The sequence below is a fragment of the Apodemus sylvaticus genome, chromosome 2, assembly GCF_947179515.1.
Source record: "Apodemus sylvaticus chromosome 2, mApoSyl1.1, whole genome shotgun sequence".
In the NCBI taxonomy this organism is placed as follows: Eukaryota; Metazoa; Chordata; class Mammalia; order Rodentia; family Muridae; genus Apodemus; species Apodemus sylvaticus.
Genome location: NC_067473.1, coordinates 72,246,378 through 72,534,735, shown reverse-complemented (window position 1 = coordinate 72,534,735; position 288,358 = coordinate 72,246,378). Strand labels below are relative to the sequence as shown.

Genomic DNA, 288,358 nt, shown 5'->3' with positions numbered 1-288,358 from the left:
AAAGCATTCTCTCTCTCTCTCTCTCTCTCTCTCTCTCTCTCTCTCTCTCTCTCTCTCTCTCTCTCTTTCTCCGTCTCTGTACACATTTGGTGGGTGGAGCAAAATCTCAGGAGCTGGCTCCAAGAAGATTATTTTGTCTCTCAGCCTTTTTATACCACCTGAGACAGCAGCACGCTCTCCGTGTATGAAAAAGTTGACCTCCTCGCCACAAGTCATCACGTAGTCTCTAAAATCTATCACCACAGAAACATACTCTTTGAACACCTGAAGAAAATCACTACACAGAAGGAAATTCCACCGGGATTATTGATTGCATAGTTTTGACACTCAAACACAACCAAACATTTCCCATCCGTCATTCTCTCCACAAGTCGGAATTAACTCCAAAGCCATAATTCTCTTATAACGGATGAATAAAGTTTAAGCCAGCGGCTCCTATTTTAAGAAGTTTTGTTTTGTTTTGTTTTGTTTGTTTTGTTTTTCTGGTCTTAGCTGCTGACAATTTGTAGTCAGCAGGAGACAGATGATCGTCTGTCCTGCGGTCTTTTCTTTTGTGGAAGTCTTGTTGTTCAGGTCCTCTGGCTAATCACCCATCCTCTATCCCGACACTGGACACTCGAGTGGTAGAAGGATTTACTCTTTCTTCCTAGGCGCGTCTCTTCGCGCTGCACGCCGACTCCTACGGGCCACAGGCTTTAGATCATAAGATTCAGGAAGTCAGGCACAACCTTGAACCTATGGATGTTCTCTTTGAGCACGAACTTGTTGTCCCAGGCCTAATTTTCTTGCTGCTCCGGTTATGTGCTCATGAGGCCTGAAAGCTCACTGTATTCCTTCTCTCGAGGATGCAGCTCGTGCTGTTCTGTGAGGAAGGGGCACCTTCTAGTCTTGATCGCGACTTTAGGCTTTCTGTCAACTACCCTAACTTCTCCCAAATTATTTAGGTCCAACTAACTTCCTAAGCGACTTAGACCAAATCGGGCATTGCATCAGATCACGAATTCATCTTGTAAAGTACATCAGTATCTCAAAAGACGATCGGATCATCGTCCGTGCTGATCCGCAGGACTGTGGCCCAACAGAGCCGGCCATCCATCACCCGGGAAAGAAAGCAACCACACCAGGCTGTAGGCAGTTGAGTGTCTTGCCTTGTCCGCTGATCAGAGCACGGGCGGACTGGGGGTAGGGGGAGGTTCTAGCGATGAGAGAGGCATGAGCAGGCACACAGGAGCAGTAAGAAGGCGTCCTGGGCCAAAGGTCCCGGGGCCCTGCTTCTCCAGGATACACCCACCACGGCGGAGAGCAAGGGTGGGCCGGTGGGCCTTTGGGCCGGTGGGCCGGGGTGCAGGTGGGCGGGTTCCAGGAGGCTCCATTGCCCACCACTTGCAGGTCTTCCTGCAAGGCTAGCACGGGCAGCCCCAGCCCGCACGGGGCGTGGGATCCCTAGTGTGGGGGACTCTGCGTGGGTCAAAGGGTAGGGGCCGGCTCCTGGCCCTGGAGACCGGCTGTGGTCAGGGCGGTGTTGGGGCCCGAGGCCCAGGCCTTCCCGAAAGGGGAGAGAGGAAAAGCAGAGCTGTGGGTGTTGGAGGAGCACTGGGTTGGAGGACTGGGTGCTCCCGCTGAGCCTCCCCTCCGGGCTCGCTGGAGGAGGAGTGGAGAACTGTGAGCGAGGGCTTGAGCTCCGGGAAGGCGGTAACGGGGTGCGGGGGGCTGGGGGGCCGGTGGAGACGAAGGGCAGCTAGCGTTCAGAGTTGGCGGGTTTGGCCTCGCTGTCGTGGGTCACTCGCCAGCGAGGACGGGCCAAGCTCGCCGAGCAGCCGGCAGCAGTCTTGCAGCTTTTTCTGAGCGCTCCCCGAGAGGGTTGTGTGCGTGCCAAGTGGGGTCCGGACGGCGACAGGGCAGGAGCAAGAGGAGCATCTCGGAGCAGAGAGAGGCGCTCGCGGCTCGCGGCTCGAGGCTCGAGGCTCGAGGCCGGCTGCTGAGCGAGCGAGCAGGCGGCGGGCGTCCGGGGCGCTGCGGTGGCAGCAAGTGTCCGCCGCCGGTGGGTGGTCCGGGTCGCGGGGTGTCAGTTCCCATCGGGACCGCTAGGGGTCGGGCGCGCGTCGGCGCGTCGGGCGAGGTAGGCGGTGAGTGAGCGAGTGAGTGAGTGAGTGAGTGAGTGAGTGAGCGAGCGAGCGAGCTAGCGAGCTATGTAGCGAGGCAGCGCTGGAGCGCTGAATAGAGAGAGATTGGTTGAAGTGTTGTGGGCGTCGGTAGGGAGTGTTGTTGTTTGTGTTGGTGAGGAGGAAGCGTTTGAGGAGTGTGGGCGTATGTGTGTCGGCGTGTGTTGTGAGTGTGGGCGCTGTGAGCACGTGGTAGGCTCTGCGCGCTGGGCATGGATCGGGTGTGAAGGGTGGAGCTTGTGGGCTGGTGTGTCGTCATGGTTGGTGAGGTTGGAATATGTGCTTTTCGCCAGGCGCTCTCGCCGGTTGTGGTGGCGCACGCCGGTAGGATTTGCTGAAGGAGGCAGAGGCAGGAGGATCACGAGTTCGAGGCCAGCCTGGGCTACACATTTTTTCTTCTCCCTTATTTTCCTCTCCCTTATTCTCTTCCCACTGCACACACACGCACACGCACAAACACATTAACACTTTTCATCTCCACGCTCAATAGCACAACACACAGCTACCTTCAACCCTCACTTCTCACCCTTACCTTACACCCTTCACACACTAACTACACCAACTTCATACAATGCCAGGGACATCCTCTTGACAAAACAACACAAACAACAACAAAACTCACACACACTACACACAAACGCGCACCGATTCACCTACTTTGCACAAACAACACCTTTGCACAAGCGCTCCATGCTCCCATCAACTCGGGGCCTTTTATGATTGCTTACCTCATGATGCATGCAGCAAAACATCTTCACCTGACTTCTCTGCTTCTTTTTGCCCTTCAGACTTTCAACAAGAGACATTCATTGACAGTGCTGACATGCTCTGATCAGGAGGAAGAAGCCAGTTGTGTGTCTGAGCTTCTGCACTAGCCTTGCCCAGCACTGCTTCCCTTGCTGGGTGTTCCTGCACTGCATGGCCTGGAGGATTCTGGGCAGTTGTCAGCTTGGGCTGGGGTCTGTGGGGTGTGGCCATTACCCAGCCCAAGCTGCTACTGCTGCTGCTGCTGCTGCTGCTGCTGCTGCTGCTGCTGCTGCTGCTACTTCTACTTCTGTTGCCGCTGGTGATGGTGCTGGATGCGGGTGTGGTGTGGGCGGGTGGGTAGATGAGTGGGTGGATGAATGATGAGTAGATGGAAGGCCCAAAGGAGGAGACCTGGGCAGAAGGGAGGCCAGAGTCCTAAGGCCGGTCTGGGTCTGTAGAGGGCCTGAGGCCTGAGGTCTTTGGGCCTCCAGGTAAGCACTTGGAAGTCCTGGAACCTTGGAACCTTAAACACCACCCCCGCACCCCCCTGCACAGGGTCGTCTCTTCCTGGGAAGGGATGTCGGCCTGTTCTCTGCCCAGGAGGCTCGGGACGGATGTAGTTCCTAGCCCGGTGAGTGGCCGGTGAGTGCGATCTGAAGGGCCTGACCACACTTGGATCCTCCCTAGGCACCCCCTCACCCCAGCCACAACCTCACTATGGAGCTGGTCTCAGGCTCTCCCTCCCAAGGCCTTCTTTCCCTTGAACACTGTTTCTCAGTCAGTAGAATGAATCCCTCCTCCTACATGGAGATGTCACACGTTGTACTGGCTGGTTTTGTGTGTCAACTTGACACAGGCTGGGGTCATCACAGAGAAAGGAGCTTCAGTTGGGGTAGCGCCACAACTGGGAAGACCCAGCTGTGGGGCATTTTCTCAATTAGTGCTCAAGGGGGGGAGGGCCCCTTGTGGGTGGTCCCATCTCTGGGCTGGTATCCTTGGGTTCGACAAGAGAGCAGGCTGAGCAAGCCAGGGGAAGCAAGCCAGTAAGAAACATGCCCTCCACGGCCTTCACATCAGCTCCTGCATCCTGACCTGCTTGAGGTCCAGTCCTGACTTCCTTTGGTGATGAACAGCTGTGTGGAAGTGTAAGCAGAATAAACCCTTTCCTCCCCAACGTGCTTCTTGGCCATGATGTTTGTGCAGGAATAGAAACCCTGACTAACACACACACACACACACACACACACACACACACTCTTACTGGCCACATGGCGCAGAACCCAGGTGGCTTCTGTGCCAACTTATGTACAGGGCCCAGCCATACCTGACTCCCCGGGGCCCGTTTGTCCATCTCAAACCTTCTCCCTAGCCCGGTGGCTCTCAGGGACCTTCCAAATGCTGTGACCTCGTGTTGTGGTAACGACGACTGACCTGAAGCCAATTTACTCCCTCTTTCCTAAGTGTTGTAACTTTGCCACTGCTCCGATCGGTCACGCACATATCCCTCTTTTCCGTTGGCCGTTGGTGGCCCCGGTGAAAGGATCCTTCCACCCACACGAGGGGTCTGGAACCACGGGTGGAGGACTGCTGCCCTAGGCCCTTGAGCATTGCCTCTCGGCTAAAGGGACCCATCTTTATCAACGAGGTCATATATGGCACTTTGCAAAGAGCTTCGATGCAAACACGTCTTAAGCATCGGGATACACACGGGACTGGGTGACTGACCATCAGGAGGCACTTCCTCATACTTTTGCTGTGCACCATTATGCCTGAAAGAGATGGCCCGGCAGTCAGGACCAAGAAGCTTGGAACCAACCCCGGCTCCTGAATCCCATGGAAGCTGGAAGCGCATTTCCTCTATTGCCTTTCTCGGCTCCTTACTCTGCGCCCCCTGGAGCTTGCAGAGATCGCCCCCAACCCGCCATGCCCCACCCATGCACCCCCCCCCAACCCCAATCTCAACCCTTCAACCACTCCACCAGCCACCCGGAACTCTCACCTCTCTGGACCCAGTCAACTCTGCCTTTACCGGCTGTCGGAGGCCAGCTTGGACCCCACAGGGTTAACTGAGGAAGGCTGAGTGTGGAATTGCCTGGAGTCTGGAGGGGGGGTGGGGCTGGCAACTGCTCTACACTTTTCTCTGACAAAATAAAGTTTCATTTATTAAAGGGGAGCACTCTCTGTGCCCGGGGGAGCGTACATGAGCCCCCCAAAAGGGAAGGAGTAAAAGGAGGAGGGAGCAGTCACACACACTCGAGTGAAAGCATTCTCTCTCTCTCTCTCTCTCTCTCTCTCTCTCTCTCTCTCTCTCTCTCTCTCTCTCTCTCTCTTCTCCGTCTCTGTACACATTTGGTGGGTGGAGCAAAATCTCAGGAGCTGGCTCCAAGAAGATTATTTTGTCTCTCAGCCTTTTTATACCACCTGAGACAGCAGCACGCTCTCCGTGTATGAAAAAGTTGACCTCCTCGCCACAAGTCATCACGTAGTCTCTAAAATCTATCACCACAGAAACATACTCTTTGAACACCTGAAGAAAATCACTACACAGAAGGAAATTCCACCGGGATTATTGATTGCATAGTTTTGACACTCAAACACAACCAAACATTTCCCATCCGTCATTCTCTCCACAAGTCGGAATTAACTCCAAAGCCATAATTCTCTTATAACGGATGAATAAAGTTTAAGCCAGCGGCTCCTATTTTAAGAAGTTTTGTTTTGTTTTGTTTTGTTTGTTTTGTTTTTCTGGTCTTAGCTGCTGACAATTTGTAGTCAGCAGGAGACAGATGATCGTCTGTCCTGCGGTCTTTTCTTTTGTGGAAGTCTTGTTGTTCAGGTCCTCTGGCTAATCACCCATCCTCTATCCCGACACTGGACACTCGAGTGGTAGAAGGATTTACTCTTTCTTCCTAGGCGCGTCTCTTCGCGCTGCACGCCGACTCCTACGGGCCACAGGCTTTAGATCATAAGATTCAGGAAGTCAGGCACAACCTTGAACCTATGGATGTTCTCTTTGAGCACGAACTTGTTGTCCCAGGCCTAATTTTCTTGCTGCTCCGGTTATGTGCTCATGAGGCCTGAAAGCTCACTGTATTCCTTCTCTCGAGGATGCAGCTCGTGCTGTTCTGTGAGGAAGGGGCACCTTCTAGTCTTGATCGCGACTTTAGGCTTTCTGTCAACTACCCTAACTTCTCCCAAATTATTTAGGTCCAACTAACTTCCTAAGCGACTTAGACCAAATCGGGCATTGCATCAGATCACGAATTCATCTTGTAAAGTACATCAGTATCTCAAAAGACGATCGGATCATCGTCCGTGCTGATCCGCAGGACTGTGGCCCAACAGAGCCGGCCATCCATCACCCGGGAAAGAAAGCAACCACACCAGGCTGTAGGCAGTTGAGTGTCTTGCCTTGTCCGCTGATCAGAGCACGGGCGGACTGGGGGTAGGGGGAGGTTCTAGCGATGAGAGAGGCATGAGCAGGCACACAGGAGCAGTAAGAAGGCGTCCTGGGCCAAAGGTCCCGGGGCCCTGCTTCTCCAGGATACACCCACCACGGCGGAGAGCAAGGGTGGGCCGGTGGGCCTTTGGGCCGGTGGGCCGGGGTGCAGGTGGGCGGGTTCCAGGAGGCTCCATTGCCCACCACTTGCAGGTCTTCCTGCAAGGCTAGCACGGGCAGCCCCAGCCCGCACGGGGCGTGGGATCCCTAGTGTGGGGGACTCTGCGTGGGTCAAAGGGTAGGGGCCGGCTCCTGGCCCTGGAGACCGGCTGTGGTCAGGGCGGTGTTGGGGCCCGAGGCCCAGGCCTTCCCGAAAGGGGAGAGAGGAAAAGCAGAGCTGTGGGTGTTGGAGGAGCACTGGGTTGGAGGACTGGGTGCTCCCGCTGAGCCTCCCCTCCGGGCTCGCTGGAGGAGGAGTGGAGAACTGTGAGCGAGGGCTTGAGCTCCGGGAAGGCGGTAACGGGGTGCGGGGGGCTGGGGGGCCGGTGGAGACGAAGGGCAGCTAGCGTTCAGAGTTGGCGGGTTTGGCCTCGCTGTCGTGGGTCACTCGCCAGCGAGGACGGGCCAAGCTCGCCGAGCAGCCGGCAGCAGTCTTGCAGCTTTTTCTGAGCGCTCCCCGAGAGGGTTGTGTGCGTGCCAAGTGGGGTCCGGACGGCGACAGGGCAGGAGCAAGAGGAGCATCTCGGAGCAGAGAGAGGCGCTCGCGGCTCGCGGCTCGAGGCTCGAGGCTCGAGGCCGGCTGCTGAGCGAGCGAGCAGGCGGCGGGCGTCCGGGGCGCTGCGGTGGCAGCAAGTGTCCGCCGCCGGTGGGTGGTCCGGGTCGCGGGGTGTCAGTTCCCATCGGGACCGCTAGGGGTCGGGCGCGCGTCGGCGCGTCGGGCGAGGTAGGCGGTGAGTGAGCGAGTGAGTGAGTGAGTGAGTGAGTGAGTGAGTGAGTGAGTGAGCGAGCGAGCGAGCTAGCGAGCTATGTAGCGAGGCAGCGCTGGAGCGCTGAATAGAGAGAGATTGGTTGAAGTGTTGTGGGCGTCGGTAGGGAGTGTTGTTGTTTGTGTTGGTGAGGAGGAAGCGTTTGAGGAGTGTGGGCGTATGTGTGTCGGCGTGTGTTGTGAGTGTGGGCGCTGTGAGCACGTGGTAGGCTCTGCGCGCTGGGCATGGATCGGGTGTGAAGGGTGGAGCTTGTGGGCTGGTGTGTCGTCATGGTTGGTGAGGTTGGAATATGTGCTTTTCGCCAGGCGCTCTCGCCGGTTGTGGTGGCGCACGCCGGTAGGATTTGCTGAAGGAGGCAGAGGCAGGAGGATCACGAGTTCGAGGCCAGCCTGGGCTACACATTTTTTCTTCTCCCTTATTTTCCTCTCCCTTATTCTCTTCCCACTGCACACACACGCACACGCACAAACACATTAACACTTTTCATCTCCACGCTCAATAGCACAACACACAGCTACCTTCAACCCTCACTTCTCACCCTTACCTTACACCCTTCACACACTAACTACACCAACTTCATACAATGCCAGGGACATCCTCTTGACAAAACAACACAAACAACAACAAAACTCACACACACTACACACAAACGCGCACCGATTCACCTACTTTGCACAAACAACACCTTTGCACAAGCGCTCCATGCTCCCATCAACTCGGGGCCTTTTATGATTGCTTACCTCATGATGCATGCAGCAAAACATCTTCACCTGACTTCTCTGCTTCTTTTTGCCCTTCAGACTTTCAACAAGAGACATTCATTGACAGTGCTGACATGCTCTGATCAGGAGGAAGAAGCCAGCTGTGTGTCTGAGCTTCTGCACTAGCCTTGCCCAGCACTGCTTCCCTTGCTGGGTGTTCCTGCACTGCATGGCCTGGAGGATTCTGGGCAGTTGTCAGCTTGGGCTGGGGTCTGTGGGGTGTGGCCATTACCCAGCCCAAGCTGCTACTGCTGCTGCTGCTGCTGCTGCTGCTGCTGCTGCTGCTGCTGCTGCTACTTCTACTTCTGTTGCCGCTGGTGATGGTGCTGGATGCGGGTGTGGTGTGGGCGGGTGGGTAGATGAGTGGGTGGATGAATGATGAGTAGATGGAAGGCCCAAAGGAGGAGACCTGGGCAGAAGGGAGGCCAGAGTCCTAAGGCCGGTCTGGGTCTGTAGAGGGCCTGAGGCCTGAGGTCTTTGGGCCTCCAGGTAAGCACTTGGAAGTCCTGGAACCTTAAACACCACCCCCGCACCCCCCTGCACAGGGTCGTCTCTTCCTGGGAAGGGATGTCGGCCTGTTCTCTGCCCAGGAGGCTCGGGACGGATGTAGTTCCTAGCCCGGTGAGTGGCCGGTGAGTGCGATCTGAAGGGCCTGACCACACTTGGATCCTCCCTAGGCACCCCCTCACCCCAGCCACAACCTCACTATGGAGCTGGTCTCAGGCTCTCCCTCCCAAGGCCTTCTTTCCCTTGAACACTGTTTCTCAGTCAGTAGAATGAATCCCTCCTCCTACATGGAGATGTCACACGTTGTACTGGCTGGTTTTGTGTGTCAACTTGACACAGGCTGGGGTCATCACAGAGAAAGGAGCTTCAGTTGGGGTAGCGCCACAACTGGGAAGACCCAGCTGTGGGGCATTTTCTCAATTAGTGCTCAAGGGGGGGAGGGCCCCTTGTGGGTGGTCCCATCTCTGGGCTGGTATCCTTGGGTTCGACAAGAGAGCAGGCTGAGCAAGCCAGGGGAAGCAAGCCAGTAAGAAACATGCCCTCCACGGCCTTCACATCAGCTCCTGCATCCTGACCTGCTTGAGGTCCAGTCCTGACTTCCTTTGGTGATGAACAGCTGTGTGGAAGTGTAAGCAGAATAAACCCTTTCCTCCCCAACGTGCTTCTTGGCCATGATGTTTGTGCAGGAATAGAAACCCTGACTAACACACACACACACACACACACACACACACACACTCTTACTGGCCACATGGCGCAGAACCCAGGTGGCTTCTGTGCCAACTTATGTACAGGGCCCAGCCATACCTGACTCCCCGGGGCCCGTTTGTCCATCTCAAACCTTCTCCCTAGCCCGGTGGCTCTCAGGGACCTTCCAAATGCTGTGACCTCGTGTTGTGGTAACGACGACTGACCTGAAGCCAATTTACTCCCTCTTTCCTAAGTGTTGTAACTTTGCCACTGCTCCGATCGGTCACGCACATATCCCTCTTTTCCGTTGGCCGTTGGTGGCCCCGGTGAAAGGATCCTTCCACCCACACGAGGGGTCTGGAACCACGGGTGGAGGACTGCTGCCCTAGGCCCTTGAGCATTGCCTCTCGGCTAAAGGGACCCATCTTTATCAACGAGGTCATATATGGCACTTTGCAAAGAGCTTCGATGCAAACACGTCTTAAGCATCGGGATACACACGGGACTGGGTGACTGACCATCAGGAGGCACTTCCTCATACTTTTGCTGTGCACCATTATGCCTGAAAGAGATGGCCCGGCAGTCAGGACCAAGAAGCTTGGAACCAACCCCGGCTCCTGAATCCCATGGAAGCTGGAAGCGCATTTCCTCTATTGCCTTTCTCGGCTCCTTACTCTGCGCCCCCTGGAGCTTGCAGAGATCGCCCCCAACCCGCCATGCCCCACCCATGCACCCCCCCCCAACCCCAATCTCAACCCTTCAACCACTCCACCAGCCACCCGGAACTCTCACCTCTCTGGACCCAGTCAACTCTGCCTTTACCGGCTGTCGGAGGCCAGCTTGGACCCCACAGGGTTAACTGAGGAAGGCTGAGTGTGGAATTGCCTGGAGTCTGGAGGGGGGGTGGGGCTGGCAACTGCTCTACACTTTTCTCTGACAAAATAAAGTTTCATTTATTAAAGGGGAGCACTCTCTGTGCCCGGGGGAGCGTACATGAGCCCCCCAAAAGGGAAGGAGTAAAAGGAGGAGGGAGCAGTCACACACACTCGAGTGAAAGCATTCTCTCTCTCTCTCTCTCTCTCTCTCTCTCTCTCTCTCTCTCTCTCTCTCTCTCTCTCTTCTCCGTCTCTGTACACATTTGGTGGGTGGAGCAAAATCTCAGGAGCTGGCTCCAAGAAGATTATTTTGTCTCTCAGCCTTTTTATACCACCTGAGACAGCAGCACGCTCTCCGTGTATGAAAAAGTTGACCTCCTCGCCACAAGTCATCACGTAGTCTCTAAAATCTATCACCACAGAAACATACTCTTTGAACACCTGAAGAAAATCACTACACAGAAGGAAATTCCACCGGGATTATTGATTGCATAGTTTTGACACTCAAACACAACCAAACATTTCCCATCCGTCATTCTCTCCACAAGTCGGAATTAACTCCAAAGCCATAATTCTCTTATAACGGATGAATAAAGTTTAAGCCAGCGGCTCCTATTTTAAGAAGTTTTGTTTTGTTTTGTTTTGTTTGTTTTGTTTTTCTGGTCTTAGCTGCTGACAATTTGTAGTCAGCAGGAGACAGATGATCGTCTGTCCTGCGGTCTTTTCTTTTGTGGAAGTCTTGTTGTTCAGGTCCTCTGGCTAATCACCCATCCTCTATCCCGACACTGGACACTCGAGTGGTAGAAGGATTTACTCTTTCTTCCTAGGCGCGTCTCTTCGCGCTGCACGCCGACTCCTACGGGCCACAGGCTTTAGATCATAAGATTCAGGAAGTCAGGCACAACCTTGAACCTATGGATGTTCTCTTTGAGCACGAACTTGTTGTCCCAGGCCTAATTTTCTTGCTGCTCCGGTTATGTGCTCATGAGGCCTGAAAGCTCACTGTATTCCTTCTCTCGAGGATGCAGCTCGTGCTGTTCTGTGAGGAAGGGGCACCTTCTAGTCTTGATCGCGACTTTAGGCTTTCTGTCAACTACCCTAACTTCTCCCAAATTATTTAGGTCCAACTAACTTCCTAAGCGACTTAGACCAAATCGGGCATTGCATCAGATCACGAATTCATCTTGTAAAGTACATCAGTATCTCAAAAGACGATCGGATCATCGTCCGTGCTGATCCGCAGGACTGTGGCCCAACAGAGCCGGCCATCCATCACCCGGGAAAGAAAGCAACCACACCAGGCTGTAGGCAGTTGAGTGTCTTGCCTTGTCCGCTGATCAGAGCACGGGCGGACTGGGGGGAGGGGGAGGTTCTAGCGATGAGAGAGGCATGAGCAGGCACACAGGAGCAGTAAGAAGGCGTCCTGGGCCAAAGGTCCCGGGGCCCTGCTTCTCCAGGATACACCCACCACGGCGGAGAGCAAGGGTGGGCCGGTGGGCCTTTGGGCCGGTGGGCCGGGGTGCAGGTGGGCGGGTTCCAGGAGGCTCCATTGCCCACCACTTGCAGGTCTTCCTGCAAGGCTAGCACGGGCAGCCCCAGCCCGCACGGGGCGTGGGATCCCTAGTGTGGGGGACTCTGCGTGGGTCAAAGGGTAGGGGCCGGCTCCTGGCCCTGGAGACCGGCTGTGGTCAGGGCGGTGTTGGGGCCCGAGGCCCAGGCCTTCCCGAAAGGGGAGAGAGGAAAAGCAGAGCTGTGGGTGTTGGAGGAGCACTGGGTTGGAGGACTGGGTGCTCCCGCTGAGCCTCCCCTCCGGGCTCGCTGGAGGAGGAGTGGAGAACTGTGAGCGAGGGCTTGAGCTCCGGGAAGGCGGTAACGGGGTGCGGGGGGCTGGGGGGCCGGTGGAGACGAAGGGCAGCTAGCGTTCAGAGTTGGCGGGTTTGGCCTCGCTGTCGTGGGTCACTCGCCAGCGAGGACGGGCCAAGCTCGCCGAGCAGCCGGCAGCAGTCTTGCAGCTTTTTCTGAGCGCTCCCCGAGAGGGTTGTGTGCGTGCCAAGTGGGGTCCGGACGGCGACAGGGCAGGAGCAAGAGGAGCATCTCGGAGCAGAGAGAGGCGCTCGCGGCTCGCGGCTCGAGGCTCGAGGCTCGAGGCTCGAGGCCGGCTGCTGAGCGAGCGAGCAGGCGGCGGGCGTCCGGGGCGCTGCGGTGGCAGCAAGTGTCCGCCGCCGGTGGGTGGTCCGGGTCGCGGGGTGTCAGTTCCTATCGGGACCGCTAGGGGTCGGGCGCGCGTCGGCGCGTCGGGCGAGGTAGGCGGTGAGTGAGCGAGTGAGTGAGTGAGTGAGTGAGTGAGCGAGCGAGCGAGCTAGCGAGCTATGTAGCGAGGCAGCGCTGGAGCGCTGAATAGAGAGAGATTGGTTGAAGTGTTGTGGGCGTCGGTAGGGAGTGTTGTTGTTTGTGTTGGTGAGGAGGAAGCGTTTGAGGAGTGTGGGCGTATGTGTGTCGGCGTGTGTTGTGAGTGTGGGCGCTGTGAGCACGTGGTAGGCTCTGCGCGCTGGGCATGGATCGGGTGTGAAGGGTGGAGCTTGTGGGCTGGTGTGTCGTCATGGTTGGTGAGGTTGGAATATGTGCTTTTCGCCAGGCGCTCTCGCCGGTTGTGGTGGCGCACGCCGGTAGGATTTGCTGAAGGAGGCAGAGGCAGGAGGATCACGAGTTCGAGGCCAGCCTGGGCTACACATTTTTTCTTCTCCCTTATTTTCCTCTCCCTTATTCTCTTCCCACTGCACACACACGCACACGCACAAACACATTAACACTTTTCATCTCCACGCTCAATAGCACAACACACAGCTACCTTCAACCCTCACTTCTCACCCTTACCTTACACCCTTCACACACTAACTACACCAACTTCATACAATGCCAGGGACATCCTCTTGACAAAACAACACAAACAACAACAAAACTCACACACACTACACACAAACGCGCACCGATTCACCTACTTTGCACAAACAACACCTTTGCACAAGCGCTCCATGCTCCCATCAACTCGGGGCCTTTTATGATTGCTTACCTCATGATGCATGCAGCAAAACATCTTCACCTGACTTCTCTGCTTCTTTTTGCCCTTCAGACTTTCAACAAGAGACATTCATTGACAGTGCTGACATGCTCTGATCAGGAGGAAGAAGCCAGCTGTGTGTCTGAGCTTCTGCACTAGCCTTGCCCAGCACTGCTTCCCTTGCTGGGTGTTCCTGCACTGCATGGCCTGGAGGATTCTGGGCAGTTGTCAGCTTGGGCTGGGGTCTGTGGGGTGTGGCCATTACCCAGCCCAAGCTGCTACTGCTGCTGCTGCTGCTGCTGCTGCTGCTGCTGCTGCTGCTGCTGCTACTTCTACTTCTGTTGCCGCTGGTGATGGTGCTGGATGCGGGTGTGGTGTGGGCGGGTGGGTAGATGAGTGGGTGGATGAATGATGAGTAGATGGAAGGCCCAAAGGAGGAGACCTGGGCAGAAGGGAGGCCAGAGTCCTAAGGCCGGTCTGGGTCTGTAGAGGGCCTGAGGCCTGAGGTCTTTGGGCCTCCAGGTAAGCACTTGGAAGTCCTGGAACCTTAAACACCACCCCCGCACCCCCCTGCACAGGGTCGTCTCTTCCTGGGAAGGGATGTCGGCCTGTTCTCTGCCCAGGAGGCTCGGGACGGATGTAGTTCCTAGCCCGGTGAGTGGCCGGTGAGTGCGATCTGAAGGGCCTGACCACACTTGGATCCTCCCTAGGCACCCCCTCACCCCAGCCACAACCTCACTATGGAGCTGGTCTCAGGCTCTCCCTCCCAAGGCCTTCTTTCCCTTGAACACTGTTTCTCAGTCAGTAGAATGAATCCCTCCTCCTACATGGAGATGTCACACGTTGTACTGGCTGGTTTTGTGTGTCAACTTGACACAGGCTGGGGTCATCACAGAGAAAGGAGCTTCAGTTGGGGTAGCGCCACAACTGGGAAGACCCAGCTGTGGGGCATTTTCTCAATTAGTGCTCAAGGGGGGGAGGGCCCCTTGTGGGTGGTCCCATCTCTGGGCTGGTATCCTTGGGTTCGACAAGAGAGCAGGCTGAGCAAGCCAGGGGAAGCAAGCCAGTAAGAAACATGCCCTCCACGGCCTTCACATCAGCTCCTGCATCCTGACCTGCTTGAGGTCCAGTCCTGACTTCCTTTGGTGATGAACAGCTGTGTGGAAGTGTAAGCAGAATAAACCCTTTCCTCCCCAACGTGCTTCTTGGCCATGATGTTTGTGCAGGAATAGAAACCCTGACTAACACACACACACACACACACACACACACACACACTCTTACTGGCCACATGGCGCAGAACCCAGGTGGCTTCTGTGCCAACTTATGTACAGGGCCCAGCCATACCTGACTCCCCGGGGCCCGTTTGTCCATCTCAAACCTTCTCCCTAGCCCGGTGGCTCTCAGGGACCTTCCAAATGCTGTGACCTCGTGTTGTGGTAACGACGACTGACCTGAAGCCAATTTACTCCCTCTTTCCTAAGTGTTGTAACTTTGCCACTGCTCCGATCGGTCACGCACATATCCCTCTTTTCCGTTGGCCGTTGGTGGCCCCGGTGAAAGGATCCTTCCACCCACACGAGGGGTCTGGAACCACGGGTGGAGGACTGCTGCCCTAGGCCCTTGAGCATTGCCTCTCGGCTAAAGGGACCCATCTTTATCAACGAGGTCATATATGGCACTTTGCAAAGAGCTTCGATGCAAACACGTCTTAAGCATCGGGATACACACGGGACTGGGTGACTGACCATCAGGAGGCACTTCCTCATACTTTTGCTGTGCACCATTATGCCTGAAAGAGATGGCCCGGCAGTCAGGACCAAGAAGCTTGGAACCAACCCCGGCTCCTGAATCCCATGGAAGCTGGAAGCGCATTTCCTCTATTGCCTTTCTCGGCTCCTTACTCTGCGCCCCCTGGAGCTTGCAGAGATCGCCCCCAACCCGCCATGCCCCACCCATGCACCCCCCCCCAACCCCAATCTCAACCCTTCAACCACTCCACCAGCCACCCGGAACTCTCACCTCTCTGGACCCAGTCAACTCTGCCTTTACCGGCTGTCGGAGGCCAGCTTGGACCCCACAGGGTTAACTGAGGAAGGCTGAGTGTGGAATTGCCTGGAGTCTGGAGGGGGGGTGGGGCTGGCAACTGCTCTACACTTTTCTCTGACAAAATAAAGTTTCATTTATTAAAGGGGAGCACTCTCTGTGCCCGGGGGAGCGTACATGAGCCCCCCAAAAGGGAAGGAGTAAAAGGAGGAGGGAGCAGTCACACACACTCGAGTGAAAGCATTCTCTCTCTCTCTCTCTCTCTCTCTCTCTCTCTCTCTCTCTCTCTCTCTCTCTCTTTCTCCGTCTCTGTACACATTTGGTGGGTGGAGCAAAATCTCAGGAGCTGGCTCCAAGAAGATTATTTTGTCTCTCAGCCTTTTTATACCACCTGAGACAGCAGCACGCTCTCCGTGTATGAAAAAGTTGACCTCCTCGCCACAAGTCATCACGTAGTCTCTAAAATCTATCACCACAGAAACATACTCTTTGAACACCTGAAGAAAATCACTACACAGAAGGAAATTCCACCGGGATTATTGATTGCATAGTTTTGACACTCAAACACAACCAAACATTTCCCATCCGTCATTCTCTCCACAAGTCGGAATTAACTCCAAAGCCATAATTCTCTTATAACGGATGAATAAAGTTTAAGCCAGCGGCTCCTATTTTAAGAAGTTTTGTTTTGTTTTGTTTTGTTTGTTTTGTTTTTCTGGTCTTAGCTGCTGACAATTTGTAGTCAGCAGGAGACAGATGATCGTCTGTCCTGCGGTCTTTTCTTTTGTGGAAGTCTTGTTGTTCAGGTCCTCTGGCTAATCACCCATCCTCTATCCCGACACTGGACACTCGAGTGGTAGAAGGATTTACTCTTTCTTCCTAGGCGCGTCTCTTCGCGCTGCACGCCGACTCCTACGGGCCACAGGCTTTAGATCATAAGATTCAGGAAGTCAGGCACAACCTTGAACCTATGGATGTTCTCTTTGAGCACGAACTTGTTGTCCCAGGCCTAATTTTCTTGCTGCTCCGGTTATGTGCTCATGAGGCCTGAAAGCTCACTGTATTCCTTCTCTCGAGGATGCAGCTCGTGCTGTTCTGTGAGGAAGGGGCACCTTCTAGTCTTGATCGCGACTTTAGGCTTTCTGTCAACTACCCTAACTTCTCCCAAATTATTTAGGTCCAACTAACTTCCTAAGCGACTTAGACCAAATCGGGCATTGCATCAGATCACGAATTCATCTTGTAAAGTACATCAGTATCTCAAAAGACGATCGGATCATCGTCCGTGCTGATCCGCAGGACTGTGGCCCAACAGAGCCGGCCATCCATCACCCGGGAAAGAAAGCAACCACACCAGGCTGTAGGCAGTTGAGTGTCTTGCCTTGTCCGCTGATCAGAGCACGGGCGGACTGGGGGGAGGGGGAGGTTCTAGCGATGAGAGAGGCATGAGCAGGCACACAGGAGCAGTAAGAAGGCGTCCTGGGCCAAAGGTCCCGGGGCCCTGCTTCTCCAGGATACACCCACCACGGCGGAGAGCAAGGGTGGGCCGGTGGGCCTTTGGGCCGGTGGGCCGGGGTGCAGGTGGGCGGGTTCCAGGAGGCTCCATTGCCCACCACTTGCAGGTCTTCCTGCAAGGCTAGCACGGGCAGCCCCAGCCCGCACGGGGCGTGGGATCCCTAGTGTGGGGGACTCTGCGTGGGTCAAAGGGTAGGGGCCGGCTCCTGGCCCTGGAGACCGGCTGTGGTCAGGGCGGTGTTGGGGCCCGAGGCCCAGGCCTTCCCGAAAGGGGAGAGAGGAAAAGCAGAGCTGTGGGTGTTGGAGGAGCACTGGGTTGGAGGACTGGGTGCTCCCGCTGAGCCTCCCCTCCGGGCTCGCTGGAGGAGGAGTGGAGAACTGTGAGCGAGGGCTTGAGCTCCGGGAAGGCGGTAACGGGGTGCGGGGGGCTGGGGGGCCGGTGGAGACGAAGGGCAGCTAGCGTTCAGAGTTGGCGGGTTTGGCCTCGCTGTCGTGGGTCACTCGCCAGCGAGGACGGGCCAAGCTCGCCGAGCAGCCGGCAGCAGTCTTGCAGCTTTTTCTGAGCGCTCCCCGAGAGGGTTGTGTGCGTGCCAAGTGGGGTCCGGACGGCGACAGGGCAGGAGCAAGAGGAGCATCTCGGAGCAGAGAGAGGCGCTCGCGGCTCGCGGCTCGAGGCTCGAGGCTCGAGGCTCGAGGCCGGCTGCTGAGCGAGCGAGCAGGCGGCGGGCGTCCGGGGCGCTGCGGTGGCAGCAAGTGTCCGCCGCCGGTGGGTGGTCCGGGTCGCGGGGTGTCAGTTCCTATCGGGACCGCTAGGGGTCGGGCGCGCGTCGGCGCGTCGGGCGAGGTAGGCGGTGAGTGAGCGAGTGAGTGAGTGAGTGAGTGAGTGAGCGAGCGAGCGAGCTAGCGAGCTATGTAGCGAGGCAGCGCTGGAGCGCTGAATAGAGAGAGATTGGTTGAAGTGTTGTGGGCGTCGGTAGGGAGTGTTGTTGTTTGTGTTGGTGAGGAGGAAGCGTTTGAGGAGTGTGGGCGTATGTGTGTCGGCGTGTGTTGTGAGTGTGGGCGCTGTGAGCACGTGGTAGGCTCTGCGCGCTGGGCATGGATCGGGTGTGAAGGGTGGAGCTTGTGGGCTGGTGTGTCGTCATGGTTGGTGAGGTTGGAATATGTGCTTTTCGCCAGGCGCTCTCGCCGGTTGTGGTGGCGCACGCCGGTAGGATTTGCTGAAGGAGGCAGAGGCAGGAGGATCACGAGTTCGAGGCCAGCCTGGGCTACACATTTTTTCTTCTCCCTTATTTTCCTCTCCCTTATTCTCTTCCCACTGCACACACACGCACACGCACAAACACATTAACACTTTTCATCTCCACGCTCAATAGCACAACACACAGCTACCTTCAACCCTCACTTCTCACCCTTACCTTACACCCTTCACACACTAACTACACCAACTTCATACAATGCCAGGGACATCCTCTTGACAAAACAACACAAACAACAACAAAACTCACACACACTACACACAAACGCGCACCGATTCACCTACTTTGCAAAAACAACACCTTTGCACAAGCGCTCCATGCTCCCATCAACTCGGGGCCTTTTATGATTGCTTACCTCATGATGCATGCATGCATGCATGCAGGAGTTTGCATGCAGCAAAACATCTTCACCTGACTTCTCTGCTTCTTTTTGCCCTTCAGACTTTCAACAAGAGACATTCATTGACAGTGCTGACATGCTCTGATCAGGAGGAAGAAGCCAGTTGTGTGTCTGAGCTTCTGCACTAGCCTTGCCCAGCACTGCTTCCTTAGCTGGGTGTTCCTGCACTGCATGGCCTGGAGGATTCTGGGCAGTTGTCAGCCTGGGCTGGGGTCTGTGGAGTGTGGCCATTACCCAGCCCAAGCTGCTGCTGCTCCTGCTGCTGCTGCTGCTGCTGCTGCTGCTGCTGCTACTGCTACTGCTACTGCTATTGCTACTGCTATTGCTACTGCTACTGCTACTGCTCTACTTCTGTTGCTGCTGGTGATGGTGCTGGATGCGGGTGTGGTGTGGACGGGTGGGTAGATGAGTGGGTGGATGAATGATGAGTAGATGGAAGGCCCAAAGGAGGAGGCCTGGGCAGAAGGGAGGCCGGAGTCCTAGGGCCGGTCTGGGTCTGTAGAGGGCCTGAGGCCTAAGGTCTTTGGGCCTCCAGGTAAGCACTTGGAAGTCCTGGAACCTTAAACACCACCCCCGCACCCCCCTGCACAGGGTCGTCTCTTCCTGGGAAGGGATGCCGGCCTGTTCTCTGCCCAGGAGGCTCCGGACAGATGTCGTTCCTAGCCCGGTGAGTGGCCGGTGAGTGCGATCTGAAGGGCCTGACCACACTTGGATCCTCCCTAGGCACCCCCTCACCCCAGCCACACCCCTACTATGAAGCCGGTCTCAGGCTCTCCCTCCCAAGGCCTTCTTTCCCTTGAACACTGTTTCTCAGTCAGTAGAATCCCTCCTCCTATATATGGAGATGTCACACGTTGTACTGGCTGGTTTTGTGTGTCAACTTGACACAGGCTGGAGTCATCACAGAGAAAGAAAGGAGCTTCAGTTGGGGAAGTGCCACAACTGGGGAGACCCAGCTGTGGGGCATTTTCTCAATCAGTGCTCAAGGGGATGGGGGGGAGGGCCCCTTGTGGGTGGTCCCATCTCTGGGCTGGTATCCTTGGGTTGGACAAGAGAGCAGGCTGAGCAAGACAGGGGAAGCAAGCCAGTAAGAAACATGCCCTCCACGGCCTTCACATCAGCTCCTGCATCCTGACCTGCTTGAGTTCCAGTCCTGACTTCCTTTGGTGATGAACAGCTGTGTGGAAGTGTAAGCAGAATAAACCCTTTCCTCCCCAACTTGCTTCTTGGCCATGATGTTTTTGTGGGAATAGAAACCCTGACTAACACACACACACACACACACACACTTACTGGCCACATGGCGCAGAACCCAGGTGGCTTCTGTGCCACCTTATGTACAGGGCCCAGCCATACCTGACTCCCCGGGGCCCGTTTGTCCATCTCAATCCTTCTCCCTAGCCCGGTGGCTCTCAGGGACCTTCCAAATGCTGTGACCTCGTGTTGTGGTGACGACGACTGATCTGAAGCCAATTTACTCCCTCTTTCCTAAGTGTTGTAACTTTGCCACTGCTCTGATCAGTCACGCACATATCCCTCTTTTCCGTTGGCCGTTGGTCGTCCCGGTAAAAAGGTCCTTCCACCCACACGAGGGGTCTGGAGCCACGGGTGGAGGACTGCTGCCCTAGGCCCTTGAGCATTGCCTCTCGGCTAAAGGAATCCATCTTTATCAACGAGGTCATATATGGCACTTTGTAAAGAGCTTCGATGCAAACACGTCTTATTATTTTCTCTGTACTCTAGCATTTCTGTTTAATCTTGTGTTGTTTTGCATCGAGTCTCCTACCCTATCCATCCATTCCCTTGTTCTGCCCTCAAGTCTTTGGATGGATTTAGTTTCTAGTCTGGTGTGTGTCCTGTGCAATATGCAGTGCCTGGTCACACTGTTATTTCTCAGATTATTTTTTTTCCCAGGCTGTGCCTTCCCAAAACTTTCCCTTGAGCACTCTTTCGCACTCAGTAGAGTCCCTTTTTCTACATGGAGGTGTCACATGTATTGGCCAAATGGAGCAGAACCTTGGTGGCCTCTGTGCTTTGTTATGTATAGGACCAGGCCATACCTGACTTCCTCAGGGTTTTATTTCCATCCCAATCGTTCTCCCTAGTCTAGTTGTTCTCAACCACCTTCCTAATGCTCTGGCCTTTCCATAGAGTTCCTCATTTTGTGAACTGTGACCATAACATTACACTTGTTGCTATCTCATGAATGTGATTTTGCTATTCTTCCAATCCCTCATACACATATCCTGTATTCCCTTGGTCTTTGCATGCACCAGTGAGGGTTCTGTTCCTACAGGACCTTCTGCTGCTGGAGGCTCTTGAGCATTGTTTCTAGAATGAGAAAAAAACATATGCGCTTATTATTTTAATTAAAGTTATCCCACCTGTTCCTATATATTCAGGCATTGGCTTTGGAGGTTTGGTTATTAGGTGCTGGGATACAGAATCTCTTTTCTTTCTTTTTCTATCTTCTGTTTCCAAATTTCAGCTGCTCTTGATAAATAAAGCCTTTAAAAATTTCCTTCCCTTTTCTACCAGGCATTAATGTGTGTTGTCCACCAGATTACACATTCTACAAGAGGAAACACATACGGAGAATTTTAATATTGATATTTGAGAAGTGATGATCATGCAGATTTAAAATTGAAGTAGGATTTATGTGTGGTGGCACACATGTTTAATTCCAGCACTCCAAAGGCACAGGCAGGTGGATCTTTGTGAGTTCAAAGCCTGCTGTACAAGGGTTTTCTAGGCCTTCCAGCATTACATAGAGGGATCCTGTCTCAAAAATGAAAGAAAGAGACAAACAAACAAGTGAACAAGTAAATCATAAAATTGGACAGGGCATAAAGATTCACATCTTTAATTCCACAACTGGGAGGCCAAGACAGGCAAATTCTTTGATTTACCAGCCTGCCAGTTTTAGCAAGTGAGGAGAGAGAGAGAGAGAGAGAGAGAGAGAGAGAGAGAGATTATGAGAAAACAGCAGGAAGAAAAATTTTTACACATAAACTTTAAAGTAGACAAAATAAAATCATATTAGGTTCACAAGTGTGGGAGAATTATACAAAATGAAATACAGCAAACTTAACATTGAAAGTGTGGAGTGGTATGCCAGCCAAGCCTGAGGACCTTGGTTTGATCCCTAGGACCCACATGATAAAAGGAGAAGACTGACTCCTTCGCGTTGTCCCTGACCTCCACACGCACTCCATGGCGTATGTGTATGTACACACACAAACCAACAAAGTAAGGAGAAAAGAATGAGGTAATTCTTACCAGAAACTGGGAAAGGAGATAAGGCTAATAAACATTCAATAAGAGGCATACATATGGAGTCTGTAGTGTGACCCTAGTTAACAGTCTATTAGTGTAACTAGAGGGAAAAAGAAAACATGTTTAAAAGTGATGACTGTCTGCTTTTCTCTGATGTAATGCCTACATGGTGTTCTCATGGGTTGAAATTCCAAGTTGTATCCTATCCTCTAATTTGCCTTGTTTTGCAGAAAATAATTTTTATCAACACAACTTTATATTGTCTCTTGGGGCTCTCGGTACCTTTAGCTAGTTTATTTGAGGATGAAGGGTATGCTGATCTCATGTTGTGTAGACTGGTGTGCAACTCCTAGACTCAAGACATCCTCTCTCTTTGGCCTCCCAGGACTTAAGACCCTGCACTGATGTGCCTGGCTACAAATGTAGATCATGTGTACAGTTCATAGCATGGGTATTTAGGAGAGAAATCATTACCTTTTTTTAAAAAGCACTTCACCAATTAGTAAGATGGATCACCAGGTAAAGGCAGCATTTGTTCTGCAAGCGTTGCAAGCTGAGTTTAATCCCTAGAGCTCCCAGAAATGTTGAAGACAACTCCTCACAGTTGTCCATATGTATGCTGTGGCATGGCCCTCCTCCATAACAGTAAGTTTAAAAATAAATAAATATAAGCAACCTGTGGTCTCGTGGGTAAAATGTTAGCTCTGCAAGCCTGAAAACTTGGATTTGATCTCAGAAAGAAGAGAACTAACTCCTGAAAGTTGTCCTCTGATTTCTCCATGTGTGCCCTGAAAACACACACACACACACACCACACTTTAAAAGTAGCTCCTGTAAGGCTAATGAAATTAATACAATTGTGTATCCATCACTGAAAATGTTATATTCTGCCTGGGTACATATACAAATTAGAAAACAATGTGTGACATGTTAACTCTACCAAAGAAAGGGAAGACCAGTCCCTTTTTAGTTTCCAGGACAGAGACACCAACTTAAGAGACTCTAGCCCCACCAAAGTCTAATTAAACTAGAACTTCTCTTTTTGTCAGAGCCAGGGGGGCACTCAGCAAGAACCCATCATAGACAAAGGAAGAGAATTAAAAAGGGAGATCACCAGAAGACGTGCTTTCTGGTGTGACCAGTACTTCTTTTGATGTCTCTAATAGCACCAAAACCAATACCTGGCATAAAGATCTCTTCCCAGAAACCAAACTTCAAATCTGGCAGAAGCTTTGATGATATTGCTGTTGGGCACACAGTCGTCAAACTGCTATGTGTTGCTAGGGTTTTCTTTTTTCTTTCTTTTCTTTTCTTTCTTTCTTTTTCTTTTTTTTCTTTTTTTTTTTTTCACATCAGGCATAAAGACCAAACTGTTCATTTGTTTCTTTAAACTTGCCCTTATTTAGATTTGGCCAAACTCAATTGCTGTGATCATTTTCCAGACTTTACGAAAATTGCATGAACACTGCAAGAGCTTCATGTTTTGTATGTTTTCGAAATTTGTCAATTTGAAATATTATTTGAATAAGGGCAAAATTGTATAGCAATGGATAGTAAGGAAGTTTTGCTGTTGTCTTGAACTTATCGTATGAGATACTAGATGTACAGAATAAACAGACACAGAAGCAAGACAGCTGTGTTGGAAAGGGAAGTCCCTAAAACTCTACTGCCTTCTTGAGACCCTGTCACCATATATGTGCCTTGGTCAAGTCTTTACCTCAGTTTTCTCATCTATAAAGTAGAGTTGGGGGCTATAGAGATGGCTTAGTCAATAATGTGCTTGCTGCATAAGCATCAGGCCCTGAGTTGGATTTCCAGAACAGTCCTGTCTATATAAACACACACAGGTAGGCAAGCTGGCCACAGTGGTGTGTGCCTTATACCAGCACTTGGGAGGCAGAAGCAAGAGAGCTCTGAGTTTGAGGCCATCCTGGGCTACACAGTGGGACTCTGTCTCAAAAAGGGAACGGGAGTGGTAAGATTTGAAGGCTGAAGAGATATTTCAGCAATTAAGCACCCATATCATAGCTCACAACCATCTGTAACTCCAATTTCAGGGAATCGGGTCTCCTCAGACTCTAGACACAAATATGGTACATGTATGCAGGCAAAATATTCGTACACAGTATAAATATCTTCAAAATAAAAACCTCCAAGAGTGGTGGGGAGGAATGCACAGGTGTGAACTTGCATAAACACAGGTAGCTGACGAGTGGCCTTGGGTTAGAGAGCGAATCCACCAGGATTTGCCACTGGAAGATTTGTATTTAATATGACGTACAAGATTAGGATGCTAGTAGTTGTGCCCAGCGATTGAGTTACCTGTTGATTCTGAACTAAGTTTTTGTGGTGTTTTCCTTCATGTGATGGCTCAACTGGGTTCCAGAGAGAAAGGTAGGGTGGGTTTGCAAGAAGTGCACCTCAAAAGGCCGTGAGAATTTGGAAGCGTGAGGCTGGTGTGGCAGCAATCCGCCATGGGAACTTAGCAAGTCGGGTAGAAAGATTTCGGAGCTCTGGGTCAGAGAGTCTCTACAAGCTGAGGACAGGCTGGTGCCATGAAGGCCGTAGCGTGGACTGCTTTTCTACATTTTCCACTACAGTACACAAAGACACAAAACCAGAGAAAACAAGAGGTAATAGCAATGATATAAATATCAGCAGTAGGAAATGACAGATGCTTGTTAAATGTTAAATAAACAGCACAATCTATTGATTAATACACGTATTGAATAGCCAACATGTTATACCTATCAAAATATTTACCTTGGATAAATTATTTTTATGACCTAGCCAGTGGTCATGTATATTCACAATCAAGTGAAATGTTCACAAAATACTCTTTTTGGTCTTCTGGTTTTTGTTGTTGTTGTTGGTTGGTTGATTTGGTGTTTTGTTTCGCTAGTGAATCTTGCCCTGTTTGGAGATAGTCTTACTTCTCAGACTCTGCAGTCCACTGGGGCACAGACCCTCAAGGCTGATGTGGAAAGGTTGGCAAGGACATTCTTGTCAAAAGCAAAGTGATTAAGGGCCATTAAAGTGTGTGTGTGTGTGTGTGTGTGTGTGTGTGTGCGTGTGTGTGTGTGTGTGATTTTTATGCTGAAGACACTTTTCAGAATGGAAGTGTTCCAGGTATGCTTAAGCAAGGGCTTCATTTCTTGGTAAAACTTTGGGTTGAATTCAACACTTGAAACTGCTCCCAATATCTGGAGATAAGGAATCTGGACGGGGTTAGCTGGATTTATGATGAAGGAAGGGGGACAAGGTTTTCCCCAAGGCTACACTGAATCTGTCATCTTGAAGCTCAAGTGGGAAAAGCTCTGCTGCCCAGTTCACTCAAATGGCTTTTGGCAGACTCCGGGTCTGGCTGGACATGTAGTTCCTGGTTTCTCTGTAGTACTGCTTATGATATGTGGCTTTCTCCAGAGCAAGGGAGTAGAAGAAGAAAACAGAGGGGGAGGGAGGAAAGGAGGAAGAAAGAGAGGAAGAGGAGGAGGAGAGAGCAAGAGAGACCACATTTTCCTTTTCTTTTGTTTTATTCTATTCCTTAGCGATGAGTCAATATGAGTTCAAGCCACACTCAGGAAGAAGAGATTGCACAGGGGCATGAATAATGAATACCAAGAGGCAGAATTGTGACATAATTCTTTAAAATGACAAGTGTGATGGCATTTGTTTTAGCAAGATCTCTCTTGGTGTCTCTTGTGTATACATACATACGTATGTATGTATGTATGTATGGTGGTTTTTAAACCTCTAGTCATTTTTAAAGAACACTACATCTTTTTCTATGATACGGATTTTTGTCTGGAGAGTTTTTAACATTGAAATGTGATCTTAATCATTGTCACTCTTTGGCTTGAGTTATGGGTTGAAGTCACTTATGCAAACCCTAGTTCTAATCCATTTCCTTCACAATTGAGTGATAGGCATTTTGGCATCTGTATCAGATACTGAAGTGCCTGCAATTTTATACAGTAAGCAAGGTTCTGTCATTTGAACCTTAGGATGTCAAATATTGTCAATGTTTTAAGTTCAGTGTCTAACTTAAGGATTAATAGTTCTGCAAGGTTGAATGACCAAGTTCTGTTTTTAGTTAGGTCTCTGCAGCTCCAAATGCTCCTCAGTATTAAGAAACATCCTTATCAAAATCTGTACACAACTTTGATCCCAGATCTTGGGAGACAGGGGCAGATATTATCACTGAGTTAAGAGGCTAACCCTGTCTACAAAGAGAATTCAGGACACCATGGGTTACGCAGAGAAGCCGTCTTGAAAATCCCCCCATCCCAATCTTCACTAAATGTTGCAGATATTGAGGGGAGGGGTTAAGGAGTTTCCTTCCACAGTTGCAAAAGCAAATTGATAATAAAGGATACATATCTTTCAACCGTGGTGTCAAGTGCATTTGTTAATGAAGAAAGCAAAGTCAGTTAATTGAGCCTGAGTGGAACTGAATAGACGCAGGTGTTGACAACACCCAGCTGCAGACTAGATGAAAAGCCAGCAAACACTGCTGGAAAACGTAACGAGACAGCAAACTCCTTTCCTATCTGGTTGCAAAAACAACACTGATTGATTGTCAATTATAGACCTGTATGATTTACCTGTGAAACAAACAAACAAATAAAATGCACATGTCTAAACCTGGCCTGGTTTGGAAAGCCTATGTGTCCAAAACTCAGGGAGGGAGATCAGAAGTTCAAGTCCATACATGGGCTATGTAGTACGTTTGAAGCCAGTTTGGACTATTGGAGGCTCTAGCCTCAAACACAAAAAGCAAAAACATTATCTTCCCATTCATAAGCACCCACACAAATACTGAAATTTAACAACATACTTTTAAAGACTTATTTTAGGTGTGTTAGTGTCTTTCTTACATGAATATGTTATCACTTGCATGCCTGGTGTCCATGGAGGCCAGGGGTGGGTGTCCCAAGATCTCCTGGGACTGTGAGCCATGACATTGGTGCTGGAAACGGAACCCAACAGAATCCTCGACAAGAGTAACCAGTACTCTTAACCTCTGAGCTATCACTAAGTCCCATAACTCATTAACTTTTTTTTTAAAGATTTATTTATTTATTATATGTAAATACACTGTAGCTGTCTTCAGACACACCAGAAGAGGGCGTCAGATCTCATTATGGATGGTTGTAAGCCACCATGTGGTTGCTGGGACTTGAACTCAGGACCTCTGGAAGAGCAGACAGTGCTCTTAATCGCTGAGCCATCTCTCCAGCCCCAACTCATTAACTTTTAAAATGTTGTATTTAGTGCCTATTTAAGTGTGAAAGTAGACTGCTAAAGACACCTGCCAATAAGACCAATGACCTGAGCTCTAGCCACATGTGGAAACAAGAGAACCAACCCTTGCAAGTATCCTCTGTCTATACTCCAGCAATGGCGCGTGTACACTCACACAGATATATACAAGCACACTAAATAAATAACTGTAACTTTTAAACTTGGAGGCTGTGGCGGCGGCTCGGTGTCGCAGCTGGGTGTGTGGGAGGCAAAGGCAGGAGGACCTCTTGGAGTTGGAAGCCTAGCTTGGTCTATGCAATGAGTGCCAGGATAGCCAGAGCTACACTGTGAGACTTTGTCTCAACAACAGAATAATTGCAGGGCATGGTGGCACACACCTACAATCCCAGCACTTGGGAGGCAGAGGCAGGAGGAGCTCTAGGAGTTCAGCCTGGTCTATGGATTGAGTTTTAGGACAGTCAGGACTACATTTAAAAAAGCCCTGGCCGGGCGGTGGTGGCGCACTCCTTTAATCCCAGCACTTGGGATGCAGAGGCAGGCAGGTTTCTGAGTTTGAAGCCAGCCTGGTCTATAGCCTGAGTTCCAGGACAGCAAGCCCTGTCTCAAAAACAAAACAAAATAAACCACCATCACCAAACAAACAAGCAACAAGAATACATGTTGCTTTTGCAAAAAACTAGAGTTCAGTTCCACTTTAGACAGTGCACAGCTGCCTCTAAGTCCAGCTGTGAAGGGTCAGATGCCCTCTCCTGGACTCCATAAACACCCCCTTCCATCTCACCCCCAGCTCCACCAGCTCATACTGAGAAAAACATAGTTCATTCTTAAGTGGTTACTGGAGTTGAACTCAGAGATAAGAGTTATGTAAACACTGTCAATAATTTGATGTATTATCTTCGAGATTTTTCCCCATCCACACACAATTATACAAGGAGAAATATTTTAACAAAGGGGACAAGTGATAAACACTTTCTTGGGGAGTTTAAGATCAGCCTAGGCTGTGGAAGTTGAGTCTGTCTCAAAAATCCAAACTAGATTAAATCATATCAGGACAGTGCATCAGGCATATAACCTCATGCTATCAATATCTGGGAAAGATGGTTTCTTCTGTAAGGGCTTCCCCTCCCTCCATAATTGCTTACAATGGAAACTTACTGCTGTTTAACAGAAAGCAATACACTCTTTAGTAAGCTAATTAAACACTTCTTAGGGTTTTAAAGTAATGACTCTTTTTTGCATATTTTTTCTTTCCAGACATTTTGAAGGTTAATACGTATGTGTAACTAGAAAGTTAATCTTACCAAAATACTTATAAACAAGTGATCTCTTTTTTTGAAGAGTTTTCTCCTGATAGCATGGACTAAATATAATCTTAATTTTCCCCAATTGCTAATCACAATAGCTCAAGTTAGTCAAGTATGGGTGTGTGTGGGAAGGGGGGAGAAACAGAAACAATTTAACAATAACCTACAACCCCAGACCAACTAAACAGTAATGCCAGTCTCTGGCTATTTATAATTCCTATCTAGGATCTTTTCTAATTAAGGAGTTGTTTTTTTGTTTTGTTTTGTTTTTAGGGTCTATGCCATAACCATTAAAAATAAAACATAAAATCAGCATGCCAAATGTGATGAAAATGAAACAAAGTTGCACTCTTATAAGTAGTGACTTGGAGAACTTGGTTAACCACCAAGCTTTTTGCATTTCAGTGTTTTACACATGCATTGTGGGTAAAGCCTAACTAAATATGAAAGTAAACTGGGAGAGCTGGGGCAGCCACGAGGGCTGCAAGTGATCTTCTGGGAACTCTCTCCCTGCCCCGAAACGTAAGGCAAAATAAAGAAACTGAGTCAAGAACCTGCTCTGACAGAAACGTGGGGCCGGAGGCAGAACCTCTGAGAATTGGAAGTGTACTGGGGCCCAGAGGCTTGTGGGTTAGGGAGCCTGGCCTTTTGGGGCTGGGCGGGTAGAGATAAAGAGTCACATCAGCAGGTGTCACCAGCAAGGATCTGAGCCTTCCAAGAGGAAGGCCCAATGTTGTCAAATGTTATGTGCAAGTAAAGTCCCCTTTATGCGTGATTTTTCCTTTTAAATCCCTCCCCACATTACTCACAACTTCTCACCCACTGTGGAACTGAGACAAAAAAATTAAATATGTATTCTAAGAACAAGAACAAAGAGGGAGATTACCTATACTTCGGTGTTATGCACATAAAAACTGCCAGAATCACACGAAGTTATATTCCATAAGAAAGGGTATTTCTCCTGAAGTTGTGGGTGGACCTGGGTGTTTTTGTCAGGTTTGAATTAAGCCCGAAACTAAAATATGAAACAGAGCTCACACATAAACCTTTCTCAAGATGTTTTTTTGTCTTTGTTGTTGTTTATTTATTTATTAGAATTTTTATTTATTTATTTAGAATTTTTGGGAAAGTGGCTCTGAGATGGGACATTTGAAGACATATACAAGTTCCTAGTCCAACACACACACACACACACACACACACACACACATACACACAGAATCTTATTGGGAAATTTTGGTAGAATGTTTCCACTGAGTCAAAATAAAGCAGTTCACCGAAAATATTTCTTAGGTTTTTCCTAGTAGGTTAATGTTCTTCCTGTGAAGTCAAAGCCAGAGAATTATTAGAAAAAAAAGGTCCAGGTGGCTTACTAAACCTCTACTGCAGTGAATGGGGAGAGGAGAAATGGGTCATTAGGGTTGCATTGGGAATTTCAGAAACGTGAACGAAACCCTAAATTTAAGCTAACATTTAAAAGTTGCCCTAGATAAAATGCTAGTGCCAGGGCCACAGAGACGGCTCAGCACTGTGTTTGCTGCTCTTTCAGAGGGCCAGAGTTCAGTTCACATCACATAATTGCAAATAGGAAAAATAAAACTACTGGCTTTGCAGAGGACCCAGATTCTATTTCAAGCACCCATGTGGCAGCTCCCAATTTTCTATAACTCTAGTTCTAGGAGATCCAACGCCTTCTTCTGGTCACCTCAGGCATTGCATACTTGTAGAACCCAGTCATTCATACCCGCATCCATACGCATAAAATAATACAACTTTTAAAAATTAAACCATGGTACCAAAAACTTAGAGGTTTCTGAAGACTAAGTTAGCTGACTCAATGATTTTCAATGATTTTTAAAAGCATTTAACTTAGCAAAAAATATTAGGAACGCTGTCAAATGTTATGTCTTCTTTTTTTTTAAGATTTTGTTTGTTTGTTTATTTATTTATTTATTTATTTAAAGTACACTGTTGCTGACTTTAGAGATATCAGAAGATGGCATCAGATCTCATTATAGATGGTTGTGAGCCACCATGTAGTTGCTGGGATTTGAACTCAGGACCTCTGCAAGAGCAGTCAGTGGTACTCTTAATCGCTGAGCCATTTCTCTAGCATCTCTCCCGTCTTATTTTCTTTTTAAAAAGATTTATTAGTTTATGTGTGTATGTGTGGGTGGGCATGGTTTTAGGAGTAGAGACCATAAGAGGATATCAGATCCCTCAGAACTGGAGTTAAAGGCATTTTGTGGGACATCTGGCTTATTGTGTGACTGAGATCCAAACTCTGGTCCTCATGACTGTAACCACTGAGTCATCTCACCAGCTCACAGATGCTATATGCTAATTAGAACCAATAAAAACATTATAACTGTAGAGATTTTGTCATATAACTAAAACGAGAACTGTGAGGGGCCGCCCGCTGCTCCTGCAAACTCCATTACAAGATGGCGTTCGCATCTAGCTAAAATGTATCATTAACCGGCGAACAAATCAGTGCGCATGCCTGAAGTGATTTAACGTCCTTCGGTCTCTGCCTACCTCGTGGCATAATATGGGCTGATGAGCTGCAACCAATTAGGAAGTGCCACGTCCTAGGCGGGCTTACCAGCCTATATAAGGGACGGTTTTTCAGACCGTTGGAGTCTCCGTGGTTGTAAGCTTATGCTCTCCCTCTCAAGAGCCATTAAAGCATTCTACAGAAGGATCCTGAGTGTGCCGCGTCGTTTTGCTGGCGAGACTGTAGCGCGGGACAGAGAACGTAATACTAATCATAATAGTTTGTCTAATAACTTACATGTTTCTTCATATTATATGTATGAATTCCAGGCCAGCCAAGTATTTTTAGTGAAACTGTCTCTTTAAAAACCCAATGACAACAACAGCCACACCACACCACACCACAGATTCAATATTATATGGCCTTGAAATCTCTATCATAGAAAATTTATTTTTAAAAAAAATTATTTTTCTTAATGTGTATAGGTGTTTTAGCTACATATATTTACATGTGCCACACAAGTCTGGTGACCACAGAAGCCAAAAGGTAGCTTTCAGCTCATGAAACTGAAGTCACAGATGGGTGTGAGTTGCCATGTGGGTGATGGGAATTGAATCTGGGTCCTCTGAAGGAACAGTCAGTGCCCTTAACCACTGAGCCCTCTCTCTGATCACACCTACATCACTTTTTAATCTAGTCTCAGAGAAGTTCTTAGGAAAGCAGCAGAAGGCATCACAATATTATAGGAATGACCTCTAACCCAGTTCTAATGACGGCTCCCTTCTAAAGTCTCTTGAACGGGAACCTCCATAGTCTGTGTTGCTCTCAGCGCTACTGTCTTTTAAGTTCCTACTAGGATGGTCCTTTAAGGTCAGCTTAATCATCTGTAAAACTGCCTTTTCTAGTCCAAAGTTCCAAAGTCTTCTACCACATCCCTTAAAAAAAATGGTCAAGTTCTTCACAATAAGAGCCCACACCTGGTACCAACTTCTGTATTAGTTACCACTGTTGCCGTGATAAAACACTTTATTAATGCACCGCATAGACTCGTTTAGGTTTGTATGTCCATAGTGATAGTTCATCACAGTGGGAAAGCGTGGCAGCAAGCAGCAGACGTGGCTGCTGGAGCAGGAGGCCAAGAACTTCTAAACAAACCACCACCACCAATAATAATAATGATGATGATGATGAGATGCAAAACAACAACAAACATAAAAACAATACATAAGGTAAACCTGAATTTTTAAGAAATAGTTTTTATTTTATGTATATACCATTGGCCTATATGTATGTCTGGGTACCACATGTGTGCCTGTTGCCTTTGGAAGTCAGAAGAGGGTGCTGATTCCCTGGAACTGAAGTCGCAGATGACTGTGAGCTGCCATGTGGATACTGGGAGCTGAACCCCAGTCCTCTGCATGAATAGCCAGTGCCCTTAACTGCAAGACCATCTCTTCAGTTTCTAACTTCTGCCATTTTTTGTAATAAAGGATACAATCATGGATTATGAGACTAAAAGGTTTTACAACTTCCTCTTCAAAGGCAACTTTCTGGTTTTCTTCCCATCCTGTATGAATGCATAACAAGAAGTGGTAGGAGGCTGGGATGGGGACCCGGCGTAGCTGGTGAAGAATTAATTCTGAAGACTGGAAGAAGGGGTTGGGACCTTCGGTTCTTTGTGTCACTTACAACCCCGGGGCTTAGTGACCTAACAGAGTTTATCACATTACATATTCTAGCAGTGGCTTGCCGAGACACTCTAAAGTGATTACAGATGACTCTGTAAGTATATACTTTTAGAAGAACACGACACAATCTGCTTTTTAGCCCAAAGCCCTGAAAATAATTAGGCTGGAGTTCAGACAAATGCCTTAAAAGACAATTGTGTCTGGTAAATCCAAACTACTTCTTCTTCTTCTTCTTCTTCTTCTTCTTCTTCTTCTTCTTCTTCTTCTTCTTCTTCTTCTTCTTCTCCTTCTCCTCCTCCTCCTCCTCCTCCTCCTCCTCCTCCTCCTCCTCCTCCTCCTCCTCCTCCTTCTCCTCCTCCTCTCTCTCTTTTTCTCTCTCTCTCTTTTTTTTTTTGGTTTTTTGGATTTGTTTTATTCAAGACAGGGTTTCTCTGTGTAGCCCTGGCTGTCCTGGAACTCACTCTGTAGACCAGGCTGGCCTCAAATTTAGAAATCCACCTGCCTCTGCCTCCCAGAGTGCTGGAATTACAGGCGTGCGCCACCATCGCCCGGCAAATCCAAACTTCTTGAAAAAAAATTTTGTTCTCATCCAAAGAGGTCTTGACTTTTAGATTCCTCCTGGTTTATTAAACAGTAAAGTAAATGACCTTGAAGTGTAAACTCAAGGGTTCTTTGGAAAGTTGGTTGGATGGTGTTTTGCTGGGGCAAACACATGAAGGAACATTTAGCTGAAGCGGACACAGGTGAGAGGATGTTCTGCTAAAGCAAGCATGTGAAAGGACACGTGATGAAGGATTCTTTGCCAACAACACACATGTATTGGTCTGCCTTACATTGTGTAATTGAGCTGCATTTGTCAGGACTCCATAGGAAGAAATGCAACAAAAAAAACCTTCTGGTGATGTGCTGCAGTTTCTTGCTGCTTCCATGGACTTGGACTTACTTGGACCGATTGGGAGCACGTGTTGAGGCCAGGCACGTGGACACGTGGTGTGTGGAGGGTATAAATAGGAATTGGTGGAGTGACGGAGACTGAGAGGCACAGCTGAGAATGGCTCCTCCTCGCGTCCCTCCTGGTCCCTCCTGCTAACTCGAGCTGAGGCTAGGGCCTGGCTGCCCCTGCTGCGTGGCGCCTCTGCTGCAGATTCCTGCTTGTCATCCTGACTCTGCCTATCTGGACTGCTGGTGCATCCATGAAAAATTTTCGGGTGGACTGAGCTACCGCTGCTGACTTGTGAACTGATTTCCAGACAACAACAGACAGGAGTTGCTCCAAAAAACCTTTCCAAACAGCTCCACTCCCCCCCCCCCCCCATATCCTTTCTTTCCCACTATCTCTGGTGGGTGGTGGGCTACAAGGGAAGTTAAAATGTTTAAGAAACATCCTTAAAAATAAGACTTGAAAAAAAAAGTTACATGGCCTTATCAGCTTTAAAAGTAAACAAGGCAAAAATTCAGTGCATCCTTCCAGAGTCAAGCCACGTACAGCAAAATTAGGAGAATATATTTTGCAATGCTGGAGTGAGCAATGTGGTCCTGTTTTTTGGAATCCTACTTTGGTCTGATTTGCCCCTTTAACATATGTCAGGCTGTCTGGCTTGTCTGGGGCCTTTTCTGCTTTGGTGTCTTTTGTCCCTACCCAGCTGGCTGGCCACCTTTCCTAGGATCTGAGAAGAGCTTTCTCAAGTGTGTGTCAGGGTCCAGTTCTGCCCACCCAGAGAAGGCAGAGCTTATTCAAAGAAGAGGAGAGGGGAAGGGAAGCCAAAGCTGGCGTGGGGCACACGGCCTGGAATTCCAGCAGCCAGGGCAGAGGCGGTGGATCTCTGTGAGTTAAAAGCAACCTAGCCTATTCCAGGCCATTTAGGACAGAGAGAGAGAGAGAGAGAGAGAGAGAGAGAGAGAGAGAGAGAGAGAGAGAGAGAGAGACAGAGACAGAGACAGAGAGAGACAGAGAGAGACAGAGAGACAGACTGGCAAACACAGACACACAGACACAGAGAGAGAGAGACAGAGAAGCAGAGAGACAGAGACAGAGACAGAGTGGTAGAGAGACAGAGCGACAGAGCGACAGAGACAGAGAGGCAGAGAGGCAGAGAGGCAGAGTGAAGTAGACATAGCCACACAAGTCTCACTTGGAGTCTGAGACAGGAAAGCTGTGATCCACAATCTAGCTTGGGCTAACGGAGAAACCTGTCTCCAAAAAAAGAAAAAAAAAAAGGAAAAAAAAGGACAGAGAGGAAGGTAGAAGGTGGATACCATCCATAATCTCATTTCTCAGAGCCATGGTGTGTGTGTATGTTGTGTGTGTGTGTGTGTGTGTTTCTTTGTTGCTATGGAATGTGAACAACCCAGAGATCGGAGGAGATTGACCCAAATCATCATGGCTGAATTAATTAAAGCAAGATTTTTTTTTGTTTTTTGTTTTTTGGATTTGTTTTTTCCAGACAGGGTTTCTCTGTATAGCCCTGGCTGTCCTGGAGCTCACTCTGTAGACCAGGCTGGCCTTGAACTCAGAAATCCGCCTGCCTCTGCCTCCCAGAGTGCTGGGATTACAGGCGTGCGCCACCTCCGCCCAGCAAAGCAAGATTTTTTTATTCATGTTCACAGGTTGCCTCGCCCTAAGATGGGGCTTGAGAAGGCAGCATTGGGTGTGAAGAAGACACGGTTTTTATACTGAACGACAGGAGGATATTCATTATTCATTTCACCACAATTTACTCTCCTCCTCTCCTCGTGGGGCTTAGGATTAGTGAGGGGACATAAACTAAAAAGTCAAATAACGACCGGTCACTGACTGTTAGGTGGCTAAGTATTGTAAGGAAAACTCAAGTGTGTATGTGTGTGTGTGTGTGTGAGTGTGTGTGCGTTGTGCTATGGGTTGAACCCCAGACTTTGTGCCCTCTAGTCTAGAGATCTCCCACAGAATTGCAGCCTTAAAAGGAAGTCTTTTATATTTAATTTAATTTTTTTTCTGGGTAATCACACACATGGATTTAGAGGAAAGTTTAAATAAGAAAATGGCTAGTTATAATTGCACATGCCTTAGGCAGATGGATCTCAATGTAGGTATAATTGAGGTGCAGCTTGTAATAAATCTTGGTTTCTCTGTGAATTTATTAGGGAATTGGCTCATTAAGGAATAACTGCTGATATATTAATTTTCATATTTACTTAATATATACCAAATATTAATTTTAATTATTTTTACATCTCTGTCAACTCAAAGTCAGCCTGGTCTACATAAAAAGTTCCAGGCCAGCCAAGACTACATAGAGAGATACTTCTAAAAAACCAGAGCAACAGCAATAAAAGTAATAGTAAATAGGTAAATAAACAGGTGGTGGTAGTGCAAATCTTTAATCCCAGCACTCCACTCGGGAAGTAGAGACAGGCAGATGTCTGAGTTTGAGGTCAGCCTAGTCTACAAAATGAATTCCAGGATAGCCAGGGCGACACAGAGAAATCCCGTCTTGAACAACAACAAAAGTCTCATAAACAAACACATAAGAAAATGAAGAGGGCACAGGAATGAGCTGCCTGGTCATTTTGTTGGTGGGATCGGATGGTGCCCACGTGTCCCAGGAGGAAGCCAGCAGGCACCGCAACCTGCATACCAAGGTGCTGCTGCTGCTCTGGCTTTGCAGAGACTGAGGAGGATCAAAGGGGGAAGTGGAAAACAACGGGTAGAATGTGGGTAGAAAATAGTGTTAGCTTCCTGGCTGCTGTAGCAAATTAGCACTAAGCGGGTGGGTTATGAGAGCACAAGTTTCTCCTTTCACAGTTCTGAGGCTGCCAGTCTGAAATCAAGGCATGGACAAGGTTGTCTCTTCCTGAACACAAATTGACCCTAGGCCTCTCTCCTGGCATCTGGCAGCAACCGACACATTTTTGTGGCCTTTGTCTTGCAGGTTAATCACCCAGGCTCTGCCTTTCTTCTCAGCTGCTTTTCTTTTAAGAATGCTTAAAAGACTGAAAGATTATTCCGGTGCAAGTGACTTCATCTCAGGAGCCTTCCTTAAGTCTGAAAAGAGCCTTTTCCCAAACAAGGTCTTCCTCTTGGGATCAACACTCATCCCACCTGAGCTCAGAATGAGGCTCTGATGTGTGGAGAAGGGTAGATGCAGCCAACTGTCTGAAACTCAGAATTCTCCACGGTTTCATAGGTAGGCGCCATCACCACCTCATTCTCTACAAACTTATTCATAAGATGGGTTCTGAACAAAACTTACTAAAAACCCGGCATCATAACCTTGCACCAACATCGGAGGCGTTTCCTCAGAAGAGAGAGCTACAGGGAATGATGTACCCTGATAAATAATCTACCAGTGCTATTGCTGTTTTCTCTAAAATGGGCTTTATTTGTGGGAATGAATGGCTAAATGGATGGTGATTAATTTAAATCTAACCGGTGCTCAGTGCTGAAATTAAGAAGAGCTCTCACAATTGACTTCTGGAGCGGGGATATGGTGCCACTTGCCTGTGATCAGCTCTTGCCTGTAGGTCTCCCTGACTGGCCTAGAACTCATATGTAGACTATCTGGACTTCAAGCCCCATTTTCTTTTCTTTTTAAATTTGTTTTTGTGTTTTCATTCTTGTTCAGATGTGTACCACATGAGTGCCAGTGCCCATTGAAGCCAGAAGGAGGAGATAAATCTGGAGTTACAAGCAGGAGAGAGTTGCCTGATATAGGTACTGGGAATCAAACCCTGGTCCTCTGCAAAAGCAGTTACGTGTTCCCAATCACTGAGTCATCTTTCCAGGTCCACAAGAGTACATGCTTTGTTTGTTTTAAGGTTCCCTCAGCATGTATGAACATGGATGTGGTTGTATTAGAACAAATGATGGGCAGGTTAAGAGGATTTCCTTGGAGCATGAGAGGCACTAGCAACAGGGTAAAGTGGAGAGGACTTCCATCTTTTCTGATGCATATTTTGCTATTGCTTGAATCTTTTAAATGAAAATACATTTACAATTTTACAAAAGCCAAAGAAAGAAAGACTTATACAGGTGCTATTGGCACCATCAGATCAATTTAAAGATACCTGGACTATCTAGAAAACTATCAGTTTTGTTAATCTTTTAAAGAACATAGTATATTTGGGGAGAAATTATTCACATGTCCACACACATCAGCACAACTTTTTATAGATGAGGTAGCTGAGCCCTGCATGGTTAAGGGACCTGCCCTGCCATACCAGTCTCATCACGTTTGTCTAGAAGATGATGCAATGCATTTAGAATACTTTTTTCCTAAGGGTTCTTTCAGAGAATTAAACTGACTCTGATTCAAATGGCGTAATTTATACTTTTTCCACTCTGAATTAAAGACATGGTACATTTGATTAAACTTAATACATTTCTGAGACCCAGAAATGTTGGCTGCAAAACTGTGTCACCAACATTTCCTTCCCTTTGATGCTCTGGATTATGAAGCCAGTGAACAGGAAGTTCCGTCCAGCATCAAAGCTCAGTTACGTCTTTAGTACTTTCAGTTATATGACTTTAAAGATTCTGTTTTGACTAATCTTGATTAATGTCTATATTTTTCAAGTCCCCAAAATATCTAGTCGGGCAAGTCTGAGTCACAAAGATCATTTGCAAAGAATCCAATGAGAGAGAGAGAGAGAGAGAGAGAGAGAGAGAGAGAAAGAGAGAGAGAGAGTTTTTTCCCCAGAAGTAGATCTTGAACCCAAGGCCTTAAACATAGCAGACAAATAAACTGAAACGTCCCTGGAGCAGCATCCACTACCACCATCCTTTCTATTCTTTTATTTTGAAGTAAGATGTCGCTTTAGACAGCCAGGCTGGTCTTGAATTTGTCCTTCTCCTGCTTTAGTCTTCCCAGGTAGCTGGGATCACAGGCATGTGCTCCCAACTTGTAGAGGAGTTTAACAAGGGAAGGAAGGAAGACTACTATGGCGGTGGGAGGGTGCCTGGGAGGCAGTGTTGATCATACATAATTTTCCTTGAAAACTGGAAGAAATTTCAAAGTTGTTATGGGTAAGTGTTAGGGTTGTTTGTTTGAAACTGGATCTGTATGCTGGAATCTTCCTCTAAATATGTCTAGTTTGAAGCTTTAATGATGGTAGGGACATTTATGTGAGCGAATTACTTCTAGAAATGACAATACAAACTAGGTAGGGGCACAAGGCACTCAGTGGGCAAAGGGTATTTTATAGTGTATTGTGAGGAAACTTAACGTCATGGTTAAAACCAGACAGTCTGACCCAGTAGTGACCAGATAATATGGATGAAGGGGAAGAAGACAAAGCCAGGATGGTGTGTGCTACCTGCTCAGGGCCTAATGGTAACACTGTGGCTCTGGATACTGAGTACCCAGAGTGGAGTGTCTGGTTTTGGAGCCCACAGGAAACTGAAGACCACATCTTTGTTACCAAGCAGAAGTAGCAACTTCATTCTCTATTCTCACATCCTCAGCAAAAGCTCCCCCCCCCCCCGTCCCATCTGTGGGAATTTTTTGCTTATAGTTTATCTGGCTGTGAGTCTGTAGGGGAGAAGTTTTTGTTCTCTTCAGTAACCTGGGATCTGCCCATGCCTCAGGTGCAGGAGGTGACAAGTGGACGATAGCCAGTCTCTTTCCTGTCCTTCAGCTGGCAGCTGTAAAGATACTGCAGTGACAGCACACAAGAAGGGGAGGAGGAATCATGCTGATTTAGAATAGAGTTCTCCCCTCAGACAGCTCCCAGCAGCCAAGCTATGTATCGTTTATACATCCCGGTCCCCATCCAGACTTCCCTTGGGCACAGGAACTTTCCAGCCTCTGTATTGCCTGGTGATGCTCTTCGGTCCTCAGCCCCTGGGCAGCTGGCTTCCTGGCACCTGCCTCTTACTCAGAGTGCAAGTACAAAAAGCCTCTCATGGTTTGCCTCAGAATTTCAGAATCACTCAGGATCTCCTTAGGGAGATTAAGATCATGACTCATACATACTAGTGATGAAAGAAAGGGAAGTGATCTCAAGAAAGTTTTGTGAAGTGATGGAGCACCTCTTCAGCATGTGTACACATGCGGTCTGCACGCCCTGCTTCCCCCGACGGAGAGGTCTGCAGAGCCGACTCACGCTCCTCCCCCCCTTAGACGGTCGGTGGTTTCTGATTTCTGGGAAGAAGCATGGCAGCTCCACCCCCAGCCTTAGGAGTCTGTCCTGTCATTCCTCTTGGGAAGTCTGCAGCAACACTTACGAGGACCGTGCCATGCCAGATTGAGCAGAAGAGCAAGGGTTTTCTGCCCAGCTATGACTTAAGAGGGCATTGAGATTTGCAGGATCTCTCTCAGTCGTTCCTGCCAGAGCCTGAGATGGTTGCCTCTTCAGTTGTCCTGGATGCTTCTTCAGAATTGTTTTCTTCCCACTTCCTGATCATTTCCATCCATGGATAGATGTGAGCCCAGTTCGGCCTTTCAGCTTTGCGCTCCCATAAAACAGACATCTCGAAGGACTTGGGAGATGGCCCAGTGGGTAAAGTGTTGCCCACAGGCATGAGCACTAGGGTTTATAACCCCAGCACCCACAGAGAGAGCGGCACAGTAGTGTGTCTGTACTGAGCAACTGGACAGGCAGAGACGGGCAGATCTCTGGAGCTTGCTGGCCAGCATAGTCTGACCAGCGAGCTTGCGATCCAGTAAGAGATCCTGTCTCAAAATAAAGTGCTGTCATGCATGCATGTACATACCCACCCAAGCATGTGTGTATAATACACATACAGCAGCACACAAACACACAAATTCCATTTTAACTTCTCAATTCACTTATTAAAATTTTCTTAGAACAACTTCCTTCATTTGTTTTATTTTTTCTTCAGGTGGTCAATCCATTGGTGTTTTTCACTGTGAAGTTTTTTTTTTTTTTTTGCTGCTTTCTCTCCTTTGTCCAATTCTGTTCTTTAACATAGAAATATGACTTCATAGGCCCAGAGTTCTTCAAAGTAGATATATCTAAATTTTGGTACATATATATAACAAACTGTGTTAGTTGAGATCCTTATTGATTAGTATTGTTCTAAAAAATATAGTGGACTATGACAGAGGAAGACACTGAACATTGACCTCTGGTCTCTACACATATGCATGCCCACACGCCTGAACATACGTGTGCGCACACACACACACACACACACACACACACACACACACAGGGGAAGGAGGGAGAAGAAGAGAGAAAGAGAAAAAGAATCTTACTATCAATTTCTATGTGTCAAATATTAAGGGTATCTCTTTCTCCCTCGTTTTCTTTTCTACTTTGTATCAAGACCATCTGGAAAGAGTCCAGTAACACCAATTTTCCAAAAAGGGGAATGAGTGCCATCAAACCGTCTCAGGGAGGAAGCACACACCCCATTAGCAGTTGAAAGTGTCCAGTGGAAGGAGGATAGCTACTCTCTCCACCACAAACACAAGCGAGCCAAGGAGAACCCGCACACTGTGAGTTATCAGCTAGTTCTGACCTGGTGTTGCAAGAGCCAGCTCACTGCTGCAGATATCTGCCAGGGAGCCTCTTTGCACTGGGCCCTTTCCACAGCAATTATTCCTACTCAAGCCTCACATCATACAAAGAAAAACATCATTGTCCCACTCCTCAGATGGACCAATGGTAGCCCTGAGAAATTAAAGAACTTCCTCATTCAGGCCTGAGTTGGATTCTTTGAACTATGTTTGGATCCAGCTGCTTCTGTATGCTCCTGTAGCCATAGCACTCCGGTAGTGAGATAGGAGGCAGGCAGAAAGAGGACCCCCGGGCAGCCCTCTGTACAACTCAGGAGTCTGCAAGGCAGTAACAGTAACAACACACACACTTAATTAAAATATGTTTCATGAATTGTCAGGAGCAGATGTGGACAAGTTCCTGTAAATGATTTTGTAACAAATATACCACCTATTTTCTAAAACTAGTTGTACAGATTAATAATCTTTTTCTATATTGTGTGTGTGTGTGTGTGTGTGTGTGTGTGTGTGTGTGTGTGTGATGTGTCTGCTATGGAATCATAACTGGATTTTGAAAGCAGCAACCCTGTGTTTTCTTTGCTGAAGCCTAAATTTCAAGAGAAAGTGGCAGAGTTAAAAATAGAAGCAAGAAAAAAATTAAATTAAAAAAAGGACTAAAGGAGTTAGGCAGTGACCAAGCCAGACTTCAGTAAGATCCCATTTATAAAAAGTCATGTTTATATTCTACTATGTTCATAGCAGCCCTATTTATAATTGCCAGATGCTGGAAAGAACCCAGGTATCCCTCAACAGAAGAGTGGATGCAAAAAATGTGGTATATCTACACAATGGAGTACTATTCAGCCATTAGAAACAATGAATTCATGAAATTCTTAGGCAAATGGATGGAGCTAGAGAATATCATATTAAGTGAGGTAACCCAGACTCAAAAGGTGAATCATGGTATGCACTCACTAATAAGTGGATATTAACCTAGAAAACTGGAATACCCAAAACATAATCCACACATCAAATGAGGTACAAGAAGAAAGGAGGAGTGGCCCCTGGTTCTGGAAAGACTCAGTGAAACAGTATTCGGCAAAACCAGACCGGGGAAGTGGGAAGGGGTGGGTGGGAGGACAGGGGCTTACGGGACTTTCGGGGAGTGGGGGGGGGGGGGCTAGAGAAGGGAAATCATTTGAAATGTAAATAAATTATATCGAATAAAAAAAAAGTCATGTTTATGTTTACGTTTCTTTTCTTTCTTTCCTGCCTCTAGGCTTCATCTCTAAAAAGCTGGATTACAGACAAGCATTATCATACCCAGTTCTGAGGCTTTTGGAAGAGGGGAGTTAAATGTATCTTTATTATTTTAAATTATGTGTATGTGTGTGTATCTGCACATGAATGCGTAGCCTCAGAAGCCAGGTGCTGGGTGAACTGGAGTAGGAGTTACAACTGGCTGTGAGTCATCTGACCTGGGTATACTGGGAATCAAACTTGTGTCCTGAGGAAGAGCAGCAATACTGTTAATTGTTAATCACTGAGATGTCTCTCAACCTCTTTCTGTTATTTATTTATTTATTTATTTATCTATCTATCTATCTATCTATTTACTTATTTTCATTTATTTGAGACAGGGTTACTCTAGCTTTGTAGACCAGCCTGGTCTTAAACTCCCCAAGATCTGACTGCATCTGCCTCCCAGGTGCTGGGATTAATGGCATGGACCACCACCTCCTAGCTTTTTTTCTTTCTTTGTTTCTTTTTTTTATTCTTTTATTTTTATTCATTCATTTATTTATTTGAGACAAAGTTTTCTGGGTTTTTGTTTGCTGTTGTTTTTAAGACAGTTTTTTTCCTATTCAGCCCTAAGAAGCCTAGAAGCCCCTCCTGCCTTAGCCTTCTGAAAACTGAGATGACTTGTACCACTGCCAGTCTGCTTGATCTGTTATGCTATTGTATCTTTTTCGATTGGTTAGTTTTGTTGTTGTTGTTGGTGGTGGTGGTGGTGGTAGTGGTGGTGGGTAAGTTTTGCTAGGGTTTTTGTTGTTTTGAGAGTCTGGCTATGTAACTCGTCTGGTCTAATCTGGAACTTTCTATAGAGACCAGAGTGGGCCCCAACTTACAGACCTACGCTTGCCTGTGTACAGATTAAAAACCTGTAAAATCTCACTTGTCTTATTTAGTTACATCTCGAAGACCCTTTTCCCTCTGCTTCTGGCATATTGTTTATTCAGAAGCCTGGAACTGCAAAGCTTTAGAAATCTGTCTGTAGTTTTTCTGGTAACTTTACTGAGTTCAAATTAGCATGTTTAGGTGAGTCTTACTAAAACCACCTAGTTTAGTCAGTCTATGGATGAAGGTCTGAAAATACTCCCTCTGCCTGGGACAAACACAAACCCTGAGATATACCATTGGAAACAGTGGTGCTCAAGCTTCCCAGTGCTAACACCCCTTAATACAGTTCCTCTGTGGTGACCCCTACCATAAAATTATTTTTGTTGTGGCCAGGTGTGGTGACTCATGCCTTTAATCCCAGCACTGGGGAGCAGAGGCAGGCAGATCTCTGTGAGTTTCAGGCCAGTATGGTCTACAGAGTAAGTTCAGGACAGCCAGAGCTGTTACACAGAAAAAACCCTGTCTTGGGGAGGTGGGAATTAACTTTGTTGCTACTTCATAACTCTAAGCTTGCTACTGTTATGAACTGTAATGTAAATATCTATGTTTTCTGCTAAAAGGCTGTTCCACCTGGAAAGGAGCCAGGACAAACAGATTGAGAACCACTTACTTAGAAACTGTCAGTGCAGGACTTTTCCACCTTGGTACTACTGACTTTGGAATCAAGAGTTCTTTGAGGTGAAAACCTTTCCTGGACATTGTAAAATGTTTAGCATTTCTTTGCCTAAGACAAAGGATCTCAATATGTATGTCATGACCTCCTTGGAGTAGAACAGACCCTTTCACAGGGGTCACATAGCAAATATTCTGCATGTTAGATATGTACATTATGATTCTTTACTGTAGCTAAGTTACTTGTAGTCTCCAGAATTGTGAGAGAAGACACTCTTGTTTCAATCCACACAGTTTGTGGGTACTGTTTTTGCTGTTGTTAGTTTATTAGTTTTTGGTTAGTTTTTTATTTGGTTAGTTTTTTTTTTTTTTTTTTTTTTTTTTTTTTTTTTTTTTTTTTTTTTTTTTGCTTTTGTTTTTGCAACAAGATCTCAAAATTAAGTAGCCCTGAAGGACCTGGAATATGTCTGTGTAGACCAGACTGGTGTTGAATACAGCAATTCTCCTGCCTCTGCCTCCTGAGTGCTGAGGTTATAGACATTCTCTACCATTGACCAGACTGTGGTTCTTTGTTACAGCAAAATTAACCCACTGCTCATGTTCCTATGGTTGACTGGCTTCACTAAGTTATTTTCAGTTCAAATACCTAAGATGATGGTTTAGTCTAAAGTCTGGACTGAATACTGAAGACTTGCATCATGGCTGCCATTCAATGCTGAGGATGGCTGGGATATCATCTGGGGGTGTAGACTGAAATATGGCCTCTCTGAGTAGCTTGTGTTTTATTAAGCTTAAACATGCTGGAAGATTCTGGACTTGGTGGCACACACTTTAATCTTAATACTTGAGAGCCAGAGGCAGGTGAATCTCTGTGTGTTCAAAGCCAGCCTGGTCTACATAGCAAGTCCCAGGAAAGCCAGGGCTGCACAGTGAAACCCATGTCTCAAAAAAAAAAATAAATAAAAAATACGGAATTAAAATAAATGGTTTCAAACCAAGAGGAGAGGAAACGTCTCCTTGAGTTCCCTGAACTATAACTGGTGAACACCTGCCTTATGATCTTGGGGCCAGTGATGTGGCTCAGTGGTTAAAGGCATTTGCTATGCAAGGTGGTCTGAGTTGGACTGCTGAAATATGCATAAAAGTAGAACCAACTCTGTAAACTATATGCTCACCATGGCATATCTTCCACATCATACAGATATACAGACACAGACAGACAGACAGACATAGACACACATCGTAAAATAAAATTTAACTTAAAAATTAGAAACCTTGGGGACTTCAGCAGCATTCCTGGTTCCCAACATATCACTCATTAAAGAAGAATATTTTCCTTAATTCTGGGATCAAAGGCATGCATCACTACCACCTGGCAACAAGTTCTTTTCTTAAAAAGAAATAAAAGTTAAGTCAGTTTGGCAAAATGAATTTTATAGTATGAGTAATAGTGGATTTTTTCAGTCATGTCAATGTTAAACTCCTGATTTTGGTATTGCAGAAGTGAAAGGGGAAAAATTGAGAGAGTTTCATGTATCCCAATCTGGTCTTAAAGTTGCTATGTAGTACAGGTTGGTCTGGAACTCCTAACCCTGCTGCCTCTATCGTTTGAGTGCTGGGATTATAGGAAGTCCATCATGACCATCTGGAAATAGTCTTTTTAGAAGGAAAACCATACTGAGTTATTTAAGGGGCAGAAGATTTATAGACAGGTTAGCAAATGTTTATTTTCAAATGTTTCTGGAGAAAAGATGAGTGTGTATACACGTTAAACTACATGCTATATATATATATCTGTCTGTCTGTTTATCTGTCTGTCTATAATCTATCTATCTATCTATCTATCTATCATCAGTCTATTTGTCTATTCATCTCTGAGTGTCTATTGTAAATAGAGAAACCAAGAATGATGAAGTCAGCTAATTTCATAAAGTCCTGGGAGCCCAAACAAACCAGAAAGTTGAATACATTGTATCTAACATTTGGAGGAGGAGGGTGGTGGAGGAGAGGAGTATCTGAATGTGTATATATATTGGAGTGGATAGGGAACAATAAAAACTAAATTGCACTAATTCCAAAGAAATTGGTTTTTTTCTTTTTTATTTGATATATTCTTTTATTACATTTCAAGTGAGTTTCCTTTTCCTGGATCCCCCCTCCCCGAAAGTTCCATAGGCCCTTTTCCTTCCCCCTGTTCCCCAATCCACCCCTTCCCACTTCCCTGGCCTGGTATTCCCAGACACTGCTGCACTGAGCTTTTCCAGGACCGGGGCCACTCCTTCCTTCTTCCAAAGAAATTGTTAATCATGCATCCTAATTCAGTAGTTGTATCAGCCTCTTAGATATTGTGAGAAGTAATCTCTTTGCTAGTTACAAAGACATTTAGTTAACTAAATCAGAAGAGAAAGTGAAAATATTCTGGTTTTTGTTATAGCGATTGTGAAATATACGTAAATCTCAGCTCAGAAAAAAGTAATTTCTATGACACAGATGTAAAATCAAAACTAATAGTGTTGTGCCAAATGTTGTGCCAGGAAGCATTTGTGAACCCCAAAAGACCACCAAGAAGTCTTTTCCAATTAATCACATTAGGGTCTCCTTATTGCAAACTTGAATTTGGGCTTACTCACCACAGATCGACAGGATGGTTTGGTGAAGTAGCCCCAAACTCGTTTGGGACAAGGTTTTATAGAAAATGGAAGTAAGTGACGGGGGTCCAGCTTGGCAAGCATTTAACTAAATATCTATTGTAAGCTGACAGGTGGGTGCTCTGAAGCAAGACCATATAAAATCACAAATGGTCTGAAAGTAGCACATCTGAAACAATCAGACTAATCTTTGATTAACTGTTGCTAGGGACTAACTCTGGCCAAGGACAAGTGTGGAGGCCTTCCTGGTATGTGGGTGCAGCTTGGGTTCTGCTGGGGGTCAAGTTTTCAGGCCTTTTTTTTTCTTTTAAGATGGAGGCTGGTTCCAAGATGGAGCAGGTTTGGTCTCTCAATAGTACTATAATCCTCTTAAGGATCTGCATTGTTCTAATGCTCTTATTGTTGTGGGGACATAGGACACAAGATTATCATTAGACACTTGGTAGTGGTGGGGGTGGTAAGTCATATGAAAGAAAGATACTGGCTACCATGTGACTGTATATTTAGAGAACATCTATTAGGAAAGATAGCCATGCCAACTGCATGGCTTGGGCTACTGATCTGGGAACCTGACCCCCAGAACAACTTCCTCAGATGAATTTTTACAAGGATTGAGACACAGATATGGACAGAGCATGTGGTCCTGATTGTATCAGAGAACTGGAGGCTTATAGATGATCCTCTGTCTCAAAGGAGACAGAGAGCACCCTTAATTAGTTAACATCTCATTAAAGTCTGGTGCTCTGGGTGGACCTCATCAAGAAAACAGGGCAGGTTGTTTATGTAACAAATATTTATTCAGTGTCTTCCATGCACAGGATATAGTACAAAAACATGGAACTACAATAAATAATAATAAAGAGATAGAGAAATAAAAAGAGAATAAAATAAATAGGATCTATGGCATCAGGCCACTTATAGGAGTTCCCATGAATCAGTTTTTCCATCTTTGAGGGGAACTTCCTCTCCTCCTATAGTAAATGTGAGATTAAAGGAACTGATAGCTATGAAATAAAGTCAACAACGGGCACATATTAAGTATCCCTTAGCTGTTGATTTCCCACTCCACCTCAGCTTCTCCTGCAGAGACTTCTCCAGTCACCTCTGCTTATTATAATCTTACCCACTCTTTTCTGTCAGGTGAGTCACATAGACCGCCAACTTTTGGCCTTTTGCTGTTATAACAGAGGTCTTAAGAACATCTGAACTTACCTTTGTGGTACACTTTACCCTGGTACTGAAGTTGCTCACTACAGGACAAATGTCATTTGCTTCAGAAATCCACTATGTAGTTCTGGCTGTCCTGGAACTCACTACTTAGACCAGGCTGGGATTGAGCTCACAGAGACCCATCTACCTTTGCTTCCCAAGTGCTGAGGCTAAAGGCATGAGCCACCATGTACAGCCCATATGTAAATGATGTTTGAGCTGCAACGGGAATTTCAATTTGGAGATTTTAATCATGATTGTGCTTTAAACAATGTTCAGGTTTATTAATTTTACATACATTTGAGTCTTTGAAATGGTTACCTAATTTGCATGGGGAAAATTTCATGAAATGAACTACATATTTGATATCAGAGCAAAAGAACTTCTAGATTATTAGACTGTCAGGGTTTAATCTAAATCTTATTTGTGTAAAAATAAGACTCAAAGAAAGCATACATTTAACAAAAAGAAAATTAGCAAGAAAAAGGCAATATATGTAAAGTCACTATACCTTTTACAGTGTTCAAGGGGAAATTTTCCACTGTTTTCACTGGGATCCAGGCCTTTATTCATCCTGTGAAGCTCTGGAAAGGTTGGAGATGCATTAGATCAGGAGCATCTTAGGAAGCTGAACTTGAGCTGGAGGCAGATAAGGTGCCAAAGGGGTGCAATTACAGGCAGCCAATAAGCACGGGCTTAGCTGACTGGGTCAAACAGGGAGGAAATTGGATCTTAAAGCCTTCTACTGAAACCTTAGCCTGACTCCCCATCCACAGAATCTAGGGTCTGCTCACCCTATCCCCTCTGATGTCAACCATTCTGATGTTTGCTGTGCAAAGGCTTTCCCTGACATCATCTTTATGGCATGGCCACTGCCTAACAGAAGGCTGCTTAAGGCTCTTCTGTCTTTTGAGTTAATTCTTCCATCTGCCCCAGGCTGCAACTCTATGGGAGTTGTTTCATAATTGCTTCAGAATGATTCAGGTCTTCATGAAATCAGAACCAGTGTAAAGAGTACAATCCTGCTGATACCAAACAAGAGAGACTGTCACATCAGAGAAGAATGTGATGATTTGAACCACAAACGTAGGGTTTTTTTTATTGGTTATTTAATTTATTTACATTTCAAATGGTATCCCCATTCCCAGTTTCCCTTCCACAAACTCCCTATCCCATCCCCTCTCCCCTGCCTCTATGAGGGTGCTCCCCCTCTTGCCCACCCACTCCTGCCTCAGCACCCTAGCACTCCTCTACCCTGGGTCTTCAAGCCTCCACAGGATGAGGGGCTCCGCTCTCAGTGATGCCTGATAAGGCAATCCTCTGCTACATATCCAGCTGGAGCCATGGGTGTCCCCCTGTGTACTCCTTGGTTGGTGGTTTAGTCGCTGGGAGCTTTGGGGAGTCTGGTTGGTTGATATTGTTGTTCTTCCCATGGGGTTGCAAACCCCTTCAGCTCCTTCAGTCCTTGCCCTAACTTCTCCATTAGGGTCCTCACGCTCAGTCCAATGTTTCCCAACATACATCCGTGTCTGTATTGGTCAGACTTTGGCAGAGACTATTAGTGGACAGCTATACCAGGTTCCTGTCAGCAAGCACTTTTTGCCATCAGCCATTCTGTCTGGGTTTGGTGTCTGCAGATGGGATGGATCCCTAGGTGGGGAAGTCTCTGCTGCACTCTTTGTCCCTGCATTTCCTTTCGACAGGAGGAATTCTGAATTAATATTTTTGAGGTGGATGGGTGACCCTATCCCTCAACCAGGAGCCATGCCTATCCACTGGATTTGGTCTCTACAGGTTCTATCTCCCCTTTATTGGGTATTTCAGCAAATGTCCTCCTTGTTGGGTTTTAGGATCCTCTTGAGTCCCTGGCATCTGGGACTTTCTAGTGGCTACCCCAGTTCCCCCTTCTCCCACTGCTATACACCTCCTTTCAAAATCCTGACCCTCTGCACTTCTCCCCCATCACCTCCCTTATCTGAACTGCATCCCCTTCCCCCCTTCTCCTCTCCCCCTCCCAGATCCCTCTCCTCCTTCCCAAGATTATCTTCTTCCCTCTACAGAGTAGGACTGTAACATCCACACTTAGATGTGGTCTTTCTTCTTGAGTTTCAATTGGTATATGAGCAGTATCATAGCTATTCTAAGCTTCTTTTTGGCTAATATCCACTTATCAAGGAGTACATACCATGTGTGTTCTTTTGTGACTGGGTTACCTCACTCAGGATGATACTTTCAAGTTCCATCCAATTGCCTAAGAATTTCATGATTTCATTGCTTTTAATAGCTGAGTAGTACTCCATTGTGTTAATGTACTACATTTTTAACATTCCTCTGTTGAGGGGCATCTGGGTTGTTTCCAGCTTCTGGCTATTATAAATAAGGCTGCTATGAACATAGTGGAGCATGTGTCCTTATTACATATTGGAGAATCTTCTGGGTATATGCCCAGGAGTGGTATAGCTGGGTCTTCAGGTAGTGATATGTCCAATTTTCTAAGGAACCACCAGACTGATTTCCAGAATGGTTTTACTAGCTTGCAATCCCACCAGCAATGGAGGAGTGTTCCCTTTTTTCTACATCCTCTCCAGCATTTGCTGTCCCTGGAGGTATTTTTTATTGTTTTTGTTTTTGTTTTTTGTTTGTTTGGTTGGTTTTGGTTTTTTGAGACAGAGTTTCTCTATATAGCCCTGGCTGTCCTGGAACTCACTCTGAAGATCAGGCTGGCCTCAACCTCAGAAATCTGCCTGCCTCTGCCTCCCAAGTGCTGGGATTAAAGGCATGCATCACCACTGCCCGACTTCCCCTGAGTTTTTGATCCTGGCCATTCTGATTAGTGTGAGGTAGAATCTCAGGGTTGTTTTGATTTGCACTACCCTGATGATTAAGGATGTTGAACATTTCTTTAGGTGCTTCTCAGCCATCCAGTATTCCTCAGTTGAGAATTCTTTGGTTAGCTCTGTACCCCATTTTTTAATAGGGTTATTTGTTTCTCTGGAGTTTAACTTCTTGAGTTCTTTGTATATATTGGATATTAGCCCTCTATCGGATTTAGGATTCGTAAAGATCTTTTCCCAATCTCTTGGTTGCCATTTTGTCCTATTGACAGTGTCCTTTACCTTACAGAAGCTTTGACATTTTATGAGGTCCCATTTGTTAATTCTTGACTTAGAGCGTAAACTATTGACGTCCTATTCAGGAAAATTTTCCCTGTGCCCATGTGCTCCAGGTTCTTCCCTACTTTCTCTTCTATTAGATTCAGTGTATCTAGTTTTATGTAGAGGTCCTTTATCCACTTGGAATTGAGCTTTGTAAAGGGAGATAAGAACGGATCAATTTGCATCCTTCTACATGTTGACTGACAGTTGAGCCAGCACTATTTGTTGAAAATGCTGTCTTTTTTCCATTGGATGGTTTTAGCTCCTTTGTCAAAGATCCAAGGACCATAGATGTGTGGGTTCATTTCTAGTTCTTCAATTCTATTCCATTGATCTTCCTGCCTGTCTCTGTACCAATACCATACAGTTTTTAATCACTATTGCTCTGTAGTAGAACTTGAGGTCAGGGGATAGTGATTCTGCCAGAAATTCTTTTATTGTTGAGAATAGTTTTTGCTATTCTGGGCTTTTTACTATTCCAGATAAATTTGGAAATTGCTCTTTCTAACTCTATGAAGAATTGAGTTGGAATTTTGATGAGGATTACAATGAATCTGTAGATTGCTTTAGGCAAGATGGCCATTTTTACTATGTTAACCCTGCCAATGCATGAGCATGGGAGATCTTTCCATCTTCTGAGCTTTTCAATTTCTTTCTTCAGAGCCTTGAAGTTCTTCTCATACAGATCTTTCACTTGCTTGATTACAGTGACACCAAGGTATTTTATATTATTTGTGACTATTGTGAAGGGTGTCATTTCCCTAATTTCTTTCTCAGCCTCTTTATCCTTTGAGTAGAGGAAGGCTACTGATTTGAGTTCAAGTTTTATATCCAGCCACTTTACTGAAGTTGTTTATCAGGTTTAGGAGTGCTCTGGTGGAATTTTGGGGGTTACTTAAGTATACCATCATATCATCTGCAAATAGTGATACTTTGACTTCTTCCTTTCAAATTTGAATCCCTTTGACATCCTTTTGTTGTCTACTTGCTCTGGCTAGGACTTCAAGTATTAAATTGAACAGGTAGGGAGAGAGTGGACAGCCTTGTCTAGTCCCTAATTTCAGTGCGATTGCTTCAAGTTTCTCTCCATTTAGTTTGGTGTTGGCTACTGGTTTGATGTATATTGCATTTACTATGTTTAGATATGGGCCTTGAATTCCTGATCTTTCCAAGACTTTTATCATGAAGAGGTGTTGGATTTTGTCAAATGCTTTCTCAGCATCTAATGAATTGATCATGTGTTTTTTTTTCTTTGAGTTTGTTTATATAGTGGATAACATTGATGGATTTTCATATATTGAACTATTCCTGCATCCCTGGGATGAAGCCTACTTTATCATGGTGGATGATCATTTTGATGTGTTCTTGGATTTGGTTGGCAAGAATTTTATTGGGTATTTTTGCATTGATAGTCATGAGAGAAATTGGTCTAAAGTTCTCTTTCTTCGTTGGGGCTTTGTTTGGTATCAGAGTAATTGGGGCTTCATAAAAATGACTTGAGTAGTGTTCCTTTTGTTTCTCTTTTCTGGAATAGTTTGAAGAGTATTGGTGTTAAGTCCTCTTTGAAGGTCTGGTAGAACTCTGCATTGAACCCATCTAGTCATGGCTTTTTTTGGTTGGGAGACTATTAACGACTGCTTCTATTTCTTTAGGGTTTATGGGATTGTTTAGACCATTTATCTGATCCTGATTTAACTTTGGTACCTGGTATATGTCTAGAAAATTGTCCATTTCATCTAGATTTTCCACTTTTGTTGAGCATAGGCTTTCGTAGAAGGATCTGATGATTTTTTTTTTTTTAATTTCCTTGGCATCTGTTGTTATTTCTCCCTTTTCATTTCTGATTTTGCTGATTTGGATACTGTCTCTTTGCCCTCTGGTTAGTTTTGCTAAGGATTTATCTATCTTGTTGGCTTTTTTCAAAGAACCAGCTCGTGCTTTTGTTGATTCTTTGTATAGTTCTTTTTGTTTCTACCTGGTTGATTTCAGCCCTGAGTTTGATTATTTCCTGCTGTCTACTCCTTTTGGGTGTATTTTCTTCTTTTTCTTCTAGAGCCTTCAGCTGTGCTGTTAAGCTGTTAGTGTATGCTCTTTCTAGTTTCTTTTTGGTGGCACTCAGAGGTATGAGTTTTCCTCTTAGCCCTGCTTTCATTGTGTCCCATAAATTTGGGTATGTTGTGCCCCATTTCATTAAATTCTAAAAAGTCTTTAATTTCTTTATTTCTTCCTTTAACAAGTTATCATTGAGTAGAGTGTTGTTCAGTTTCCATGTGTATGTGGGCTTTCTGTTGTTTTTGTTGTTATTGAAGACCAGCCTTAGTCCGTGGTGATCTGATAGGGTGCATGGACTTATCTTATATCTCTGAGGTCTGTTTTGTGACAGAGTATATGGTCAACTTTGGAAAAGGTACCATGAGGTGCTGAGAAGAAGGTATATATATATATATTTAGGATAAAATGTTCTATAGATATGTTAAATCCATTTGGTTCATAACTTCTGTTAGTTTCACTATTTCTCTGTTTAGTTTGTGTTTCTCTGATCTGTCTATTGATGAGAGTGGGGTGTTCAAGTCTCCTACTATTATTGTGTGGGGTGCAATGTGAGCTTTGAGCTTTATTAAAGTTTCTTTTATGAATGTTTGTGCCCTTGTATTTGGAGAATATGTGTTCAGAATTGAGAGTTCATCTTGGTAGATTTTTCCTTTTAATATGAAGTGTCCTTCCTTATCTTTTTAAATTATTTTAGGTTGAAAGCTGATTTTATTCAATATTAGGATGGCTACACCAGCTTGTTTCTTAGGACCATTTGCTTGGAAAATTGATTTCTAGCCTTTTACTCTGAGGTAGTGTCTGTCTTTGTGCCTGAGGTGGATTTCCTGTATGTAGCAAAATGTTGGGTCCCGTTTATGTATCCAGTTTGTTAGTCTATGTCTTTTTTTCTTAGAGAATCAAGTCCATTGGTATTAAGAGATATTAAGGAGAAGTGATTGTTACTTCCTGTTATTTTTGTTATTAGAGGTGGAGTCATGTTTGTGTGGTTTTTTTTTTTTTTGGTTTGTTAAAAGAAGATTAATTTCTTGCTTTTTCTAGTATGTGGTTTCCCTCCTTTTGTTGGAGTTTTCCATTCATTATCATTTGAAGGGCTGGATTTGTGGAAAGATAAGGTGTAAATTTGTTTTTGTCATGGAATACCTTGGTTTCTCCATCTATGATAATTTTAAGTGTCATTTCTCTAATTTCTTTTTCAGCCTGTTTATCCTTTGAGTACAGGAAAGCTACTGATTTTTTTGAGTTAATTTTGTATCCAGCCACTTTGCTGAAGTTGTTTATTAGCTATCGGAATGAACTCGTGGATTTTTGGGGGGTCACTTATGTGTACTATCATATCATTTGCAAATAGGTATATCTTGATTTTATAATTCCAATTTGTATTATTTGATCTACTTTTGTTGCCTAATTGCTCTAGCTAGAAGTCCAAGTACTATATTGAATAGATAGGGGGAGAATGGGGAGCCCTAACTCGTCTTTGATTTTAGTGGGATTGCTTCAAGTATCCATTTTGTGTGATGTTGGCTATAGGTTTGCTGTATATTGCTTTTATTATATTTAGGTATGGACCTTGAATTTCAGATCTCTCCAATATTTTTAGCATGAAGGGGTGCTGTATTTTGTCAAGGTTTTTTCTGGATTCAATGAAATGATTGTGTGGTGTTTTTTTTTCCTTTGAGTTTGTTTATTTAGTGAATTACATTGATAGATTTCCGTATATTAAACCATCCCTGCATTCCTGGCATGAAGCCTACTTGATCATGGTGAATGATCACTTTGATGTGTTTTTTTGTTTGTTTTTCTTGTTTTGTTTTGTTTTGTTTTGAGACATGGTTTCTCTATGTAGCTCTGGCTGTCCTGGCCCTCACTCTGTAGACCAGGCTGGTCTCAAACTCAGAAATCTAGCACTTGCCTCTGCCTCCCAAGTGCTGGGATTAAAGGCATGTGCCACTTCTGCCTGGCTTGATGTGTTCTTGGATTCAGTTTGTGAGAATTTTTTTTTTTTGAGTATTTTCCACCAATATTCAGAAGTGAAATTGTTCTGAAGTTCTCTTTCTTTGTTGGGTCTCTGTGTAGTTTATGTGTCAGTGTAACTGTTGCTTCATAGAATGGATTGGGTAATGTTCCTTCTGTTTCTATTTTATGAAATAGTTTGAAGAGTATTGGTATTAGGTCTTCTTTGAAGGTCTGACAGAGTTCTGCACTAGGTTCTAGGGATTTTTCAGTTGGGAGACTTTTAATGACTGCTTCTATTTCCTTAGGGGTTATGGGACTGCTTAGATGATTTATTTGATCCTGTTTTAACTTTGTTACCTAGTATCTGTCTAATAATCACCCATTTCATCTAGATTTTCCAGTTTTGTTGAGTATAGGCTTTTGTAGTAGAATCTGATTTTTTGAATTTCTTCAGTTTCTGTTGTTATGTCTCCATTTTCATCTCCAATTTTGTTAATTTGGATACTGTCTCTGTACCATCTGGTTAGTCTAGCTAAGGGTTTATCTATCTTGTTGATTATCTTAAAGAACCAGCTCTTGGTTTTGTTGATTCTTTGTATGTATAGTTCTTTTTGTTTCTATTTGGTTGTTTTCAGCCCTGAGTTTGATTATTTCCTGCCATCTACTCCTCTTAGGTATATTTGCTTCTTTTTGTTCTAGGGGTTTCAGGTGTGCTGTTAAGCTGCTAGTGCATGTTCTCTGCAATTTCTTTATGGAAGCAGTCAGAGCTATGAGTTTTCCTCTCAGCCCTGCTTTCATTGTGTCCCATAAGTTTGGGTATGCTGTACCTTCATTTTCATTAAATTCTAAGTCTTTATTTTTTTTATTTCTTCCATGACCAAGTTATCATTGAGTAGATAGTTGCTCAGCTTCCATGTGTATGTTGGCTGTTCCCCCCCACCCTGTTGTTGTTGTTGAAGACCAGCCTTAGTCTTTGGTGATTTGATAGAATACATGGGATTATTTTAATCTTCTGGGATTGGTTGAGGCTTGTTTTGTGGCCAATTATATGGTCAGTTTTGGAGAAGGTACCATGAGGTGCTGAGAAGTTATATTCTTTTGTTTTAGGGTGAAATATTCTGTTGATATCTGTTAAGTTCATTTGGTTCATAACTTCTGTTAGTTTCACTGTGTCTCTGTTTAGTTTGTTTTCATCACCTGTCCATTGGTGAGCGTGGAGTGGTAATGTCTCCTACTATTATTGTGTGTGGTTCAATGTGTGCTTTGAGCTTCAGTAATGTTTCTTTTACAAATGTGGGTGCCCTTGTATTTAGGGCATGGATGTTTAGAATTGAGAGTTCCTCTTGGTAGATTTTTCCTTAACAAGTATGTAGTGTCCTTCCCCATCTTTGGATAACTTTTGGTTGAAAGTCTATTTTATTGGATACTAGAATTGCTACTCCAGCTTGTTTCTTGGGGCCATTTGCCTGGAAAATTTTTCCAGCCTTTTACTTTGAGATAGTGTCTCTTTTTGTCATTGAGGTGTGTTTCCTGTACACAGCAAAATGCTGGGTCCTGTTTACATAGCCAGCCTCTTAGTCTATGTCTTTTTATTGGAGACTTGAGTCCATCAATGTTGAAAGATATTATAGACCAGTGATTGTTGTTTCCTGTTATTTTTGTTGCTAGAGGAATTATTCTTGTGTGGTTCTCTTCTTTTGGTTTTGTTGTGAGAAGATTAGTTTTTTGCTTTTTCTTGGGTGTAGTTTCCCTCCTTGTGCTGGAGTTTTCCTTCTATTATCCTCTGTTGGGCTGGATTGCTGGAAAGATATTGTACAAATGTGGCTTTGTAATAGAATATCTTGGTTTCTCCCTTCATGGTAATTGAGAGTTTTGCTGGGTATAATAACTTGGGCTGGCATTTTTGTTCTTTTAGGATCTGTATGACATCTGCCCAAGGTCTTCTGGCTTTTAGAGTCTCTGTTGAGAAGTCTGGTATAATCCTGATAGGTCTCCCTTTATATGGCACTTGACCTTTTCCCCTTACTGCTTTCAATATTCTTTGTTCTGTGCATTTTTTAAAATTATTGTGTGACAGGAGGAATTTCTTTTCTGTTCCCATCTGTTTGGTGTTCTGTAGGCCTCTTATATTTATGGGCATCTCTTTCTTTAGGTCAGGGAAGTTTTCTTGTATAATTTTGTTGAAGATATTTACTAGCCCTTTAAATTGGGAATCTTCACTCTCTTCTATACCCATTGTTCACTCTCTTCTACACCTATTGCTTATGGTGGGCTTGCTTCTTGCCATATGGTTATCTCTACTGCTAACTGCTCTTGCTGTCTCTGACTGGAGCCTTTCCCTTCTGTGAGCCTGGTTGTGTCAGAACTCCTGTGAGTCCAGCTGTCTCTTTTAGTTTTTTTTTTTTTTAAACATAAGGTTGCACACACTATTGCCAGACTGTTGTATCATAATCAAAGCAGATACAGCATCATTTCAACTTTTTAAATAAGATTTTTAAATTTGTTTTATGTACGTATAATGTCACTGCCTTCAGACACACCAGAAGGTGAGTGTCTTAGTCAGGGTTTCTATTCCTGCACAAACATCATGACCAAGAAGCAAGTTGGGGAGGAAAGGGTTTATTCAGCTTACACTTCCATGTTGCAGTTCATCTCTAAAGGAAGTCAGGACTGAAACTCAAGCAGGTCAGGAAGCAGGAGCTGATGCAGAGGCCATGGAGGGGATGTTTCTTACTGGCTTGCTTCCCCTGACTTGCTCAGCCTGCTCTCTTATAGAACCCAAGAGCACCAGCCCAAAGGTGGTAGCACCCACAAGGGGCCCTCCCCCCTTGATCACTAATTGAGAAAATGCCCCACAACTGGATCTCATGGAGGCACTTCCCCAACTGAAGCTCCTTTCTCTGTGATAACTCCAGCCTGTGTCAAGTTGACACACAAAACTAGCCAGTACAATTGACCCCTTGTCAACTTGACGCACAAACACATCACTATTAAGCCTCAACCCTTACTTTCTTATTCATCCCCAAGATCTAAATTACTTTAAAAGTTCCACAGTCTTTACATATTAAAAGTTCAATCACCTTAAAATGTCCAATATCTTTAAAATTCAAAGTCTTTTAAAAATTCAAAGTCTTTTATCTGTGGGCTCCACTAAAATACTTTCTTCCTTCAAGAGGGAAACATATCAGAGCACAGTCACAACCAAAAGCAAAACTCAAACTCCAATGGTTCAATGTCTGGGATCCAACTCACAATCTTCCCGGCTCCTCCAAGGGCTTGGGTCACTTCTCCATCTCTGCCCTTTGTAGCACACAGCTTGTCTTCTAGGCTCCAGCTGTCTGTACCCCACTGCTGTTGCTGTTCTTGGTGGTCATCGCATGGCACTGGCATCTTCAAAACACTGCTGACTTCTACTGTAATTAGGCTTCACCAATAGCCTCCCATAGGCTCTCTTCATGGTGACAAGCCTCTGCTCTTATGGTGCTTCATGGTGACAGGCCCCTTCAAGTCCTGGGTCATCAATTGCAACTGAGGTTGCACCTTCACAAATGGCCTTCCATGGCCTCTCACTGTGCCAAGAGCCTCAGATGGTCTTCATGACCCCTTCATACCTTCAAAACCAGTACCATCTAGGTGACTCTTACACAGTACCAAGTCCAGCCACAGCACAAAGTACAACTGTGGCTATCTCTGGAACACACTCTCTGTGCTCTCAGAAAACACTTCCAAGAAGATTTCATCTCAGTGATGCTGGTCTCTTCTTCTTTTTTTCTTTTTTTTTTTGATTTTTTTAAATTTATTGATATATTTATTTACATTTCAAATGATTTCCCCTTTTCTGGACCCCCACTCCCATCAGTCCCCTTCCCTCCCCCTGTTTTCCCACCCAACCCTTCCCACTTCCCTGTTCTGATTTTGCTCTATACTGCTTCACTGAGTCTTTTCAGAACAAGGGGCCACTCCTCCATTCTTTTTGTACCTCATTTGATGTGTGGATTATGTTTTGGGTATTCCAGTTTTCTAGGTTAATATCCACTTATTAGTGAGTGCATACCATGATTCATCTTTTGAGTCTGAGTTACCTCACTTAGTATGATATTCTCCAGCTCCATCCATTTGCCTAAGAATTTCATGAATTCATTGTTTCTAATGGCTGAATAGTACTCCATTGTGTATATATACCACAATTTTTGCATCCACTCTTCTGTTGAGGGATACCTGGGTTCTTTCCAACTTCTGGCAATTATAAATAGGGCTGCTATGAACATAGTGGAACATGTATCCTTATTACATGCTGGGGAATCTTTTGGGTATATGCCCAGGAGTGGTATAGCAGGATCTTCTGGAAGTGAGGTGCCCAGTTTTCTGAGGAACCGCCAGACTGATTTCCAGAGTGGTTGTACCAATTTGCAACCCCACCAGCAGTGGAGGAGTGTTCCTCTTTCTCCACATCCTCGCCAACACCTGCTGTCTCCTGAATTTTTAATCTTAGCCATTCTGACTGGTGTAAGGTGAAATCTCAGGGTTGTTTTGATTTGCATTTCCCTAATGACTAAGGAAGTTGAGCATTTTTTAAGGTGTTTCTCTGCCATCCGAAGTTCTTCAGGTGAGAATTCAAGTAGCAGGTTATAAAATCAACTCAAGCAAATCAGTGGCTTTCCTATACTCAAAGGATAAGCAGGCTGAGAAAGAAATTAGGGAAATGACCCCCTTCACAATAGTCACAAACAGTATAAAGTACATTGGGGTGACTCTTACCAAACATGTGAAAGATCTGTATGACAAGAACTTCAAGACTCTGAAGAAGGAAATGGAAGAAGACCTCAAAAAATGGGAAAACCTCCCATGCTCATGGATCGGCAGGATCAATATAGTTAAAATGGCCATTTTGCCAAAAGCAATATACAGATTCAATGCAATACCCATCAAAATCCCAACTCAATTCTTCACAGAGTTAGAAAGAGCAATTCTCAAATTCATCTGGAATAACAAAAAACTCAGGATAGCTAAAACTATTCTCAGCAACAAAAGAAATTCTGGGGGAATCAGTATCCCTGACCTCAAGCAATACTACAGAGCAATAGTGTTAAAAACTGCATGGTATTGGTACAGTGACCGGCAGGCAGATCAATGGAACAGGATTGAAGATCCAGAAATGAACCCACACACCTATGGCCACTTGATCCTCGACAAAGCGGCTGAAAACATCCAATGGAAAAAAGATAGCCTTTTCAAAGATGCTGGTCTCTTCTTAATCACTGCTAATTTCTTAGCTCCAGTTAACCAGCATCAACAGTCCCAGTATCACATAGGTTTGCTTTAGTGGTTCTGCTATCTTGTTACTAACAGCTGATTCTTCAGCCCCAGCTAACCAAAACCACAGAATCTTCACAATCAAAACATGGCCACTGTAAAAGTCTTTAATCTTCCCTCTGAAATTTCACAAGCCAGGTATCCATCTTTTGCACTGTTCCTAACATTGTCTTCCAAGATCCTACAGAACTTTCCACCGAGCTCTTAATATTCTAATGGCTTTTCTAGCTCAAAGTTCTAAAGTCCTTCCACAGTCCTCCCCAAAACATGGTCAGGTTGTCACAGGAATTACCCCACTATGCTGGTACCAGTTTGTCTTAGTCAGGGTTTCTATTCCTACACAAACATCATGACCAAGAAGCAAGTTGGGGAGGAAAGGGTTTATTGAGCTTACACTTCCACATTGCAGTTCATCACTAAAGGAAGTGAGGACTGAAACTCAAGCAGGTCAGGAAGCAGGAGCTGATTCAGAGGCCATGGAGGGGATGTTTCTTACTGGCTTGCTTCCCCTGGCTTGCTCAGCCTGCTCTCTTATAGAACCCAAGAGCACTAGCCCAAAGGTGGTACCACCCACAAGGGTCCCTCCCCGCTTGATCACTAATTGAGAAAATGCCCCACAACTGGATCTCATGGAGGCACTTCCCCAACTGAAGCTCCTTTCTCTGTGATAACTCCAGCCTGTGTCAAGTTGACACACAAAACTAGCCAGTACAGTGGGTCATTAGATTCCATTACAGATAGTTGTGAGCCATCTTGATCCGGTTCCCAGATCAGCAGTCCATGTCCTGCAGTTGGCATGGTTTGCTGGGAATTGAACTCAGGACCTCTGGAAGGGCAGCCGGTGTTCTTAACTGCTAAGCCATCTCTCCAGCCCTCACTTCAAATTTTTTTATTACATTTATTTATTAAGAGTTGGGAACATAGTCCAGTGTTAGTGTACTAGTATGTGAGAGGCTCTCAGTTCTGCCCCAACAACACAAAACAAAACTAATATATAAGGGGATGAGGGGGAAATGGGGTGTTTCAGCAGCCTGAATAAAAGATTCAATTTAGCGGATGTAACTTGAGACATTACCAGCAAGCTCTGATAATGTCAGAGAGCATAGAGTTTGTACTTGAATTAAGGTGGTGAGTCAGATCCAGAATAGACACAATGAATTTGGAATATAGAAGACCATGCCAGTGAACTTCACATTCAGTTCTTGGGCGGGGGGGTGACCTTATACACAGCCAGTAGACACAGGGATGATGTTTTAGAAAGCCCCATAGCTACTGTACCACAGTTTCCCAGAGGGGCTTTCTGGATGGTGGTGTGTTGTATAGTGGCTTCCTTTAAGATGGAAACCTTCCATGTTGGAGGGAAGCTCACTAAAACACAGGATGCTAGAATTAAAACAACAAAATTCTAAATAGAGGCAAAATGGTCTATCCTGCAAGGAAGTTAATTTCATAAGCTACAGTCTCTGAAACTGACCAGGTACACTCTTTCTCCTCCTGGTCCCAACATGTATAAATGAAAGGACTACTGATAGATAAGCTGTGCTGCTAGGGAGAAGCAGTGACCAACTGAGCTGCCTGGGAGCAGCTCAGATTAACTGAGTTACCTGAAAAGGACATTTTCCAATCTGTGGAGCTACCTGCTGGTTGCTCACTATACTCCAGGATTACAGCTTTCACAAACTGTTATTCATTCAAGCTGTCTGTGTCATTTCTGCTTCTCACCCATATTCCTATAACTCTTATTCATTGGTCACAAAACTGGACTCTGGCAATATATGTACTTTGGTCTGTTGTCAATTTCCTATCTGGGGCAAGTAGACATTTGTTCATTTGTCTCCCCCCAAAATAGTGTCACACAATGACAGCTTGGGCTGTGATAACCACTCATTTGATGATACTCAAATTGTCATAGATGATCTTGGCAAGGGAGCTAATCAGTTGCTGGTGCAGAAGACACTGCTGATACTCTGGAGTAGATTGTCATAATTTTCATGGATCATACCCATCACAAACCTGGGAGCATCAGTAGAAGGGGTAAAGATGATAGCCCTTTAGGTTCTACCCTTCAAGAACCTAAAGGGTTCTTAGGTCTTGACCTTCTCTGCAATACTGAAAGCACTGGTAGTCTCCATGTACACTTGGTGCCAGCATCATCATATATGGTGCTGGTGGGATGTTACCTCTGGAAGGTGGAGATGACCTTCCTTTTAAGTTTCTCCTTCTTAGCTTTGACTGCTATGGAACTTGCCATGTTCAGAATCATACTGGAACATGAAGATTGTGTAGCTAGGGTCAACAGTGCAGTCATTGATGACAACAGTATGCTCTTTCTAGAGCTGAGGCAGCCCTGGTGACTAGGTGTCTAATACAGCAATCCATTCACTTAGACCTTCACCACCATGTCTCAGGGATGAAGCTAGCACTGCATGAAGTGAGTCTGTCTCTAGAATGGAAAAGATCAGAGAGCCTATATATTATATATATTTTTAAACAAAAGATTTAAGGTTGGAGGGAGCACTAGCAGTTGGGAGCACTTGTTGCTTTTTCAGAAGACATGGGTTCAGTTTTCTGTTCACAAATATCTGTATCTCCAGTTCCAGTGGATGCAATGTCCTCTGAATTCCATGGGTACTAGGCATACATGTGATTTACAGGCATACATGTTGGCAAAACACTCATACATATCGAATAAGTAAATCTAAAAAAAGTAAAAGTTAAAAACTCTATAAAGCAAATTAAATACACCCCAAAGCCCGAACTAACTAAATACGGAATTTGGTTTTTAATTTTTTTTTTAATTTTCATGTAAAAAATATGAAAACAATAACAATCTCTATTTTCCCTGTGATCCCATTTTAGATCCTATTAAGGTTCTTCAGCTGTATGTAGATACAAAATTAGTAATCAGCAGACACACTATGTCACTAAAACTGGAAAGGCAGAATAGAGCCCAAAAGCCATATGGAGCACCAGGTGGAAAGTTTGAGTTGACTTTCAGCAGGCCTTTGGATATCGGTAGTTTTCAAAAGCTTTGAGCATTCCCTTGAAATACTGTTTGGAATTTGGTGGCAGGATAGGGTATTGTGATGGTGATTCTTTGTTGTCAACTTGGGAGGATTTAGAATCTGTTGTATCTCTGAGAAAGTTCCAGACTCTTGCTGCCTTAAATCCTCTTAAGTCCTGAACCAAAATAAGCTCTATCTGATTCTGTCTGGTATTTTGTCACAAGAGAAAGGTAACAAGTACAGAAGGCATTCACTTCTTATTCAGCTGCTCAAAGTTCAAGCTGCCATGGTAAAAATCATTTTTCTCTTTCGCTGTTATGTAGACAAAGTATTTAAAGTAGTTAAGGGAATGTGCATAGATATTTGGCTTCCCTAGACTGACTCACTTTTAAAGACTTTCATTTCTAAGTTAGCATACAAGGTAACAGTTTTTGTTATGTTGTTTTGGATGTTCTTTTTTAAAATTATTATTATTATTCCCTTTCTTTTTTATTAGATATTTTCTTTATTTACATTTCATATGTTATCCCCTTTCCTCATTTCTTATCCGAACCCCCTTATCCCATTTCCCCCTTCCTCTGCTCACTAACTCACCTACTCCCACTTCCCTGTCCTGGCATTCCCCTACACTGGGAGATCAAGCCTTCACAGAACCAAGGCTCTCATTGATGTCTGACAAGGCCATCCTCTGCTACATATGCAGCTGGAGTCTTGGGTCCCTCCATGTGTATTCTTTAGTTGGATGCTCTTTTGAGCAATTATATGAGTGCTGGGAATCGAACCTAGTTCCTCTGGAAAAGCTGCCAATGCTAGTTAGGGGTTGGTCTGGTGCTGCTATGTATTCAAATGCTAAATACTGACCCCCAAGATCTGTTGCCCCAGATAAGCAGATTCTCATGTACATCAAATGATGCTATGTAAACTTTGCTCATCTTATTTCACTGACTGATTAAATAAACGTGACTGACAGACAGTTACTGAGGAGAATAGAGGTATGAGGGATTTTGGTTACTGGACTGGGGATTGTAGGTAGGGACCATGAAGAAAGAGAAGAGGAGGAAGGAGGAGAGGGAAAAAGGAGACAGACAGAACAGGAGGTCCCCATTAAATGTGATGGACCAGGAGCATGTGGCTCAGTGAAATGCTGCCTCTCCACCCCTCCCAGGAAAGACAGCTGGAGTAGAAAAAAAACCAAACAGGACTATATGACAGGATTCAAAATGCAAATACTTGAGTGCAGCTGAGGAATCAACAACAGTCTAGTGAATAGAAAAATAGAGTAGGGGAAATTCACCTAGTAATTGTGCTAAAGTTAATTAAATAAATTGTTAGGGCATTGCCTCAACTACTGGGTGTGTGTGGGGGGGGGGTAGAGGCTGGTCAGGCTATATTAAGAACTATAAAGTTAATTAATAACTTTTAAAGCAGCATAAAAAGACAGAAGTCTTTCATTTGCTCAAACAAAGAACAAAGAATCTTCATTAACTTATCTGTGCACCTTACACAGTCCATATATGTTAATGCAGAACTGTATATTTTTCTGGGAGAACTTTTATGTTCACAGAAAAAAAAAACCAAAAAGAACTCTGACAAGAACCACCCTCAAAGATGCTAAAATGCTTAGGCACATTTTTTCCAACATCCTGCTTGATCCTACCTCAGACTGCCTCAATGCTGTTTCCTCAAAAGAATTGTTCCCAGGACAAATTCAAAGCAGCTAACTCAAAATGTCCAGCATCACAGACTGTTCCAGTCAGAATTTTATTTAACCTTGAATTTTTACAGTATTTGGAGACTGGACAACAAATGTTACAACTAGCTTTCTTAACCATTTTTCCAATCTTCTTGGACCTGCCAAAAGAAAATCTATGCCTCTCAAATCATTAGGAAACAATTTTAAGAGAAAGGCACTTCATTCCCAAAAGGCAAGGTAGATGGTTTTTGGTTGTTTGATGGATTATGAATGTTTGTTGATTTCTCTAAGGTATCTTTTTGCAAGTTGTTAAATTGTCTTGATCATAATGAATACAAAACAAAGGAATTTAGTCTAGGGATTTCTCTTTATCCTTATTTCTTAGGGAAAGTGGTTGAAAAGAAAAGGGGATACAAGAATATACCCTATATCACCACCACCACCAACAACAACAACAACAGCAGCAACAACAATAATAATACAAAAGGCATATATTATTGAATCTACTCTTAAACCAAAGAACATTTTATAGCTAATAATGTTACATTGATATAGATCATTGTATATTGATACATATTAAGGTTATATTTTGTTACATTGATATAGATCTTTTTATATTGATACAAAAATTAAGCTTATTTTTGTTACAACATATTATGTATATATGTTTTCAATTGTAATTTGAGGTTTGTACCCAGATGATCCTTAATAACATAATTTGAAGTTCTAGTCCTTTAAAAAGTTGCTATTACAAATTGTTCAGAATAAACAAGACATGCAATAGTCAGAGAGTCAAACTCATGGTCATGCTAAGTATTAGTCTAGTTAATTATAATATATGCTTCTTAGGTTAAACAGATAGTAAATATCTAAACATAAAGTTTGCCTACTCAGTTATGCTATGGATAGATGGTCTTCAAAAACCCCATCTATTCATATAGATTTAAATATATAGCATTTAGAGATATTTTATCAATTTAAACCTTTTTTTCGGACAATGAAATAGGTCTACTCCTGGCAGCACCCCCATTACTAGTCAAAGAAGATGAAAACCTCTATTTAGAATTGTTTCAAATGTGGCAAGCTGCCACTAGGCAAAATCTGCCCTTGCTTCAACTACAGACAGAATGCTGTCCAAAAAGGAGAAACATCAACACAGGGAAGTCAGCTGCCAAGCTTTTCAAGGATAAGGTGGTATCATAATTTCTAATCCATAAAATTCTGTCATGTTCTGGGCTAGAAAGCTGAAGATGGATGCTCCAATGTTTTAGAAAATTTTGAGGGACTGTCCAGGCAGCCAGCTCCTCTGTCATTTCTATAGCTTTGGAAGCTGTTTGCCTATACTGCCAGATGTTTATTCCTTCTCACATCTGTGATGGGGTTGAAGACTAGATAGTTATAGTCTCAAAATTAAGCTAAAATTGTTTAGAATTTAAGACATTTTTAGGTCTAAACATGTTTTCAGGTTAGTAATACAAGTTATGATAAAAATGATTTAGGTATGAAACTCTGAATTCACCAAGATAGGATAGCAGAATATTTTATTCACAGTTGCCAAATACTGATGAACTGGACTTTGTGAATGTAAATCTTACCTAATAGTTTAATAAATGTTCTCACTGTATGTTTATTATTGCAAGACAAAGAGTCTTTATTTAGACAAAAATGGGGAAGTGTTGGGGATTGGTCTGGTGCTGCTATATATTTTAATGCTAAATACTGGCTCTCAAGATCTGGTTGCATCAGATGTGCAGATTCTCATATACATCAAATGATGCTATGTAATTTTTGCTTGTTTTAGTCTCTGGCTAAATAAATGTGGCTGACAGTCAATTACTGGGAAGAATAGATGTAGGCAGGATTTCTGTCACTGGGCTGGGGCATGGATAGGGACCACAAGGAGAGAGGAGGAAGGAGGATAGAGAGAAAGGAGATTTGAGAGTACAGGAGGTTCCCATTAGACCTGATGGACTAGGAGCATGTGGCTGGTGAAGTTTAAGTTAGAACAGCTTACAACCTGTCCAATCTAGGCTTGCAGCTTATAAATACCAGGATTTATCTTTTATATGGGCTAGCTAGAATAATTCACTTACAAATGCTTTTAGCCACTGAGCAATCTCTTCTATCCCATTGTGTTGTTTTTCAACACCTTGTTACATTGCTCTTTTTGAGACAGGGTCTCACCATGTTGAGCTGGGTGGCTCAGAATGATGCAGACCACAATGCTGGTATTGAATTCAGAGATGCACTGAGATTAAAGATGTACACCACCACACCTGTTTTCTTGTGCTTTTTGTATAGAAGCCTGATCTTGTTCAGGAAGACAGTGTTCCTAGTCTAATTCTGACAACTTTTTTCTTTCACTGAATACTCAATTTCCCAGTCACCCTTTTAGCTAGTACTGTATTCATGTGTGTTGCATTTCTTATCAGTGTGATGTAGGGAAGCTTTTGAGAAACTTCTACTTTCTTAATACCCAACAAAAATCAGACTAATTCATCTTCCTCCCCTTTGTTTTTGTCTTAAATCCACATAAACTTCTTTAAACTACAACATCTATCTTACAACCATGAGGTGTCATGCATGGGAATAAGCCAATATACAAAATGAAAGAATGAAAGAGAATCAATAATCAGCAGACACATCATATACTAAAATGGGGAAGGCAGAACAGGACCTAGAATCTATATGCTGTGAAGGACCTGTTTAGTTTGGAAGTCTTCTAGTCCTCAATGGTTTAAGCTGGCAACAAATCCCTATGTGGGCAACTCTTGAGTTTTCTGTTAAAAGTATATGTTTCATCAGTGCAAGAGGAACAAAGAGTCAAATAAAATGTACAGATGTGTTTCAAGACCTTGCTTGTATTATAGTCACTGTGGTGCTCTGAATGAGAATGGTCCCTATAGGTTCATGTTTGAATACTTGGTCCCACTGTGCTCTTATTGGAGGACACTGTTGGGGATGGGGGTTGGCTTTGAGGTTTCAAAAGTCTTTGCCATTCCCAGTCTCTCTCTTTGCCTCCTACTTGTGGATCAAGATTTAAGTTCTTAGTTCTTCCTGCCTCTGAAACTGGAAGCCCAAACTAAACTTTTTCTTGTATAAGCTGCCTTGATCATGGTGACTTATTACAGCAATATAAAAGTAACTAAGTCAGTCGCCAACATGCCATTGGCCATCCCAAGTTATATGGCTAAGTGGGGCATCCCATAGTGTGAGGCGATTTTTAAGATCACACTGCTAAATTGACAGGTGGGAAGGAGAGAGGGGAGACTTAACAGCAATGATGCTAAGGACAAGTCCTTGGTAATAGAGGTGCAGCTTGAAATTGCTGACTGTTTTCATTATCTGACCAAGCTAAAGATGAAAGGAATCATCTCAGGTAGAAAGGGGGCTGGGTTTCTCCTGGCATGAAAAAGTGCACACTGAACACATTTAAAGAATTCTTAGAATACCTTGGCAATATTTTTTTTTTTAAGACCATTGCTTAGCTGGGTAGTGGTGGTGCATGCCTTTAATCTTAGCACTCAGGAGGCTGAGGAAGTCAGATCTCTGTGAGTTCAAGACTTGGTTGGTTTACAGAGTGAGTTCTAGAACCACTAGGGTTCACCCAGAGAAAGCCTGTCTTAAAATACCAAAACATACAAACAAAAAACCCCCAAAACAAACAAACAAAAAAAACCAAAATAAACCATTGTTCACCTAAGTTGTGTTCACCTTTTTAAAGTAATTTTTATTTTTATGTTTAACACAATATATATATATATAATACCAATCATAAAAATGGACATGTTATTAAATGAACACAAAAAGATAAAGTTTTGTTTTTAGCAGAGCTTAAAATCTTGGCTCTTACTGTGGTACAAACCCAAAATAAGAACAATTTTTAGATATTGGAGTTCATTGTAATAAGTTCAATGTCCCTCACATCACCAAAGGATTTTACCTCCATAGTAGCTAAGAGTTGACAGTTCCACTGCACCAAGGAATGAATTGTAGGCACACTTATTTGGATACAGATTTCCTTCTATGGTTAAAGCTATCGGACTTGAGTGATTGCCATCATTCTCAGCCCACAAGGAACAGGTTACAACCATTTAAGGTATGTGTATTAAGATGGTCTATCCATGAAGTCATTCACCAACTGTTTCAATGAACAATGGTTCTGCTTGGAGGGTGGCACAGACATTAGGTGAGGTTAAAATTCTGGTTCATTGGCTGTGATTTCAAAAAGCATTCATCTCAGAAAAAGTAACTTATAAGGTTATCTTCTTCAAAATTGATAAAATAATTATAAATATCAAGTAAAACATTCAGTCTCACTCTTTGTTGTTCTCTTATAAGCCACCTCCAAAATTGTCATTTCTTTTGGCTGTATAAATAATTTTGAAATATGTAAGCTGTTCTGAAAACCATAGCATAGTGTAAAAACATCAAATAAACAATCCTACTTATAGAGAGGCTGAAAGTATGAGTTCAAGACCATTATGTGGTCCACAGCTAGACAATGTCACGTACAAACAAGGAGAAAGTGTATATGGATTGTACAATATTGGACATATCTTTCCAATTACCAAATTGGAGAGACCACTGGGTGACAGCCAACAGATCTGTAATTCCTCATATTTTTGAATTTCAATCAATTAGGATATATTGGTAATATTTTCATATTGAGATATTAAGGAAAAGTGATGGTTACTTCCTGTTATTTTTGTTGTTAGAGGTGGAATTATGTTTGTGTGGGTTTGTTGAAAGATTGTTTTCTTGCTTTTGCTAGGGTGTAGTTTCCCTACTTGTGTTGGTGTATTCCATCTGTTATCCTTTGTAGGGCTGGATTTGTGGAAAGATACTGTGAAAATTTGGTTTTGACATGGAATATTTTGGTTTCTCCATCTATGGTAATTGAGAGTTTTGCTGGGTATAGTAGCCTGTGCTGGCATTTGTGTTCTCCTAGGGTCTGTATGACCCAGGATCTAGCTTTCATAATCACTGATGAGAAGTCTGGTGTAATTCTGATAGGCCTGCTTTTATATGTTACTTGACCTTTTCCCCTTACTGCTTTTAATATTCTTTGTTTAGTACATTTGGTGTTTTGATTACTATGTGAAGGGAAGAATTTCTTTTCTGGTCCAGTCTATTTGGAGTTGTACAAGCTTCTTGTATGTTCATGGGTATCTCTTTCTTTAGGTTAGTTTTCTTCTATAATTTTGTTGAAGATATTTACTAGCCCTTTCAGTTGGGAAACTTCTCTCTCTTTTATACCTATTATCCTTAGCTCTGGTCTTCTCATTGTGTCCTGGATTTCCTGGGTGTTTTGGGTTACGAGCTTTTTGCATTTTGACTGCTGTGTCAATGTTTTCTATGGTATCTTCTGCACCTAAGATTCTCTCTTCTATTGCTTGTATTCTGTTGGTGATGCTGTTGCTGACTCCTGAACTCTTTCCTAGGTTTTCTAGCTCCAGAGTTGTCTCACTTGTGATTTTGTTTCTAGTTCCATTTTTAGATCCTGGATGGTTTTGTTCATTTTCTTTGCATGTTTGTGTTTTCCTGTAATTCTTTAAGGGATTTTTGTGTTTCCTCTTTTAAGGGCTTCTAGTTATTTACCTGTGTTCTCATGTATTTCTTTAAGGGAGTTATTTATGTTTTTAAAGTCCTCTATCATCATGAGAAATGATTTTTAGATCTGAATCTTTCTTTTCCGGTGTGATGGTGTATCCAGGGCTTGCTACAGTGGAAGAATTGGGTTCTGATGATGCCAAGTAACCTTGGTTTCTGTTGCTTATGTTCTTATGCTTCCTCCCGCCATCAGGTTTTCTATAGTGCTACCTGCCCTCGCTATATCTGTCCTTCCTGTGATCCTGGTTGTGTCAGAACTCCTCAGAGTCAAGCTGTCTCTGTGATACTGTGATTCTGGGATCCTGTGATCTTAGGTGTGTCTGAGCTCCTGGGAGACAAGCAGTCTCTGGGACCCTGGGATCCTGTGTGTAAAAGTGCCTGGGAGTGGAGCTTCCTCTGGGTCTTGTGGGACTGGCTGTAGAGTTTGCACCCAAGGTCTGCTCAGGGTACAGGCTCAAACAGACTGAAAGGAAACCGTGCCACTGGTCTGGCTGAGTTCCTGTGTGCCTGGGTCCCGCTGGTCCCAGTAACTCCCGGTGTTGGGACAGATGTTGTGTCTTCACCTCTGATCATGTTCACTTTTCAAGAGGGGCCTTGTAGGGTCTTGCAAGCTTGCAAGTGGAGGTTAGAGGTACATACTAAGGTTTCCTTCCGTGTGTGTGTGTGTGTGTGTGTGTGTGTGTGTGTGTGTGTGTTAAGACAGGGTTGCATTTTAAATTTTATCCATTTGACTTGACTGGATAGCCAATAACTTTCTGGGATGTCTAACTAGCTCCTTCCATTTCAGTACTGAGGGAATAGGTATCTGTGCCACAATGCCCAGCTTTTTATGTTGGTTTTGGGGAATCCAAACACAGGCTTTCATTGCTTGTGCTGCAGGAATTTTACCTGCAGAGCCATGTCCTCAGCATGGAGTCTATTATTTCTATGGAGTAAAGAATGTTGGTCATTGTTCTTACCCTTCAGTGTGCAGAAACAGTATGTTTTAATAGTAAAATGATTTTGAGAATAGAAACATATTCAAGTACTGAAGGACAGATGAAATTCTGAATTAAAATGAAGAGTACATAAAATTTTTGTGTTTGTGTGTCTTAAGTTCTAGTGTTATCAGGAGACACTATGATCAAATAAGGCAGCTTTTATAAAAGAAAGCATTAAATTGGGGGCTTGTCAGAGGGTTAGTTTATGATTTTCATGGTGAGAAGCATATGGGCACTTGGCTGGAATAGTACCTGACATCTTTATATCCTGAACCTCAGGCAGAAGGCAGAGAGCGAATGAGAGAGACTGGGCTTGGTGTACGTATGTAAAACTTCAAAGCCCACCCCCAGTGACAGATTTCCTCCAACAAGGCACTCTAGCAAGGCCATACCTATTCCAATAAGGGCACACCTTCTAATCCTTCTCAAACACTTCCATTAACTGGGGACTAAACATTCAAACATATGACCCTATGGAGGGCATTCTTATTCAAACCACAATGTATATGAGTGTGTGGGTCCATGCATATATCATGTAGTCAGAAGACAACTTGCAGAAATAGCTTCTTTCCTATCATGTGGTTTCCAAAAATCAAACTGAGGTAGTAAACTGGCAGCAGGTGCCTTTACCCACTAAACAATCTGGATGGTCTTTTTTTTTTTTTTTCTTTTTTTAATTTAGAATTCTACTAAGAAACTATATCCCTTTCCCCCATTTCATACTTTTTAACAGGGTTTCACTAAGTTGTCCAGGTTGGCTTTAAACTCATATAGTCCATACCATCTTAAGCTTTTTATCCTCCTACCCAGTCTCCTGAGTATCTCAGATTTACAGGTCTATGTCATTAGACCAGTTTCATTTTGTTTTTTGTAACTCACAGAGCATAAACACTGACCAACTGGACTTGGTACAATCATTCAGAATGGACAATGGTCAAAAGTAATTTATGAGCTGCATTAATGTTCCTTTAACCTTGGATGATTCTGTGATACCAGCATTGGTTTTTAGCTCTATCACCTGAGCTTTGGCCTCAACTTCTCTTAAGTGATTGTCTTTTAAATAAAATGTTAAGTTAGGTAAGAAATGTTTGATGTAGTTGGAGAACCTTAAGTCTAGAGAGAAAAAGAAGTTATTGTTAGATTAGCTTAGTAGGTAGAGAAGTTTCACATTGTGACAGAAAGTAAATTAGATCTAGAATGAACATTATCCCAGTTTGACAAGCAGTGGGGAGGGGGTATCTTGTGCTGTTTGAGTCACGGTACAGTTCATATGGAGTCCCTAGAAATAGCAAGTGGCCTACACCATGTTCTATGTGTCCTAACATATCTGTTTGCTTCTTGAAATTTCCATGTTGTTTATTTTTTTCATATTGGACTTGTAAATTAGTAGTTCTCTCAAAATGAAGCCATGTAACAAGAACATGGGAAAGTGGTTTGTTGGGGGGGGGGGTCTGTGAGAGTGACAGGGTAATTCCATCAGAAGGGAGGTGGCTTTCAGTGATTTTCCTGTACTGTATGTTTTAGAATGATTATCTTTTACAACCGAAAGAGTATTTTAAATTTTTAAAATGAGGACTTCAGCAGCATCCTCAGCTACATAGTGAATTTGAGGTCAGCCTTGGCTACAAGACCCATGTTTAGGGTTTCTACTGCTGTGCTGAAAAACTGTGACCAAAAGTAACTTGGGAAGGAAAGGGTTTATTTCATTCACTTCTATATAACATCATCAAAAACTAGGGCAGGAGCTGATACAGCAGAGGCCATCAAGAGTGCTGCTTACGGGCTTGATCCTCCTGGCTTGTTCAGTCTGTTTTCTTACAGCACCCAATTCCATCTGCCAGCCTTCTAACAATGATCACTAATTAATACCCTACATACAGGTTTGCTTATTAGAGAAGCTTGATATTAGAGAAGCATTTTCTCACTTGAAGTTCTTTGTTCACAGATGACTCTAATTGTGTTAAAAAAACCTACCCAGAGCAACCCATCTCAAAGAAACAAACAACAAAAGACTGATAAGTTGGTGAGATAACTCAGTAGCTAGAAGTGCTTACATGCAAACCTGATAACCAGCTCAATCTCTGGAACCCAAAGTGCATGTGCACACATGCAAACACACGCACAGATGGGAAAATAGCACTTAAAAATATCAGTCTGTAATGATTTTTCTTTTTTCCTTTTTTTTCCTGATCAAGACAGGGTTTCCTCTGTGCAGCCCTGGCTGTCCTAGAACTCAATCTGTAGACCAGGATGTTCTGGAACTCAGAGATCCATCCACCTTGTCTCTGTTTCCCAAGTGCTGGGACTAAAAATATGTGGCACCACTGCCCCACAAATATAGGTTCATTGTAAAGAAGTTAGGGTAAGCCAGAAGGCACAAAGCTGAACCAGAGGCCTTCTCTCATTGTCCCCATTTCTTTCTCCAGAAGGGACATTGTTTTTCATGCATACATTCTACCTCTCTTATTATAAAGTTGTTCTCCTTGTTTCCCAAATGCTAGAGACTGACCTTAGGAATGTTGTACATGCTAGGCAAATGCTTTAACCGTGTTATGCTCCCAGTCCCTTCATATAGCTTCATAACTTATCTTTTCCAGTTCATAGCACATCTTGGAGATCTTCACCAGTACATATAAATTTACCTGAGGTTTAATTTAAAACCATTCACTTGATGGTTTTAACCCCATTCACTTGATATCATCAATTTTAACAATGGCATAATACTTAGCCACAGTATAAAGTATATAAATATATACTACTTTATATAATGACAACCTGAATGGTAAACCATTTTGTGTTACTATAAACCATCAGTTGCAAATTAATGACTATCCTCATCTTTATATGCATGTATAAGAACTTTTGTGAAAGGTTCCTAGAAATGGAGGCTCTTAGCCAAAGTGTAAACACAATGCTGGCAAATGCTGTCGTCCTAAAACACTTTGTCACTTTAAATTTCATACATGGTTGAATACTGTTTCTTTAGAAACTGTGGGAAATATTTTTTTAATAATTAAAAAAGAAAATTAAAATAAGAATGTTACAAAGGACAAAATGAAAAAAATCTTACTGAAAAATTTCTGCTAGCTCACTAATACACCATTTCTTTTGACTGTGAAGGCAGGGTCTTAGGTAGCCAGACTGGCCTTAAAATTGCTAGGTAATAGAGGCTGACCTTAAACTCTGGATTTCCTTGCCTCCATCCTCCAAGTTTGGGGATTATGAATGTGTTACTATAACCTAGATTAATATTTTTATATTTGTTTGGTATGTATATGTGTAGGTGTATGTATGTCACAGTGCACATGTAGCTAGAGGGCAATTTGCAACCATTTGTTTCACCCTTCTATCATGTGGTTTCTGGGGAACTCATGATTTCAGGCTTGCCTGCATGCATTTTTCTCTCATGAGCTTTCTTGTTGGCCCTAATTTATATCTTTTAAAAACAGGGTCTCACTACAGTCTTGGCTGGCCTAGATCTCTAGAACTATGTGGAACAGGTTGCCATCCAACTCAACAGAAATCCATTGCTTCTGTCTCCTGTGTACTGAGATTAACGATATATACCACCACTTCAGCCAATCTATATCTTCAATAGTTTATTGAAGCTTGGATAGGGGGAGCAGCAAAGACTGGAAAATTAAAGTATTGTTTATAGCTAGTTTCTTCTACATAGCAAATTAGAGGCATGTGCTGAGCTACACAAAGCATATCTAAAAAAAATTGAGCCACTGACAATTCTTTTTTTTCCCTTTAAGTACACTTACTGTGTCTGCATGTTAGTCTAGGGATCCGTGAACTTCCAAGAATCTGTTCTACCCTTCTACCATATATATTCTTTTTTGTGAGACAGGGTCTCTTTGTCCTGGAAATCCCTATGTGGACTAAGTTGGCCTTGACCTGGAAGGCACAGAGCCTCTGGTTCCTAAGTGCTGGGATTAAAGGCACCCATCACCACCCACCATGCCTGGGCTCAAGTGGATTCTGAAGCTTGAACTCAGGTTTAGGTCAAAAGCCAGAACCTAGCCAGCCTGATAATTCTTTTAAGATCACCCCAGGCTAATCTTTGTATGAAAAATTTTCAAAGTACAACTTCCAGTACAACACTGAAATTTCAGTAAGTAGCTGAAAGGGAGCCATCGTTGGATGATAGTGTTAGCCTGAGAAAAGATCAAATGACTTTAAAGAGGAAATGGTGCCAGTATGCTGGATGCTGAGGTGTAGACATCTCAAGTTCAAGAGCCTGCCTTGATGTAACATAGATGTAATGTACCAAGTTGCTGTTTTAACATTCTTTTTGGAAATCTTTACATAAAAATATTCTCTCTGTAGGCAATTTTCATAGCAAATTTGTTACTGGTGTCAAAATTCTCAGCTGGTAGCACTTCATCAGATCAGGTGGTTGGGGTTCTTTTCCTTCCTCATATCCCTTTAATTTTTCCTACCAACTTTTCATTACATACACCTAGAAGACAAAACATTCTTTAATTTCTCCCACCTTCCTGCTGCAGTCTGTTATAAAGGAGGTAGGAGGACTGGATGAGTCCAAGAATTGAAGGCTAGTCAGGATAATGTAGTAAAAATCCCATCTACAAATAATAGGGTTGGGGTTGGGGCTCAAGAGCCATCTTTTCAATGAGTTCTTTCCTGACCAAGCTGTTTCTTGGTTTCTATGTTTTATTTTTTTTCCATCTGAAGGCATAGGAAGCAAATTCCACTCTTGGGGTGGAAAGGAAGTTCTGTTCTACTAAAAGCCTTAACTTTGCATTTTACCTTCTCTCAACCTCCAGCAAACACTGAGGGCATACCGGGTGTCAGTGGAGCAGTAGCTTTAGAGATGAATTCTTCTATTTTTGGTTTTAACCCTTACATTTGATTGTGATTCTTTGTCTATTAAAAGTTTGTATTGCAAAAGTTTGAAGGCTATGCCTGTATAGTATTTTCTCTAGAATTCTTCATATTTTTTCCTTCCAGCAAAGCCTAATTTTTTTCTTTTCTAATTTTCCTGGCCTTCAAAACACTGTTGCAAGATACCAAATCCTCTCTACATAGTCAACTCATTTTCTTTTCTTTTCTTTCTTTCTTTCTTTCTTTTTTTTTTTTTGGTTTTAAAGCTTTATTACCGAAAAATAGGAAAAAGAAAAGAGAAGTAAAGAGAGAAAGAAAAGATCGAGGGGTGAGAGCTGGTCATGACCATGAGGAAAGAGGGGTAACAGGGACAAGAGCTCAACTCATTTTCAAAGTCCAGTTATTCCATTTTTTTCTGCCCATTACTATAACCTAAACTGTCTTTCAAAGTTGGTTAATGTCATAACAGAATTAAGGCAATGCTGATTCACTGGTATTCATTCAGCCTTACTATTCCAACTTAGCTTTTATATTTAAATAATATAGAAACACTTACTTCTGCTGAACTAACAGTTCTCAGCTCCAATTATATTTTCTATGTAGATTGTACATGTCTATTTGGAGTACTTTTGTTGCCCCATCCATTCTAGTCTTGTGTTTTTTCTGGAGTTGGCTAAATGTCCTTTTCTAAGAACAGTTTTGTTTAAATATTTAACATTTCTTGCTTCTAAACATCTAACAATTTTCATTACAACTCTTGGATTTCTTTAGAAGCTCCATCTATATACTTGATGGTTCCTAATGTAAATTCCTTGATTTTTCTATCAAAATGTTATCAATACTTAATATTAAAGGACATATAAAATAGTAGACAAGGTTCAAGGTAATCAGTCACCTTTAGTCTAAATTGCTTACTGAAAAAAAAAACAAGTTTAAGTTGATATAGTTGGATTGCATTTTTACCATGACAAGTTAATATATTGATGAGTGCTAGTTTGTCACATTACAGAGCACTCTTGAGTTATTCATATTTTGCTTTTATTTGGACATGTGTATTTTTCTCTATTTTTGGTTGTCAAGTTGACTACATCTGAAATTAACTAAAACCCAAGAATTAATCAAAAACCAAGGGTACACCTGTGAAGGTCTTTTTCTTATTTAAATCATTTGACTTTTAATCCAGATCTTTTAAGGTGGGAAGCTACACCTGCTTGTCCACACTCTAGTTAGCAAGCCCCACTCCTTCACTGGCATTAGAGCCAACCTATAATGTATACTGAATTTCAGGTGTATATATACTGAATTTCAGGTGTATAAAGAAGTTCAGCTGAAGGCATTCCTGCTTCAGCTGAACTAGTGGATTCTTGATTTTTCCATACACAGAAATATATTAGAGTAGCTTACAGGCTGTGGTCCAGCTAGTCCATCAATGAAAGTCTACCAATGGAAAACCCAAGAAGCGGCTAATTGTTCAATCTACAATCCTGGATATATTTTGCTGAAGGAAACCGGAAGATATCTAATGCCAGTGAAGGAATATATATTCTGTCTCTATATTCTGAATATCTATATACATATATATTCTCAGTTCTCTATCCATTGTATCCGGATATCCATTGTATCCGGATATCCATTGTATCCGGATATCCATTCATTCAACCAGTTCCTCTAGAGGACCATGACCAATACAGACACATAATTTCCAGAGTGTTACAAATTCTCAGTGTGAACTCTTCACTGTTGAACCTGTTTTCACGGGTCTGTGGGAGTTTTGCCATACAGATGCATCTTATTAAAAGGACATTTGAAATACCATTATTCACACCATTGCCAGATAACTGAAACGGGGTGGGGTGGGGTGGGGAGCTGTGTACTGTAGAAGCAGCACATTTCTAATCCTTGGGGAGGAGAAAGGTTGACTCCCAAGATGATCTGGCCATTGACAAATGTTGCAAACTTCCTTACATTTTGCTGAGAAAACATTGGGTGAGCTATCTGCTCTCAAAAGTTAATAAACAACTTGAAACCTTGATAAATGCGAAGAGCCATAAACATAGCTTGGAAGGCCTTTCGGAGAAACCTGGTCGCTTTTTTTTTTTTTTTTTTTTTTTTTTTTTTTTTTTTTACGTTGTCAGGGTTTTAGGCACCAGTTTTGCTAGCCAAAGCCTCCAGGGTGCCGAAAGGAACCGCACTAACTTTATCTGCCCACTGGTGCTCTCCATGAGGAGCGCCGCCCGCCCCGCACGGAGCTCCCGGTGGGGCCCGCCACGCGCATTCCTGTCCGTGGCGCCAGCAAGCGTGTTAGACCCGGGCCCAGAATGGCACGCCGCGAGAAGGCGGTTAAGACCGTTACCAACCCGAGTTTTGAACTATTTCAAACTTGGCTCCGGCGCCCGCCCGTCTGCTCCCCTCCCCCTCCCGAGAACTGTTCAGCGCCCATTCCCGCCAAGAGCTGTCCCGCCCCCCGGCCGGTTCCCGCCATCCCGACCTCCCGCCTCCAGCCCTTAGCGGGCTTCGGGTCCTTCCAAGTGCCGGTCTCCGCCTGCCTGTCCGTGGCTTTCCTGAGAGGTACCGCACGTTGGCAAAAGAACAAAGACAGCGACTGTGGCGCTTCCACCCAGCCAGCCCTGTTCCTCAGCGAGCCTGTCACTCGCGCACGCGCCGGCGCCGGCGAGCCTCGCGCTCCCTGGGCAGGGGCTCGCTCGGAAGGCTCCCAGCCCGTCGGGCCCTCTGATTGGAGGGCGCCCTCTCGCATCCTCCAATCGGGGCGGCGCTTGATAGTGCTGGGGGGGCCAAATAAAAGCGATGGCGATTGGGCTGCTGCGTTTGGCGCTCGGTCCGGTCGCGTCGGACACCCAGTGGGACATCGAAGGCAGTGGAGTCCCGGCGGCGGCGGCGGCGGCGGCGGTGGCGGTGGCGGCGCGTTGGGGCGGCGCGCGGGAGAGGCGCGGGCTGGCGCGCGGGACGAAGGTAGTGCGCGCCGTCGGCCGCCGGTGGTCGGCAGCCGGGGATCTGGAACGCGCCCCGGGGCGGCGGCGGCGACCGCGGGACCTCCGCGCCGGTGCCTGGCCAGTCTCCGGCATCGCCCAAGCGGGTCTCACTCGAGCGCCGCTTTTGTAGGTGCGGAGGGAGGGCTAGGGGACAGCTTTTTCAGGGGTCGTGAGGTGCGGGGCGGTCCACGCGGTCCCACGAGTGGACTGTGGATTCCGGCAGATGCGGGCGGCCGGGGGCCGGGGGTGGGGGCTTCTGTCCCGGAGCCTGGTCCCGCCTGGCCGGGGCTGGGGGCGTTCCTGTGGCCGATCGGGGCCGGCAGCTCTGTGCCTCAAGTCTTCTTTGTGTGGCTGGGAGGCGGGAGCGCCCGGGTAGGACGGGACTTACACACAAGTTAGTGGGACCGAGTCGAGAGTCTGCACTCAGACAAAGGACAGACTGTGTCTCGGGAGGGGAGGGGAGAACGCGACACTCGGGGCTCCCGCCGCGCGGGTAGGGGCGTGGGGAGGCTCGACGCGAGCGCGAGTGGGCAGGGTTCGTCCTCGCCTGGCCCTGCTGGGGGGCGACCGACTAACGCCCGGCCTTGTTGCTGCGGGACTGCGAGCACAATGTGGGAACTCCCTTAGCCCTGCGGCTGACATTTCCCCGAGAGCTCCGAGTCTCTCTCTCGCACAGCCTCGGGCTGCCAATGTCCTCGCCTGGCTTTGTGCTAAGTTGGATGGAAGAGTCCAGCTGTGTTCCCTTCTCTCACTTCATTGTACAGCCCCCCCCCCCCCCCTGCACACACCAGATCCTATGCTGCAGGGCTACTTTTTGAAAATGGGAGAAATCGAGAAAGCACGGGCTTTCCGAAAACTTGGTGAATGTCTTGTGAGTTCTACTTTCTAAAGGGCCAAAATCTGAAAAAATAATCTGGTTTGGCCAACTTGTGTGCTTCTGAGAATGGCGACAGGTGCTAACGAAATCAACTGTCATTTACTCAGTAATTATTCCCCAAATCTCCAGGGGTTGGTTGTGGAAGAGATGATAGAACTAGATGATCGAAATAAAATACCCACGAGAAATGTGGGTTTACGCTGTAGAATTGACGGTTTCTTTTTAGTGGGTCCTGTTTCCCGTGAACAATAGCTTTGGTGAATCAGAAAAGACGTTTGTTGCCTAAGAAATTCGAGTGTATTCTGGTCACAATTCAAAGAAACTTCCTTTGTTTATTAACATAGGATCTGTAGGATATTAAATTCATCTGAAGTAAAAATTTGTCTTTGATATTTAAAATACCATACAACGCTACAACGCCTTTTCAGTTTCAGGAAAGTCGTTATCAGTTTAATGTTATGGGTTTTTAATGGCACATAAAATATTTGAAAAATACTAATGCTGTCATAGTTGAATGTAGTTTATATTTTTGTCGATTTTAAAATTTATTTTCTATTAACTTTTCACTAATGAACATTATCAGTGAATTCATATTTAGAGGTAAAAGTCTCATAATTTTACAAAATGTGGAAATGTTAAGGTTATATTTAATTTCCTGATCTTGTTCTCTCAAGTAGTAAAGAGATTGAATTCTGGTCTTAAATGAAAAGAATCCTTGTTTTTCCTTTTGCAGCGGTGTATTAGGGAATGAAACACTTAGGAAAATTGCATCCTAAATTCTAATATTGATGGGTCTTAAATATATTTCTTTAAAAAAGAAAAGAAAAAAAAAACAGACTCTTCTTACACTGTTTCATCTAATGAAACCCTAAAGTGCATCTGCTGATTTACAGCTTCATATGAATGGAGACAAAGAAATGCAGTGTCAAATTCCTGTTGCTTCTGCTTTGCAGGAGCATCTTGGAATAGACATTCCAGGTGCTAAATGTTGAGATTGTAACATAAGGTTAATGTTTACATTAAAATCCTATTGATAATCCCATTCATTATGAGGTGAGCTAGTTGTATAGAATTTTGGTAGAAAATTGGGTGTTTAGAATTTAAAAATTCCAGTTTTGCCTGGATACATGATTTTCCTGTAGTTGACATTTGCTGTTTTGTACTTGCCTCATATATTTCCTAAAATCTCTTTGAAGAATTGGATGAAAATTTTGCTTTATGTTTTGGTAGAAACGAAAGTATGTTTAGGGAGTCTAAATAGTGATAGAAAAAGCCACTTGTTGACTTGTGTAGTTAGAAGTGCTCTTTTTGGTACTGATTTTCTCTTGCATGGGTACATGTGATTATCTTTGTGATGGCTATATAAAGATTTTACTCAGATTACCCAAATCATACCAAAATTCATTTCCTTTAGGATGTCCTTTATCCTTTGAGGTCTTATGCTCAAGAAGTTTAGATTTGTTTCATTGTTACCCTTTAAATAATAATGAAGAAGGTTGATTTGCTTAAAAAAAAAAACAACAAAGGAAAATTTCTCTGCTAATACAATGATTTATGAGCTAATTAGAAATGGTTTATAGATTAGCTTTGAAGTCTTTATGTCAGTATAGATGGTGGATTTTTCTGTAAATTCCATAGTAGTTATAGGTTGGTAAAATCTTTATGATGGAGCGTGGGTAGAAAGGAACAATGCATTAAATTCAGAGGAAGGTCCATCAGATAATGTGCTTTATTTTAGAGATGCTGTTCCAGAATTCTCAGCCACTCACGGGGTTTTGTTCATGCTTTTATTATAGCATGCATCAAATTGTTCACTTGTTTATGCTTCACACTATATAAGTGCTGTGGGATGGAGATTCCGTCCTAGTTTTGATTGTATGCCTAACACCTAGGTTGGTAGTTTCCAGAGAATAGAGATTTTAATCATCAAGCGATTTAAGGAAATTGGAAAGATACAGTAAAGTAATTTGACAGAGAAATTTGGAAAACAGTGAGATACAGATAAAAAAGCTTGCTATGAAACCCATGTTTGATTCCAGGAACCCACAGTAGATGAGAGAACTGACTCCCAAAAGCTGAATTATGTGTTCATGCATGGGCTCACATATTCTCTCTCAATAATAAAGCAACTGGCAAAAGAGACAGGCTGGGTCTTCCCTCACTTGCTATGTAGCTCAGATTAGTCTTGAATTTGCTGTGTCGCCCAGACAGGCCTTAAATTTGAGGCAGTCCTACTACCTCACTTGCCTTTTGAGTGCTAGGCCACTAGGCCTTACTTTCTTTTTTTTGGGACCAGGTCTTGATTCGTAGCTGTGGTGACCTGTAATTTGAAGTCCTCCTGTTTAGCCTCTTGAGTGCTGGGTTTATAAATGTGCACCACCATGTTCTGCTTTTCACTCTTTCTTTTTTGAAGTAGACTGTGCTGTGTTGTTCAGAATGGTCTCCAACTGTTAGTGATACTCCTCTTAGTCTCCTGAGTAGCTAAGATCATAGGCATGTGTCACTGTGTCACATGTGGCTTGAAGGCAGCAGGTCTTTTAACTGAAGGATACCTTGTTGGAATTGATGAGTTCTTTACTGTAATAATTTCAGGTAGGTTTTGAAGCTAACATTGAAGGAAGCAGTGACTATAAGTCACTTGTTGGGTTGCTCTTCGTCACTCTTCTGTGGTTCTGTTCACTGCTGTGCAGCTCTGCAACCTTCTCTTTATTCTCTCTTAATGGCAAAAGTAGAGACTAATCTAGTATCTCAAAAGTTATAGAAGTTAGAGCTGATGCATTTTTTTCTATTACATTTTTTTTTTTTTAAAAATTAGGCTGTCAAGATAGCTCAGTGGGCAAAAGTGCTTGTCACCAAGTCTGATGACCTGAGTTTGATTCGCCCTGAACCTTCATGGTGGAGAGAACTGTTTGACTCTTGTAAGTTGTCCTTTGATTTCCAGACCACCTCCCCCAGCCACTCCCCTACCTACCACCATTACCCCACCCTCACATAGTAAAAATTTAAAAAATAATTTATTTGCTTGTGTGTGTGAGTAAATGTGCGTGTGTATATACAGGAAACCAGAATTGGCTTTCCAATCCCTTGGAACTGGAGTAGGGATTTCCAAGATACTTCGCTATTATCTGGGTATTGATCAGAATGCAGGTTCTCAATTGAATAGCAAGCACTCATAACTGATAATCTCTTCAGCCCATGAAGCTGATAAATTTCTAAAGTGACCACATAGTTCTATACCTTGTGGATATACCTCTGTGACACAGAAGTATGGCAGAAATGAGGTGAGATAAGAACTTTCTGCACAATGAACTCAGGTACTGTATAATGAAGTTTTGGTCAGTAATACCATGTATATGAGCAGAGTACTATAACATTATTGCTTAATGAGATTGTTGCTGTCTCAATTTGTATAAGTACACTCCAGGTGTAATGCAGTCCTGTCATTAAGCAGTTTATGACTATGATACTATTTGGCATATATTTTTTTAAATTCTGGAGACATGTTCATTTTTAATTCATTTATCAGCAGATGAAAAAACAAAATGCAGTGAAAGCATATGTATAGTAAGATATTTCTGATATAAAAGGAGTGAAATTCTAATATAGGCTATACAACTTGCTTGGTCTTTGAGGACCTTGTGCTAAGTGACATAAATCAGAAACAACTTTGCGTTTATTTTCAAGATGTATTTATTTTTATTTTGTTTGAATCTTTGCTTATATGTATGTGTATGTACAATGTTTCTGTCTGGAACCTGTAGAAGCCAGAAGACTTCTCTCAGATCCCCTAGAGCTGGAGTTACAGCTATTTTTGTGAGCTGCCATGAAGGTGCTGAGAGTGGAATTTAGATCCTCTGGAAGAGCAGTAAGCTCTCCTAACTGCTAAGCCATCTTTACAGCTCATATGTTTTTATTGATTTTAAGCATAAAAATATAATCACATCATTTTTACTTTGCTCCCTCTAGTTTCTCCCTTGTAGTCCTCCATGTTTATGGTCACTTCTTTGTTATTGTTGTGTATGTCCTAAATATATGAATACAGTTTGTTTGGTCCAGTCAGTGCAGGGCTGATCACTTGTTAGTGGATACCTATTTAGGGCGCTCCTTCCTGGGGAAGACTATTTCTCCCACTCTCAGCGGTCTTTAATTGCCTGTAGTTCTTTGTTTAGGGGTGGGTCCCTTAAGATTTTCCTCTTCAATGTTAGTATGTTTATTGGCGGTGCACTTCTTCGGGTCTTGTTTAGGCAGCTGTATTGTTGAGTTATCATGGGTAAAGAAGCTTCCTTGTCACTTCTAAGAGACAGAATCTCATACCAGATTTTTTCATCTTCTGGCTCTTAAATTCTTTTTTCCACCCCTTCTTCTTATATATTCCCTGAACCTTAGGTGCAGAATCACACTGTAGATGTTTCAATTGGGGCTGAGCACCACATGATCCCTTGTTCTCTGCATTTTGACCTGTTGTGGTTTTCTAAAATGTTTTTTATCTGCTGCAAAGAATAATTTCCTTAATGACTGGTAAGAGCTACACTTATCCGGCTCGGCACTGTTGCAATGTGTTATAGGACACAGGTGGACTGCAAGGTTGAATGCATGTCTGGATACATTTTATTTATTTTTTGAGATAAATTTCATACTATAAACCTTGCTGGCTGGCTTGAAATTTGCTATATCAACCAGGCTGGTCTCAAACTCTGGTAATCTTAATGTTCTGCCTCCTTTTTATTGCTTATTGATCTTGATTAGAATTGATCACATGGGCATGGATGTGAGATTTACTGAGCATGGATAAATCAACCGTTATCTACACAACTGAAGACAAATGACTTCTTTCTCCAGCAGCCATTAGTTGTCAGTTGTTCCTCAGCCAGTGATGGAGCCTTGTGGCTTTTGTGTCTCGTCTCCTCTCGTCTCTTCTCTTTTCTCTTTTGTTTGTTCTCTGTGTAGCCCTGGTTATTCTAGAACTAACTCTTTGGCGAGGCTGGCCTTGAATACAGATCCATCAGAGATCTGCCTGCTTCCGCTTCTGCTTTCCGAGTGCAGGGATTAAAGACATGTACCACCATGTCTGGCCTGTTTTTATTTTTTGAGATGGTCTCATGTAGCTCAGGCTAGCTAGTCTTGAACTCCTGGTTCTTTTGATTCTTTTCCTAAGTGTTGAGATTATTAAGAGTTATATCCCAACATACCCAGCTACTTTTTTTTTTGAAAATATCTTTTTTTAATTTGATATATTCTTTATTTACATTTCAAATGATTTTCCCTTTCCTGGATCCCCCCTCCCCGAAAGTCCCATAAGCCCTCTTCCCTCACCCTGTTCCCCAATCCAAACCCTTCCCACTTCCCTGTTCTGGTAATCCCCTAGACTGCTGCACTGAGCTTTTCCAGGACTGGAGGCCACTCCTTTCTTCTTCTTGGGCACCATTTGATATGTGCATTGTGTCTTGGGTATTCCAAGCTTCTAGATTAATATCCATTTATCAGTGAGTGCATACCATGAGTGTTCTTTTGAGACTGGGTTACCTCACTTAGTATGATGTTCTCCAGTTCCATCCATTTGTCTAAGAATTTCATGAATTCATTGTTTCTAATGGCCGAATAGTACTCCATTGTATATATATTCAAGGCTCATACCTAAACATAATAAAAGCAATATACAGCAAACCAGTAGCCAACATCAAACTAAATGGAGAGAAACTTGAAGCAATCTCACTAAAATCAGGGACTAGATAAGGCTGCCCTCTCTCTCCATATCTTTTCAATATAGTACTTGAAGTTCTAGCTAGAGCAATTAGACAACATAAGGCGGTCAAAGGGATACAAATTGGAAAGGAAGTAGTCAAACTATCACTATTTGCAGATGATATGATAGTATACTTAAGTGACCCAAAAAACTCCACCAGAGAACTCCTACAGCTGATAAACAACTTCAGCAAGGTGGCTGGTTATAAAATTAATTCAAGCGAATCAGTAGCCTTCCTATACTCAAAGGATAAACAGGCTGAGAAAGAAATTAGGGAAATGACACCCTTCACAATAGCCACAAACAATATAAAGTATCTTGGTATGACTCTAACCAAACAAGTGAAAGATCTGTATGACAGGAACTCCAGCTACTTTTTTTTAATTGTGGAAAAAAATGACAAGGACAGGAGAAGAAGAGCTAGGTAATGGTAGGGAAAGGAGAATTTGGGCATTTGGATTTTAGGTTTGGTTTTAAAGTTCTGATTTCTTCCCACTTCTTGTTTGTTTAGGGTAGCATAGGGAATTCAACAATACTTTCTGTTTGTTACCACTGTGTTACACTCCCAGCCTACAGGTTGCTTTAAGAATATTAATAGATATTTTTAAAAGAGTAGTAAAAGACTGCTATTTCTTCAAGAAATTATGTAAGGGAGATTGATGTATCCTCTGCCATCCCTAAAAGACTTTCCATGTAACTTTTTACAGGAAAAATTGTTGTCAGAACTTGCTGCCTTTGTAAAGAGGAATGGACAGTATTCCAGCTTATAAATGTGGCTCATTAATCTTGCTCTCTGTTTCTCTGATGGTCTCCAGATGAAGTGATCATCCTTATATCTCCTTTGTTTTTATTTAAAAAAAACAAAACTCTCTCTCTCTCTCTCTCTCTCTCTCTCTCTCTCTCTCTGTGTGTGTGTGTGTGTGTGGTGATTTTTCCATGGTGTGTATGTATGTGGAGGTTAAAGAGCAATTTACAGAGTCAGTATTTCCATCCACCTTTCTGTGGGTTTTGGTGATTGGACTCAGGCTGTCGGGGTGTGCAGCAGGGCCTTATTGGCTGCACCCTGCCTCCCATGTGTATTTTGAACATTTGTAGAATAACTTTCTATACGGAGAGTTTCCTTTTCAAGGTGATGCACATTCCAAGCCTTTAGTATTGTCATATTGCTTCCTGGAAAAGCATTCAGTTTTCAGTTAACAGTTCCATTTTACTGATCTGTGGTTTCTATACAATGCCCAGGTTTGAAGGGAACAGCTTGAGTTTGGCAGATGTATAGACCTGCAGTATCACCTCTTTCACAATGTAATACTGCCATCACCTATCTCATCATTACCCCTCAACTACTGATCAGATTTCTCCTGCTCAGAAATTTACATGAATAGAAGTGTTCTTTTGTAACTAGCTTTTTTCATCCAGCATGTTTTTGATGTATATCTATGTTGTAACTTATATTAGTTATTTCAAAGTAGCATTCCATTATATGAATGTTCCATTATATGAATATATGAATACTGTTGTTGAGCTTAACTTTGCCCTGACTACAATTTAAGAAATTTGTAAAGCTTTGATTTGGTGTAATGTATAAAATAACCACTGTTTACCTCCATCAGTCAGTTAATCATTCAGTCTGTCTTATTACTTGCTTATAGGAAATATAGCTTCTATGAGATACCTAAGGAATAAAAAGATTGCCATGAGATAATAATAGCTCTCTTTCTGGAATATCTAACTATTTTAACATGTCAAGATTCTGTTTAGCCTATGGTCCAAAATACCTCTTTCCCTATTCCAATTGAAGGCTCTTCAGTTTAGAGACATGTATTGCTCAGTTGTTTTTCTCAATTCCAATCCCTTCACTTTACCCTCTTTTGTTCTTCTAAAAAGTTTATCTTTATGGCAGAGCTTGGAAAGGGGCTTTGTATATGGGAGGATAGGTTCATATTGACAGAGACCTGAAATCATTATTTTATTTTATTTTAATTTAAAAAATTATTTTATCTATGACCAACACTTTAAAAAAATTGAGACACATGATGCTTTACTGAAAATATCTAGTCCCCTTGGCCCGGCACACAGCTGGCTAGAAGAGTCTCTCAATATAGGCCTGTGCTTTCCTGTGGGTCGCTGGCCTCTATGCTTAAAACTCAGAGCAATGATCACTAGGTAACACACATCCAGGAGGCCCAAAGGCTCCTAAACTCCCAATTTCTCCAGAAATAACTATCTTCTACCATTGCACTCATGAGACTAGGGCCCATAAGAAGTTAATCTGTCTTTAATGAGGGCCAGCCTATACTGGGTTCATTGGACTAGCCATGTCCACCTGCCCTGGTGGAGGCTCAGACAATCATCACCAGCTGCCAGGTATACTGATGACCTGTTTGGCCTACTCAGTGGAGGGTATGGAGGTGTCTTCTGGCTTTTGCTGCTGGCTGACAAAGTTGTTAGGGTCCAGGAACCAACCTCACTTCTTGGCATAGTCGTCATCTTTTTGGGTGTGTTGTTGAAGAGAATCTGGGTAGCCTCAACAAAAATGATCAAATCATTAAATAGTGCCCTTCCTCCTGAAGGTAGAAGTCTGATAACAGGTTTTCAGCAAGTGAGTTTTATGTGGCCATTTTCTGTCACATAGTGAATTATGGTAACTTACTGGTTATTACAAGAATTTCCTTTAAGTACTTACTAGGCTGTTGATTAAAGCCAGAAAGTTTTAGAAATCCCAGTGATTGGGGAAAAAAAAGGGGGGGGGGGAAGCATGGGTAAGGAAACAAAGTGACAATTCTGCAAAATTACCTAGTGACCAAGTGCTTTCATAGAAACCAACTGTTTCAAGTTATCCTCAGCTAAACAGAAAGTATTTATCTGTTTTAGTGTTTTGTTTTGTTTTTAAATCACAAGGGCTAAGAAGGACTGGAAGTAAAACAGAAAACTAAGTGAGATGTTGATGTTCTTTAAGGAGTAGGAGAGTTGCCATCTACCATCACTGAAGTCTTCTTTCTGGTGTGTGATGTTACAGTCTGTAGTGAAGTTTAAGGGTGTTTGTCTGCAGACATATGAGGACCAACCACGTGCTTGTTAACAATAGAACTAACAGAGGAGGTTGTTGAACCTCCTCTGTGCCTAGTGCACATGAAATCCCTAAGTGAACTGCTTTACTCTTAATTGTGCTAAAAAACAACACAGAATGGTTATATAGTTTGATGATTAGTATATATATAGAGAGAGCCCTGGATTTAATGCACAGTACACACCACAAACAAAACCCAGAACAAAAACACATTTATATTTTTGTTTCTTAGAAAAATATATTTTAAAATATTGATATACTTTTTATGTATCTATGTTGTGCAAGAGCCTGCAGAGGTCAGAGGAAGCATTGGATCCCTGGGACTGGAGGTATAGATGATTGTGAGCTGCCATGTGGATGCTGGGAACTGAATCCTGGTAGTCTGTAAGAGCAATAGGCTCTCTTGAATGATGAGCCATCTCTCCATCACGTATTTGTTACTGTGAACCTGGGTGGCTTGGAATTCACTGTGTGTGTTAGGTGGACTCAGACTGATTTTCCTGCCTCTCTGCCTCCAGAGTGCTGGAATAATAGACATTTTTTTTTTTCTTTTTCTTCTTATTAAGGACAGGGTTTCTCTGCCCTGGGACTAACTTTGTAGACCAGACTGGTCTGGAACTCATAGAGTTCCACCTGCTTCTGCCTCCTGAGTGCTGGGATTAAAGACATGTCCCACCACATCCTGCTATGTTTACCATGTTTTTAATAAAAAATAAGTTTTAGTTAGGCATATGTACACGTCTGTATGGGGAAAATATACATCTGTGCCTGATGGTGCCTGCAGAGACCAGAAACATTACATTCCCCTGGAGTTAGTGTTCCAGGCTGTTATGAGCCACCTGATATGTTGCTAACTGAACTTGGGTCCTTTGCAGTAACAGTAATTACTCTTAACAGTTGAGCTATCTGTCTAGCCTACGTATTTACTATTTTAAAGTGTATGCCTCAGTAATATTAAGTATATTCACATTAATGAATATAACAGATCATTAAAACTTTTATCTTTTGTCCACAACCTTTGGGGGGAAGTACTTTTTTACTTTTTGTATCTATGATGGTTTTGACTTTTGGTGTGAAAAGAATTGTGTTTTGAGCTGAATTTCAAATCATTATAACTAGGTTCAAACATGTTTATCAATATTAGGAGCCATTAAATCGTGCTCAGTTCAGTAGCACATATACTAAAATTGGACGAATACAGAGAAGATTTGCCCCTGCACAAGGATGACATGCAAATTCGTGAAGTGTTTCATATTTTTGTCTCCTGAGAGACTCTGCCAGTACCTGACAAATACAGAGATGGATGCTCTCAGCCATCCATTTTGGACTGAGCACAAGGTCCTCAATGGAGGAGCTAGAGAAAGGACAGAAGAAGCTGAAGAGGTTTGCAGCCCCATAGAAGGAACAACAATATGAACCACCCAGTACTCCCAGAGCTCCCAGGGACTACACCATCAACCAAAGAGTACACATGGAGGGATCCATGGCTTCAGCTGCATATGTAGCAGAGGTTGGCCTTGTTGGACATCAAAGGGAGGAGAGGCCCTTGGTCCTGAAAAGGCAGGTGCCCCAGTGTAGGGGAATGCCAGGACAGGGAAGCAGGAGTGGGTGGGTTGGTGAGCACAGGGAGGGGGGATCGGATAGGGGGGGTTTAGGAGGGGAAACCAGGAAATCGGATAACATTTGACATGTAAATAAAGAAAATATCTAATAAAAAAAAGTTAAATCAACACATGCATTACTCTGGGTTAGGGGCATGGGAGAGTACATAACTATCCCAGCTGTGCATTAGCTTAGGTTATAAAAGCTGATTACATGGGGAATCCAAGACAAGGTCGGTTGTTACATTGTTCTCTTAAAGGCCAGTAAACAATTTGTATACATAGTAGGCTAGCAGTCTTAAGTCTTGAGTGACTTCAAGATGTATTATTAACTCTGGGTGTGAGTAAAAGTATGCCTCTTAGATCAGAAGAGAGATTTTCCAGAATGTTGTATTGCTACATTCTGTGATTTGACAAACATTTGGAAAGTATTTTCTGTATCCTGCTGGCTGTGGAAGTTTGTTTCTTGCAAGAAGTTGTTGAGAAACTTGGAGAAGTGACAGTTGGTGAATGAAAGGTAGGGTGAATATGGAAGATCAAATGAAACTAAATAGCCCAATTTGTTCAACTTTGGGAGTATTGGTTATATGATGTGCAGTCAGGTGCATATCATTGATTTGCTGAGCACACATCTTGGTTGTAAGGATTTTTTTCAGGATTCAGAGACCTTAACCTTGGTGCATGTTTGGCTTTAGCCATTACTTTGGAGGTTTTTGGTTCAATCATGGAGCTGGCCATCATGGTTGTTGTATATAATCCTGTTTGCAATTCACAGTCAGGTGGAGAAATGGATCAGTGTTGCATAGACTAAGAGAGAAGAGTAGTTCAAAATATTGGTCTTTGGACCTTTCATCAGCACATGAGGTACTTACTGAATGTTTTCAGTTTGTCTCAGATGCAGCATGACTTGGATGGTCCAAGTCTAGAGTGAGTTCTGTGCCAGCTTCTCAGGGAAGAGGTGCTTAGATAATTGTTCTCATTTGGCTTTCTCAGCTTCCCATGGCTAGTTATTTCATTCCTTCCAGGTTCTGTCTCCTTTGCTAAACTTGTTGCACTTCCACTTCCTGGTTCACTTGATCAGTTACTAGGTTAAATGTGTGTTGAGGTTTCCAGTTGTATTTGTTATTTTATGACCCGGTTTGAACTTGAATAAAAAAAAAAAATCTCTTGAATATGCTTTTTTTAAAACGTCATTTCAAGTAGTACAGAATAAATCTAAAACAAGCAAGGAGTAAGTCACAGGAAAAGACTTAATAAGAAATGAACATTAAAATGATGCATATCAGAACCACATTTATTTAACAATGTGTTCCAGGAACAAAGGGCAAATTTCTACAATGTAAAACTGAAATTACTTTTGCATCAACCTAATACTTTTGATACTTTGTATGACTAGAGATAGACTGTATCTGTTCTGTGACTGGCTTGTTTTGCTTAGTGTAATGTCCTTGAGGTTCATCTGTTGCCTCCATGTTCTCTTAAAGGCAAGTAAACAGTTTGGGTACATAGTAGGTCTTAAATTGGACACCCCCCCCCCAAGCCTCTCCTCACATAAAGCATTAATCAAGAAAATGCTCCACAGATTTGCCTACAGGCAATCTGATGGAGACAGTAGTTTAATTAAGGTTCCTTCATTGTCAGGTTATCAGCAAACACTGTTACCCGCTAAGCCATCTTGCTGGTATTTGAACTAGTGTTTTAAACAAATCAAAATTAGTGGTGTAGTTCAATAGTAATGTACTTGCTTAGTGTTCATGAAACCTTGCTTTAAACTTTAGCACCATTAAAAAAGCAAGTAAGATGATGTAGCTAGGTCTTATGGGTCATACATGTAATCCAGCATTTTTGAGGCTGAGGCAAGACTGCAGTCAGTTTGAGGTTTAACCTGGGCTATGTAGTGAGATCCTATCTCAAGAAACAAAACCTAAAATGAATACACAAATTTAAAAGAATAAATTGGCTAGTTTGAGCTTACAGGCATTCAATACTTGGGTAATTTATCAGCTAAAGAAGTAAAAGTTGCACTATAGATATTCTAGAAAATAAAATTTCAAATTATTTATTGGGTGCCCCACCCAGCTTTTTCCATTAGGACAATTTGAAGGATGAAATGCTTTAGAAAGAGACATTCTATATGGTAACACTAACTTTTAAATTCAGAGAACTTAAAGTGTCTTGTCTTTTCTACCATCTATGATTCTTTGAAAACCTAAACTAGTATGGTGTGTGTTGGAGGCTGGAGGGGGGGATTCTTTTTTTTTTTCCTCATATAACTGAATAGTTACTGAAACTGATTTTATTTGCTTGACGGTAGGGCCCAAGTGTTCTAACTAAGCTCAACCAGGATCCTAAGTGTCCCTGAGATTCATACTTATCGCTTGGTTTCTTGAGAGTTTGACACATTTCTTTTCTCTTTGTTTCTTTCCTTCTCTTCTCCTTTTCTTCCCTCCTTCCCCCTTTCCTTTTTTCCTTTTCCTTTTCTTTCTGGCTTCTGCGTAGAGATAGTCCAGGATGGCCACTCTTTCTTACCTTCCTTTTAGGAAAACTAAACTTTACAAATGATGTGTTGTTAATGAGATACAGGTTACTTTCTCTCAGTTTAAATTACTAGTAAACTTTCATTGTTTTTAAGTCCATTATTTACACAGAGGTAGGCTCTGGGATTTTAAAAATGAGTAAAACCTGTTCTTGATAGTGAAAAATGTATTTACAGTGGAGGTGGAGTACAGTGAAAATTGTGATTTTTAAGTGTTACTGTGACAGTAGTGGGATTTGGGAATTGTGAAGGAGTCAGGTCTTCACCTTCTGGTGGACAGGAGGCTGAGAGAACTCTTCAGGAGGGCGCCTGAAAAGAAGGCATCATGTTGAAAGGCAGATCTCTAGTGACCTCCTCCAACCCACTCAGTTTCTGGGATCTAAGTGATCACTTTTCTCTCTGGTCTCCAGCATGGTCTAAAACTAATATCATCTCCTTTAGAGCCTGCTCTGTAGTGTCATCTAACCTGGACACTCAGTTACTCTGTCAGTTTCCCTGTCTCCTCTCCTGTTTCTATATGGCTGCCAGCTTGGTCTTCTCTGAATATAAATCACCCCACCTTCCCTTTGACACAACTGTTTTCCTATTGCTCCTGAGACAATGGAAATTCATAACATTTTACATAGCTAGGCAGAAATGACCTTGTAATCTCTTGAAGAGACAATATGATTCTAATACTTGTATAAGAAAAGAACACTTAAGGTACAGGTTCTGGTATGTGTTATATGTCTGGTAAACTATATTCCCATATTTATTAGCATAGTTGGCTCATGGAGTCTGCAACTAAAGATAGAGGCATTTGCTTTGTATTTGCTGCATTTCTCCTTCCTCTTCCTCACAAAACCCTACATGTGAATAAAAGTGGCATAAGAAGTAAAGACCCCATCATAGTATTTGAAGTGATAAGTGTGATCAGGTGTGTGTGTGTGTGTGTGTGTGTGTGTATGTGTGTGTGTGTGTGTGTGTGTTGGTTTATCCTTTGTTTTTCAAGGCAGGGTTTCTCTGTGTAGTCTTTCTTGGCTGTCTTGGAACTTAATCTGTAGACCAGGTTGGCCGTAAACCCAGGGATCAGTCTGTCTCTGCCTCTAAGTGCTGGAATCAAAGGTGTGCTCCACCACTGCCCAGCCCTGATTTATCCTTACTATCCTACTGTACTTTCTACTCTTAATGTGTACATGGAACCTTTTCACTTGTACCTTTTGCAACTAGAGAGGTCTCTTGCTATTTGAGAGGGAATGGTTGGAATAGCCCCTTGGATAACAAAATCCATATAAAATGGCAAGGTAATTGACATAATCTGTGAACATCTTTATGTTCCAAACTATCTGTATTATACTAAATTAGCTAATACGACAGAGATACTATGTAAATAGTTGCTGCACTGTTTGTTGTATAATACTGTTTAGGAAAAATGGCCATAAGTTTGTACATATTCACCATAGAGCTGTCGGTTATGTAGTGTGAGAGGGGGGTATGGGTTAGACAATGCTCCAAGTGTTGGAAGTTGGTTGGGGATATGTGGAGTGGCTGGGACTATAGCAGTTTGTGCTTACCCTTCATTTATTGTGTTGAGTGAGCATAGTACTCGGAATGAACCAAATTCAGGTTTTGTTGTTTCCTAGTTTTAGTTTTTTCCCACTGAATATTTTTTTTAATTCAACATCCTATCTTTATTAGATATATTCTTTATTTACATTTCAAATGATATCCCCTTTCTAGGATCCCCCCTCCCCAAAAGTTTCATAAACCCTGTTCCCTCCCCCTGTTCCCCAATCATTTCCCTCCCCTCCCACTTCCCTGTCCTTGTATTCTCCTACACTGCTACATCAAGTCTTTCCAGGACCAGGGACTTTTCCTTCTTTCTTCTTGGGCACCATTTGATATGTGAATTCTGTCTTGGGTATTCAGAGCTTCTGGACTAATATCTACTTATCAGTGAGTGCATACCATGTGTGTTCTTTTGTGATTGGGTTACCTCACTTAGGATGATATGTTCCAGTTCCACCCATTTGCCTAAGAACTTCATGAATTCATTGTTTTTAATAGCCGAGTAGTATTCCATAGTGTAAATATACCACATTTTCTGAGTCCATTCCTCCATTGAGGGACATCTGAGTTCTTTCCAGCTCCTGGCTATTATAAATAGGGCTTCTATAAACACGCCACTGAATATTTTTGATCAGAGGTTTGTTGAACCCATACATGTGAAACCTGTGGACATGGGGGGTAAGGTGTATGATCATTCAGTTGTACACTGCTGATCTCCATAACAATGTTTTTAAAAGTGTATTTTTTTATTTTATGTATTTTATTTGATTTTGTATATATGGGTGTTTTGCCTACACGTTATGTCTGCACCACTTGGGTGCCTGATGCCTATGGAGGCCAGAAGATAGTGTCAGATCCCCTACGTGGTGTGAGCTGCTATGAATGCTGGGATTTGGACCTGGGATCTTTGGGAGAGTAGCCAGTACTCTTAGTCACTGAGCCATCTTTCTAGCCCCCTATTCTAGCTTTTTAATAATTAAAAACTTAAAGAATGATTTTACTCTAAAAATGTGAGCCCCATAGAGTGAAAACTAGCTTGTTGTATAGTATACATAATTCCCATAATAAGGTCACATATCTATAAACCTGCTACTATTTAAGACTTATAGGTAAAAGTATGTTTATAAATAAAAATATGTTTTAAAAGCTGAGCATGGTGGCTAACTCCTTAAATCCTAGCACTTGGGGACCGAGGCAGGTGGATCTTTGAGTTTGAGGCCAGCCTGTTCTGGAGTGAGTTCCAGGACAGCCAGGGCTACACAGAGAAACCATGACTCAAAAAACAAACAACAATTAAAAAACCAAAAAAAAAAAATTAAATAAAATCACTCAGTGATAACATTTCCAGGATTTAGCTATATGGAATACATGGGTTTTTCTCTACAAATATCAACAGTAAAAATGTTTTGTTGATATCATTTTGCTTGGGATTAAAAGATCATATTCAAGCTGGTTAGATAAAATGATTATAATATGAAATCATTGCTTTTAGAATAATCATGGGCCAGACTGGGAAGAAATCTGAGAAGGGACCCGTTTGTTGGCGGAAGCGTGTAAAATCAGAGTACATGAGACTGAGACAGCTCAAGAGGTTCAGAAGAGCTGACGAAGTAAAGGTAATTTCATAAAAATGCTTATATAATGGAAACTAATTTCCTCCAGCCCAAGTTAAATAGATTTACTTTGAAACAGTACTTTTTCAGTTAAGGTCATATTTACAATAAAATCGATTAAGACTTGCAAGCGATGGTCTGTCTGTACTGTGTGCCTCTAATGCCAGCACTTGGGAGGTAGAAACAGAAGGACCAGAAGTTCAAGACTGCACTGATGAGAGAGGTTTGACGGGTAAAAGTACTTGCTGCTAAACCTGATGACCTGATTTTGAACTGTAGGACCTTTGTGGTGGGAGGAGAGAACCAATCCCCACAAGTCCTCTGACGTCTGTAGAAGCGCTGCAGCACGTAATGCACAGGCACATGAATCAACAATGTAATAAAAAGTAAAGAAGCTCAAGATCATCCTGGGATACGTGGACCCTTTCTCAAAAAATGAAAAAAATATTTATCATGCTCATTAATGATAACAAATATTTAAATTAAGGATTATTCAGCCCTGTTTGAAAATCAGTCTTTTCAGTATGCCTTTGCAGTGCTTGTATAGACTCTGACAGAAATACAAAGGCATTTGTTTTAAGATTTTGTGTTTCTAAAGTCATTGTGATTCTAAAGTACAAAGTTAAACAAAAGGAGGATGGAAATAATTTCCTGTTTCCCTTTCACTTACAGGGAACTAGGGGCAATGTTTTTGTATTTATTATTAGAGTGTGGAAAATTGTAGTGTATTGTGTGAAATCTGTACATTTGAGGACATGGTCATGGTACTTTTGATGATTCACTAGATTTTAACCTGCTTTAAAGATGCTACATATTGTAACAATGAACACTTTCTTGTTTGTTTTTAAAAGACTATGTTTAGCTCCAATCGTCAGAAAATTTTGGAAAGAACTGAAACCTTAAACCAAGAATGGAAGCAGCGAAGGATACAGCCTGTGCACATCATGACTTCTGTGAGCTCATTGCGCGGGACTAGGGAGGTTGGTTAACACAGTGTTGCGACAATTATCAACACATTTGCTTTCACTTATTGGAATGTTTATTGCTTATTGAGAACAATTCAGATTTCAGGATATGTCTCTTTTGTTGCTACGTCTTTCAGAGTGTATCAGTGGCAGTCTTACCAAACTACTAATAATTCTTTTAACAGTGTGGTGTGTTTTAGGATTTGTTTTGGCTATTTAGACATACTAGACTTAAAAATAACTTTGAAATCAAATCTCTAAAATGCTCAGATTAGTATTATTTAGAGCAAGGCATTCTAATTCACAGTTGCTTTCCTCCCTGTCTCCTTAATAAAAATTAGTCATGTTGTAAGAAATATTTCTTTTTATATTTATGATCTAAGAAAGCTTTTTATTAAGCATTTTGTTTAAAGACTGAGAATTTTTAAAAAAGTTCAGTATTCTGAGATTGGCATTTTCTACAGTTACATTTTCTGAGTGAGGGAGATCTTAATCACCATCAGATAATTTCTTATTTTCAAAGAAAGGCAAAAAATAAAATCCTATAGTGAGGGAAGGGAGAAATATTATAATTCTATTATAATCTCAAACAAAAGTCCTATGGTAGAGTCTATTATTAAGTATCTCATCAAAACATACTACCAGCAAGATGGTAGGGAATGGCAGAGACCTAAACAGAAGAGAACTACTTATTAGCATTCTGGTTTGAACATTTCTGTTTAGGGGCCTTGTTTTACAGAGAAAGATATGATAAAGGGTGTTTAGTGGAATCTGAAGGAAAAACAAGTAATTTGGAATCAAGATTATACTATTGTAGATTATTCATGAATGCATAAACATGGGAGATCACCTATTTATTCTGAAGTAATTACTTCAGTGAGCATTTTCATATGTAACAGTATTATAATAAACAAGCCGTAATTTGCTGTTATCTGAAGCTTGTGGAGGTTATGTGACACACAGGCTTCAAAGGCTTCTGTGATGGTTCAGTGGCATTTTCACAGATAATACTCTATATATGATTCTAAAGGTGACTTTGGTGATGTTCGTGGTGCTGTGGTATTGGTGAGAATACATGATTTGGAAAAGTTCCTAGTTCTTTATAGTTTGTAGGTGACATCTTTAAAGTCTGACTTACAATTTTACAAATTTATAAATTATAAGTTTACATACTTTATATTATACTTTCCCCATTATCATGAAAATCAAGAGTAGAGCTTGGAAGCAATAGCTTTCATTATTATTTGAAAGGTGAAAGGGATACTATTCTATGCTGTGCCTCTGAACATTCTAAGACAGGCATTTCAGGTAATTCTTTTGCAAGGTTTATTTGTTTAAGATTTATTTTTGAATGGGGTGTGGTAGCTCAAATCTGAAGCAGGTGGATATTTGTGATTTCAAATTCAGGATTATAATAGTGAGACCCCCATCTTTTAAAAAATCTTATATGTATATGAGGGTTTGTCTACATGTATTTGAATGGACTGTGTGCATGCCTTGTGTCTCTAGAGATCAGAAGAAGGTATTAGATTTCCTATAACTGGAGTTCTGGGTAGTTATAAGTTACCTTGTAGGTGCTAGGAGCTGAATTCAGGTCCTCTGTAAGAGCAGCAAGTACTTTTAATCACTAAGCCAACTCTCTTCCCATTCTTTTTAAAGTTTGCTGCCTTTTTAAAAATTTCGAGTATTTTATTCAGGAGTACTGTCTTTACATGGTTTCCATTCCTCTCCCTCAGCTCCTCCCCACTCCCTCTTAAATTCTGAAGTTTTTTAATTATTTCCCCCACCCTGTCTGTCTGTCTGTCTGTCTGTCTCTCTCTGTCTCTCTCTTTCTCTCTCTCTCTGTCTCTCTCTCTGTCTCTCTCTCACACACACACACACATACACACACACACATACATACATACTCTGCTGAGTCCATTTAAGCTGCTTGTAGATGTATAAGTTTTGAATATTTTATCTTAGTAATTTTGATAAAGAATAGAGTTCACATTTTGTCCTTTATAGAGCATTTCAAACATAAATACTTCCTTGTTATTGAGATTCAGAAATAATTTTAGTAATCTTGGCCACAGAATTTGAATTTAGAATATATTTCTTTTTTTTTAAGGTTTTTATTTTCAGTTCTGTGTATATGTGTCTGTGTGTGACTGAACATATAAGTACATTGCCTGGGAAGGCAACCAGAGGGCATCAGATCCCTTGGAGCTGAAGTTACAGCTGTTGTGAGCCACCTGACATGGGTCCTGGAAACTTGAGTCCAGGTCCTCTGTAAGAACCATAAAGGCTCTTAATGGTTGAACCATCTCTTTAATTCCTCTCTTTGTTAAAAAAAAAAATATTTCTGACTTGAAGACAGTGATAATGTTATGCATTCATTTTCTTTGGTCTTCAGTTAATCTTTTAAAGAATTACCCAACATCAAGATGTCATTAAGCAATACTAAAGGATACATGCTTATTGCTATCATGGGGCTGTTTATCAGAATATGACTGGCTTTGTCTTAACAACTAGAAAAATTTGTGAGTCTTCTTTTTTTTTTTTTTTTTTTTTTTTTTTAGCTGTTTTCTTTTCTAGGTTTAGTAAAGAAATTGATATTACTCTTGATGTTCTTAGTGTATTTTTCGTATATTTGTCAATCCCCCCCCCCCCCAACTAAAAACTCTAAGGTGGTTTTCCTTCAGTAATTTGTTGTTGCTTATTTTGAGATAGGGGGTCTCACTATGTAGCTCTAGCTGGCCTGGAACTCACTATTGTTCACCAGTCTGGCTTCACACACAGGATCCATCTGCTTCTGAGATTTGGGTGCTGGGATTAAAAGTGCACGGCACCATGTTTGCCCTGGATTATTTTTTAATGTGAATTTAAAAAAAAAAAATACTGTGAATGCCTTGCTCAGGTAATGTCTGTGTGCTAGGCAAATGACATGATAAATAATTTAACAAGATAATCTGCCAGGTATATTTCTAGGAGAATAAGATGTATTTGTAAGCATCTCTGTTTTATGAAAAGAGAATTTTGGTAAGCATTGAAGTATAGAGTTGTTTGCAATAGAAATAGCATTAGATGTATATAATGATTTTTATATTTATGAAGAGTTTTTAAACTTTTGGACTCTTAAATATATGTAGGTTTGCTCTTCCTGGTAATATTTGACATGATTAAAATTATTTGCTTATTGATATTTACAAGTGTTTTTTTAATATTTATTTTTTAAATATTTATTTAAATATTTTATTTAAATTTATATAAATGATTTATTTAAATATTTAAATAAAAAATAATAGAATATAATCATTTTTGTCAAAGAAAAACTAGGTCTGTTTTACATGTAAGCACATACTTGATTGCATGTCTTATTGCCTTGTAATGCACGTTACTCAGGTGATTGTTAAGAGAAAGTACTAGTTACAATTTGTAAAGAAAAAAGAAAACACTCTAATGTAGCTAAGGTATCCGTATACTTCCCGAAACAGCAACATCTCAGCACTCTGATACATCCTCATGTTCAATATAGTAGCACATTTCTTGTAAATTTTGAGAACTCTAAGTTTTAAAGCTATTGTGGTGGTATATGTCCTTAGTCCCAGCAGGCACAAGTTGCCTTGTCAGCTCAGCCACGTGTCCACGGCAGTCCCTGCCCCTGCCTTTCACGGCTCTGCTCTCTGCTGCGTTCTTGTTCCAGCGAAGCTTGTACCACTAGGCAAGGAAAGACCATTTGAGAGAAACTTTCTAGACATCTCTTTAGGCCTCATTCTTTTAAACTACTTAGCTTCCCTCCCTCCCTCCCTCCCTCCCTCCCTCCCTCCCTCCCTCCCTCCCTCCCTTCTTTCCTTCCTTCCTTCCTTCCTTCCTTCCTCCCTTTCTTCCTTGTGGGTGTGCGCATGCTACTACTGGGTGTTTTTTAAATTTTTTTGTTTATGGACGTTTTGCTTGCATTTTTGTCTTCATCACTTATGTGTCTGGTATCCATGGAGGTCAGAAAGGGGGTGTTGGATACCTTGGTCTAGAGTTTGGATAGTTGTGGATCACCATGCAAGTTCTGGGAATTAAACCTGGGTCTGCTTAAAGAGCAGCCAGTGCTCTTACAACTTTCCACCTTCTCTTTGTTTTGTAATTGGTTATTTTGGCATTTGGCCTAAATTAGATTGGGGTTTAGTTTTTTTTTTTATTCTTCACATCTTTCATTTTGATGTTATCTCTGATATATTTGGTTATACTTTTAATTTTTTTATTTTTATGTTCCTCAAGGGCTTAGAAAGTCTTCAGGATTATAACTTACACATCTTTTAGTTTTCTGTTTTTGGTTTTGTATTCTAAGAACCACTTAACCCATAAGAATTTTCATGGCATAAACTGTGTGGAGGTAGGGTAAACCTTTTTTGTTTAGCTGTCTAGTTGCTTCAATATTATGTTGACTAGTCAGTCAACATTAAAGAGCACTTAACTATCTGTTGGCAAAATTAGCAGAAGCTGCTGACACTGCAGGATCTCCTGTGCCAGAACTTAAATGTAGCTCACTCTGTGATTATGACAGGCTTGTCTGTGTTTAGTCTCTGTTGCTCTGTTTGATTCAGTTTTTGAAATAGATTTGCTGCCATAGCTTGTAGACAGTGTGAACTCCTGTAGTATTGTGTTCATCATTTAGTTTCTTTCCTTTCAGTGGTAGTAATGGTTTGGTTTTCTTTCCATAGCACCATTATTGAAGTAGATACTTAAGACTGCACATACACATGCCTTGGTGTCCCATTGTCTATTCTCTGCCCCCTTCCTGCTTTCTTCTCTTTTGGGTGTTTTAGTTTGCCCACTGACCAAAGGTTAGAGGAGGAAAATGGCTAATAGGACAAGAGGGGTGGGGCATGGACCTGTTTAGAATAGTTCCTTTGGACCATTCCAATCTTCTTTGTCTACAGACAAGTCCATTAGTGAAACAACAAACACAAATCACCAATGGCTCAATCCAGAGGAAACCACCAGACTCTGCCAATTGGCATGAGTCTGCTAAAACTACAAGAAGCCGTCAGAACACCACCAGAAATTCTTTGGTGCACTTTTCTCTATGAAGCACAACAAGCAAAGATCATTGAAGAAAGAAAAAGCAAAGTGCATCAATGCAATAGCGTCATCAGCAATGGCCACTGTCAGGGAAGCCCAATGAAGACCAGCAAGGAGAACCAATGCCAGAGCGTCGTCCACTGTTTGTTGGGTTATATTTATACTCTTTCCAAACATCACGTGTCCTTCCAAGTACCCACTCCAGCAAAACATCACATGCCCTTTCACCAGACAACTTCTAGAAAAATACATGTCTATTCTCAGCAAAACATTCTCTCATAAGACAGCTTTCAGAAAAACGTCACATGACACATTTGAGTCTCCAACAAAGCCAGAAATTCTCACTTCACCAGCCCTTTCATTCTCTGGCAGTTCAGAGATGGCATAAATGTTGGGGTGGGTTAACTCAAAGCCCTGGATCTGGGCCTGGTTGGTGGCTGAACTGGTCTGGCTGTCACTTAGCTGGTATTTATAATTACCTTCCTCTGTTACCCATTCTGTGTTTCCGCCACATTCAGCAAGCACCTTAGTGGGTCTTAGCTATTTTCCTCGAAGAGTGACTCATGCTTTCATTAAGATGTGTCTGTGCTCTTTGTAATCCTTCATGGAATTGGTTGTTGTAGTTTCCCATGGACTTTAACCACAGACAGTGGTAACACCAAGGACTGTAGTAACACCAAGAGTGCCCTAAAGGATATCTTCTTTCTAGACATACTCCTTACCTCTGTCGTGGAGAAGCAATCCAATTTCATCTTGTTAGTCTAGATCAGTAACCCCTCCTGACACTTGCTCATTTCTTAACCTGTTGGTTTAAGGGCATTAGAAGTTCAAAGAGGCCTTGGGGACATCTGAGCTTCCAGATCAATGGAATGTTTGATGTGGCTTTTGGCAAGAATTCTCCCCTTTCTGAAACCAGAATTTCTAGGCCAGCAGAATTTAAGGTCATGGGAACAAGAAGTAAAACTTTTCCTAGTGGGTCACTAGGCATGATAGTGAGTGGAACTATTTCTTTTTCCCCTCCTTAGTTTCTGGACACAGGGATCCTGTCTCTGGGAGAAGCTATTCCATATATTGGATGCTGATTCAAAGCATATAGCATCTTCTGAAGAACACCTGCCCCAGGCCTCCAAGGGTTCTGACAACTAATTAGTGTTGTAACTGTCTTCATAGGGCCATTCCATCTTTTTGTTGAGCCAACTGCTTCAAGCTGGTAGGGAACATGGTAAGACTAGTGGATTCTATGATCTTGGGCCCACAGTTGTACTTCTCAGGTATCACATGAGTTCCTTGATCAGAATCAATACTGTATGGAATATCAAGATGGTGGATAAGGCATTCTGTAAATCCACAGAAATAGTTTTGGAAGAAGTGTTACACTCAGGAAAACCAAATCCATAATCAGTATAAGCATCTATTCTAGTATGGACAAAGTGTTATTATTTCTATGCAAGATGTGGTTCAGTGTAGTCAGTCTGCTATCAGCTGGTCACCTCAGGGAGCAGTGCCCTATCTGGGACTCGATATTTTGTTTGTTTTTGTTTTTGAGACAGGGTTTCTCTGTGTAGCTCTGGCTGTCCTGAAACTCACTCTGTAAACCAGGCTGACCTTGAACTCAGAAATCCGCTTGCCTCTGCCTCCCAAGTGCTGGGACTACAGGTGTGCACCACCACGAATGGCTTGGTCGGACTTAATATTTATTGGCTGCAGATCTAACACTTAGCAGCAGCTATAGCCAGTTCATCTTTGGTAAATGGCAGTCCATGTTTTCAAGCTCACGTATAATCCCCATATCTGCCACCATGGCCTCTTTGTTTATGTGTCCATTGGGTAATGACACAGATGGCTAGGAAAAGAGGCTTTATCTACTTGATTATTGAACTCCTCCAGCTGAAGTCAACTTTTGATGAGCATTTACATGGGATACCAAGTATCTTCACATTCTTCACCCATTTGGAGAAATCTGTCTACATACTCTTCCCCAGATGTTTTTCTTACTAATATTCTAATCATGTTTTTCTAAGTCCCTGACTGTTCAGCCAATTCAATGTTTACAAACTGTTAATCAGTGAATAATCACACATCTGACCACTTCTTCTGTTCAGAGCACCATATGTACTGCCTGAAGTTCTGCCCTTTGTGAAGATTTCCCTTCACTAGTGACTTTCAGGGTTGTCCCAGAAACAAGTTGTCATGTTTCAACTGTCTACTTCTGGGTAGGGCTTGCATAGTATGCAAAACATCAGTAAACCAGGCTCTAGTTTTTTCTTTTCTTAGTCATCAGTCATATGAGGCTTATGTATACATGCATGCTTGGGATCAGGTGGCATTGTAACAGCAGATGGACGACTTCTTGGGTAACTTGCTTGTGTCTTCAGGACTTGCTCAGGCCTGATCATATGTATACCACTTCTATTGGAGAATGGATTGCTACTATGCATGTCCTATTTTATGGTATGGTTGGTAAGATAATACCCAGTTCATGATGGGCAGCTTCAGTCACATTGTAACTTGGTGGCCCATTGTCAAATGTTCAGTTTCTACTAAAGCACAAGCAGGCCAAGAACTGCCTTGTCAAAGGGGGGATAGTTGTCTGCAGATGATGATGGTATAGTAGACCCTTGTTCCAAAATCCGAAGTGGCTTCTGTGATTTACTTATAGAGGCCTGCCTATCAGAGGATCCAAACAGCATCCCTATCTGCCACTGACAACCTCAAAGTATCATTACCTCTACTAGATCACATGGTCCAAATGGTAGTGTAGCCTGCACAGCAGCTTGGACCTGTTAAAGAGCCTTTTCCTGTTCCAAGCCCCATTCAAAGCTAGCAGTTTTCTGAGTCACTTGTTATATAGGCTGGACTAACACATTCAAGTGTCCCCAGAATTCATATAGACTCACCAAACCTTACACTTCTTTCTTGGTGGTAGAAGGGGCCAGATGCAATAACTTATCCTTCATCTTAGAAAGAGTATCTCTTTATGTCCCATAAGAGTGTGTACTCCTAAGAATTTAACTGGGCCTTTGAATTTTGGCTGGATTTATTCCCATCCTTTGATTCACATGTATCACCAAGTCAAAAATGGTTGCTACTTCTGCTTACTTGGTCCAGTCAGCATGATGTCACCAATATAGTGAACCAATGTGATACTTTGCAAAAGAAACAGATGATCAAGATCCCTTAGAAGTAAGTTATGACTCAGGGCTGGAGAGGTGATAGATCCTCAGAGAAAACTATACAGGTATACTGCTGGTCTTGCCAACTGAAAGCTGATTGCTTCTGGTGGCCTTATGGACAGTCAGGTACCGAGAAAAAGTTATTTGCTAGATCAATAGCTATATGCCATATACCAGGAAATGTGTTAATCTGCTCAGATAAGGACACTGGCATAACAGCACAGTCATATTTACTACCTAGTTTAGTTTTAGATAGGCAACTGTCATTCTCCATGTCCATTTGTTAAAGGGAAATGTAGTGGGAACCACTAGTTCTATATCTTTTCAAGTCCTTGATGGTGGTACTGATTTTTGCAGTTCTTCCAGGGATGTGATACTGTTTTTGATGAACTGTTTTCTCTGACAGAGGCAACTCTAAAAGACTTCCATTTACCCTTTCTAACCACAATAACCTTCATTGTATAGGTCAGGGAACCGGTGAATATCTTTTCAATTGTACATCTGGGACTGGGGAAATAACCAAAGGATGAGTTTGAGAGATGTACTGTACCTACTGTGAGTCAGACTTCAGCCAAAGCTCCATTAACCACCTGACCTCCATAGGGCCCTACTCTAATTGGAAGGCTTCAATGCTTTTTTGGGGTCTCTTGGAATCAGTCTTAATTCAAAACCAGTATTCAGTAGACCCTGGGAAGTCTGATTGTTTCCTTTCCTCTAGTGTACAGTTACCCTTGTAAAAAGCTGTAGGGCCCTCTGGGAAAGAACTAGAGAAAGGTTAACAGTAAAATTCTTAGGTAATTTATCAAGGTCTTTCCTCAGGGGAACCTGGCAGTCCCCTTTATTCAAAGGGTTCTGGTTTGGAAACTGGCTCAGGTCTAGAAATTGGCTTATGGGCTGATTTCCTTTTGCCATGATCCAATGTAGACTTTATTAGTTTGAGAATTTTTCTTTTTACATAGATCAAACAAAAAATGCAATAGGTTTCCTAAAATGTTTTTTTTTTCTTATGTAGAGAATGCTTTATTAGTTTTTGTAATTAAACCCATGTGGATAAGACCTTACATATTTAATACAGTGTGTTACCCCTGTACAAATGGAAAAAAAAATAAGTTCAGCGTTTCTAAACCAATATGGCTGTTAATTTCTGTACAATGCCAACTCAACACAGTAAACTGGGATGCTTTTTTCTGAAGTTGACAGCACAGCTAAAGTTTCCAAAAATTCAAATTTTCTATATATGCATGCATGTATGCGTGTATATCTGTGTGTGTGTTTGTGTGTGTGAGAGAAAAGACCAATAGTAGCAGTATGTTAATGCATCAATAGCAGCAACAGCTTTTCCAGGTTCTATAGTCATTTGAACAAAATTGTAGAGACATCTAGCAGACTCTATTAAAAAAAAAAAAAGTAAAAAAACCCCAGAAAATAGCACAGTTCCGTTACTCTTGTATCTGGAACCATTTTTTTTTTTTCAAATTAGCTTCTCGAGCATCATCTGGAAAGAAACATCCTGAGCAACATCATTAAAAACGTCTCTGATAAAGCACGGTCACTACTACATATCATAAAGCAGGTACAAGCTATTTTACATGAGCAACATCATTAAAAAACGTCTCTGATAAAGCACGGTCACTACTACATATCATAAAGCAGGTACAAGCTATTTTACATTCAGAGAGGTATAATACAGTACTGTCTTAGATCTATAATACTAGGGGATACAATTTAAAAGGCATTATTTGAGACTTGATTCTGCTTTTCCAGCAGAGGGCCCAAAGGATGGTATGACACTGCTCTGTAAAGAAACACACTCTTAGATTGGATTTTCTTTCCCTAGCAGCAGTTCTAAGGATTCATTCTCTCCACGAGTGTCAGCTAAACACCATTAAAAAATAAAATATGCCTAAGACAAAGCCGTGTAACCACTGGTTCATATGAAGATGACCTAGTAAAGACAAGCCAAACCTCACCTTACCAACCCATTATCAAATCTGTTATGTTACTAAATTGTTTCCTGCCTGGGCATACCACGATTGATTAGCCAGTAGCAAAGGTCCATACAAGTCATACCACCATAAAAATCAGATTTCCCGTGTTATCTTTTACAGGTCAGGCCTTTATGGACATTGTTTTGTCTATGCTGCCCAATACCATAACTATAGACACATTGTCTTTGGTGATTCAATGCTGCTACTTGACCCCGTGCTACCTCAGGGCCCAATTAAAGCTACTGAATTTAATTCATTCAACTGAACAGTAACACTTTAAACCCTCAAGACTGACACAAGGAAACGAGTGACAACAAAGCTCTTCAAATGGTGCCCCTCTCGCCATTTTTGGTCATACAGGACTAGTGAAGATCATGTCTTCTGGAACCTCCTAGGAGGATTAAGTCTTACACAGCATACTCTTGAGAATCTGAGGGTTCAAAGTTCTCAGCTTCAATAGGGTCTTCCCATATATCTCCATATCAATTATAGGATCCTATTCTTTACCAGTAATGCACTTAATTTTAACACCCTCTGAGGCTGGGACTTGAATTTTATTTGTAATTTAGTCTTATAATGGGGGCTTTGGTTTGGTTTTCTGTAACTTGAGTTCTATGGCTGCTAGAGAGATCTCTTCAAGGGTATACTTAGAAACCGTTATCAGTGGTTCTTTAACCCTGTAGTTCTTTATTATACTTCCTCATGTTGTGGTAAACCCAAACAATAAAATTATTTCATTGCTATTTTGTAAGTGTAATGGTGCTAGTTATGAATTGTAATGTAAATATCTGATATGCAGGGTATCTTAATATGTGACCCCCCCCCCCAAAGGAGTTACAGCCCACAGGTTGAAAACCACTGCTTTAGACTGTTTGTGTATACCTAGAGTTGGACAGTTTATTGCTAAGTTCATTGCTGAGTTCACTATATTCTGAGATGCTAGAAGCTGATTAATTGTATCATTCTTTTCCATTGTCAGTTTATCCAGTGATGCTAGAGTCAACTGACCAGTGTCATCCTTTTCCTTATTTTTCCACAAATTGTCCAAAGTTTTATATACAGAGTCACCAAATCCATTGCCTCTCACAATTGGCGAATCAGGATAATCAAATGTAGTTGTCTTGTTAGTCTGTAAAATAGTTCATATCATGGGCTTTCATCATTCAGGATTCTCTGAGGTTCCAGGAAAGGCTTCAGTAACTAAGTGTTGACAAAGTGAGATGCCTATTTCAGATAGATACTTAAAAGATTAATCTTTATATTTTTGTTGCTCTAGAACCACTGCTGATACCAAAATCTGTCAGAGTTCTTAAGAACTTGACAGATGTATGTATGTATGTATGTATGTAAGTATGTATATATGTATGTATGTATGTATGTATGTATGTATGTATGTATAGATGAATGGATGAATGAGATTTATCAGAATATTTTACAGGCTGTGGTCCATCTATTCCAACAATGGCTGTCTACAAATGGAAGGTACAAGAATCTAGAAGTTGTTAAGTCATTGAAGCCTGATCTTTTAGCTGCTCATTAGTGTACATCTGAATTCTGAAGAAGTATGCTCTAATGCCAGTGAGAAGGATTCAAGATCCAGGGCAAGCAGGCAAAGAGAACAAGTTTCCTTCTTCCATGTCCTTTGGCTTCCAGCAGAAGTTATCTAGATTAAAGGTAGATCTTCCACTTAAAAGATCTGGATAAAGATTATCTTCATACCGTGAAGATCAAGATTAGAAGTGGGTCTTCCCACTTGAAATGATTTAATTAAAAAAAAAAAATCTGTCACAGGTATACCTAGCTATTTGGGTTTTAGTTAATTCTACATGTAGTCAAGTTGACAACTAAGACTAGCCATCACACTAATCCTCCTGAAAAGCTACATATAATCTAATTACTTAGGAAGCCAAGGCCGGAGGATTGTCATAAGATTGAAGCCAGTCTGGTCTCAATAGAGAATTCTATGCCAGCTAGGGCTACACAGAGAGACCCTATCTCAAAGCAAGGCAACAACAAAAACACTCCCCTCTACTAACACACACACACACACACACACACACTCCCCTCTACTAACACACACACACACACAGACCCTGAAATGCTTGTGCATTTCTGCTAGGAAGAAGTGTAAGAGTGACATTAGATGAATCCAAGATAATAAATAGCCTTTTATTACAAGGGGGACTCTAGTATGTAATGGCTTTTTGACATAAATGTGTAATGTCAAAAATGGAAGCAGTTTACAATCTGGAATAGTCTACAGTTTATTTCTTAGGTTTCGTTAAATACTTGCGTGAAGATGTTAGGCACGTTCTTGTTTTTATTTCTGACCCTCTTGTTGGCAGGGCACTTTTTCTTGAGAATGTCCCCTTTAGTCTTCCTCCTTTGCCCTTCTACCTGGTTCTGAAACTCATGTTTGCTGTTGAGCTTCCTCAATACATGGTGCTTAACTCATTCCTTATTTTTTCCTTCCTGCTTCACCTAAAAGCAGTCTTGAATTTAAATATGTATACTGCCCTTACCATAAGGCCTAGTTAATTAAAAACTTGGATTTTGTTCTCTTTCTTTCCTTAAGTCCTGAAGAAAAATTAAGGTAGTTTTGGAAATAATCTTCAGCTTCTCTTTGAGGTTGATAGCTGATGTCTCCTCCTTACTCTCTCCTGGGCTGATGGCCTTCCTGAGTCGAGAGTAGCTGATGCCTTTCACTCACATTCTCTTCTGAGGCCATGGCTTTTCTGTTTCTTCATTGTTCTCACATGGAGAAATCGGAGTATGTTTGAAAATAATGACAGTTCATTGTGTCTCAGTATGAACTAACTAAATGAGCCAGTGAGTATCCTAGAATGTCTGATCACACCACCCAGTAGGGGGTGTGCTGGAACTCCCATGCACTTTTTTGAAGCTGGGTTTAACTGCCCTCATGCTGAGTCATTCAGAGGTGGGATGGCTGTTACTATTGTCCTTTGCAATGAATATTTACCTCATAGGGTAGTGTGAATTTTAAAGTCTCTAATGTGGTGCTTGGCACATAGGGTGTGTTAATTTTTCTCCCTTCCCTGCAGGTCATTCACCTGCTCTCCCTCTACGATTTCCCATAATACAGTTTTTACTTGGAACCAGTCTTCTGCCAAGAGTCTCAGTTTGGTTGTGTACTCCTACAACTACTATTTTTGGTTGGCTTCCTCTCCAGCCACACAGTCGCCTATTGTACCAGCTAGTTGATGTAAGTCTCCAATCTCAGAGGAACCTTGTTCTTACCAGTAAGCTGTGTTTCTCTGACAATGTGCCATCCTTGGTAACTTGGGTTTTTTTTTTTTTTTTTTTTGTTTTTGTTTTTGTTTTTTGTTTTTTCTTTTTTTACCACTGTTGATGACTTTTCTGTAATAATGTCTTGTGTGATCCTGAAATTGGAGCTGAGCTAGAATTAGAAATTTAAGTTGCTAAAGTAGGCCTCCTAGAGGTATAACTGAGCAGGCAAGAATGCTCTGGAGTCTCGTGAGGTCAACAGCTTTTGAACTCTTCTGAGTGATATGAGTAATTAGAGTTGAGGGTAAAACAAGTTCAAAGAAAGTAAAGTTGCTAAGTAACGGGAAATTTGTGTAATTTTTTTGTAAGTCAACAAACACATAGGATTTCTTAACTTGTTTTACCTGCAAATGCTGTGGCATTTCAGTACACCATTTCATAAGTGAGAAGGGTATGGTTGTAGCATGGCTAGAGGCTGTATGGGGTAGGATCCAGAGGCTCTGCAGAGCGCAGGTTCATTCTCCACAGAGGTGTTCTCAGAGCTTGGAAGGAACTGAGCTTTCTGCCACAGAGAATCAGCAAACATAGTCTGTTGATACCATAAACATATGTTTTGAGACACTGCAGAATATTATTTTGAGGTAGAAAGTTAAACTCTTACAGAGCTTGTGTTTCATTCCTTGATGATTTGTGAATGACTCAAAAGTTTGAAGTGATGGGTACCAGAAACGGGGCAGAGGTATTGTACTGGAGGTGTTATTTGTGTTATAGCCCATGCCTTCCTATTTTCTGTACTTTTGTAAGTTTCCAGCTTTCATTTAATATAGCCAGAAAGTTTTATGCAAATCAGTCATCTCCTAATCTAATAGTTGAAAAGAATATTCTCTGTCTGACTTACACATGACCTTGGATTCATATGCTAACATAGGTAAGTCAGGGCTGGAGAGCCAGTCTGTCTCTCTTAAGCTATAAAGACAGCCTCTATGTAGAATTAATTTATTCTTACCACATATAAAACAAAAGTTAATAACTTTTTTTAACAAATGAAAAATGTTTTATATTTAAGATTATTGGATAGTATGTGATACTTTATTGCATAATTAAAATCATTTCATACCTAAATTTACCTAGTTAGGTTTAAGGACAGGAAGATGTGCTAGGGATAGAGTTAGAGGAGAGTTGTTGACGATACCCCTGTGACCTCACTGGGTGTGGTCACATTCCACATAACAGATACTATAAGGCTGCTATAGGAAGTCTTCTCTGTGAGCTTCTGAGAACAAGAACTAAAACACAATAAATAAAGAAGTTCTTGGATATTACAGTTAGACTTAGCTTTTAGTCTTGCCTTCCAAGTTTACTTTCTTACTAGGAAGATTTAACTTCTGGCCCCTAGTCCCATTTGTGGATTATGATGTTAAAATTACATCATAAGGTCATAACAAGAACTATTTATGATTATGAATATAAGCATTTAGGTGGCTGGGACACAGTATGTGGTCAATAAATGTTAGCTCCTATTGTTATTGGATTAGCAAGTGGAGGGATGAGGATCTCTGTGTGAAGCCAGTTAGTAGGAAAGAGAACATTAATAAGCCATTCACACCTTATTTATTTGACTTTGAGCTTTTGATTTTGTTATTTTTCCTTTGCTTTTTTTGGAAAACACAGTAGACATCACTAGCTTAGTTCTTTGGAACTGCTTAGTCTGTTGCTCTCACTTCTGTTAGGAAGGGAGTCATCTTTGTGTGGCAGTGGGCACGGTGATGTTAGAGAAGCTATGTAGACCTGAGAGCTCTACACATGAGTACACATGAGTACACATGGAGGCTTATGTGGCCTGTGTGCAAGTATTCTCACCTCATCCAGTCCCAGTCTTGCTGACTTGGAAATACCCTACATAAATCTCAGATACTGACTCTGTATAGCATGTGTACATATGTGACTGCTATGGGTTCAATCTATTTTTATTAGTTATAGATCATCAATACATGTCTGAGATATTTTTGAGACAGCCATGGAAGCTTGTCATTTGAGAATAGAACTCTTAAAAGCTGGATTTCTCATCAGGATAGAAACCAATGTGGTTATTAGGGCACAGATTTTTACCATATTAGAATCAAAGTTGCAAAAATTTTAACAATTTCTAACCAGTATTTTTGTTCAAGTCATTGTGATAAGAAGGCATTAAATCACAGTGTAGTTAGCAGCATTTCCCTTTTTGATACAGAAGAAATAGTGTGCTATGAGATCTGATAGAGTTCCTCATTTGTGAGACAGGATTCCTGTGAGATTACAGTTGGGTAGTCTGTCTACCTTGGGCCAACAGTTTCAGGAAGGAGAGACTGCAGGAGTGACCAAGGCTACAACAGTTTCCTCATTCAAGCCTCACACTCCACACCTATAAAGGGTCACAGCTACCTTTGCCCCTGGCAGACACCTCAGTTTCTTCTCTGGAGAGAAGCTGTCCCTCACTATGTGCATTAATAAACACAGTTTATCTGTGTTGTTGGAGGGCAAATTCTGTCTCTTTTTGATGCCCCAGAAATCTAACATTAAATCATTATTATCATAAATAATATGAAATGACATTTTAAGGGACAGAAGGTATAATAATAGAGATGAAGTATCATAGCAGTGGGTCAGAGCAGTGAGCAGAACCAGACTTGCTGTTTATACTCCATGGACGATCTTGAGCAAACTGCTTGTCCTTTCTTCACCTTAGTTTTCTCACTGCAAAGTGGGGTAAGTATCTTCAAATAGAGTGTTATAATATCTATGAGAAAACATTTACTGTACTTAATGCAGTGCCTTACATGTGAACAGTTAGATGTTATAGATTAGATTAGATATATATGTATTTGGTATATATAATATATTCTAACCTATATGCTTGGGTGATCAGAACGAAATATAAACTCGAGTGTTTAGAGAAAGTGTGCTGTAGATCAGACTTCTGAGGTTAATATGAATATAGTTTTTGATTCTAACTGTTAATGGTAAGTATGAAAAAGGCTGGAGAGCTGGGCAGTGGTAGCGCACGCCTGTAATCCCAGCACTTGGGAGGCAGAGGCGGGCGGATTTCTGAGTTTGAGGCCAGCCTGGTCTACAGAGTGAGTTCCAGGACAGCCAGGGCTATACAGAGAAACCCTGTCTCGAAAAACCAAATCCAAAAAACCAAAAAAAGGAAAAGAAAGAAAAAGGCTGGAGGGGTTTAAAGGCTTGCAAAAGATGGAGAATGTCTAAGGAGAAAAGACATTAGAGAAAAGAGGATTCTTTTTGGATTTTTATAAACCTTTTTCCATCATAAAAAATATATTCAGAGTTATTTAAGTTTTTATTTATGTTCTGTTTTAGTGTTCAGTGACCAGTGACTTGGACTTTCCAGCACAAGTCATCCCGTTAAAAACCCTGAATGCAGTCGCATCGGTGCCCATAATGTACTCTTGGTCTCCCTTACAACAGAATTTTATGGTATGTAAGTAATGTAGCTTTTGCTTGTTTGATTATATATTTAAATAAGCGACATGGTAATTTTTTGCCTTGATAAGGAAAAAATAACTTTAAAAAGCCATCAGAATGATAGCACTTGGACTGATTTTTAAAATTTAATAGTTAAAAGTCATTTAATGTTCTTTATTGCATTCTCTACAAGAAAAGTTGAAGTAAATACATTTAAGGATGAAGTTTATGGTTCTTATTCTTTTAAAAGTGCCCTCTGGCCTCAGCCTGACTTTCCATTTTTTATCTGAGAGCTTCTCCACAAACATTTTTCAGGAAAAGATTAAGATAGTGGCACACCTTTAGTTTGAGGCCAGTCTGGTCTGCATATGGAGTTTCAGAACAACCATAGAGACCCTGTCTCAAAAAAAACAAAAGTCTGCACATGCATGTGCGCATGTACACACACACACACACACACATACACTAATGTACACTAGGAACTGTTCTTAGGATTTTTTGTTGTTGTTGGGTTTTTTTGTTTCGTTTCGTTTTGTTTTGTTTTGTTTGCTCTTAGGATTTATAATGCACAAGTTAGGTCATTGTCTCTACAGAGAACACTAGTCCAAGCTTTGGCAATACAATGTTCATATTTAATTCTTTATGGTAACAGAATGAAGGAAAGTAGAGCAAAAGAAATTAAAGAGTACATTTTTGACTTGTATTGATAAGTAAAAATACATAGTTTGGGGCTAGGGAGACATGCATACATGAAAAAGTCTGGCATGGCGGTATATAGGCATGTATATAACACTGGGGAGGTGGAGCAAGGGCCCTTGGCCAGCCTAGCCTAGCCTAATCAGTCGTCTCTAGGCCAGAATAACTCGAGGTGGATAGCTTCTGGGCCTGTACACATTCACACTCACATGGACCCACACACAACACACACACACACAAACACACACACACACAAACATACCCTTAAGGAAGAAAAAACAAAATCACTGTAGCTTTACGCATTTGATGTATTTAATAAAATGTTGAGAGAATTTCTTGATGAAGTGAGAGAATTGCAGTACAGAATTGCTTGTTAGAGGCGGTTTATTTTTTTAAATAGTAGATGTTTTTAATTAGTGACTTTTCTTACACTTCTAACAGTGGCAGTTATAGGTAAATTTCAGTTATTCTTATGAAGTTGAAGTATGTGCATTTAAGACTTTACTAAGAAATACTGCAATTGAAACATACTGATATCGTCAATGAGGCTTAATGTTTTCACATTTATATTGTGGACCTTTCTAAGCCCACTTACTCTGAAGTAAGTACACAGAGACCTAGTTATATTTGTCTAAGTTCTGCCACATGGCTGGTTGTCTCTGGGCAGTTTCATATGTTCAACTTCCTTAGAACCTAGGTGGCGATTGTTCCTGTGCCTGACTTTTTCCCAGAATTCCTCTCTCTACCAGTGTCCTACTGTATATTCTACTTTTTGTAATAGGCTGTAGGCTTTTTATTTTAACCAATCAGAAGGTGCCTTAGGCAGGCAAGGAAGGACAGAGACGTATCTTCACACAGTGCATATAAATATTAACCCTGCACAGATTGGAATTGTGAAAGACTCTTAAGAGTTTTTTGTTGTTTTGTTTTGTTTTTCAAGTTGCCAATGGGAAGTTTAGATCATTTCTAGACTTTCCTGGTAACTGACCAAAACAAATTAGATTACTATTATGGGTAGCATATACTTTGGGGAGCAAAGATGGCTACTACTGAGAAGACATAATAGCCAAATATTTAATTTTGGCTTACATTCAATGAACTAGACTCAGTTTAGATGGAAGTTGTGCACGAAAAATGAAATGAAACTTGAGAAGAGTGTGCTGACACTCTGAACCTGAACAAAATATACGTTAAACTCTACATTTTCCTTTTATTACTTACATTTTGCTTTGCCTCAATTTTTGTTTCTTTCTTTATTTAAGCTTCTGATAACAAACTCAAAATTGGTTGTCTAGTAATGATTTGAAAACATTTAATCTTCCTGTTGCTTAGTTGCCTGATGGTCACCTGTGTATTTCGAGGCCTTTTCCAGTGTGTCCTTCCCTGTTGATTGTTATCTTAATCTGATCAGAGGCTTGTAATACTTGAAATGTTGTCTTTGTCCTTCAGTGAGTCTTTGCCAGGGTATCCTATTTTTCAGAGTTAACTTTCTAAAACTCAACTTTTAGCCAATGTCTTGTTCAGGGCTCTTTGGAATAAGCCTACCCTGACTTTGTTTGTTTTTGATACATGCTTCAGGACTATCCAGGCTTGTATAGCTGCTGTCATGTACATGGTTGAATAGTTTTCTTCCTTCTATGGTTGTTTTTTTGTCCTTTGTGTTCTCAGATATTCTAGTCTTCCTACATTTTCTTTGATTGGCCCTACCCAGCAGTTTGTTACACTTTGATGTAGATTTACCCATCTTGTTTAGTAGCATAATCAACTTTGATATAAGACTTGTTCATCAACTTATTGAAATATTTTCCATTGCTGTAGAATATTTGGTTTTACAAGTATAAATCCTTTTGGCATAGAATGACAAGACTGTTGATAGTCTTTCATATCAGTATCAGGTTTTTTTCCCTTGTGCTAAATCATCAAGACCAAGGCAACTTATAGAAGGAAGAGTTTATTTGGGCTTATGGCTCCAGGAGGATAAGAATCCACCATGGCAGCCAGAGGCTGGAGCATGGTGGCTGGAGCATGAAGCTAAAACTCACATGCTAAATGTTGTGAGTCACAAAGCAGAGTGGGGAATTGGGGATGCTGAGTAAGTGGAGGGAGCTATGGAATCTTAAAAGGTTATCCTGTGACATACTTCTTCAAGCAAGGTTGTACTTGCTAAACCTTGTAAACCAACCAGGAGCTAACACATGAGCCGATGGAGACCGTTTCTCACTCATATCTCCAGACTATCCCTAGATTTTTATTGTATTGAATTTCTAATTCCTAGATCACCAAATAAAGTTTTAAAAAACTCTTTGTTGATGAATATTTATAATTTATTTGGATAAGCCATGTATCATCAGTTCTTTTCAGGTACCTTCCATTTTAGTATCTGCAATAGGAGTGTCTTAAAACATGAGCTCTCATGTAACCTGCAGCAGTTTCCTTTCTTAGAGGTTCCTAAAGGAAGGATTGCAGATTAGATTAAGTGTAGTTTCAGTTTGCTCTTTAGATCTGGATAAGGACAAGTACTCATGGAGAACACTGCAGTTACCTCATGAACCTATTGTGTGCTGCCAGGAATTAAGCTCAGTGTTCAGCATGCTGAGCAAGTGTCTCACATTTAATGCTCACATTAAGGGCTTAAGTTTTAAGTTTTATGTCTATGTGTACTGTGTGTGTGTGTGTGTGTGTGTGTGTGTGTGTGTGTGTGTGTGCGCGCGTGTGTGCTTGTGTTTATCATGACAAATGTGTAGGGGTCAGAAGACAACATGTGGGGAGTTAGTTCTCTGTGTACCACACGGGTCTCAAGGATTGAATTAATTCTGGTTGTCAAGCTTGGCAGCAAGTGTCTCTATCTGCTAAGCCATTTCTCTGGCCTTCAAGTTTAAAAAAATTTTTTAAATTCTAATTTAAAAATTAGAATACATCTAGTTTTAACTAACTTTCTTCCTTTCCTTCTCTCTCTCTCTCTCTCTCTTTCTCTCTCTCTTTTACTTTTAGGTGGAAGATGAAACTGTTTTACATAACATTCCTTATATGGGGGATGAAGTTCTGGATCAGGATGGCACTTTCATTGAAGAACTAATTAAAAATTATGATGGAAAAGTGCATGGAGACAGAGGTGACCTATATGCATATTCTCTTGGGCGGCGGTGTCTTAGGGTTTTCTTGTTGCCATAACAGTGGCAACCCTTAAAAAGGAAAGCATTTAACTAGGGTTTGCTGACTGGTGAGAGGGGAGAGCTTTACTGTTTACATCATGGCAGGAAGCATGGTGGCACACAGGCAAGTGTGGTGTTGGAGAAGGAGCCTAGAGTTCTACATGTGGATGGCAGGCAGCAAGAAGAGTTATACTTAATGCAATACTAATCTTCTGTGGTGTTGTATCCCCTTTACCTCTTAATAGCTATTGGAGGTTTCTGTCCCATTTTTGTTCATATAGTTACCAATAATTGACATAATTTAAATTATTTATAAATATAAATATAAATTTATTTATAGGCTGTAATTCTAGAGTAGGCAGATTCTGAGCTCTTCTAATTTATATCCAAACAACAGGCCCGTGTGCTTTCAGTTTGCATCATACCCAACGTGCTCTGCACCATGTGTGTTCTCAGGACCAGCTTCTGTTGGCCATGTGCTCATCATCCATCAGGCCTCCTGGAGACTTCTCTCATCTTTCTCTTCTTCCTCCTGGTCTCTCTTGAAATCTTCCTTGATTCTAAGTCCTGCCTTCTTCTTCTCTATGCTTAGTCATAAATCCCAGCCATTGATTGATCAAATTAAGGATTATTGGGGAGTATTCTTTGCATTACCTATGTTAATACAGTGCCCCAAGATCAGGTTGCAGTCTGGATCAAGACATAGAACTCAGGTTCTGAATTCACAGGTCACAAGACTAACCCCAACAGACACTGGTCTGGCTTAAGCACCTAAGACCTCAAAGCCTGCCCCCAGTGACACACTTGCTCTAGCGAGGCCACACCTACTCCAACAGTACCACACCTCCTAATCATGCCTATCGTGGGCCTATCGATAACATTGTCATTCAGGCTGTCATAGGAGGGTTTGCTAAAGACTTAAGGTTTCTTAAACATAGAGTTTGTAAAAAAATCTTTTTAATAATAAAATTAACTTTTGCAGTTGACTATAAAGAGCTAGTCTTGGCTTATAGGCATACATTTTTAGTGTTTCTTTAGTTTTTCCATTTGAGGATCTTATTTGCCACTTGGTAATCATCAGTAACTGGTTATAAACTCCAGCAGCAACAACACGTAGATTTTATAGGAATAGAGTGTGTGTTTTTGGTTAAGCTTTCAGTAGTAAAACTAAGGTAAAGTTTTGTTTATGGGACATGTGTTTCAGAAAGGTACCCTACTCAACAATGCCTTTCCTCGAGGCAGCTAGAGCCTGTGAAATTAAGTTATCAGAATCCTGGATTCAGGTTTCTCTGTACAGGAGGCTCTCTTGATATCTGAGTAAATGGAGATGTGGTCCCATTATATAGTGGAAAACAGGTTTGAAGTGGTCAGTCAGTGACATAGATTGGGAGGAAGCTAAAGCCACAGGTCCTCATGGATTAAGGGAGTAATACACCCTGGACTAGTTGGTGAGGGTTGATTCCTGAGAAAGCAACAGATACTGAAGGTAAATGCTATCTTTGTAGACTGTGTAATTGGTCTTGACTGTCCTTACTTGCCTCTTAGGTTACAGTGCTGATAGGCCTTCATTATTCTTCCAGATTAGAAAACGCATACATAAACTTTTGTTATTATGCTTCTCCCTCTGTTTCTGACATTTGGCTTTTAGAATGTGGATTTATAAATGATGAAATTTTTGTGGAGTTGGTAAATGCTCTTGGTCAATATAATGATGATGATGACGACGATGATGGAGATGATCCTGATGAAAGAGAAGAAAAACAGAAAGATCTAGAGGATAGTCAAGATGGTAATGTTTAATACTAGTTTTTTGTTTGAGCCTTATATAATTCTTTAAAAAAAGTATCAGGCTGGTAAGATGGCTCGGTGGGTAAAGGTGCTTACCACCAAGCTCGATGAATCGAGTTTGATCCCTGGAACCCACTCTGTGGAAGAAAAGAACTGATTCTCCTAAGCTGCCCCTGATCTTCACACTAGTACACTGTGGCATACATACAAACATATAATACACGTAAATAATGTAAAAATAATGTATGGGTAGAATGTAACTACCCCCTTTTTTTTAGTGTATGATCAAATATATTCTCTGCATTTCATTCTCCACTAGACCTTCTTTGTTCCCTTTGCCTAGCAAAAGGACATAATACTGTTTTGAACTTTGCTGCTCAGTTATCATAATTATTATTATAATAATATACTATATATCACGTATAAGTTGTATACTAACTTCATATATACCATCTTATTCTTCCACAACTTTACAATGTATGTGCTATTATCAGCTCCATTATATGTTGGAGATTGGTTTTGAGAGGCTGAAGGCTAAGAAAGTTACTTAAGATAGTTATATGGGGAAAAAGTAGAATCTGAGCCTTGGGTTGATGACCTAGGTCTGACTCCAGAGCTGTGCTATTGCCTCTACACTTGTTAAGTGTTGAGAGAAAACAGTCCACCCCAAAGTAGAGCCCATAATGCTGTCTTTTACTCTGCAAGCTTACTATTAAGACAGCATAGCACAATTTAGGGGGAAAATTGCATCAAAAGATATGTGTTCTTCACAACAGAAACACACCTTAGGAGTCAGTAAGCGATTGCCAAGTTCTTCCATGTGCTGAACAGATCTAAAAGTAGATTAATGGTCAGCTCTGACACAAAGCTATTAGTTTCAAATAATCAAAGTTTGAAGGATCTGTCTTCCTGTATTCTTAACATCTCATACTTGTATTTTATATTTATCTTTTTAGTATTTGACAGGCTTTTTCTATTAGAAGTAAGTGATACAGGATTTGGTGACACCTGTATTCTCAGAGCTTGAAAATAAAGGCAGGAGAGTCAGAAGTTCAAGGTCATCCTTAGCTATATAATGAGTTGTATGCCATCTTGGACTAACCTAGGCAAACCTCCCCCCCCACCCCCTGCCCACAAACAAAACAAAAACCCTAAGCCAGTGTTAGTGGGTCATCCTGGTCATCCTAACACTTAGGAATCAGACAATAGAAAAGGTGTCTAGTGAGATGGATCAGTGGGTAAGAGTGCTTGCTGAGCAAGTCTTGATGACCTGATTTTGATGTCTTAATTCCACCAAGGAAGGAGAGCACTGAGTCACAAACGTTCTTCCCTGACCCTCACATGTGCACAATGCTGTACACACCCACGTGTGTCTTCACTCAGGGAGGTGCACATGAGCACACATACTTGCACACATGAAAAAATAAGTAACCCTGAAAGGTTGGAAGTCAACCTACTTAGTTGCAGGCCAACTAAAGCTACACAGTAAGAGACCTTGTCTCAAAGATTACTCCCTCCCCAACAATCCCCCAAAAGTGAACCAAAATTGACAAGTTCTTAGAAAATCAGTTTTGTTGAGATAATTGCAATACATAGAAAATGTAACGTATTTCTTCCATCTCCTCCCTTATCACAATTTACTTCTTAGATAAAGAAACTTGCCCGCCTCGGAAATTTCCTGCTGATAAAATATTTGAAGCCATTTCCTCAATGTTTCCAGATAAGGGCACAGCAGAAGAATTGAAAGAAAAGTAAGATTTTTTTTTCATTTTAATTTGGGGCAGTCATGCATGTTATCATCTTGTTTATTATTCAAATATTCTCTCTCTCTCTCTTTCTCTCACACACACACAGACACACACTTGTACTATGTATTAGAACATTTTTAGTTCATATTGAATACATATATGAGAATTCATGAGAATTTGCCTATGTACAATTTATACTAGTATATTGTAGGAAACCTTTCATTTTTATAGTTCATCCAAACTAATGTTACTAGCCTCTTCTGCGATATAATGAGCTTGAGTCTTATTTCCCATGCATAATACATGATTGGTTCTTAATGTCAGCAAAGAATACTGTAGGTTGGATATTTTTTGTTGAGTTTTAGATAAGATAAACTTTAAAAAAAATCAAACCCATGGAAACCTTTTAGAAACTTTCAAAAAAGTGATTTTTCCTTCTGTTTTACTTGCATTGTTTGTTTGTCTGCCCTTAGATATAAAGAGCTCACGGAGCAGCAGCTCCCAGGGGCTCTGCCTCCAGAATGTACCCCAAACATCGACGGGCCAAATGCCAAATCCGTTCAGAGGGAGCAAAGCTTACATTCATTTCATACGCTCTTCTGTCGACGATGCTTTAAGTATGACTGCTTCCTACATCGTAAGTGCAGTTATTGTACGTTTTCATTTTCTATCTTTGTTGTTGAAATCTGTAGTAAAGCAACTTGCTGTCAGTTATCACAACCAAAATGTACCAGCCAATCGAATAGTGAAGGGTTGAAAACTACGTTACATCCCTATCCTGCGACTTTTACATTCTTGGAGGATTCCTTCGACAGCTTCTGTATACATTTCATTCCATTCACTACTTCCCATTAAGTGGAAGTAAAGGTCAGCGACTCTCTTCACAAGGCTGTTTTATAATGAAATTGTTATAGTGAAAGGAACTCATAGTCAGAGCAATATTACCAATATTTATGAACAAATTTTGTTAAATTAATGAATTGGTGAAAAGGCATTTATACAATTTCTTGCCTAGTGTCAAAATATTTTGTTTCTTTTTGATCCTCTGAGTAATTATTTCATAAGTACTTCATATTTCAAAACAAGTAAAACATAAAATATCTTCATGTCAGTATGAAAACTAAATTTTTCTCTTGGCATTTCTAGGAAATGAGGTTTCTTAGTAAAATTTCCAAGTAACTGGAATTTGGTTTCTGTTTTTTGAAATAGTGTCTCTCATTCAGTATGTAGCTGTGGCTAGCCTTGAACTGTTGATTCTCCTGCCTCAACCTCCTGAGCTCTAGACTTACAGGAGCATAACACCATATCCCATTAAAATTGGAATTCTCTCCAGGCTGTTATGTGGGTTTGTTTGTTTTCTATAGTATTAAGAGATTGAACCAGGGCCTTGCCCCTGCTGGGCACACATTAGACTATAGGCACAACCTCACCCCTGCACACATTCCCATTAAGACCCAGCCCCACCCTTGCACACATTCCCAGTAAGACCCAGCCCCACCCTTGCACACATTCCCAGTAAGACCCAGGCCCACCCCTGCACACACTCCCAGGAAGACCCAGGCCCACCCCTGCACACACTCCCAGGAAGACCCAGGCCCACCCCTGCACAGTCTCTCACCAAGACACATCCTGCCTGCTCCCAATAAGCCACATCCCCATTCCTAAAATTTTCAATGAATAAAAAGCATCGATTATTTCCCCCTTCTTGCCCCAGGGTTTCTTTGTATAACCCTCACTCTCCTGGAACAAGCTCTGTAGACCAACTGGCCTCAAACTCAAAGAAATCCTCCTGCCTCTGCCTCGAGAGTGCTGGGATTAAATGCATGTGCTACAAACACCCAGCAGCATGTGATACAGATCTCCCATTTAGGCCTAAACATTCTTCATTCTCCTATTCTCTACACATTACCAGTTGTGACTCTTCATATTAATCACCATGCCCTACAAATAGAAGTTACTCTTGTAACGATTAAGAAATGCATTAACTTGTGGGTATAATGGTGTTATTGGCAATTGATTTAATACTGTCTCCTTCCCTGGGGTCCATGCTTTGTCTAGCCATAGATTCTTGGCCCAACAATGATGCCAGATCATCATCTTGTGGAGTGGGACTTAAATCCAATCAGAAAGTGGTTTCCCACTCTTATGATGTTCATGACACTACTGCAGCAGTGCAGGTCTTGCCAGGCCAGTTTTTATTGCATCTTGCAACATTCACAGCTAGGAAGGCCAGTCATTTCTTCTCTCCCTCATTAGTATGCATAGCTCCTTCCAGCACTAGTGCCAGCCTGATACTGACTCAAGTTTGCCATGTTTTTAGCAATAGGGTCTTATCAATAGCATTGGCAATAGCCTAGAATGTTTGGGGGCATATGGGACCTCAACTCCAAAAGAGGTAACCTATGCCTAGCACTTGACTTTTGATTTGTTAGCCTATAGGTTTTCTAGAGGCATTGTTGCCACATTGTTGAGTAACTCTATATTAACTGTGTGAGGTTTTTTTTGGGGGGTGGGATGGGGCTTTTATAGTAATAGGTTTCCATATGACTTTTGAAAGACTCTATTTGTCATTCTTCCTTCCCTGCCTTATTTGTTGAGGCAAGATCTTACAGCAGTTTGTGTAGGTTGATGAGGCATAAGCCTCTGGCAATCTCCCCATCTCTGCTTCCCTGATGCTGGCTGGGATGTGCCCTGCCATACAGTGTTCACAGAGCTGTGAGGATCAGAGGCCAGGTCCTCCTGCCTATGTGCGCACGGGCCCTACTAAAAGAACTCCCCAGCCATGACACTAAAAGGTCCCTAAGTATAGTTAATTTTTGTTTTATTTTGTTTTGTTTTTTGAGACAGGATTTCTTTTTAGCCCTGGCTGTCCTGGAACTCACTCTGTAGACCAGGCTGGCCTCAAACTCAGAAATCCGCCTGCCTCTGCCTCCCAAGTGCTGGGATTAAAGACATACCACCACTGCCCGGCACAGTTAAATTTTTAAAAAAGAAATTTATCACTTGGCTTTTCCCACCTTTAAGACTATAAAGTCCCCCTCCCCCTCACTCACACTTTCAGCTTTTCTTTAATTTTTTTGTTTATTTATTTTGAGGTTGAAGGATATGCTTGCTGTGGTGCTCTTGTGGAGGTCAGGACAAGTTTCCAAAGTCTGGGTATTGAGCTCAGGTTGGCACACTTGATGGCAAGCACCTTTTCTGGTCCACTGGGAAGCTCCCCATCTCACCTACTTCTCTGTTTTAAAAAGCACATATACTTGTCTATCTTCCTGTTTAGAACTTATTCTGGTATGAATATGGATTTAACTTCTTTCCACATTCACAAAGTTATCTAAGTGTTTTAGTATCATTCATGGAGAAGTTCAAATCATGCCCTGCTTTGAGATACAGTACTTACTTCATTGCTTATTATCAATGTGTATTTATTTATTCACTGAGTGCTCCAGCCCCTAGGTCTGTTTTAGTTTTCAGTATCTTTTCTCTGTCTATAAGCCTTTATTCATGAGGTTGGTTGAATGATTGACTTTGTATGTGGACATATATGTTGGCACATATGTGCCATGGTGTGAATGTAGAAGTCAACTTGTTGAAGTTGGATCTCTCTTTCCACTATGCAGATTTTAGGGATTGAGGTTTAGGTCATTATTGCAGGCCCCTTTAAGAGTATTTTAAGAATAACTTTCTTTGACAAATTCAATATATACCAGAATATCTGGTGTTACTATTTATATATAATCTTAGCACTATTTCTGCAGAGGCAAGATGACTGCCAGTCTAGGCTTACATAGCAAAAGTAAAAAATATAAAAAGAGAAGAGCCTTTATGAAAAAGGCCTTTCTAAAACCACCAAAGCCATACATAGATCTGTGAATATCACTTTATTTTTATCCAAATTAAAGTGATTTTCCTATTGTATAATTTTGAATAGTTTTAAGCAGTGTCCTTTTCCATTGTGTGAGACAACAACTCGTCAACAAACCCTAGAACCTATGCAAAACTGCTAGGTATGTTGGTTCACACATTTAATCCCAGCATTTCGGAGGTAGGGGCAGGTGCAGCTCTGTGAGTTGAGGGCTAGCTGGTGTATAGATAGAGTGAGTTTCAGGACAGGCAGCCTACACAGAGAATTCCTGTCTCAAACAAACAACAAAACAACAACAACAAAACCCTAAACCAAAACAACCCCCCCCACCACCATTGTTTAAAAAAGGTGTGATTGTCAAAATGGTGTGTTTGTGAGGAGACAGCTTGGGATTTTAGCTAAATGTTTGAGCCTTTGCTGACTGAGCCTTTGCTGACTGAGCCTTTGCTAGATCCAGGATTTAGTACTTGAAGGGAGAAGGTAAAGAGAAGAGCCTTTATGAAAAAGGCCTTTCTAAAACCACCAAAGCCATACGTAGTTCTGTGAATATCATTTACTTTTACCCAAATTAAGGTCATTTTCCTGATGTGTAATTTTGGATAGTTAGTTTTAAGCAGTGTCCTTTTCCATTGCGTGACAAAACAACTGGTCAACAAACCCTAGAATTGAGTTCCAGCTATTGGAGTTTCATTTTTCTAGAGATTTTACAAGTAGAACCATTTTCTAGTTCATGCTAATAAAGTGATCCCTCATCTAGAAATCAAGTAATTCTAGAGCTATGTGTGGTGATACACATCTATAATTGTAGTTCTCAGGAGGCAAGGCTAGAGGATTGCCATGAGTTCAAAGCCAGCTCAGGAAAGATACCATCCTCCTATTTCATCCTTCTTCCCCATCCCTGCCCCCAAAGTGGGGGCAGGGGGAAACCTCCCTATACAGAGAAATTGTAGGTGCCAGAATATTTTTGTAAAATTAGGAAGTGTTGTTTTTTTTGAAATATTTTTTTACTTGTTGGAGATACTAAAGACTCAAGTAAATGTTTATAGTCATACTTTATGTCCATCGATCATACTTGCAAAGGGAAAATAAGAATTATGAATCATTCCAGAGTTTACCACGTTTCCACCTTTCTTGGAGGTTGGAGGTAGAGTGGAAGATATCCTGTGATAGATAGAGAGAAGTTGTATAAACTACATATGTGGAAGATACTGGATTTTCCAATGGATTTGGGGAAATGAAAATGTAAACTTTTTATAGCCATATTCAGATACTTTGTGCTTGTTTTACAGCCTTCCATGCAACACCCAACACATATAAGAGGAAGAACACAGAAACAGCTCTGGACAACAAGCCTTGTGGACCACAGTGTTATCAGCATCTGGTGAGATTCAGTGCTTTGTTACTCTGGAGGGCTCCTAAGACCTTTGGTGGAGGTGGTAAAGCCAGCACTAACGCTGTCTGGATCCATACTTACATTGGCCATATGACAGGCAGTGTTTTTACCCTCGTTTCTTTCATAGCTGTGTCCTGCACAGTGTAGTCTATTATTCCTGTATTACTCTCCATTTATCTGTGTTATTTCTTCAACATTTCATGGTTCTTAGGATCAAAGACTCTCTACAAAGTTTATGAGAGTATGAGGTATAGATAGCCCACCTATACACCAGAAACTCCGTAATCTTGTGCAGACATTCCTAAGTCTTTCTCATGGACGTATCCCTTCTGTGAATGTTTTAGATCACTTATAGTTTAAGCTGTACCATAGATCTCAAACAGGTTTTCTTTTTTTTAAGTGATGGAGATTAGGAGTAAGGGATTAGGAAAATATGAGGTAGGAAAGTTGTTTTTTTACGGGTACTATCTTATTTTTTACCATTTCCCCTCTTTGAACCAAGCCACTCCTACCTAGGAACTAAATGGGTATATATTGCCTGTTGGATTTTGGACAGAAGATTCAATGAATGGCACCTGCAGAAGGTATCCTATTTTTAAGCAATTTGGTTTTTGTAGAGTGAAGTATAAAACTGTTGGCTCCTTTCAAACTTTGCTCTTCTATTTCCACAAAAAAATAAAATAAAAAATAAAAATAAAGGAATTCCTGAGCACTGTTTTATATTCTTTATAAGGCAGAACTTTATTGGCTCATCTAAAATGTTTCTGTGATCTCTTACAAACCATGCTCTAACCATTGTTTTATACTTTCTGAGATTGGATGTGGTACTTCAGAATGCAAAATGTAACCCTGATCTAAACCTACAAGTTCTTTCATGTCTTCCTGTGGCTTTGCATCCTTCACAGGAAAAAATAATTGGATGTTTTAATAGTAAGACCAGAAGTGACTAAGTCATGCATGTGTATGTTTTGTGTCCTTGTATTCTTTAAATAGTACCTTTAAAGAGGTATATATTATTTTAAGCCTTAAAATAGGAAGTCTGATTTAATACACTTCAGTATGTCTTTTGATAGAGATTCTTTTAAATGTACTGTTTGTATATGTAGAGAAAAATACATTTATTTTTTACTGTTTGTATATGTAGAGAAAAATAAATTTATTTTTTAAAATATATTTTCATTTACTGTGTTTTAATTTAATTTTACAAATTCACCATGTAGAACTGTCTTGCCTTATTTTGCATCATTGGAACAAAATATTGAATCTATTTTTATATTTCTGAAATCTTGAAACTATCAAAAGCAGATGAAAAGTAGTTGGGTGTGTCGGTGCCCAGTGACTGTGATAATGCACCCTGGTAGTCCCCATCCACTTGTGTTATGCAACATTGTATTACTCTGTTCCACCAAAATATTTAGAACTTTACTCTGATGTCTCCATTTTTCATTTTGCAGGAGGGAGCTAAGGAGTTTGCTGCTGCCCTTACTGCTGAGCGGATAAAGACACCACCTAAACGTCCAGGGGGGCGCAGAAGAGGAAGACTTCCGAATAACAGTAGCAGACCCAGCACCCCCACCATCAGTGTGCTGGAGTCAAAGGATACAGACAGTGACAGAGAAGCAGGGACTGAAACTGGGGGAGAGAACAACGATAAAGAGGAAGAAGAGAAAAAAGATGAGACTTCCAGCTCCTCTGGTAAGATATATCTGACAGCTGGGTTGTCACTCGGTTACTATTGCTTTATAAGTTTAACTTTCTCCGATACAGAAAGCTGGGGTTACAGCGGGTGTGAGCTACCAAACATGGGTGCTGGAACCAAGCTCAGGCCCTCTGCGTGAGCAGTGCGCTCCGAGGACCTTTACCTCTCTCCTCTTTTGTGGCTAAGATGGGAGAGTTCTCTCAGTAAGAAATAGCTGAATTGTTTGTGCTGTCTCCCAAATACACTTCCTGTCATTCTTGTCTGTCTGGGTTGCTAGAAGGTCTAATCCAGTTGTTCTTGCTGTTTGTACCTTTTCCCCTGTTCCATCTTTCTCTGATGGAGCATGATGAAACTGAGGAAGTTCTGTTTTAATCTTAAAGACCAATGAGTAGTTTTGGTTAGAAAGAAAACAAGTACTACTGCTGAGTTTATATTTTATTGGTTGAATTTTAGTTCTTTCCATTCTAAACAATACCATAAAAGATAATAGACTTTTGTGTGTATATAAGTCTGTGTTAAAAGGAGCAGAACTTCTGGGTTCTTTGGCAAGTGTGATAGGATCTTTGTGATGTTATTTCTAACCTTAATAATTCTAACATACAATTAAGTGCCTTTTGCTTTTCTTTAGCATACTTTGAATTTTACTTGTTCATATTATTCAGTCATCTTTGTGTATGTGTCAGTATACACACATATATGCTATGGTGTACATGTGAATGTCAGAGAACAACATCCTGGGTTTGGGTCTTTGCTGTCCATCTTGTTTGAGAGAAGACCTTTTGGTTGTTTTTCCATTGTAAATACTAATAAATACATAGTAAATACTAGTCGGCCTGTGTACTTCTGGAGAGCTTCTCCTGTCTGTCTCTCATTCTGTTGTAGAAGCCCTGGGGTAACATGCTTGTGCGATGTGTCTGATTTTTATGTGGTTGAGAAGATTTGCACTCTGGTCCTCACGCTTGCATGACTCTTAAGCTTTGACCCATTGAACCATCTCCCCAGTCCCTTGGTCATTTCTTGACTAGTTGTTAACATTTGGTTTTCTAGAAGCAAATTCTCGGTGTCAAACACCAATAAAGATGAAGCCAAATATCGAACCTCCTGAGAATGTGGAATGGAGTGGTGCGGAAGCCTCCATGTTTAGAGTCCTCATTGGCACTTACTATGATAACTTTTGTGCCATTGCTAGGCTAATTGGGACCAAAACCTGTAGACAGGTAAGCATATGTATTCAGATATGTAAACACAGGAATAACATGTGCTCATTGTCCAGATATAGAGAATCTTGATTTCATTCTGTTCATCTTCTGAAAAGAATTAATTTCCCTCCCTTGCTGAAGAAAATTAAATCAGTATTATTCTTTAGGTATGTTTCAGAATTTCCCTAGTTTAGAATTCAATTTGGATGTGATACATGCAAATAAATTGAAATTTGTCCAGAATTTTGTCCAGAATGTCTAACTCCATTCCCAATGTGATGGGACAATAGTGATTTCTACTGTGTATCTTACCCCTACTCCATACACTGGCAGTGTCATGGGAGAGAAAAAAAACATTTCTCCAGTGTGCAAAAGCATGGAGTGATTCCATTAAACCACAGTGTCCATATACTCTTCCTCTCATGTAGGTGTATGAGTTTAGAGTCAAAGAGTCCAGTATCATAGCACCTGTTCCCACTGAGGATGTGGACACGCCTCCGAGAAAGAAGAAAAGAAAACATCGGTAAGTCTGTTGGAGAGCCTGTAGAGAAGGATTTATAGGCAGGGCTTTCCCAAGAACAGCAGATGGTTTTCACTTGAATAATGATATAAAAGGTTCTAAATAGCGGTCATAGACGTATAGAAATCTCATCTCCCTGATGGTTGCTGCTAGTTTTTATATACAGCCACTTCAGTATAGTTGACATATCAAGTCATAAAAATTTTGTTTTACTACATTGGATTTTGGTTAAGAAAAACATTGCAATAATGGTACATAAGTTGCTCCTTTAGCTATTTGGTGTGGAATGTTGTAAGATGTGTTTCTGCTGTGCCCTGGGCCAGTGTTTAGAAGTGTCTTAGTCTAGGAGATATCTAAAGTGAGCCTCCTCTAAGGCTGGACATCACCTCACAGAGGCTCATAGTGAATGACTGCACAGGATGCTTTTGTAAATGTAGGGCCAGGGAAACCATGATTGGACCTCCTGCCTCAACTCACTGCAGTTGAGTGGGCAAGGATGCAGTTAGATTATGCTCCAGAAATTTTGTATTGGTTTATTGAATGTGTTGCTGTACTTTTTACACAGTGGAAAACTTAGACTTCGCTAGATCCTTCTGAGTTTTTGGTTGAATAGTTTTTTACCATGCAGTTCAACTGGGTCGTTAGTGATGCTTACAGTTATAGAAAGTACTGGTATCTATATCAGTCAGACAGGACTAAATCGTTAGGTATGTATAAGGCATTTATAGTTTTAACCAGACAATGTGGACAAGAACTTTCTTGCCAGGCTTCCAGGCATGACACAGTAACCTGAGTGAGCAGGTTCCTCTGTCCCTCTGAACTGACAAGCCAACAGAGAGGGAGTGTAAAACTTGGCGTGGCTTTGCAGCACTGCTGCATTAGTTGCACAGCCAGGCCCACTTAAACAGGACTCAGTCAGGTTTGTAGCCAGTTTTTGTACCTCACACAAAACTTTTTCTATTTTTTTTGCAGGTTGTGGGCTGCACACTGCAGAAAGATACAACTGAAAAAGGGTCAGCATCCTCCCATCTAACCTTATTTTCAGCCCCAAAAGTCTTTTGTCCTCATTTGTTTTAGAATAGAAACTGGATGAAGTTTTGTTTATTCTGATTTAATTGACTTTTACTTAGCAAATCAGTTTAAATGAATTGTGTCTGTTGATCTGCAGTTACTGCTGCTTAGAGAGCGAAGTGACCTGGATGGAGCGAGTCAGTGAGAAGCAGTACTTTGGAAATGGGGCTGAAAAGTGGCACCCAAGTGTTCAAGCACGGGGGGGGTGGAGGTGATTTTTTTCTCCACAGGAGTGTTGTGTACTTCAGTAAAGGCAGCCAGTCAAGGATGTTCCAGAGGTAGTGGGGAAGAATGTCTTGTTAATTGTGATGATCATTTCCCGTCTCCCTGGATTCATTGGCTGCGTGCTGTTATCTTTACTCAGACGGCTCCTCTAACCATGTTTACAACTATCAACCCTGTGACCATCCACGGCAGCCTTGTGACAGTTCGTGCCCTTGTGTGATAGCACAAAATTTTTGTGAAAAGTTTTGTCAATGTAGTTCAGAGTGTAAGTATTTGTTGCTTTGGTGCAATTGCATGAGAACTGAAAAGGCTTTTGGTCAGCAGCTGAAAAAATGGTGATTAAATGCAGACATGAGGACTGGGAGTGCTCTCTTACTGCTTGCTGTAGGAAAGCTGCTTATTCTACAAGTATTAATTGAGCCCTGTATTGTGCTAATGTCTAGTCAGCCTCTTGGGCAATGTGACTGTGTGTACTCCTCATGCACAACTTAGGCAGAGTTGTAGTAATGGATTGGAGTTTTCTGTTTTTCTCTTTGGTCATTTGAATTACAGTAAAGAGGCATAGAAGTAAGGAAAATCTAGAAGTAGCTACCCCTTCCTCTTGTGGGTATCAGAAGTAGTGAGAGTTAACGGGTTTTGGTTTTCAGAGTGAAGGGAAGTAGGTAAGGGCGCAATAGGCTTTCATAATCACTCAAGAAAGCTGTAGACAAGAGCGTGGATACCAAAGAATGGAGTAGAAATATGCTTTATTATAGTGGTTCTCAACCTTCCTAATACAGTTCTTGTTGTGGTGACCCCCTGCCATAAAGTTATTTTTGTTGCTCTTTTATAATTTTGCTACTGTTATGAACCGTAATGTATATGCGTTTTGGAGAGAAGTCTGCCAAAGGGGTCAAGACCCACAGGCTGAGAACCACAGGTTTGCTGGCATGGTCTAGGGTCATGGATTCCATTCAGGCCAAGGCCTCCCTTTTACCTGTTTGATTACCTGTAGGACTTTAAATTCATATGCTATCTGACAAATATGAAATGGACAGCAAAGCCAGCAGTGATCTCAGTCCTACCAGCTTCATGTTTGTGGTTCCCTATTTCCTCGTTACAGTGGAATAGTAAGGGAAAGCTCGCAGGGTTTAAGTGAGTGCCTCATGTGCTCAGCAGGACACTGACTACCTTCCTGGAGAGGATTGTGGATGGTGATGATTGCTGGATACAGTGGTGATGATGATAAAATTTATCCTTAAAGGTCAAAACCGCTTTCCTGGATGTCGGTGCAAAGCACAGTGCAACACCAAGCAGTGTCCATGCTACCTGGCTGTCCGAGAGTGTGACCCTGACCTCTGTCTCACATGTGGAGCTGCTGACCATTGGGACAGTAAAAATGTGTCCTGTAAGAACTGTAGCATTCAGCGGGGTTCTAAAAAGGTAAATAACAGTTATATCTGAAAACTTTGTTGTAGGTTTTGTGACAGTGTCTTGTGTTAAGTTCTGCTGCCCTCAAACTTACTGTGTAGCTGAAAATGAACTTGAATCTCTGATCCTCGTGCCTCTCCCTCCTGAGTGCTGGAGTACAGGTATATGCTACCGTGCCTGGTACAATAGCACTGTGGGCTGCCCAGAGCTTTGTGCACGCTAGGTCAGCACTCCACCAGCAAGTAGACTTTAGCCCATCCTCCAGGAAATGGCTGTTTACTGATAGTCTCAGAGATCCTATCTGGAAACAAGAAATAAAAGTGACCCTTAAAGGTGCGACTGATGAAAGTGTGGCTCACATTTAAGGTCTGCTCACTTATCATCTTAAAGACTTATTTTTGGCTGGGCTCAGTGAAGATAGTCTCCCTCTGTTGGCATTCTGTTCCTGGCATTTTTCTTTGGCTTCCTTCATTCTCTTGGCCAAAAGTTCAGCATGTTTTGCAGACTTCTTTTTGTTTTTTCTTACTGTGCTATTTTGTCAGAGCTGTATGCTGGTGTCCACCACTGATTCAGACCACACAACCCTTGTACTGTACGCGCAGAGCATCACTAGGACTTATGGGTTACGAACTTCTCCCGGAATGTGTAAAGTGTCAGCCGTCAGAAGCTCAACGACAGAGATGGTGAGCTTCTGACGGCTGGTGGCTGGAGAGAAGGTCTGTAGCTTCACCTAGACACTGGCTACCACTTACGAGGTGCCACAAAAATTGCTAATGCAATCTTCAATTTTCTATAAAATAAGTGCCTTACTTGGTAGTAACATAAACCCGGGGTTCTGAGAAGTGGCCATTTAATATTATCACACTTGAAATAGGATTTATTTTCTATTATTTTAATAGGTGACTCATTTTTTTTGTTTTGTTCCATAAAGAAGTTATATCTCCTCAATAGAAACAGATAATGATTTGTATCAGAACGTACATTCTGATACTCTTGATACAAATGTACATTTTCATTATGGTTTTTTTGTTTGTTTGTTTGTTTTTAAGGATACCTTCTGTGTACAGTAAAAGATGAAATTTCCTCCAGCAAATTTCTGTAGGCTTTGTTCTTGTTCTTTAACAACCTTGATAACAGGCCAGGTAGGTGGTGCCTGCCTGCCTGTGGTACCAGCACTCTAGAGACCATTGAGGTAGGAGCACATATGTGAACTGTGTCACAAGACTGTCTCAATGCACCGCCACCAACCTCAAAGCCTTAAAATAACCACCTAGCAGTTATGTATTTGAAGCTTGAGAATTGCACATAGGTGATTTTTAAATGTAGCAGCCAGGGAGTAATTACTAAGCAAAAGAAACCCAAAGATTCTGTATCTTTAATCCTTTTAGTAACATTAGCTGATATTAACTGTCTAATATATAAGCACTGTTTGAATGCTTACTGCATATTATAGTGACTCACTATCTGATGAGACGGCTCAGAGAGTAAAACCCAGTACTCACATGGTACAAGTAGAGAACCAACTCCTTGAAGTGCCCTCCATCCCTGTATCATGATAGCATGCCATGAAATTTTTTTTAAATGCAAGTAATGGAGCAAGAAACACAATCTAGGGTCTTGCTGTCCCTGCCCTCCCCACACTACCACCTCTGCCCTGTGTGCTGTAGGCACATCTCATGGCCATCACATGGTTGATAGCACCCTATTATTTTTATTTTTAAAGGTCTATTTATATGTGTATGAGTGTTTTGCCTGCATGTATGTGCACTGAATACATGTCTAGTACCCACACAGATTTAGAAGAGGGTATTAAATCTCCTGGAACTAGAGTTAGAGGTGGTTGAGGCACTGTATGGGAACTGAACCCAGGTCCTCTTCAGGAGTGGTTAGTGCCCCTCACCACTGAACCATCGTGCCAGCCTCATCACACTACTCTTAGGGATTCTCTTTGCAATCCTGCCTTAGGTGGGACTTTCAGCTTCTCTTGGCTTTCATTTTTCTTCTTGGGTCTTTGAACCAACACTGTTCATGAAAGATCGCTGAGCACATTGACTGCTCTCGAATTATTTTACTTTAGGTGGCTGCATATTTATTCATTTAGGTCATCAGTCCCTAATATTTCAGTTTCCTTTGGCACATTTGCTGAGATCTAAAATCTCGTCTGTGTCCTGATACTATATTTACCACTGTCGGATATATGTTCCCTTCCTTCCGCTTGTTCAGAAGTGGGCAGGAGTGCTAATGCTGACGTGTCTTCTCTGGGGCATTTTTTAGCTCTCAGAAATAGAACACTGTGCATATAATTCTTACCACCTGCGTTCACTTGCTTGTTCCCATCTATTTAGCTATTTTTTTTTCTGATCAGAAAGTTAATTGGGACATTCACCTGACAAGAGTGACTCAGCAAAGCTTGGGTGATCTGGGAACCACTTTAAAGGTCACAAGAATGTTCTCAGTGAGGCACGATGAGAGCCATGAGGAACAACTGCTGTGTTGCCAGATAGTGGCGGCACAGGCCTTTAGCCCTAGCACTGAGGAGACAGAGCCAATCTCTGTGAGTTCGAGGCCAGCCTGTTTTACACAGTTTCCAGGACAGCCAGAACTATGCAGAGGCTCTATCGTGAAAGACACACAAACAAAACAAAGCAAAAACCTAAGTAAAAAAGAAAAGTTATCATATTTGGTGTTAGTCATCTTGGCCTTCTGTGGGACTGATGAATCATCATATCCTTCATAATAAGGATTTTGTGTGTGTGTGTGTGTGTGTGTGTTATCATGAGTTTCTAGAGGAAAGCTATGGAGGAAATGGCAGGGTCTTCAAAGGAATAAATACCAGTGAAGAACTAAAATGTGCTAAGGGCTTGAACAAACAAAAGAATATACTTTGGGAAACAAAGGTCAAGAGGGAGTGTGGTTGGTGTGCTCACCTTCAATTGGTTTCATTAATCGGATATTGTGGGATGCCCATGTTCACGGGCATGTGACGTGGGCCTCATAATAACATGTCTTAAAACTAAGAATAGAGAGTTGCTGTGCAAACAGGACATTCATATGACCAGCACCCCCATTAAAAACCAGGTCTGGCCATGCCCTAATACCTGCAGTGCTGGAGGTCTGGCTGTGGGACAGACAGACGGTGGGGCGCCACTGCCAGCCAATCTAACTGAAACAAAACAGCTCCAGATTCAGTGATGCAGACCTTGTCTCCAAAGAAGTAAAGTGGTGAGCATAGATCTGATACCCGAAGATGCTCACCAACCTACACATGTGCCCACACATGGATACACTATACAAAGAGAAAAATGTTGTATGTGTATACATACACACAGAAAAATGCTGTGTTTCTTAGTTTTACTCCAGTGACAGAATGCCTGAGAAAAACAATGTATTTTTTTTTTTTTTTTTGGTTGTTGGTCACTTGCTTCTCTTGCTCCCAGCCTGTGCATAAGAGCATCATGGTAGGGGAGCCTGTGGTGGGTGACAGTAGCTCAATCCACAACACACAGGAGGAGAGGGAACCCAGGGAGGCTCAGGAACAAGAGAAGCGTATGAAGGATACACCACTAGGGACCACTTCTTCCAACTACCATTCACTGAGTCTGCATCATCTCCCAGTAATGCCAACAAATTGTATCATGAGACTGCTCTTCAGTTGTTCAGAGCCTCACAATTCAGTTGCCTCTTGGGGGGTCAGTCCACAAGCTGGACACGTGAGCCTTTTGGAGGAAGATAATTTTGGAGGAAGAAGTTCTAGGACTGGACTGAACAGAAGTGAGAGAGAAGCAGACCAACATGCCTCCCTTGCTGTGGCGCTCATGACCCCAGATGGAGAGGCTTGTTTGTCTTTCTGTAAGAGGAGGATTATCCTGAAATTGCACCCTGTAGACTGCTAGCCTCAGTGTGCCCCTGCCATCTAATGTGACTGTTCTTACTCCTAGCACTTACTGCTGGCACCATCTGATGTGGCAGGCTGGGGCATCTTTATCAAAGATCCTGTACAGAAAAATGAATTCATCTCAGAATACTGTGGAGAGGTAAGGCATGTTCATGTATTGCAGTGGACTTGTTCATAGCAGCAGTTTGCATTGCTTTGGATAGATTTCATTGAACAAGGCCAAGTTTAGAATAGATTAATACTAAATGCCCTTTAGCCTGGACCTGTTTGTATTTGAAGTTTTGGTTTTCATAGTAACTAGCCAGATTGCTTTATTTCTAGTCATGTTTGTCTTTTATTACCTGGAGAACAAGGGGTTCAGGAACAAGAGTTTTGCTGTGTATATTTGGTTCTACTTACTTGGCAGGCGAGCTGACGGTGACCCTGATAGCTTTATTAGCTTGGCCGGTTTAGTTGTAGGGCTAGGAAAAGAGCGGAACCAAAGCTTTAGAAAGTCACAGTTTCCATTTTTTACTCAGCAGAAAGACAATATTGTTATCACATTCTCTAGATACATTCATTGCTTAGGACACAGATATCTCTGATTTGGAATTCTTAATAGAGAAGAAAATTTAGCTACTCCTTGATATCCTCAAGAGGAACCAAAATTCTTAATTGGCTCTTTTGTGTTCTAACAGTCTTGACCACTTAACTCCAATACAATCTCCTCCTGTGTCTTCCTTGTAGATTATTTCTCAGGATGAAGCAGACAGAAGAGGGAAAGTGTATGATAAATACATGTGCAGCTTTCTGTTCAACTTGAACAATGGTATGTTCTGAGCTAGAAGGCAAGGTTTTCAAATTAGAGGTCAGCAAGATTCCAGGACTGCGGGCATCTGTCTGCTCCTGGTATTTATCAGCAGGCCTGGCTTCAGGAGTGTGTTGCTCACTGGTAAGGAGAGGCCCCCAGTGAGCAGAAGGCTGTGTGCAGGAAACAGTCTAGAGCCCCAGCCACTTGCAGATGGGCCTCCCTTATGCTCTGGCTATGAGGGGACATTGTCTCCCACTGCTGTGGTTTGCCTCATGTCCTCTAGAACGTGGGGGCTGAGTAGTTGTAGTATACCTCACCAGTGTCTGACCTGAGAGGATGAGCATGTTGAAAGCATCTTGTGGCCTGGGGATGTTGCCCATATATTGTGAGAAGGAAAGCTGTGTGGCCTCTGTCTGTGCAGGGACCTGTGAAAATGAGTGTGCTCAACATGCAAGTCCACACAAACTTTCAGCTGGACCAGATAGAACCTTTTTTTTTTTTTAATGAAAATGTTTCATAGAAATATTATATAATCTTAACTGTCAATGTGCCCACTTCTTGATATCAGCTCAGAGAACTGACATTAGCTCTTTCAAGCCATGGGTTGCTCAGCAGCGTATGATGGAGAAATCATGGCATTTAGAGCCATGTTTAACAACAAGGATTCAGTTTAATCTAGAAGAACATTTTCTTTCAAATGACATTTTTTATATTGGATGAAGTTGAATGTTTTATTTGCTCTCTAAGTCAAATCCTGAGGAAATGTATTTCTAAAACCATAGTAACTTTGGTCTATGACTGAAAAAAATTTTTTTTCTTCTCTTTAGATTTTGTGGTAGATGCAACCCGCAAGGGCAACAAAATCCGTTTTGCTAATCATTCAGTGAATCCAAACTGCTATGCAAAAGGTAAGCTTTTAAGTTGGAGTTGACAGATTGATGAAACAGTTCTTTTCCAGCCAAGTGACAGCACGCTTCAGTGCCTCTGGAGTGCTTGCTGTGTCCGTCAGTCAGTCAGTCAGTCAACCTCATGGCCCGGCTCCCCGCTCACTGCCCCCGATGTTTCTCTTTGCAGTTATGATGGTTAATGGTGACCACAGGATAGGCATCTTTGCTAAGAGGGCTATTCAGACTGGCGAAGAGTTGTTTTTTGATTACAGGTTGGTAAAACACATATTTAGTATTATCTAAGGGCTTCACCTTTTTACTCTATGGGGATGGGGTCAAAGGCTGATTTTAAGTTCTTTGAGAGATTTGCCATCACTAGAGGGGGCATGCTTTTATCTGGCCAGTCACGATTTGCTGTGGGCACCATTAGAGAGTTACATGTTTTCTCAGTATAGCTCTCATGTATTAATTATACAATGTTTATTCAAAAAAATTAAACCTATGTAGAAAGCTACATGTAGAACCCTGCTATTGATTTAACAGATGGAGACCTGTGGGGCTTAATCTGTGCCTCATGGCACACATTATACATCTGTATTCTGCAGCGCCTTCTCACTGGTGCAGCATGGCTATCTTTATTGGTAGTACGTTTACATCTTCATTGTTTTAATTGTGAACATCACCCTGTGACTCCTGGATTCTTTGAGGAAGCTACTCATAACCATTGACAGTGTAGAACTCCACTGCCAGGATCAGGCTGGCAGTGTGGATTTATTCTAGAGCTACCTCTATATTTAAATCAAACAGTCATTTAAATGTGTAACGAGTACTAGTTAAAGAATTCTTGTGGTTGAATATCCATCCCACCCAGAAACTTAAGTTAACCAGTTTTAGCTACATAGCTGGAGAGAACCAACTGAAACCTGTGGAACTGGAATAGGGTCCTCCTAGGGAGGTTACCTCAAGTGCTTTATCTCATGCTTGCTCTAAATGGGTCAGGGTTAGAAGCAAAGCTATCCAGCTTCTCTAGTAGTGGGACCCTCAAGAGCCTGTCTTGGCATCTACTTTCTGAATCAGCACTGTCAGTGGGAGGTTGCTCTTTGGCGTTAGACCCAGACTTCACAGTGTGGAGTCGCCTTTCAGAGTAGTTGGTGAAGTTGGGTAGTTGTGGGGAATGCTTCTATAGCACAGGCAACTCATAAGTAGCAGGTGACCAGTGACAGATGCAAGCCTCCCCTTCACACATCTATGTGTAAAGCTGGTCGTGTGTGTGTGTGTGTGTGTGTGTGTGTGTGTGTTAGACATAATTCACTGTATCTGCAGGCTTGGTTTTCCTGATGTTGGACAGATCGTCATTTCTTGTTCATGTTGTTTCAGATACAGCCAGGCTGATGCCCTGAAGTATGTGGGCATTGAACGAGAAATGGAAATCCCTTGACATCTACTACCTCTTCCCCTCCTCTGAAACAGTTGCCTTAGCTTCAGGAACCTTGAGTACTGTGGGCAATTTAGAAAAAGGAAATGCAGTTTGAAATTCTGAATTTGCAAAGTACTGTAATGGTAATTTATAGTAATGAGTTTTAAAATCAACTTTTTATTGCCTTCTCACCAGCTGCAAAGTGTTTTTGTACCAGTGAATTTTTGCAATAATGCAGTATGGTACATTTTTCAAATTTGAATAAAGATACTTGAACTTGTTGTTGAGTCACCTGTCATAAAACATCACCAACTTCTAGAAAGACTAACACAACTTAGATTTGTTTTTCCAGTTGTCTATGAATATTTATAACTAATAAGCTTACTGACTAGTGATAGTATTACCTGTTAACTTTTAGAAGACATGAATGAACAACACTGGCACAGGTTCTGGGTATTCAGCAAGGAAAGTCACTAAATAGGAGATGGTAGAAAAAATTCCAGCTAGCTTGTACCTCGGGGAAAGCTGTTGAGCCTTCCAATCTGCTGTCCATATATAAAAACTAGAGGCTGGACTAGGTTATTTCTAAGAACCTACATAACTTAGATTCTATAGTTCAGACAGGGTAACAGATGCTGGTAGGCAAACAAGTGTGATTTATCCCAGTACTTGAAGAACCAAGGCAAAAAGGTTGTAAGTTGTATGGGAGCCCCAAACCCAGCCTGGGATATCTGCTGAGACCTTTCAGCAAAAGAGAAAACATAGGCTATTTCAGGAGTCAGTTTTCTCCTTCCACACTGGGTCTCTGGGCTCAAAACAGGTCATCAGGCCCAAGAGCAAGTGCTTTCATCCACTAAATCCTCTCACTGATTGGATAAGCTTCAGTTCTAGTTAGATCCAGTCAGCTTGAATTCCATGTCTAAGGGCAGATGGCACAAAATCTGATATACAAGTAAACTGTTCCGTACCGCTTCTTCCAGACGGGTGACTGGGAAAAGCACCATGTCATTGCTTGCCAAATTCAAGGTATTTTATAGCTTGTATTAAAAAGTAGTTATTTACCTAGAAGTACTTTGTTTTTCAGTACTGAAAACTTACATACCTGTTAGAAGTTCTGACTTCAATTTCTGCGTTTGTGGGCAGTGTTTTAGTTGTTAAGGCAGTGTCAACTCATGGCCCAGGGAGGTAAATACTTTGGCATACTTGAGTGTTAGCTAAGAGTAATGTTACAGTTATCCTGTCACCATGGAGTAAACTATATTAGTATAGGGTAGAAATTCAGGTTTTTAGATGTAGAAACTGACATGACCACCCATGGTTTTTATTACAGATATGAGAGAACAGCCAGAGGCATGTGCGAAAGGCCAGCGCAGAGAGGAAGTGAACATTGCCAGGGCTAGAATAGCAGAGGACGCAGAATAGAGAAAAGGTTGAGAGAAGCATTAGCAGAGTGAGGAAGGGGGTGGGGCACACAATAAGACAGGGTTATAAGGAGAATGAGGTAGAGTTTAGGGCAGAGGTGGTGAGAAGGGCTGTGTATCCCTTGCGATACTGAGGGCCTGAGGACCAGCATAAGCTAGCTCTTCCACCATAAGGGAAATGACTCATTTGGTCAGGCAACCAGCTTTGCAAGTTCCTGAGGAATGCTGATTTGTATCTAACTACCAGAAAGCCACATTGAGCTCATTTCTAGATATTTGGAGTTTTCTTTGGACCTACCTTCCAGGGTTTTTTTCTTTTGAGACAAGAGCTTCCATGTTGTATCCTAGACTGGTCTAGAACTTGCTATATAGATCAGGGTGGCCTTGAGTTGAGCCTGCCTAGCCTCTACAGCCTCAAAAGAAGATAAGTGTTATTTCTCTCTTCCTGTGATAAACAACCACAACCAAAAGTTGATTTACAGAACAAAGAGCTTATTTGGGTTCTAGAAGGGTTCGAATCAGTTATGGCAAGGAAGAATCGCAGCAGAGCAGGAAGCTGAATAAACACATACCTTCTACAAGGTGAGCTTAGCTCTGCCCTAGCTGAGCCTGCAGACTAGATCCTGTGTACTTACCCAAAAGCATTTGAAGAGTTCAGCCAAACTTGCTTGTCCTTGTCCCTATTCTTCATGGACTTAAAACAAATTCTTAAAGCAGGCCCATGGTGCTTTTCTTTCTTTTTTTTTTTTAAACAGCATGTTTGTCTCAGATATAAAAATGAACAAATGAACTGTTAGGACAAGCAAGCTGTAAGCATCATTCAGTTTGCAAATTAATAGGAGAGTTCTCAGATTGTGTCTGTGGATCTCTAGAACCCTATAGAGCCACCCTAAAGGGAACACATGGCTGGCTCACTTGCTTTTACCTGGTTTATATACTGAGACTTAATAATTATTAAGACTGACAGACAAACTATGAGACATGGAGGAATGGACTGTGATGAAGCATGCCTATAATCCCAGCACTGGGGACACAGAACCAAGGTCACAAGTTTGAGGCCAGCCTGGGATCCCCAGTTAGAAACATTTCTATCTAAAGCAGAGGGCTAACAATGTTGCTTAGTGGTACATAAGTTGCCTAATGTGCAAGCCTGAGATTGATAAGTACAACTGTGTCCCCTACCCCAAAAATAAAGCGTGGGAACCTAAGTGCATTCTTGCCAGGCTCTTCAGCATTTCACTGGCTTAGACTTTAGCATAGAGATAGAACCCTGAGGGCATCCTTAGGAAAATGAACCAAGGGGTAGAGTGACAGCGCTGAGACTGACTGAAGATTCCATCACCTCCTCTGCAATCCTCTTGCCCTTTAGCCAGGAAATGGAGATTGAGAGCAAAGGTCGGTGCAGTGCCTTGTGGCAGAGTCCCTGGAGGTCTGAGGATGCCCCTGGGCTGGACTGGATCTGAGGAAGATGAGAACCTTCAACCCCTGGCCTCGGCCCTCCTTCCGGGGACATCCTGGGGTGAATATGGCAGCCTCCTTGGAAAAGCTTCACTAGGAGGGACCTGGAATGAGAGAGATTCTCAGTTCTCATGTACAAGTGGAGAGGGCTGACCATCTTCCCTGGTGGTCAGGGAGTTTCCAATAATTCAGATGCTTTGGTCTCAATCAGCAGCCTCTTAGAGATTAGAACCATAACCAGCTAGTAAATAGCTGCCACTTGCTGTCACTAATGGACCTCGGGACTATGGAGGTATGAGGCTGGGAAGCCATAAGCCCATGTTGGTTCTACTTTCATATTCCAGTTCTGCTTACTAGTGTCACTATAGACCAGCTTCTACACAAGTCTCAGGATTCACTCAGTCCCTGCAGAGTCCACAGCAGCAATCTGGAGTCATCCCCTCTCAAGGTACTGAAGAAGTCTCAGAAAACAAGGGTCGGTGCCCAAAAAGATTAAGGGCTTTAAAAATTAAGATCTTAATTTCTAATTCAAAGAATGCAGCCCTTCTGGATTCCAGGAAGACACTGGAAATATACACTTGCACAATCATTAAATCTTTTATTTACATATAGAAATTAGTAAAACTTAAAAACAAAACCAAATGCAACTTGTACAGAAATCCTTTAATTTTCTTTATTTTCACACATTAAAAAAATGAAACACACTATACAAATGGTTTTCATAGCAGATTACACGTGGGTCCATTCAGACTCGCTCTCGTGTGCTGCCTCAGACGACAGCTGTTAACCAGGGAGCCATGTATTGATTTAAGTGCGGTAGCATGCAGCCTCAGCATGGAAGGTTCGGTTCCCCTGTCTGTGAGTTAGGGTAAATGGCATTGGCGTCTGTTTACAGACTGAAATGTGTCAGTCCTGAGCAGTCCTGCTGTAGCCTGAGACCAGCTGGTGGGAACTGTGGTCTCAGCTTTAAAAAGGAAGGTCCAAATGGCGGCAGGCTGGCTGCTATGAACTTGAGTTGTTTCCATTTTATTCACTGGAACTATCTGCTTGTGGGTCACGCAGACCCTGCTAGATGGGTTAAGCCAAGTAACTGTAGGTGTCCTTCTCACCATCGACTCGCTCCAAATATTCTTTTTCGATGAGAATATCAATGCATTTCTGGGCATTATTTTAGGAAGAAGAGGGAGTTAAAGGGGAAGAGAAATGCAAATAACCATCAGGAAAGAGGTCTGTCACCCTCACCACAGTTAACCTCCACTGAGCTCAGCAGGGAGCAAATTCAACCTGTCTACTGCCCTGAATACAGTCCAATAACAACACCTGTGGCTGACTGCACCTCCCATACCCTCCAAACTGCCCAACGCATTAGGAAGGCAAGGGCTCCAGCACATCTAGGCCACAATCTCCCTTTTTAACAAAGCCCGGCTGCCTCTGGGCAGGACTCTGCCATCACAGGTCAGAAGCACAGGATGGGGGAGTCAGAACTTGGAAGAACATGCTAGCATGGTGCTAATAGCTCCTGACCACTGAGGACTCACCATGCACTGCCATCCTTGGGTTCTCCAATGGCTGCAGCTTACCCAAGTAGTTTCAGAAAAGGAAAGGCCTGCTGAGTTATTGCCAGCAGAAACTAGGCAAATGAGATCATTAGTGCCCTAGATAGCGGGAGTAAGTCCCTGCATGGCAACAGAAATGGACCAGTATTTCCTAACAGTGCAGCCCAGGATGAGTCCCCTCATACTGCCAGGCAAGTTCCCAGCAGCACAGCAGAGAACTCTATACACTACTTCCCACCAGGCAAAACCAGCCAAGGCTGTAGGACAGCTCATTGCCAGAGAAGCATTGTGAGGATAGGGGGAACATGGGACTTCTCGGATGCCTGTGACTTACTCCTTATCAGGATATCAATTATAAATATAGATTTATGTCATATTCACCGCTTATATTTACTTCAAGAATGAAGTTAGCTGACTTTCTTTTGTTGAAGTTTCTTGCATGAGTAAGCCAGTTCCCATTTTCATGAAATAGCCACTAATCCTTTTGCTACAAGTTTCCTAACAAGCAGAAGACATAGCTGCTGCTCTGTAATTCCTGTACCTTGATCACTGGGACCCGAGGTTTGAACCTGGACGACAGCTGAGTGAGGACTTCACCAAGTAACTGCTGGTGTTTCAGGACCTTCCTCATTTTCATGATTCTTACGATGGCCGCCTGTGCAATCGACAAGGAAAAATACACACTTAGCGCTTTAACAGCTGAGCAGGAAAGTTCAAGGCAGCCTGTACCACCTCAGCTCTGCTTCCATGCTAGAGTAGCAAGTATCATAGGTCACAGAGGGTGCAAGCAATCAGCGCTCCATGTTTCAACCCAAATAGAATAAACATTAAAATGTTTTAGCCAAGGCGCTAAAGACTGGTGGCTCAGAGGTTTAAGAGAACTGAGCTCTTCTGGAGGACCTGGTTTCCGCTCCCAGCACCCACAGGGGTAGCTCATAACACTCGACTCCAGTTCCAGCAGATGCAGCATCCTTTCCTGGACTCTGGGGACACCAGTCACACACATATGCCCTATATGTGCCTACATACAGATAAAACATGCATATTAACTAAATTTAAATCTTAAATATTTTGGTTAACTATAAAGCACTAAAGAATAAAGAAAAAAATGGATTTCTAAAGCCATAGAAGGTACCCACCCTTACCCCCACTCTTCTGATTCTTTAATCTGCCATATATTATCTGTGTCCTAATACTTAGGTAAGAGGATTAGACTACTTTTCTTTGATACATAAAATACTTCATCCCTCAGACATCAACGTGCTGGCATTGTCCTCTTTGGCCGTCACTGAACTGTCATTCTCGCAGCCCTTTCCAGTTAGAGCACACGAAGCCAACACACCTCCCTAAGTGTACATGTACAGTACAGACATGGTTCAGTCACCTGAATCAGTAGTTTGCGGTCTTCCTCTATATTTTTGTGTGTGGTTTCTTGTTCCTGCTTCTGTTCAGTTTTCATTGGTACATTGATATTAACCCTCAATTTCTTACTGTCAAGACAACAGAGGAACCAGTCATTGAAAAGTCTATTTCCTGTCTTTCAACACTGCATGTTTTGCCTTCCTGGACTGGAAAGGTGCTTCACACCCATCTTTTCTGTACCATTTCTCATCATTTCTATGAACTACCTGGGAACTGGCCCCTCCACCAATGTTATCTATTTTTACCACAGAGTGATGACTAAAGTGACTTTGACCCCTCAATTTTGTGAAGCATAATAACACCAAAATAACTTGATATAAAGGTCTAAACATGCCATATGAGCCACTCAAGACTTATATTCAAAATAAAGAGAAAATCAAACTCAGCATTAGACAAAGCAGCACTAAGGACTGCAGGACTGCAATCACGGCGCCTGTGCAGTCCAGTTCCCATGGCTTGTGCCGATCCTGAAGTGTGCCCGGTGCCAGGGGATAAGACCAGCAGCTATGTATTAGATTTTTCTTACTTTTTATAACCAAGATACAACTTTATTAAGGTGTCTGGCTTCAATTCCACCTCATCAACATTGGCATTTTCATCTTCTAAGACCTAGAAGAAAATAACTGTTACTAGGCACATCCCAGGGAAAGGATTCTTCTAGCTTGACACAAAGTATACAAACATACCAGCAATTTCGACTTCAGTAAAATCTGTAGGACTTGTGCCAAAATGTCCTGCAATCAGAGAAAGACGGTAAGCAAGGAAAAAGAATACTTGTTTACAGTGCCTGCCCTAGAGACCCAGCTCACTGCCTCACAGGAATGCTCATCACCTTAAAGCAGACCTACCCAGAGAAAGTGACATGGCTTGTTCTTTATGGTCTGAAGCACCCACCACTCAGGCTATAATCAGCTTCCCACATACACTGGACATAATATATGGCCTGCTTCTTCAATGAAACCTACAGGAAATGATTCACTTCTTCAATGTCTGAAAGTTTACAAGACATTTATGTGGCACTGGGGATGAAAGCCAAGGCTTTGTGTGGCAGCAAGGGTTCTACCACTGAACATGCACACTAGCAGTAAGGAGCCTCAGCAGAACTAAAGTCACACTGTATTCATGAACTCGCTGAGACTCAGAGGCAGCAGATTTGCTGCCAACTTGGCTTTAGTGAACTCAGCGTATCGTGACCTCTCCTCTGTAGGCATTACCTGCTCTGGTGTTCCCAGCATCATCAAGCCTCATGGGCACTTAACCTCATCACCTGCACTCCTAACCAAGGCTCCCATGCTGGTCTGAGACTATGCGGGTAGGTCTGTCAGAGAAGTGGCAGCTATGAACTAGGGCCTGAAGGAGGACAGCTAAAGACCCGTAAGGTAATCCTAATACTACAAAAAAGTAGAAAGACTGGTGTGGCACTGGGGAGACGGCCAAGTAGAGACTAGAGAGGCAGATCTGTCAGCCCTTCCAACCAGTCAGCAAAAGAAATAAAGGTTCCATCAAAATAAAATATGCATTACCACAGTGTACCCATCAGTAAGTACACATGTCAACTAAAATGTAACATGGGGGCTGGGACTATAGCTTATGTGATAGAGGGCTTGCCTAGCATGTCAAGGCCCTGAATCCAATTTCCTGCATTGCATAAACACGGGCCTGGAGCACGCCAGTAATCTACTACAGATATACAGATGAGACAGAAGGATAGTAAGGTCAAGGCCATTCTATACCTGCTTCATGAATTTGAGGTCATACTGGATTACAGGAAACTGTTTCTTCAATAACAACAACAACAACAGAAAACCCCAACCAAACAAAAAATAAAATGAATGAGAAAAAATTGTAAAATCATGTCTCTGTTTCCCAGCACTCATGTGAAAGCTTAGCCTTGTCTGAGTGCTATGGGGAATAAGTGAGCGAATCTCCAAGTGATACTGGCTATGGAGCCTAGCAGAGTGAATGCATTAAGTGACAGATGCTGCCTCAAAGAAAGAATGCACAGTGACATCTACTTCTAGTCTCCAACACATGTGAATACAAATACATCTATCTATATCTACATACACATACAGAGAGAGAGAAAGAGAGAGAGAGAGAGAGACCGAGACCGTGACTGACTGACTGGATTTAAAACAGAGCATTTCAAGGGACAGTGGTGATGGCACACACACCATTAAGCTTAGTACATGGGCAGTAGAGTCAGGCAGATCTCTGTGAGTTCATGGCTAGCGTGATTTACTAAGAGAGTTCCAGGATAGCCAGGGCTACACAGAGAAACGCTTTTGAAAAATTAGAGACATCTCATTATGTCGTTACATGGCTGACAAAACAGAACATTTTTAACATCCTTATGAAACTAGCATTAAAATTATAAAGTTACAGCTGGAACTGGCCACCACCATCACAAGTGCTAGCCACCATGTCTGTCTGAGTACCCATCTGTTTTCTCCAAAACAATTTGCTTAAAAACTAGAAAGTCATAAAATCATGAGAGTGGCACATAGAGCTTTAGACCCAGATCTCAGTGCCACCCGCACCAGGGATGTGCTGGATGGTCCTCACACTGGCTTGAGATAAGTCAGGTTAACTGTTGACTCAAATGAACCTATGCCCATTATATATAAACTTCTCTAATTCAACCATGAGGATCCTGATGCCATCCACGGTAGCAGTGAACTGCTCTCTGTGGATCTGGCCTGGTCTTCTGGTGCCTAGGTAAGAGTTTTACTCCTTTTAATTTTTTCTCCATGCTGCTAACATCTATTAAGCCAAAGAAACCCCATGTCCTCTCCACCTTTCCACAACATCCCAATAAGAGGAGGCAGCTTGAAAGTATAAAGCAAGTAGACATGGTAGGAATACCATTTTAATTTGCGTGCTGTCAGTCAACTGCTGCACAGTATAGGCATCTTCTGTGTTGTACTGAAGCAGGATGGCCATCTGGAATGTGGACGCCTTCACAGCCCAGAGAAAAGAAAGGAGGAAATGTGAAAACATGGGAAAGGTCTTCATAGGTACAACCTGCTTTCACAAAAAGAATTCTTCAGATGCAAAAAAAGGAGAGGGAATACAAAAATGTCACAAGGTCAGGGGAATGAACATTTTCCTTAAAGGCACCTTTCAAACACTGAAGAACTTTCAGTTTTCTCCTGCAATGTGTCCTCTACATAAGCATAAACATATGAGCATATCCACACTTGTATAAATACACACCAGGTGTAGAGACTAGGAGTTTAATTTTTATGCACAGTAGTTTGGGGGTGGGGGTTACATACTATGTATATATTATGTGTGTGTTCAAGTTGCCAGAGAATGGTTACTTAGTTATCAATGTAGAGAACAAAAGTTAAAACTAATGAGTAGTTTGAGTCACCAATGCTAAAAGAAATTACTATTACCAGCTTACTCCTGAGACCTTTTCAAGAAATGAAGTAAGTTTTACTTATGAAACACTGAGGACAGAAGTGAGAGTAAAAGAACCTAGACTTTGAAAAAGAATTTGGCTCTGCAACACACAAGCGCCAGTGCACTGTCAGTTAACCAGACCCCAGCTTTCATACAAATGCAGTCTGCCCACAGCTGTCAGTCAGCCCACAGCTGTCATTACTGGGCATCCAAACTGCTGGCTGCACTAGGGACTCTCTCATCACTGTGAGGTTGCAGAGAGCTGTGACTGGAACCAGAGAATGAAATATCAACTTTAAAATTTGTCATCCAAGCATGTCAGGCAAAGGCACTCTACAAACCTACCAAAGACCACTTCTGTGGTGTAAACAAATACTCCTCACTCAGTGGAGGAGAAAACCGAGGCTCAGTGTCAGTAAGGAAGCCACTCGCCCTACAGCCAGAGAACATGGGCCCAGCTCACCTGCCCATCCATGACAAGCATGCTTTACCCTACACTACGTTGTCAGAAGATGTACTGCCTCCCACTGCATGAGCTAGCTAACTGGATTTCTATAAGTTGTCTTATCATCAATTAGTACTTAAGTATTTTACCCCAAATAAAAAGATGATTTTACCTGCAAAGTGTATCTGTTTTTGAAGCAGTTAGTGACTAGTTCCCCTTTGGACAGTTGATACAACCATGTCAATTTTCTGCCACTGTGACGGCTGGCGTAGAAAGCTGTGAATCGCTGATAACTGCGCTCCAACTAGATGAAAGAAGAGCACTGTGCGGCATCTGTGGCTCCACGTTCTACAGTCAGCATTTCTAAACAAAGTCCCTGCCCCAAGTTCTGAGAACAAAATCAGTGCTTACAGAGAACTAAACTACAAATGCCAGGGACTGTGTTGTGAGCACTGTAAGACTGCAGAGTGTGGAACCAAAGCAGGTTTACTTCATGCCCAGGAGGTGCATCAAGAGTTTACCATGCCACCAGTTTGTTAGGAGTAAATCAACACTGTTCACTACAACAGAGTTGACCAGCCTTTTGTGATTCAACACTGGCCCATTCCACATTTCCCACAAACACTGCACTGACGGCTTCCACGGACGGCACTGTGGTCAGCACACTAGTGTCAGATAGCCCTTTTCCCTCTCACCAACTGAAAGAGACCAGGGAACAAAACCACCCTTACCTCTGAAGGCAAGGCAAATGTGCAAGACTGCTGAAAGGGCCACGATCCAGAACTCAGGACCTGAATACTGAAGTCCACTAGGGAGGGAACACATTTAATTACTCTACAAATCTAAAAATTCTATTGTTACACATATGCACACAGACACACAGACACACAGACAAAAGAAATAGACAAAAAATTTAAAAATTCATTACAAGTCTAATAGGCTACACATACATAGTGAAATGTCCTGTAACAAAACCTCAAACCAAAGTTGAAGAACCAGCAACTGTTTTCCTCCAGGACAATGGTTTTCCACTTTACTGTCAATACAGAGTTCCTAAGCTGATCTACCTTGATCAATTTCATTTTTCCTCCTTCTGGATATGAAGTTCAGCATGCACAAGCAGTGTATGGTGACCAGGAATGATTTAACAGATCCAAATACAGGAAAATGGAAAGCTCACCAGCAAACCACTACCTCCACTACCCCTCGTGGACCATGGACTGCTGTCAAGACAGACAGAAGAGACGTGCGGAACCTATGAACTAGGACACTTTCATCTTCATTGACAACAGATGTCCACTAGCAATACAATCTTAATGGGGACAACAGTTTTGATTTGAGAAGAATAAAATTCTCTAACTTTCATCAAAAACAAATAGAGAGAGAGAAGAAAATAATCAGAAATGTATCTAAAGTTCAAAAGACAAGACAAAACAAGCCCACGGATCAGCACAAGACCAAGGTCAGGTGCACATGACTGGTCCCAGCAAAAGCTGCCGTCATCTCTAATCTGGGAGTTAGGAGGAGGAGAAGCACTTGGAAGGAAACACCTGCTTTTTCATCTTTGAAACTCTGACCCGTTACCCCCCCTCACTCCATATTCTGACACTTCTTTCATCTGCTACCAAGAGCCCAAACAGCCCTCCTATGAGCACTCAGTACTCACAGTCCAGCGGTTCTGAATTCGTCAAGTGCTTCTTGAACTGTTCATTCAGATCTTTGCTTACACCAATATCTTGAAACATTCGCTGAAGTTTGGAAGTGTACTCAAAACCACAAGCTTGCTGAAATAAACCCAGGCAACTGTCTCATTAATTTGCATAGAATCATGAATGAATGCAATTCATAAGGGATTTTTAGAGAAACCACAATAAAATATATCTCTGTCTTTAGCTCTATGAAGCTACTATTTCTAAGATGTAGTCATATATTATGGCATAAATATATACAGATTAAAATATTATGTTATAAAAAGACGATTAAAAGTTGAACAACTGAGTTTTCAATGTGCATGACACAATGCTGGTGTTCTAGCAGTGCAATAGATTACAACTAGGAAATAATTCAGAAACAGGTGGAGTGATGCATGTCAGAAAGCTCCATACTCAGCAAGCAGAGGCTTAACCTGGGCTGTCAATGATCCTTAAACCACACCCTTACATAGTCCAAATAAACTTCTTTTCCCTTATCCTACCACTGAACTGTCTTTTCTAGAATGTGCCTGCTGAAGTTTAAACCTCTGATGTGGAGGTGTTTGAAGATGGGTCCTTGTGAGTTAGTTCATGAGTGTAGGTGCCTCTTCAAGATGATGTTCCCCTGTGAGTAATAGGCCAAAAAAGGGGGTTGACTGAGAGCCAGGAAATCCTGCTTCAGAAACTAGATCTAGATTTTAGACCTCTGAGTCCTCAGAATGGAGAGTTCATTTCTGTGCCTAAGTTTCCTGGCCCACGGTATCTTGTTTTGGCAATCTGAACTAAGCAAACCATTAAGCACTCACACAGAGCCAAGGAGGCTGAGTGTGCAAGAGGCAGGTGAGCATGTGGAAAAGGTGAGCAGAACCCAGCCAAGGAAGGGCTGCAGGGCTCACACTGCATGAACCATGTCAATCAAGCCTGAGGAGGTGGAATCTCCAGGAAAAGAACAGTACCTTTAACTTGGAGATCATGCTTGCTTCAGCATCATCGCTCGCACTGTTCTGATGTACCAGTCTCTTGGCAAGCATCTTTGCATAGAACTTCTGAAATACATCTTTGTCTTCAATGTACTTGAAGACCACCATCTGGCAAAGCAGGGAAAGAACACCTTAGTGAAGCTAACGCACAAGCTGACTGATGGCCTCTAGCTACCACCAGGAACCACAGATTGCTTGGTTTTGGGTGGGCCAAACCTGGCACAAACTCACCCAAAAATGTTCACAATAAATACTGCCACCCATTCTTTAAATCCTAGTTAATTGGACTAGATTTAGTAGCAAGAAGCAAAGCGCCAAGACTGGAGAGAAGGCGCAGTGGACTTGGGTCCTTGTTCTTCTTGCAGAGGACCTGCATTCCATTCCTAGCACATGGTGGCCAACAACCATCTGTTACTCCGGTTCCAAGAGATTCAACACCCTTCTGCCTTCCTTAGGCACAAGCACGCATGTAGTATGTATGTATATGTATACTCATATGCATATAATGAAATAATCTTTGAAACAACAAAACACTCATATGCATATAATAAAATAAATTAATCCTTGAAAAATTAAAACAAAAAGAAGCAAAGCACCAACACTAAAAGTAAAATTTAGGACTAAAACAATAAATTCAAAATCAAAGTACTTATGACTTTGCACAATTCAGACCCAATATAAAAACAGCTTTAAAAAGGGCAATGGGTGTGGCCATGAAACAGCTTACCACTTGATTGAGGGTGTCTTCTAGTTCTGCCTCTTCTGGGTTCTTAGAACTGAAATTTAAAAGGGCAAGGTGTTTACAAACAAGCAAGCAGATGTGTACACATACCACTCTGCCAAACTAACAGGGCCATAAGTGGCTTCTATTATTAAATAATGAGTTATCACATCAGCTGGTGAGCTAGGAGAGTCACTTTCCTTTCCTAAGGCAATCTGGTAGTCTCACATTGTACTCCAATTGTGAAAGAGATTACAAAATAGTCACTAGAATATCTAAGATGAAAAGTGAAGTTAATCATAATATTATAGAGATTTCCTTTAAGAAAACCCATTTAAATTATCAGTAAATGACCTTCATTCTTACGATTGCTCCCTATAATCTGAGATGACAGGTGATCTTACCCAATGTTTCCCCACCATATATAAAACAGATAACACAATTCTCCCAATAATGAGCTGTTTCAGTTTTGCTACTGAGTGACCAGCAGTCTGAGGATGCTGCTGTATGGTCTATATTATACAATTATTTTCCAGTTCGCTGATGACTTGTTAACTTTAAAAAAAAAAGTTTTATGTGTATGTGTGTGTATGTGTGTACCTGATTGTCTGTACGTGCACCACACACACACAGGAGCCTATGAAGGCCAATAGAAGGCGTAAGATTCCCTGGAACTAGACTCATAAATGTTTGTGAGCTGCCCAATATGAAAGCTAAGAAGTAAACCCAGGTCCTCTGCAAGAACAGCAAGAGTTCTCAACAGCAGACCCACTGCTCTGGCCCTGAGAGTTAAACTGTCATTGTTCACACTGGCATTTCTGGGTACTCTCTTAGCCTTAGAGAGCTTTTTAAAATGTACTGACACCAAATCCAGTAAAATTTGGGGACCTGTGTCCCCTTTATAGTATTTGATGCTGTAGTTTGTGAGACACTGAGGCAAACCTTGAACATTTCAGGAACGAAACTGACAGGGAGAGAAGATGAGGGAACAGAACGAACAGGAGGAAGCCATCATACTGCTCTGCGCTCTGAACAAAGCTAAGATTAGGAAAAGTATCAGGTGAGCTATATGGTAACTGGAAAATGAAGTGTATGTAGCACCAACAAATGACCAAATAAAGACAAAACTTTAAAATATTCACATGGATGACTATGGTGGTGTGCTCTATATACTCAGTATGTGGAAGGCTGTGGACAGGAAGACTGCTGGGAGTTTTGAGGCTAGCCTGAGCTACACAACAGCTCTGTCAAAAGCAAAGTTTGTAGACCAACACATAAACCATATTGTAGTATTCAGTCTTCTACTACTGTTCAGAAAGCCAGTGGGAGCTGATGCAGGTTTCAACACTGTAGTACAAGTAAGTGTAATACAAATACCGATCCCTTGTATTAAACGGAAGTTTAAATAGGGGTACTAGGAAAAATACAATACCAAGTCAGTACCTTTTTTTCAACAAGGAGTCACAGTATCGAGCAAGCAGCTCAGGGGATTTACTGGATGACTGGGCCATTTTGGTAACTGCATTGTTGTTTATAAAGCGACCACAAGCCTGTGTGTACAAAAGACAGTTAGAGAACAGGTGTCCTGTACATATAGGCTCAACAGGCAGCGCAGTGACACACTTACCTTATCAAGTGCAGCCACGAAGCCAGCATCGTTGTTGAATGCGGACATCACCAGGGCATTGTACTTTTTATGAACATCCAGCACTGTCTGCACATACATCTTGGGGTCCTTAGGGAGAGGGAAGCCAAAAACAAACAATTAAAAACACACATTTTACGCTGCTGTAAAACGTTCTATAAGTTTTAACTACATCTTCCAAGAAATTATTATGATCAAAAATAGTTTTGGTTACACCACTAAAACACACAGGACATTGTTTCTATGTAAAACAAAATATTTCTTCAAACTAAAAATTAAATACCTTAAAGAAAAACTTGAAAAGATCATGAAATTTGTTTTTTTCAAATGACGGATCTGAGCACAGATGGGAATGCGCAACGGCAACTGTGTGGCCAAGGTCAGGGACAAGCACTGGGGACTCAGGCTGTGGGTAACAGGGACTCTTCAGACAAAAGAAAGGAGTGGAAGATGCTAAAGGGGACAGTACTAGCAGAAGATACAGGAGATGGATGGAAGAGGGATCAATGTCAACCGTCAAGTAGCAACTCACCATTTGCCAGCCAAGGACCCATAATGTGGGCAGGTATCATTTTTAATGTCCATTTTACATGATTAAACTTAGTTGCACTTCTTATTAAAGTAAGTGGCAGCTGAGCCAGATAAGGACTCAGGTAGATGACTCCTGAGTCTGGTATGTTCTCTTCAGCTTTCAGAATGGAAAAGACCCAGCGGCTGGCCACAGAGAGGCAGGAAGGCCCTTTGTAAACTAGGAGCTTCAGGTGCACAGAAAGGAAATATTCTGGCAGCACCTCTAAATTCCTAATATACAATTTCACTGTTGACATTTTTGAAACAGACTTTCTATATAAAGCCCAAGCTTACCATAAACTTGTGACCTTGCTGCTTTCCCTGCTGCCACCACTGTGTTCAGACCCCAGTTCCTCACACTGTCTTGCACAATTCAAGAATGAGAAAACAGAAATCCCTGAATACTAATTATTTTGTATATTTGGTAAAATTTGTTTTTATTTAATAATGGGTAAAACCAGAACCTTACCACACAATCATTTTCTATACACTACAGGTATGCCTTATTTAAAACTATAATAAATAGATGCAAAATTATTATGAAAAAATGTATAGTATGATACAATTTCACTGAGATGGAAAGATGGTCTTTACCTGACACAGTCAGTCTGCCCCCTGTCTCCTGACAACAGCTCCTGCATGCTGTGGAGATGGCACCACTGTAATGAAGGCCCCGAGAGCACCTACAGGCCAAGCACGCACCTTGCCTCACATGGGCTCTTCTTTTTTAAGCAATGCATTTTTTTCCCTTTGCATGACTTAATTTTTGGTTTGCCATTAAAGCCCATATTACTTTGGCGGGATTCAGGTTTTAAACTGATTTCTGATCTCACATTAAATTACGGCACAACATTCATATTCTCTTTCCTCTTCCCTTACGATTTCCACAGTCATTGGTTTTACAAAGGGCTCTAGCCTACAATGAGCATCCAACTACAGGAAAATGCAGGAACCACTAGTGTACCACCCAGCTCCCATAAGGAGGTTAACATCCCTGCAACCAACTGCCTGTCAAACTTAAAGACTTACATTGCTTATAAAGCTGGTTATTTTGGGGACTATGACTCACAAGATTCATATAAGGTATAGTGTGTGTGTGTGTGTGTGTGTGTGTGTGTGTGTGTGTGTGTGTGTGTGTGTGTTTGTGTGTGTGTGTGTGTGTGTAAACATTCCGGTACTTATTTTATTTTACAATGACTCAGGCTTAGCAGTAGAGGTGATAAACTCCTGTTTATTGAGAGGCTAGGTCCCTTACCATGTGTTCCCACCTCTCACTGTGGCTCCTAAAGTACTGACCTTACCTTCACCTCCATGCACCTGTTCTCTTGCTCTTTGTAGTGACTTACAGATTGAGGCTTGGATATCAGTAGTGACTCTATATTTACTGTTATGTGCTAGAAGAATTGTAACCATCTCTGGCTTTTTCATCTTTTTAAAATTTCCCTTAGATTCACGATTGAGATCAAATTTCTCAGTAAATGACCAGAAAAAAAGCCCCACATGGAGATGCAAAGCTTTGCAAAGAATAGAGTGCCTTCAGATTGATTCTCGATCCCTCATAATAGAGAAGACCCAGCAGAGTATGGTTGAGAGTGTGGGACTAGCAGGAACAATTTACCAGATAGCAAGCCCCAGAAAAGTGAAATAGCAGTTGTTATTACAGTGTGAATGTATGACATGCTTTAGTATGGAGTAGTGCTACAACATGAGTATGGGGCTCAGAAAACTGTGAGGGGTTAGCTCCTTGTTTTCCACTATGAGTTCTGCAGATCAAACTCATGTTTTTCTTTTTTTGTTTTGAGGCAGGGTGTGAAGGCCCAGGCTGGTTTCCTATGTACTACACATATAGTCAAGGGTGACCTTAGGTTGGATCCTGCCTCTGCCTCCTGAGTGATAGTTATAAATATGCACCACCATGCCTGGCTTTGAGAAAAAAAGTTGAGGTTTAAAACAAAACGAACATAACAGTGATAAATCTGGTCTACATCCATAACAACACGTGAGAGGTTTTTTGCATATAAGAAACACAGCTCCTCTCAGTTTCCAAGGGATCTCACTCATTCAATGCCCATGATTCTAAAACTTGTTAGATCATCCATGACTGACACTTTTAACAATCTAGACAAAAGTCCCACCAAGCTTGCACAGCCTGACCTTCAGAAGACATGGGATTCCATATTTCCTAAGCCAAGAAATTATCAACTCCCCTCCCCCATCACTGTCATTTCATCTTGTTTCAATGAAGCCTATTGCTATTCTTACAGCCTCTCATTAAGTTTCACTTTCTACACTGTAGCAATGTGTTGAATAAAAATCCAGTCTTGTCAAGTGCATGGTTATTAATAATAATATCCTTAGCACTTTCCTTGTATCCCTTGAGTAGAGTTGACATAATTAATATGATTCCAAGTTTTCCCAAAATCTGTTTAGCTATCTCTTTCTTTCCAGTCTCTCCTTAAATCCTGTCTTATTTCCTTACTGTGCTTATTCACAGTCACTTAAGGGTTATCTGGGATCTCTCTGCCTAGGTGGAAAGTAACTGAAGACAACATTCAACATTGAATTATGGCCTCTACACGTACGCACGCACTGCTACACACATATGTATATACCCCCAGCCGCAATGCACACATACAAGACCAACACTGGCCTTCAGAAGGCCTGATTTGGTCAGTGAGGCATATGCCCATAGTAGGGATGACCTGGGAAGATAAGAGGAGGCTAACCCAGGCTGTATAGTAAGACATAGACACTACTTCTGAGGATCAGCTGTGATCCTAAATTCTGACCAAGGACTTTTCAAGAATACTGTCAAGAGATAAACTGGGATTCTTTAGGCTCTTAAAGAAATATCTCTTCATGTGTGTAAACTGGGCCACTAACAGATCTAAACAATGCTTTCAACCTAAGCCTAGAGCCACCTTGAAGAGCAAAGTTTGAATCTGCATTTTTCATTGGGTCAGGGGCTAATGAGAGTCAATTGTAAGCTTGTATAACTGTTAACTTTTTTAAACTCTTGTCATGAAGCAGTTAACCATTATCAACACAGCTACTACAGGATACATGGGCTATTCCTGAACACTGAAATTAAAGTTTGCTCCCAGGAAGAAGCAAACATATCGTGCAATCATCTGGGGACAAAAGTGTGACTGTTATCCATAAGTACCCAGCCTTTTGAGTAACTTTGTCTCCATATAAATCATCTACCTCAACATAAAGCCAAAGTTTCAGAAATACAAACCCTGACTACAAACCATCAACTGCAGAGAAAGAGGCAACTGACTGTTTGCAGCATACCCACTGAATGCTTAATCCCAAAATTCCTTTCTCTATCAGCTACCAAGCCACCCATGTGTATTCAGGAATATAAAAATCATTCATCCATCCACTCATTCATTCACTGGTAAAGACAGGGTCTACACAGCCCTGGCTATCTTATGACTCACTATGTAGACCAGGCCTCAAACTCACAGAGATCCACCTGCCTTGGCCTCCTGGGTGCTGGAAATAAAGGCGAATGCTACCACACCTGGCTATAAAACTAACTTTGATATTAACTGGGGGGAGAAAAGGGAAATGAACATAAAGTCCTACATGCTACATAGCACAAATTTACATTTTAATAGACCTTTTTAAATCAGAATTTAGTTTGACGTGGCATAAAAACTGATTTGGGAATGAACAGCTTCCATAATGCGCTCCCTTACAGAAGAATTAAACTCTTCCTTTTGTTGGAAAAAAAATGAGCATCCTGGATATAAAATGACAGCTTGGCCATGCTAGATTTAAAAGACCATTGTATGTTTTTCTGTCCTTGTGTGTAGTTTTGTTCCACAATAAGAAACAGTTAAACTATTCTTGTTCTCCCAAGGTTACAGACCTATCATTCACAAATTTAGGATAAGCAGTGGCTCAACAGTTTACAATGTGTATTGTTCTTAGAGAAGACCAGACTTTAGTTCTCAGCATCCAAATTGGGTGACTCACAACACACTATCTATAAGAGGTATGATACCCTCTTCTGGCTTCCATAGTCGCCACATCCATAAACACAAACCCATTTTTTAACACAGTAAAAAAATATAAATGAACAAGCAAATTAAGAGGGGGGGGGGCGGCTAGAGAGATCACTCAGCAGTTAAGATCACTGTACTCTCTTCCAGAGTATCAGGGTTCAGTCCCCAGCACCTACACAATGGCTCACAACCATTTATAACTCCAGTTCCAGGAGCTCTGAAATCCTATTCTGACCTCCACAGGCATACATGCATTCAGACAGAAACATTAAAATAAGAAAAAAATCAAAAAGGAGATTATCAATTCTTAAAAGGGTGCTGGAGAGAGCTGGAGTGGTGGTGTAAGCCTTTAAGGATGCAGAAGCGAAGAGGTAGATAGAGCTCTGTAAATTCAAGCATGGGCGACATAATGAAACCCATCTTAAAGGGGGTGGAAGGGGGAAATGCTAGAATAATTTAAGGATTTTTGTGAATGTTCTACTTTCAAAAGTCAAAACAGGTTCTCTGTGTCAGTAAAGTTTTACCAAAGATGCACCCCACATAGCTGCAGCTGGCATGTGAGAAGAATGGGCCCATGTGCTTTCCTTCCGGCCAGGCCCGACTTACATTTAGAGCGGCTTCTCCACACTTCTCGATTGCTGCAAGACCCTGATTATGAATATGTGTTTCTAGTAGTTTTTTCAATTCTCCTAGGCCATCCTGAATTCTAGATACAAGATTATACATGCGGCCCAAATCTGAAAGAAAAAAAGGAACCAATTTTATGCATGGAAACCAGCTGTGCATACCTATTCTGTTAAGTATTTATATCAAGTAAAAAACACTGTGAAATAGGAAACCATCTTCTAGAACTGGTGTACTTTGTTAAAAGCTACAACGGGGTCAGGCTTTTAAAACTTCTCCTTTACCACAATGTGCTAGTGTATCATTGAGAAAAAGCACTGAATGCTTTCTAAAATCTTGATGAGCTATTTATGCCCCCAAAAGGTACTAAAACATTTGCTTTAAAAAAATAAACTTAATATAGATACCTCTTTCAACTATAAGTCACAAAAGGATTCCTCAAATTATTCATTTCATATGTATTCAATTTATGGTAAAGATGGAAAATCCTAAATCCCAAAACATTAATTGTTTATAATATAAACTGATATTTCCTACTAGCACAGAGGAGCAAATAAAGGAACTAAAAAAAAAACAAAAACAAAAACATCTTTTCGTCTTTTCAAAGGCTAGGAGGAGGAATACTCAAACACAAAACAAAATAAAAAAATCTGCCCACCATTAGTAATACCAACAGAAATATATGTTTGTTTAGAACAAACTATATTCACCTTCATTCTTGTCAGCATCCAACAAATTCTGAAACTCTGTGTGAAAGATTTCCAAGTGTTTTTCAATGAGGACCTGCTCACATTTCCGTGCTAGTTCATCTTGTGTGCTCTCATGCAGGTAAACCTGAACTCTCCGCTGCTCCTCAAGTAAGCGAGCTTCAGCCTGCAAATAATTCAGTCAAAGCAAACCAATGAACAGCTTGCTTCACTTTTAAAGAACTAGTATGGGAACAACAAATTAAATCCACAAATATTCCAGTAAAGTATAATTAAGAAAAGAAAAATAGGACTTTAGACTGTAGGGTGACTGGCAACCATATTATAAAGCTACTGGTCTATTCTACTCCTTCTGTAATACAGGCTCTAATCCTTTAAGTGCCTTAAGAACATTATCATAATTAACAGTTCAAATGTCTTTGTATTATTTTTCTGTGGGTAAATGGTATTTCACATCTTGGAGGCAATATTCCCCACCCCCGTGGAAAAAACTTACAGGTCTTCTTTAGCATGTGGTCACTGGTTTGAATACTTTGGTCTGAAAGCTGTTTGAAGTCAAGGGTCATACCAATATAATCCTTGAAATGACCACTCAGAAATAATAATCAGCAATAAGGAAAAGAAAAAAGAAAAAAAGGAAGGACAGAGGAACACAGCAGCCTTCCCTTTTCAACCACTAATACACAGTTCTAAAGCCCACTTGGACACCATAGAATCTCAACTTCTTGAATTTCCTTCCAAGGAAAAGAGGCTAATAGACAAATTAACACAGCAGAAACCCAAGTAAAAGATAGTATATTTTAGAATCTTTCACTAGAAACATGTTGGGGTACAGAGTCACTAAGGACTGCCTACATTATCAGAACAAGGAAGAAACTGCAATGAATCTTGAATTATTCAGATGATCTGAATAAGAGAAGACAAAAGTTGTATTTTACTCTCCACAGAGAGTTTTCAGATTTAGTGTAACTGTGGATAAATCTGGAGAATTACTATCAGAATTGAATAAACATTCAACACCAAGAAAACTGACTACACAATGCTTGGACCATCGAAATCTGATCATGGGTTCATCATTCAATCACAGGAAAGCAGCTAGAGTCACAGCACACACTCACATTCTGCAGAAAGCTAAACATGCAAAGTAAGCTTAAACATAGTAAACTGTGTATTAATCACAAAGTCCATATCCTAAACACAGAATGACCTCTCACAAACCAGTAAGTATATCCAAAAAGCTGGAGCGAGAAACAGATAAGTCGCTAAGAAACACAAAAGGTTTGAAGTTAGTAAATTTCTAATAAGAAACTCAAAAATCAAAATATGACAAAATAATTTATAGTACACTTGATAAATGAAATATTATCCACTAAAATATACCAAATCATTAATGTGTAAGTTCAAACAAAACAAAGCAAAACAAGCCCCCGTGCTCCCAAGAGCCCACAGGAACACTCTAGTCTGGTTAGTAGAAGCAGATAAATCCTAAACTACCATTTTTCTTGAATTAAGTCAATCTGTTCTTGGAAGATCATATATCATCCTGGTCAGGAAAACAAAACTTTCTTCACAGGAGAGAGGGCAGGCTTTGACGGCCATGTGAATTCTCTATGGAGACACTGACTATACTGAGTTTACAGAGGTTTCTGTAAGGGCCAAGTGGCAGAAAAGAAGAAGCAGGTCCCTAACTGGGAACTAGTTTGTGACAGCAAATGGTATCTTTACCATTGCTGTCTCATGTACAGACTAAGGAACACCAGGACCATATTTAAATGACTAAGTACTAAGTTCTTGAAAATGACCCTCATTAACTCCATTAGAAACAATTATCAACAAAAACAAAGAAGAAAAAAAAAAACCAGAACTGAAAGGTTGTTAAAAAAATTAACAAAATAAGGAATTTTCTTTCTCTCTTTTTTAAAATGTGACTATTTTGACTGCACATACAGTATGTGCATGAAGTACAGAGAGAGACCAGAAGAGGATTCTGGATCTCAGAACTGTGGTTACAGATGGCTGGGATCCAACATGTGGAAATCAAACCTAGGCCCTCTGCCAAGTGCAACATTCACTCTTTTAACTGCTGAGTACTCTTTTGAGTTCATTTTTTTAATAAGAAAAAGATTAGGAATTTAAAATATTCAGATGTGTTCATTTTTTGTTTGTTGCTTTTATAAGCCAGATTAGTTCCAATAACATGATATTGATTTAAAGTTTTAATATGGGTTGTAGCTGTTCAGCCAAAGGCAGTTAGTATGGAGCAACTATTATCAACTTTTTACACTAAAATACACCTACCCGATGACAGCAAACTCAACAGAGACCTCTAGAGACTGTAGTATCTAGCCCAAATTGGCCACTGACAGCACGATATTTCCTGAAAACTAATCTTTACAACAAAATTGTTTTGTATTCTACTTGACTGTTTTAATATAAATGTAATTTTTCCTCAAGTTATTGAAGTTGTCAGTGTTTTCCTGGGGTCCTCTCCCTGCCCAGACCAGGCTTGAGACTCTGAGGTGCGCACATGAAGGCTGACGCCCTCCACTCTGCTGGCTTTGCGACCCTTTTCTACAGAGCCTTTAATACAGACATTCAACACATAATGAGTTTCAAAATCTGTTTACATTACTTTAAAAGTAAAGCTCACTAACTGCTCACTGTCACCCAATATTCTTATTCTCCTTTCACGGCTGAGGAAACTAAGGAACACAATAGTTAAGATCATTCTTTAACCTTGAAAACTGGTGGCCCAGTTTGAGATACAAGGATATAAGATTATCTATATTGTTTGGTTTTTTAGAGCCTAAATTATGGATTCCCTGAACAAGATGGGAAGTCATGTATGGTAAGACTCCTACATGGGTCAGGACCAAACTCTTAATGCTTTTAGAGAGCTTCCTGGAGGCTGAGGAGAGGTTAGATGGCAAACCCACCAGACACTGTTACTTTCAAAGTTGCCAAACTTTAAAAAACAGATTTCCGTGTTTAGAGTGTGCATGCAGCCCTGTCCTAAAAGTTGTTTTCCTTATGCTGAGATACTACCACTATTCTTATCTCCATGGGCAGCAGACATCACCACAAATCATAAAGTCGTCTACTAAGGGCAGGCTGGCACCAAAGTGGTGTGCAATATTGGGGAAGATTCCACTTTAAAGATATAGTTTAAGAAAAAAAATCTCTACTGGGCTGGCAAAATGGCTCAGTAGTGTTAAGGATATTTACTGCTAACCCTGATGACCTAAACTCCATCCCTGGGGCCTATATGATAAAAGAACCAATCTATACATATGCTTACATGGCACACAAACATTGTACATGTACACACAGAGACACATTATATATGTACACATGCATACACAAAATAAATAAGTGCAAAAAAAAGATTTAAAGCAGTTCAGTAAGAAACTTGTTTATAAAAACTACAGTCATACTACAAAATAATGAGTAATACCAGGATTCAAAACAGATTATGTCTCAAATACCCTTAAGGAGCTGGTTAGGTTTCAGTCACATATGAAACAGATACACAGACCTACTACAAAGAACTACCACTATCCAGCGTATACAACCAACTAGTTCTACTTCTGTTGAATTTTGAGATCTCAGAAATGTGTAACTGACTTTCAATTTCAAATTTAGAAGGCCCACTTATATTCAGCATATTAGTGCACCATACAAAAATGCACTCTGAACACTACAAGCTAGCACGGCTTTCTCTATGTCAGAAGCAGAGTGGCTGAGCCTATATTTTCTTTCTTTAAACACAGAAATGACTTGGCAGTCCATTTCCTGCCCAAGAGAGGGCAAAGAATATTAGACTTGGTATGACCTAGACTTTTAAAAATTTAGTACAAACAGGTGCACTAAACAAACTATATAGTCTGCTGGCAAAATCCTGCTGTACCCGTTTCTTGCTATTTCTACATTTCCATGACTGTTTTTGTTTCTTAACAGTAAAATTGAACAATGGCAGAAGAGATCTTATATAGGATGAGATGCCTAAAGACTAATTACTGGCCAGTACTATATAGCAGAAAGCTTGTCAACTCCTGACATAGTCATTTCTCAGAACCAATATCCAGAATCCCTGACTTTACAAGAAAAAGATCAAAGAAAAATCCTATTAGAAGTTCGTGGAAGCATCATGTGGTAAAGAGCAAATTAGAACACTTGGCTCCACCTCGGATCTTCTCCTAAGTCAGATTTAGATCCTCCCTCCTAATATAATCTTGAAGGGTTAAACTATGACTCCTAGGGAATACTTTAGGAGAAAAACAGCAAAAACAAAAAAATAGCAAGTCTAGGAATATCTGCTTATTTCTTCACTGACATAAAATCCTGAAGGCCACACTTCAAGGGGAGCCGATTCAAAAACATGGAATGCATGCAGCTATCAAGGCATCTCCTTGTATGTGCAGGGGGAACACGCATTCATGATTCTTAATTTATAAAAGTCCCTTGGAGAGTTCTAGGAGCTAGACCTGCTGACATGGTGTGCCCAGCCTGAGTGGCAAGGAACACTGCAATGCCAGGAACTCCTGGAAGAATGACGACTGTTTAACTTACATCTGCATTACATACTAGGTTTAGCTTACCTTTTTCATATATTCAGTAACTGGGTTCTGCTGTAAGAATTCAGTACTTTCTCTGGTATAAAATCTCTCTGTGTCAGCCAAAAATTGAGATTCAAAGGATTCTTTATACACTGTTAACGTAGGGCCCTTTGCAAATGCATCATCTTCATTCAGCCCCAATTCCACTAGAAATAAATATGAGCTATGTTTCAATTACATATTTTTTGTTATATTTTACAGATAATACTTTGGTATAGCAGTCAGTTTAAGTTACATTTAAAAGATCGATGTGAAATGGTGGATTGTAAGGTAACTATTATTTGCTAGTACTAAAGTATGCTTGTGTCAATAAATGAAAAGACAAAAACTCCAAGATGTATAACAGCAAATCATCCTTACCTGTGCTAGGGCTACTTCAAAATTACAAGTTTAGTTAGAGAAAGTTTACATTTCCAAAAGTGATATAAATATTGCCTTGTGAACTTTCACAGAAATGCAAACCCACCTGAGCTTCACCAATGCATCACTTAATCAGTACCTCAATCTCAAATTTTTCAAGCTGATATAGTTTTCTGGTTATCATTTAGCACAAAAAAAACAATTATATATAAGTAATTCCTCATGAAAACTGCAAAGGAAATATAATTCAGTTTTTTTTTTTTACAAAATTTCCTTAAAGTACAAAGATTAAATATTTTTTATGATTTGTAAAATTACACCTTAAAGGTATCTTAAAGATGAATTAACATTCCTGATAATCTTTAATAAATATTTTAAAATATTAGAGCACTATCATAATTGTCACATGATACAAAAACTATTGAATAAAGGCAAATTATTTACCATAAGATTGTACAACTCCACTAATCAGTCTTGTATTGATGGTTTCGCCATTTCTTTCCTTTTCAATCAGTTTTAAAACAGCATTTGTTACCTTTAAGAACACAAAAGGTGTAAGGCAGACATATTACAGCTCACAATGTATCTTATATATCCTTTAAACATTTAAAGCCACTAAATAATACAAGGTAACAAATACTTTGGGGGGGGGGGATGGGTAGGTGCATGTATGCCCATGTATACAAAGACCGAGAACAATTTCAAGAACTGTTTGCCCGGAGTAGTTCACCATGTTTGGAAGACAGTCTCTCACTGCCATGGAGCTCACTCAGGAGGCAAGCACGACCCTGGCCAGGAAGCACTACGGATCTACTTGACCCTACCTTTCCAGTGCAGGGATCACTAGTGGGCATCACTGTACCTGCTTTCTTCTAATGGGGACTGGGGATCTATCTACCCCATGTCCTCATGCTTGCACAGAACTTTACAGACTAGGCCATATCCCCAGCCCAACAAATGTTCTTGAGATAGTCAAAGGCTTGTGAAGACAAGATAAAAATGCAAAGTTTTTTTTAAGGAAACAACACACATATACCATAGTAGATACCTGTTTATTCAATGGCCTGAACAAACAATCTCTCCATGTCACCAATGCAAGCTGGATGAAAAAGGGGAAAAGATGTATTGAATAACCCTGAAACTTGTCACAGACAATAACCTGAATTCTTAATTTTACCAAAGTCTTTAGATTACAACTTAGTATAAAAACATAGCATCACAATGAAATCAAAGTGGTTCCCTTAAGTTAATCACTTTGTATAGATGTTTACCTTCTCACAGTTTAAGAACAAAGTTCAAAAAGAAAATTCTAAGTTAAGGAGGACATTTGTTTCAGCTTATAAAACCAGCAATAGATTCAACCTATAAATGTATCCCTGGATCCAACCATTTTTGACCAGAAACACCTGATAAAAGTAATTCTAGTCACTCCCACAGTTTCCTATCAAGATACATTTTAGAGATTATAAAAATCTTCCAATCTTGATTGTGCACTTTAAATGCAGTTCCTTGTACATAATTTAAGACCTCCCACTGGACTTTGTGTCTTCAGGTGACTATGTGTGAAGTGTACATTTGTCTGTACATGGTACATGCTCACATGAACATGTGGAGATGCTGAAACAGGCGGCTGGAGACAGGAGGACTCCCCTGTCCTGCTCTATCATTCTCCTCCCTGTTCCCTTGAGACACTTTCTCACGGAGACCAGTAGCAGGAAGCTCAGGCTCGTGGCTTTTATGTAGGTGCTGGTATCTCAGGAAAGACTCTTTACTGTTCCATCTCCCCGGCCTCGAATGTATAAATATCATAGTCTAGTCTCCATTCCTAAACTTCCTTCAAGTGTTATACTGATTAATTACTGAAAAAAAAATGGTCTCAGAGAAAAAAGTTAGAAAAAAGTTACATGATTTTTTAAACACCTGTTGGGACAGGTATTAGAAAGTTAAAACACAATTGAAATTTACAGCACTTTTTAAGATATAAACTGTCAAATTAAACAACTGTCTTAGTCTTATTTTACTTCCTCTCCAATTTAGAGATAAAATTAAGTTTGTAAAAAAATTATTATATGCAAATTTAGTCTATGAAAAGTGTTTTCCAAGTAGTGTCTCCAATAAAATAAATGCCATAAAATCAATATTTAAGGCTTTTTAGTGGGTGTCTGTTTTTTCCCTTGGTAGTCCTCACTGAGATCTACCTGCCTCTGCACCCGAGAGCTCGGGTTAAAGGCACACACTGGCCCAGCACTATCAGGACTCTTGCTGTGCTGTGCAAAGGTACTGAAGACTCAGCCTCACTGTCTGGGAAAAGCAACCTTTGTCTTCACTGCCTCTTCAGCCCTCAAAGCAGGAGTAAGGCGGCAGGGAAAACATCGGGCCGTAGTGTCAGCTTCTAACAGAATCCCTACTTTAAAAAATTATTTTGTTCTAATTGCTTTCTAAATTAGCAACCCCACCTTTAGACAGACCTAAGCTGACTCTGGATGATTTGTCACTTCAAAGGAATAAAATCAAAGAGCGAAAAAGACAGAAGTTATAAAAGGCAAAGTAAAGAAATCTCACAACAGGGTAACAGAAACAAGTTTTGCTGGTAGCACTTCAACATACAATGAAATCAGCTTATATCCAAGCAAACCAACAACTTTCTCTAAGAACAGGAAAAGATTTAGAAAAGAGTTTTGTAAATAAAAAAAAAAAAAAAAAAAAAAAGTAAAGGCCTTATCATCTGTCTTGACCTTGAACTACATGATCAAACAGTAACATTTGCTGGAGACTGGGCCATTAACAAAACCACAGATTATAATTGTTCCACTGAGCTTCGCTACAAACTAGCAGAAGACTTGAGCAGGGTCTTGACGCTGCATAGATGGGAATGCTATTTCTAGGCAAGGGCACTGACTGTCCTCGGCTAAAATTTATGGCTGCACACTGCATTTCCAAACAGTGGCTACACTCTTTGATAACAGAAAGTGTGGGGTTTGAAAGAAGATTTTAAAAGTAATGAAAGTGGCTGACTCTTGTCTACTATTTACTTATTTATTTGAGACAAGGTGTCATTATATAGTATAGGCTGGCCTTGAACTCAGATACATCCTGCCTCTGCCACCCCAGCTGTGCCTCATGACTTGCCCAATCTTGAGAAACAAAGTACCTTGGTACTTTTCACTAAACTTGTTTAACTGTTGAACCAAGCACATGGAAAGTGAAAAAGCAGTAATCGCTGTGATGCCACTGTAGAGATTACACATGGGACATCAGCTCAAGCAGTTTCCAAAAGGAAATCCACCATGCTGAGTGCCACTCTGCAAATTCTGACATAAGGGAATACATCCACCAATCCATGATGGACAGCGTTCAAAACATGTTCAATGGAATAAACATATAATTTTGTCAGTTAAAATATATTAAAGAAAAGAAAAATACAAAAACTTCAAAAAATTGTTAAAACCTGAGTGAGATGGCACACACCTTGAATCCTAGCACTTGGGAATTAGGTCGAGGCTAGTATACAATGTTAAGTTTCAGGTCAGCTAAGCTACATTGGTACCTTGTTTCAAACAAACAAAAGCCAAAATAAAAACCTATGTAACTATGTAACTATGAAATATGAAGTACAACTGGGATACAGAAACTGAGCTCTATAAGTGCTAAAAGTCCTGAACCTGGGCTACTTTTCCTCTAATTTTGTAAAAGCAAAGCAGCAAAACATTGCTTTTATTATACAACTAGAAAGTGATATTTTAATAAAACTGACTCCCATAAGTTTTAATCTGACACACTTCCATGAGCAGACTAATGTTCTCAACCAATCCTCCCTCAACTTCTCTTGAACTGACTCTTCTTGACCCTGTTTACCTGGATAAGTATTTCTCTGTTTGCTTATTTATTTAATGTGTGAGAGCATGAATGTATGTGTGCATGCATGCAGAACCCAGAGACAACCTCTGCTGTTGTTCGTCAGGAGCCATCTACCTACTGGCCTGTACTTGTCGGAATGATATGCTGGCTGGCTGATGAGCTCCAGGTATCTGCTTGTGTCTGCCTTCCCAGCTATCTATCTATCTATCTATCTATCTATCTATCTATCTATCTATCTATCCATCCATCCATCCATCCACCCATCCTTCCATCCATCCAGGGTCTCATTTAACCCAGGTTGGCTAAGAATGACTCAAACTTTTCATCTTGCCTCTACATCCCACGTTCTGGGATTACAGGTATGCTGTACACCATCATACCTAGCATATACAAAACTGCAGACTGAACCCAGGACTTCATATACATTTGACAAGCACTGTGTTAACTGAGCTACCCGCCCTACCATTGGCTCATCTCTAAAGTCTCCAAGTGTCTAAGAATCTGCATCTCTATCATGTTCCCAGGTGACACTGATAATACACATTTAGAAGTCATACTTTGAGAAACCAGAAAGCCTAAAACAAAAACATTGAAGACTAACAAAAAAATTATTTCAAGGTCCTCTCCCAAATACAGAACTCTCAGACCAAGCAAGTATATAAATGCCCCGTTAGGAGCGTAATCCTCGGGTGAGGTAAGTGATTTGCCAGTGGCTGCCAGCATCGAGGGTTCTAGTGCTAAGACTCAAGCAGTGCCATGCAAGACATCATGACTGCCCAATTGAAGACACTGTAAAAGCAAACACAAACTGTTTAACTGTGTTAAAGCTCCAATTTCTCACCTCTCTTTCTTGTCACAACATATTTAAAGATTATTCTTTTAAAAAAAATCTTACTGAATAGATTTCATATATTCCTTTTCGTCCTTCATCACATTCACGGCGAACCCAATGTCTATTGAGGTAGGCACAGATTCCATTCAGCACTTTGCTGGAGAATCGGTAATCTTCCCACTGCTGAGTGTAGAACTTCAGTACACTTTCATCCATTAAATCTTCTCCATCCTAAAAACAAGTTCACTAAGACTTTAATATAACTAGTTTGTCATATAATCAAGATAAAACTTACTGAAAAATCTACTGCATCAAAAGGTACAAATACATGCACTTATAAATGCGTCAACTGCTATGTACAAAAACATACTAATGGAAATTCTCACAAAACACTACAAAGGTCTATCATTATCAAATTACATTGGAACTTTTCATGGATTAAATAGGTATATGCAGTTGTAGAGTACCCTAAGCTTTCAAAATGGAAATAAGCCTTTTCTTTCTTTTATGCCTTTTCTTCAGCACTAGTGACTAAACCTAGGGTCAAATGCTAGTCAACTGCTCTACTTTTTAGTCTAAGACAGGGTCTCAGTAAGTAGCTCAGGCTGGCCTTAAACTCAATGGTGCAGCCCAAGTACAAACGCCCTAGGATGTCATGTTTTCCAAGGCTGGACTTACACTCACAGTGTAGCTGAGGATTGCCTTGGCCTCCACCTTGTTTCTCCACCTACTGAGAGAGCTAAGCTTACAGGCCCGTGCTAGAATCCAGCTTATGCCCTTCCAGGCCCTGTTTTTTTTTTTTTTTTTTTTTTTAGTTTTTAAGCAGTTTCTTCTTATTACGGAATCTACCTCCAAAGTTTCTCTGTTTGACATCTTCTCAGTTTTTTTTTTATTTTAAATCAATCTATCCGATTAACAAATTATAATAAAAGTATACTCATTTTTTAAAAATATGAAATACTTCACAAATTTGTAAGATTACAAAGCTATTCATCTTAATTTAGGTATTTGTTATATTTTTGTAACAAAAACATAACTATAACAATATAACATTTCTTCTTTAACAAAGCCTCAGAAAGAAAACTGGAAGTTATCCAAATTATTCTTACTTTAAACTCATTAGTTTTTATTTGAACAAAATTAACTTGAAAAAAATTCTTAGATATTAATGACATCTCCAAAGTATGTCCTACCCTTTAAAAGCACTGCACTATTATTCATAGGTGCTGTGCTGAGTATACCAAGAAGTATGTCTTCATGTAGAAAGTCAAAGTCCAGCAGACTCGTAGTCTACAAGTGACCCAACCATCTATGTAAATACCTGGTCATACCCAGACACAACCAAATGTTTTGTGTATTTAAATGAAATGGGTTTTAAAACATAAATTGATCTATTTTGGATGTAAAATACAAATATGTTGCTGATGGAGTAGTTACTGAAAACAGAACAGACTTTGCTTACAAGACTTTATTTACCAAGTGCTGTAAAGTCAAAGCAAAACACATCCTGTTTAAGAACATGAAACTGTACATTACTTACAACTATCACCAACTACAGTCTGTTAGAATAATGTGTTTTCGCTTAGGTTGTAAAATAATTAAGAAAAAAAAACAGTTTTGTAGCATGCAGAAAATATTGTTCTTTAAAAAAATGAACTGTATACACAGAAAAAACTCTTTGAGAACTTTCCCATGTAGGAGAAGAAGCGCCTTTGCAGATTGAAGACATCATGTACAACACCAGATGAGGGAGCTGCCTGGCCTGGCCGAGTGTAATTCTTAGATATTAATGACATCTCCAAAGTATGTCCTACCCTTTAAAAACACCCACTTCCTTTGTTACAGAACAAACTACTAAAAGCCAAAGGCAGAAGCTAAAGTAAAAGATTTCATCATTAGTGGTGGTGCACGCCTTTAATCCCAACACTCAGGAGGCAGGTGGATCTGAGTTCCAGGATAGCCCGGTTTACAATCTAAAGCAGCAAATATGACAGAGATGGTAGTCATAACAAAATCATTGCACTTAAGAAAAAAAATAACAAAATAGACATTTTTATATGCTTATAGCATCAAGACATCTTACCTTAAGAAGATTTGTCAAGTAATTCTTCAAAAACTCCTTCAATCGCTTGTATAACTCCAAGCCGACAAACTGAGCTCCCCCAGGAGTCTGCCCCTTTTTTGACTTGGAAGGAGGGACTCCAGCACCCCGGGCTTGGTTGGACTGATGCACACTAGTACAGTAGTTATAAACATGACTTGGAGAAAGTTAAGGAAAGTAAAACATACCATAGATGTAACAGTGATTAACAAGAACATATTTCCTTCTGCTTATATATCAATAGATTCCCAGTAAAACTAGAGTAGAAAATAACTGGCAAAGTTAAAAGACAGCAAAAGCCCATTCACAAGGTAGCCCACAGGCCTGAAAAGCAGATAGAACATTCTTGAAAGCATGCCAAGAAAACCCAAGAACTGTAAGATTGCCTAATATGACTTATTTTGTGGAAACTGCCCTAAAAATTCTAACAGGTTAGGAAGGCTGCAAATGACAAGGAAAAAAGCAGATGCAATATTTGGTTTTAGAATAACAAAAGCCAGTACTAATCAAAGTCAATGATACTTAGCAACAAATAACATATCCAGAAGCACACACTATAAATACTGAAATAACTAAAACATTATTTTCAGATGACTCAGAAATAAACTTACCCCAAAATACAAGGCAAATGGCATGCAAAACAGTGACATCTTGTTACAACAGAGTCACAGATGTATAAAACTGGACAACAGCAACGGGTCAATACACCACTGTGAAACAGGCATAGAAATTACAAAAACAAATGAAAGGCTGAACCAGCTGCCTCTACATGTCAGCATGAGAGAACCTGAGGGTGGGGAGGACAAAGGTAGAGAGAGCACTGCCTCTGTGAAAACCCTTATGACAACTACTGCTGTCAGACAGGGAGAGCAGGACACAGTCAAAACACACTATTCTATTGTATTTAAAGACACACTATATAAAGATACTTCAAAAATCAGTGGGTAAAAGATTACTTAGTAAATGATATTAAGAATAATTCAAAATATATTACAAATAGATCAAGAAAAATATAAAAACTAAAAGAATAAAATGAAGACGCAGAAATTACCACTTACCTGTTCTCAAGCTGGAGATGACATTTCCAAACAAAGTCACCAATGTCTAAGCTGAAAATCTGAACATGTTAAACTACCTTCAAGGACAGTTACTATCTTCAGCAAATTAGTTTTGGCTAGGGAGATATATATAGCTCAGTGGTAGGTAGAGGAGCACTTGCCTATCAAGGTCCTAGGTTAATACCTAACACCTTAAAAAACATAATTTAAATCAGTGAGGTAAAAATGTAAAGAAATATGACATAAGCATACTACAGACAGAAAGTCAAAACAGTTAACAAAACACCCAGCGGTGGTATTTTCTTCTCAGAGAACTACCTCTCATAGCTATGGCAGTGGTCCTGCACACCTGGAATCCTAGCACCACTTGGAAAGTAAGTTAGGGTCATCTTAAGCAACCCTGGGATAGAAGACACTGAGAAAGAGTGAGAGGGAATGGGAGGAGATAGGAGAGAATATTTTTCAAATAATCCAAGAGGAAGAAAAACATGAACAATGAAAAAAATAAAGGTTAAAAAAAAATGACCTTAAAAAAAAAATCAACCTATTCATTATAATAAACTATCAATGGGCTGCACTATATATATAGTCAAAGGCAGATGGTCAGAACTCCAAGACTACTTAACTGGCAATACAAAATACAATTATGTCACAAATGTTCAAAGTATATGGTGAGAACAGACTTCCACATCAAACAATGAAATCTCACAGACATTATAAGGATGTTCTATGATAACAAAAGTAACAATTAACTTAAAAGATCTAATTATAAGCATATTTTCCTAATAACAGCCTCAAATATATATGACACTTATAAAACATTTATAAAAGTTAAAAGGAAACACTTTCATAATCACGTTAAGATTTAGTATGCCTCAGCAACCAGGACAAAGAAAAGCATCACGTGAAGCACAAGAGATCTGGTAACTAACGACGACTTTCACTCAACGCTATACCTAGCAATATGTTGGTAAAACTGGCTTTTGAGATGCATAAATGGTGTGCAGACAACTGAATAATCACATATACAAAAATTAAGTTGGACTCTAATAGACAAAAATTAACTGAAGTAACTTCAGCATTTGGGAGATGAAAGGAGTGAGATGGTCCGTCCGTCCATTCCATGCTAGACTCCCATATAAAAAGGTCAAGAGGCAGTGCTGTGTCTGGGAGACAGGATCATCTCTGCGGCCTGCTAGCAAGCCACTTGAGTCAAATAATGGAATCTGACAAAAATTTAATCTTGAAGAATAAGGTGGACAGTAACTGAGGGAAACAAATGACATCAATCTTTGACCTCCAAACACATATGTATGTGTGTCTATGAGTGTGTGTGCACTAAGTGCACACATATGTATACACACATAAAGATATGTATTAATAAAATAAATTGAACTTCAGAAAACAATTTATTGTTTTTGAGGGGCTGGAAATAAGGCCCAGTGGTTCAGAGTGCCTCTTACTCTCCTAGAGGACCCAAGTTTAGATCCCAGAAGTCTACTCAGGTGGTTCACAACTGCCTGAGTTGTGAATTCCAGTTCCAGAGAATTCTGGACTCCCATAGGCACCTGCAATGTGGCATAGACTCATAGATGCATACAATCAAAAATAAAAATTTTAAATTAAAAAACAAAATAAAACAAAAGATAACTGGGACTTGGAGAGAGATCAGCCACTACTTGTGTAAGAGCGCTGGTGGCTCTCAGAAGACCCAAGTTTGATTGCTAGCACCCACATGATGCCTCGCAGACACCTGCAAGTCCAGCTCCAGAGGGTCAGACATGCTCCTCTGGCCTGCACAGGCACCTGCATGCACATGGCACATGTACTCATTCAGGCTCAGGCTCAGGCATAAGAATAAAATGATTTTTTTTAAATGATGACAATCCACACAGCCATAGTCTGAGAAAGGACCCATAAATAGAATATATAAAGGACTCCTAAAACACAGTAACAAGAGGACAAATATTTCAAATACAAGCAAAAGAGGATTAAAAGATATGTTAATGGTCAATAAACACAAGTAAAGACACTTAATACCATTAACCTCCAGTGAAATGTAAATCAAACCATGTTCACTAAGATGGCTAAAATTAGAAACAATATAAGGATTGGCCAGAACAGGAAGAAACAGGAGTTGTTTTATATTGCTAGTAGGTAAGCAATCTGATGCTGCCACTTTATGAAAGTCAGTTTTGTAACTGTATCAACACACACACATTACACACACATCACTCACTCACACACACACAGAGCAGCATTATTCCTAATAGCCAACCCCTAATCCAAAACAATGTAAATGCCCACCAACCCATGGAAAGACAAAATATAATATAGTTACATATACTAAAATAAATTCTACTATAAAAACAAATGGAACGTAGATACATGGTATAAAGTAGATGATATCTAATATACTAAATAGAAGAGAGCTAGTTACAAATCATTTTAAAGCAAAAATAAAGTACAATGTGACCAAAAAGTAAAAGCATAAAGAAGCATAATAAAAAAAATCTAACTCAATAAAATAGAAGCTTTATTTTACAGACAATGGTCGACTGTATAATAGTCACAGACCATAACAAACCCACACACTGATTTCTTAAACACAGGGTTCTTTTCCAAGAACTCCTTCAGTTTCTTGAGCAGGCAAGCTGACAGGAGCCTAAGCTGTGATCTACACTTTTCTCTGAGGTCTGATGGGGCTTCCTACTAGCAGTGGGTGGGAATGCTGTGAGACAGTGGGCTGTCACAGAACCAAGCTGGGTTCAGGCTCTGAAAATGATCCTACAACTCTCCCAATATCAGAGAAATGATTCATTTGCTATGGGTTCTTCAGGCTTAATAGAAATAAAAGTCTTAACAGGACACTATTGGGGGCCTCTTATCACAGGTAGTCAGTCCCTGAGGTACCTGCTTTATGCCAGATCTGATGAAGGACAGCCACAGGAAATACTGCCTCCCCAAAGTTCATCTCCAATTACCCATACTTCCCCATTACATAAAAGGAGGAGGGGGCGCAGTATGTTTTCTCTACATCCATCAGCACTGAAGGAAGGGCCTGGGCTGAATCAAATAGCTTCTACCTATAGCATCACACATTACTCCTCATGTACATATACTGGGCAATCGACCCTTATAATTATTACAAAACTCAAATCTCTTCTATTTTCTGATAGAAAATCCAAATAAAGCAACAAAAGTAAACAGAACCACTTTCTACCCACTTCTTCCCAAATTGTAATTTAAAGGTTGAAACCTGAACCATTTCCACTGACATCCACTTAAAAGGCTGCACTGGACAATGTATTAAAAACACTTCCTGTTAGGCTAGTAATAACTCAGTAGCAGAGGCTTTAATTCATGGCACCATAAACCAAACCAAACCAGCTTTCTGCCTTCATCAATGACTGGAACGCTTGTGAAAATGACAACAGTGAGAGCAGAATATCACTGGTAGAATCAAACTTGGAAGTCATAAAACAGGTCTCTCTGCTTTACAATTACATTCATTTCTGAAAAGAAATATTCCACCAAAGCAAGTAGCAACATCTCATGGTATATTTCAAAAGCAAAGTTTACCTGCAATTGACTGCGATAAACTGTAGAGTTCTTTAATTTTTAAAGGATTTATTTATTTTTATTTTCTGAGTATGCCTGAGTACCTGAAGATTTATATGCCCAACAAGTCTCTGCCTCGTTCTTGTAGAAGATAGTACTTGGTGTCTAGAACTAGAGCTCCAGGTGGTTGTGAGTCACCATGTGGTGCTGAGAACTCAAATGCTCACAAGAGTGGTCAGTGTTCTTATCATTCCAAAACCCATTATAATTCTTAATCTGAATATATAGACCATGCATTAAGTTTTAAAAGAAAGTAGTAAATATACCGTATGTATACTAACAAGAACAAATAAACTAAACCACTCCAGTAACCACTTACATGGCAGAAATTTCTGTGGAGTATATCTATATCAAGTTATATATAAAAAATATTTTAAATGCATGTTTATATTGAAAACATACAAAGAAAGGAAGAGGACTGTTTAAAAAGAAAAGAACCACTCTCCAACCCTAACACACGAGCAGAGCCACTTTCCACAGAGTACCACAGGTAGAATGCTCGCAGCAGCATCTGTGCAAGGTTCAGATGAGCACTAGTCCACATCAATTAACAATCTCAGGGCATCTTTTGGTGGTGCTGGAGTTGAAGCCAGTGCTTTGGGTAGCTGAGCACAGACTCTACTACAGAGCTACACATCCTTACACATTTGATGAGTTTCTAAATTTCTCTCCAGAAAGATCACAGTATCTGTGAAAGATACTCCCCCATCTGCTCTGCAAGAGATCAGCCCACCCCTCTCCTTAGAATCCCTAACACTGGCTATAAACATTTCTTTGTATTTCTACCTGATTACAGTTTTCTTTCTTTTTTTTTTAATTTTTTTTATTTATAAGATTTATTTACTTATTATGTAGGTACACTTTAGCTGTCTTCAAACACCCCAGAAGGAGTCAGATGGTTGTGAGCCACCATGTGGTCGCTGGGACCCGAACTCAGGACCTTAGGAAGAGCACTCAGTGTTCTTAACCGCTGAGCCATCTCTCCAGCCCCTTGATTAGTTTTCTAAAAATCTCACTATAAACCCTCATTTCTTCAGAAGTCAGGAGGCTGAGTATTTTTCCACGGTTTCTAGCTACATTTCCTTGTATGAAATAGTTATTCCTTTTGGAGCCTTAATTTATGTTCGCAGCACTGAAATTGAACCCAAGACCTCACATACGCTAGGCAAGTGCCCTACCATTTACTGTGCTATAAATCCTTAGTTCTTTCATATTTACTTCACAGATAAGGCCTCACTAAGTTGCCAAGGCTGGCTTTGAACCTGCCTCTGAGCAGAGTTCATGAAGATCTTAAATCTGTGAGAACCCTGCCTGCCTCCGCTTCCTGAGCAGCTAGAATCAGATATCCCTGGTATAGATTGGGCCGAGTCATATCCTAAAAGTGTGGACAATTGTAGACCTACCGAAATGCTAGATCACATTTCAAAAAGTTTGGAAAACTTTCCTATGTTTAGGTTCATCTGCTGTAAGCGATGCTAGCAAGAAGAGTCAGGTTGGTGTAAGACTCCTAAACAGACAAATATATTTGTTGGTTTAGATGGTTACTCCAAAAAGGATGGAGATCATTAGTAATCTATTTTAAAAACAATCTATTTGTTGTTTGGTCTGCTTTTCTGTAATTATTTTCTACAAAGGGAAACAGAAAACTGCAGTAGGCAGGCAGAAATAGGAAGCTGTCACCTGCTTCCTGTCTCCTTCCCACCCCAAGTGCCTACAGAAGAAAATGAAGAGGAAACTGCAAATCTGAGGAGCAAGGGCAGCAGCCAGCAGTGAGGAGACAACTCCCAGGTTCTGCAGGCAGCATTAAAGCCTGTGCTGAAGACACACTGGGTGAGTAAGTACGCCAGTCCTAGCAGTACAAATGGCTTGCTGTGGTAAACAGTCAAGGCTGAAACATGGATGCTGGGAAAAAGAAAAGACTTTAGGAAAACCAGCTGAGAAGAAAATTTTTAGTTCACACCACCACTGAGAGAAAAACGGAAAAGACAAAGTTTTGAGAATTCATTCAATGTGAAAAGGAAAGACACCAGCACAGTGCTGCCTCAAGTAATGCTCGGAAAGCCCGCCTGCCATATTATAAAGATTTCTTCCCTGAGGACTGAACCAAGGCTAGGAAGTGGAGATAACAAAACCCCAGGCACAAAGTCTGATTGCTCTACCTCATTTAAAGTGTAATCTTGTAATTTTTTTTCCACGCTTGGGATCAAATCAGAAGCTTGTGCACTAGACAAGCAAGCACTCTCCCACAAAGACAAGTCCCAGGCCAGTCTGAAACCTGAGAGTTGCTGTGCTGGTAGAAATAGCTAGACAGTCAAGATGTCCTTTTAATTCCTTTAATTACCTTGTACATGTACTATTAAGCAGACAATGAAATGTTGCTGAGGGTCTCATGAAGAAAAGCCCAACTCATCAGTGAGGAATCTTCCTCCTATCAAAGGCCTTTCTTGAAATGTGAATGTTACTCAAGTTTTGTTTCTTGGTTGTTCCACCTGACTCTAGTATTCAAAACGATTCTTTGCTAAGATAACCTTTCTTCTGGAATGGAAAGTGTATCAACAGTGCCTGTCTGCACTGAAGCAGCCAGGTACAGAGCAGTGGCCCCTCCAGAGCGTGTGTTTTATGGACAATCACCTCTATAAGCCCAGTACCTGCTGATGCTCTTTGTTGGGAAATAAACTATGAGTACTTTTTAAATTCTTTACATTAGGATTTTTTAAAACTAAAATTTTCTTCAGTCCAGTATAGGGTTTATTATTTATTATATGTAATAAGCCTAAGAAGAGAACCTGAGATTTCATTACATAGTTTAAGTATTAGTTACTGTATTATTTACTCACTACCTAGAAAAAAGATTTCATGGTTTTCTGCAAAATAAAGTATTCCATTGTGACTAGATTCACGCGCGCGTGTGTGTGTCTGTGTGTGTGTGTTTGTGTGTACAAAAGGGACACTCAAATTGAAGACAAGGGCTCAAGCTAAAACTTCTCAGATATCAAAATAGTAATAACTTAATTACAGAATAAGAGATTTCAATAATTTCTTTTTTTTTTTTTTAAGATTTATTTATTTTACGTAAGTACACTGTAGCTGTCTTCAGACACCCCAGAAGAGGGCATCAGATCTCATTACAGATGGCTGTGAGCCACCATGTGGTTGCTAGGATTTGAGCTCAGGACCTCCCAAGAGCAGTCAGTGCTCTTAACCACTGAGCCATCTCACCAGCCCTTCAGTAATTAAGCATAGAAAGTTTCTACTTCCTCACAGCCCTACAAAAGCAAAAATAATCTGAAAAACAAAACCAAACACCTATCTGATTTAGTGACAATCATGTATTAGGAAATTTTGCGCTGTTGAAGCTTACACAAAAGCCTGTCAGCCTGAGTTTGACCTGAGAACCCATGTAAGTGTAGATGGAAAGAAATACCTTCACCAAGTTCTCTGACCTCCACATGCCCACCAAGGAAAGTACCCTTCCCTATATCATGCACACACATATTTACACAAATTAAACACACAACTAAAATAATTTCCTAAGGCCAGGTACCTGTAATAACCTGTAAGACGAATCCTAGCACTTGGTAGGCTGAAATAGGAGAATCATGTTTAAAGCTAGTCTGGGCTATTATAATGAGTCCATCTCAAAAACCAAAGCATTTTTAAATTAAAACAAACAAGCAAACAAACAAAAACCTAAATAGATTAGCAATAAAGTTTCCTTTGTTGCCAAAGTAATACTGGTCTGCTTTTGTAAATAACAGAAACCCAACCACATGAGTTTCTGAAAACGTCACCAACTGAAAACTGCTTTAACACTGAAATCAGCCTTCTAGTTGTACTACAGGCAAGCCAGCCACAGTAAGAGAAAGCCTATGAGATACACTATCCACTCATTTGGCAAAAACTCCATTTTCCTTAAAAGTACCCGACATATCTACGACTCAATAATTTCTCTCACAGGTACCTACTCAAGAGAATGAATGAACATATGGTCACTCAACAACTAGTACACAATATTCATAATAGTGTATCTAACAGAAAATACAAGGAAATAACAAGACATCCATCACTGATGAATGGATAGGTACAATGTAAAATGTCTACACAGCCCATTCATGAAAGAAATGAAGCTCTGATTAATGCTAAAGGACAAAGCTTACAACCATTATGCTAAGTGAAAGATACCAGACACAAAGCCATATACTGTATAAATGGTTCCAGGAAAAGTCAAGAATAGACAAGTTCAAAGAAACTAGATAAGTGAATGCCAGAGAAGGGAAATGGGGATATGGAGACTCAATTCCTAATGAGAACAAGGAACCTTTCGGGGTGATGAAAATATCCTAAGGGCACTGTAGAGTTAGCTCAGTGGTTAGACACTTTCTGTAATAGGACCTGGATTTAATCCCTAGCATCCATATGGCAGCTCACAGATGACCATAATTCTACCTCCAGGGTATCTAACACAATACATGCAAGTAAAACACCCTAACACCCTCACTCACACAACTAAACAAAAATATTAAATGTATTTTTTTTCTAAATGCAGACACTGATAGTTATAAAACTAAATATACTGAAAAATTACTGCATAGTACTAAAATGAGTTAATTTTTAAGTGTGTGAATACTTCACTTAAGCTGTTACTACTTTCTAATTTTCTTTTAAAGATTGCATTATTTTTATGTGTGTGGCCAAGATCAGAGGAAGGCACTGGGGTCCCTTAGAGCTGCCCAGAATGTATGGTGGGAACTGAACTCAGGTTATCTGGAAGAACAGAAAGTGCTCTTAACCACTAAGCCATCTCTCTAGCCCCAAGCTTTAATTTTTTGTTTTTGCTTTTTGTTTTCTGAGACAGGATTCTCTGTGTAATAGAGCTCTGGCTGTCCTAAGTTGAACTTGGCCTTGAACTCAGAGATCTGCCTGCCTCTGCCTCTGCTGAAATTAAAGGTGCACCATCACACGTGGTAGACCCATATTTTAACTATTTTGTTTGTTTTAGTGTGATAAGAGAGGTGGCACACATGCCCCAGCATGCCTGTAGAGGTCAGAGGGCAAGCTTAGTTCTTAACTTTTACCATGTAGGATCCAAGGACTTAACTCAGGTTATGAGGCTTGGTAGCTGAGGCTTTATTAACTGAGCTATCTTGTCAACCCAAATTTATTTTTGCTTTTAAGCTTTTTAAATTTTTGATTATGTCTCTGTGTATGAGTATATGTGTGTATGTGTGGGATTACCTGAGGCCAGAGATATCCAATTCTTTAGAGCTGGTTACAGGTAGTTGTGAGCCACTTAACATGGGTACTGGAAACTGAACCCAGGTTCTCTGCAAGGAATATGTGCTCTTAACTTTGAGATATCTCTTCAGTCCCTATTTTTAAAAAAGTCATACAGAATAAATGCATTAAAGTATAAACATACATGTATATTATGAATATATGAATATATGCTAGGAATATATATATATTAGATCTATATAATAGACATTTATTTATAAGTTAATTTTAAGCATTCTAAAATTAAAGTATTTGAAATGTTATATAACCTGTTTTGGTAAGTACTGATATATACTGAAGTTTTAAACTGATATCCCAATTAAATGAGCAACTGAAAGTTCTGGGATCAGTATCAATTTGCTCCATTTAAATTAGTTGAGCTTTATTTCTTCATCTTTTTTTTTTTTTAAGATGCTCTCACGTAGTTTAGGCTGGCCTGGACCGTGCTATGCTGAGGATGTCCTTGAACTCCTGATCACCCTGACTCTACCTCCTTAGAGCTGGTGGGATTACAGACCGAAGTCACCAAGCCCAACCGGTAATTCTAATTTTAATTTTATATTTGTATAGAATCAAGAAACTACAAATTAGGGGCTAGACAGCTCAGTGGTACAAGGATTCTTCCTTGTAGCTCCTGCATAGGAGCAGTGCTTTAGTTCCTAGCACTGCATCCATAATTCCAGTTCCAGGAGAAGAGGTGCTCTCTTCAGGCATGAAGCATAGATGCGGTGCATATTACATACATGTAGGTAAAACACTCATACACAGTATATAAAAATAAATCTTTAAAAACGTTATAATATCAAGAATTATGCCTTTTAAAACCTTATAACTTTTACAAGCAACAGCATAGTTCTTCATATACATTATGAACCAAAACCCAATATAATTGCTTTTTGTGATGGTTAATCTCCATTGTGGATTACCTACAAGAAGCATCTCTGGTGGGTACCTGTGGGGGAATTCTAAAAGGGGATTAGCAGAGGGGGAAGATCCACTTTGGATGAGCAGTACCAGCTCACGGGCAGCATAGCATCTTTAGACAGAAGAGGAACAAGAGAAGCACGACCACTTATCACACTGCTTCCTGTGGACACTGCTGCCAGCAGCTGCACACTCCTGCCATCACAGTGCCCACAGCATAGCTGCTTCTGGGATCAGCATCATTCTTCATTTTTTTAAAAGGCCTCAAGAAGTTTAGGATAGCCTTGACCTTGCTATGTTGAGGGTGTCTTTGAACTCCTGATCACCCTGACTTTACTTCCACATCTTCCTTGCTGTGATGAACTGTACCTGTGAACTATAAACACATATAAACCCTTATTTCCTTAAGCTGGTTTGTCAGAGCAAACATTAAAGTTAACTACTATACTTTCTTAGAACTGTGTAATACAAATAGGACCATAATATTCAAGCTTTTGTTCTAGGTATGTCTTTTGGAACTGGAAAGCAGTTTTTGCCTGGTAAAGGACAGATAAAAACTATTTTAGGACTTTGTGAACCAGACTGTTTGTGATACAACCACCCTATTCTCCTGTAACATGACGGCAACCACAATGAGCATTTAAACCCACTTAGGACAATACTGCCCACAGAACTTTATACAATATGTTTTATTATTTAGCTATTGAGCACTTAGAAATATGGGTGTTATTGCTAAGGACCTGAATTTTATATAGTTACTTCTCCATGTTTACAAGTGTGGTGGTTTGAATGAGAATGGATATCATAGGCTTATAACTGTTCCACAGTTGGTAGAACTATTTCCAATTAGAAGGTGTGGCCTAGTTGAAGTCACTGGGACTAATGGGCTCTGAGATTTCAAAAGCTCATACAATGTTCTCCCAATTAACCCCTCTGCCTCCAAGGTGTGGATAAGATGTGAGCTCTGAGTCACTGCTCCCGTACCATACCTGCCTGCCTGCTGGACACACCCCCTGAAACTCTAAGAAAGCTCCCAATTATCTTCTTTTCTGAGTTGCCTTGGTCATGGGTCTCATTGTGGCAATAGAACAGTGAAAAGCAACTAAACAATGGGGTACTCATTACAGGACCTCCCAAGGGAAATCTAAACTATTACATGATAAAATATGACAAAGGATTTGCATATAATTTACCTGCATCATCACATTATACTCCATCTCTGGATTACTTAAAATGCCTAATACAATGCAAATGCTACACAACAGCTCAGAGAATGACAAAAAAGGTCTGCACGTATAATAGACTTTTGTTCAAATATTTTCAATCTATAGTTGGCTGAATCTACATACATAGAAGCTACTGATATGGGGGTGGAGGGGAGCCTAAAGCTGGCATTCTTGCAGACAGAAGTGCTTGCTGCCAAGCCTAACGAGGATCAAAGTTCAATCCTGAGACCCACACTGTGATGGCAGGAGAGAAGTAACTCTTTCAAACTGTCCTCCATGAGTGCTACACACACACACACACACACACACACACACACACACACACACACGCACGCATGCATGCACGCACGCACACAGGGTTACTAGCCAGCACCACCTTAAATATCTATTTAGCCAAAATACCTCTGCTGAAAGAGATATAAAAACAAAGTTAAGATTTTATTACAGGTAAACAAAGAAGGAAATGTAACATTCCTAATAATCCAAAGACCATAACACTAAATAATCCAACTCTAGACACACTAACCACAGCTCAAGCAAGAGGATACGTGTAGAGTTCCATGTATCTGGACTTTGCCATGCTTTGTCTGGTGTACACTTGCTGAATTCCAGCTCTGAGGTCATCCCAGATCTGGTCAAGGCCAATCTGCTTCAGTCCATGAGGATTCTGACTCCTGTTTGATGACATTGTGAGCAATGTTCTGAAGTTGTCCAGTACAGCAATCCTTGTTCAAGATACAGTTAGTTCTCCATTAGTTGAAAATAAACAATATCATTCCAAATTTATTCACAGCAGCTCAGAAAGAATGTTCTGTAAGTGTAGAGAGTAAAGTCTCATTGCAGGCAAACCTGAAAAGGAAATACAAGGGAAGTGATCAATTCTGCTTTTTGGGGTCGTAACAGGACAAGACACTATGACAGAAACAGTCTGTGGGTGTCTATAAGTATTTCAGACATTCTCACTTTCTACATGGAAATAAACTCACTATATGGTATGTATGTAAAATATATTTAGACATTTCATCCAGAATCATTCAATTGTTACTGCTCTTGAAAAATGTTGAGAAAAACAAGTATAAGAGACTGTTGTCATTCTTTACCTTCTAAAGTCATCGAAAGTTGAAATATAGCACTGGACCTACATAACAGTCAGACAAACTTGAAAAACACAGCAGAGACCTAGGAAATTCCCAGAAAAATGAGAAGAGTTTACTATAAAGTAGGAAAAGTAATGCAATCTCACTAGTTGCCTGTAAGTTTTAGGAATTCTTCACTTAGCACTTGGAAGAAAAGCTAACACGGATAAGTGTAAAGATAAAAGGGCACAGGGCTTTCTTTCTTAAAAAAAAAAAAAAAAAACAAGGGAATTTGGGCAGATTTATCTAAATTTACAAAGTGCCCTGGATTCCAAGCTTTGAAGCTCAGCTCACACCTTGCTAAGCTTGAACTCCCTTGCCTGCAAAATGGGGGCAAATTGCTTTCCTGACAAGGCTGCTATAAAATTTAAAGATTAAATAGAATATAGACAGAATATTTGACAGTAAATGCTTACCAAATCATTATAGCATTGTTAATATGGAAATAATGTGACAATATGGTTATTATTTCTAAGTGTATGGTGCTACTTCAAAACACAACTTGTAATTCTTCTGATGTTGGAGTTACCGATCAAGAACCCTATGGAATACCATTCTGTATTTAGTTGGTACTTCACAATATGCACATTCTATAGAATTATTTATACATATCACATCAAAATGTAAAGGTTTTACACGTTTCTAAGTGCAAATCAAAAATACTGAATTTTTTAATGACATTATGAAATAAATGTCAATGAAGAAAACAGGATGAGAGATGTCAGCACAGGCTGCTAGTCTACAAATCGAAGCCTGAGATACCTCAAGTCATTCAGCACACCATATCTTTTTATCAACATTACCAAACTCCATACAACACAGGGCCCATTCAAGGTCCTTGTAAGTTGTGCGTATAATTTAACTTTTGACTACAGAAAGTTCAGTCATCTCTAACATTTATAATGTGAGCTATAGGACTAAATATTTTATGAAACTACACCATCATTCCTATCCTAAATGTATTTCATTTGCTGCATTCAATTGTGTTCAAAGGTGAAACATCAATACAGTGCAAGATTCCTTCAAATATAAAGAAAGTAACAATTCAGCAAATGTTTCCTATACAGTTTCAACCTTTTTTTCACTCACCTTGGGGGAAACAGTACTACCCCACTTGAAAATAATCAGCCTTTAAACTAATGCTATACCATCAACTTCTACTCCTAAATCTCCCATCAGTCAGTCCTTTACCATTTCCCCATGGAGAACTTAAATTTGTCTAAACTAGAATCAACTGTGCAATAACTTCTAATTCCTATCAGCAATGGAGGAAAATATTTTCCAGCACCCAAGTCCATTCTCCATGAGTAGCCCAACTCAGAATTGGGAACATCTCTGCACCCACCTTTTAGGACTCTTGGGGGGATTCTGATAGAGTGCTATCGATACTGCCAAGGACAGTTCGCACTGAATTGAATCTCTACTGGTTCTCTTCCAGTGGCCACCATCATTTTTATAAAGTGGACTCTCATACATCTATCCATCTGCACCCAACCCTTGTCCCTTCTTAAGTAGCAGACCTGAAACTGTCTGCCTAATTCCAAACAAATGGTCAGTCCCCAGGACCATACTGTCCTGCAAACTGTCCTCTTAACATTTACCCACTTGCCTGGCACATACATAACAAAATATTTTCCATCCCAGTGTAAACAATATGCTTGATACATACTCTATGCAGTGTTTTGTACTGCCCTCCCTGCTTTTGTATTCTGTGCCTTCTCTCTAGTTATCCATACTGAGTATTTAAACCTACAATCAATCAATCTGAGGTCCTCAAAGATTTCCAAGTCAGTATCTATATAATAGGGTAAGTGTAAAGAACAACCTCATCTTAAATTTGTAATATCTCCCAGAGAGCCTCACCCTAGTATGTTATAATTAATATAGCAGATGAACCCAAATCTAAGACTGAAAGGAACATAAGCACACTGCAATAACATCTCAAGGGCAGATACAAGCTTGTACAGTCCCCAGTGTAGGCAAATAATCTTAACGTATAGGCATTGATGAAATAAAGAGCAGAAAGCCAATTGAGCTGAGAAAGTGATTTGTAATTCAGGTCACAAAAACCCAAGGCAAACCAACCAGTTACCTCTGTCCTTGCTTCACAGGGCCTTCAAACTTTCAGGAACTAGGAAAGCAGGGTAGCCTATAGCTAAAGCTGACATGTATTTATTTACCTCTCAGCAGTCAGTCTCTCACACAGGATACCTCAGCAAGTTAGGACTATTCATCAGACCATGCCAACAGCCACATAGGCTGTGGCTTTGGAGTCTACCAGTCTAGGTTATGTGTGCAAAAATACAAGCATGTGTGCTTAATCTGTTTTTACATCACCCAATGCTGGTGAGATGAACTGACTGCAAAACTAGAGTACTAAAGCAGAATATTGGTACCCACAAATGACTGGCTTATTATCACTGTTGACTTTAACACTTTCTATAGTCTAACATCTAAGTCATTAAAAACCTGAAAATTTCAGATTTCCTAAATCAGAGTTCAGATAGTTTAAGTAAAAGTTTCTTCTTCTCTTACTACACATCCAGAGAAGGCTTGAGACCACTCCAAAACTTAATTTCAACAAAATCTTAACAAGACACACTTAGGAAATTGGGCTGTTTTCAAGTGCTGTTGGCATTACAGGATCACCAAGCTGGGTGACAAAGTCCCACAAGTTTTTGAGAACACATCATCTACAGATCTGCTACATAATTTAAGAGTGTGGTCCTCACAGCATGTAGATTAGGTATCCAGTGAGGGAAGTAATGACAGCTAAGGCCCCCTTTACCATGTCAGTGTTCCTCGGGAACCCCAGCTATCCATTCCAATTCCAATGGAAGATGCACAGGTCACATACTCCTGATAGGTCACTAAGGTACGAAACATCACCAACCAAGTACAGATGGCAGAACCAGCTGTATCCCTATACACTGGCCATTGGCTCAGGAAGTCTATGTAATTACAATAGCTTCCAGTCTTCACTTTTGTCTTCAGAACAATAGAATGGAACACAGCAGTCAAAATAAACAGGCCTAAGAGAAGAGGCTATATACTCAAGGAGGACGGCCTCCACTCTGCAAGACCTGGCTGTTCAGAGTCACCAACTGCATTAACTTAAAGGTCAGAAACTTTAATGTGTTTCTTCAGGCATTATTCCCCTGAAAGCTGAGCACCAAAGAATATAAATTCTTAAGACCTTTAAGTAAATCTCTACTCAAAGGCAGAATCCATAAACCTTAAGGGTAAACAATGGTGTGCTCATCTCAATTCTTCCTCCAGCCCTCCAGAATGTGTCATACCTGACTTCATTTCTATAAACTGAGACTAAAAACATTTAGCAGATGCTGTTGCTGAAGCCAAAGCTGAGAAGTGTTAACGTGAGATGATTCAAATCAGAGTTGTAACAGGAACTCAAGAATTAGGGGTTTTCAAGAAAGACTGTAACTGCTTTGGTTAGGCTGACTGATGCTGAAAAACAAAAAACAAACAACAACAAAAACCTAGCAAGACAAAATGTTATAATGCTTTCTGAGAATAAAGCCTAGAGTTAATGAAAAGTATATCTAAAATGTGCTTTTAAATTTAAATAAGCCTAAATTTAGCTTTTCTAGTTTGGTCCCTTATCACCATTCATGGGTATGGTGTGCACACGGATGTGGATGAAGGCCAGAAGTTAATGTGGCTGTCTTCCTTAACTGCTCTCTACCATACATAATCAAACAGGGACGGTCTCTCACTTAAACCCAAATTTGCCAATTCTGCTAGTTTAGCCAGCTTTCTTGTTCTCAGAATTATGTCTATCTTCTAAATACTAGAATTACAGGAGGCCCATCATGCCCATCAGGCTTTACTTGGGAGTAAGAATATAAATTCTGATCCTTCTGTGTGACAGGTGATTTACCCAATGAGCCATCTCTGCAGCCTTAGAACAGTAACATTTTAATATGATAAAATTTTAAATGATCCTGGGCTTCACAAGATTATTTTCTATCTCTTGGTCAAAAGTATACACAACACCCTGGCTTTTACTTGCAATGTGGTACATACTTAAGAAATATACTGTAGGGGCTAAAGAGATGGCTCAGTGGTTAAGAGCACTGACTGTTCTTCTAGAGGTCTTGAGTTTAAATCCCAGCAATCACATGGTAGCTCACAACCATCCATAATAAGATCTGATGCCCTCTTCTGGTGACCTTGAGACAGCTACAGTGTACTTACATATAATAAATAAATCTTTAAAAAAAAAGAAAAGAAATGTACTGTAAAGTTATTCAGACTTAGAGAAACACCTGCATATGTATACCAGATTTTGGCTATTTATAAGAATATTTATGCCGGGCGGTGGTGGCGCACGCCTGTAATCCCAGCACTTGGGAGGCAGAGGCAGGCGGATTTCTGAGTTCGAGGCCAGCCTGGTCTACAGAGTGAGTTCCAGGACAGCCAGAGCTACACAGAGAAACCCTGTCTCGAAAAAACAAAAACAAAAAACAAAACAAAAAAAAAAAAGAATATTTATAAGAATAGGGAAGACAGCCCACATATCTGCTAGCAGAATTCACAAATAAGCTATGTGATAGCTAATGAATTAGTTACCTACTTCACTGCTATAACAAAATACCTTGACCTAATTTAAAAGAACAAGAATGCCAGTCAGTTTCAGGAGTCTATTGGGCATCCTGGCAAGTAGGCGAGGCTGAATGCCAATCACCTTCTGGAGTAATTTTCTCTCCTTGGTTAATCCTTCCTAGAGAGGTCCTCACAAATACACTCAGAGGTGTGCTTTATTAATGTCTCAGGTTCTTCTCAATCCAATTAAGCTGAAACTCAAGATTAGCCATCAGAAGTCTCCGTCTCCTCAACCTGACACCCAAACCTATCTTCTCTGGCACTCAAAATGCTCATACCCATCTCATAATGCAAAATGCATTCAGTCCTCCAAGATTCTCCAGTCTTCACAGTTCTTACACTGTTCAAAATCCAAGCTCAAAATTTCCTTTGACCCTTAAGGCAAACTCAACTGTGAGCTCCTGTAAAACCAAAAACAAATTATACAATTCTAGGACACAATGGCAGAGAATGAACAGGAGTCTATTCTAAAAGGCAGAAAATGGAGACAAAAAAAAAAAAAAAGGATAGGAGTACAGGAAGACTGTTATCTAGAAGAGAAAGCACTTCTCAAAGAGATGCATAGAATCCAGAGCTGTGTGGAAGGGCCTCAGCACACACAGGGGAGGCCCTCCTACTGCAGTCCACTGAGGCTCTGTGCTAATACCATTTTATCTGTGGCCTCAGCTTTCCTTGGCAATGTGTGCCAAGTTCCTAGCATCTCTAACAGGGTTACACACTTGACTTTCCAGTTTTATGCACTGCAGGCACTAACTGAAGGGTCTTCTCATTCTGTCACTGGTTGTCTGGCCTTCCAAGATTTCCTTTGAAGTCTGGATGTATTCTCAAAGATCTCATACTCTGGCATTTTTCTACCTCAAAGTCTGTCAAACTAGGGCCTTTAGGATAAAAATCACATTGGCCTTTGAGTACTAGATAGTTAAGCATGGTGAGATAAATGCTGGGGAAATTCCAAAGTGTCCATATGGAGCAGGGTATCCCTAAACATATTCCTCTCAAGGAAAAGTTAACCGAATTCACTCTTCCATACCCTTGAGCCTGTGATGGGTGATGTCTAACTAATGCTTATGCCTTCAACCCTTTTTCCTATTGTGCCATGTTAAGTACTTAGCTAATTTTTAATGCTCTAATCTCTTCAAATGCCACATTTTCCCTTGGCCTCTACCTTCCTTTCTTTTCTGACAAAAACTACATTTCTAAACATTTGCACTCTGCTTTTTTACTGACAGTTCTCTGTATACTTGGCCCAAAGAAGCCAGCGTATGATATCTCAGCCACAGAGCCTGAATGCTAGCCTGCCCTCAAGCTCCTCTGCCAATTAGTCAGTCACCATTATACTTAGTCTCCCAATCTGAGGACACAAACAAAAATGAAGGGAAGTTCATTGCAAAATCTTATCTGAAAACTCTTAAGCAGTCTTTCCTCCTTCTTTCTCCCTGACTTCCCAGCTTATAAAGAAAGGCTCTGTTGATCAACTCAAAACTGGGAGAGGGACTTTCGGGAAGTGGGGGTCCAGAAAAGGGGAAATCATTTGAAATGTAAATAAATATATCAATAAAAAAAAAAAAAAAAACACTGGGAGAGCACCACTTTCTCCTTATGGCACTTACACACCACGCCCTTCTTTTACCCCCTGGGCCCTCTGAGAAGGCTATCTTTTACAGGCCAAGTCTAACCTCCTGACCCATCTCCCCTCCTTCAAACAAATATTAGTTTTGTATTTCCCACCCTGGTAAGAGAAGTCGTTTTGATTCCTATTGTTCTTATTGAAACATAAAGTCGGTTTTATTAATTTTAGCTTTGTAGTTATCTCTTAAATCCATTCAGTCTCTTCACACCCATGACTACTAGAGGCTGGGCACTACCTCCACCTGGACCATCAACTGAGTGGTCTTCATTGCTCTCACTGTCATCAATCTTGCCCTTCTAATCTTGCCCCAGAAAAATCTCTACAGTAGAGAAATATATACTTTGTTAAATGATTTAATCCCAATCTTCTGAAACAACCTGCTTTTGATGTACCACCTTCCCAACCATTCTCAGACCACTCCACCATAGAGAACTATCCCGTCCATTTATTGACCACAGAAGGAAAGAAACTAAAATTCACTACAGGTTATTACACTGGACTGCCCCATACTGCACTTTTTGTTTTGTTTTAGAGGCAGGATCTTACTTTGCTGCCCAAAACTCAAAGAGCCTTCAGAGCAGCACAACACCATCTACATCTTATTAAAAAAAACCTCATGCTCAGAGACATTAAATAATTTGCTCAAACTCAGTATTACTGAATGACAAAGATTTCAACCTAAAAATTGAAATTCTGGAATCTATATTCTATCCCCTGCCACATAGCTTTGTTATGAAGGTGGGCCTCTTATTCCACTGCCTAAAGGAGCCTGTTTCCAAGAGTTACTCGTAACTCACTATTACAACTAGCATTAGGTGCTCCCAAAAGAACTATGCCAAAAGACAATTGAAAAGGTTCATGGTGGAGGTGCGGACAAGTCTATACTGTTGTCATTACACAGCTTTGACTTTTACTCATACTTCCAAATTTATTCAAAACTTTTATTTGAATCTTCAATAATTATTTTTAATTTTCACCATTTTTATAAATCCATTTAAGTACACCAGAACAGAAGCTAGTATGCTGTAAATACGACCTGTGTATTTGAAACTCAGCATTCTTTTTGTACATCCACTAAGGACAGCATTTACTATTTTATGTTTCGGTATTGAAATTCAAGGTTCATGAAACTCTCACTTAAAATTTAAATTGTCTCTTTTAAACACAAGTGAAAGGAACTTCTATTTAAACAACTATGACTTGAAGCACATAAAAATTAAATCAGGACTGATATAGTAGCTCAACAGTAGAATACTGTTTTATCCCCCATGCTCCCAATTTTAAATAAAAGTAACTCTAGATAGAAAGTAGATTGGTGTTTGCCTGGGTCCAGGGTGGAAATGACTGTAAATAGGCATAGAAATCTTTTAGGTTTTAGAAACATTCTAAATTAGATGTAGCCTTGGCTGCATAACTCTAACTTTCCTAGAGATAATCTAATTATAAATTTAAACAGGTGTGCTTTAAGGTATACAAGACCTAAACAAAGTTATTAAGGGGAAAAGGAGGACTAAAGAGAAAGCTTAGCAGTTAAAAGCACTGGCTGCTCATTCATAGGACCTGGGTTTGGTTCTCAGCACCCAAATAGCTCTCACAACCATTCTTAACTCTGATTCCAAGGGATCCAGTGCCCTTTTCTGGAATTATTGAGCACCAGACACACATACAGGCAAAACACTCATATACTAGTGTAGACATTATGTTATTGCATACTCTGTAAAGTTTATCCTTCTGTTACTTAAATGCTCATTTCTCTGCCCTCATATCTTGTTGTAATCTGGACACAGCATTGTAATGCTTATGTCAAGAATCTCCTGTCTCAAGTTTGTGTAAACAATGTTCATCATTTATTCTCTGCCTTATCAACAGAAGCTGGAAAAGCAAGAAACTAGGCAATAGAGAGTATCAGGCAGGATTTCAGCCTGCCAAGGGAAGGGGAGAGAGAGAAGAGTAAGGTAGAGGACACATCATGGGAAAATACATCTGAAGCCCAGAGGGCCAGACCAGTACTAAAATCCAAGTATCTCAGGGATTTGCTTAGACGATTAAAATACATCAATGACTGCCCAGGTTTTGTGTCGTACATCTTGATTAAGTAAATCTTGGTCTCTGTATCATTACTGAGGAACTAGCTAGGATAAAGAAAAAAAGCCACTGTATTAATTTACTACAAGCATTCGTATTAACTTTAATTGCCACACACCAGAATAAAAATAAATCCTTGGGGGTCAGGGGTAAACTTAAACACTCTAGCTTTAAATGTTTATGACTTGCTTTGCTCATTTACAGAAACAAGAACACCTCTACAAGCTGCCTTGAGTTCTACATATATACATCCTTTTACTATCACTAAGACTACTGAGCCCTCCAACTTAAAACCTTGCCCTGCAACAATATGTAAACAAGCAAAAATACAATTTCCAAGATTTACCCAAACTCACTGGTCTTGTGATATATATAATTTATCACCCTGCTAAAGACAGAGCAATAATAGCAACACAAGTTCAGAAGGAAAAGAAGTCTTGTCTGGCCATAAAGATTAAGAAGGAAGGCTTTCAAACTGTTTTCCATCTTTTAGCAAGGATGACTAGTATCTCAACAGCAGAAGTACAAACAAGGAAGACCAGTGAACAAGGAGAATAACACAAGACTGGGGGAAGAATGAGTATAGAAAGCTGTTAAGAGGCAAGGAGGGAGTACATTTTTTCTAAGTGTACACAAGGCCTTTAGTCTACAGCTAGACAGGGAGTTCTATTAACCTGAGTTTATAAATGTTAGTCTGACAACTTTGTGAAGTTTACCTGAGAGAGGACATAGGCAGTAAAACTAAGGCCAAATGAGAAACATAAAGTAAGAATTATGGTAAATAAACTGACTGTGTAAGAGTGGCACAAAAAACTGAAAGACGACAACAGCTATCTCAGATTTGTATTTTCAAACCTCCAACAATTTCTCTTTCAATTCCAGGACAGACAATAACACATTAACATTCAAGGGGCTGGAGAGAGGGCTCAGCTATAAACAGTGTTTGGGACTCTTGTAGAGGCCCAAAGTTTCTAGCACAAACATCAGGCAGCTTACTTGTACTTCAACTCCAGATCTGACAATGTCTCTTCTGGATCTGGAGGGCACCTGTATGCAAATATGAACACATACTTCTCCCCTATATACACATACTTTGAAATAAACAAAATAAATCTATAAAAATTTTCAACTTAGTTCTAACTAGTAGAAATGTTCAATGATACAAAAGTTGGCTTTTTTTTCCCCTAAAATGGAAACATTTTACCTTTGGCCCAGAAATCCACTTCTAGGAATCTCTCCCCCAAATAAACAGGCCAAAATCACAAGAAGTTGTAAATTCAAGTTTAGTCACTGCAAAAGACTAGCAATTTGTCAAAAAAAAAAGAAGAAAATTCCATCAACAGGCGACAAGAAGACCTGTCTACACCTTGGTGTACTGTGTAATTATGCATAGGAATGAGGAGGGCCTCTGGGTACTGACCATACAACCATTTCTCAGCAGATATTAGCTGATCAAAGCAGGAGACCTTCTATGTATAGGAACAAATACCAACATACAGACACAAGTTTATTTTTGTTTCTAGGAAAACAAACTTTAAAAAAAAAAAGGCAGCTTCAGGGGAGGAAGCTGGTGACCTAAGTCAGTGAGAGAAACCTGAGTGGGGTCCACAGCTAGAACTGAGGCCTGAGGCTGGTCCGCAGGAATGTACTGAAAGCCCGAGGGCCCGAGTTCAGGGAGGAGAGAACTGACTCCTCAGGTTGTCCTCTGACTTCCATAGGAACACACATGCACCCTTCCACACTCAGATGCAGATGAAGTCAGGGAGGGACATTGTGAATGAAGAAAACAGTATCTTGATTTTCATTTACCTGTCTGAAATGTGACAGTTCCCTGATTATGAATGCTGGCCACAGACCACAGCATTTTGCAGTGTTGCTCTTAGCAAGAAACTGCAGTGAGGCCAAGCAGTAATGGGGCACACCATTAATCCCAGCACTCAGGAGGCAGAGGCAAACTGATCTGTGAGTTTGAGGAGAGCCAAGGCTATATACAGGTTGACTGTCTTGAAAGAGTGGGGCTTGGGGGGGGGGGGGAGAAAGAAAGATGGGGGAGGGAGGGAGAGAGAAGGGGGAGAGAGGGAGGGAGAAACAGACACAGAGACAGATGGAGAGGCAGAAAGGAAAAAAAAGAACCATGTGATTTTCTTGGCTACTTACAGCTTTTGCCAGTATCATTTATACCCACCAATATTGAGATAACAGGAAAATCCACCCATTACCTTTAAGTGGGAAGAAAATGTTAGTCTCTGCGGACAAGTTTGTTACACTTGAACATTTCTCATGGTGCAAAAGCTCAGAAGAGCACTGACTGTTCTTTCAGGATACAGACCATTCCCAGCACCCATACGATGACCAACAACCAGGTACCATGCACAATTTAGATGCACGCACTTACATATAGATAGGCCAAACACTCACACAAATAAAATTTTAAAAACTACAAAATATCTAAGAGCTATAGAAACAGGTTCAGACCATAGCTGCCAGTATGATCTTAACCAATTGTGCCCTGTTTAGGCAATCACCTAACAATACATTGTAAACACACATGGCATTCAAAAGTATGCTATTTCATAACAATTCTAAACCAGCTAAATGATCATTTAAACACCTGTTAGTGGGTTTCTGTGAAACTTCTTGCAGTACTAAACTGAACACTTAATTTCAAAGTTCTCATGCTACAAAACCTCAAAAGTAAAGCCTGAAACAACCTCGTATGAGCATTAAGTTTTGTGAAGAAGCATGGAGATAAAGGGTCTTAATTTTACATATATTAACTTTGAGAATAACAACAAAATGAGAATGCCCAAGCAGATAGTTTTTAAAAATATAAAACTGGGCCAGTGAGATGGCTCAGTGGGTAAAGGTCCTTGTCCTGACCCTGATGACCTGAGCTTGACCACCCCGTGCTTTTATGGTAAAAGGAGAGAATCAATTTCTGAAAGTTGTCCACTGACCTTCATAGGTGTGTCATGATAAAAGTCAAAATAATTATGTGTAAAAGAGTAAAATATAGAACCGAGGGCCAAAGGAAACCAACCACACCTCAAGAAATAAGCAAAACTGCACAAGTACAGACAGGCATTAGCCTGGACAATATTCTCAAAGTATAAAAAAGAACAGAGATGAGGACTGGCAATATAAGCCACCAGGACATAGGATCTCCTATGTTGTGCCAGATACAGTGTGATGAGTGCAACAGCACAAAGGTTGACCACCTATCAATAAAAAGATCTGTTTGGAAAAAGTCATTGACTGTATGTAGTAAGTGTCTGCAGAGAGCTGACCTTAAAGAATGTTACTCCAGATGAATTAATAGACAGTGGTAGAATGTTGTGTGCATAGGCCCTGGGTTCAATCCCCAATACTCCTGGCGCAGGCATGGGGCTCTACTAGAGTGATAAGGAAATCAGCTGGCAGCCCAGTGAAAATGGAAACCAGCCCACTCAGAATAATTCTGAGAAGGGGATGGTGGACTCCTGTTGCTAACAGAAACAGACATTGCCTCTCATGAGACCACTGTCACAGTATGATCCCCAGGACATCTCCAATGTGACAGCTTACTCCCACACTCCTCTAGAGCACTAGAATGAGATGTGAGTTTTAAGCTCTGAAGCTAGAATGCAAGTATAACTTACAAGTAAATGGGTAGCTATGATAACTATCATGCCTCAATTACCAAAAACAAACCACATATTTTATTCAAAAATAATCAATCCTTTCTGTATGTCTCCTTGCTGAATTTATGTGACCATGAATTCACAGCCTGATACAAAGCGACATATTCTGCTGCAGCATGTTTCTTTTTCTGCTTTCCACTCACTTAAATAAGTCCTTTTGGCAACCTCAACACTGTGTCCCCCAATTCAGCTCACCACCAGATGGCATTGAACATTCATATCAATTGCTGATGAGATAAACATGGCAAAACCTAAGTGTGACTAACAGATTTACTTAGAAGTCAAACAGTTGGGGTCCCTTCCATACAGAACAGTTCTTACTGACTTCATTCATTTTAAAGAAATCCTTAAAAATTTAAGGCAGGGTATGGTGGAGAGTACGGGGGTGGTAGTGGGGGCAGGGATTGCTCAAGGGATTCAGTTTTAGTTATAGCACATGAATATAAGCTTTAGACAACTACTATACAGCATAGTGATTGTAGTTAATAACATACTGGATACATGCTGAAAAAAAAGAAAGAGAAGTGCTAAAAGGAAATCCTAAAAATTCTTTCAAAGGGATAAATATGTGGTTATCAAAATTATGTATAGCTTGATTTCATTAGTCACTTTTAGGGGATCTGAAGTATAACATCTCAGAAACAGGGGCTCTGGTCTGGCATGCACTGACCATGCATAGTCACAACCCCACTAACCACAAAACAAAGAAAAATTATCATGCTATATATCAGAAATATAAACAACTTTCACCTTAAGGATTGAGGGAGGGAAAGGAAACATCAAATTCTCAGAATTGATATAAAGATTAGATAAGAGCCTGTAGGTAAAAATGCAGTTTGGACTGTGTAGGAACCCTCCCTACAAATGATTGCTTTCTTCCTTCTAAAACTTAAGAGTGGTAGATGTTCCTTAAAAGCCATAAGCGTCTAATTCATATGCATTTACTAGAAAATGCTTATAATCCATTAAACACAAGGGTACTCCTAGGATGGACTTATTCATGTAGTGTTTGTAAAACTTTCCTTAAAAAGGAAATTAGAAGTTCACTGTTAGTTTCTTATTGTACTTGTGAAACATACTTGTATTCCACAGGACAGAAAACATCAGTAAACAAAAGATACTAATATTAAATGTTATACTTATATTCATAATTCACAATTAGGCTTTCTTAATAATTACTGCTATTTGGGGAAACATCAATGTTTTTTTAAGTAGGGTTTACATTTATGCCTGTTATTAAAATGTATTATTTTGGTTATTATGAAAATGTATTGCACTTGTTATTTTTTCTATTGTTATTATAAAATATCCTGACAAAAGCAACCCAGGAGAGGAAGGCTTTACTCTGAATCTTTTAAAGGGAACAGTCCATCATGAAGAGGAAAGCATGGAGGCATATGAGGCCTTCAGTTCACACTTAAGCCACAGTTAAGAAACAAAGGCAGATGAAGTCTATGCTTAGCTAACTTTCTCCTTTTTATTGAGTTCAGGATTCCAGTTAGTGGAAAAAACTGCCCATCCCAAGCTAATCAAGACAGTCATAGATGTACCCAGAGCATTGAACTAGTCCTCTAAGTTTCTGATTTTAAACATTTCAGAGGCAGATACCTCCAGTACTATAGAAATACTACAAAAACATTTCAAAGACAAACTGTGTTTATGGAACTTGAAATCCCCATTCCACAACTCACTAGCAGATCTCTTCACTGCTGAGCTTTCACTGTAGGGCACAATACTGGTTTTCCAGTCAAAATGAAGTAAATAAATGCTGCCATTAAATTCCACAGTATTTTGATATGATACCAAACCAAATCCATACCAAAATGTTCCCAGCAGAGTTGCAATGGTCCCTTGTCACTCTCCTTCTGTCACTCAGGCTTGTCCACAAGACCCGCTTCAGCTAAGATGTACAAGCATGTGATGACTGCAGCAATGAACCCATGAGTTAGTTCCCATAAGTCCTACTCAAGTCAATTTCCAACGGTCTCATGTGCACAGTGACCACTTTGTCCTGTGCTCAGTGGATACACGGCCTGAGAAACTACCTGCTCAATAAGATTTATAAAGTGGTACATGATGAGGAAAACATCCAGCTATTCATCACCTCTTCACGGTTTTCAATTAAAGACAAAACAACAAACCAACCCAAGATTGTAAACTCATCAGCCATTTACTTAGACCATCATTCAAGAAATCTTCCTACTCCACGACAAGTTAGCTGAAGAAAATACACACTTCTTTTATTTGGTTTTTTATTTTTCTCTTTCTTTTTTGTGGCAGGAGTCATCATGAAACATTAGGTGAGCACAGTACCACATGGCTGCATCCTTAAGCATTTTTAAGTGAAGCAGGTCACTAAGTTGTCAGGGCTAACCTGACCTGTGATCTTCTTGCCCCTTGGCCTGCTGTGTAGCAGAGGTTATAGATCTTCACACCAGAACTACCTTTAAGGAGTTCTACATCATTTGATTTAAAGGCAATTTACTACTGTATTGACCCCAAGTAAAGAAATGAGAGGTCAAGCACACCAGTCTTGCCCTATTCTGGTGAGCACCTTGGATAGTAAGTAATCTTGGAAGCACCCAAAAGTTCATAGCAAGTTTGATGTACCTTCTGCTGTCACCCTGTTCTGGGCATGTGGTCATGCTACATTTACAAAAAGCCATTGTGTCCATGTGTATGTGTGCCTGTGTATGTATGTGCAAGCTAGAGGCCAACCTTAAGTGCCCCTCAGATGCCATCAACCTGCTTTGGGTTTTGTTTTGGAGACAGTTATTCGCTCACATCCTGCAATACCAACTTCCCCATAGAAAATGTTTTTCAAACAAATAAGCCTCTAACATTTTGTACAAACTGGAGATTTTGCTTGAACTGTGCCTGTTTCCAATCAAGATTCATGGCTTTCTTTTCAATTACAAATCATCTTCATAATTTGCATAACTTACTTTTATATATCTGTTGAAATATAAGGGTAACTAGGATTTCTAGTTACCAGTTTCTAGTCATAACTAGATCGAGGATGACTGGATCCCACACTCTGGGCTCCAATGATCCTCCCACCTCAAGCTAGGTTTGCAAGTACTGTTGAGGGGCAGAAGAGACACACTAAAGTCTCATCTGCAATAACTGAAGTCTGACCCTAGATTCAATGTCCAGTACCAAAAACCAAACTGAAGAATACTGGTATCTATATTTTAAATAAACATAAAGCACACCCTCCATGCAAAGGTGTTCGTGTTCTCTATTCTTATACCAGTTTTAACTCGTGTTACACAAAGCCACACACTGTCTTTACTGCTGTACTTTAAAGTAGGGGACTAAACTGAAACCATGCTGGTAACTAGAACTAATGGCATAGACCTATTAATTCTATCTACTTTGCTAGCCAGGGAAGCTTTCCCAAATCCAAGGCCAACCTAACCTGCAGAGAGATTTCAAGGCCAACCCATAGAATTTCTAGAGACATTTTGGCAGGGAGCATGCTTGAAAAAAACAAAGAAATCAAAAGGGCTGGAGATAAATTATAGTGCAATAGTTACTTGCCTACCATTACTAAGGTCCCAGTACTTCTAGCAATCCAACTGCAACACTTCAGTATTTTTGCTGTCACATAACTTGCTTCACTTGGATATTGCTCAAGAAAGGCTTTCAAATGTATCTTCAAGTAGCTTTAAAAACCCATTAACCATGTTTCCATGTGAAAATATACTTTTTTTAATAAAGAATAATAAAACTACAAAATCCAGATTTCCCCCATAGTTTTAGCAGCACTAAGTAAGATTTTATACACAAGGAGGTGGTGAGACAGCTGAGTATATGAAGGCACTTGCCTCATGATCTTAGATTTTTCAGGTCCACATGGTGGAAAGAGAAAAACAACTTCTCAAAGTGTCCTCTAACCTTTGCATGTGTACTAACAAGGAAATTTTTGATTTCTAATTATGAAAAAGCAGTTAACATGTTAATGAGGTTCATTATGAAGTATTAGAATCAAAATAAACAAATCAAAACTTTGGAATATCCAAAGTGAGTTCATGCATTAAAAACAGAACAAAATGGGCTAGCTCGGTGGTTAAGAACACTTGTTCTCCCAGTGGACCCAAGTTTGGTCCCTAGAAGCCACATGGTAGCTTACAAACAGTTAACTCTAGTTCCAGGATTTAACACCCTCTCCTGTCCTCCTTAACATCAGGAAGGTACGCAGTACACTTCTATTTTCTTAGTCACTGTTTTATTGTTGTGAAGAGACATAAGACCAAGGCAACTCTTACAAAAGAAAAGCATTTAATTAAGGGCTGGTTTAGTTTCAGAGGCTCAGTCCATTATCATCCTGCAGGCAGCATATACAGGCAGGAGCTGGGAGGTACTGAGAGCTACATCCTGATCCACAAGCAGGACAAGGGGAGAGCATGCTGAGCTGGGTGCCTAGGTCTGCTGTGGGCTTCTGAAACCTCAAAGTTCAGCTCCAGTATGGACACATTTCCTCCAAGGCCTCACCTACTCCAAGCCAAACCTCGTAATCCTTCTAATCCTTTTCAAATAGTGCCACAACCTGGTGACTAAGCATTCAAATACATGAGTCTATGGAAGACACTCTTATTCAAACCACCACGTACATGCAGTAAAACATCATATACATGAAAAAAAAAATCTGTGCGAGGCAAAGTCAATTATGTAAAAGCTAACACTGAAGAACTAACAGGCAAAACTACTTCCGGCTATATATAAGTTTCTTCTTTCTGTATGTTTTGGGACCCCTGATAATAGTGACCTACCTTTCTTTGCATAATTTCTTTCAACAAATAAAGTCTTTTCACCAAATAAGAAGCCCTCAAGTTGAATTTCAGTAGACTATATGATGATGAGTATTATAGATTTTTAACCAGGACAACAAAGATGGGCCTCTTCCAACATAAGGCATTTGCAAGAAGGAGAAAGCTGAGGAGCAGCAGTCAGGAAATCAAAAGCATGTATTCAGCAAGTTTGGCACAAACTTAGTGCTGAACATCAGTGTTCCTGTAACATTAACCTGTAAGTAAAGCTTTTCAAGACTTAATCCTTAAGATGGCAGAAGTTCATTACCCTGTACCCTCTTCATCTCTCTCCCAAGCCAGTGTTATACTTCCTAAAGTGTAAGGGATCTGAATCCACTCCTAAGATTCCACTTGGGACTGCGGAGTCTGCTCCATGGCTTACCAACCTCACATTCATGCAGGTCCCAAACCTTTCCTTCTAGTCTGACCAGAGCAGGCCTCTTTCCAACCCCCAGGAAGGAAAATCTAAGTTGTTGTATGTTTTCTCCATTTTGTGATTTTAAGATGCTTATCAGGCACAGCTAACTATTTTAGTGAGACTATAGTGTATTTATTCTGTGTACCAAAGGTATTTCTTCATTGATATTTGGTGACAGTTTCTGTGTATTTTATGCACATTTCTATGTACCTATCTTCTAACTCCCACAGTATTTCAAATTTAAAGGATCTTTCATGGATAACTGATAAAACAAACCAAGCAACTTTCAGTTTTCTAAGTTATAGCATGAACTGTGTCATGTAATTTTCAGTAAGTTTTATTACTATAAATGAAGGCATCATAATTTAAACATTCAACTTGAAATGTATCTCCTATTATTAGTAGTTATGAACGAAGCAAAACAGAACGGGAAGTTCAGTTATCACTAAGAAAAAAAACACTCAGCTGCCCAGATGGTTCAGCAGAGAAAGGTGCCTGCCTGTAGGCTTGGTGACTTTAAGTTTAATCTGAAGAACTGAGTGCTACAAGTTTGTCCTCTCTGCCCTCCACAACTGTGTGGCAGCATGCCTGTGTACATATGTGTACACACATACATACATGTATACACACACACCTTTTTTTAAAGGAAACCTCCACTATGAAGGCTATTTTAAATAAATGATAAAGTATCAAAACATATTGAGCTTCATGAGATTAAGACAGTTAATGGCAGGAATGTGAAGGATGACACAAGAATTAATGAGAAGAGAAGACAAAGGAGAACTTGGCCACTGGAATCAGGCTACCAAGTCAGACATTTAACCCTACCCATTAACACACAGGAAGGAAGAGCAGGTAAATCAGATACCAAGTAACTCTACATTGAATAAGCAGAATGACCTTCCTGCAGAATGATCTTGGCAGTGGTTCTTTTATTACTATTTTCTTAGGATTTATGCTTTTGAAAATTATCTCACTGTCCTGGCAAACAGCTCAGTGGTAGAGGACCTGCCTAGCAGACAAAGAGTCTGAGGCTCCCCTGGCTTCCATCCCCAACATCTTGCTCCAAAAACCATCCAAAGAAGAACCAACCCACCATATTGTATTTCCAATTGTCTACCTATAAATACATATGTAGCACAGAAAAACTGACCAAAAAAAAAAAAACCCTAAAATGAACCACTTTTTAAAGATAATCACTAACATGTAGTTACTTGTTGCAATAGTCATCCATAATAACCCCAAACTGAAAATTAATACATAAGAAAAAGGCAGTAAGTCACATACACAGGGGGAAAAAGAATCACTAATCTATTGATCACTTTTTATATTAACAAAATCCTTAAAAGCAGGCAAGTTATTTCAAACTATACATCACTTTAAAAATTTCTGCTACAGTTTTTGCTCTTGAAAAATATTTAATTGGGGCTGAAGAGATGACTAAGCAGTTAAGAGCATTTTCTGAGAACCCAGGATCAGTTCCCAACACCAACAATGGCAGCCCCTAACTCCAGTTACAGGAGATCTAATGTTGTCTACCCTGTGGTCACAAGATATTTGGGCCCAGGCACACACATGGGACATATACATATTGCACACAAAATCGCATACACACACAAAAAAAATCTTTAAATAATTATATTTATGGGCTGGAGAGATGGCTCAGTGGTTAAGAGCACTGACTGCTCTTCCAGAAGTCCAGAGTTCAAGTCCCAGCAACCACATGCTGGTTCACAACCATCTGTAATGAAATCTGATGTCCTCTTCTGGTGTGCCTAAAGATGGTAACAATGTACTTATATAAAACAAATCTTTTTTTAAAAAAGTACTTTAAAAAACCTATTATTTACTTATATTCTTTTTAGCAATGAGTAAGCATACTTCTCCATCTTCTCAACAAAGTGACTTATTTTAAACATTACAGATCACCACTTCTGGAGTACTGCTAGTGAAGCTCAAGATTTTTCATGGTTCCTATTCCCATTTTTTTGCCATAGGAGGAAATCTTTTTCCCATTAGTTTACAAGCCCCCTTTGATCGTATAAAAATAAATTTGCATGTAAAAACATTTTCTTAGTCATTTATCTTTTATTCTGTTTATAAGATTTTACCTTAATTCTGAAGTAATCAGTTCTGTAAAGCCTCACCCTGAGACTTGAAATTGATATTGTTACTAATTTTTTTATAAAAATTTTTTAAAAGATACAAGTTCACCTAAAATCACCACTATTTTGCAACTTCAATTACTTAAACCACTGCATACTTTATATATACTTAAATTGGTAGTTCGTTTTCTAAAGTATTTTCTGACACAGGCTTTTTAAAAAAATCAGCTTATTAAATGGATTTAACAATTTTTGCAAGGCCAATGAGTCATAACATTACACCCAATTTAACAATAGCTCCAAAGTTCTACAACTGTTTATGTCTACACCATCACTGTCTTAGTACTCTCCAGTGTTTTCTGAAGGACCAGGAAGAAAAAACTCATTCCTGGGAGCCAACCATAGTTATTATGCATGATGCATTCTGTTGTAATGATCAGACATCAATCCTTAAAGACACTTTCATTTTAATCTCTGCTAATCTTCCTTTAATGTCAGATACATCAGACTTTCAAGGTGAGCCCTTGTTTAAAAGTTCAAGCTCTAGGATCACCATCTTGTTCTAACCTGCTTTACACCTTCATAGCCTTGCTAAAAACGACCCAAAGTCCAGAACCCTTCTATTTTCTATGAGGGTTAATGTCAGTACTTACACTTCCTATAGCTTTGTCAAGATCTGAAATGGAAGGATGCACATGAATTTTGACATGAGCACTGTGCTAGGTACTAGGCTCAGAGTTGTTCCACCCTGTAAAGTCAGTCTACGAAGAAACCACTGCCACCAGAAGATTAAGCACTGGGATAGTACCATAGACAGGACATCATGAGGACCCAGGGAAAGGTCCTAAAAAGGATAACAAGGCCAGCTTTCCTGAGTTGGACATGCCTGAGCTATCAAGTGATAAGAAAAGAAAAAGACATGAAGTTAACCCAGAACAGATCAGAAGTACAATCAAGAGTGAATCTTCCTTCTGTCCAGGTTTCCCAAGGGAAAAATTAAATACTATTAAACTTGGGCTTTTCATAACCCTGGTGGTCAAACATGAAATGATATATCATGTTCTATAAGGTAGTTCTCCAGTGTCTCACTGGATATGTTCCCATGGGATCCACATATTTTAAGGACCTCAAAGTTAGATGGCATCACTTAAAAACTACGTTAGATACCTGCTGCCACGTTTAAGGAATCCCTGGGACCTACAAGAAGGAGAAAAGCCTACGAAGTTTGTCTTCTAGCTCTCACATGTGTGCCATGGTGCATGCGCACACGGTTTTTTTTAAGATGAATTTAAAACTGCCCTTTAAAATACATGGTTAACAGCCCCCCCCCCCCAAGCATACCTAAAAAATAAGTTCAAAATGAAACCACAGGTTCTCAAAAACAATTTATCCCATGACTTCATTGGAAAGGGTAAAAAAGACAAGGCTTTGGGACTCATGAAGTGCTCAAACTTCAAGGCAATCATAACTTTTGGGAGCCCTAACAAATTAAAATCTTAAGAATGCCAAGTAACTATTGTTTGACTTAAGGTTTGCTCATTTAAACATAATTTTCCTTGCTGAAATGAAGGACCCTTATCCTCCCACAGAAACTTTTGGTACAACTGGGCTGGCCTATCTTCCCAGCAGGGAACAGCCTTCAATACTAACCTGCTCAAGACAAAGGGGTAAACAAACTTGTTTTTAAAAAAATACCGACTCCTTAAATTAGAATGATTAATTTTAATTTTACAAACTAATTGGATTTCCACAACTAAAGAAATCCTCAACATTTTCCCCCTAGGATACAGTATGTAGTTATGGGGGGTGAAGGGGGGCACAAGAAAGATGAGTTTCACTCTAAAGAAGCATGCAAAAGAATAGTAAATGTGCACTTTTAACAAGCTCAGCTGCAACGGCAACTATGCTTTCTGCAGCCAAAATTAAGGGGAGTAGTAGTAAAACCCTAGGAATAATTTATACTAAAAGAAAAAAAAAACCTTACATGGTACCACCAAGATCATGGAAGGACTTATTCCTATCTTCAATGATTTCATAGTCACATGTATAGGAAAATAAGCCTACACTGACAAAATTAATTAGAGCAAGAAGGTGGAGTGCCCTGAACAACAGAGTCTATGTAATATCTAAAAACACCTGGCCAAATTAGCTCAGACTTCAGATGTATGTGACATAGTAGGAATTTGGGCCACACCTTCCAGGGCCTGACCATAAGGCTCAGGAAAGATGTATCTTACAAACACCCTAGCATATCTAAAATTGGTTGGCTTTTGGGCAAAATAGTTTTTAAAGATGATACCAACGGGGAGGAAAAAGAAAGGTTAACATTTTTAGAAAGCACTTCAGCCTTTTCTCCCAGGCTTGAGGCTTAGTAAGTGCTACCCCAAAACCTCCAAAAATGGGCATAACAGAAGATAAAGCAAGCCAGTGTTGTGTTGCATACTCAGAATTTAAAATGAGATCTATCTTTCAACTTACTATTGGAAACAACAAATACAAGTTTTAAGTTTAAAAGAGAGAGAGAGATCTTAAAACCTTTCCAAACAAAGAAAGACCTCATATCCTTATTTTCCTCAACTACACTAGCTTCTTCAGAGTGTTAGGTTTAGGTCCTAAAAATTGAAGTAAAAGGAACTTAGTTCCTCCTTTATCACCCCAGCGCCTTTCTAAAACAGCAGTCACTAATTCCATTCTTAGCTTTTGGCTATTTTAATGCTACTCCAGCAAAGAGCAAGTACACACAGAGCACCTAAAAACACTTGACCAACTTGACTGCCTTTCAGCATGCACGCCCTTACCACAAACCCCGGACGACTGGGAACTAACTCCAAGTAGCAACAGTGACCTCGTCGGGAAAGGGGAATCCTCTTTTTGGCATACCTAGCTACTAGCTCCCTTAACTTTGGGGATTAGGCTCAAGGAATGAGAGTGCAAGCGTTCCTTGCTTTCTTATCTCCTGTGTAACACAGTGCACAGGTGACAGGAAGAGAGGGTTCTCAGGACCACGCGGGATTTAATAGAGGCCGCAGAGTCTCCGGCCCCCGACTCGGTACTCCTGGCCCGGTGCCCGGTTACCTTTGGGGTCAGAGCGCGCGCTCCCGCCGGGCCCAGGGGCGCGCCGAGGCCGCCGCACGGGGCCCAGCTCGACTGAAGAGAGCTGGCGGACGCCCCGGGGCTCCGTTCCTTTGGAAAAGCACACCGCATCCCGGCGCGCCTGCTGGGCCACGCTCCCGGAGAGAACGGAGCCCGGAGCACCACTGTTACCCAATAATCATGCCCCGCACCGTCGCAACAATGAGTGCCCCGGGATCCCCGAGAGCACGAGTCCCGCGGCCCTGAGCCGCCCGGGCCAAGCGGAACCCCCAGGGCCGAGGGGAAGGGAGGGGTGGCGCGTGAGGCGCCTAGGCCGGCGCCACAGGCCGCGGTGAGTCCGGCTTTTTCCCAGTGCGTAGCCGGGGCCTGGCCCTGCGAGTCCCGGCCCAGGCCGAGCCTGGCCGGCCGGGTGACTCAGGCAGGGCCTGCCGGCTCCGCTCCGCCCTCGGCGTCCTACGCCCACGATTTCTCCGGCCCAGCCGCCATTCCGCCTAGCCGCGGCGCGGCGCCTCAGGCCTCGCCGGTAGCCCGGGCTCGGACGCCGCGGCCCGAGTCACTGCGACGCCGCGGCTCAGCCGGGGCCTGCACTGCCTCCCGCCACCGCGGTCCGAGCCGCTACTCACCCGCATCTCCGGGCGCCCCCCGACGCTCGGGCGACGGCGTGTAGTGCTCGCGGGGCCCGCCGAGGTCTGGCCGCGTCCCTCAGAGCCCGGGCTGCCCCGCCTGGAGCTGCGTGCGACACGGCGCCCGCTCCTCCTCCTCCTCCCCTGCCCGCCTGCTGGCCCTCCTCCTCCCGCCGCCGCCGCCTGCACCACGCAACCTCCGCCCTCTCGCCGTCCCTCCGCCGCTCCCCGCCCTCCCGGCTTCACCGGCTCTGGCGACCGCGGGGCGAAGTCGTGGGGGAGGGAGGGCCGGAACGCACCGCCATCGGCGTCCGGGGCGGGGGAGCCAAGAAACCGTCGCCGCCATCGCCCGGCCAGCGGCAGAGCGGGAAGGGCAGCCAAAACCGCCCTCCCAGAGGCCCCGGTCGCCCCTCCGTGGCAAGGACCCGCTTCGCGCGGGCATTTCTACCTGCGAGCCATGGCCTCTGCTTCCCAAACGCCGAGCCGAGTCCCGCCGGACGTGCCGAATCCTCCGCCAGGTTTTCCCGCCGCCCTCGCGTCGGGGCGGCCTCTCAAGTCCCAGCTTCCCGCCACTTCGGACTTCTCGTGGGGGCCGAGCTGAGCCTGCGGGCTCTGGCCTTGAAGAAACTTCCGGAAGCGGCTGTGGGAGAGGGGCTTGGACCTCCCCTGCCCCTGTCCTCCACGCACATCCCGGCAGCTGCCACGGACTCCAACTGCACTGAGCCGGGCGTCTCCGGTCCTGGAGTTGAACCAGAAGCAATGTCCCCAGCCATGAGATAGGAAAGTCAGATGGGCAGGCGGACTCGAGAGAAACGTGCTATTGCTTCTCTGGCCCCCTTCCTACCTGCACGCCTTGGAGATCCCCTGCGGAAACCTCCAGCTTACTCACAAACCCACGTGTATGTGTGCCTCCCGCTTCAATACTTTTCTCCAAACTAAAGTGGCCTCCCCTCTTTGGATCCTTTTACTTACACTGTATAAGGTTCGGTTCTGGAGAGTTGGAGTTGCGATTCCAACCTGGGATGGCATGAAATAGTATTGTTTTTACATTGGAAATCAGCTGCTGTCGTCTCTTGTTTGTAATATTCAATTGTAAATTTGGCAACACCCCTAGCCACAGGTGACAGGCTGGAGAAAGAATGGATTTACCCTACACCTAGTTAGAGGCAACTGTTTTAATACCCTGGCTTAGATCTGACATTTAATTCTGTGAACAAGTAAGGGGAGATTTTTCAGTTAGCCCATCATCTGGGCCAAAGATGTATTTGGTGTAACTTAATGTTTTCACCAAACTAGAACACCACAGGGATTCTAATGCACCACTTCCGGGCAGAAAGTCAGCACACCCGACAGTCCCACGTCCACAGCTGGAGTCACTCGTGCTTTCTCTCACAAGCAAAGCCCCACTCGTATGTAGGCCAGCAGTTCTCACCCTGTGGGGGGAGACCCATTGGACAAACTTGTATCTCCAAAAAACTTTACATTACAGTTCATAGCAGCAAAATTAACATAGCAGCAAAGTTAGGAAATAGCAACAAAAATCATTTTCTGATTGGGGGGTCACCGGGTGAACTGTATTAAAAGGTCACAGCATTAGGAAGTTAGAGAATTACTTTAGTCCCTTCTAGTGAACTGAATAAATTTCTGTAAACTTAATAAATGTCAATATTTATTGAGTATTTTTAGAAATGATGTTTCTGTACATGTACAAATTATGTTATCCTTATGTTTAGGGAAAAGGTTTTTAATTTGTTCTGTATCAAACACCTCAATAACTCATTCAAAAGAAACATGTTTTTAGTAACTTTTCGGTGGACGTGTCGAGGATGGAGATAAAAAATGTAAAGTTTGTTCTTTGTATATTTTGGCTTTTGTTTTAAACTGAATTCTCGTGAGTTCAGAGATAACAGTTTACCTCCTCGTCTTCAGTCTCATCATTCTATACCTTCTCCTTTTCTATGATTTTTCACCTCTGGATATGAGTTTGGGTGTCAGCTTGAGGGTTTTCTCCAACCTATTTTGCCTTAAATACAAGTATTTATCTGAATCCACTCCCCGATTCTCACTGTCTCCATTCCTTGTTTTAAAGTCTCTTATTTACTGTGAATACTATCACTTTCTGTGGCTGGACTTGTTCATTCACCTGTGTCCACTTTGTAACCAGATGGCATCTGTTCTGAGCAGATAACCCTACCCAATAGAACAAAAAGCTCTGATAGTAACTTCCATGCTCAAAACACCCTTTATCTTCTTGGTCTCAGCATCTTTTTGGATGAACCAGTGTAGAAAGATAGTGACACCAGAATCAAAGTTCAAAACTGTCTCAAAGGTCTTTATCAGGCCAAAGTCAATGAGATTAAAATACAGTTTTGTAAATTAGAAATGATAATGCGGTTGGAAAAACCCAAGTTTTAGATTTAAATAGCTATTTTTAAAATACCTCACTGCCAGTTTCCCATGTGTGCCTTCAGGTATGCCTTGGGGGAAAGGGATTTTTAAGTTTGCCAGTTTTTGTCAGCATTTTGCTGGAAGAACATGGATGCCGGCTCTGAGCATGTTGACTACTCAGATGGAAGAGTGCTGAGCCACTTAAGCAGCCATAGGAACTGTTATTCCTTAAGACTTGGTAAGAAACTAGTCTGTGCAAAGTAAATGGATTTCACAGGTTTGTTCCTAAACCAACTCAGCTTCAGAATTACCCAGAGATATAATTGCAAACTTCAGGGGCCCACTTCCAGATCTACGACCCAAACTTGGAAGGAAAAGAGCAAAACCAGAAGCTGACAGTAGCAGAGTTTATATTTGTGTGAACCATTCTTAACGGGGTAGGTTTGAGCGAGTTATTAAATTTCTCAGTGTCTCATCACCCTCTCATATGGAGATGATAACTCACGGAATTGTAAGCTTAACAGTTTTGATATTTCTGATGGTGATAATTCGCTAAAGACCCTGAACTTGAGTTTAGGAACCACTCCATGTTCTTCTGTTCAAGTTTTAAAAGTTATAACACTAAAACGCTTACTATTAAGTTTTATAATATGTTCTAATGAACCTAATTTGTTTTTAGGCTGTGTATTTTTTAATTTTTATGTGTGTGTGTTGAATCTCTTGTGCACTGTGTAAAAGTAAAACCTACAGTTACATGTATGAGTGTGTTGCCTGCACATATGTGTCTTCATCTGTGCATGCCTGGTACTGAGGAAGGCCCCTGGATCTGGAGTTACTGACAGTTGTGAGTTAGCACTTGTGTGCTGGGAATCAAACTCATGTCCTCTACAAAAAGCTCTTAGTTCACTGAGCCATTTCTCTAGCCTTCAAAGTAATTGTTATAAAAAGGGAGTAGGCAGGGCATAATGACAAATGCTCTTAATCTCAGGAGGCAGAGAAGGTATATCTTTGTGAATTTAAGGTCAACCTGTACCACAAACAAACTGGGGGGTCAGTCAAGTAAATGAGATTTTTTTTAAAAAAAAAGAATTACTTTTAATTGTGTTACAATTTTGAAGACATTTTTTGGTTACTTATGTGTATATTTGGGGTATATGAGTATGTACATGTAAGATCAGGTATCTGTGGGGGTCAAAGGTGTCTAATCCATGGGGCTGAAGTTCCAGGTTGTGAAGAGCCCAGTGTGGGTGCTGGAAACTAAACCTGGTTCCTCTTCAAAAGTAGTACATTCTTGTAGGCTTTTGATTTTTCTCAACCCTATTTTTAATAATAGCTTGTAAATGCTTTATCCTCCCTTCTAACCTACCACTCATCAGAGCTCGTGGAAAAGAAAGGTTGTTAGGATATGGGGGAACTGGACCCATTTAGAAATTGTTCTTTGGAGCAGATTGCATCTGCATTGTCAGGAAATCAGCAGTTCAGTTCACACGGTGCAGCAGCAGCAGCTTGATCCACCCGCAGATACTTCATGAATATTCCAGCAGTCCAGATTAGTAGTATCAGTACAGCAAACATGAATCAGCAGTGTTGGCATGGTTAGGCCAGGAGTATTTGCAGTGCCTCTCAAAAAAGTGAAGATCAACAAAAACCCAAGACCAAGAACCTTTACAAAGCTATCAATGCAAGTCTGTCACTGTCTGATGAGTCCTATTTATACTCCTCCAACCATCACATGGTCCTCCATGGGTCTTACCTCAGCTTGTGAGTCTGTCTTAGCAAAACTCCATACTCTGTATCAGCTGACATCATGCTGCCAATCAGCAGGAGTCTGAGGAAGTGGTAAGAACACCACCAGAAGGTTGTGGTGCATTTCTCTCTGTGGAGTCCTGACAAATGGAGCTCAGCTACTCTTGTAAGGTGAACCAATACATGCGAGTCATTAGTGAAGAATCCTTCACGCATCCTTTCATGTGCTTGCTCTAGCACATCCTATCACCTATGTCTGCTTCAGGTAAGCATCCTTTGACATAACTGACTTTATCTACCCCACCTTAGATCAGTTTGTTCACAGATAAAAAGATACAAAACTTTTATATTTATAGTGAGTCTTAATCAGCTCGAGCTGGGCATATGTCTACCCTCTGTGCTGTTATGTCTACTTCCCTATCAATAATCCCGAGATATGACTCGCCATGTTGTTCCTGGGCTGCTCTTATTCTGATTGGCCAACCCTCAAGGCCAGTTCTCATAATCCCTTACCCCATGGCATCTTCTCTCTGCATATACTCTCTCTTCTCATTGTGGTCTCTGCCTCAGACCCCAAGCCTAGTAGCCGAAATTTTGCCTATCTCTTTGCCTAGCAATAGGCTGTAGGCATCTTTATTCAACCAATAGTTTTAAATTAAGGAGCACAGTTACATAATATCACTTAGTGTACATGAGGATCTCCTCATCACTGGAGGCAACCAGACTTTGAGGACCAGTATTCAGCATAACAATTTGTAGTAAAAGACCAAACCTCAACATACCATTGATCACCTCAAAATGTTTTAAAATTTATTTAATGTGTAGTGGTGTTTTGCCTGCATGTATGTTCTTATAAGGTTGTTGGACCTCCTGGAGCTGGAGTTATAGTTAAACCTGCGTCATCTGGAAGAGGAGCCAGTACTCTCAACTGCTAAGCAATTTCTCCACTCCCCACCTCAGATGTTTTGTTTATATAATTCTATCACAAAATTAATAAAAAGCAGATGCAACATACTAAAAAATTTCTTAAATGTATTACTGGTGACAATTTGTAGGGAGTTATGCTGCCACAAATAAGAAAAGTTTTTTAAAAACACAGAACAGGAACATCCAATAACAGGAGCCATGGTCTCTGTAGCCCTCACAGAGCTACAACTTCCATTTTCTTAAATCTTTTTAAAGATTTGTTTATATGTAAGTACACTGTAGTTGTCTTCAGACACTCCAGAAGAGGGAGTCAGATCTCATTACAGATGGTTGTGAGCCACCATGTGGTTGCTGGGATTTGAACTCAGGTCCTCTGGAAGAGCAGTCGGAGCTCTTAACCGCTAAACCATCTCTCCAGCCCTCTTAAATATTTTCAAAGAATATTACTTCTCTTCAAAAAGTCTATGGTTTTTATACTGGAGCTCTTACTGAGCTATACTTGAATTCCTGTTCTTACCATAGAGTTGCCTAAGCTCATACACTACTCACACATTATCACAGAATAATCATTTATTCATCTCTTACTTCTCTTTTCCTTTTTTCCACTTCTCTTCCTCCTTCTCCTTGCTTCTGTCCTTGGCATCTATTGCATATTTCTCTTTTAGCTTAGCTGTGTTCTGTTCATCTGGTTATTTTTAGCTAATTATTCAGACCCTATTTCACTACATTTTGGAGTATTCCTAACAGAAGGATGTGTTTGCTTTTTATCTTTGGATGATATTCAGTGTAAAGCAGGAAGAATAAGGTGGTAGTCTTTTATGAAGGTTAGGATTTTTTTCTCATTACCTTTGGGAGATGCTTATCTTTTCTCTCTGACATTGTATAGTACTTATAGAATTTTCTAGTGCTGTAAAACGATACCAAGACCAAGACAATTTACAAAAGAAAGCATTTAATTGGGGACTTGCTTATAGTTCTGAGGGTGAGTCCATGACCATCATGGTAACACAGTAGCAGGAAAGCAGGCATGATGCTGAGGCAGTGACTAGGAGCTTAAATCTTATCCATAAGCCCAAGACATAGAAAGGTAGCCAACTGGAATATCTGGGGCTTTTGAAGCCCTCAATCCCACCCCTAGTACCACACCTCCTCCCAAAGGCCACACCTCCTAATCCTTCCCAAACAGTTTCAGCACCTGGAGACCAAGCATTCTAAAACAACCCGTGGAGGCCATTCTCAGTCACACACCACAAACAGAAAGTTTTGTCACTTCATTGCCACATTTTCAACCTTCACATTCTTCTTTGAGGACAGTCTTTTATTTTTTTGTATTTCTTTGTGTGATGTGTAAAGACATTTTGCCGCTTGGCTTATTGAGTTCTCCATTTCCATGACAGTGGGAGCTTTTTCTCAGAATCTCCAAGAGGGACCAGGTCCAACAGAACTGCTGCCTTTGAGATGATACAACACAAACTAGTTTGTACATTTTTCAATATTCATCTGTTTTGTGTGTGTGTGTGTGTGTGTGTATGCACTGCAAACATGCAAGAAGTCAGAAGAGGGTTACAGGCAGTTGCAAGTCATTATGTTGGTACTAAGAATTGAATTCAGGTCCTCTGCAAGAGAGGTAAGTGCTCTTAACTGCTGAGCCACTTCAGCCCTTGTCAATTTTAAAATTACATTTATTTACTTAATCCAAAATTGAAGATACATTACCCATATTTTTTAAAGAAAATCAGTTCCTTTTAGGAAAAAATTGCTACATATATCTTGTATCTATACAGAACAATCCAACGAGAGATGTATCAGAAGGAAACAGGAAAGTGTTAGGTAATATTCTTTCACTTCAAACAACCTTAACTTGTTTGAAGGTTTTTCAATCTACTACATTAATTAATTAGAAAAAAATCCATGACTCATTTTGATTCATCAAATGTCAACGAAGAAATATTTTTAGTGATGTGCAAAGGCAACTAGAAGCAGAATACAAAGCCAATATCATCTCAAACTCAGGAACTGCTTGAATGAAAAACAGAATTTTTCTTCCTTTCTCCAGGTCTTTCTGTTAGGTGAGCTTCTGGCTCAGCAAACTTGCTTCTGCTTTCTAAGTTGCTAACACTATAGATATGTGCCATTGTACAGCCGGCTCTTAGCTCTTGACTTTTAAGTCACCCAATGCATTGAACTGACTACTAAATCTCTCATTCAAACAAATATGTGAAGACCTTGTTTCTCTAACCCTAGATTTGCACCAAAGATTCCTAAGTGCCATTTCCCAAAGACTCAGCTCTGAGGTGATAAGAAGACTCATCCGATACTCAGAGATTCGTATTACATGGTTGAATCAGGTTACCTGGCTTTTTTCTCACACTGATGAGTAGCACCTGAAAATGAAATGTTTTGGACAAATCAGGTTTGGCAGAAACACCAACTGCCTCAGGCAGGCTGAAGGCCTTGTCAAACGCTTCTGGAAAGAGGATACAAGCAAGAAGAGAATGAAGCTGGTCATGATAGCTCTCACCTAAAATCCCATCACTAAAGAGACTGAGGCAAAACGCTTGGCTATGATTTGGAGGCCATTCTGGGCTATAGGATAAGACCCTGTCTCTCAAAACGGAACGCAGAAAAAGAAAAGATTTAAAACATTACTGCGTCCAAGTTTATATTTTGTGTATTACCTGTCCTAGGCTTCTTGTTTTCAGACCCAGAAAAGTGTTGGTGTAAATAGTTATTTTAAAATCTGCCATTTTAGGGAAAGCAAGTCATTGCCATAACATTGTTAGACTGGACTCATGAAAGTTCTTCCCCTGAGGCCCATGCACCCAGAAATAAGACTTAGCCTAATCTCTACCTATGAGAAATTATTCTGAGTTTCAGAGCAGTGGTCTAAAATTTCTTCATTCAGGACACTTTATAACCCTCTATGCTTCAACCACTACAATGTCCATATTTAACTTAGATGCCATTCTTTTGTGGTTTTCTTAAATAGGGTTCATTGCAATAGTAATCATCTTCATTCAGAGTCTATTGCTGAGTTTTAATCTTATCCAACAAACAAGCAAAAATAACCCTCATGGAAATGTGACCAAATATCAAAGCACTGTCATGAAAGACATAAGAACTGAGCAGAATGCTCTGGACATAACATAGCAAATAGAACTTGACTTCTCTATAAAAAAAAAAATGGGCAGTGGGAATAATTCAGTTGATAGTGTGCTTTACTAGCATGCATGAAACTCTGGGTAGATCCTGAGGACTGAATAAAACTCAGCATGGTATCCCACTCCTGTTGAAGTTTGGTAGTTCTTCCTCCAAGGCCCATACTCTCAGAAATAAGACACAAACTTAAAGTATACACCTTGGCCATATAGTGAGCCTCATCTCTGACTAGATTATAACAACCTATTTATTCTAATTAACATTCTGCCACATGGCTGGTTACCTGTGCTCAGGTACCATACTTCTGTCTCATCACATTTTCCCAGGCAAATCTCCTATCTGCCACTATCCCAGAATCCTTTCTGCTTACCAAATGTTCCACCTCCTATTTCCAGCCTAAGCTATAGGCCATCAGAATTATTATTGACAGGTGCCACATCCATACAGACACAAGATATTTTCTCTACACACTCCTATAATCCCAGGACTTGGGCGATGAAAGCAGGAACATCACAAGTTCAAAATCATTTTAGGCTTAGACATTGTAGCCAGTGGGGCTACATGAGACCCTGCTTCTAAAAAACAAACACAGAAAGAATATATACTCACAGCCTCAAAGCCTCAGATTTCTTGTATTCTAGGACTCCAGCCTATGCATATCTACCTACTGAGTTTAAGTTTCTCTTCTGTATGTGATATATGATGTAGCCCCAAATTAGCTTGCAACTTCTCATTCTCATGCCAAACTCTTCAGTCATGTGATTCTTCTAGCTGATGAGATTCCCCTCCCCCTTTGGCTATCTTCTACCTACACTTAAATGCCAGTTTTTTACCTTTTCATATTCTATTCCCTTATCATGTGATCTTACTTGTGTCATTGTCATCTCCAATTCTGTCCACGGACGCATATAGGACTTGTGGTGACTTTTAATGTACAGTTTAGGGTAGTTTCTCTCCAATAAAATGTCCAGGCTGAAATGATGTGACAATTTACTTATGCATGAAACTTCATAGATAAAGCACATGGAAGTCAAATTATACTCAGACAGGTTACCTAAACATGTCCTGCCAAATATCTACAGTGTTCCATAATTTCTTTCCCAGAAGAGAGAAAGTTGGGGTGGAGTCAGGCGATGTTATTGGTCTCAACTCCACCTTGCCCCCAAGGCAGAAGCCTCTGCTCATTCTCATCCTGCTCTCTCTTCAGTCTCACCTTCACCTGCCCTGAGTGCTAAAGGTCAAACATCAGGCTTTGTTCATGCTATGGAAGCACTCTACCTCTGAGTGTCTCCCGGACTCCCCCTTCCCCCACATCTCAAATAATATCCTGGCCAATTCAGACCTGTTTAGTTTTCACTTGGATAGCTTCGCTGGTCTGTGTTCTGATTCACCATCCACAGAACCACGTTGTTTTCTCCAGCATAATAATAGTTTCTGAGAGAAGCAGGGGCTCTGGTGCTAGATGACCCAGGCTGAAATGTCTCTATCACTATGCACAGAATACTTTGGGAACGTTATCTCATCTGTCTGTGCCTCAGTCTCTTTAATCTGTAAAATGGAACACTTCATAGAACAGTGTTAAGAAAGAAGTTATAACAATGAATTCAATAAATCCCAATGTGCCCTGGGATTTTCCATAAATAATGTAAGATCTCTGAGAAACTCCTTCTCCCTGAACTTTCTCTGAATTGCCAAAATTTGAGCTTCAGTTTTGAACCACTAATGGCCTGTACATGCACCCATGTAACACTTGTGTAGTACATCCTGGGATATTCCAAGTTTGTTTTGGTGGTTTGAATGAGACATTGCCCATATTCTTGAGCTTTGGGGAGAGGGTAGGGGGTGTGGCTTTGCTAGAAGAAGTGCATCACTGGGGGTAAGCTTTGAGGTTTCCAAGCTTCTCACAATCCTCACTTGCTCTGTTTCCTGCTTGAGGTTAAGATGTGATTTGCAAGCTGTTCTGCCACGATGTCAGATACTTGCTGCCACAGTTCCTTTGTGATGGTGATGGACTCCTATCCCTCTGGAAATGTAAGCCCAAATAAACCATCCCTTCTCTAAGTTGCCTTGGTTGCAGTGCTTTGTCATAACTATAGAAAAGTAAGTAATTACTCATCACCACTATTTGCTTGTGTGTTTTAAAGAGTGGCTTTACTATTCAGAGAATATGCACATAGAATTCAAGAAATTTCCATGACGTAAGAGCTTGGATTTCTGGTCTGTAAGGTCAGTTGCTTTTAACTCTATGGTTACTTTAGGGATAGAAAGTAAGGCCCAGGGAGCCTCAAGACTAGCGTCCTCAGTAACAGAAGCTACAAATATAATGGGCAAAATTAAAATGTTATGTTCTTGGCAATAAAGACACCAGTTTGGAATTTGTAAGTTTTCTTTGACCATTTTTTTGTTTAAAAAGAATGTTTATCTGATTCAGAGTTAGAATCTGGATAACCAACTCTGCTTAGTTCTGTTAAGTAAAGTCAGAAGTCAAATGACCCTTCTACCATGAGTGCTACATATTATTTTACTGATAATGCCATAGAAATTTAGAGTCATGTCATTAAGTAGTTTGTCAGAGGTTGATTTCTCTGAGCATAAAGACGCCATCAGCCTTAAGTCTGCCTCTGTGAACACCAATGGTTAAACATTCAAGGGAAACATGAGTTAGGAACAAGTATTGCAACTGTTCCCCATGAATAACGTGCTAGGTGGAGCAAGAGATGAGGTAGGTAGAAAGTCAGCCGCTCAATACACTGAGCACCCAGACAGCTTCTAGTTGGTAAACTTTCCTATTCTTCTCTTTCATATTTTCCCAGCCCGTCTGTTCTCAGTACTTTTCTCGTTGTTGTGAGAAGATATTTGGCAAGAAGCACTTTAAGGATCTGTTTAGTCTTACAGTTCAAGGATTTACAGTTCAGCATGGTGAGGAAGTGGCAGGAGCTTGGGGTGGCCGGTTATTTAGAATCCACAACCAGGAAACAGAAAGTGATGGATGCTGATACTCAGCTCAAATTTTTTTATTCAGCACAGGATCCTAGCTCATGGAAGGGCACTGTGCATAACCAAAGTGGGTCTTCCCATCTCAGTGAACCTAATCTAGATATTCCCTCACAGGCATACCCAGCTGCTAACTTAATCTAGGTTAGCTCTCACCAGTGTGCTCAGAGCTTGTCTCTTTGGTGATTCTAAATCCTGTCATGTTGGCAATCAATAGTAACCATCAAACTCTACCTATTTTCTTTTCAGTGCTGGTGTTCAAACCAGGGCCTTGTACATGTTAGGTAAGTGCTCTACCATTGTGTGACACCCAACCCTTATCTTTTATTAAATGATTGGCACTAGGTAATCATCCAGCCATCTAGTCCCTAGCTGTTAAAAGATTACTGGCTTAGTTGCCTTGCATTGTTCACTTGAATGCTTCAAAAGGACTTATGAGTGTTCTACTATCACCACTGGAGGGAAATGGCAACTGTAAAGTTTACTGAGTCATAGATGCTTAGGGCCCAACCCTTTTGACTAAATTAGAGGAGTAGATGTGTAGAGTAAATATAAAACTGTCAAGATGACTTTTAAAAAATCCCAGAATGTCTATATGTTGCTAAAGTTCATTGAAAGGGGCAGACATAAAGTAATATCTACCCTTCCTCCCAAGGTTCTAATGACAAGCAGGCATAATTCTACCAAAATTCATTCACTTTCTCATCTTCTTTAATATTCTTGGGATACATTATCTTAATCTCTATAAGAGTCTTGTCTGTATTTCTGTCTTGCTACTCACTAGGCTTCTTATCTGTTCATCTTCTTATATAGTCTCTTACAGAACAAGTGTTTTAATTTTGATAATGTCCATTTTGTCCAGCATATCCTCTTATTCTGTCAAGTCTGAGAATTGTTCTTCTCACCATAAACTTTGAAGATATTCTAAAATTTTCCCTAAATATGCTATAATTTTATTTATGTATATATTTATTCATTTGTGGGTGTGCATATAAATTTGCATATGCCACAGGAAAACTGTAGAGGTTCAAGAAAGATTTGCAGTCAGCTCTCTTCTTCCGTCATATATATTTTGGGCATCAAAGTTAGGTCATCAAGCTTGGCAACAAGTGCCTGTAACTTTAATTTTTTCAAAGTCTACTTTTACTGATGGTTCTTAAATGCTTTAACCTCCCTTCTAGCCTACCATCCACCAGAGGTAGTGGAAAAGAAAGGATTCAGGGGAAGTATCTGTTTGGAAATGGTTCTTTGGGGCAACTCCCATCTGTAATGTCAGGAAATCAGCAGTTCAGTTCACAGGTTAGTAGTGGAAGATTGATCCACTTGCAAACACTTCATGGATATACCAGCAGTCTAGTTCCACAGAGTCAGGATAGCAAATGTGAATCAGCAGCAGTGGCACTACCTAGCAGAGACAGTCAGGCCTCAGTCTCAGTCAGCAAGAGAGACCAGGAGAGATGGCAGGAGACGTTCTGGGCTGGACCTCCTTCAACGAAGACTCAAGACCAATAAGCGTTGCACAGCTAGGTCTATTAGCAAGCCTAGCTCAGCCTTCATCACTGTCCATTTGGCCTATTTCTATTCCCTCTAAACATCACATGTCCTCCATGGGTCTTGTCTTAGCAGGTATCTTGCCTCAGCATGTGAGTCTCTCTCAGCTGACATCACTCTGCCAATCAGCCCTAGAATCCTCAGAAGTAACAAGAAACTGCAGCACACCACTAGGAACTTTTTGGCATGTTTTTCTCTATGGAGTCCTGACAAATGGAGCCCATCTACACAATGTAAGGTGAACACAATGTAAGGTGTGTCATTAGTGAAGAATCCTTCATCTTGTTTGTCCTTTCTCTTGCTTGCTTTAGCAAAACGTCCTTTCTCCTGTGTCTGCTTCAGCAAAACATTCCTTCATGAGTCTGCTTTAGTCTTTTACCTATGTCTGCTTCAAGGAAGCATTCCTTCACATCCTTGCCTTAGCAAACCATCCAACACAACTAACTTTCTAAAGAACACTTAAGTTTCCATTTCAAGTACTTTTATCTACTGAGCAATCTTGCCAGATCAGATCTCTGTCTTCTCTTTTATAACAAAAAGTTATAAAAAGTTGTTACTTTGTTATATTGCCTTGCAAATAGCAGGATTCAACTCAATGCCTGAAACATGATGTTTAATCATTGTGGTTGTTGTTGGAAGACAATACTCAAAGACTTCTAGGCACTGTATGACTACTGAGTTAGCTTTTAAGATTCTGAAAAGCAGACTGAAGTTTCTTTCCATTGTCAGCCTAGGACTCACCTTTCTTGGAGCCTCCTGATGCTGAAACTAGAGCCCACATAAGTCCTGCATGCAATCTGACTGGAATAAATAACAGGAAAGGACTTCATAAAAAGGAAGGAGATGGCAGACAATAAGAAAATGAGAAAGAGAAGATTTCTCAGGACTTTATAAGCTTCTCATGAAGCTTTTGCCTAGCCTTTAAGTTTCCAGTACTTAGATTTTTGCATACTTATTTAATAGGCAGTCATTCAATATGCTAATAGGTAATGTAAAAGGGAAAGCTCCAAATGACAATACAATATGACATTCAGGGTTTTGAGATTTTTCTTTGTGAATCATTACATAAGGTTTTATAGAAACCATTTAGTAGGGCTTTCTAAAAACAGCACTTAGCTAAAAAACAGGTTTTGTGAATACATCTACTTTTCTTCCTGACCTGTATTAACAAAAATATGAATGCAGAGAGATTTTTCTTCTGTTTTATTTACTGTTGTACTGCCATGAGGAGACACCATAACCAAGGCAACTTATAAAGCAAAACATTTAATTTGTGGCTTGGTAGCCATTTCAGAGTGTTGCTTCATCATCGATCATTATGATGGGGAGCATAGTGGCTGGCAAACATGGGACTAAAGGAGTAGCTGAGAACTCACATCAGTTACAAACATTGCAGAGACAGGCAGAGAGAGAGAGAGAGAGAGAGAGAGAGAGAGAGAGAGAGAGATTGAGTATGACATTGACTTTTTAAACTTTAAAACCCACCTCCAGTGGGATAACTCCACCAACAAGGCCACACCCCTACATTTCCAAACAGTTCTACCAGCTGGGGACCAAGCGTTTAAATATATGAGCCTGTGGGAGCCATCATTATTCAAATCACCACAGCTTATCTGTCTAAAGTCTAAAATAATATGTGGAAGCAAGCAAAGCCATACAGCCTTCCTATGACCAAGTCTCCTGAAACTCAATCATCATATTCACTTCACTCTGTTGGCTAGAAAGCCACCAGATACCACATACTCAGAGGGAAAGAAAAGAAAAGGGAAAAGCAAAACATTGGATTCACTTAATAAAAAGGTGTGCATGTATTAAAGCCACCATAAAGAATGGTGACACCTGGACTGCCACAGTTTCAAGGTAGAGCTTTTGTTAAAACAATGTTGACAGATTGGACAATTTTACCTACACAAATCATGTTTTTAAAAGGTGACTGACAGAGACCATTTTGGAAAGGCTATGGCAAACAAGTGAGTTTCCTGGAGATGACCCACCATTTTGCATGGCTGTCATGGGTATACTCTGGAGAGGCACAGCCCCAGAGACTTCATCCTAGGATTACTTCTTGCTGCTGATATACCTTTCCTGCCATGATGACATCGCGTAATGATTCCTGGGCATCAGCCCACCCCGTTGGGCAAATTTCCTACAGATGGACTTTTATGAATAATGTTTTATGGATTAAAGACTTTATAGAATTCAGTTTTTGGAAAAATGTTTAAGGAGATGGTTTTAGTTGTTTTGCCAGAAATATATAATAAAGTAAGAATCAAAAATAGAATGTTCCCCCTCCTCATAGAACAGTAAGTAAAGGCTGCATAATAAGAGATACAATCAGATTTCATAAATTACACTAAGAAGATAAATTGGCTTGGGACAGATTTGTAATCAAGAAAAAAATTTCATTTTTCGGTCAGGTCCAAGAATGAAGCCATAGGTGTGTACTATGATAAAGCAAGGGCATGTAAAACTGCTGCTTTGAACTTATAATGAGCTTATGGAATGAACACCGCTTTGAACTTACTGTTGACATCCTTCTGTAATTCCCTCTTAGTGTAGCATTTTATTTATGAACTTTTATAAATAACTAAGAAGGTATAAGTTACCAAAGAGAAGAAATAAAGTATGCTTTGAGGGCTCTGATCCATTCACCAAATGTGTGTGTGTGCCTGACTTTCTTTTTCTTTTTTTATTAAATTGCCAAAAGTCACAATCTTTTGGCCCCAGAACTGTGAAAGTTAAATTGCCAGAAGCCATCAGCTTCTGGACCCCAGAATAATAAGAGAGAGTTACAAGGCCAGAGGTCATCAGCCTTTGGCCTTTGTAGGATGCTGTGTCCTACTTCTGTATCTGAATGTGAGGGTGGGCCTCTGGCAGCTGACAACTGACTTATACATAAGTCATTCCCATTTATGGTCATATAGTCCCAAGTTCCAGGGATCATCTTGTGGACATCTTCGGATATCCATTATTCTCTCTACCACACCCTCTGTTACTCACAGTCCAACGTGCAGGTCTAGATGGCTTGCTGGCATCACCTTCTTGCAGGACACCACTCCTCTTTACTCACTCTTTCCAAGGTATTTCTTTTACTTTACTTTTTTTAGGCTTATTTACTTGTGTTTGTGCCTGCTCATGCCATGGCACACTTATTGGGGTGAGAAGGACAGCTTGTAGGAGTCAGTTCTTTCTTTCCACCATGTGGGTCCTGGAGATCAAACTTGGGTTACAACAAGTGCCTTTATCTGGTATGTCATCTTACCAGCCCCCAAGAGACTTCCTGTGTTCTTTTTACTCACATGTCTCAACTCATTGGAAAAGATCTGTGCTAATAATATTTTTTTGTGATATGACAAATTTCTAATTAAAAGAAAAGAAAATTATTTATTTTGGCTCAGAGTTTGGGTTCAAGGTCAGCCTTCTGAGTTCCTGTCCTGGCTCTCTTTAATGATAGACTATAAGCGTAAGCCAAATAACCCTTTCCTCCCCAACCTGATTTTTGGTGTTTTATAGCAGCAATAGAAACCCAAGCTAAGATATCAATGCTTTCTTTCATAAGAGTTACTTTGGTCATGGTGTCTCTTTATAGTAATAGAACAGTGATTAAGACACCCATAGTCTTGGCTTAGACTTATGGGTCTTTTCCACAGGGAGACAAAGAAGGCAAAATAGGACAACCATAGTCATAAGGCCCATGTTACTTTTATCCTTTGTGGCTTAGACAACCTGGTGATGACCCACATCATTATTCTCAGTGGCTTCCTTCAACTGGATATGGTGGGTTCACAAGGTTGACAATGATGACCACAGGAAGAGGGGGTGAAGACCACAAGATATGGGCCTTCCCACATTGATTCCAGGATAGTCACTTACACAAGTCTGGAACTTGTGGGCAGTCTCAGATACAGTTAATGGCATAGCTTTGTGAATTTTCTGATGAATAAACCCCTGAGCTTGTGGCAGGGTCTGTGGGACTTGAGGAGAGACATCTCTTAATTTGGGGGTGGGACTCCAAAACATAATTTCTAATGTGATGAAACCTTGATACAAGATGTACCTGGCTTTTAGAAGGGCAAATGATAGAGGGTTGGCCTACTTTCTTTGGTTTCAAGGACATTTTTAGCTAAAGTTTCCTTCAAGGTCCTATTTATCCTTTCTACCTGTCCTGAGTTTTGTGGTCTATAAATACAATGCAGTTTCTAATCAACATTTAGAACCTTTGCCAAACTTTGAGAAACTTTGGCTAGGAAGGTTGGGCCATTTTATATCCCAGTGAGAGGGACAATCCAAACCTAGGAATTAACTTTTGGAGTTTCTTGGTGATCACTGAGGCTGTCTCCATTTGTGTGGGATAGGCTTTCACCCATGCAGAGAAGGAAGGGATCTGTAAAACCTAACCCAAGAACCGTGGGTTTCATTCTGAAAAAATGCTCCCTTGGGTGCAGCAGATTCCTTTTGTGCTTTTCTTCCTCCTTTGACTTGACACAAGCAGTACACCTAGACATAATGTCTTTGGCAAGATTGTTTAATTGAGGGAAATAAAACCTGTGCTTGAGTAATTAATCAGTTTTAGATATCCTCAAGTATGTGGCCTGGTGAAGATTGGCAACCATTTGTCTTTTGAGGGAGCAGCTAGGAGAGTATAGGCCTCCCATCTGGTAAGAACTGCAACCCATTTTCACCCTGCTTGGCTTCTTCCCTTTCAAAACTCAAAGCTGTGTGTAGCTTGAGTTTTGAAACAATGTGGTTTAGACAGATTTGCAGAGGCCCCACTGGCTCTAGGGCTGCCTCCAAGTCTGCTGTCTTCTTTTCTTGGGCCTCTGGGGATTCTTCTTTTTGTTGCTGTTTGCAATGGACAATAGCTGTCTCCTTGGGCAGCCATATGGACTCTTGTAGGCCAGGATTTCTCTGTTGTTTTCAATTTTCTTTCCACCTGAGGTAAGGAGCCGCCTGTGCATGGGCTGTGGGGAATGCGTATGGATAGTCTATGCATACACCTCACACAGTGATGACTTTCCCCTAAATACACAGGCACTCCCAACCTCTACCAAATGCCTGGGCTAATCAGTCCCTTTGTGCTGATGTCCCTTGGCTGAGAGACTGGGCCCAAACTGTCCTATCCAAGGTGACAACTGTAGCCCAGGCATACCCAATTCCATTCTGAACAAAGGGGTAGCTTAAGCCAAAGGGGTGTATCAAAGAAAACCATAAGTCAGTGTAAGGAAATTGGTCAGTGTGGCCTGAGTCTCTAGTTAACATGTTCCAGATAGCCTGAACCATCTGGGAGTCCAGAGATCTGTCACTTGGCCACCTGATTTCAAAAGAAGGCCAATATACTTTACAGAAAGTCTGGGATTTTCCAGGCAAGAGATGGAAACCATACACATCCTCATCTACAAAACTTACCTTGATGTGTTTTACATACACTTCAATGGTATCTTGGGTTTACTAACACCCCATCCCGTCACAGCTTCCTTTCTTTCAGCCAACAGAACTGACAAAAACACAGAGAGGCATGTGGACAGGGAAAAGTAAAGACATAATCCAGGGGATCTGTTGGCTTCTCATACAGATCCTAGACACTGGAACTTGGGCTTCAAACAGACTTTCCTACATGTATTATTCAGATGGCACTATAGATATACTCACCTCTTGAAGTGACTAATTAAGCAGCTTTCTATAATCTCCTATTTACAGTGGAGGCCTCAGGGGCATTTGGGGCAGTAGGAATAAAGGTGAGAGAAATTCCCAGGGCTCTGCAGTATCTCAGGGTGTGCAACCCCAAGAAACTGTCCATTCTCCCCACTATTACCTTAGTGGGGATCCACAGCCACCTGTGTTCTGGTATCTCAGTTTCTGGGAATCTCACTGGGGCCTCCAGAACGTTTGAGGTAAGCCCACCAGAGACCACCACATGGTCATTCTTAAATCCACACAGAAAGTTTGTATCGCTGGCCAGAGGCTGCATGTGGAACTTACCCAAATCATACAGCCCCAAGCCTCACTAGTGAGTCTTTGCCTTCTATTCACATATCCAGATGCTGGTTGACATATTTTGGCTAGCAAGAACAGCTAGTGAGATGAAAAGCTACAAAAGTAAAAAAAAAAAAAAAAAAAGCAAAGTTAGTACAATTAGGGACTTTCTAGAATCCTGGAACTCTGGACTAGGTCTCTGATGGATTAGATCTTTGTCTGTGTTTTGGCAAGTGTTGGGGCCCATGTTCTGAGTTCTAAGATCAAAAATGGTGCCTCTAATTTGGCTGTTGTGCTAAGGTCTTGGGGCCTGTTACAACTGAAACGCAAATCTTTTCAAGATTTCGACCACAAAGTTTTTTAGACTCCTGTCCTGACCAAAACACAGGAAAAAAAAATATCTCAGCATTTTCTGGCCTTGAGCTGCTATTTCCAAGATATTTTTCACTTTGCTGCTTAGTGTTTGTGGACTTGACCTAAACCTAACATATCTGGGAAAGGTTCTCAATTGAAGAATTGCCTCCACTAGATTGGCCTGTAGGCAATTCTGTGGGGGCATTTTTTTTTTTATTAGTGATCAATACAGGAAGGCTCAGTTAACTGAGAGTGGTGCTATCCCTGGGCAGATAGTCCTGGGTTGTGTAAGAAAGCAGGATGAGCAAGCTGTGAATAAGCAAGAGATAAGTACCACTCCACCTTGGTTTCTGCTTCAGTTACTATCTCCAGGTTCCTATCTTGGCTTCTATCAGTAGATTGTGACTTGGAATATGTAATCCAAATAAAACCTTTCCTCCTCAAGTTGCCTTTGGTCATTTGTTTGTTTGTGTGTTTATATCACAGCAACAGAAATCTAAGACAATCTCTTTGCTTATTGTCACCTCTTTCGAGAATCATGACACATCCCCCATTTTTAGTCCTGATGTTTATTATTCATGTCTTTTTTTTTTTTTTTTTTTTTTTTTTTGCCTCTTCTTCCCTCAAACTCAGCATTTCTATTCATTCATCCATCTCTCTGGGGGGCAAGCTCTGGGAGCGTAAAGATGAGTTTCCCCATGCTGTGTCCTGAGCTTCTCTCATCCTTAGTTCCAGTAACTTCACCTCTACTGGCAGGGTTACTACACTGGAACTTTCTTCATCAAATTACTTAGAGCTGTTTCTCTTAGGAAAGTTGAAAGGACAGTATTCCGTGCTCCCGTCATAACTCATTTCATCCTTTATTTCTACAATGCCACATCATCATCACCAAAACAAAATTAATACTTACTATAGTTTCAATAGTTTAAAACACTTCCTTCTCCAAAGGTTAAACCAAGAATTATCAAGTGATTCAGAAGTTTTGGGTATATACTCCAAAGAATTGGAAGCCAAGTCAACAGACACTTGACCCTCTTTATCTATAGCAATATTATTCATTTTAGCCAACAAAAGATTTGACCCAAGTGTTGACTGACACATAAACAGATAAACAAAATGTGACCAACCTGTAGAGTAAAAAGCAAAGACATTCTGCAACACCAATGGACCCTAAAGAGATTGTGCTAAGTGAAACAAGTCAGATATACAAAGGCAAACACCACATGATTCTGTTTATGTGAGATACATAAAGGGGTAGAGTTCATAGAAACAGAAAGTAAATTATGTATTACCAAGAGGCATAGGAACAAGAAACAGGAAGTGATTATTTAGTGGATACTGAGTTTCGGTTTGTAAAAGTGCAAAACTCTCACTGTAGGTGGTGGTCATGTTGATAGAATATTAAGCTATTTTGGGCCACCAAACCACATTTAAAGCAGTCAAAGTGGTTGATTCACACGCCTCCCTATTTCTAGGCACTGCCCTTCTTTAGTCTGGAGGATTTTATTTGTTTTGTTTTGTTTGACTTGTTCTTTTGTTACTGAGTTGTAAGACAGATTTATGGGTGTTTTGTTTTGTTTTGTTTTGGAGACAGTTTTACTGTGTAACATTGACTGGCCTGAAATTTTCTATGTAGTCCATACTGCCTGCCTCCTCCTCTTGAGTGTTTGGACTAAAGGTAGAGAATATCATAACTATTTATACTCTGGATATAAATACCAGGTATATTTATTTATTGTAAACACTTTCTCTCATTCTGAAGCTTGCATTTTAATAATTTAACTAACTTACCACAATAATCAACTTATCTGAGATAAAAATTTTCCTGTGTTGAGTAGGCTGGTTTTAAATTCCTGGAGCTCAAGTAATCTCAAACTAGCCTCAACTTCCCAAGTAGGAAGGAGTATATTGTTATTATTTTAAACATTTTTTTCTTGCTTTTTTTTCAGTGCAGAAAAACTTCATTAAAATATACCTGATAAAATGAGGATTTAACGCTCATAAATAATAACAAAAACTACAAAAAATGTTTCAACTACAAGAATATATGATGCATACACAACATACATTAATGCATGTCAGTGTTTTAAAACATAAATTGAATTTAGTACTGAGGACATAGTTTAGATTTGCTAAGATTCATCATAGGGTGTCTTTTTCATTTTCAACACAGGGTGCTCACTCTGTAGCTGAGGCAGGCCTTGAACTCATGGCATCTGTGGAGGCTTAAATAAGAATCGTTCCCATTGTTTCATATATTTGAATGCTTAGAGAGTGCCAGCATTTGAAATGATTAGGAGGTGTGGCCTTGTTGGAGGAAGTATGTCACTGTGAGTAGGCTTTGAGATTTCAAAAACCCAAGCCAGGCCTAATTGCTCTCTCTCATCCTGCTACCTGTGTATTTAAAATAGACTTTGCAGCTGGGCAGTGGTGGTGCACGCCTTTAATCCTAGCATTTGAGAGTCAGAGGCAGGCAGATTCTGAGTTCCAGGCCAGTATGGTCTACAGAGTAAGTTCCAGGACAGCTACACAGAGAAATCCTGTCTCGGAAAAAAACCCAAAAAAACAAAAAACAAAAAAACTCCACTACTTCTTCAGCATCATGTTTGCTTGCCTATTGCCTGCCACGATGACAAAGGACTAACCCTGTAAGCCAGCCCTGTGGTGGCACATGCCTGTAATCCCAGCACTCTGGGAGGCAGAGGCAGGCGGATTTCTGAGTTCGAGGCCAGCCTGGTCTACAAAGTGAGTTTCAGGACAGCCAGGGCTATACAGAGAAACCCTGTCTCGAAAAATCCAAATCCAAAAAAAAAAAAAAAAAAAGTGATTTTCTTTTAAGAGTTGCCATAGACACGGTGTCTCTTCACAGCCATAGAACACTGACTAAGTGCGTATGTTTCTGCCTTAGCTTTAAGGTAAGTGTACCCTTGCCCAACTACAAAATGGTTTGTTTTGTTTTCATTTTGGGGTAGAGTCTCACTATGCAGACCAGGCTAGCCTTAAACTTTCTATGTAGTTAAGAATGGCCTTGAACTCTTAATCCTCCTGTCTATACTTCCTGAAAGCTGGAATTATAAGCATGATCTTCTACTCTCAGCTCTAAAGTTCCTTATTTATTTATTTATTTATTTATTTATTTATTTAGAGACAGGGTTTCCCTGTGTAGCCCTGGCTGTCCTGGAACTCACTCTGTAGACCATGCTGGCCTTGAACTCAGAAATCTGCCTGCCTCTGCCTCCCAGAGTGCTGGGATTACAGGCATGCGCCACCACTGCCCAGCTAAGTTCCTTTTTATAGAACAAAAAATATGAAGTCTAGTTTGTTGCTTGTGATTTTTGCTACCCTGCCTAAGCTCTGGGACCAGGCTTCGCTACCAGTCCCAACCTAGATTTCCTTAAATCCACAGATAGTAGACACAGACACACAGTTGTTCAATTTCAGCTTGCCTTTGACACAATTACTGGGTGATACTATTTCCTTCCTGGAAAAATGAGCCCTTATCCATATTCTTAGTTCTGCACCTCCCCACCTGCCCTAAACTTTAGTTGCTCAGTTACATCTAGTTCCTGCTAGACACCTCCAACCAACTACCTACAGAAGTAGCTTGTGTGGCTACTCCAAACAAAATCTCACATGACTGGGCAACTTTTCTCCATCAAAAGCATGGCAAACTCTGGTCTCTCCTTTCCTTTTGTCTCTCTGCCTGCTTCCCTTCTGCCTAGCAATTGGCCCATGGCTTTTATTGACAGACCAAGAACCAATTGGGGGATAACACCTTAACATCAGTTTATCCTTTTTATAGACTCATTTTTTAAAAAATACTCTCACCACAATGCACACCAGCATTACTTGTAGTAGAAACAGAAAAAAACTGAAATATGCCTTTGTCCCAAGACAAACACCACAAGTGTAGAACATGAACCTAAGTAGGGGCTTCAGAACACAACCTTGGGTGTGGGAGTTCTGGTCACAGACTCCAAAGTCTGAGCAAGAAGAGGTGGGAGGGAAGTATAGGAGAAATGCACAAAGCTCAGACTAAAGACCAAAGTGCAGAGCAATGTACCTGTTAGGGGGATGTTATTAAGAGACACTAAGACCCATGCATTGTGGCCACTGCTGGCTTCTGCAGTAACAGGCATTTGAGAGGGCATACCCTACAAACATTGATTCTCTCTGGAGAACTGGCTGGGAGCAGGAGACAATGGGAGAATTTCCATTTATTGTAGATAATCTTATGTGGCCTGACCCTACCCTGGCACATTATTATCATCCAAAGCATCAAGGACCACACTTGGTCTTGTATACTTCACGGATTTGGACAAATACATAATGATGCGAATTCACAGTTGGAGTATAACATGAAAGAGTTTCACTGTCCTGAAATTCTATGTTCCATCTACTCATCAGCCTCCAGCCCCCAACCTCACCAACCACTCCATTCATAATTTTGACTTTTTTTAGAATGCTATACACTGGGTCAACTTTTCAGATTGATTTCTTCTCACCTCATGACATGAGTTTAAATGTTCACCCAATCTGGTTTTATATTTCCTTTATGCTCATCGCAGAATAATATTTTACTCTCTGGATGTACATAATTTATTTATCTATTAACCTACTAAAGAAAGTCTTGGTTGCTTCCAGTCATGAAGTAGAGCTTCTGGGAGGAGTTGGAGGGGGAAGTAGGGGAGATGAATATGACTGAAATACATTGGATCCACGTATGAAATTCTAAAAAAAAGAAGATATTATATTAAAACAATTAGTAATTGTCTCATTGTTGTTGTTGTATATCTCTGTGTGGGTGGGCAGCATTTGTGCGAATGGAATCCAGAAGATTTGTGGTGTCCTGTTTTAGCACTGTCTGTCTTATTCCCTTAAGACCGGGTCTTTCACTGAACTTGGAGTTAGGGTACTTGCTAGTAAGTTCCAGCAATCCTCCTGTCTCTGTCCCTTACACTGCTGGGTTTATAAACATGTCTTGGCTACACCCAACTTTTTTTTTTTTTGAGACAGGGTTTCTCTGTGTAGCCCTGGCTGTCCTGGAACTCACTCTGTAGACCAGGCTGGCCTCGAACTCAGGGATCTGCCTGCCTCTGCCTCCCAGAGTGCTGAGATTACAGGTGTGCGCCACCACCATCCGGCTACACCCAACTTTTTACATGGATGGTGCAGATACAAACTCACGTCCTCATGCTTAAACAGCAAGCATTCTTACCCACTGAACCATCTCACTAGGCCAAGAAGTGACAACTATGACTAAAGCTGCCATAAGCTTTCTTGTGTAGGTTTTTGTGTAGCTAAAGTTTTCAGTCCTTTTAGGGAAATACCAAGGGGGTTGACAACTAGATTGTATGATGTCCTACTTAGTTTCAACTGCCATCTTGACATACTACCATTGTCATCTGAGGGGTCTGGACTGGGAGATTGTTTACATCTGATTGGCCTATGGCCATGTCTGTGAGGATTGATGTAAGAGGGCCCAGCCCATAGGGGGCAGCACCACCCATAGGTGGGCTACCTAGTCTGTATAAGAAAGCTAGCTGTGAACCAGAGAGCAAGCCAGCAACCAAAATTCATTCTTTCATTGTTTCTGCTTCTTGCTACTTCTTTCAATGATGAACTGTCGTGGTAGTGTAAGCTGAAATAAAACTTTCCCACCCCTTAGTGGCTTTTTGGTCACTGTAGTTATTATAGTAACAGTCAGAAAACTAGGACTATTAGGTAAATGTCTAAATTCTTCAAGTAACTTGCAAAGTGACTATTGGAAACTCCATTTGAAAGTTATTCTTTTGACTTAAAAAATTTTGTGTATGAAACTATGCCTAACTAAGGACAAAAATATTAGCCAGTGCTTCTTCCAAAAGATTTGTGGTTGTCTTTTGTAGTTGTCCAGCAGCCATGGAAGAACTGGGTACCTGAAAGGGAGTCTGGAAATGAGAAGGATGGAGGGGGGAAGGCGGAGCAGGGGGAGAGAAGGATGAAGCCAAGATAAAGGTTTCTGATCAAGGCTCAAAGTTTAATTTTCTATTTTTTTTAAATATTTATTTTCTATATTCTTTGTTTGCATTCTAAAAGCTTTCCCCTTTCCCAGTCCCCCTCCCCCCTCCCCCATATGTCCCATAAGTCCTCTTCTCTCCATCCATTCTCCTGTCTTTCCCCTTCCCTTTTCTCTGTCCTGGTTCTCCCCTACAATGTTGGATCAAGCCTTTCTAGGATTAGGGCCCTCTTCTTCCTTCTTCATGGGAATCATTTGATATGCTAATTGTATCTTCAGTATTCAGAGCTTCCGGGATAATTAATATCCACTTATCAATGATTGCATTCCATGTATATTCTTTTGTGATTGCGTTACCTCCCTTAGGATGATATTTTCCAGTTCCATTCACTTGCCTAAAAAATTCATGAATTCATTGTTTTTAATTGCTGAATAGTATTCCGTTGTGTATATATATACCACATTTTCTGTATCCATTCCTCCACTGAGGGATATCTGGGTTCTTTCCAGCTTCTGGCTATTATAAACAAGGCTGCTATGAACATAGTGGAGCATGTGACCTTATTGCATGCTGGGGAATCCTCTGGGTATATGCCCAGGAGAGGTATAGCAGGGTCCTCTGGAAGTGTCATGCCCAGTTTTCTTAGGAACCGCCAGACTGATTTCCACAGTGGTTGTACCATCTTACAATCCCACCAGCAGTGAAGGAGTGTTCCTCTTTCTCCACATCCTCGCCAACACCTGCTGTCTCCTGAGTTTTTAACCTTAGCCATTCTGATTAGTGTGAGGTGAAATCTCAGGGTTGTTTTGATTTGCATTTCCCTAATGGCTAATGATGTTGGGCATTTCTTAAGGTGCTTCTCGGTCATCCGAATTTCTTCAGCTGAAAATTCTTTGTTTAAGTCTGTACCCCATTTTTTAATAGGGTTATTTGGTTCCCTGGGGTCTAACTTCTTGAGTTCTTTGTATATGTTGGATATTAGCCCTCTATCGGATGTAGGGTTGGTGAAGATCTTTTCCCAATTTGTTGGTTGCTATTTTGTCCTTTTGATGGTGTCCTTTGCCTAACAGAAACTTTGTAATTTTATGAGGTCCCATTTGTCAATTCTTGATTTTAGAGCATAAGCTATTGGTGTTCTGTTCAGGAACTTTTCTCCTGTACCTATGTCCTCAAGGGTTTTCCCCAGTTTCTTTTCTATTAGTTTCCGTGTGTCTGATTTTATGTGGAGGTCCTTGATCCACTTGGAATTAGAATTGAAGACCCAGAAATGAATCCACACACCTATGGTCACTTGATCTTCGACAAAGGAGCAGAAAACATCCAGTGGAAAAAAGATAGCCTTTTCAACAAATGGTGCTGGTTCAACTGGAGGTCAGCATGCAGGAGAATGCGAATTGATCCATTCAAAGTTTAATTTTCAGCACTGTATATAGGGAAAGCCCACAGATCCATCCTTTGTTTCAGCTGGATTGAGTTGCAAAGCAAGCTCAGCAGGTGGTCAACTACTCAAAGCTCCTGTAAGACATTGCAAATGTTTTGAGGCCAGAAGACTTCAGCTAGGTTGTAAAACCATCCTGAGTTTGTTCAGCTTACTCAAGACTGGAAGAAGAGGACAATCTTTCTTCAATGATTCATTCTGATAGTTTTGGATTGTGGTATAAGGCTAGAGTTCCAGAGGTAAATCCAACTTTTGTGAGTACCGATTATTAGCAAAAGTTCTTCATTGACTTGCTTTAGGATCTTGTCAATAATCAGTCAGTCAGCATGAATTTATCAGTGAACTACAAGGATTGTTCATTGTTAAAAATTTTTAGCAAGGATTGCTAAAATGGCTCAGAGAGTTGTGCTCTCGCTGCAAAGTCTAACTGCCTGAGTTTGATCCCTGGGGCTTACATGGTGGAAGGAGAGAGTTGAGTCCTGCAAGTTTTCCTCTGACTGCTTGCTAAACAAGTGCTGTGGTAAGCACATTCCCACACACATACACACATCAAACAAACACATGTGAAAAACAAAAATGAATTAGTCAATGTGATATCCTGAATTAACAGGAAAAAATGAGTATTTTCACGAGTTCAGGAAAACAGCTGACAGAATTCATATCTTTCATAATAAGGTAATATGACTTTTTATAACATCAGGTAATGGGGAACCACTAGGAACATCCTTAGCATGAGGAAGGCTGGATGTAAGAAACACGCGGCTCATGGTGAAAAGCTAAGAGCTTTTCTGCTAAGATAGGGATGAGATAAAGATGCTTGTATTTGCACCTTTCATTTGCCATAGTAATGAAAGGTCAGCCAGAGCAATTAGACAAAACAAACAAAAAACCAAACCAAACCAGCCAACCAAATAAACAAACAAACAAAAAATCAGATTTGGAAATAGAGAAGAAAACCTGTCTGTATAAAGATGGTGTGATATTAGAAGTAAAAATCCCAAAGAGTTTACAAAAAAAAATTGTTAGAGACATTGATAAACATAACCAAGTTGCAGGAAACAAACCCAAGACTTGAAAGTTAGTTGTCTTCCTGCCAACAACAAATAACCCAAAGAGGAAATTAAGAAAGAAATGCAAGGGGTCTGGGGAGATGTCTCAGTCAGTAGAATGTCTTGCAAACAGGAGGGCCTAAGTTTGATTCCCAGAACCCACATACATGAGGCATAGAGGTACACACTTGTGATTTCAGCACTAGGGAAACAGAGGCAGGCAGATCCCAGAGGCTCACTGGCCAGCCAGTTTAGTCTACTCCCAAGCCAGTGAAAGGCTGAAAACAAAACAAAATAAAAACTGGATTGTTCCCAAGGAACAACATTGGAAGTTGACTTCTGGCCTCAATGACCATATATATACATGTGACTGTACACACACACACATACACACACACACACACAGAGAGAGAGAGAGAGAGAGAGAGACATGTACTACATTCTGTTTACAATGTTTTGTTTTTTATTATGCTATAAGGAACCATCCTGAAATTTGTGCTTTGGTCTAGTAGCTCTTGTAGTAAGGAAGAATTAAGTCTTTCAATGTTATTTTCCTTCTGGCCTATTCTAGACTTTGACTAGCAAAACCTTTTAAAATTTCCTCATATACTTTATAGCCAGACTGTTGATTTCTCTAATGCAGACTACTGGGATTTTTAATTTCTTTTTAATTATATTCTATTTCTTTGTTTTGGTGTGTCATGGTGCATGTGTGGAGTTCAGAGGATGACTTGAAGGAGTTGTTTCTTTTCTTCTTCCATATAAGTTTCAGGGATCAAACTCAGAACATCAGTGTTAGGATTTTGGTTGGGATTTCTCCTCTATGTTTTGAATCTGTTTGTTTCTCTAGATCTTTACCACAGTTGGCACCTTAATAGAAGCCAGTATAAATCAGTTACCAACTGATCCATCTGCCTTCTTCTTGGATCCTCCCCAATCTCTTATTTACCCTGCACTTGGAGTGCTATTCTCAAAACGTGTACCTGATCATTTCATCTACTTCAAAGGTGTCTCATTATTCTTGTCAAAATATTTAATGACTATTAATGCACAGGTACTGACTCATCAGAACAGTTCAGCATCTTAGAGAAGAGTTTCTATCCCTCCTACTACATGCTGCATCACTACTTTGGCTGCTAATTCTCGAGGATGAACACCTATGGTTACAACTATGGGGATGAAGGGAGTGGGGGAAGAGAAACACTAGGGTATGCTTAGTATAATAGCTGTCAACTATTGTATTAGTTACCTTTCCTGTTGTAGTGACCAAATATCTGACAAGAAGCAATTCAATGTACAGAATTTATTTTGGCTTATGGTTTAAAGAGATACAGTTCATTATATTAGGGGAAGGTAATGAGTCAGCTGCCCACATTGCATCCATAGGCAGGAAGTAGAGGAGAAACAGGAGGTGGGATCTAGTCATAAAAACTCAAGACCCATCTCCAATGGCCCACCTTCACTCCCTCTCCTAAGGGTTCCATAACCTTCCAAAAAGTTCCACTAACTGAGGACCAACACATGTGTCTATGGGGGAATAGCTCACACTCTAATTCCAAGACTTGGCATGAAAATGGGTAAAGCCATCACAACATCATTGTCACACTGGCACATATTGGTGGTAATCCTTCAGACTGCTACCATAGCCTCTTTTGATTTGGCATCTATCCACATTTCTAGTTTTGTGTCCTATCCTCTCTGCTCCAGTCACATTGGTTTTCTGTGAGTTCCTTGAAAATATTTCACGCCCACTAGACAGCCGTGGACATTTTGTTTCCGCCCTCCATCTCTTTGCTTACCCTCATCCTTCTTACCTCTTATCCAAGACTGATTCCTCAGGTATCTCCTTTAACTCTCTTAAGAATTAAAACCTCTTCAGTGGTTTCAATCAAAGGCTCCATAGCCCCACACCCTTCTCCTTTCTAGCAATCATCTCAGGTGATGTGTTTGCATATGTATTTAGGAGATTATTCTGCAAGTATTATTTTATAACCTTGGGTGGAAGCTTGTCTCTTTCCTTATCCTCCTATCCCAAGTGCCAGTGTAGTGACTGATGAAGCCTATGTGGCCAATAAGTACTGATTGAATGAATGAATAAAAAAAACAAATTCAGGGTGTAGAGTGCAGTGACATATATTTATAATTTCAATACTGTGGAGGCTGAGGCAAGAGGTATATGAATTTGAGGTCAGCCTGGGCTGTATAGTGAGAACTTGTCTCAAAAAATAGAAACAGAAAATCTATACAAACACTATCCCTCCTCCGCTTTAAAAAATATTTCAGTACTTTCCCTGGGAAGTCTGTTCTCTCCAAATTCCCCATCGTGGCTCATAACATCATCTACCCAGTTGTCCCAGCAAAAGATTGTTCCTTTTTCACTGCATCATGTAGACAGGCACCAGCTCAGTTCCTCACATGTCGTTTCCACCATTGCTCATGCGGCAGTGTTTCTCCTGCAGGCTGAGCTAAGCTTCTCCTGGCTCTGAGTCTGCCTTTGCCATGTATACTCACATTATTCTTTGGATAGTTTCTTGAGTCTGATCAGGTTCGTCTCCCTGTAAAATACTTCAAAGTCTTATAATCTGATTCTTGCTTACCTGGTAAAGGCCAGTTGTCTTGGATCTCTCACTGTGCATGTCCTGTGTTCTCATGTGACTTCTGTGAGAATGAATAACTCTGGACACAGGGCCCATGTTTCATTAATTTCTATTCTTAGGATCCAGCATCGTGTCTGGCAATGAGAGAGCAAATGTTTGTGGTATTGAAAGAAAATGAACAAGTCTTATTTTTGTCTCATTGTGGTATCTGTAGCAAATATGTTGCCCAAGGGACACTGTCTATATAAGGATGACTATCATGAAGAAGTGGATTTAATATTTATAAATTTAGTATAATACATCTTGAAAAGCATTCAAAGTAAGAATGATTATAGTTTTAAATGTTTGATTAGCTATTAAGATTTATTTTTATTTTATGTGCTTAAATGTTACCTCTGCGTATATACTCTGTGTGCCCTGTGCTCATGAAAATCCAAAGAGGGTGTCTGGTCCGCTGAAACTGAAATTAAGGATGTTTGTGAGCCATGTGGATGATGAATTGAACCTAAATTCTCTTCCAGAGAAACAAGTGCTTTAAACCATTGAGTCATCTCTCCAGTTACAAAGGTCTGATTCTTAAAGGCATTGTTGTTTAGCCGTGTAAGAAAACCAGCTATGCAAAATTATATTCTGTGAATCTTGGGGGGGGGGGTTGCATATCAGGACAATTTGGTGATGGTTTAAAAATATTCTGTTTCTGGAGCTGAAGAGATAACTTGGAACTTAAGAGCACTGACTGCTGTTGTAGAGGACCCTTGTTCAATGTCCAGCACCCACACTGAGAAGCTCACTACATGCATGTGGTTTATATAGATAAACCACACACACACACACACACACACACACACATACACACACTAAAATAAAATAAATATTTTAGAACAAAATATTCTATTTCTCTCTGTACATAGGTGAAGGAAGAGATTTAACAGTGTTGTCGAGCATAGCATATCCTCTCTATTTAATACTTTTATGAGAGGTAGGGTAGGGAGAATGTGTGGACATGCATGTGCTGTGGTGTGTGTGTATAGGTCAACTTGTAGGAGCTGATGTCAGTCCTCTCCTACCATAAGGGTAGAAGGATCCATTCTGGCAATCCATCACAGGCCACTAGGCTTCACGAAAAGGGCCTTTATTGGTTGAGCCACCTTGCCAGCCTACACATACCCTGTCTTTTTTCTATATTTATACCACATCTCCCTGTTCTTATATTATTATTATACTAGGAACTTAAAAAGTTCTAATTAGGTGTTTTTTATTTGGCATTCTAAGAGATTGTACTTAGAATGAAAATTAAATTTAGGTGTAATTTAAGGTGTGGATGGAGAAGCCTGCAGGCAAAAGTATCTGCAATTCAACACAAATGGAAAGAAGTGATGTCAGCAGGTACACAACAGACACAGACTATTTAAGGGACCAAATCCCATCTGCTTAAGGCAGCTGGCCCAACAAGACTGGGGCATAAAAATCAAAAGGAAAGAGCTTCAGATATACAGTATAAATCTCCTTTAACCCAGGGAACTCTAGCCAGAAGCTATTTTAGCAGGGTGTCAGGAAGCAGCTGTAGTGCACAAGCTGCAGAAGATGCCATAATTATAGTATTAGAGACTCTTACTTTTTCTAATGTGTGGTGTGAACAATTAAGATGATTAAGTGATAATTGTTTCAGCTTTCTATCCAGAAAGATGACTTTGGCTCTAAAGGTAGGTGAAATGATTATGGACTTAGAACTGATTTTCACATTCAGCTTGGAAAGCCCTGCTGAAGTTAACTTCTGATCTCAAGCTCTGTGATAAGAAACTGGTCCCCTGTCTTCCAATAATCAGCAGAAAGTATCAGGGTCCTTTCTTCCTTCCCTTCCCTCTTCCCACTTCTCCTCCCTCCACCTTATTTATACTCTCTCTCTCTCTCTCTCTCTCTCTCTCTCTCTCTCTCTCTCTCTCTCTCCCTCTCTCCCTCTCTCTCCCTCTCCCTCTCCCTCCCTCTCCTCTCCTCTCCTCCTCTCTCCTCCTCTCCCCTTGTCTCCTTTCTTCTCCTTTTCTTTTCTCCTCTCTTTTTTTCTTTCGCTATATAGGGTTTCACTATATAGAACCCTAATTGGCCTAGAACTCCCTCTCTCTAAATCGACTTTGAATTCACAGAGATCCACCTGCCTCTGCATCCCATGTTCTGGAATCAAAGAGTTGTACTAACATACTGGGTTGATTTTTCTCTTTTCCCCTTCTTTCCTTCCTTCCTTCCTTCCTTCCTTCCTTCCTTCCTTCCTTCCTTCCTTCCTTTATTTCTTCCTTATGTTCTTGTGTGTGTGTGTGTGTGTGTTTCTGTGTGTGTGTGTGTGTGTTAGCATCTCACTAGTTAACCCAGGACAGCTTTGAGCTTGAGTGCCTCCCTTCTCAGCCCCCCAAGGGCTCAATTATAGTTATATGCCTCTTTACCTAGTTATAGACAAATTTCTTAAATATATGTGGTGGCCATAGTAGACTGAGAAAGACAGAGTCATCACTATTACTTTTTATTCCCAATGAAATCTCATATATTGGTCCAGATTAATACAATTTTGATTTATTTTGGTCTAACATAGTTTTCCAGTTGTCGTAGTTACTTTCCTATTGCTGTGATAAGATGCCATGACTAAGGCAATTTATAAAAGAGTTTATTTAGATCTTACAGTGTCAGAGGGTAAGTTCATAGCCACCGCGGCCTGCAGCATGGCAGCAGGCAGACAGACATGGAGCAGTAGCTAGAAGCTCACATCTCCATCCATATGCATGAGGCAGAGGAAGCTAACTGGAAATGGTGGGGAATTTGAAGCCTCATATCTCAGCCCCAGTGACACACACCTCCTCCTACAAAGTCACGCTTCCTAATCTTTCCCAACAGCTCTATCAGCTGTTGACCAAGCATTAACATATGATTCTATGGAAGTCATTCTCATTTAAACAACCACAACAGTATACCGTCTTTTAAAAAATTATTTGAAAATTAAATTTGAATTACGAATAAAATTTCAAAGGGAATAAATGATTTTCGGGCACTCTACAGGATTTAGATGTGTCATTTAAATGTCATCGACTATTTTGCTTACCAATTGATTATTTTTTTACATTTGAAAATATACATATGTTCTGTTAACAATATGTTTTTCCATTAATTAATTTATCTTCTCACTTTACATCCAGATTGCAGCTACCCTTTCCTCCGAACACCTACCCACGGTTCCTAAACCCCACCCCCACATCACCCCTCCCCTTCACCGAGAACGGGGAGATCCCCCTTTGGGTTACCAGATCATTATTGTCTTTAATAAAATAACTTGTAGGAGACAGAAAATTGTTACCCTATGTCCATTTTTCATGTCAATATACTTTTAATGGTGTATTGCTTATGCTTAGTCAAAAGGCCAATATTCTGATTAGCAGGCTAAAACTACGTGTGTTCCTGCTAGTGTATGTCAGAAAAGGGTTCAGATCCTCTAGAACTGGAGTAACAGTCAACTGATAGCCCCCGTGTGGGTCCTGGGAATGGGATCAGGGTTCTTTGGAAGAGTGCCCATTGCTCTTAACCAATAAACCATCTCTCAAGTCTCATACAGATATTTTTTTAATATAACAAAGATTTTAACAGTATAAACTGTGACATGACTAATGATTGAGGAGATTCAGAATGGCAGAAGTTAACGCATTGTGAGTTAGTGAGGGAAGACTTAGAAGAGGATGTCTGTCACATGGATAATGTTGTGGTTTGGATTGAAAGATGTCTCCTTTGTGTGACACAAACTTTGTGTGTTGAAGGCCTTGTCAGTAATGCAGAGACGAAGTTGGTGCAATGTGGAAGTGATTGGATCATGAGGGCTCTGACATAATCAGTAAATGAAATCATTAATGAATTCTGAATTTGATGACATTATTGGGAAGTGGTAAAGCTAGGAGGTGGGGGGCTGGGCTGGGTTCAGATCTTTGAGGGTTATGGCTTATCTCCAAGTCCTTCCCATGGTTCTCTGCTCCCTGACCATCATCAGCAACCCATTTTTCTCCAACAGGACTTCAGCGTCATGGTGCTTGGCCTTAGCATGTATAGCACTAAAAGCAAGTTCCTACAGATTAAAACCTCTGAAAGGAGGAGCAGAAAGAAGTGAGTACTTCTTGTAAGCTGCCTTTTTGCATCATTTTGTCACCGTGACTAATAACTGACTGCATGCAGACAGGTTTCTCACAGCCATCTGTACCGCCTGTTCCAGGAGATCTGATGTCTTTTCTGAACTTTGAGAGATCCTGCACATATTTGATGCATCTATATATACCTAAAGACAATGTAGACTTCCGTTGGTTTACAGAGGATTTTTCTGAATTTATTTTCAAGTACTAATTCTGATTTTGTTCTGTCAGAAACATAGATAGATGTGTTTGTGTCTTTTCAGAATTTATTTAATAATAATAATAATAATAATAATAATAATAATTTCACAGGTAACATTGAATTTGTTGGGTCTAAATCATCAAGTAACCCTGATTTCAATTGACAGAGTAACTATTGGCAATTACAGCTTCTTTCATTTTTTTTGTTCATTTTTTTAATTCACTTTATGTCCTGATTATAGCCCCTGATCAATCCTCTCCTCCAAATCCGACCCTCACAAACCCCCTCCTCTTCTCCTCAGAGATGGGGAAATCCCACCTTGGGTACCACTCTGACCTGGGGTATCAAGTCATAGCAGGACTAAGCACATCCTTTCTCACTAAGGCTTGGCCAGAAAGACCAGCTATGGGAAAGGGATACAATGGTAGGCAACAGTCAGAAAGCCCTTGCTTTGTTAGGGGACTCACACGAACTGCACATCTAGTACAAATGTGTAGGGGACCTAGGTCCAGCCAGTGCATGCTCTTCTAGTTGCTCACAGCCTCTGTGAGCCTCCATGGGCCCAGGTTAGTTGACTCTGTAGCTCTCCTTGACTCCTCTGGCTTGCTCAGTCTTAACCTCAACTTCCCCAAGTTCTGCCAAATGTTTGACTGTGGGTCTTTGCATGTGTTTCCATCTGCTGCTGGATGAAGCCTCTCAGGAGACAGTTATGCTAGTCTCCTGTCTGCAAGCATGGCAGAGTATCATTAATAGTGTCAGAGATTGGCTCTCTCTCTCTCTCTCTCTCTCTCTCTCTCTCTCTCTCTCTCTCTCTCTCCCTCCCTCCCTCCCTCCCTCCCCCCAGAATGGGTCTCAAGTTGGGTCAATCATTGGTTGGCCATTCACTTAATCTCTGCTCCATCTTTATCCTTGTACATTTTGTTAGCAGGAAAAAAAATTTCTGGAAGGTTTTATGGATGGTTCCATGTCTTCTTCCCTCTACTAGAAATCCCACCTGGCTACAAGAGGCGGTCACTTCTGTCTCCAAATTCCCATCTGCTGGGGGTCTCAGATAGGGTCACTCCCATTGACTCACTAACCCTCCCATTAATTTCTGTTCTTTCTCTCAACCTACTTTCTATACACTTCCGATGACTATTTTGTTTCCCCTTCTGTGTGAGATTCACATATCTTCCCTTGAGCCCTCCTTATCACGTAGTTTCTCTGGGTCTGTAGATTGTAGCTTAGTATCCTGTACTTCATAGTTAATGTCCACTTATCATGAGCATATGGCATGTGTGTATTTATGGGTCTGGGTTATCTCACTCAGAGTTGTACTTTTCTAGTTCCATCCATTTGCCTGCAAATTTCATGATGTCTTTGTTTTTAATAGCAGAATAGTATTCCATTGCATAGATGTAGCACATTTTCTTTATCCATTCTTCAGTTGAGGAACATCTAGATTGTTTCCAGTTTTGGGCTATTATGAACATGAGCTACTGTGAACATAGTTAAGCAAGTATCCTGTGGTATAATGGAGAATCTTTTTTGTATATGCCCAGGAGTGGTAAAACTGGGTCTTGGGTAGATCTAGTCCCAAGGTTCTGAGAAATGGCCAAAGTAGTTGTACAAGTTTGCACTCCCACCAGCAACAGAGGAGTGTTCCCCTTGCTCCACATCCTCTCCAGCATGTACTGTCACTTGAGTTTTTTTTTTTTTTTATATCTTAGCCATTCTGACAGGTGTAAGATGGAATCTCAGAGTTGTTTTGATTTGCATTTCCCTGATGACTAAGGGTGTTGAACATTTCTTTAGGTGCTTCTTGGCCATTAGAAATTCTCTGTTTAGCTCTGTACTCCATTTTTTAATTTGATTATTTGTTTTGTTGGAGTCTAATTTCTTGAGTTCTTTATATATTTTGGATATCTGTTTTCTCTCAGATGTAGGGTTGGTGAAAATCTTTTTCCATTCTGTAGGCTGATGTTTTGTCCTATTGACTGTATCCTTAGTTTTGCAAAAGCTTTTCATTTTCAAGAGATACCATTTATTAACTGTTGATCTTAGTTCCTGAGCTAAGGGACTAAGTATTGGTGTTCTGTTCAGAAATTTGTCTCCTGTGCCAATATGTTAAAAGCAGTTCCCCACTTTCTCTTCTAATTAGATTTAATGTGTCCAGTTTTATGTTGAAGTCTTTGATCCACTTGACTTGAGCTTTGTACAGGGTGATAAATATGGGTCTATTCTACATAAAGACGTCCAGCTTGACCAGTACCGTTGGTTGAAGATGCTTTCATTTTTCCATTCTATGGTTTTGACTTTTTTGTCAAATATCAAATGTCTGTAGGTGTGTGGATTTATTTCTGGGTCTTTAATTCTATTCCATTGATCAACCTGTCTTTTCTTATGTCAATGCCATGTGGTTTTTATTACTATTGTTCTGTGGTACAGCTTGAAATCAGGGATGGTGATACCTCCAAAATTTCTCTTATTGTACAGGATTGTTTTAGCTATCCTGGGTTTTTCATTTTTTCTCATTTTTTCATTTGAAGTTGAGAATTGCTCTTTCAAGGTCTGTAAAGAATTATGTTGGAATTTTGATGGGAACTGCATTGAATCTGTAGATTGTTCCTGGTAATTTTCACTATGTTAATCCTACCAATGCATGAGCATGGGAGATCTTTCCATTTTCTAGTCTCTTCCTCAATTTGTTTCTTTGGGGACTTGAGGTTCTTATCATACAGGTATTTCATTTGGTTGATTAGTTACACCAAATTGTTTTATATTATTTTTGGCTATTGTAAAGGGTGTTGTTTCTCTAATTTCTTGCATGGCCTGTTTGTCATTTGTATAAAGGAGGGCTACTGATTTTTTTTTTTTTTTAAATCCAGCCACTTTGCTGAAGGTGTTTATCAGCTGTAGGAGTTTTCTGGTAGAATTTTTGGGATCACTTATGTATACTATCATATCTGCAAATAGTGATACCTTGACTTCTTTGCCAATTTCTATCACCTCGATCTCCTTTAATTGTCTTATTGCTCTAGCTAGAACTTCGAGTACTATGTTGAATAGATACAGAGAGAGTGGGTGGCCTTGACTTGTCCCTGATTTTAGTGGACTTGCTTTAAGTTTCTCTCCATTTGATTTGATGTTGGCTATTGGCTTGCTGTATATTGCTTTTCTTATGTTTAGGTATGCACCTTATATCCCTGATCTCTCCAAAACTTAATATGAAGGGGTGTTAGATTTTGTCAAAGTTTTTTTTTTTTTTTAGCATCTAATGAGATGATCATGTGAGGGATTTTTCTTTCAGTTTGTTTATATGGTAGATTACATTAATGGATTTTTGTATATTGAACCATCCATACATCCTTGGGATGATCCCTACTTGATCATTGTAGTTGATGTTTTTGGAGTGTTCTTGAATTCAGTTTGTGAGTATTTTATTGAATATTTTTGCATCAATGTTCATAAGAGAAATTGGTCTGAAATTCTTTTTCTTTGTTGAGTCTTAGTGTGGTTTAGGTATCAGGGTGACTGTGGCCTCATAAGATGAGTTTGGCAATGTTCCTTCTGTTTCTATTTTGTGGAATAGTTGAGGCCAGCCTGGTCTACAGAGTGAGTTCCAGAACAGGCAGGGCTACCCAGAGAAACCTTGTCTGTGATAGAATTTTGCACTAAAACCATCTGGCCCTGGGCTTTTATTGGCTGGGAGAATTTTAATGACTGCTTCCATTTCCTTAGGGATTATAGGACTATTTAAATTGTTTTCCTGAACTTGATTTAACTTTGGTAAGAGGTGTTTATCAAGAAAATCATCCATTTCTTTTAGATTTTCCACTTTTGTGAAGTATAGACTTTTAAAGTAAGATCTGATGATTCTTTGGATTTCCTCAATGTCTGTTGTTATGTCCCCCTCTTATTTCTGATTTGTTCATTTGGATATTGTCTCTTTGATAAGGGCTTGTCTACCTTTAGTTTTATTGATTACATGTACTATTCTCTTTGCTTCTAATTTATTGATTTCAGCCCTGAGTTTATTTATTTCTAGACTCCTCTTGAGTGTGTTTGCTTTCAAGTGCGTTTTTAAGTTACTAGTATGAGTTCGCTCTAATTTTTTCATGAAGGCTGTCAATGCTATAGACTTTCCTCTTAGTATGGCTTTCATTGTATCTGGTAAGTTTCAGTATGTTGTGCCTTTGTTTTCAAGAAACTCTAGAATTCTAGAAAGTCTTTAATTTTTTTAAAAATTTCTTCCCTGACCCAGTGGTCATTCAGTAGAGAGTTGTTTAGTTTCCATGAGTTTGTAGAGTTTCTGTTGTTGAATTGCAGTTTTAATCCATGATGGTCTAATAAGATACAAGGCGTCATTTCAATTTTGTTGTATCTGTTGAGGTTTGCTTTGCAACTATATGCTTAATGTTGAAAATGTCTCTGTGAGGTGCTTAGAAGGTATATATTCTTTTGTATTTGGGTGCAATGTTGGGTAGATATGTTAGGCCCATTTGATTCATATTTTCTGTTAGTTTCATTATTTCTCTGGTTTCTGACTCAAGAACCCGTCCATTGGTGAGAGTAGGGTGTTAAAGACTCCCACTAATTTTTTTTAATTATATCATTTTAATGTATATTGAATTGCTCAGGAATGAACACCAAAATTGCAGTTCTCAAACTCAGATAAGAATATGGCAGCAAAATATCAATGCAATTCCTGAGCATTCTAGGGAAATGATGATTATGACAATAGGCATTAAGATTATCAATGAATCCATTCATAAAAACAGATAGACATAGGGTTCCACATGGATATTTAAGCTAACAATCTCATTAACTGTATTTCAGAAGTTGCCGCATTAAATCTATGAAAGTTTCTCACTATTAATGTATGGAGTTAGATGTGTGACTTAAGCTTTAATAGTTTTCTTTTATGAATGTGGGTGTTGAGATATGTCTCTTGTATGCAGCAGAATGAAGGATCCTATTTTCACATCTATTCTGTTAGCCTGTGCCTTTTTATTGGGCAATTTAGTCCATTGATGTTTAGAGATATTAATGACCAACAATTGTTAACTCCTGTTATTTGATGTTGGTGATGGTAGTGTGTGTGTGTGTGCATGTTTCCTTTCCTTTGGTTTGCTGATAAGGGGTTATTTATTTCTTTTGTTTTCTTGGGTATAGTAAGATTATCTGAGTTGGAGTTTTCCTTCTAGTATCTTCTATAGGGCTGGATTTGTAGATAGATGTTGTTTAAATTTGGTTTTGTCATGAAATATCTTGTTTTCTCCATCTGGCAATTGAAAGTTTTGCTGGGTATAGAAGTCTGGGCTGACATATGTGGTCTTAAGGTTTGCAAGAAATCTTCCCATGCCCTTCTGGCTTTTAGTCTCTGTTGAGAAATTGTGTATAATTCTGATGTGTCTGCCTTTATTTGTTACTTGGCCTTTTTCCCTTGCAGTTTTTAATATTCTTCCTTTGTATTGTACATTTAGTGTCTTAATTATTATGTGTCAGGAGGATTTTTCTTTTCTGGTCCAATATTATAAACATTTTATATTTAATATTTTCTTTGACCAATGTATTGATTTCTTCAGCCACATCTTCTATGCCTGAGATTCACTCTTCTATCTCTTGTATTCTGTTGGTGATGCTTACATCTGTAGTTCCTGTTCTTTACCCTAGATTTTTCCCTCTCCAGGATTCCCTCAGTTTTTTATTTTTTTATTGCTTCTCTTTCCATTTTCAGTTCTTGTAAAGTTTTATTCATTTCTTTTTTTTTTCTTGTCTTTTTGGATTTGGTTTTTTCGAGACAGGGTTTCTCTGTGTAGCCATGGCTGTCCTGGAACTCACTCTGTAGACCAGGCTGGCCTCGAACCCAGAAATCCGCCTGCCTCTGCCTCCCAGAGTGCTGGGATTACAGGCGTGCGCCACCACTGCCTGTCAGTTTTATTCATTTTTATCACCTGTTTGATTGTATTTTTCTATATTTCTTTAAGGGATTTATGAAGTGGAAACTTAAAGGCTCCTTGAAAAAGGGAAAGTCAGTTTTGTCAGATGGTGTTTTACTGGGGCAAACACATAAAGGAGTGTCTTCCTGAAGCAGACACAGGTAAAAGGATGTTTCAATAAGGCAGACTTATGAAAGATGCTTGATAAAGGATTCTTTACTCACATGTATTGGTCTTCCTTACATTGCATAGTTGAGTTCCATTTGTCAGGACTTCATAGAGAGAAACACTTCTCAAAAAACTTCTGGTGTGCTGCGGCTTCTTCCTGTTTCTCAGCCTCCTGCTGATTGGCAGAATGATATCAGCTGAGACAGACTCATGTGGAGTTTTGCCAAGACAGACTCACTTGCTGAGGCAAGACATATGTTGAGGCAAGATCCATGCAGGACATGCGATGTCTGCAGGGAGTACAAATAGGACTCAATAGACTGTGAGAGGCTTGCTGGTGGAGCTAGCCGCACAACACTTCTTGGTCTTGAATCTTTGCTGATCTTCACTTCTTCGAGAGAGGCAAGGGCCTCCTGGTGTTCCTGGTGATTCTAATCCCTCCTGCTGACTCCTGTGGATTTGGCTGAGGCTGGGCTGTTCCTGCTAGGTCATGCCCACCACTGCTGCTGTCCTTACACTACTCAACTGGACTGCTGGGATATCCATGAAGTAGACTGAACTGTTGCTGCTGACCTGTGGACTACTGATTTCCTAACAATGTAGATGGGATTTGCTCAAAAAAACAAAAAAACAAACAAAAAACAAACAACAACAACAAAACCCAACAACAACAACTTCTAAACAGGTTCATTTCCCCTGTATCCTTTCTTTTCCACTACTTCTGGTGGGTAGTGGGCGAGAAGGGAGGTTAAAACATTTAAGAACCATCATTAAAAGTATACTTTGAAAAAAATTTAAGCTACATACTTATTAATTTCCTCTTTAAAAGCCTCTATCATTTTTATAAGATTCGATTTAAGGTTATCTTCTTGTGCTTTGGCTGTATTAGGATACCCAGTACTTGCTGTAGCAGGATATCTGTCTTAGCTCTGGTAGTGCCGTGGTGCCATATTGTTGATTGTGTTTTTATGCTGTCCTTTAGCCATCTGGTTGTCTCTGATGTTGGCTGGATATTCCTGATGCCAGAAGGACTCCTCAGGGAGGCAGGCAGAGCATGACAATGAATCTTAGGGAACAAGACTGTTCACCTCTGCAGGCTGTGCCCCAAGTGGATCTGGTGAGCAGGGGAGTGGCGGGGGAGGGGTCTAACTGGGTGTTCTTGGTGCTCCTGCAGACTTCCTTGGGAAAGCAAAGAGGGCTGTGGGCCAGAAGATGGAGGTCAGGAGACAGTGCTCAGCTTACCTCTGCTGATTGTGCTCCAGATGGACCTGATTCACAGAAAGGGGTGGGGGAGGGTAACTATAGGGTTTTTTTTGTTTATTCCAGTCTTTATTGCTAATATTAGCTCTCAGCTCTCACTTTGTATGCATCACACAATTGTATGTGTTAAAATGGCTAAGAATGGGTTAAAGGAGCTACTATATGCCAAGAGGCTGCGCTGAAGGCAGAGGCAGAGAGCTGAGGAGAAAAGTATGGAAAGTATCAGTAGGTGGTTAGGTAAAGAAGCTAGGCAGGGAGTTGTTGGAAGGTGAAGACCTGATTTAAAGCTCAAGGTAAAGTCAAGCAAGGCCTGAGGCACAGGGCTGCAGGGACACCTGGATATAGGCATATGGCAATGTGAATGGCACATATCAGGGTCACCTTGCTGAGCTGTAGTCCCGGGGTCAGAGGTGAGAGCTCTGGCCACCTGTCAGTCTGATGGCACATGTACTAGATGGTCTGAAGTCACCATCTCCTAGTTGAACGGATTGTTCCTTTTATATGGTTCAAGTTGAAGGACTTTTGTGGGTCCAGTATGTTTGATAATTTCAAATTTGATAATTTCACTAGCCTGCTTTTCTGATGTGTGTGTGTGTGTGTGTGTGTGTGTATACATGGTGTGGAGCTGTACATTTATTTCAAACACATTTCACACACAAAAATGTTACCTGCTGAAAACATGGTTGATGTGTGTTGAAGAAGCAAGGATGGCAGGCAGCAAGTGCCATTTGACCTACTTCTCCAAGAGACTGGTTGTTCTGAAAGCATGGTAGAAAATAAGGAATGTACTGTGCTGAGGGCATAGTGGATTACTGTGTGTTATTGACTAAGAACTTTGAAGATTCATTTATGTATCTCTGAATTATGCCTATGTGTGTATCTATGTGTGGGTATGTGTCTCTGTGAGTGCAGGTGCCCTCAAAGGCTGGAGGTGTCAGATTCCCTGGAGCTAGAGTTACATTTGGCTCTGACCTGCATCACGTCTCAGCACATGTGAGTGCTGAGAACCAAACTCTGGTTCTCTGCAAGAGCACAGCACATTCTTAATCACTGAGCCATCTTCCCACCCCTGTCCATCTTTTCAAAATGCTCCACCTTTGGTGTTAGTGAGGTAGCTGAGCAGGTAAAAGTGCTCACAAATATCCTCTGATACCACCCAATAAAACAGATAAAAATGTTTTAAAAATTAAAATTTTATACTTTTGGCCTTCTTAGAAATGACAGAGGTTCAATTTAAGCAACACTGATTTTTTTTTTAATGAACAGAAGTCTATTTAAAGCAGACAGAATAATAATATAGCATCCTTTCAATAGTCACATGCTTAAAAACTGCATCAGTACAAAGACATCTGCATCTCAAGGAGGCAGATTAGTAGCCAGAATATCTTGTAAAGATTTCATTTTAGCAAGAACAACAAAGGCAAAATAAATGACACTCCTCATTTTGTTAAATACTGAACTACATGACCATAATTTTTATAAATTCTACAATTTCATAAATAATTGTGCTTTGTTTTGGTTAGTTTTTGTTTGTTTGTTTGTTTTTGCTTTTCTTATTTTGTTTTGGTTTGTTGTTTGTTTTGTTTTAAGATAAGGTGTCCTGTAGCCCAGGCTTGCTTTAAACTCCCTGTGTATGTTTGTTAGCTGAGGATAACCTTGAATTCCTGATCCTCCTGCCTCCTAGAGTTCCTCTCTCTGCCAGAAGTTCCACCTTACTATCCTGCCTTTTGCTACTGATCACAGGCTTTTTATCTAACCAATCAGAGGTATCTTTGGCAGGCATGGATGGACAGAGACACATCTTCGCACTATAAACAAACAGATCATTCCAACAGACATCCATATTTTTTTGCCTACTTAACGTTTAGCTCCCCTTTACTAATAATAGAAGCCCCCTGCCAGTTAGGAAAGCAAGCAGGGACTAACTCATGAGGGCCAATTGTTAAGACATCTTTTTGGAAATTTGGATAGTCCATTGTCACACTGTCATTTTTTAACTTTAAATTGTGTGTGTCTCAGAGTTTATTGCAGTGAAGACATGACCAAGGCAACTCTATAAGGGCAAACATTTAATTGGGGCTGGCTTACAGGGTCAGAGGTTCAGTTCATTGTCATCCGTTGGGAAGCATGGCAGTGTTCAGGCAGAAATGGTGGTAGAGGATCCAAAAGTTCTATATCTTGATCCAAAGGCATCAGAAGGGGACTGGCTCCAGCAGGCAGCCAGGAGAGGCTCTTTTGCATACGTAGTCGCTGAGCTTGAGCCTAGGAGCCTCAGAGTCTACCCCAGACAGTAAGGCCACACCTACTCCAGCAAGGCCACACCTACTCCAGCAAGTCCACACTTACTCCAGCAAGGCCACATCTCCTAATAGTGCCACTCTCTGGGCCAAGCATACTCAAACCACCACAGTGTATCTAAACATGTTATTTAAGACAAGCATTGCACTATATATCTGTAATCTCAGCCATAAATCTCAGCTGTAAAGTTGCAGTGAGTTCAATGTATTATGTTAAAAATAATGGTTTAGGGGCTGAGATGTAGCTGGGTTGGTAGAATGCTCACCTGTTAAACACAAAGATCTAGGTTTGATCCTCAGCAGGGAATAAACTGTATATAAAAGAACATGCCTGTAATCTCATTTGAGAGGTAGAGGCAGATAATCAAAGTTATCTGTAGCTGTACAGAGTTTAAGGCCACTCTGGGCTATATGAGAAGAAGAAGAAGGAGGAGGAGGAAGAGGAAGAAGAGGAGGAGAATAAATAAATAAATAAATAAATAAATAAAACAAAAGAAAGAAAAGGCTAATGTATACTCAGAAGCCATCACTTTCTAATCGTTCTGCTACATATTCTGATTTTCCATGGTCTCAAAGCCGTAGAAATTTATCAGTGAGGTAGAGCCACAGCAGGGCACACATCCTCTCAGCTCACAAACTACATTGGTAACTTGAAACCTGCCCCCAGTTTACAAGGAAGCTGGCAAACTACAAATGAGGATCTTGTCTCACATGTTGTTTTAACATATGTCAGCATTCCAACAGGCATTTTCCACCACACACTTCTGAGTCCATATGGTTCAAATAGTTTGACCACATGTAAACAATTCCAGGGGACACTCATGACCCCCCTCAGGTCACTAGGTCACTAGGTCACTAGGTAAGTTGATGTAAGCATTCAGCTGGCAGCAGTCTTTTTATTATCACAATTCAGTGGGTGGCTGGAGATGGAAGCTAATACAGAAGGAAGCAATATGGACAGATGGATGCAGACTCTTAATGATGTCACTAACATCTGCATCCAAGCTTGTCAGAAACTACTGTATCTTAAGCTTTCCTGTAAAATGAATTGATCAGTTGCCCTCTATTTTTGGTCTATGACTAAAAACTAAAGGATATTTTCTACAAGTGAAAGAAAATTGGAGTTGTTACTAACTGATAAAGAGAATAACAAAGCAGTGTATAGCTGGGTATGGTAGTGATGCCTGTCATCCCAAGGATCTAGAGGCAGGTGGATGTTGGTGAGTACCAGCTGAGCCTGTCTACATAGTGAGACCCTGTCTCAAACAGACAAAACCAAAAGCAATGGCACAAACTTGAAATGCTGGTCATATCCAAAAGTTTCCTTGTGGAGCCAAATCCATACACTAAGAAGACTGATGAGTTTTTCTGAATTGATGGTTTTCCTGATTGTCTTGGCTGGCTGAATCTTTTATCTGATTTCCTTATTAACATCTGTGCTCTGTCATCATCCTAACCCTGTAGGCATGCCAGGAGAAGTCCAGGCTCCCTGGGAAACATCCCCTATCGAGGCACAAGCTGCCACTCAAGCTCAGTGTCAAATGTCCTTTAAAAAATGATAAGGCTTGAGGCTGAACGAGTGCACGAAGCTGGTGTGAGGAGCCTAGAGTACTCGCTCAAAGACTGGTTTCCTAACTCAGCTTTCCCCATGGCTTCCAACCAAGCGCCTTACTTCCACAGATGTCAGTATCCTGGAAAATAAGGAGGTGATACCAAGTGAGGCAAGGCTGTTTATTACCATCTCAATGTCTGTAATTCTGCTCTAAGCATTTAAATTATACACATTCTCCAATGTTCAAAGCTTTTCTCTCAAGCAAAATGAAATGGTTGGGTAAATCACTGCATTTCTAGAGAGAAAAAAAGCTCATTTTCACATTTTTTTCCTCCCCCTGAGACAGGATAGCTATGTATGTGGCACTGGATATTTTGGAACTTATTATGTAGACCAGGCTGGCCCTGAACTCGCAGAGATCCTACTACCACTGCCCTTCCCCTGCACCCCCCAAGGTATATACTCCATTTTCACCCTTTTAATCACAAAAAGAGGAGTAGCCATTTACAAATGCTTTGGATTGTGGGGGAGGGGAGACTTTGTAGTCTGTGTTTGGCTTCTTGCTCTTGTGTCTGAGATCACAGGTGCTAATTAAATCAATAAAAAGGCATTTTGCTAAAACATGTGCCTCACACCTGCTGTGTCACCAGGCGCAGGTTTCTTGCTTGATGAGATGGAACAGTTTCACTACCTAACAAAGAAGGCAGACAGAAAGTCACAGCTAGCAGAACACAGCCAGGATGTCCCTGACTTATGTTTCCCAACAAAAGTCAATTAATTTGTGATGACACATTTAGGGAAGCAGACATTTCGGATTTAGCACTTTCAATTACTTGGGACGTGACAACTTTGCTTAATATCAATGCAAGAAATGGCATCTTTTCCTCATCCAGTTAAGGACAAGATGATAAACTGACACGTCACAGCTTTAGATGAAGACGCTGCCTTCCCGTGAGAATGCTTTTGCTAAATGGACTAGGAGTCACTTCTGGAATTATCTTATTACTTAATTTGTTTTCTAAAATCTTGTACATAGCTGAAAACAACTTTCTTCCACTCTTATTCTTTAATATATTTCTATTTACTCTTTGACATTGTAATACATGTAATACAACATATCTTGACTGTATCTACCTCAACTCTTCTACCTCACTCCCTGTACCCACCCAGACCCATCCCTGAAACATCTCCTCTCCTACCTTCACATCTTTCTTTTTTTAATTAGTCCACTGAGTTTCATTAGTGTTGCCTATATGAGCATGGCCAATTTCCCAGTGACCACATACTCACTAACATTTTATTATCATTCTTTAGACACAGGACATGTCTTCAGGAAAGCTAGAAAATTTTCTTTTACATACTTGAAGTTGTGACTTCTATTATAGAATGTAGGTCAATAAGCCTTTTTTCCCCCCAAAACAAGACCAGCTGGCAATATTTTATGCTTTGTGTGTTTTCTGCCTCTGTCTGAGTGAACTCACCTCGCTATTGTGGTGGGGAAATAGCTATGGGCAACATATAGATTAAAGCATGTAACTGTGTTCAAATAAACTTTATTTATTAAAGCAGATTGTTGGACTGGTAAATAATTTTTCTTTATCCAGTCATCCATTGGTGGCAGGTAGGTTGGTCTTGTATCTTAGCTGTTGTACCTAGAGCAGAAAAAAAGACTTTATCTAATAATGCAGATGATCAGAAAATTTAAAATGTTTTAAGTAGATGGAAACTAACTAACTGGTTTGATTATTATATGTATTTAATTATCACATTATAGCCCATCAACTTGTACAATTGAAATAATAATAGAAAGGGAAGCAAATGGGTAAAGAAGACACAAAGGATAACTGGTAGCTTTTGCTACAGTTAAATGCAAACAGTAGATGGGGTCTGGAGATGGACTCAGCAGGCAAAGATGCTGACTGTGTAAGTCTATTGACTGTCTTTAGAACCCATGCACAAAGCCAGGCGTGGTGTATACCTGTGGCCCAAGCACCCCTACTGCAAGATGGGAGGCAGAGATGGAGAAATTGCTCAGAGGCCTGAGGGCCAGCTAGCTTGACATGTGCATTGAAGCAGCAAAAACAAAAGAGACAGTCCCTCAGCAAGGTGGAAGATGAAGAATGACTCCCAAAAGTTGTCCTCTCACCCCTGATCCCCACATGCATGTTGTGGCAGTCCTGCACATGAAAGTGCACTTGTGTGCGTGTATGTGCATGCATTCGTGAGCATACACACACACACACACACACACACACACACACACACACACACAGGAATTACAAGAATGAAATACTTCACTGGTAGTCGTCATTCCCACTTATTATACAATTATCAATGGGAAATCCCAGAAGAAAAGTGACATAGTAGAAATTTGTCTAAGGCTCTTGAAAGATAAGTAAGCAATTTTCAGTTGTGTTTTGTTTGTCACGCAGGCCTTTAATTTGCTCAGGTAAAGTTTCATGTCATGCCTGATCACGGTGAGACACTGCTGGGCTCAAAGTTCCATGAAGTAAGCATTCATTCTGAAGAGAAGAAAGAACTATGTGCTCTCCTCCCTCTTGGCAGTGGGACACAAGGTTCTAATATTTTATTAATTAAATGTAAGACTTTCCCTTTCTTCTTGGTAGACAGGGAGAAGGGAAACAGGATTAAGCCAGAGGACAACCATGAGCAAAATAAAACCTGTGAGAACATACGAAATGTGCTGTGGGAGTTTGTGTCTCACTAACTTTATGTGCCTTTTTCTTTTGAGCGTGAAAGTGGCATATGGTTTTGCACATCAAATGAAAGTATACAAGAATCGAGTTTTCCATAATCCATCTTTTCCTCTCTCTCCCAGATTTCATCTTCTTGTCCCAAAAGAATCTCTGCCGGGACTGCTATCGTAGTTTCTATTGCTTCCAGGCCTAAAAGTGAGGTAAGCTAAATCTACAAATGGCCTCTCTGTTCCACTTCCTCTGCTAAGATTTGTCTAGTAGAAGGTGTATTACCTGCAAGATCCTCTTTCAAAGTGTTGACCACCGTCAGATGTACTTTTGGATCACCCAGGCTCCTAATTTTGTATGTAAAAAGGTATTTAGCTCGAATTAAACTTTCAAACATTTTTACTACATTCAATAGACTGGAATGACAGTGACCTTTTTACATCCACATCTGTAAAAGGAGACTAAGAAGGTTAGAAAGCAACAATGGAACTGACAGGAGCTTAGAGATAACTTGGTTCAAATCCCTCCTTAGTTGACAAGAGAGGAAGCAAGGGAAGAAAAGAGATATGCACAGCTAATTAATTCTACTGCTTGGTAGAAATCCAGGCCTTCTGGTCCATAAAAACACAGCATTCCACATTCCTCCTGAGGAGTGGTTCAGCCAGGTGCAGGCCTGCTGGCAGCAGGGTGGCCTTGACTTCTGGGAAGGTCACCTGTCTTCTAAGACAAAAACACAGCACAAAAACCCAGCACAGTTGCCACGCAGAGACCTGTCTGAGACATACAAGAAGTATAAACTGGCCTTCAGCAGGATATGTGGGTCTGCTGCTGTCACATTCTGAGGTGCTTCACTGACATGTATATATTAATATGTATATTATGTGATCTTTTACATGTGACTGTATGCATGCATGTGACATGTATTCCTATATATACTTATATGTGTTCACATGCATCCATGGAAATTTTACTCGCTTATAAAGACAACCTTGGGAGTTAATAATAGATATTTTGGAGCTTATTATAAGTATATATATATATGTATACACATACATATCTAGATTATATATAAATATGTGCAAATCTTTCTCCATATGTGATGATACTCTTCTCTTTGTGTATATATTTGTGTATATTGTATACTCTTCTCTTCCTTTATTTTTCTTTTCCTTACCATTGAGAAGTTTTTTTTTTTAAAGGGAAAGGGTCAAAGAACATAACTAGATGGTCCAAAAGATACACAAGAGGGGCTGAAGATGTAGCTGGGGGTGGGTGGAGTGCCGCTAGCACGTGGGGAGTTCTGGGTCTGATTCACAGCACCATCCAAACAAGAAAGCCAGAACATTGGTACGAAAGAATAAATGCTTAATCATAGTGATGTTTTTTGGAATAACATGTGCTTTGGATGAAGACAAGTCATTTGGAAAGATAACTGTAACATAGAGAAGTGCTTTTTCTTTTTAAATTTTATTTCATTTTTATTGTGTGTATATGTTTTTTTTTTCTTTCTGCAAGTGTTTGTGTATCACTTGCGTGGCATATCCATGGTGGTCAGAAGACGACATTAAATACCTGACAACTGGAGTTACGGAATGTTGTGAGCCACTGTGAGGGTGCTGGAATTAAAAGCCAGGGCCTCTGCAAAATCATTAAGTGTTTTAACTGTTGCACCTTTTCTCCAGCCCTCCTTTTTTCTTACTTTCTAAAACCACTGGTATCTGCTTTGCACTGAAAGCTATCATAGCAAAAGCATCAGGAAGGAGGAGGGGTCATTTCATGTCAGAGCTGTCATTAACTTTCTAACTGCTTACTCGAAGCTTATAAATAATTTTAAGTGGAAAGCGTTGTCAGATTTGATTAAGATTAGAGTCTTATATTTGTGCAACGCATGGATTGTCTGATTGCCACAAAAAGAAGTCAGGGTTTCTCTGTATAGCCTTGGCTGTCCTGGAACTCACTCTGTAGACCAGGCTGGCCTTGAATTCAGAAATCCGCCTGCCTCTGCCTCCCAGAGTGCTGGGATTACAGGCATGCGCCACCACCGTCCGGCTTCAAGCAGGAATCTTATGAGAATCTCTGAACAAAGACAGGAGACATGATTTTAAGATCTGCTGGGTATTCATTTTCCATGAATTGCATTATTTCCTACCACCTAAAAACACTGACATGGAGTCTTGAGGGGGGAAAAAGCATGGCATCATTTAATTCAGTCAGGAAATATCACTGCAGACCTTCCATACGCCAGCTGGTCTTCACGGTTCTTGGGGAGATAGTGGGGAACCAGAAGTCCCTTCTCCAAAGACCCTGCCCTAGTGTGGAGACAGGCAATAAAGCACAAAGCAAAGCCATTCTAAGAGAAAGCAGAACCCATCTCTGCAGCAGGAAACAAAGAAGCATTGATGAAGCATTGAGTGCACACAGAGAATTCTCCACGGAAGCATGAAACCCATCCTGCTACAGCAAATGGGACTGAGGGTGAGGAGGGTGGGGACAGCTCAGGAGTGACAGTGTGAAAAGCTGGAGGGGAGAGATGCTTCTGGACTCAGAAGAGAAACAGTGGGGTGTGTACTAGGAATAAACCAGAGATGACGAGTGAGGCTTGGGAAGGGATGTTGGAGAGAGGGGAGAGAGAGGGATGGGAAGGGGGAAAGGGAGAAAGGGTCATGAGAGCTGATTATGGTAGATTTTTTTTTTTTTTTTTTTTTTTTTTTTTTTGGTGTTTGGTTTTTTGAGACAGGGTTTCTCTGTGTGGCCCTGGCTGTCCTGGAACTCACTCTGTAGACTAGGCTGGCCTCGAACTCAGAAATCCTCCTGCCTCTGTCTTCCAGAGTGCTGGGATTATAGGCGTGCACCACTACCGCCTGGATGTTAGATCTTATTATAATCAGAAATTTTTTTATTTTAAGAGTAACAGGAGACCATTGTTATATTTTCAGAAAGCAAATGACATGGTCAGATTTTACTAAATAAGGACTTTTTAATGGTAGTGTGAGAACTAGGCTAGAGTTGGGACAGGATCGCATGCAGAGACCATCTTGGAGGTTCTGTAGTGAAGTGGAAACTTAAGGGTTCTTTGGAAAGTCAGTTGGATGGTGTTTTGCTGGGGCAAACACGTGAAGGAACGTTTAGCTGAACTGGACACAGGTGAGAGGCTAAGGCAGACCCGTGAAGGGATGATGAGCTGAAGCAGACACAGGAGAAAGGACGTTTTGCTAAAGCAAGCAGGTGGAAGGACTCTTCGCTAACAGCTTGCATGTATTGGTCCACTTTACATTGCACAGATGACCTGTATTTGTTGGGACGCCGTAGAGAGAAGCACACCAAAAAACTTTTGGTGATGTACTGCAGTTTCTTGCTGCTTCCACAGACGTGGGCTGATTGGAAGAGTGATGTCAGCTGAGACAGAATTACGTGCTGAAGCAAGACATGTGGAAGACATGTGATGTTTGGAGGGTATAAACTGGATTGCTGATATATTCATGAAGTGTTTGCAAGTGGACTGAGCTACTGCTGCTAACCTGTGAACTGAATTGCTGATTTCCAGACAGCACAGACAGGAGTTTCTCCAAAGTACCTTTCTAAACAGGTCTGCTTCCCCACTGCCTGCCCCCTGTATCCTGTCTTTTCCACTACCTCTGGTGGGCCAGATGGGAGTTTAAAGCATTTAAGGTCATTAAAAATAAGGTTTGAACAAATTAAAGTTACACTGTAGGACAGTGGGGAAAGACATGGTGGGTGGTGTGGCGGTAGCTAGGGTATTGATGGCTTAAATGAGAACCAACATGTCACCTGTGCAGAATGCTCTTTGGGTTCTGTTTCATTTGTTTTCCTTGAGGCAGGTCCCTCCTAAGTAACCCAGACTGGACATAAAATTGATACTTCTTGTCTCAGTCTCCCAAGTGCCGGTGTTTTGACATGCGTGAATTCAGAGAAGGCTAGTATCCATATGAGAAAGGTTCTATTATCACCTCTTACATTTTACCAATGAAGAAACTAGAGAAATGCTAAGCTACTAGCTTTGACCAAAGGTTTATATGGAATTAAAATCCTAGTGTTTGGCTCTAAGTTTCACTTTGAGGGTCTTGACAGAGGAAGAGGTATGGATAATGATTGGTTATTAGTGCTATCTTTCACTGGGAGAAGAGAGAGGTTTATTTTGGTTTTAGGAGATTATTGAATTAGAGATGTCACATGAAGCTGCCCAAAAGAATTACAGATATGCTCTAAAGCCAGGTCAAGATTTGCAAAAGCAGCTTTGGAAACATCCATGTAGAATGTAACTGGAGCCAAGAATAGATACAATTGCCCAGAGAAAGCATTGAGGGTGATTAGGGGAGCTAGACGAACATTCCCAAGGGGCATTGACATTTTAAGAGTGGGTATGAGAAAAGCTGCTTCAAACTGAGTCTGACAGGATATGGCAGGATAGGGAAGTCTAAAGAGGTCAGAAGAATTTAAAGTCACAGAATTCAAGAGAGGGAATGTGTTCCTCAAGAGAAAATCTACAGGCCAGGTCAAGTGCTGCCCAGCAAGTCAGGCCTAAGACGTTTATGTTAGGGTTAGCACTAGTCTCTGAGATGAGAGGCAGATGGACATGGGAACTGTGAATAAGGGGCCATTGACTCACTGGGGGACAAGACAGGAGGTGGTTATGGGAGGCAAGATTGTTTGACTTTGAAATTATCAGAATAATGTGTCTGTGGGGCTGAGGAGATGGCTTGGTTGATAAAGTTCACTTGGCACAAGCGTGAGGACAGCCAGATGTAGTGTCTTGTACCTGTAGTCCCAGTGCTGAGGAGGTAGAGACAGGAGAATCCCTTGAAAGGCCAGCCAATCTTGATGAATCAGAGGGCTCCAAATTCACCGAGAGAAGTTTTATTCAAAAAATAAGGGAGAAAGCGATACAAGAAAGCACTTGACATTGACCTCTGGCATTTTCCCCTCTGAAGATGCTCTACTATACTCCCTCACACAAATAAAGAATCACATAGATGCATCTATTCAAGTACTGCTGATGATCAAATCCTTGAGCTCTGGAAGGAGCAGAGAGAAGGGAAAAACAAAACAAGTATTCTTCAGAAAAGTGACGACATTCAGGGCACAGGTGGAGGAGTGAGCTTTAGGAAGGACATGTCCGCTGTGAGTGGATGAGGGGTTTATTCAGGTTTGATGGTGTGAATCTGTGGATTTCTCATCAAAGGACTTCACGGCAAGGGAGAGGTTGTGTAGCAGAGTTTGGAGAGAGAGGATGAGTTTGTGCAGTAACTAGAGAAGGTAGTTAGAGAGCCAGTCTAGAGGAGTCATGGTGGGCTGGTAGCACCAAGGGCCCAAGCAAAGGTCAGCTACGAGCGTGTGGCAGGCAGCACCAGTCTATAAGGCTGGCCTCTGATCCCAAGCAGAACTTCCAGCCTAGGTGGACAAAGAGATCAGAACACACTGGCTCGATCCCAACTCAAAACTCAAAAAGTTGAGTGTCTGGGAGAGTGGACAGTAGAGACAACAGAACAAGAGAGTTGAGCGTCTGCAAGGAATGAGGCAAAGGGTGGGCCACGGATCTCTGCTGGACAGGGAGAGTCCGAAAGGGCAGATTCACCCACCCTCTCTCTCCCATGGCCTCTTTCATTCTAGGCAGATTGCCCTGGGCTTTGTGTTTTCTCTTCATTTGTAAGTAAGTGTGTTGGCTAGATTCTGATTAACATCCTTTCCAGTTCTCAAATTTCATGGTTCAATTTGGCAAAAGTTTCATGCTCTCAGGATATAAGCGAGGGACATTGCCAACTTCTTCTAGCCACTAGGACAAAACAACCTTCATTATGCTGAGGAAGCAAATTCCATTGATCTTCCCAGACCATTGATGAAATTCTTTAATTTTCTCACAGCCGTATGCAAAATGTTCAATGCTCTGCCCAGAAATCACAAATAAACTTGTAGCTGTCAGTAATCCAACCCTGCTGGAGGTTTCCCAATCGGAACTTGGTTCAATCCAACTCAAAACCAAATTACATTCCTGAGCGTCTGCTTTCCATATGTTACTGTGATGGCAGCTGTAGGAGGTGCAGAGACAGGACAATGACAGTCTCTGTTCCCTTCGAGCTTAGAGAGAAGGAGAATAGTGGTGCCAAAGTGTGCACACAGGGCGTAGAAATCCCCTTTGTGTTCAAGCCAGGTAAGAAAGAACCATTTCAGCTTCACAGACATTTTGCAGGCTGCATTTCCATTAGCGGTGGCGGGAATTGAGCAGCTGGCCAACTAAGGCTTTGTGGAGGAAGTGAATATGGTGGGAATCTGAGCCTTGGAGCCACTGCCATGACTGTGGGCAAGAACCAGAGGCTGCTGCATCTTGGATGAGACGTATCCTGCAAGATGGCGGATCCTCATCTTCAAAGCTTTTGACAAACATATGAATTGGATCCTTTGTAACTATGATGAGTTCAGGAAGATCAAACCAAAGAACTCCAAACAAGCAGAGAGGGAATAGAAGTGAGCCCTTGGTCTGGTGTTGCTTCAAGGGTAGAACCTGGTCTCTGTGACACTAGACAGACCTCCTCCCACACATACTGGCATCGCCTGAGTGCCACTTGCTGGGGGCCAGGTATCTGCATGGCAGAGGAATCTCAGCTGATGTTCCTGTATCCCGGGCTCCTGCAGGATTTGCTGGGCCAGTCCCTGAGGTTGGAGGACCACCCCAAGCAGTTGGTGACCTCGTAAGAAAGAGTCACTGTAGGATTGTGGGTATCGTGTCCACTCCACTGCAGAGCACCGCTGCTGGGAGAGGCGGGATATTGGAGTTGTCTGTGTTTACCCCTCATCCTTGCCAGGGATAGGTGTTGGGCCATAGGGAAGCACCAGGCCTCCTGCTCTGGGGTGGGAAAGTGCAGTCTGAGGCTCAGGATAGCCGAAGGTGGCTTGGGGGTCCCAGGCCTGCACGCAGGCTGTGGGGTTCCCAGGCTCTTGGACACCCAGGTGCCGCTGGAAGTGGCAGAAGAGCTGAGAACTGAATCCCGGCCCACCCGCTGGATCTAGCCTGGGGCAGGGAGAAAAGGGGGGGATTGGGCTGGTCCTGTGGGGAGAATCCTTAGCTTGACAGCTGCAGGCTTGGGCTCTGGTTGTGGCTGGTAGCACAGAGAGGCCTTCTATGGGAGACAAGACAGTGGCTCTATAGGCAAAGGCCTTCTCTGTGGCACCCCACAGTGGATCTCAATGAAAAGAGATTTTAAGGTATTTATTGTCATGGTGGAAAATGGATGTGTAAAACCATATGCCCCAATTTTCAGGGTGGGCCTGAGATTAAATACGTTTTACAGGGAGGGGAAGGAAAACTTACCTAAAGCCTCCAGGCTTTTAGGTATCTCATTAAAATGGAGATCTGTCTTGAGCCTATGTAACCACAGGTCCTCTTCTTTCCTACCTGTGGGGGGCTTGGGGGCATTGCCCTTACATGATTGATGAACACGAATCTATGGGGGGCTGTGGCTAGTGACAGGGGCCTGGTACCTAGGAACAGGCGAAGGTCCTACCATCCCATCAGGGTCTCTGGGACTTCTAGCCTTAGTTCAACTGGGAACCAGGCAGGCAACCTTTCATGGTCCCATAAGGCACTGTTGCAGCAGCTGCAGCTAGCTGCAACCACAGTCAGTATTGCATGAGTCCAAATTCAATGCCCACCTGGCTATGAGGGTCTTCCTCCAGGTATAATGGACCCACCTCCTGGCACGGAAGCCTCCCATGGGTCCCCCAGTGGGGATATTTCTGGCTGAAGAACTCCAGTGGGCATGCCCCCTCCCAGAATGCAACGTCCTCCTCCAGGGATGTTAGGTCAGCTTTGATCCTTGCACAGCATTATGGTAGTAGATCCGCAGGGGCCTAGGCCCTACTTCCCAAAGCTGAGTTACCACAGCCCTGGTTGTTTGTTATGCTTTTCATGGTGTTTCACTGGATTGTACAATCTCCCCTTCAGGTTACCCGCCCTGAGGAATGTGCCCTCCAAGGCATGAGACTCATCTTGGTCATCCTCAGCTCCTTGCCTATTTCCCTAAAGGCTGTACATAGTCCTTTTTAGCTGGCTTATAATAAACTCTTAAGAGACTGTTACACAGGCACAGAGAGGGAGAGGGAGAGGTAGAGATTTCTTTTTCTAGTTCCTTTAATAAGTTAATGTCTGTTTTGAGCCCTACTTCTTACCAAATTGAAGTAAACTCACTAGGGGTCCCCATTACTTTAGGGGTCATTCCTAATTCTAGGGGCTTACATTATCTAAAAGCATCATGGGGGCATCCTTCTTTTGGTCCTTCCTATCATGGTCAGCACAGTGTGTTAAGCTGGGCACTCTTAATACACACCCTGCTCTCTCTTTATCGGCACATGCAGGCAGCTGTAGCAGTAAGCTCTTCAGTCTACAAGTGTCTGTCAGGGTTTTAACTTTGATTTTTTCAAATCCTATTCTTAATGATGGTTCTTAAATGATTTAACCTTCCTTGTAACCCACCAGCCACCAGAGGTAGTGGGAAAGAAAGGATATGAGGGAAAGTGGACCTGTTTAGAAAGGCTCTTTGGAACAACTCCCATCTGTATTGTCTGGAATTCAGCATTTCAGTTCACAGGTTAGCAGGAGGCAGCTCGATCCACTCACAAACACCTCATGGATACACCTGTGGTGACAGGAACTAGTAGAGACAGCCAGGCCTCAGTCTCAGCTCAAGTCAGCAGGAGGCAGGAGGGGCACGAGGGTTGCCCGGAAAAGTTGTCTCGGCTGTGCCTCTCTCAGGAATTTCGAAGGTCAGATCAGCGAAGATGTGAGGCCCACAAGCATTACGCAGCTGGCTGTACCAGCAAGCCAAGCTCTGCTCCATCATCCTGTGGAGTTGCATTGATGCCCTCCACATATCACGTGTCCTCCACATGCTTCGCCTCAGCACGTGCATCCAATTAACCCAAGTCCTTGGAAGTAGCAAGAAACTGCAGCACGCTACCAGAAGTTTTTCGGTATGTTTCTCTCTATGGCATCCAGACAAATGCAGCTCAACTACACAATGTAAGGTGGACCAATACATGCATGTTGTAGCAAAGAATCTTTCATCACGAGTCCTTTCTTGTGCTTGCTTTAGCAGAACATCCTTCCTCCGGCCCCTCCCCGTGTCTGCTTCAGCGAGATGTTCCTTCAGGAGTCTGCCCTAGCTTTTCCCACCTGTGTCCACTTTAACGAAACGGTCCTTCACATGTTTGCCCCAGCAAAACAGCATCCAAATGACTTCTAAAGCTCCCTTAAGTTTCCAATTCACAAGGTCTACCCTTTCATTTCCTCGGCTACGTTGAGCTTTTGGGTGTGTATGTTAATCAGTGCCCCTCTTCCTCTTATGCTTATTCACGACACACATTGCTTTACTCTTACTAGTCTGTAAGGAGGTCTTGCTCCCACCCTAAGGTTGCACCATGGCAAGATGCATCTTCCTTTCAGGACCAAGTGGCATTTTAGCTTTCTGCATTTGCTTACATCTTTCTTTTTTATGTCTCATCATAGAGCCTCTGGTTTGGGGAACATGGACATGTGAGCTAGAGGGTCCTATTACAAAGGATGTCTGGTGCTCTGTCCTTTCTGCCTTGCTGTGAGTCATAGTAGGAAGCACCCCTCTCTCTTCTCTCTCATATCCTTCTTATATAACACACATGACGTGGAGAACTGCTTGAATGTGAGGAGGTCAATGCAGGGAGTTTGTTTCTTAGGGTAGCTCCATTCTCTTGAGTATACAAACAGTTTTCATTCAGTGAGTTATAAACACCACCAACAATAGAGAGTAAGAAATTGTGAGGAAGAAAGGAGATGGGTAGATTTGGGAAGGGGAAGGAAGCATGGGAAAGAATATGATCAAAATACATCATGTGTATGAATGAAATTCTCAAAGAGTTAATAAAATACATTGAACACACACAGAGAGACATTGTTAGGCAAGGCAGACTCATGTGTTAAGTTGCTAGTTGATGGCTTGAGCTGTCTATCTGGTGCTGGGGATTAGAGGAGGTCAGTTCCAAAGACTTTGGTGGGGAAAGTGTTCCTGTGGCTGTTCTGTTAGAGCTGAGCCCTTAGGTCCAGAAATGACAGAGACAAGACATGACTCAAGGGGTTCCTGGCAAAGCTTTACATTTTAAAAATTATTTATTTTATATGTATGGCTATTTGCCTACATGTCTGTCTGTCTGTCTGTCTACCACTTACATGCATGGTGTCTTCAGAAGCCAGAAGAGAGCATTAGATCCTTGGAACTGATGACAGACAGCTGTGAGCTGCCATTTGGGTGCTGGGGATTGAACTTGGGTCCTCTAAAAGAACAGCCAGTGAAAATCTTTTAAGACATCTGCTTGAGGTGAATGGAGATGCTGTTCCGATAGAGCATCAGGCTAAGGGAAGAAAAGCTGCTAATGGAGGAAGAATTCCTGCCAGAAGGCTCCCAGATGGCTTTCATGCAGAGATAGGATTACAAGCTTGTCCAGGGTGCCCTTCCCTGAGTCAGCTCTGGTTGCTAGGATAAGGCAGGTTTTCAGGGAAGGGACTGTGGCTTGTATTGGTATAAGCAGGAGATATTTGGGGCTGTTTTCTTTTCTTCTATTTTTTAGACAAGGACTCACATAGGCTAGGTTGGATTTACCAGGTAACTGAGGATGAGTTGAACTTCTTGTCCTTTTTGTCCCAACCCCCAAAGCATTGGGATTACAGTTGTGTGTCACCACACCCAGTTTATGCAGTGCTAGGGATTGAACTCAGGACTTTCTCCTATCCTAGACAAGCACTCTATCAACTGAGCTACATGCCCTGCAGCTGTTTGTAACTTTGGGGCTGCTTGTGAGTCCTGTGCTTCTATTTATACTCATGTTTGTCTTTGCTTTGAAAGCACACACAGCTATGATCCCTGCAGGGCCCCATGCTAGTATCCAATTATTATATCTGCTTTAGGGTGTTTCAACTGTCAGAGGCCTGAAAATCAGGGCAGCTCCTGATTGCTAGGATGACTTTTCCTGGGGAGCCTACTTCCGTTTACTCCAGAAAGTGTGCTAGCAAAATTACCCATCTGTAGCTTGCACCTTAGTCTCCTATAACTTTTTATGTAGATTTGGAAAACTAGCAATTGCTATTCTATCTTTTTCAGAATGAGAAATACTGTGAATCTGGATTAAAATAGTATAGAACTGGAAACAAAGTATTGTCAGCTTTGCACATGTGGCTAATACAACAGCATCTCATTCAAGCAGCGATTTTTATTCTATTGTGCTGGCTACTTTTATGTCAATTTGACATAAGATAGCGTCATATAAGAGGAGGGAACCTCAGTTGAGAAGCTGTCTCTACAAGATTGGGCTCTGAACATTCTTGTAGGGCATTTTCTTAATTAGTGATTAATGGGAGAGGGTTGGCGGTCCTGGGTGCTATAAAAAAGCAGGCTGAGCAAGCCAAGAGGAATCAGCTAGTAAGCAGCACCCCTCCACAGTCTCTGCACCAGCTCCTGCCTCCAGGTTCCTTCCCTGAGTTCCCGTCCTGACTTCCCTCAATGACGAACAGTTTAAGTTCTGTAGTTTAAGCCAAATAAATCTTTTCCTTCTCATGTTGCTTTTGGTCATGGTGTTTCATCACAGAAATACTAACCCTACCCAAGATACCTACTATGTGCAATAAAATGCTGTCAGACCTTGTTGGGTGTGAATTTAGCAAGAACAATATGTATCCACACTCTTCAAATTTAGAATTGAGGAATCCGAGAAAAAGATCAACAGAATCTGATGATCAACTAACTTTCTCCCAACTCCCATTTGCAGATGCACAGTTCAGTGTAGAGAATAACAGGTAAACAGCTATGCTTGCAATAATATTGTGGGAAAAAATACTCGGGGAACAGAAGAGAAAGTAGCTACATCTGACATGACCTGAGGAGGACCTGTGGAGAGATGCCATGCTGGGTGAATCTCTAGAGATGACTAGAGGTTTGCAGCTCAGGGAGGGAGTTTTTGATGACTTTTCCTGGGGAGCCTACTTCTGTTTACTCCAGAAAGAGATCTATCAGACAGTTCTATTCAGGATCAGCTTGGTGAACCACTGGTGAGGGGTCACTTACATGGACGACTTGAGCAGCTCCATCATGGAAAAGCCCTACCCTAACGTGGGTGTCAACTCATGAAAACAGTATTACCTGGAGTCTATGACCATCGTGGTGGTGAGGAGTATGGCAGCAGCCAGATAGGCATGCCATGGGAACAGTAGCTGAGAACTTACCTCTTGGCCTACAAACAGTGTCATTCTAGCAATTGCTGACCTCTTATATATCCTGGAGGAGGGCGAGCCCTTTTGACCCTTTTCCATCTGCCTGGGAATCGTCATAGGTCCAATCTCTGAGAGCTTTGTGCTGGTGACCACAGCTGATTAAAGAGAAAAGTAATCACATCCACACTCCCCCCCCCCACACACACACACCATGGAACATTCACAAGGGTAAATATGTTTTCTAGGCAGAAGGCACAGCATATGCAAAACTCAGAGGCACAAAGAGCCCCTGAGTGTGACAAGAATAGAATGAGAAACCAGATAAGACAAATTCCTCAGGGGAGTTTTAAGGAAAGTGCTACACAGGTCTCCTTTTCTTCATGTTTGGCTGTTCCAGGAGCCAGAGTGGGTGAGCATCTTGGGCGTGGCAGGCATTCCTGGAGTGTCTCACCCTGCATAACAGGTCTTTCTTTGCACTCAGACTGGAAAGAAACTGTCAGTGTTGCACAGACTTAGGGAGAATACAGCAATACCTACAGACTTCGAAATGTTTATTTCCTGGCCCCTATTAAATTTTGTATTATATCTTTAAATTGTATTTATTTATATGTAGTTTGCACACATGGCACTTGCATGCCCACAAATGCCATTGTCTCATGACACACGAGGAGGTCTGAGGACAACTTACTGATTGATTATCTTCTTCCACAACATGGGTTCAGGAGAATGAACTCTGGTCACTGGGCTGGGCATCAAGCAGGAGATGGGATATTTTGAAGTATTGCTTATAGTCAGCATGGTAATAATCCATCTGCAGAAAGTGACCACTGTTAGAGTGGAGCTGCTTTATTTTCTATATCCGATGGTGGGGCTGTGTTTTAAATAGGGACTTTTCCTGTGAGCTGTAACCTGTTTACAATGAATTCTGTCATCCATGCAACTGCGACTATTTATAGTATGCATAGCCAGTTGTATGCATGTGTCAAGAAGAGACAATGCATTTTACACTTGGCTCAGAGGGATCCATGTCCCTTAAGGAACCTTAATCTGTGAACTCTCTTCCAAGGAAAGCTCTCCTTTCTTTCTTAGCAGACACACATAGAAAAACAGAGCCATTATTCTCTGACAGGTGCCCAGGGCCTCCTAGTGTGAAGATCTTGAGCCATGGGCCAGATGACTAGTTTTTACTTAATTGTTACTAGTGAGGCTTCCATTAATTATATTATTAATTAGGGGTTTTTGCATTTCAAGGGCTTTTAGACGGGGTCTTCCTATGTAGCTCCAAGTGGCCTGGAACTTGCTGTACAGACAAGATTGGCCTCAACTCACAGAGACCGACCTGCACTGCCTCCTGAGTTCTGAGTTTAAAGTCCTGCACTATCATATCAAAAACAAAAAGGATTCATTTTTATTTTACATGTGCAAGTGTTTTGTCTGCACATATATCTACACTATGTGTGTTCCTGGTGACTATGGAGTCTGGTAAAAGGTGTTGAGTTCTCTGGTACTGGAGTTATGGCTGGCTATGAGCCACTATATGGTTGCTGAGAGCTGAACTTGGGTCCTCTGAAAGAAGAACAAATGCTCTTAACCACTGAGCAATCTCTCCAGCCCCTGGTGACATTTTTTTTTGGGGGGGGGGGCAGGGTTTTTTCGAGACAGGGTTTCTCTGTATAGCCCTGGCTGTTCTGGAACTCACTCTGTAGACCAGGCCTGGCCTCAAACTCAGAAATCTGCCTGCCTCTGCCTCCCAAGTGCTGGGGTTAAAGGCGTGCACCACCACTGCCCAACTGACATTTTTTTTAATGACAAGAATTTAATTTAAATATTATCTATTTATAGATAAAATGTTATGTTAAACAAAACATGAAATCTGTTTAATTGATTGCCTTGGACTCTTGCAAATATGAGATGCCAGGTGTGGTATCAAGGTGACTGACAGCTGTGGTTTGTGTGCTTGTGAATCCCAAGGGTCTTTGCGTTGAGATTTGATCCTTGTAATAAGGTATTAAGAGGGCAGAAACTTAATCCAACTGTGGTGTTTGGAGATGGGGCTTTTGGAGGGTAATTGATTAGATATGTCACCAGGAAGGAGATGCCATGATTGACTCTGGCAGCTTTGTAAGAGGGAGAAAGACCACAGGATACATCTATGGTCTCCCCATGTCTTCCCAATGACATATTTGTCCTACCCTGGGTTCTTCCAGAAGAAAGTCATTGCCCATGCAGTCATTCAGCCTTCATTGTGAATTATGAGCTAAAATAATCTTTTTTCTTTTCTGGGATAGAGAGATGGTTCAGTGGTTGAGAGCCCTTGTTGCTCCTCAGGAGGACCCAGGTTTGATTATCAGCACTCTCATGTTGGCTAACAAACATTTGTAACTTCAGTTCTAGGAGATCTGATGCACTCTGCTGCCTTTTTGGCTAGCAGGTCGGCATATGGTATACAGACGTACATGAAGGCAAAACACTCATACACATGAAAATCTAAACAAAACAAAACAAAACAAAAACAAAAACCTAAAACACCCCCAAACAAAACAAAAAGCCCAGATAAATTTCTCTTTATAAAATATCCTGCTTCTAGTATTTTCTTATAGTTATGGAAAAGGACAAAGGCTCTGATTCATCCCAATTCCAGCACTGAAAGCTTTGTGCTCTAGGGCTCTAAACCACAAAGTAATTCTGCTGCCAAAATCCCACACTGGTCCTCTCAGATTGCCATCTGCACACTGAGTTAATCCTACACTAGCCTAAGACCTGAGTATCCAACTGGAGCAGAAGCTGATGTACCTTGAGTGTCATTTGAAGAAATCAGTAATGTGATGAATATGACAATTGACTAAAAATTTGAGGTTGAACTAATCACAAATTGTTATGTTTGAGAAAGGCAGAAAATTAAGGAAGGAAACAATACAAAAAAAAATGGGAGGAAGCACTTGGGAGGGCTGAACTCACTGGCTGACATTTCTTTTGGAAAAGTACTTGTGTGTTTGTAAAAGACATACAGGAAGGTCAGTGTGCAACCAAACCAGCACAGAGACATGTGACCTCCTGATGTCCCACCCCTCCCTGTCCTAGATGAGGCCCTCCACCCTCTTTAGGGGGCTATTCTAGATACATATTCTCCTGTATAACACTTTAATCTTTCTATATGCCACACCCTTTAGCGACTTTTTCTCAAATCGCTTTTAATGAAAAATTTCAAACATACAAAAAAGTTGAGAGAATATTACAGAGAACATGATGTGCTTGCTGCCTAGGTTGGTAGGTAGGAATTTCCTATCAATGTTTCATCCCATATCGTTTGTCTTTCCATCTTATATTTTTATATTTTGGATACCTGTTGAAGCAAATTGCTTAGGCTCTAAATACCTGAGTCTGTCTGTCTGTCTCTTTTGTTAAAATTTAGAGACAATAAAATGTAAGTGATATTAACTATATTTTTCTACCTAATTCTGACTAGAAAAACCCATGCATGTGACTCAAATTCTCATCAGGTCCTTGAATGTCAACACCCTCTAAAAAACCCCTCATGCCCCCCTTACTTAATCTGTACACTCCCAACAGTTCCCTCCTGTCATTTATGCAGGGAATGACTATTTTAACCCCCACCCCCATACAACAGATTGGTTACATTTGTCTTCCTCTATCTGTAGATATCTTTTTTCTTTTTTCTTTTCTGTTTCTGTTTCTGTTTCTGTTTCTATTTCTGTTCCTTTTCTTTTTTTTAGATGTGGTTTCTTAGTTAACCTGGAGCTTGGCTAGATTGGCTGGTCAGCAAACTCCTGGTATTGCCCTACAGTATACTTTTATATCTGGTTTTTTTTCCTGACTCGGCACAATGTCTGTGGGGTTCCTCCATGTTCATTAATTTGATGTATTGCTGATTAATCTTCCATGGGACTGAGAACTATTACTTTATTTATTCCCTTTCCTTATGAGACATATCTGATCTATTTTCAACTTTTAAATATTATGCAGAAAGTTTTTCCGGACATAATTGTTTGCGTCTTCTATGGGTGAATTTCCATTTCTCTGGGGTGAATGAGTAGAATCAAAGAGGCTTTGTTAGCAGAGGCTCGTAGGATGGTGGTGTCACCAAAGTTCATGTACCCCCCACCCTCCTGTCTTGTTATCGGCTCCTTTTCTTTTTCTTCCCTTCACCCTTGTCTTTCTTTTATGAGCTATTTCTATCTTTTCTCTTCTGACAGGGCACAAAGTTTTCTTAGCATTGTCTCGCTCTCCAAAGCTCCTTCTTGTGAGAGGCATTATGAGAAGTCCTTGGTTCTGGGAAGGCATTCCAGATGTGAGGCAAGCCACTGTATGCCCCAGGCACGGCCGGCACCCAGTGGGTTGGAAGGCATGCCCCTGGAGTGCCCCTTTGTTGTATTATTTTGTGACATTCTGCGATCCATGTCCTCCTTTGAGAAGACACAAATCTTTCAGGAAACTAAGAGACAAGAAGGGCAGGAGATGGTGACCTTAGGATGAAGTGGAGAGGGCAAAACAGAAAGGGAAGTGAACAAATGAACTTCTGTCCAGTTGTTTGGCCGGCTCCACAGTGCTGGCCTCTTCCTAGAGCAGGCCAGTTCCACATGGCTCTGACTCTTTCCTCACTCATGGCCTCATGATCAGGCTTCCCACACGACCTAGGCTTCTCCTCTGTTCTGCTAACATTTGTGGTGTGTGTGAAATCCCTCAATGTTATTTTCTGTCTCCACTTTAAGTATGTTAAATGCTTCTCAAGTCTTTCAAGCTAAGAGGAAAGAAACACCAAGAGGCCCCTTGTTGCTCAGGTACATCTATGTTATTAATAAGGGCTTTTGGATAACACCTTTTCTTTCTTTCTTTCTTTCTTTCTTTCTTTCTTTCTTTCTTTCTTTCTTTCTTTCTTTCTTTCTCTTTCTTTCTCTTTCTTTCTTTTCTTTCTCTTTCTTTCTTTCTTTCTCTTTCTTTCTTTCTCTTTCTTTCTTTCTTTCTCTCTCTCTGTCTCTTCTTGAGACAGGGTTTCTCTGTGTAGCCCTGGCTGTCCTGGAACTCACTTTGTAGACCAGGCTGGCCTCGAACTCAGAAATCTGCCTGCCTCTGCCTCCCAAGTGCTGGGATTAAAGGCGTGCACCACCACTGTCCAGTTTCAACTTCTTTCTTTCTTTCTTTCTTTCTTTCTTTCTTTCTTTCTTTCTTTCTTTCTTTCTTTCTTTCTTTCTTTCTTTCTTTCTTTTTCTCTAACAGGATCCAGAAGGAGAGAAATGATAAGAGCGTTAGGTCCAAGAAGTGGACATCTTGATTAACGCCATTCAAAATTTTGTCCAGAACCAAACTTTAAAAGCCAACCAGAGACCTTCAAAGAAGAGTTAACACCAATACTCTTCAAATTATTCCACAAAATAGAAACAGAAGGAACACTATCCAATTCCTTCTATGAAGCCACAATTACGCTGATACCAAAGCCACAAAAAGATCCAACAAAGAAAGAGAACTTCAGACCAATTTCCCTTATGAACATCGATGCAAAAATACTCAATAAAATTCTTGCCAACCGAATCCAAGAACACATCAAAACGATCATCCACCATGATCAAGTAGGCTTTATCCCGGGAATGCAGGGTTGGTTCAATATACGGAAATCCATCAATGCAATCCACTACATAAACAAACTCAAAGAAAAAAACCACATGGTCATTTCATTGGATGCTGAAAAAGCATTTGACAAAATTCAGCATCCTTTCATGCTTAAAGTCTTGGAAAGAACAGGAATTCAAGGCCCATACCTAAACATAGTAAAAGCAATATACAGCAAACCGGTAGCCAGCATCAAACTAAATGGAGAGAAACTTGAAGCAATCCCACTAAAATCAGGGACTAGACAGGGCTGCCCCCTTTCTCCTTATCTTTTCAATATTGTACTTGAGGTACTAGCTCGGGCAATTCGACAACATAAGGAAGTCAAAGGGATACAAATTGGAAAGGAAGAAGTCAAACTATCCTTATTTGCAGATGACATGATAGTCTACCTAAGTGACCCAAAAAACGCCACTAGAGAACTCCTACAGCTGATAAACAACTTCAGCAAAGTGGCAGGTTATAAAATCAACTCAAGCAAATCAGTGGCCTTCCTATACTCAAAAGATAAGCAGGCTGAGAAAGAAATTAGGGAAATGACCCCCTTCACAATAGCCACAAATAGTATAAAGTATCTTGGGGTGACTCTTACCAAACATGTGAAAGATCTGTATGACAAGAACTTCAAGACTCTGAAGAAGGAAATGGAAGAAGACCTCAAAAAATGGGAAAACCTCCCATGCTCATGGATCGGTAGAATCAATATAGTTAAAATGGCCATTTTGCCTAAAGCACTATACAGATTCAATGCAATACCCATCAAAATACCAACTCAATTCTTCACAGAGTTAGAAAGAGCAATTATCAAATTCATCTGGAATAACAAAAAACCCAGGATAGCTAAAACTCTTCTCAGCAACAAAAGAAATTCTGGGGGAATCAGTATCCCTGACCTCAAGCAATACTACAGAGCAATAGTGTTAAAAACTGCATAGCATTGGTACAGTGACAGGCAGGAGGATCAATGGAACAGGATTGAATTTCCAGAAATGAACCCACACACCTATGGCCACTTGATCCTCGACAAAGAGGCTGAAAACATCCAATGGAAAAAAGATAGCCTTTTCAACAAATGGTGCTGGTTCAACTGGAGGTCAGCATGCAGAAGAATGGGAATTGATCCATCCTTGTCTCCTTGTACTAAGCTCAAATCCAAATGGATCAAGGACCTCCACATAAAGCCAGACACTCTGAAGTTAATAGAAAAAAAATGGGGAAGACCCTTGAGGACATCGGTACAGGGAGAAAGTTTCTGAACAGAACACCAATAGCGTATTCTCTAAGAGCAAGAATTGACAAATGGGACCTCATAAAATTACAAAGTTTCTGTAAGGCAAAGGACACCATCAAGAGGACAAATCGGCAACCAACAAATTGGGAAAAGATCTTCACCAATCCTACATCAGATAGAGGGCTAATATTCAATATATATAAAGAACTCAAGAAGTTAGACTCCAGAAAACCAAACAACCCTATTAAAAAATGGGGTACAGAGTTAAACAAAGAATTCTCACCTGAAGAACATCGGATGGCGGAGAAACATCTTAAAAAATGCTCAACTTCATTGGTCATTAGGGAAATGCAAATCAAAACAACCCTGAGATTTCACCTTACACCAGTCAGAATGGCTAAGATTAAAAATTCCGGAGATATCAGGTGTTGGAGAGGGTGCGGAGAAAGAGGAACACTCCTCCACTGCTGGTGGGGTTGCAAATTGGTACAACCACTCTGGAAATCAGTCTGGCGGTTCCTCCGAAAACTGGGCACCTCACTTCCAGAAGATCCTGCTATACCACTCCTGGGCATATACCCAGAGGATTCCCCACCATGTAATAAGGATACATGCTCTACTATGTTCATAGCAGCCCTATTTATCATTGCCAGATGCTGGAAAGAACCCAGGTATCCCTCAACAGAAGAGTGGATGCAAAAAATGTGGTATATCTACACAATGGAGTACTATTCAGTCATTAGAAACAATGAATTCATGAAATTCTTAGGCAAATGGATGGAGCTAGAGAACATCATACTAAGTGAGGTAACCCAGACTCAAAAGATGAATCATGGTATGCACTCACTAATAAGTGGATATTAACCTAGAAACCTGGATTACCCAAAACATAATCTACACATCAAATGAGGTACAAGAAGAAAGGAAGAGTGGCCCCTTGTTCTGGAAAGACTCAATGAAGCAGTATTCAGCAAAACCAGAACGGGGAAGTGGGAAGGGGTGGGTGGGAGGACAGGGGGAGAGAAGGGTGCTTATGGGACTTTTTGGGAGTGGGGGGGCTAGGAAAGGGGAAATCATTTGAAATGTAAATAAAAAATATACCGAATTAAAAAAAAATTGAAAAAAAAAAAAAGAAAAAGAAACTACCATGAAGATTTAAAAAAAAAAAAAAAAAAAAAGCCAACCAGAACCTGGTCCCATAGCGCCTCCTGGCATAACTAATTGCAACTGTACTATTTATCTTGCCATCTCTAATGTGTTTTGATGTATTCAAAAGGCACTCATATTTCACAACAAATTAATTGTAGTTCAAAAGGAGCAGAGTCAAGCTTTCCATTCACACTCTAAGCAACCATGTAAGTGATTATTTTGTGTCTCTACTATACCAATTACGCTTATTGGATTCTAGCTAATTAAGTTATTTAACTCAAAGATAAGGGAATTGTTACAGACTCCAAAGATGGTTTGGGCTCTAGCTTTTAAATGATTGCCTCTCTGAGGTTGGAGTGTTTAGTTCTCTATGCTTTGTGAGTAGATTGGATCTCTTGAGTTGAATAAGCTGTTAAGCCATTCTGAGACTGTCGGCTTTAATTAGACTCCGGAGTGTGAAGTTTCTGTGACTTTAAGACCACAGGGCACACACCTGTGGGAGCTGGACCACACAGAAGCTTTGAAGAGAGGCCCTGCCACAGCTGGATAGAATGCATCTCTTAAATCTGTCATCCAAAACTCCTCTGCCATTGAGGGAGGGAGGACCCTACACTTTATTCAATGCTTAACTCCAGAGAAGAACGGCTATGGTAGACACAGCAAGAAAGCAAATCCCAAATTCACCAACTGCAGCAAAGGTGAGATTGATTCAGTTAGTTAGATCAAAGTCAAACTTTAAATCCTGTGAGGAGAGAAAGGGGGAGGTGGGTAATTTTCTTGGGTTGAGACCAGGGTAGAGTGAACTGCAGAGGTGGATTAAAAAGTTAACAAGGGACTGGAGATATGGCTTAGTCACTAAGAGCACTCACTGATTTTCCAGAGGACAGGGGCAGATACTCAGCCTGCACTTGGCAATAGTCTGTATAATGGTCTGTAACTCCAGTTCCTGGTTGATCTGATGCCCTCTCTTCAAGGCACTGCATATGCATGGTGTGAAAACAAACATGCAAGCAAAACATCCACAGCTATCATTTTTTTTAATCTCAAAAATCAAATAAAATGGAAAAGCTAACAGCAACTGCTTATGTGGGTTTTCCATTCAAGCCTGGGTGTATAGTAACCACACCTCCCAGCAAACCCACTCTAGTTAGTGTCCTCACCTCCTTGACAATTTTGAGGAGTCCATTCAGAAATATAGTTGAAAGGCGGGGGGGCTCTTTTAGTTTATTGGAATGATGGGCTTTTAGGTTGTGAAGATGGTAGTATCCTCTGACTGGCAGCAGTTTCCATAGAGGAGTATGACTGGAAACCCTCTGTAGTTGGTGTTTTCAGTAGCTAGAGACAGATACATTTGTTCTGAATGCCACAGTATCTGTTATAGCCTGTTCTCTGAGCTGCTCAACTCCAACTAGTTCGCAGAGGAAGTTTGCAGGATTTGGGTTGGTGGGATTTGTAACTGATCTTAAGGTTACTGCTGGCAGTGCGCTTCCTCCTCTACTCTTCATGCCAGATCTCCTTCCCTTGGTTAGCATTCCTGCTGACCTGTGAGGCTTCACTAATTCAGTAATTTGACCCCCACTCACCTGAAAATTACAAGCTTCTGGATACGTTAATCTTAGCCTGTGTCCAGTCATTTAGAAAATGGCATGGGAGTATTGGGGTATACCAGTGTGTTTTCTGACGGCCAGACATAGGCCACACATGTCTAGCACCAGACCTACTCACTAACTTCCTACTGATATTAGAGACAATTTTCTCTTACATTGAAGCTTTCCTTGTCTGCTGGCCTCTTAGTGAGAGCCACTGGTGGCAGTGATGGTTTAGAGCCTAAGGAGACGCGCTATGTCTTTAGCTGGAAGGTGCTTCCACCTCTGAAAGAGGGACTGTATATTGACAGTAATAGAGTTGTGGAGAAGGAAGCACACATTCCCCTGCTGGGTGACTGGAGGTGACAGCAAGTGGATTTCTCCTACTTCCATTCCCTCAACCCTATTGATTCCCTCATGAATTCCATCTACTGAGAATACAGTGATAGAATGGCTTATGTTTGGGGTGTTTTACTGCGTGGATGACGATTTCCCCATAGTGAGCCCATGGAGATCCCCGCCACATCCTTAACAGACTTCCATTGCTCTTCAAGGAAACAGCTTTTTGATGAGATGGCCTGCATCCATTGATACAGCATCTTTGCTATGAAGTGCATCCTTTGGTTCTGCTTTGTGGTCCAAAACTATACATCGGTGGGTAAGACCCCTGAGGCTTGTGCATGAGGGTGCTTCCTAGAGACGCTGAGGGAACTGAGCAGATGCAGTCATTTGTCATTCTAAATATGGATGCCGTGGGACCAGATCTTCAAGACCCTGCTACTGTGATTTCTTCATCATAATGGATGGTACCTTGAACTTTCAGCTAAGATAAACTTTGAGTGGCTTTTCTCAGGGTATTTTGTCATGGCAACATGAAAGGATGCTAAGACAGAGACTGCTATCGGAGGGGAGGTTGTTCCTGAAATTATCGTGTTGTGCTTAGGCCTTCAGAACTGGTTTGTCAGAGGAAATAAAGAGGCTAGGTATGTGGCTCAGGGGTGTGAGAGTCTAGATTCAATCTCAGTACCTCCACTAGCGAGTAAAAAGCTCCCCCAACTACGTTGATGTAAAGTGTATGTGTGTATTCTTGAGAGACCTGTTTTGAAGGTACCAAGCGGTAAGTCAATAGTTTGTGCTTCAGTATTGTTTTTAAACTATTGCTTTTACTCCTTGCAGGTGGGAATATTCGGGGCCTCGGTTCTCGGCCTAGATTTCAACTCCTTTGAAGGTTTTCCACCATCTTACTTTTACACACTGTGGGTTTGCTATCCAGTGTCCATATCACAGTGAACCAGAAATTACTTGCCTTTTTCCTCATGAATTCTGTAAGAACATAGATTATATTTAATTTACTTGATATTTTTTGTAACTTTTAAATTTTATTTTATGTGTGTGGATGTTTTGCCTGCATGTGTGCCACATGAGTGCCCAGTGCCTATGGAGGGCAGAAGAGGGAGGGGATTGGATTCCTTAGAAATAGAGTTGCAGATGGTTGTGAGTCACCATGTGGAAACTGAACCAAGGTCCTCTTCAAGAGCAACCAATACTGTTGACTGGTGGCCCATCTCTCTAGATTCACTTTGTTTAACTTATATGGTTATAATCACATGGGATTTTGTTGTTTAAACAATAGTGATGGCATTCTTTAGCAAGTGTATTTCTTGCAGATCTTTCTCTTGAAGATTATAGTAATAGTACCTATTGGTGCATGACTGGGTCTCTGTCTTGTATTAGCTGCTTTTGGTCCCTTTGATAATGTTTTCAAAGTCCTATTTTTTTAAAAACCAACAGGTACCCATTGTAGAAGAGGTCCTGAGTGCGGCAGATTGTCTGTGCAGATGTAGCCTTCTTCATATACTTCTTAGCTATTGTATTAGTCAGGGTTCTCTAGAGAAACAACTTAATAGAATGAATCTCTCTCTCCACATATATCTGGGATTAGAGGCTTAGAGGCAAGCCCAGCAATGGCTGCCTATGAACAGAAAATCCAAGAATCCTTAACCACAAAGCCCTCAGCTAGTCTCCAGTCCATGATAGAGTCCCAAAGAAATAGGCTCTAATGCCAGGGAAGGAATGCACTTGCTAGCAAGGCCAGAGCAAGCATGCAAAGAGCAAAGGCTCCCATCTCCCACTTCTCTTTATAGGCTACCAGCAGAAGGTGTGGCCCAGATTAAAGGTGTGTCTTCCTGTCTCTAGATCCTGGGCAACAGTGTGGCTTCCTACCTCAGAGGTCTGGACTGGAAGTAGATTCGCCCACTTCAAAGAAGGCAAAAAAGTCCCTCAAGGTGTACCCCATTAATTCAAGATGTCATCAAGCTGACAAGACAGAATAGCTAAGTCTCACTGTTAAAGTGCCCATTCAGGAATTCCCTGCCTGCTTTGTTCTTAGATTGACCCCTAAATAATCTCTGGCTTGGGGGCTTATCCTAGTTTGAACTTGATGTGTCTGGCTGTTCATTTTCAGACCTCCACCCATCCTTGACTCTGCTTTTCTGACTTTTTGTCTGGCTTTTGGCATCTTCAAGCCACTGACCTCAGTTCAACCTGCCTTTGGCTTTGTTTCCTTGCTTGACAGGATGTGAAGGAACAGAGTTCTTCTGAGGAGAGACTGGCCCAGTGTGGTTCGCCTGAGGGAAAGCTGGCGTCATGGCTGGGAGTAGACAGGTGCACTGTATTTTACAAACGTGTATTTTAACTCTACATTACTGGGGTGTTTAACTCTACAATACTGGGTATTGCTGGGGTACTTTATCAACTTTTATTGTAAAACATTCCTCTGCCAATATTGAATGAATTGTTCAGGAAGTAAGGGGAAAAATGGTTGTCTGTCAGTAATTAAGGTCTGCTTTGCTTTTAGTATTTTTTTCCAACTTCCTGTTTAAAGAGAAGAGCATTTTACTGTACAATCTGGGAAAACCCTTTACAGAACGAGCTGTGCTGCTGCTCTTCAGTGTGTTGGCGCCGTCACTGTGCTGCCCAGAACACGGCTGTGCTTTCTGTATGTCACCCCGCTGTAGTTTAACAAATACTGTCTGCAGATATTTGCATAAATTACAGCAATCCTGACTCTACATCATTGGAAAGTAGCCTTTTTAAAACAAAGCACAACAAAACAACCAAAGCTAATTTGTAGCTTGTAAATAATGTGAATTTGAGGCCAGTGGTTTCTTAGAAAGCCTTCAGGGAATATGTTTTACAAAACAAAATGGAGCCATCCGCACAGGGAGGCCTCTTAGGATAGTTTAGTGACTTTCAAAACATCAGGTTGTTTGTTTTGTTTTGTTTTGTTTTTTACTATTTTCATCACCTATTAGATGAAAGGGTATGGAATTGTCACCCCCTACCCCCACCTGGTGCTGTAATTCTGTATACTCGGACAAAGCCGCAGCATCCCCAGCCTTCCAGTGTGAGCTGCTGGCACAGGATCAGATGTGCTGATTCCTCAGGCTCAGGGTGGCTGACGTGGGAAGCGCTGGCAAGAAGCTGGCCTGGCCCAAATAACCAGTAAGAGAGAACAGCTTTCAGACAGGCGGCTTTACAGTTTCCCTTTTGTTAGTTTTGCCAACTCCCAGCCACTTCTTTCTCTAGCACTGAGCAAAAGACACGAACGAGAATTCTTAAGTGCACTGAATATACAGGCCAGGGGTTTCTCCCAGTGACTGTTAATTTTCTGTATATCAATTTACCTTGCCACATCCATCCACCCAATTTACATTTAAATAACACTTTCAAATCCATTGCAAACTAAAAAATAAGCTATTTAGGGAAAGAAGACTTTTAAAAAATGGGTTGTCTTTCTTTAAAAAAAAAAGTTGTTTTTTTTTTTTTTTTTTGCCTTCTTTACAAGATTGAAACAACCAGTTTTTACAAGGCCAACAGCCTTTTTCCTTCTAGGCCATTCTGATTATTTTTTTTTTTAGAACAACACACCAGCTGTAAATATTTTGTTTTATGTGATTTTTTTTTTAATGAAAAAAAATCCCTTTGCTTTATTCTTATTTGCTCCACTGAAAAAAGAACCTGCCTGGAGAGAGTGAGCATTCTTTTTCATTGATTTTATTTCTCTTTCTGTTTTCCCGGAGCCCATTTGTCAGTATAGCCCTGGCTCCATATGCACAGCAAGGACCAGCCTCTCTGCATGGGAACCAGAGAGCGGAGGCTGTTTCAGCCCTGGACCGGCTTTGTGTGGAATTGATTTAACGGTTTTGCAGACCCATGTTAAGGGCTGGAGTCACGATGTTGCACACTTTTGAAGGTTCATTCCTAGAGTCATTCTTTTGGGTTTTGCTAAGGTTTTGTTTTTGTTAATTTTTAATATTTTTTTGTTAAACATAGCACCTTCCTGTAGAAAACATTAACATATGGCACACTTAATATTTTTGTTAAGATGAAAATCTTGTGCTAATGTATTCCTTTAATGAAATAAAATTTTATGCGTGTTACTGTGGTGTGTATGTGTGTGTGTGTGCTAGTGCACACACGAGTGCTAGAACATGCCTGTGCTGGTGGTCAGAGGACAACTTCTGGTGTTAGCCCTCACCTTTTACCTTGTTTGAGACAGGCTTTAAAAACTAATTCTTTTAGAATTTCATACAATGGATTTTAAATATTCCTCTTATCCAACTCCCCCAATATCCATCCACACCCCTCATTCAATACCCACTCTAGCTTTGTATCCTCTCTTTTATTGTTTTAAATCCATCCAGTCCAGTTTGTGCTGGTCGTGTACTCTGGGATGGGACCATCCACTGGAGCACAGTCTACCTCATATGAACTCACAGTGGATGAGGCAGCATCCACAAGACCTGTGTGAGTTCAAGCCAAACAAATTCCCAGCATGGAGCGGACAGCAGGGTACAAAGTCCCATACCCACCCAAGGAGATATTAGCAACCCATAGCTTCTGGGAAGACAGTCAGTTTTCTGGAAGGCTCTGGCCCCAGCAGGCAGGCAGGGTCTTTTGCTGTTCACTGTTGAATATGCCAGGCAAGCTGGCCTTCAAGCTGTAGGGAATTCTTCGGTTTCCACCTCCCATCTCACCTTGGGAATGGCAGGATTTCAAAATCTAGTCCCAGACCCCAACTCCTGCATCCAACTCTTCATAAGCTCTGGGGAGCCAGTGTTAAAACCTTATGCCTACACAGTGTGTACTGTATTGATCGAGTCATCCTGACAGCCGCAAAGTAGTTCTTTAAAATTTTTTATTCTATTATTTACTATTTTAAAGAATATATCCAGAATTTTTTATAATAAACAATACTGAGATGAATTAACTTATTCCTGGTTTATTTCACAATTAAATGAATATCCATGGAATAAATCTTTTGAACTAAAACTTCTGGGACAAAATACCCATATATTGTAATTTTGATAGTTACTAATAAACTGCTCTTCATAAATGTTCCCAGTTTGCACTGCTAACAGTGACTAAGAGTTTTTTTTTTTCTGATGTGGTCTTGTCAATAGACTATCTTAGTCATTCTTTCATTCTTGTTAACTTGATAAGTGAAAATGATGCTTTAGTATGGTTCAATTAGCATTTATGTAAATGAAGGTGAATAGTTTATGCTTTTTCTTGACTGTATTTATATGTTTCTCCCACCAGCTATTAATTGTCATTAGCTCCTCAGCTAGGAGTGAGACTGCATGCTTACCTCTCCCCTCCATGTTGGAATCTCATCTGGCTTGAGTTTGTGTAGGCCTTGGGCATGGTATCACAATCACTGTGAGTTCCAATGTGGTTGGTCGTACTCTAGTGGATGGTCCCATACCTAAGAGTAATCTGAGTTTTGAGTCATTTTTACCTATACTTTGCCAGCTCTTTATTGAGTTATAGATTGTTTTGTTTTTTGTATGCACATGTATAGTGTGCACATGTATGTCTATGTGTGTTCATATGTGTGTGTAGGCCTCCAAGGGCAATGGTCTTAGATGGCTTATATATAAATTCATGCAGTTCTCTCTCTCTCTTTCTCTCTCTCTCTCTCTCTCCACCTTAAAACATTTAAAAAAAGAAGAAGACAATCGTTGTTTACAATTGTCCCTTCAGGGGTATACCAAAGACCTAAAACCTGTCACTAGGCCCGACGTCTTAATGGTTTCATCATCTCCCAGTAGTACCAAGCTTAACACCAAGCCTTCAATACTAAGGCCTTTAGGGAACATTCCAGATCTAAATTACAGCAAAGACAAATCCACGAGTGTTTCATTTAGTATTGCTTGATTTTTTTTGTCATAACTTTTTGCATCATAACTTTTCTTATTATGTGATAAAATATATAACAAAAGCAACATGAAGAAGGAAAAATTCATTGGGGATCATGTTTTGAGGATACAGTCTATTCTGGCAGGGAAGGTGTGGTGATGAGAGAGGCTTTAGCTAGGGTGGCATGAGGCAGCTGGTCACATTGTGGCTACCACCAGGAGACAGAGGGTGACAAATGTTGGTGCCCAACAGGCTTCTTCCTTTGATTCAGTTTAGGACCCCAGCCTGTGAGGTGGTGCTGCCTATGCTCCCTGCTTAGTTAAATCTGGAGATGTTCTCAAAGATAACCCAGAATAGTGTCTCCTAGGTGATTTCAAATCCATGCAAGTCCACAGGGAAGACTAACCATGCCAAGATGCCCTTCCCTACGCTAAAGAATTTCCTATTTTCTCTCACTATTTTTACAGTCTTTTCCTCCCTCCTTCCCTCCCTCCGTCCCTGTTTCCTCCCTCTCTCCCTCTCTCTCTTCCTCCCTGTCTTCCTCCCTCTCTTCCTCCCTGCCTTCCTCCCTCCCTCCTTCCCTCTGTTTCTCTCTTCCTTTTCTTTCTACTTCAGAATCTTTGTAGCCCAGCATTTAGGAAAGGAGACAGGCTATTTGTGAGAGTTCACTGGCTAGACAGACTAGTTAAAATGGCTGCTTTAGGTTCACTGAGAGACCCTGTCTTAAACAATAAGATGAGGAACAATAGCAAAAGATACACTTCTCTTGCCTTTGCCTGTGTGTACCTGTGCACACATCCCCAAAACAATATACAATTGCCATCTCTATTATTTAACACAATAGTTTTAGTTCAACTATCCTTTGATTGAATCTCCTTAGAGGCTGGAGTGAGTTTCATAAATGTTACCCAATGGGGGTCTAGTGTTTGTGGCTGAAGTGGCAACCCAAGTCACTGAAGTCAGGCTTGAAAATTATTACTAAGGAAATAATAGAGCACATTATGTCTGAATACCAGGGAGAAAATGAAAACTCAAATCCAAGGAGTAGCTACAAAAGATATAAAATGAAGGTGAGGGGAGAGAATAAGAACTGAACCAGAATGGTGGCACATTTTTAATTCCAGCACTTGAGAGATAGAGGCAGATGGATTTCTGTGAGTTTGAGACTATTCTGGTTTACATAGTGAGTTCTAGGCCTTCCCTGTTTCAAAACAAAAAGCCAAATATTAGTGCTGAGTATGTTCAAAAGCCCAATGACCATGTTACACATAGGGCTAGCTTACAGAAGCTTCTCAAGGCTGGGTAGTTCTTCTTTATTAATTTCTGGTTCTAAGAATTGAACTCAGGGCCTCATTCATGCTAAGTACATGTTCTACCACTGAACTGAACTACAAGCCCAGCTACTGAACAACTGCCAAAAGTTGAGAGTAGCTGGATATGTATAAGTGAATAACTTTGGGGAAGTTCTGAGAATAAGGTAGACTCTTTTTTTTCCCTTTCTGCTATACCAGTTTCCTGGCCTTCTAAGACACAAGTTCTCAAGCCCATTAGAGAAAGCCAACAGTACAGGCATCAAAAATCCAGAATCATTTTTGTTTAGAGGCAGTATCTTGGTTTTGCTAAGTATCTGGTCTCGAATCCATGATTCTCTTGCCCTGGTTTCCTGAGGAATAGTTCTGTTTGAACAAAACATGTTGGATTTCAGAAGTGAGACAAACATCCATGAGGGAATACTCTTGAATGTAGGAATAACTGCTCAAAATCTTTTCAGCAATGTGCCTTTAGACGATTAAGATCCTGGCTATCCTAACAACTACAATGCCTCCCTTTCAGCAGGTGATGTTTCCTGCTACTTTAGAAAGAAAGCAAATGCATCAGAGAGATATTGGCAAAAAACCTCTAGCAAATCCAACTTTACATACAATGAAAATGAAGTGTGTTCTTTCTTCTTTAAGGCCAGTCCCTAGCTGTCTCCCTGCCTGCCTTGCCAGAGCACCGGTTTCGAGAACAGGACTGAAAACAGTAATTGTCAGTAACTTGTTATTACATGAACATATATGGCAGGTGAGTTAAAAATATAATATTCTTATCGTGTCCCCTAAAAGTTCATATGCTGAAGTCTTTATCCCTAGAACCTCAGGTTTCAACTGTTGTCTGACCAAGAGTCTATAAGGAGGTAATTAGGTTAAAATGACTTCCCTGAGGTGGACCTGAAAGACCCTCAAAGTGAGGACCCCCCACACTCCAGCTCAGGAAGAGTGACACCCCAGATCACTCATGAGAAATGGTCTTGATGCAAATAGCAAGAGGATTTTTTTTATTCGATATATTCTTTATTTATATTTCAAATGATTTCCCCCTTTCTGGCTTCCCACTCCCCAAAAGTCCCATAAGCCCTCTTCCCTTCCCCTGTTCCTCCATCTACCCCTTCCCACTTCCCTGTTCTGGTATTCTCCTATACTGCTGCACTGAGTCTTTCCAGAACCAGGGGCCACTCCTCCATTCTTCTTGGACATCATTTAATATGTGGATTATGTCTTGGGTATTCAAAGTTTCTAGGCTAATATCCACTTATCAGTGAGTGTATACCATGATTGATCTTTTGAGACTGGGTTAACCCCCTTAGTATGATGTTCTCCATCTCCATCCATTTGTCTAAGAATTTCATGAATTCATTGTTTTTAATGGCTGAATAGTACTCCATTGTGTAAATATACTACATTTTTTGTATCCATTCCTCCGCTGAGGGACACCTGGATTCTTTCCAGCTTCTGGCTACTACAAATAGGGCTGCTATGAACATAGTGGAGCATGTGTCCTTATTGCATGCTGGGGAATTCTCTGGGTATATGCCCAGGAGTGGTATAGCAGGGTCCTCAGGAAGTGACATGCCCAGATTTCTGAGGAACCGCCAGACTGATTTCCAAAGTGGTTGCACCATCTTGCAATGCCACCAGCAGTGGAGGAGTGTTCCTCTTTCTCCACATCCTCGCCAACACCTGCTGTCTCCTGATTATTTTGACCTTAGCCATTCTGACTGGTGTGAGGTGAAATCTCAGGGTTGTTTTGATTTGGATTTCCCTAATGATTAATGATGTTGAACATTTCTTAAGGTACTTCTCAGCCCTCCGAAGTTCTTCATGTGAAAATTCTTTGTTTAGCTCTGTACCCCACTTTTTAATGGGGTTATTTGGTTCTCTGGGTTCTACCGTCTTGAGTTCTTTGTATATATTAGATATTAGCCCTCTGTCGGTTTTAGGGTTGGTGAAGATCCTTTCCCAATCTGTTGGTTGGGTTGACATTTTGTCCTTTTGACAGTGTCCTTTGCCTTACAGAAACTTTGTAGTTTTATG

General features: G+C 41.4%; 2 protein-coding genes and 1 non-coding gene across 17 annotated transcripts; 2 read left to right on the top strand and 1 right to left on the bottom strand.

Annotated features, from left to right (window-relative positions):
* Window positions 1-79,074: 79,074 nt before the first annotated feature.
* On the top strand, window positions 79,075-140,069 carry Ezh2 (enhancer of zeste 2 polycomb repressive complex 2 subunit). 13 transcript variants are annotated; one of them, XM_052173592.1, is made up of 22 exons: window positions 79,079-79,142; window positions 82,855-82,957; window positions 83,801-83,904; window positions 96,027-96,150; window positions 96,999-97,127; window positions 113,932-114,048; window positions 117,724-117,844; window positions 119,533-119,673; window positions 121,321-121,423; window positions 121,894-122,072; window positions 126,572-126,663; window positions 128,130-128,370; window positions 129,422-129,591; window positions 130,002-130,096; window positions 131,066-131,106; window positions 131,529-131,654; window positions 132,633-132,811; window positions 136,738-136,833; window positions 137,421-137,502; window positions 138,312-138,392; window positions 138,559-138,643; window positions 139,749-140,069. In XM_052173592.1, the coding sequence occupies exons 4-22, from the start codon at window positions 96,034-96,036 to the stop codon at window positions 139,807-139,809; spliced, it is 2,256 nt and encodes a 751-aa protein (XP_052029552.1). In that variant the 5' UTR covers window positions 79,079-79,142; window positions 82,855-82,957; window positions 83,801-83,904; window positions 96,027-96,033; the 3' UTR covers window positions 139,810-140,069. The 13 variants fall into 13 exon arrangements, with proteins under 13 accessions (XP_052029550.1, XP_052029552.1, XP_052029555.1 ...); XM_052173595.1 differs by lacking the exon at window positions 83,801-83,904 and having other exon boundaries at window positions 96,999-97,100; window positions 121,894-122,057; XM_052173594.1 differs by lacking the exon at window positions 83,801-83,904 and having other exon boundaries at window positions 96,999-97,100.
* On the top strand, window positions 90,007-90,108 carry LOC127679468 (U6 spliceosomal RNA). The gene has a single exon (XR_007976779.1). It is a non-coding gene; the product is annotated as a U6 spliceosomal RNA (small nuclear RNA).
* A 1,611-nt stretch (window positions 140,070-141,680) lies between the features above and the next one.
* Window positions 141,681-209,067, bottom strand: Cul1 (cullin 1). Of its 3 annotated transcripts, none has more exons than XM_052173585.1 (22): window positions 208,981-209,067; window positions 184,871-185,171; window positions 172,202-172,376; window positions 170,182-170,349; window positions 166,477-166,527; window positions 165,873-165,963; window positions 165,051-165,214; window positions 160,456-160,618; window positions 159,728-159,858; window positions 154,518-154,625; window positions 154,334-154,440; window positions 152,897-152,945; window positions 152,146-152,277; window positions 151,165-151,282; window positions 150,230-150,306; window positions 149,671-149,802; window positions 148,511-148,603; window positions 146,332-146,379; window positions 146,172-146,254; window positions 145,608-145,713; window positions 144,765-144,878; window positions 141,681-142,771 (listed from the first exon to the last, which is right to left on the bottom strand). In XM_052173585.1, the coding sequence occupies exons 2-22, from the start codon at window positions 185,008-185,010 to the stop codon at window positions 142,688-142,690; spliced, it is 2,334 nt and encodes a 777-aa protein (XP_052029545.1). In that variant the 5' UTR covers window positions 185,011-185,171; window positions 208,981-209,067; the 3' UTR covers window positions 141,681-142,687. The 3 variants fall into 3 exon arrangements, with proteins under 3 accessions (XP_052029545.1, XP_052029544.1, XP_052029547.1); XM_052173584.1 differs by lacking the exon at window positions 208,981-209,067 and adding an exon at window positions 208,533-208,622; XM_052173587.1 differs by lacking the exons at window positions 141,681-142,771; window positions 208,981-209,067 and adding exons at window positions 143,316-143,825; window positions 208,533-208,622.
* Window positions 209,068-288,358: the final 79,291 nt, after the last annotated feature.

What these genes read in the sequence shown, in the direction of transcription:
- Cul1 (XM_052173585.1), bottom strand. Translation starts at nt 185,010, where the DNA reads ATGTCATCAAACAGGAGTCAGAATCCTCATGGACTGAAGCAGATTGGC. An exon ending in GACTCCTTGTTGAAAAAAAG is followed by an intron (nt 152,946 to 154,333) that starts GTACTGACTTGG and finishes TTTAAATTTCAG; the next exon opens with TTCTAAGAACCCAGAAGAGG. An exon ending in TTGTATCTTGGTTATAAAAA is followed by an intron (nt 145,714 to 146,171) that starts GTAAGAAAAATC and finishes TTGTCTTGACAG; the next exon opens with TAAGAAATTGAGGGTTAATA.
- Ezh2 (XM_052173590.1), top strand. Translation starts at nt 96,034, where the DNA reads ATGGGCCAGACTGGGAAGAAATCTGAGAAGGGACCCGTTTGTTGGCGG. An exon ending in GAAGAGCTGACGAAGTAAAG is followed by an intron (nt 96,151 to 96,998) that starts GTAATTTCATAA and finishes TGTTTTTAAAAG; the next exon opens with ACTATGTTTAGCTCCAATCG. An exon ending in AAGAAGAAAAGAAAACATCG is followed by an intron (nt 130,097 to 131,065) that starts GTAAGTCTGTTG and finishes TTTTTTTTGCAG; the next exon opens with GTTGTGGGCTGCACACTGCA.